The sequence below is a fragment of the Polypterus senegalus genome, chromosome 1 (genome assembly GCF_016835505.1).
Source record: "Polypterus senegalus isolate Bchr_013 chromosome 1, ASM1683550v1, whole genome shotgun sequence".
NCBI classification, from domain to species: domain Eukaryota; kingdom Metazoa; phylum Chordata; class Cladistia; order Polypteriformes; family Polypteridae; genus Polypterus; species Polypterus senegalus.
In genome coordinates, this window is record NC_053154.1 from 329,396,517 (window position 1) to 329,684,874 (window position 288,358).

The window sequence follows — 288,358 nt, forward strand, 5'->3', positions numbered from 1 at the left end:
ACTTGGTCACTTATACCAAGTGTCTATGATTCTCTCTGTAAATAAAAACTTCCTAATGTTTGTGTGAAATTTACTTTTAACAAATTTCAAACTGTCCCCCAATGTTCTCGATGAACTCATTTTAAAGTCACAGTCTCGATCCACTGGACTAATTCCCTTCATAATTTTAAACACTTCAGTCAGGTCTTCTCTTAATCTTCTTTTGCTTAAACTGTAAAGGCTCAGCTCTTGTAATCTTCCCTCCTAACTCATCCCCTGTAGCGCTGCACTTCTCTGGACCTTTTCTAGCTCTGCTGTGTCCTTTTTGTAGCCTGGAGACCAAAACTGCACCCACTACTCCAGATGAGGCCTCACCAATGTGTTATAAAGCTTGAGCAGAATCTCCTGTGACTTGTACTCCACACATCAAGGCGCTATATAACCTGACATTCTGTTAGCCTTCTTAATGGCTTCTGAACACTGTCTGGAAGTTGATAGCTTAGAGTCCACTATGACTCCCAAGTCCTTCTCATGAGGTGTAATCTCGATTTTCAGACCCCAAATTGTGTATTCAAACCTCATTCTTACTTTCTACACCAATCTGCCACACCATTAAAATCTCTGAAATCTGAAGTGAATAACTCTGATTATCTCGTTCCAATGGCAGCTGACAAGAGATGGGATATACACTTTAAGTCAGCAGTTTCCACACACATAGGGTGAATTATTTAAAACTCCACAGATTTTATGCTAACAAGTTATACATTTGGCATATTGCTTAAGACATCTATTTTGTGCAGGGCAAAAGTAATTTTTTTTCCAACAATGTTCATAATGTCGTTTTTGTTAATTAGCATGTATTTTTTTTATCTGCCTCCCTTTATGTATATAATTAATTAATAATAACTCCTTAACAGTTATACAGTGCTTTTTGTCACTTCTCAAAGTGTTTTATGTAGTGAGCGAGGAGCCACTTCAGCTACCACCAATGTGTGGCATCCACCTGGATGATGTGATGGCAGCCATTTTTGCACCAGAATGCTCACCACACATTAACTATTAGGTGGTGAAGTGGTGAGACAGATGCCAGTTAATGACTGGGGATGATTAGGGAGCCAGAATGACCAGGCCATACTGGGCAAATTAGCCAGAACATCAGGACCATCACCCTATACTTTATGAAGGGATCTTTAATGACCACAGAGAGCCAGGGCCTCAGTTTTATACTTCATCCGAAGGACAGTGCCATGTTTACAGCACTGTGTCCCTGTCACTGCAATGGGGCATTGGGATTCATTCACATCCTGACCACAGGCTAAGCGCCCTCTTCCAGCAGCAACCCAAGCTTTTCTAGGCTGGTCTCCCTCCCAAGTACTGGCCGGGCCTGAACATGTTTAGCTTCAGGTAGATGACCTCAGCTGAAGTGCAGGTGGTATGGCTGCTGGCACGAGCGTCTGTAAAAAGGCAAATGTCTCCCTGGAAACAAATAAAGTCCTCTCTATTATACAGGGTGAGACAAAATGAAGTACCACCTTTCTCAAGGTCATTGCGCGAGGTAGTGGCAGCCATGTGGGTTGGGGGTCCTTTGATAGGCGATCCATTGTAGTTTCAGTCAGCAACGTGCCTTGGTCCGGTGAGCACCATGCTTTTGCTGTCGAAGTATTCTTCAAAAACAACAAATCCATCATCACTACACAACATGCCTTCAGAACGCACTTCAGCATTCCTCCTAATGGTGATGTCCCAAATCAGAAAACATTTCTTCAGTAGGTGGCTAAATTTAGACAGATGGGTACAACTTTGAACAGAAAATCTCCAGGCCATCCTCGGACTGTATGACGCCTGAAGCCCACCAAGCTGCAACGGCATCCATTTTTTAGTCTCCTAGACGCTCAACGCGCAAACCTGTTTCTGCCTTAGGAATTCCAATACGTCTTTGAGGAGGATTTTGCATGAGGACCTTAATTTCCATCCATACAAAATGATGGCAGTGCAGGAACTCACCGACAGAGACTAGGAGAGCCGTAGAGAGCTGTGTGTGAACATTCTGAAACCGTTCATCGAGATGCCATCGTCATATGCAGCAACAAGGCACATTTCCATTTGAATGGTTGCGTAAACAAGAAAACCTTTCGCTACTGGGCTGAAACCAACCCTTGTGAACTTCATCAGAGACCCCTGCACAGTGAGCACACATGTTACAGTTTGGTACGCCATTGCAGAATTTGGCATTGTAGGCCCTTACTTTTTTGAGGAGGGGGGAGCAACGGTCACCGTCACTTCAGAACGTTACATTGAAATGCTAAGAGAACTTTCTGGAGCACCAACTAGAAGAAATTGATGTGGCGGATGCCTGGTTTCAACAGGATGGAGCAACACACTTACATTAAGGCTTAGACAGTATGACAGGTGCAATTACTCCCTGACTAAGGAGACCTAACAGATATTTGACAAAGTGCACAAATAATGCAGCAGAGCACAAGCACAAGTCTACAAAGCCAGTTGTCTGGCTGTATTCTAGGAACCTTAGCATCCTTCATACCTCAGACTCCAGCTGGCACCTGGTGTACTCTAGGGCTGAAGGGTCTATTCTTCTTAAGCAGTTAGGGGACCAAATCTCCAACAGCAACTGTGTCCGTTTCTTGAGCTCCTGTGAACAACAGAAGAAACTTGCTTCCTACTCATATCATCACCATCATTATGACAAAATACATCTTTATTGAAATTTACCTGTTTTTCTGTTGTGGAGGAGGATTGCAGAGAAGCTTGAAGGAAGAAATTCAAATCCATTATTTTATGACACTGGGCAACACGTACAACTCTACCAGCAAACCAAAAACTAACTGAGGTCTGCACTTGAGAAATCTTGTAACTTCATTACCTTCAAACGACATGAAAGTGCCCACAGTACCAACCGTTGCAAAAGACTGGACCGACGGGATAAACGTCACACCAGCCACACTTTGAGTAGTTTGAGACAGATAATTCAAAAGGCCATTATTTCTACTTTGTTTCAATGATGAACACTTCTAGTTGGTGGGCACTGTGGCATTAGGGTCATGGCTGCCCAATGCATGTACAAACAGTGTACCTCAAGTTTTACAATTCTGTTCCTGTATTATAAGCAGTTTAAAAGATCTTGAATTTTCCTCAGGAAAATGTCCTAAATAGTATTGATGGGCAAAATTTGCCAAAGCAGTTTTACTTCCACAGTGACTATGCCGTGTCCAGTGGTGACCTTCCTCCTCATATATTTTCCTGTAAATTTATTGTGCAAACATTACATCCCCCCCCGTGCCCCATGATGCTTTGTGAAGCTAGAGTGACATCACAGAGCTGTAGCAGCCAGGTGCAGAACTTTCAGGCATGCATACTCTTATTGCCAACCTGCTTCTGACATGCATGATGTCACAACTTGAGCAGCACTCCAGACTTCTGGCATACAGTGTAAAAAAAACACTTTGCAGCATTTTCATTTGAAGGGTACGTTAAAGGACCATCTATATACAGACGTGGGCAATCTTGTTGGTACCTTTTCAGTACGCTGAAGAAGTGCCATATGCCCTCTGAAAAACAATTACATGAAAAGCGATTGTCTTCTGTACACCTGCATGGCTTTGATACATCACTGAGTAAAGCAAAGTGCGTGTGATAAAAGATCAAGTATTGCTTATTCTACAAAACTATTCTGAAATGGCCTACACACATTTGTTAGTAACCCTAGAAATGATCCTCAAGAATTGGATTTGAGGGATTTTTCAGTCATGCCGTTTTCTTTCATTCGTATCACACGTCTCCAATTGTGCAATCAGTCAGTCAGTCAATTTAAATGGAGGAAAGTCATCACTCTGCTGTTTGTTTTATTTTGTTTTTTCTGCCCCCCCTGGCCATCGGACCTTACTCTTATTCTATGTTAATTAATGTTGACTTATTTCGTTTTCTTATTGTGTCTTTTATTTTTCTATTCTTCATTATGTAAAGCACTTTGAGTTACTGTTTGTATGAAAATGTGCTATATAAATAAATGTTGTTGTTATTGTGTCATGGAGTGTCCCAAACTGAATGTGTACCAGAGAATGCAAAGGAGTTGTCTTCAGGAGGTTAATTAAAGTCAAAGGCTATCAGAAAAATCACCAAGCAGCTTGATGTTCCTGTGACAACAATTGCAAACATTATTAAATATTGTTTGTTGTATAATGTTTGATGCACCAACATTGATGGACTGAAAGCCAGAAGTCTACGTGACCATCATCATCAGGTCCTTCCATGAGAACCCTAAATACAAAGAGGACTGTTTGATTTATGTTAGGTAGATTGCCCAGAGTGGACTGGGCGGTCTCGTGGTCTGGAATCCCTACAGATTTTATTTTTTTTCTCCAGCCTTTGGAGTTTTTTTTTGTTTTTTCTGTCCACCCTGGCCATCGGACCTTACTCTTATTCTATGTTAATTAATGTTGACTTATGTTTATTTTTTATTGTGTCTTCTATTTTTCTATTCTTCATTTTGTAAAGCACTTTGAGCTACATTTTTTTGTATGAATATGTGCTATATAAATAAATGTTGATTGATTGATTGAATAGTTTAAGGTCCATGGACCTTTAGCCAGTGAGTTAAAGTAATTGCTAAATTTTATTTTATTGGGTTGGTGAACATTTCTATAAACCCACTGTATAATAAAGTCACTAATGATTTTCAGATATGTTGCCAAGATTTTTCTTTACAAATTTTCCTGGATTGAATGAATCAACTTTAAATTGCTTTTATTACATTACCAAATACTGCTATTGGTGATGTCCCATAATACAGAGCTCTACGGCACTCTGCACAACCACCAACCCCTCCCGGACCTCCCTTACTGTCGGTGATTTCCACAGTCCAAGCATCCAAGTCTTTACAAACAGAGCACAAGTTACAAAAGAATACAAACTACAACCACAGACACACATCATAAAGCCTCGAGAACTTAGAGTGCTGCCTCTGCTCTTCCACACAAAACCAACGGTGTTACAACAAACAGTAACTTCTGGCTTTTGGTTTAATGTTTCATCACATCCTTCTATTACTTCACCTCTGTACTTTCCATGGTCTTTTCTTTTTTTCCTCCCATTTTAGACTTCCATAATTCACCGCCACGGACTACATTTCTTATTCCCTTTTATTTGAGGACTGTACAAACACATACATAGTAGTCTCAATGGCTCCTTTTCGTTTTCATCCCTTGAAGCCTCTACTGATCAATCCCCAAGACAAAGCGCCTACATGTTTAAAATTCACACTCAAGCTTATTATATTGGTGGACTTCACAGCAATCAAATTGTTTTGATCTGAGGACCAGAGGTCCACATGTTTCACTAGTAATGAGAACATTATTAGCACTGCCACTGGATATATAGCACAGAGCCGTGTGCACTTGCACCTCAGCGTTGCAGGTCTAATTTGTATGCAATGTTAGTACAACACTGCAGAGCTCCGTCCAAAGCAAGCATTAAAGGAGCTCTCCACCTCCCTGAGAAAGAAAATGTGTGACCATCTCAAGCAATAGTAATAAAAGATTTATTACTGCTTATATGGCGTTTCACTTCTTCAATGGGTCGGGTTGGGGGCACAAACTGCAAAGATACACGGGGAAACAAAAATGACTTCAGACAAATGAATAAGCCAGTCCCACACAACTAATGTGTGGTCGAATCTGTGAGCACAGTGACCTCATCTCTGTTTCTCCCCTTATTTATTATATATATATATGTGTGTGTATTATATTATATATATATGTGTGTATTATATATATATATATATATATATATATATATATATATATATATATATATATACACACATTGTATATATATATATATATATATATATATATATATATATATATATATATATATGTGTGTGTGTGTATTATATATATATATATATATATATATATATATATATATATATATATATATATATATATATATATATATACACACATACATACATACATACACACACACACACAGACTTCTTGCTAGTTTTTGGACATTTTTTGAATTTTTTTTTTTGGTTATCATTTCGTCTGCATCTTTTGTTGTTTGAGGCAGGGTAGGCACAGTGGTTGGCACTACTGCCCAACAGCTCAAATCACATTGACAGATACATCTCTAAAATGCACAGACAGTTTACACAATTGTCCTGTTAGAATCCAGTAAAAACAAATTCAGTTCTTCCGTCCCCATTGACTTCAAGGTATTTTGCAGATATCGCCAAAGATCCCAAACAATTCTGTGATTTTGCAGAGAAACAAACTCTGTAGGGTTGAATCATCACTAGCCATAAAGCTTTCAAACAATGCTTATCTCAACAGCACTAAATCCATTCATTCAGTTTTGAATCCACTTAATGTAGTTTAGTGTCATGAGACCAGAACCAATCCCAGTAACATTTACTACAAGGCAGGATCTGATCCAATTCAAGATGGGGTGACAGCTCAGTGAAGAGCACATTTAGGCACTTCCACATGTGCACGGGGCCAACAACTACCTGAAAACTCATTATTTTCAGAATTTTAGGTGGGTGAAGTCTATCCTGGCAAAAAAACTGTGCAGAGTCGAGCGCCACTCCTTGACGTGGGGCCGAGTCCAATACAAGCCGTGCCTACGCATACACATACTGAACAAATTTAGAATTTCAAATCAGTCTAAAGACGTTGGGATGCAGGAGTAGAAAACCCACACAGGGTGGTAAGAGGAACACAAACTCTGCACAGACCACGATCACGCCATTACTCATGTTCATGGACCCCTTGAAAAGCTGCCTTTCTCCATCCAGTGTCACAGGACACAGACATATTTTATTACGAGTTATTTACAGGAGTATCTCTCCATACATAAGAATTCTTCAGTCATCTTTAATTGTTGCAACCAAACAAGAAATAAATACAAGTCAGCACTGAAACACAAGAATTATTTTTATTTGAATACTTTAACAGAACTCAGTTTTAGCAAAACAGCAAACAGTACTGTGCAATTTTTTAAAAAAGTTTAGTATTACAAAAAGTAGTTAAAATCATCTTTTATGGCAACAAACAGGATATTTATCATATTTCAAAATGTTATGCTTGATGGCCATATATTTGTCTATAAAAGTAATGATCTGGTCGTAATCCTGTCATTTGTTTCATTATGTTTCAATAAGCATGATATGGAACTCGAGTATCGGTGACTGCCCAACTATTGCAGCAGCTATGTGCAATCAAGAAGAAAGGAAAAGGAAGGGATGCCAATCTGAAGTAAAGCCACAAACTGGAAACAAAAGTCTGACAGACAACATAAAAGTCACACAAAAATACCAGACTCAACAATACAATTTCATAGCAGAGCCCTCCTAACAAGCAACATAAACTTGAGCTTTTTCTATAATTTAGTTTAATAAAGTGCATCTTGTAAAGACTTGTCTCATGAAGAGTTATCTTCACACATTAAAAAAATCCCCCAATCCCACCCCCAAAACACCACACAGATAGTACGTGCAACGTCCGAATTAAAACCATTATTATATACTCATTTCTGAAAACTATTTACAGCTTGAGTGTTTTTATTTGCTACAAAATTAAAGATCCTGACTACAGTAGTGCTCCACATTATTCATAAATAACAAATGTGCTTTTGTTGCTTGGCATTTATGTTTCAGAGCAAGAGAGGTTAAAAATGCACACTGTAGTTAGTAGTGATCTCCGCAGTAGAAATGCTGAATACCGCTGTGGGGAGCACAGGACGCTTAGATTTTTGGAAGCTTTGGTGCACTAATTACAGGGTTGGTCTCCTGTAGATACCTTCGCCCTGCACTTTTGTAGTCATAGGTGCATTCATGCGTTTCTGCATAGCGATGGACTGCACAGAAGTTGTTGCCGCATCTGAAAGTAAAATTTGGAAAAAGAACAGTGAATCGACTGTTAAGAAAGGAAGGACAACCCAAAAAAGCACCAAAGGATAGTAGTTTTGGAAGCCTAATGAATACAAATACATGACAAGACTGGTTTAGTTACATTGGCCTTATGGTCATGAATATACTGAGAGCCAAGAAAAGACATCACAGGGGAGGCGAACTGTAGTCCTAAAAATGCAGGACTACCAAGGATTTTCAATTCATAAATTCCTTAATTAGAAGCCAAATCTCACTGTTAAAAGAATGTAATTTAATTAGATGGCACATTACTCCTCAATCTCTGCCAAGCCAAAGTAGCTTTATTATGTTAAGAAAAAAAACTGGATCAATATATTTATAATCCCTACAATCTAAATATATTCTCTTTCAAAATAGAATTTATTAATTTGCATCTATTTCCATTAACTATTGAGTTACCTTACCGGAATTTCAGTGATACATTGGTAACAGACCAGTTCCTACACAAAAAAAGTTACTACTATGAAATTCAGTAACACTTTTTTCAAGTTTGCCTGCAAGTGATCTCTACAGATTATGTTGTCAGGAGACTAACATTTATTAGATTTAATCTTAGCTTATTGGTCTTTAGATAAAAAAAGGATAGTCTGCTTGTTAAAACCAATATCTAAACCAAGAAAAAAGAATGGAAATTAATTTAAGTCCCCCCCTAGTGGTAACTTCAGTGACTACACATTGAACAATTACAAAATATGGGAAAAGTTCCAAATAAACCTTGTGACAAAAGTGAAAGGCACTCCTGGGCTTATTTAACAAACCAAGCCTAGGTTAAGAATGGGAGAAAACGCCTGAACTAAAACTGCGAAGACCACATTACCTGAATGTCACCCTTTATAGTAACCTGTTGTGCAATTTCAAATTCCATACCACATGGATATTTGAATGACAATTTCATAAAGACTCAACACACTATTCAGTAAACAAATTGGAGGACACATGTTTTTCTCTTACAAACATATTAACACTAGAATTACCAGAGCCTACGAAAAAACTCGTAATTCCGTCCCACCTTAAACTGCTTCTTAAATCCCTTCACACCTCTCCGCCAGCGCCCTTCGTCTTCTAAATGTGCTGATAAAGAGAAGCTTGGAGCAGCCGGCTATTCCATCCCCCCACCAATTTAGAACGTGCACAAACTTCTCTCAGCTCATGCCTTGATTGAGTATCTGTGAGTGAAGTGGAGTTTTAGAGTGGAAATAATAGATCGTTGTTTGGAACACACGCATTTCATGTCTGTTCCGTTTCTACAGTAATCTGTGTCAACACATTGTTAAAACAGAAACGTTTTTTATATTCTAGTAGTAGATGACAAAATGTAGGCATAAACTATATAATGTATGAAGCCTGAAGTCCAAATAGCAAAGAAACATTTTCACAAGAATAACACAATTGCGCTTTTATTCAAAAATATAACAGCAGAAACAAAAGCACTTAACATGCGACATTGACAGCAGTTTATTGTAACTGCCTCCGTAGTTCAATAGAATCTGCCCCCGCTTGGGAATCAAGAGGTCACGAGTTCGATCCTACGCCCCTCCGTTTTGAGAAGTAAACTGCTCTTAGTCTTACTGTTTTAGAATAAATGCATACATTTGATTTCAGTCTGTAACAGCCGGTGCAATTTATGATCCTTGTAAAGGTTAGCTTTTTTTTTAATTCACTTTTCATTCTCTCGGTCGCGTTCAGAATCAATCCATACAACCCCATCTGACATAGCTGTTTTCACTAAAGACGCGCTATAGCTCTGCAGTGTACCACGATGCATACTAACGCACCAAAAAAGGGTTCTGACACACAGACTATGGCGAAGCTGCCTTCTTCATATCTCACCGTCACTTGATTTTCTTTTTATTCAGTTTTATTGAGTGTTCCTGCCAGTCCAATATATGTGAAAATATAAATCGCACTAATGCAATATTATTTGAAAACGAACAGCGTCAGATCGGGTGTGAATTTATGCAGGAACTGGAAATTCTCTGATGCGGGACCTTCCCCCAGGGAAGAAAGTACAGTGTCAGGTGCTCATTCAGTGTAATAGAAACCATAGCACAGAGAAGTGTGTACACGGCAACAAGTATACGTGTCGTAAATGTAGGAAGGACGGTCCTTGGGTGTGTGGGAACTGTTAATATTTGAATGTGATTATTTTATATAGCACGGAATGAAAATCAGCACTTCTTAGCATTGCACCATGCAAGCTGTCATATTAATCGCGTACTGTAACTTGCTTTCTTTTTTCTTTGGTTATACAGGTAGTTTTGAATAAAAGTGCACTTGTTTTGTTTGCGAAATGAAGTGTCTGCCTGCACTTTTCGTGGCATTATATGTGTATTTTTTGAGCATGCCCGTTTGAGCATGCTCAAACACAGGAACATAAGTTGGTGTAAAAGTATAACAAAATAATGGGCAGATGGGGAGTGTCTGATGATTGCATATAGCGCCGAACTTACTGCTCTTTACCATTCTCTCCTCTGCATGCCCTGGAGTGCAAAAGAAACAGAATACAGACGCGCTATAGCTCTGCGTTGTACCACGATGCATACTAACGCACCAAAAAAGGGTTCTGACACACAGACTATGGCGAAGCTGCCTTCTTCGTATCTCACCGTCACTTGATTTTCTTTTTATTCAGTTTTATTGAGTGTTCCTCAGCGTTTGTGTGTCAGAACCCGGCGGGGGGGCGTTAGTATGCATCGTGGTACACTGCAGAGCTATAGCGCGTCTTTAGTGAAAACAGCCGTGTCAGATGGGGTTGTATGGATTGATTCTGAACGCGACTGTGAGAATGAAAAGTGAATTAAAAAAAAAAAAAAGCTAACCTTTACAAGGATCATAAATTGCACCGGCTGTTACAGACTGAAATCAAATGTATGCTTTTATTCTAAAACAGTAAGACTAAGAGCAGTTTACTTCTCAAAACGGAGGGGCGCAGGATCGAACTCGTGACCTCTTGATTCCCAAGCGGGGGCAGATTCTATTGAACTACGGAGGCAGTTACAATAAACTGCTGTCAATGTCGCATGTTAAGGCGGCTTTTTGTTTCTGTAGTTACATTTGTGAATAAAAGCGCAATTGTGTTATTCTTGTGAAAATGTTTCTTTGCTATTTGGACTTCAGGCTTCATACATTATATAGTTTATGCCTACATTTTGTCATCTACTACTAGAATATAAAAAACGTTTCTGTTTTAACAATGTGTTGACACAGATTACTGTAGAAACGGAACAGACATGAAATGCGTGTGTTCCACACAACGATCTATTATTTCCACTCTAAAACTCCACTTCACTCCCAGATAATCAAGGCATGAGCTAAGAGAAGTTTGTGCACGTTGTAAATTGGTGGGGGGATGGAATAGCCGGCTGCTCCAAGCTTCTCTTTATCAGCACATTTAGAAGACAAAGTGCGCTGGCGGAGAGGTGTGAAGGGATTTAAGAAGTGATTTAAGGTGGGACGGAATTACGAGTTTTTTTGTAGGCTCTGGTAATTCTAGTGTTAAGAGTCAGAAAGGAAAACCACACTTTGAAATTCCTTCAAAACCACTTCCATTCCTCACTAACAGTTTACCTGCATTCATAGCTCGTGGCCAGTCCTGTCTTTTTACCACACAAAAAACAATGCTTAGAATTCTTCTTTTTTGCTGGGATGGGTGCTTTAACTGGTGGAAGATGATATGTAGGGGTGCCTGAAAACACAAAACACAGAATTGTAATACCGGAAAACACTTCCGTCAGATGAAAAAACAATTAAGTTTTCTAAAAGACGAACAAAAAACAAAATGAAAGAACACAAACATAACCAACAGAAGCAAGTTAAGGTATCTGTAGGAACAGTAAAAAAAAAGAAAACTACTTGGCAAATAATTTACATTCCCTTATATTTTAATACATTTCACAATATTCAAGACTAAAGTGTTTTATGAAATGAGGCAAAACTTATTGAATTCAGGATAAGTTTTCATCTTTAGCTTCCTACATTGTGAAAGTAGGATGCACATGCATCAAATTGCAGAGGACACCAGTCTTTATGACTGTATTACTTAACTAGTCCTACTACCACTATCAGCTGGCAGAGTTGGTCAGTACATAGCTTGGAGCCCAGAGCTGTCGGGAACATCAGAAGCAAATGTGGATCTGTTTAATTGTAAGGAGGTTAATTTGTTTGGAGTGAAAACCAAGAAAACTGGGAACGTGGAACAGCTAGAGACAGCAGAGTTTATTTTAAAGTGGTATCATCTCAAACTGCAGTGGATTCTTTTAATTTCCTATGTCTTTTACTTATGTCTTTATAAATATGGTATAACACGAATTATACAAGTTTCCAAATGAAAAAGTTACTGGAATTGGTGGAGAACACGTGCTTTTAATTTGGTGCTGCCTTGCTTATGCACAGCTTTGAACCTACTCAAAAAAGGAAAAATGATTTTATATACCATTTATTGCAGCATTGTGGTCCTTTCTATAACATACAGTGATATGAAAAAGTTTGGGAACCTTTGGATTTTTGTTCATCATTGGCTGAGCTTTCAAAGTAGCAACTTCCTTTTAATATAGGACATGCCTTATGGAAACAGTAGTATTTCAGCAGTGACATTATGTTTATTGGATTAACAGAAAATATGCAATATGCATCATAAAATTAGACCGGTGCATAACTTTGGGCACCCCAACAATACTTATTTGAGCCTCCTTTTGCTAATCTAACAGCCTCTAGACGCCTCCTATAGCCTTTGAGGAGTGTCTGGATGGAGGTATTTTCTGACCATTCTACCATACAAAATTTCTCCAGTTTAGTTAAATTTGATGGCTGCCGAGCATGGACAACCTGCTTCAAATCATCCCATAAATTGTCGATGATATTCAAGTCAGAGGACTGTGACGGCCATTCCAGAACATTGTACTTCTCTCTCTGCATGAATACCTTTGTAGATTTCAAACTGTGTTTTGGGTCATTGTCTTGTTTGAATATCCAACCCCTGTGTAACTTTAACTTTGTGACTGATGCTTGAACAATTTGTTGATATTGGGTTGAATTCATCGGACCCTCGGCTTTAACAAGGACCACAGTCCCTGAACTAGCCACACAGCCCCACAGCTTGATAGAACCTCCACCAAATTTGACAGTAGGTAGCAGGTGTTTTTTTTTTTGGAATGCGGTGTTGTTCTTCCGCCATACAAAGCGCTTTTTGTTGTGTCCAAAAAACTCCATTTTTGTCTCATCACTCCAAAGCACTTTGTTCCAAAATGAATCTGCCTTGTCTAAATGAGCGTCTGCATACAACAAGCGACTCTGTTTGTGGTGTGAGTGGATGTGCAAAGCAGTAAAAAAAAAAAAAAAGTATTACCTCTATGATATTTAACAAGTTTGAACAATCACAGGCTATTTTAACTCTTTATGTACATTACTGATATAAGGCAGTGCAAAGTGCACATTTTGCTGCTTTCATTAAATTGCACAATTTTAAAATATTTTATTTATATTTTATATTTTAAATATTATGCACAATTAACTGGTTGTTGTAGCAGCCAGAGATGGTTCATATATGGCAGAAAGAATATTTAAAAGTAGGGTCTCAAAATATATATATATTTTTTTTTTACTATTTTTCTTCTTTAGGGAGGAGCTAGGAGAAGATGCCTATGTGGCTGAAAAATGATTTCCTAATTTGCTACAGTTTATCAGAATTCAACAGTGAGCTACTATTAAATGTGAAAAATTTAAGAGGACTAAATCCTTTTAAAGCACTGTTGTTCTAGTTCTTAATACTTCAAAGTTTCATGTGCTCGTTGTCCTACAAATTCAAGTGATACACTGGAATTCGTCATATATAGAAAACACTTTTGGGGAAAAAAATGTGAAGAATCTTTCTTACCTATCGGTAAATAGACTAATCTTTTCATTGTAATATGCATCATATGAATAAAAATAGTAGGACAAACATTTATTCATTCCCTTTTAAACCATGAATTACTTTTCTTGGTGTCCCATAACTCTTTGATTGCTTCTTCAGTCTTTCCCAGAAGTACATGCCACACAGTTCTAGAAAATGACTAATAGGTATTATACAGATTCTCTCTAGTGCTGTTATATCCTTCCTGTAACACATGGCAAAAAGGCCACCCATGTGTGTGTTTTTTTTTTCCCAGCCGAAACTGTGCTTCACATACTCGGATACAAAATCTAAGCATTCAATTTACACTTGAGTTACATTAATAAACTTTTTAAATAGTGGGTGAGATATTCAGTATAATTAAATACAATTGCTTGTAGTGTGGGTATTTAAAATTCAACCTCCCATGGTTTAATTTGGCTAATTTTGCAAAGAGTATTTAAAAATAACACACTGTGGACTGATTAACATACAACAGTGTTAAGAATCTATAAAGCAATAAATCCGACTCAGGGTGAGAATTTTCCTATGATCAAATAGCCAGCTGATTTAAATATAAATACTAGCTTACTTTCTAAATCATCAGTTACCTGGAAAAAGGAATCAAACACTTTTTGAGAGAAGCAAAGATATGTTTTTCCTTTGCTACTCACCTAAAAAGGTGCTAACATGCCAATGTCACTGGCCTCCAAAGAAAACTTACACATCAACTCTGTATTAATGCTATGAGGTGGTAAAGGTCTAAGGGATGGTGCATGCTCATTATATCCAGAACAGCTTCACCTTCAAAAACTTAAGATACTCTCCATCTGGCATTGGCCTGGAAAGGAGAAAGGGGTACATAGGAGAAAAGTTTGTCCTCCACAGTTCAGTAGCTTGGTGGCAACACCTGCTTTTTTATGTTCACAGGACTGGGAGTGCTCATCCGGCGGGCGGTGCAATCAGAGAATACGCACAAGCCTTCGGGACTCCTTGAACAATAAGTGATATTCACTGGTGCAAGGACAAATATTCAGCTGTGGACCCTAAATTGAGGGAAAACTGCGGGAGGAAAAAAAATAAAATAAAATAAAAAACACAAACTAAGAAAAAATATTCAGAAGTACACACATACATTGATTCATGTTTAAACCCTCTTAATCCAGCTCAGCATTAAACTGTATGAATCAAATTAAAAGGCAGTAAAACCGTAATACTGTACAGTGAACAACTTAATTTGGAAGAAAAACTGCTTCTCTTAAGAGGAAATTTAAAAAAAAAAACAAAACCTTTTAAAATTTTTTTTAATGTAATAATTCATTATTTTCACATATATCTGTAAACACACACATTTAAAGTTACAGTATATTCATTTGGGTACAGCACTATTCCTTGGGCTCCGACAGTAAGCTTTTAATCATCTCTACTAATCCTAATTGAGCAAACATTCCAAACTGCCAGCCCAAAAGGTTACAGCATCTGCTGATGTCTATTTCTATTCTGGCATAACTGAGCAAACAAACTAAAGTTACCAAACTCCAACACAATTTCTCAATGTAGTTCAATTTACTTAAAATAAGGAATATAGTAGTACAACATTACCTAACCAGGTAAAGTTATGTGTGGCGGACTGCAGGAACAGATTTCAAAGTACGGAGGTACTAATTTATTAGAGAAAAAGCTTCAAAAAGTGCCCACTCACCGACAAGGAAGTAAACAGGAAGAACAGTTTTGAGCAATTACTTCAATTTCAATATGGCCACTAGTCTTAATACACTGGTTTCTTGAATGAAGCTGGGTATGGCTATTGTTTGTATTGTCCACAGACATTCATAGCTGTGTGCAGCGCAAAAATATATACGGTAGACAAGAAGTGAATAACAACATTTTTTTGGTTTAAAAGAATGAAGACACATGAAGGAAAACCATTATATCCAGTATGTCTTGTGCTCCTCCAGCAGCAAGTAAGAAATAGCCATTCAAAGTAGATCTCACAGTGCAACTGACATGTATAAGGCAGCAATAGTAACAACAGCTGAGCCTTATAAAGCTGGAAGCAGTACTTTGACAATGGATGACAGGATATTCTCCTTCAGGAAATTCATGTTAAAGAAGACAACTGGAAAATATGAAGTAAAAATAAACTGGCTGGCCCCATCTCTTAAAAAATAAAAATAAAATATGGACTAAGCTAACATAATTGTTTAACTGAATAAAATTCTAAATAATGAGGATTGCTAAATTACAAATTTAAAAACTCCTTACGCAGAGGACAGTGTTTAATAAAATCCCTGTATTGGTTACACTAAAAATTTACACACTGTTTACTTGTCAATTAAGGAGCACAGCATTAGAGATAGAAGCTAAAACCTAATTTTGACAACATTTAAAACAAAACCTTATCTATTAGCTAACCAAACAAGATTGATAGGCTGAACAATCTCCCATTTGTCAAATGTCAATTGGACTAAGGAAGAGAACAGTGCCGGCTGTAATTATTAAGCTGACCACCCTGAAACAGTTGTGAAAAAACAAGGCAACTCCTGTCAGTAACGTAAGGGATTTGTCTGAAAGGGAACCTTAAATGTTTTTATGCCATTTTTCTTTATTTTGAACTCTTTTCTTTGAAAATAGAAAGCATGAATTAAAACAAATTGCACACACCTGAACCAATTTTGTTTAGCAGTTATCATAAGAAAAAGTCATTTATATCAATTCAAAAGAGGCATTCATTCATTTTCTGTAAGAGATCTCTCCTTGAGGAATTTAAAGGGAAGACAAGATGAGTGAAGAGAAAGTGGTAATGGAATAAAATCTATTTGCTCGTCATTTTGTTGTCGTGTTTTTGCTTACATTCCTAAAGGGCAACATGAAAAAAAAATACTATTATTCAACTAAAATGACAGTAAAAATAAAATATCTAAATAATTACCATAAGTTTCACCTACAAAACAGAAGACCTTGACCAAAAATATGCTAGCAGCCAGCTGCATTAAGAACATAAGTCTACTGCTACAACTACTTTCTGCACATTTAGCAGAGATTGCACCTGGATGCAAATTCTCCTTCGCTGAAGCTTATTTTAAACATTGACCGGGCTGTGCATGCTTGCTTCCTCATGGATAATATATACCATCTATAAAGATACTCATTTAACAGCAGCAAATGTTTATGCATATTTTGCCACATGATAAATAACACCTTTTTAAAGGTAACACTATGTGGCAAAACAGTTACTGCATTGCACAGTACTTGGTCCAAATAACCTTTAAAAACCATACAAACTGTAAGTGTACTTCACTCTGCAAGACAGACAGCAAATGATGCCAAATCTAAAAATGTTCACGTGAGTCCCTCAAGCTTTACCTATAATATTAAGCATAAAGGAAAATGCAGCAGAGACTGCCAATATTAGTTTAAAACAAAATTATATCCAACCTTTTCTTTAGTCACCAGGATTGTAGTTTTACCTCCAAAGCTAGGAAGATTAGAATCTCAAACAGTTAATTGCTCCTGAATTAATTGTTCAAAAGGTGGAAATTCACATCATTCTGCCAAGAGTTGAACTCAGGATGGTGGTAGGAGTTGCATTATTCTTCTATCAGGGATATGAAACCCATGCTTGTAATCAACAGAAATTTCTTTGAACAAAGAGTAGCAGTAGGTTGATGTACCATGTTAGCTATTAGGGATGCAATGAGAAGTGAAGCAAAATGACAAGTTTTTATTGGCTAACTGAAGAGATTACAATATGCAAGCTCTCGAGGCAGTTCAGGCCCATTCATTTGGCAAACTGAATAAAGTGGGTAGATGATAAAAAAAAAAGGAATATTGCAGCATTCATTGCTATGCTAAACCAGATCAAGATGAAAACAAAGCAGGACAGACTAAAAAAGAAAACAAAAAACGACTTATAGGATAGGGCTATTTATTTATAGGTTTTAGATTGCACATTATCATTGACGATTCATTTATGAATCGGAAAATATATCTATCTTCACCTTCATCCCAAATGGATGGAAATATTAGCATTATCAACTTGCAAGGTCTATTGGTTACAGTATAACATAGGCTACTGCAGGTAACATACAACTAATAAAAAAATATCCTGCCTGCTTTGGGAACTTTTTGGGAAGTATGAGTGAGGATTAACAAATCAGCCAATTCAAAACTCTGCGTCATCTGCTCTATAGCTGGATAGCACCTGAGATGCAAGATATCTCATGATGGCAACTGGAAAAAACTCAATAGCAAGCATATTTCTCTCCAGGAACAGGGCTAACCCACTGACCTTCTGTCTCTCTCTCACTTAGACCTATACTACAACCGCTTCTATTACAGGCAGACTTGGATTAATCAGACACCACAACAGTAATATTTATAGTGCATGTATTTTTTTTACCTTCAGTAAGTGAACGTGGCAACGATAATATCGATACACAATTTCATAAAGTGCACAGAGCTCATCACTCTAACTTTAGCACCCCATGGTGTGTATGGTGTGTGTATAACTAATTTTAAATTGTTATTTTTTTTTTTGCACTTTAAAGAGCTTCAGTACACAGTATAGCAAATGATACAGTCATATGAAAAAGTTTGGGAACCCCTCTCAGCCTGCATAATGATTTACTCTATTTTCAACAAAACAAGATAACAGTGGTATGTCTTTCATTTCCTAGGAACATCCAAGGTGTTTTCCCGAACAAAAGATTTTTAGTGAAGCAGTATTCAGTTGTATGAAATAAAATCAAATGTGAAAAACTGGCGGGCGGCACAAGGGTAGTGCTGCTGCCTCGCAGTAAGGAGACCTGGGTTTGCTTCCCGGGTCCTTCCTGCGTGGAATTTGCATGTTCTCCCCCCGTCAGTGTGGGTTTTCTCAGGGTGCTACGGGTTCCTCCCACAGTCCAAAGACATGCAGGTTAGGTGCATTGGTGATACTAAATGGTCCCTAGTGTGTGCTTGGTGTGTGTGTGTGTGTGTTTGCCCTGCCTGGGATTTGTTCCTGTGTTGGCTGGGATTGGCTCCAGCAGAAACCGCATGACCCTGTGTTAGGCTATAGCGGGGTGGATAATGGATGGATGGATGAAAAACTGGCTGTGCACTAATGTTGGTCCCCTTGTCATTTTGCTGATTTGAATGCCTGTCACTGTTCAATACGGATTACTTGCAACACCAAATTGGTTGGATTAGCTCGTTAAGCCTTGAACTTCATAGACAGGTGTGTCCAATCATGAGTGGTAAAAGGTATTTAAGGTGGTCAAGTTGCAAGTTGTGCTTCCCTTTGACTCTCCTCTGAAGAGTGACAGACAGCATGGGATCCTCAAAGCAACTCTCAAAAGATCTGAAAACAAAGATTGTTCAGTCTGATGGTTTAGGGGAAGGCTACAAAAAGCTAACTCAGAGGTTTAAACTGTCAGTTTCAACTGTAAGGAATGGAATCAGGAAATGGAAGGCCACAGGCACAGTTGCTGTTAAACCCAGCAGGTCTGGCAGGCCAAGAAAAATGCAGGAGCGACATATGCGCAGGATTGTGAAAATGGTTACAGACAACCCACATATCACTTCCAAAGACCTGCAAGAACATCTTGCTGCAGATGGTGTATCTGTACATCGTTCTACAATTCAGCGCAATTTGCACAAAGAACATCTGTATAGCAGGGTGATGAGAAAGAAGCCCTTTCTGCACTCACGGCACAAACAGTCGCTTGTTGTATGCAAATGCTCATTTAGACAAGCCAGATTAATTTTGGAACAAAGTGCTTTGGACTGATAAGACAAAAATGGAGTTTTTTTGGTCATAACAAAAAAGCGATTTGCATGGCGAAAGAACAACACCGCATTCCAAAAATACTACCTACTGTCAAATTTGGTGGAGGTTCTATCAAGCTGTGGGGCTGTGTGGCTAGTTCAGGGACTGGGGTCCTTGTTAATGTCGAGGGTCGGATGAATTCCAATCAAATTTCAACAAATTGCTCAGGATAATGTTCAAGCATCAGTCACAAAGTTGAAGTTATGCAGCGGTTGGATATTCCAAAAAGACAATGACCCAAAACACAGTTCAAAATCTACAAAGGCATTCATGCAGAGGGAGAAGTACAATGTTTTGGAATGGCCGTCACAGTCCCCTGACTTGAAAATCATCGACAATCTATGGGATGATTTGAAGCAGGCTGTCCATGCAAGGCAGCCATCAAATTTAACTGAACTGGAGAGATGTTGTATGGAAGAATGGTCAAAAATACCTCCATCCAGAATCCAGACACTCGTCAAAGGCTATAGGAGGCGTCTAGAGGCTGTTAGATTTAAAAAAGGAGGCTCAACTAAGTATTGATGTCATATCTCTGTTGGGTGCCCAAATTTATGCACCTGTCTAATTTTGTTATGATGCATATTGAATATTTTCTGTTAATCCAATTAACTTAATGCCATTGCTGAAATACTACTGTTTCCACAAGGCATGTCATATTAAAAGTTGCTACTTTGAAAGCACAGCCAATGAAACAAAAATCCAAAGAATTAAGAGGGGTCCCCAAACTTTTTCATATGACTGTATGTATGAAATAACAGGCTGATCACATCCCTTATTAATTCCATACAGTATTTTGTGTTCCTGGAAGGGACAATCCTGTACTATAAGTAGCAGATGGCAAGTCTACTAGTGTGTGTGGATGAAGAATATCAAGAAACAGTACAGGAAATGAAAATGATCAAGCAACAGTGACCCGCTAGTGTTATTGATAGACTTCATTTGACAATGTTTCAATTAGTGCTGGGTGGTATGATGAATCTTCTATATCACTGTATTTTTCAAAATTATACCGGTCTCACACTATTCAACGGTATTTTTTTCCCATGCATGAGTTAACCACATTTTCCACTGCAATTACTGCAGTAGACTGGCTAAGAATAACCTATTCCACTGTCGCGAGAATTGTATATTTTACAAAAAAAAAAAAAATTAATGGGCACACAAGTATTAATACAGGTTTGCATGGCCCCATAAAGTGACAGTTTTCAAGGGGGTGGCACTAATGAAGAGAAGGAAACACATTGCATGACAGTTGAAGACAAAATATATAACTTTTTTATTGAACAAATTTTGGAAACAAACTAAACTTTTGACAATATATTTTCAACCATCCAAAGAGGCATTTAGACTTGGTAAAATATCCAGAGGTGCTTGTCAAAATATTGCACTGAACATGTCTTAGAAAAGAAATAAATAGTAAATATTTTTTGTAAACCAACTACACTTTGTTGATGTTAACAACCTCTGTCCACTGACACGTTAAAGTGACTTTTTAAACAACTTTACCATCATTAAACTGCATAATATTTAAACTAATAAATAACAATAAAATAAATAATAGTGCAACTTACAATAATAATACTATTACTTCAAGCCCAGGTGCATTACACAGTATTCACCAAATAAAAATAAAATAAAACAAGTGCAACTTGATGATGACATCTTTAACAACTGACCCATCATTAAGGCAAATTGAATTAATATGGACCTTCCTTCAAGGTAAGCTATATACTGTATTCAAGTTTTGACTTTATATATTCGGGAATGACTTTATATATACAAGTTTTGACTTTATATAGTTAAATTTAGTCATCATTGCATACATTTTTCTTCACCATAGAAATTTAAAGACTAAATTCAACTTCCATTCCTACCAAAGATATTTCTGGCAACTAAATAGAACCTACTTATATCCAAATTCGAGCTATTGAGCTGTCGCCTGCCTGCCTGAATAAGCCACCCTCGCTTCGCTCTTACTTTTTTACCGTTCATTTAATCATGGCTAGTGGCGGAAAAATTATAAAATGGAAGGAGGATTACACTGACTATGGCTTTACCAAAACAATTATTGATGGCGAATAAAGTATCGATTATTCATAAAGCTTCAATTGGTGATGTTTTTCTGTTTAAACCTCATATTTTTTCATACTTCTTCTCAAACCAAGGGGGTGCGAGGGTAAAATAAATCGGGAAGTGCTGATCAATGTAATCGGTGTACCAGGAAATCATGCATTGACAGAAGATCCCCTTTGCTTGGAATGCAGTGTGGTTAAATGCGTTATTTTTTAACACGTTATGGAGCACATGCATCAAAGCTTCTCAGCTGTGCTTGTGCTAAGAAAAGGAAATATTTTAAAAATAACATAATACGATTCTCAATGTAACCTTTTGTAAGTAGTGCCTGGAGGATTCAGTGTGGAGAAACTCTAGAAACAGCATGTGTATTAACTTGTGGATTTTTCTGTGAGTATTTGGTGGCAGCGTCACAAAGTCGCTTCCGTAAGACTGCGTTAGCTGCGGAGCTCAGCTCAGAGCGAAATGAGGTGAATGGGAGGGAGATGATGACGCGACTCCCCCACCCGCCTTAACTGTCAATCCCCCACAAACACAGTCTCTCGGAATTTGCATAAGCACAGCCCTTCACCTGCAATTTTAACTTAGTTACAAAGTGATCAAAACTCTCGTTTATATCCTGTGTCCTCTCATTAAACTTGTATCCCGCATTACCCGTGGGTATGACAAATGCCAGCGGCAGCCTGTCTATGAACTTAATTTAAACTTTAGGTTTACACCGTGCTTTGTTTCCAAAGTAGCAGCACTCATGAATATGGTTGTATATGTCAGTCGCTCGCATCTTATTGTTTCGCTGCCTTCTCAATTATATAATGCATGTTTTCTTCAGTGCTTTTTGGAGCTCTTCCTTGTTTTCTACGTATTGCGTTGACAGTCAGTTCACATGATTATGTGGGAGGCGTGATGATGTCACACGAAACTCCGCCCCCCCCACGGCTTTCGAGCTCAACTGCATTACAGTATATGGAGAAAAATAGCTTCCAGTTATGACCATTACGTAGAATTTCGAAATGAAACCTGCCCAACTTTTGTAAGGAAGCTGTAAGGAAAGAGCCTGCCAAATTTCAGCCTTCCACCCACACGGGAAGTTGGAGAATTAGTGATGAGTCAGTGAGTCAGTCAGTCAATCAGGGCTTTGCCTTTTATTAGTATAGATTAAAGTAGAATGTTGTAAACTAAACTTCACCCTAAAATCAATTTTTAATTTACTAGATTTTCTCAAACCCCGTCATAAGTTAATATAGCACATTAAATGCTTTGTGTTGTGTTCCCCGACCCAGTTGTTAATTGCTACGTGCTTCTTAAACTGACTTCCTCTATACTAAGAGGAGGCACCGGCAGCGATCGCTGCACAGAATCCATTCACTTCATGATATTCCTGCTCTCTGAAAATTTAGAATGCTAAGATAAATACTTGATATTTTCAGGATGAAATGCATTAAAGCAGGTATTAAACATGCACAGTAGTGTGGCGGTAGTGCTGCTCCCTCACAGTAATGAGTCCCCAGGTGTACGGTCAGTGTAGAGAACTTTATGGAAGGTGTAATGAGGCTCCAAAAAACTGGATGTATGAATAGGTATCACACAGGTTTAACTTAAATATTGTGTAAATGTTGGGTTCATGATCTGGTGGTTGGAGACATGAACACAGCATTCAATGGATGTTCACCTGAGCGGGCTTTCTTTATTGCATTCATTGTCTCTGTCTGATGTACCAAACCCTCAGTTCCTACCCTTCCTTTTTCTTTCTCCACATAACCAATCACCATACAATAAACGTCTTTGTGAAATTAAAACTAGTCATAAACTTGGTGTTCCAAACTTTTAAAAAAAAAAAAATCTGTGTTATACATGTTTAATTATGCCATCCATTCAAGGTTTCGCCCATCCCAGCAAGCACTGTGTGTGAGGCAGGAGGAAATCGCATTTACATCGCAGGATGAAAACGAGTAATACATACACTAGCAGGGTCAATATAGCATAACACCCCCCCACATCCTACATGACTTTGAAAGGACACTGAAGCACGCTGGGTAAACGTACCAGAAAAACATGCAAATTCAAAGCAGGGAACACCCGGGACCCCATTGCTGCGAGGCAGCAGTGCAACCTCCATGCCACCATGCCCACACATGATTAATACATGCTTTAATGCATTTCATCATGAAAATTATATCAAGTATTTATCTTAGCATTTTAAATGTTCAGGGAGCAGGAATATCATGAAATTAATGTATTCTGTGTGCTGCCTCTGCCTCTTCTTCGTGCAAGAGGAAGTCAAGAAGCACGTAGCGATTAACATGGCTCCGGGAACACTTAACACAATGCATTTAATGTGCTACATAACTTATGACGGGGTTCGAGAAAATCTAGTAAATTAAATACTCATTTTATGATGAAGATTAGTTTAAGGTGTTCTAATTTAATAACAAATTACGAGAATAAAGTCAACATGTTGACTTTAATCTCGACAAACGGCAAGAATAAAGTCAACATGTTGTCACACTATTACACAGTACCCTGGTACATTACACAGTATTGAAAAAAATAAAACAAGTACAACTTGGCTTGCAGTATTATCCAGTAGTATAGAAACAGTATTCACACATTAGAACATAATGGTCCACATCTGACCTTTTAAATCCAAAGTATCTCCAGAAAACAGACGTGGCTCCTTTTTCCAGAAAAAGTTCTTCTGTGTCATCATGTTCAACTTTATCGTTTGCTACAGCTTCAGTTTTAGAATGTCCTCTGTCCATTTTCACTGCAATACCTCCACTGCTCCATTGCATGCCTGTTTAGCGGTATAGCAGTGAAAAAGAGCCCCCGCGCAACACCTCCACTAATACATGTACTCCGTTGCATGTGTTTAGCTGTGTAGCAGTGAAAAAGGTCCACCTTAAACAGTTTCCCGCTACACCAAGTTCTGAACATTGTTTAGGCAATTTAAACCGGTGTTGCGGTATGAATCGGTATGCCGCCCAGCACTAGCTTCAATACAAATATGAAAAGCATGGTCAAATTGATTGAGGATTAAATAACAGATTTATGGGTTACGTTAAAAAGTTTAATCACAGAATATTTAACATGTTAAGCAGATGCATTACCAGTGATTAATCAGCAGCTCTACTTTTTGGTAATTCAACATTAGTGAGCAAATTACAGTACTCATATTCTATTATACCATACCAGTATGGGGAAACACATAGGACAACAAAAAGTGTTATTTTGCTTCACTTCTCACTGCACAAAAACATCAAAAAGAACAGGATATCATTTCATAAATAAGCAATGTCAAATGAATTGCCATGAGATTCAAATTTAGATAACATAATTTGATAGAACCATGTGGGCCACAAAGCAAAACCAGAAAAAATTAACATTAGGCCAAAAACTAAATACAAGCTTACTTCCAGAATATGTTGATAATGACTAGGTGTGTCATGCACTAATTTTTTTAAATACCATTAAAGGTAGTCAATTGCACCCTTATGTTACTGAAACGTAGTACTGTCTGCAGATATCACTAGTTAACAGTTTTGTCCCAAGGATTATGCCAAGCTCTCCGAGTATACTTATAATGCTGAATCCAAATATCAAATAGTATTTTCTTTATTAGGCTGAGTTGTCTTCTTAAAATAGTTATATTTTCATCATTTAGTGTTTACATGGAATAAAAAGTTAAAATGAATAAAAAATTAATTCAGTTATAAGAGTCCGGGCCACAAACACAAAGTGGATGAGTGGTGCTTGTTCATTGACTTTAAGTCAGCTCAAACCTGTCCTTGTATGTAATGGAAATTAATTCCTTTCTATACCTATAGCACATGCTATATAAACAGTCCACTTGTAGACCGTGAGAAAGTCTACCTATTTCGTGATCACATCAAACTTGGACTTATGATAAACAGTGTTAAAGCAGTGGATAAAACACAAATGGGATTTGAGTACTTGAATAATAAAACTTCCCCAGATTAGTGATGCCAAGATTAAAGAAGACTTGTTTGTAAATCCTCATATCAGAGAAGTGCTAACAGATAAGATATTTGAAGAATAGCTAAATGAAGTTGAGAAATTTGTTTGGTAGAGCTTCTACACAAACTTTTTGGGAAACTAAGTCTGAACACTATGCTGATACAGTGAGTGACCTTTCCAATTCATACCAAACTGCTGTACCCTAAACGAATATTGAAATGTTTTGGTAGTGTGACGCTTATTATATACATTTCTAATTTGGCTGAGCTAAACAAGTTAGTGTTGGGAGCATGTATCTGAATTACAAGAGAAATATTTTTAAATGTAGTAAAGAAATATCACTATATCTTCAAACCACTGACATAGTGAGACACAGGATTACAAAAAGTATGACTGAAGTTTAATCACTTCTCCTTTCAAATAAAGAAATGGGTAAGTTCAAAGTAAAATCTAAAACCATTATCCAAACAGGAATTGGTTTTGATTGTCTTGTTTTTTTGAAGTAATACAATTTTCTAAAGCACAGCCCAAAAAATTCCAAATCAGAGATGAAACAATGCCTACGTATTTAATAAATTCTTACATTGTCTAATTAGAACCAATTCTGCTTCCTGTTGCCATTCCTAGCAGTAAAATTTACAAATGTATAGCACTGGACAAATTAAGCTATTATGAAAAAGAATAAATAGACACAGAGAGACTGAGTTTGACAGAAGGTAAAAGAAATGTCAAATTAGGCAAATACAGATTGTGTTACACTTACCAACTCTTCTTAATGAGCCAGATGTGCCTCCACTGGAACAACGGCCATTAGCAACCTGAAAGGGAGAGACGGTAGCCAAAAAAATCAGTCTCATTAACAAGGTTTCTTGAAAGTCAGGTAGAGATTGCTATATGAATAGCATATTTAGTACACTTGATAGTTTTCTTTCAAAAAAATGTACAACACATTTAAATGCATAGCACACTCATGTAACATGAGCAACCCGGTAGTTAAAATGAGAATTACTAAACAGATGTCAGTCTGTTCTTTACTTGGAAATTTTCATTCTTCAGCTAGCAGATAAGCTTGCCCGACTTTGCAGGATGTCTGTTTCATGCTCCAGCTGGGGCACCAGATCTTAAGAGAGGTAAAGATTTTTAGTTTATGGACAAAGTTCATAAATTGACAAAGGCATAGAGAAATTCATCTTTACTTACTCTTGTGTTTGAACTACAATCAGAGATTTTTTTCAACAAAAGACTGAATTTAGTACACTTTATTTATAACACAAGGATAAAAGAAGGAGCATATATGCAAGTAAATGCCAAAAAATGGACAATAAGTGAATACCACCAAAATACACATCTATGTTAGCTTGGTTTTATCTCCTCTTTCCTATAGAGCAAGGCATAGACATATCAATATTTATTATTATATATATATATATTTATTATCTTAATTTTGGTCAAATTAATTCCCCAAGGGAACATTAACTTAGGACTGGTGTTTAAATGTGTTCATACGAGTTCTGCAAATATATTTACTTTTACTGTAACTACAAACACAGCCTCCAAATTAAAATTCTTAGCAATACTAATTGTGCTACCCATCTAAGACAGATTGAAATCTAAAGTAATCAACACAGACCTCGGTGTGAACGTTTGCAGTGCACCATGCAAATCCCTCTTACAGTATATGCCATTGGTATGGGATTCATAAAAGCAGTGTAAATGTTTGTTATGCACCATCTATTGGAATGATACATGCAATTCATTTTATTACTAAAAATGTTTTTACTGCACTCTCTTTTGGAATGACATAGACAGCAACCTGACAGACGCTAATCATTTTATTATGGTGGATACTTATTACTTTTGGATTCCTGTAGTCTTAAGGGATAGAGATGACTATGTTCCGATTTCTTCAGGGTCCGTGGAGAGTTCTTCTCTGGCACATGTGGAAGGATGTCAAGCACAGTAGTGTTATTTTGTCCAGAGCAATTTCTCTCACTTGGCTTGAGTTGCACCTTGTGACGGCTCCCAATGCCAATTACAGTTTTTGGCATTTTACACACAGTGGTGTTCTTATTCTAGTATACAAATATGTCCACTGGAAAGTTCTTGAGCAAGCAACCAGTTTCTTTAACAAGATGGATGCTTTGCTTTTACAGACAGTTTCTTTCTTGTGCATCTTGTTGTCCTTTAGGAAGGCTGGATTTAACGGGATACTCACTCTGTTATGGATGGCCCTCCACACTTGTACATTCAGCACTAGATTATCCTCTACAGTAGCAGGGTTGTTACAGCCTCTGTTACAAACATGCCCTAATTGAAGCCAGGTACAGCATAGACAAAGAGCATGCAACTCCTGTTTTCAATTTTTTGGTGATCACAGGAATATACCTTTGTCTATTAGGGCTGATCACAGTTGGCTTTTGATCATTATTTTTCACCAACTGTGATCATAAAGGGTACAACATGAGACCTCCTTGAGTTAGTATCAGTGTCACTTAATTGTGACTAATACAGTCGTATGAGAAAGTGCATTTAAAAAAGACCCAGTGCAGCCTCTAAGAAATATAGCTGATATGATTTTTTTTTATGTTAACTGTCAGTAAATGGAGATGATGCAAGCTTTGCCTTGTAGTGTGAAAGGTCATACAGCATGCTATTATAAAAGGGGAAAAAAGGGCAATAACATTTCCACTCAAAGTGAAATCAGGAAAATCAGGACAGATCAGCAAAAAAAGTAGTTTGTAGAGATGGGGAGAAAAAAGTTGACCAATGATGACCAATGTTGTGCAGTGAAAAATGATGTGTAAAAAAAGTCCATGGCAAAAACAAAATAAACAAAATGTGTGTGTTACTCGTGTCCCATATTTCACAAGACCATTATCTAATTGTAGTGCTCACAATGTAAGAAACACATGCACAGTTTGCTAAAATAGTATTAATAGTTACTACTGGAAAAAGTAGTGCATATCAAAAACAAAGGCATTCCAATAATACTATACTTTTTGAATTGAAAATTTGCCTCTCCCCCTCAATCACTTCAAGACTTTTGAGTGGAGTATTCCTGTAACAGACTTTAATGCAATCTCACTTTTTGGTTTCTCTGTAGATCATTTGCTTTTGTTAGATTCAAAGAACATTTAACTCCTTTGTTATATTAAACAGCTTCTTTATAGATCTGAATATATTTGGCATATAAGCATCATGAAAGTCAGGTTAAGATGAATGATGGGCCTTCACTCTGGATCTACACAGATTCTGCATGACAGTTAGTTAGAAGGGATTGTCTACTGGGCCATTTACTACCAGAATGCTGCAATTCAGCTCTATACATAAATGATAAACTGTCAAAACTTGCAAAAAAATGTAAAGCGATATATTAGAAAGAGACTGCTTTCTTATCAAAAGTAACACTGTCAAAAATGTAAAGAAACTTATTTTCACCAGCAACATGACTAAAAGACTGCATTTGTATTAGAGAACCTGAATTGTGGCACCATGTGGAGCGTTTTCTTAGATTCACATGTGCCCCAAACCTGTACAAATCCCATACCAAATGTCATGCGTATAACAGAGACATAGCAACCAGAATGGCACACACAAACAGATACACACTACAGCCATTGTATTAAAAGTGATAAAGTGATTTTTATCAATCCTTTCATAGCAATTTAATGAATCAATGCAATGAAATTAGAATTTCAGGAACCTAAAGTAGAAGATGAATCACCCAGTTCCCAAAAGAAAAGTGATTTGTAAAAACTGATCTTTAAATGACTAACAGATATCCTTTTGGCAAGCGGAATGAAGGCAAAACAAAGTCCGATTCATGATCATTTTTAATCCATATTACACTGGGATCAGACAGACTTGCAATTGTTTGCATTAGAGGAAAATGTTTAAAACAAAAATTGAACTAGTCCCAGTATCAGTGTAGTTACTGACTAGAGCTGCAAGTTCAAGCTGTGAGATACATAAGCAGCTCTCAGGTGATACATGGGGGAAAGACAGAACATACACACACAGTGTTGTGAGACTTCACTCCCATCTTTTTCACTACTTAGTTGGAGCCAGAGGTAAATCCAACCTTCTCACTCCCCACCACTTTGCAAATACCCCAGACTGCCCAGAAACAATGCATTAAAACACAAGGATTTTTGTGAAAAACATCTTAAGTGAGTGTTGTCTTTCTCACCCCTTTCCACTCAACAAGAAATTTGCAAAGTCTCTCTCTTGTTCTCTCTGGTAAATCCACAAAAAGTTACAAATATTTTTAGCTTTGGTAAACATTTTTAGTGTATGATTATTTTTTTAAATATTTGTAGAGATTGTCAGACTAATGCAGAAGAATATACAAGGAACAAAGACAAATATTTATTATTAATAAATGTATCTAACATTACATTTCAGTATTTACTAATATTAATCAATAATGGAAAGCTTTTGTTTTAGATGGGATTGTCAATGTTCAGGAGCTTTCATCCTTCCTTAAAAATTAATACAGGAGCAGTAATTGCTTTTGCATTATTTTGCACTTTTTTAACCTGAAGTATGTAAATTGTGAATACTACTTTTGATCTGAATTCACAAGCATGCAGAATAATTTTGCATATTAAAAGTACAGTGGTGCCTCATATTTCAAACTTCGTTTCAGGAGATCATTTGAAGTAAATGTTCGAAGTCCGAATCAATTTTCCCCATTAGAATTAATGGAAAATGAATTAATTCCCTGAACAAAAACATTACCCATTTTGATGCAGCAAATACACAATTTAAGGTAAAACACAATTAAAGCCCTAAATAATAAATAATAAAAACCATAAATAAAACATGTAAACACTATATAATAAAATGTGCTGTGTGGCTGGTGGAGAGGAGCAGAAAGGTTACTATTTGGAAGGGAAGTCACTTTCCATAAACATGCTTTGCGGCAAGTTCCTTTATCACCTCATTTATCAACACTACAACGGTCCGCTTTGGCTCTGGTGCTTCCACACTTCTTGGATGCCAAGCCACCAAAAATAAAGTGAAAAGAGCACTGAAAAAACGTAAGCGCAAGGCAAGAGATGGTTTCACAGTGAGAGTGAAACAATTTAGGCACACAACAGTTTACATTTATGCTTGCTGCTTAAGCACAATTTGTTGCTGCATTTTTTCACTGCACTCGTAGTTCAAACGTAGAAGCATCATTCAAACTTCGGGTCAAATTTGCTGTTCAAATTATGGAACGTTCAAAATACGAGGCACCACTGTATGTAAATTTTATGCTTAATTTTATGTTTAATTTTATTTTAAACATACTGATGCCTGAACAAGTAAAATTATAATATAAGGGATGGAGGATTTAAGAAACACCACCTTTAGTTGTCTGCACCTAATCAGGGGGTTGGTTGTTTCGAAACACTCAATTCTGGAAAAGGATATGCCAAAGAAACAAAAAACACACACACCTTGAGAACCCCAAATGCATACAATCTGAGAATCCCTTACTTGGAGGTATCAAACAACATTTGATCACATACAATTATTGGCACCCCTAGTACAGAGGAGTAAAAAGTGTTTAAAACAAAAATACACTTTAGTGAATTAACTTAATTTTGCAATGAAGGAAAAAAATTGGTTCATCAAAAAAAAAACACATGGGCCACAATTATAGGCACCCCTAGAAATTCTTATGGACAAAATGTAATAAAGCATTTTCCATCAATACATTATGTTTCTAAGATGATCAGAGTGTGTTGAAACTTTCAAGCAGCAACCTAGGACTTCCTGCTTCACTGGGGTATAAATATAAGGTCACAATAAGGACAAATATTTATTCATCAATAAGAGATAAAAGAACACAATTCAAATGCGAGAAAAGTGTGTTGACCTTCATATAAAAAAATGTGACTCACCTGAAAGGCACATAATAGCTACTGTTTGGGCAATAATAAAAAAGTTGCATGTTTGGGTCACTAAGTTTCCAGACATTACCTTCATGCCAACCGATTATTTGGAAGGTATGGCTGAAAAAAAACATTGCTGTCATTTTACCACAAAAATAAGCACCTGTTTACTAAATGCTGCTGAAATTTTAATTGCAAGCATGTATCATCAAATTAAATGAAAATTGCGTTTTTGGTAACAGTGACTCAAGTTAGATCTGGCGTGAAAAGAATGATGGATATGCGAAATAGAACCTGATGGCCACTGTCAAGTATGGTGCACTTTCTGTGATGTTGTGGGGCTGCCTTTTCTCCACAGGCCCTAGGAACATTGTTAGAGTGCATGATTATCATGGAACTCGTGAAAAACTAGGAGATTAAGTTTAAATCTGGCTGCCTCCAAAACATATGTCCAAATCAACACAAAAATGGTTAAAAGGAACACAAAGTTTAATTTCTGCCATGGCTGCCAGAGTCTCCTGACCTAATCTCATTGAAAACCTTGTAGGGTGAGCTGAACAGGACAGTGCACAATACAGGACCTTGGACACTGGATGATCTGGAAAGATATTTTAATAATAATAATTCTTTGCATTTATATAGCACTTTTCTCACTACTCAAAGCGCTCAGCAATTGCAGGTTAAGGGCCTTGCTCAAGGGCCCAACAGAGCAGAGTCCATTTTCACATTTACGGGATTCGAACCAGCAACCGACTGCCAGTGCACATCCCTAGCCTCAGAGCATTTTAAAGAGGAATGGTCTCTGATTCCCTGCTCTGTATTCTCCAACCTTAAAAGATAGGAGATGACTCAATCCTCTCTTATTTTCAGAGGAAGCTGGTAAAAAAAGTTTCGAGTTGGGCAGGCAATAATCATCACACGTGTAGTTATGTTAAAAATAATTTCTTGAAGAGGAATTATTTTTCTCAAAATAAACTTACTTCAGGTAATGATTAGATTTCTTATTTTTCAGTGCAAGATTAAGGTAATTCAACCAAAGTTGAATTTTTAAGAACTTTTTTTTCCCCCAATAATCTTTACCAGGGGTGCCAATAATTGTGGAGGAGACTGTGTGTGTTGGTAGTCTACTGTAGTTAAGAATTTATTTTGATAGGTCAACTGTTATCCCATATCCAGCTGTGTGACTACTGTTAGCAGAGATCCAATTTGGTAGGCCTCGCCTTTATATATAAAAAAAAAAAACCCAAATACATACAATTTGGGAACCCCCTGGATTATACTGTTAGTATTTAGTCAAATGATACTTGCATCAATGTGTTATACTGTCAACTAAGAGAACATATTCAGAACAAAATTAACGGATTTAATTGAAGGTCTCACAGACAGGAACCATCACCACTATAGAAAAAAAGAGGAAGGAGAAAAGAACCCTACTAAAGAGTACTGCAATATTTTTTGTAAAACTATAGTACTGATACACTAAGGAAAAATTTCAGGAATTTAACACTTTCCTGCCTTACAGTATACAGATACGAGAAACTATGCTATAGCATACAGCAGTGGTAATAAAAATAAAGTACAATCTGTCATGTTATGGCCATATTACCTATCACTGATCAGATCATTTGCAATTTAGATAGGTGGTCAATCAATTGTAGCGTTGCAAGTAATAAGCAAAATACCTAGGCTGAAATCGCACATCATAATAAAGCTTCTGTGGACACTTGGCTTTCCCCTGTTCTAAGTGGCAAAAGTTAATCTAAATCTGAGCTACAAGGAAACTCAAGCAGCAAAAGAAAACTGGAAGTGAAGCATCACAAGACCTGATTCCCACCTCATTAACAAAGAAGGAACTTTAATGTTTTGAGAAAAGAATAATGTGCAACAAGAAAAATTCAAATATCAACTCGTGGTTTAAAACCCTACTACAAACCTAAGGGCTCAACTCATTCTAGCTCTGGGCAAACATCAGTTGATGTACCAATGTGTGTATAGCAAACAGTAACTGAATATTCAGTCTTATTGTGTAGATTACCAAAATATTTTAAATCCAAATGTATTATATTGAGGAGAAAAAACAGTTTAATTTCGGAGGTTTGGTACAGTGCAAAAGAATAACATTTTCGACTATAGGGATACAATTTAAACCTCAGCTTCAGTGTAATATACTTAATATACTGAAGAGAAAAAAAAAAACACACCCACACATTGTGCTATAATCTAATTATTGGATCACCACCCTGGCAATTCCCACTGTTATTGCAAAGCATCACCTGTTTCATTTTGTCATTCCAATGTAATGGCAAAATATTATAGTCATATAATAAGCTTTAAAGATGAACAAAATGAAAACTAGATATAAACAGCACATTTACAGAATAGTAAAACAAAAAAACTTTGAATCACGCAAATAGAAAGAGTACTGTTATTAAAGCGGGAAAACTACTGGAATTGAGAAGTTGAAGGTTGACACAGTCATCTCATACTATAAAACTACTGAAAGAAACAATATTTTTCAGTCATCAAAATGAGTCCCTTATACTCCTTTGTATGAAATTGTACCTGCTGGTTGGTATAGCAGCATTTACTTGAACAGTTCTTAAATAAGTACATACCACTCAACATTTCATCTGACATCTAAAAACAAAAAACCTGCTATGGCACATAAATTTAGTTCTGACTAAGTTGTTTCATAGGAGACACTTTGATTTCTATAAAGTTAGAAAATGTCATTCAAAACAATGTACATGTATATTGAAAGAATGGCAGAAATAAGTTTAGTTTAATGAGAAAAACAAACAATAGCATTAAGACTCTATTAAAGAAAAAATAAAATATTTCACTCACCATTGCAGAGCTAGAAGTGTCACCAGCTGGTGACATTTTTCTTAACAGGTCTTCCTGAAAGAGATGAAGGCTGTTGGGAAGGACTCCTGAGGTTGCACACAGACCACTCGCACCAAAATTCTTCTGTGAAGTGTTTCCACTCGAGCTTCGAGCCAGCGAAGCCAAAAGGCCTAGGTTATTTACGGAGCCCAGAGGCTCCTTAGAAGCCTTGTTGGCAATTTCGGTTATGTCTCTTGCCTCCGTTTTAGAAAGAACATTGGGCCGCTTGCCTGTAGAGTCCACTGCTACACCACGATATCTGGGAGTTCGAATAGGAGAAGCACTTGGCATGCTGGAGCGCTCCCCAGACTTCAGCATTGTGTGGGCCATATGAGGCCGAAGGCTAGCACTGTACTCAAAAGGTTTAGGAAGTCTCTGTAATTTTCCAATAGTGCTCAGCTGTGACGGATACTGGAGTCCAGCCAACACTTTAACGGCCTTTAATGATGTCTGGTCAGTACTCAAAACTCCTGTGTCCATAGAATCAGAGCTCAGTGCCTTAGGTATAAAATGTAAAACTGCATCCTCTTCTATTGATCCCAGTCCTTTACTTGTGTGTTCAAGCTCAATGCTTACAGTTGAACTTGGATCACAGTCAGCAACGCTTTCACTTACCACAGCAAAAGGATCCTCATGGGTACTGCTCACAAGATCATCTTCAATTTGTAGGGAGTATTTCTGAGAGTCTAGTGTCTCTTCTAGGATGTCACATTCCTCCCTGTCCTCTAGAGAGGTTAAAGGAGGAAGAGAATTTCTTAAAAGTTTTGAATTTCCAAGTTCCACCCGTGACACTTTGGGAGGAGATCTAATTTTGGTCAATGGTGATCCAAGCACAGGACACTTCCAGGTTTCTTCTTCATTTAGCAGATAGCAGCTGGAAGAAGGAACTGTGCTGCTGCCAGATGAAGTAAGTGTTGACAATGGTGAGTGTACAGATGAAGCAGCAACTGAGGGATTCTGGTCACCTACTGGAGGTAGACATGATGCAGGATTCAAGGACTGGCCAATGTGAGGAAGGACTCGAAAAAGGCGCTGACGAGCAGTATTCATAGGGCTACTTGAGGCACGTGGACCAATGGGGGGCCTTGGCTTCACTTTGGCAGTCTTCTTGGGCTGTAAAAGAGAAACACCATTGAAAATAAATGTATTTTCTGTTTAGATTGTTGGTGTTTCTCACCTAAAAACAAAACTAAGTTTGAACAGCAATCATGAAGGCTCTAACCATCTAGACAAATCAGATGTAATAAGAGAAGGTTTTAATTATACATTAACCAACTCCACTAATTTGGGGGATAAAAAAAAAAAGAAAAGATTCCTTTAAAATTGTGTAGTATAGTAAATACAGGAGTTAAGCCTCAACAAAAGTCTGTGAAAAGAAAAAAACAGATATAAAAATCTTCAAAACATTTATAAAAACATGATAATGTCTCAGTAATGCTACTCTCAGCTCTTCTGTTGCATTAGAGCTTCTATTTTCAATTTGTTTCCTCTGACTGCCTGGTTATTTTTTTTTACCAATGAAATTACTTAAAATTATTTAAAACAGACTGTCTAGAACCCTAGGAATCCTTTAAATGCAGTTTTTCCCTTTGCTCTAGTCAATCACAACAGACACTTCTACGTCTTGCTGAATCTTAGCATTACAGAAAAAAACATAGCACATATTTTATATATGAAGCCCTCAAAGATAAAATACTCAGTATTCGCTTATCTTTTACACCGCAAATTTTTATCTGAATTGCAAAGTGTTCTATAAATGCTGTTTTTCTAAGATTGTTTTCCACCTTTTATGCAAGGGCACTTTTATGAGACAGTGCAACCTTTTCAAATAAAACTCCATCTGACTCCTCTAAGTTATGATTCCTTTGAAATTGATGTATAGACTCCCAACCTACTGAATTGCAGTTTACTTTCAGTTTTGGAGTGAATCATGCACAGAGGAAAAGAAAATGCTATGCATACTGGAATAGATGGATTTCTTGGAATGCACAAAGATAGTGTTATGTAAATGAGATGTTTCCAGGATTTGTACCATAACCCAAAACAGTAGAATTCCTAATCCAAATAATGGGGAAGTGATAAAACACAAAACAGATTAAGTTACCTGGAAAGAAGTTACATTCAGCTTGGAATACCCTGGTGTTAGTTATATAGCATTGATCTGACTTTGATACAATTTATTAATCCCGGAGAATAAAGAAAACAAGCTGGATGGAAGGTTAAATTAGTATGCTCTTTGTCCACACGCTTTGCCATAACACCTGCTAGTGCTGGGCGGTATACCGGTTCACACTGAAAACCGTTTTTTATTTTTGTTATGATATGGATTATTCTTATACTGCAACACCGGTTTAAATTGCCTAAACAACGTTCGGAACGTGGCGCAGCAGGAAAGTATTTAAGGGGGGGACCTTTTCACTGCTACACCGCTAAACACATACAACGGAGTACATGCGTTAGTGGAGGTGTTGTGTGGGGGCTCTTTTTCACTGCTACATTGCTAAATAGGCATGCAATGGAGTACATGCGGAAGTGGAGGTATTGCGCGGTGAAAATGGACAGAGAACATTCCGAAACTGAAGCTGTAGCAGACGATAAAGTTGAACATGATGACACAGAAGAACTTTTGCCGAAGAAAAGGAGTCACGTCCATTGCCTGGTGATACTTTGGTTTTAAAAGGTCGGATGTGGACCATTATGTTCAAATCACTGAATACTGTTTCTATACTACTGGATAATACTACCACAAGCCAAGTTGTACTTGTTTTATTTTTATTCAATACAGTGTAATGTACCTGGATACTGTGTAATAGTGCGACGACATGTTGACTTTAAATTAAAGTGGAAATGTCGAGAATAAACACTTATATCACGATTAAAGTCGACATGTTGACTTTATTCTCATAATTTGTCATTAAAGTAGAACATCGTAAACTAAACTTCATCGTAAAGTGAATATTTAATTTACTAGATTTTCTCAAACCCCGTCATAATTTATATAGCACATTAAATGCTTTGTGTTAAGTGTTCCCTGAGCCATGTTAAATCAGTACGTACTTCTTAAACCGACTTCCTTTTGTACTGAGGAAGTGTCGGCAGCGATCGCCATACAGAATGCATTCACTTCATGATATTTCTGCTCCCTGAACATTTAGAACTAGCCAACCCGTAGCGTACCATACGCCGCATAATCAGGCTGGTTTTTTTTTTTAATGATTTTTAAGCGCAGGGAGAAAATTAACATTTGAAAAATCGGTAATTTAATAAATCAGCAAGAAAAGCAACATTGTAACAAATCATGGAACGAACCAACACACAATCGTCCGTGTCTGAAAACTGGCGGACCGCAATACGCGCCTTCTCTTGCTAGACGAAGGAATGGGGTGCATGGCGCGGAGTGTGGAACGGGAGGACAGGAGAAGGACGTCCATTCAGCTCCCTCCGTCATGCTAGTCTGCTGAATTCTCGTTCAGTATGTACTGCCCGCTCATGTGCCCACCTCCAACTCGTCACTTGAGTCGTTGGCTGCTTTTCTATATATAATCCACCAAGACACCCGACCACAGTAGTAGCGAGGTGGGAGGGGGGTGTGCACAAAGGATAGGGATGCAACCAGTGGGAGCGTATGAGTCGCACTTCGTGGGAATTCCATGGTTTGCAGCCCGAATGGGGTTCAACGGCTTACCCATGCCTCTCTGCGCCGAGTAGACACACGCTCAATCTCATGAAAAATTATTTATTGAATGCTAAACACTTCTGGAAAGACACAGTTGTCTAAAACGGGTTGGTGTGAGAATACAACAGTAAGTGAATGAAAAGATGGAACGCTGGAGAGAGCAACATAGAATTGTCCGTGAGTGAAGACGACGCATGTTTGTCGCGGATGCGAATTGCTGTATGTAGCGTGTAAAACAGTTTGCAATGGTGCACGAGGTCATGCATCGTAACCGAAAAATTGGTTTTTAAAGACTGCTTACTTCATTGTGTTTTAACCTCAGTTGTAAAGGATTGTTTTAAGGATCCCACGGGATACCCCTCGCAAACTGTTTTACACGCTGCATATGGCGACTCCGCGAGAAACATGCCTCTATGAACAGTCAAGGTGGCTTAGAGGTACATGAGGCCTCTACGACAGACGAATATAAATGACGCCGTTCTTTCTGTGTCGTCGCGCCCGAGTTGGTGGGCGTGGCTCTGCGAGTTGTCGTTTCCAATGGTCTTGGAGTTGGTGGCCGTGGCTCCTCCCTGCGTGCGCCATAGGTATCTTACTTGTCGGCGGCTTAGTGAATTCACGCCCCTTCCGGCCTGCTTTCCATGGGTGTCTTGCCTTAGTGAATTATATATATATATATATATATATATATAAGCCAACCCGCGGCGTACCATACGCCTCATAATCAGGCCGTTATTTTAATGATTTTTAAGCACAGGGAGAAAATTAACATTTGAAAAATTGGTAATGTAATAAATCAGCATGAAAAGCAACATTGTAACAATGCACGGAACAAACCAACACACAATCGTCCGTGCGGCGCTCAGGCACGGAGGGTGGAACGGGAAGAGAGGAGAAGGACATCCACCCCGCTCCCTCCATCATGCTAGTCTGCTGATTTCTCGTCCAGTATACACTGCCCGCTCATTGTCTTTGTACAGTCCAGATGCACCTGTGACTCACGTAGACTTTTCATTGCTCTGTGCGGTTTTGGCTGCCTTTCCATATATAATCCACAAAGACACCCGACCATGGTAGTAGCGATGTGGGAGGGGGGTGTGTACAAAGTGCAGGAGCATCTAAGAAGACGCATGTTTGTCGTGGATGCGAATTGCTCTATGTAGCGTGTAAAACAGTTTGCTATGGTCACGCTCGTGCACCGTAACCGGAAACTTGGTTTTTAAAGACTGCTTACTTCATTGTGTATACGACTGTAGGTGAATGAAAAGATACAACTCTGGAGAGGGTAACATACAATACAGCGTTGTACACGCGGCACAGAGCGATTCACATCCGCGACAAATGTGAATCTTCTTAAATGGTGCTGTCACGTCCACCCACGTTCTAGAAGCAAACACAGTGCGTGGTCATGTGCCCGCTTGCAAGAGCAACTAACACAGACTCGCCCACCAACTGTAAGACAATGGAATACCCCTCGCAAACTGCTCTACATGACGCATACAACGATTCACATCTGAGATAAAGTGTTTTACACACTGCATTCAGTGATTCACAGCTGCGACATGATTTTTCTTCGATGGGTCTAAGACAATGGGAAACCCCTCAGAAACTGTTTCACACGCTGCATACAACGATTCATATCCGCGACAAACATGCCTCTTCTTAGATAGTCCTGCCTCGTCGTGTGGTGCCTCTGTGTGAACCGGTCAGGCACAGAGAAGGTCAGCTGCTGAGAGAGCGTCTCGACTGTTGTAGGGCCTGCATTGGTGAAGCAGGTGAGACGGTAATGAAACACAGGCACAGGTAGCGAGGTGGGTGTGTACAAAGTGCAGGAGCATCTAAGAAGATGCATGTTTGTCGGATGCGAATTGCTGTATGTAGCGTGTACAACACTTTGCTATGCTGCACGCGGTCGTGTGTCGTAACCGAAAACTCGTTTTTTAAAGACTGCTCACTTCATTGTGTTTTAACATGAGTTGTAAAGGAATGTTTTAAGGATCCCATGGTATACCCCTCGCAAACAGTTTTACACGCTGCATATGGCGATTCATCTTCACGAGAAACATGCCTCTATTAACACTAGAATTACCAGAGCCTACGAAAAAACTCGTAATTCCGTCCCACCATAAACTGCTTCTTAAATCCCTTCACACCTCTCCGCCAGCGTCCTTTGTTCTCTAAATGTGCTGATAAAGACAAGCTTGGAGCAGCCGGCTATTCCATCCCCCCACCAATTTAGAACGTGCACGAACTTCTCTCAGCTCAGGCCTTGATTGAGTATCTGGGAGTGAAGTGGAGTTTTAGAGTGGAAATAATAGATCGTTGTTTGGAACACACGCATTTCATGTCTGTTCCGTTTCTACAGTAATCTGTGTCAACACATTGTTAAAACAGAAACTTTTTTATATTCTAGTAGTAGATGACAAAATGTAGGCATAAACTATATAATGTATGAAGCCTGAAGTCCAAATAGCAAAGAAACATTTTCACAAGAATAACACAATTGCACTTTTATTCAAACATATAACTGCAGAAACAAAAAGCCGCCTTAACATGCGACATTGACACCAGTTTACTGTAACTGACTCCATGGCTCAATAGACTCAGCCCCGCTTGAATCAAGGGTCGCGGTTCGATCCTGCGCCCCTCCGTTTTGAGAAGTAAACTGCTCTTGTCTTACTGTTTTAGAATAAAAGCATACATTTGATTTCAGTCTGTAACAGCCGGTGCAGTTTATGATCCTTGTAAAGGTTAGCTTTTTTTTTTAATTCACTTTTCATTCTCTCAGTCGCGTTCAGAATCAATCCATACAACCCCATCTGACACGGCTGTTTTCACTAAAGACGCGCTATAGCTCTGCACAGAGCTATTCCATTGAATTCTGTGTTCGTATCTCCGACCACCAGATCACAAACCCAACATTTGCACAATATTTAAGTTAAACCTGTGCAATACCCATTCATACAAGTTTTTTGGAGCCTCGTCACACCTGCCATAAAGTTCTCTACACTGAACGTACACTTGGGTCCCCTTACTGCGAGGGAGCAGTACTACCGCCTCACTACCGTGCATGTTTAATATGTGCTTTAATGCATTTCATCCTGAAAATTATATCAAGTATTTATCTTAGCATTCTAAACTTTCAGAGAGCAGGAATATCATCAAATGAATGTAATCTGTGCGGTGATCACTGCCACCGTCTCCTCTTAGTGCGGAGAAAGTCAGTTTAAGAAGCGCGTAGAAATTAACTGGGTCGGGGAACACAACACTAAGCATTTAATGTGCTACATTAATTTATGACAGGGTTTGAGAAAATCAAGTAAATTGAACAATGATTTTAGGATGAAGTTTAGTTTATGACATTCTACTTTAATTATAAAATAAACTGAGAATAAAGTGGAAATGTCGACTTTAATCTCGAGATAAGTGTCAAGATTAAAAGTGGAAATGTCAAGAATAAAGTCAACATGTCGGTTTTTTTTTCTTCCCCGTATCCGTATTTTTTCTTCTTCACCGTGGCCCTAATACGATTCCGTAGGGCAATACCACAAATAGCATTATAAATGCAAGTTGAAGTTTTATTATTTATGTATGTAGCTTAGCTTGAAGCAAGGTCCATATTAATGCAATTTGCCTAAATGATGGTTCAGCTGGTAAAGTTGTCATCACCAAGTTGCACTTGTTTTATTTTATTTTTATTTGGTGAATACTGTGTAATGCACCTGGGCTTTAAGTCTTGAAGTAATAGTATTATTACTGGAAGTTGCACTATTATTCATTTCATTGTTATTATTTATTAGTTTAAATATTATGCAGTTTAGTGATGGTAAAGATGGTTAAAAAGTCACTTTAACGTGTCAGTGAACAGAGATTAACATTAACAGAAAGTGTAGTTGGTTTGCAAAAAACATTTACTATTTATTCCTTTTCTAAGACATGTTCAGTGCAATACAACTTTTGACAAGCACCTCTGGATATTTTACTAAGTCTAAATGCCTCTTTGGATGGTTGAAAATATGCTGTCAAAATTTTAGTTTAAGCTGTTTGCAAAATTTGTTCAATAAAAAGGTTCTATATTTTGACTGCATCTGTCATACAATGTGATTCCTTCTCTTCATTAGTGCCACCCCCCTTGAAAACTCTCTCTTTATGGGGTCATGCAAACTTGTATTAATACTTGTGGGCACATTAAAATGTTTTTTTTTTGTACAATGTACAATTTTCATGACAGTGGAATAGGTTATTCTTAGCCAGTCTACTGTAGTAATTGCAGTGGAAAATGTGGTTCACATCCACTCATCCATGGGAAACAAATATACTGTTGAATACCGTGAAACCGGTATAAATTAGAAAAATTCAGTGATATAGAATTTTGGTCATACCGCCCAGCACTAAACACATGCTATAGAAAATGCTGTTTGTGGTACTGATTACTAAAATAAACAGATTAATGTGGGGCTGGGGAGGAAGGCATGCAGTGACAAACCCAGACTACTGTAATCTATTTGCCCTTATAAGTAAAAAGGGAGGATCATCCATTCTGTAAAGATGTCTGTTTTTGTTTTTTTCCCCTAAATGATAAAGCAAGTCCTGGACACACTATCTACAAGGAAGTTGATACTGAAAAGTGGCAAAACTTTTCACGTGATGGATCGAATGCCCCTTTATTGGCTTATGCTAGAGAAGGGGTTTTTGGTATTTTAGTATACGTCGATGCACAACATACAAACTGGAATGGCTAAATCACACATATTACTGTTTAAACATAAAAAAAAGAAGACGACAATGCCAGCTTTCCATGCACCAGCATCAGTTCGAGCTTGGATACGTTCATTTAGCTGAGGCACACAGTGTTAACAACCTTGGATTGTCATAAGGAAGAGTGTATAGGAAAATTAATTATTAATCATACAATATAAAACAGCACTCTATATTACCCCCAAGAACTTTTATCTGTTCAAAATGAGGAACAGGAAGTGCATCTGATGCAAACATTTACCAGACACAAAGAAAATGCAATATCAACAAATGCATATATCTAGCATATTACCTGGTGGTATTTTAATTTGCAAAAAAAGATTTTCAGATTTCAGGGATCAAACTATTCACTACCAATTGTACTCTTTTATAAGGGATACCGGAAGGTTTCGCCAATTCTGAGGGTCAATTCTGAGGCTTATTTGACAATGAGGTGAAACATCTAAGCTAACATTCTGACTTCATGTTCCAATGCACATATGGTCTTTTAAAGCCATGAGCTACATGGGATATATAAGTTACTGGAAAACTGACTATTTGTAAGTTACCTAAAACACACTGATGGTGTGGTTGATAGCTAATATTTACCTTTGATACAGCAAAAACATTTTGATTCTAGAAATAGTTTATTCTGTCCAGTTAAAGCAATATTGTGTACTGCATTTTTACCTGCACAGTCAACCACCACAAACTAAGAATTTTTTTCAGAAAACCAAGTATTTTGGCTAGTTTGACACGTTTAATAACTTAGCATTTCAAGAGACCACTTGCTGCATGAACACAGTCAAACAAAAATGGCTTTTCTTTATATAACATTTCTTCTTTCTACAGACTTTCTGAAAGTACTTGGTCTGGTTATTTTCTTTTTTGGAACAGTCAAATCTAACACATGAAGAGGTAATATTAAGCTGCCCAATAAAGGGAAATGATTTATAAATTCCTTCCTCCAACCTGAAACAAAAAATAGAAGTTACCAAAAAAAAGCTTCCCAAAAAGTCTTTTTATTAACAGGACAACTGACTTTGTGTAAGATTTGTAAGTTCTTTTGAATAAAAAGTACCTTTGTAAATTAACAAAAAAAAGTCCTCAATTCAAGAAACACTTAAAGTACTGCCGTAAAGGTCCCACTAAAGAAAATGAGGGAATTGGTTGAGATTTTCCAAAATATTATCTGAACAGCCACTAATACATATCACAAGGCAGAAAACAGCCTTCAAGCACCCTAGCACACCTAGTTACTTAGAAAATGTGTGCTGCATACCTTTTTGCTGAGGTTCATACTTTCCATCTTTGCCTTGAGCAATTTCATTTTGTTCATGGTGATCGAATTTTCAATAATCTGTTGCCCAGATGGTGAAGCTTCACTTTCTTCCTCCTCTTCAGTATATAAATTATAAACAGATCCACCACTAAAAACAGAGTATCCATTTTTCAATTATTATATGATAAGAAGCACATAATGTATTTTTTCTTGAAAAAACAGAAGCAGTTTTGTGATCTCTGCCTAATTTGCAATGCTATCATCAATAGAGTAACTTCAGAGTGGTGTGACCAAGACTTCACTATAACCCATCTCACTTTTTAAGGTATTGCACTTGAAAAAAATACTACATATCACAGCTGTTATATGGGCAAAACTGAATGCTGCCACCCTGGAATAAATAGGTTGTGTATGAAAAACCTGTAAACTTATTTAATCAGAGGCAGACTAAACTGAACTCACAATACTTTTATTTGTACCTCTGTAAACTCTTAAAATACTTTTAGAATACTAAAGTCATGAAGAACACACTTTCTCACCTATAAATGTGGTCCTAAATGAGAAAGGCAAAAGTCAAATGTACAATAAAAACAGCATCAGCTAAACACATGTTAATAAAGGTACTATTAATATTTAATATAATTGTTATAAACCAAATAAATCTCTAATTAAAATTAACTCAAAGGAGCTGTGTATATAAATCTCCACATGCTGCTTACTTGTATATTTTAGGAAAACTGATCTTCTGCTTTGGGAGGACAGATAAGGGAACACCAGCTCTTTGTATAGCACCTTCCTGCATATTACTCTCACTAGATTCATTACAGTTCACATTTCTTTCAGTTGCACCTTACAGATGTGAGAAGAAGAACCCCGAAAAAAAAAAAACTCTAATGGAGATAATGTGTAAATATAGTCTGACCAAGTACAGGATCACTAGGCACAGACAAAACACTATTCACAGAGCTACAGTATCTCACAAAAGTGAGCACATGCTTCACATTTTTGTAAATATTTTATTATATCTTTTCATGGGACAACACTGAAGATATGACACTTTGATACAATGTAAAGTAGTCAGTGTACAGCTTGTATAACAGTGTAAATTTGCCGTCCCCTCAAAATAACTCAACACACAGCCATTAATGTCTAAACCACTGGCAACAAAAGTGAGTACACCCCTAAGTGAAAAATGTCCAAATTGTGCCCAAAGTGTCAATATTTTGCGTGGCCACCATTATTTCCCAGCACTGCCTTAACTCTCTTGGGCATGGAGTTCACTAGAGCTTCACAGGTTGCCACTAGAATCCTCTTCTACTCCTCCATGACCACATCACTAAGCTGGTGGATGTTAGAGACCTTGCGCTCCTCCGCCTTCTGTTTGAGGATGCCCCACGGATGCTCAATAGGGTTTAGGTCTGGAGACATGCTTGGCCAGTCCAGCACCTTTACCCTCAGTTTCTTTAGCAAGGCAGTGGTCGTCTTGGAGGTGTGTTTGGGGTCGTTATGTTGGAATACTGCCCTGCGGTCCAGTTTCCGAAAGGAGGGGATCATGCTCTGCTTCAGTATGTCACAGTATATTTTGGAATTCATGGTTCTCTCAATGGACTGTACATCCCCAGTGCCAGCAGCACTCATGCAGCCCCAAACCATGACACTCCCACCACCGTGCTTGACTGTAGGCAAGACACACTTGTCTTTGTACTCCTCACCTGGTTGCCGCCACATATACTTGACACCATCTGAAGCAAATAAGTTTATCTTGTTCTCATTAGACCACAGGACATGGTTCTAGTAATCCATGTCCTTGGTCTGCTTGTCTTCAGCAAACTATTTGCAGGCTTTCTTGTGCATCATCTTTAGAAGAGGCTTCCTTCTGGGATGACAGCCATGCAGATTAATTTGATGCAGCGTGTGGCGTATGGTCTGAGCACTGACAGGCTGACACCGATCATAACAACCCCAACCCCTGCAGCACTCATAAGTTTATTTTCAAAACACAACCTCTGGACATGACGCTGAGCACGTACACTCAACTTCTTTGGTCGACAATGGCGGGGCCTATTCGGAGTTGAACCTGTCCTGTTAAACCACTGTATGGTCTTAGCCACCGTGCTGCAGCTCAGTTTCAGGGTGTTAGCAATCTTCTTATAGCCTACGCCATCTTTACGTAGAGCAACAATTCTTTTTTTTCAGATCCTCAGAGTTCTTTGCCATGAGGTGCCATGTTGAACTTCCAGTGACCAGTATATGACAGCATGAGAGCGATAACACCAAATTTAACACAACTGCTCCCCATTCACACCTGAGACCTTGTAACACTAATGAGTCACATGACACCGGGGAGAGAAAATGGCTAATTGGGCACAATTTGGACATTTTTCACTTAGGGGTGTACTCACTTTTGTTGCCAGTAGTTTAGACATTAATGGCTGTGTGTCGAGTTATTTTGAGGGGACAGCAAATTTACACTGTTATACAAGCTGTACACTGACTACTTTACATTGTATCAAAGTGTCATATCTTCAGTGTTGTCCCATGAAAAGATATAATAAAATATTTACAAAAATGTGAGGGGTGTACTCACTTTTTTATGAGATACTGTATATACCTTCCCGAGTTCATTAGACAAATGAGTGCACCACTTCATTTAATTTGGTGCAAGTTACTTCTCAACAAAGTTCATTCATGCAAGTAAAGAAATAGCAGGGCTAAGCAGACATTAGTTATCAGCATTTGTATTTATGAACCTGGAAGTATCACAAAGAAATCAATAGCACTCAAAAAGCGAAAGTATATGCTGCACTGTGAAGCTGAAAATAGTACCACCCTTATTAGGAAGTACTCAAACTTCGATATTTATTGAAGATTTACTGAAAATGTATTTTCTTTTTATGTTCTAACAATGATTCATAAGGAAAGAAACTCGCAAAGATAACTGTAGAAAAGTCAACTGAAACTTAGAAGAAACACAGAAAACTCATTTGAATAAGTAATTACTTTAAACAAAAGAAGTGGAAAATAAGTGTAAAATCACATTATTTTTAAAAAAAAAAAAGCCTGTTTAAGATAACACACCTTAGTGATTCAGACATGGGTGTTAAAGTACCATCACCACGGTCCACAACACGAAAGAAATTGAGCTGGTCACCTTCTCGGTAGACAAGGAAGGTCACCTGCTTATTTGAAGTTGTCTTTTCCCAGATATCTTCCTGATTTGGATCCATAAAATCCACCATTTCCTTAATTGGGTCATCCATTGGGACTTAAAAAGGAAAATATATATATATATTAAGCTGCATAACAATCAGAGGATATAACACAAAACCGGTAATGCAAAGTTATAGACTTAAACTCTTTAGTGTACACATAGGATTATTACATCTCTGAAGGTCCTAATTTTATACGCTGGTCATTGCAAGTTATTTTAAAAATTTTCACTTGAAAAAAATCAGTGTTGCTTTACAACTAGCATAAGCACAACAAAAACACACACATATTTATATGGAAGTAATGTGATTGAATAGCTACATAGTTTTGCAGTACTGAAGCAACCGGCTTCTATATGCATATGAACAAAAAAAAAAAATCTGTTAATATTTTTTCTTTCAGTAAATACAATGCAGCAAAAAGTATTTATAAACAGTGAAACTTTGTTCTGCAAATTACATTTTAATGCAACAACAATTGGCAAAAAAAAAAAAGTAAAATACTTTAAACCTTTGAATTACTGTTTAAAGTGCACAACAGTATAAATAATGAAAGAGCTTGCAATTATACTAGGAATACATACCTCTCCTAGTGTTGATGGGGCCACCTCTCATGGCAAGAACAAGCTTCAATGTGCATCCTTCTGAAATGCTAGGGCATATAAAGCTGATTGATTAATAAGTGAGCTAGATTTGAAAGGCTATTGTGAAAAACCTTATTAAGACTAGGTGAACCACAGAATAGTCCTACAAAGCAAGATGGTTAAATTACAAGTAGTGTAATTCACATATTCAGACTACAAAAGGTGGAGCAGCCTGAAATGGGCATAAAGACTAAGCAAGTTCTATACACCTGACAATAATGACCACATAATAAACTGTAAAACTAAAACGTCTCTCAGCTTAAAATTTGTCTGCGCAGGTAAATGTTTAAATTACTCAATTAATTGAGAACAATCAAAAAGCAATTCACATTTACTTGTATATTGTGGAAACGATTTACACTGCAGTCTCTACAAGAAAACAAGTCCCAAGAACTGCTGTCAGCTCACGCAATAGCAGGTGTTCATATAACATTCCAACAATTAATTAGCATAGAACCTGCCCAAATGAGAATACCTTGCACAAATGAAATTTCCTTAGTAATAGAGGAATAAACTATGATTTATATATTCAAGTTGATATCATTAATGTTTGAATAATGAAAAAGACTGTCTGATATAGCTGACACACTTTGGTAATGAGTATCCTCCCACAGTCCAAAGACATGCAGGTTAGGTGCACTGGCGATCCAAAATTGTCCCTACTGTGCGCTTGGTGTGCTGGCACCCTGCCCGGGGCTTTGTTCCTGCCTTGCGCCCTGTGTTGGCTGGGATTGGCTCCAGCAGACCCCTGTGACCCTGTAGTTAGGATATAGCAGGTTGGAAAATGACTGACTGAGGTAATGATCCATGCAAGTCCAGGAAAGATCAAGGTTTGTCAGCAAATGTAAAACACTTGTGTACACTTGTTTTGAAATGGCATCTTTTGTAAGATACTCTTTCAAACAGTAATTCATTGTGAGTGCCCATGTTCTTTGCCTTAGAATGAACCCAAAAAATGATCACTATGATGAATTTTTACTTACTTGTAATCATTTAAGCAGTATTCATCTTCTAACTCAGCATTATTCCAAATCAGATGTTGCTGTGCCACAGGAATACCTAGAAGATAAATTAAATATTTTGAAATCAAAAAACATTTATCATTACAAAGGAAAGAAATTCAATTATTTACTTTAGACATTTTCCTGGAGACACACCAGTCTAAATTGCATCTCTTCATTTTGTAGGAATGTATCAGTATGTTGTAAAGATTGTGGTTCACCACCTCAGTTTGCCAATCAAGAGGCACGTCTCTGACTTCAAAGCAATGCTGAACAGACATGTCACCCCAGAGAGCCCAACAACATCCAAAGCCTCCAGGAACACAGGATTTTTTTTTTTTATTGATTTTAATTAGAAACAGGTAACATTATATACAATCAAGTCAAACTTAAAGCAAAATTCAACCCCCATTCAAAAGAAAGAGCAGAGAGCTAGCAACCAAGGCTAGTCTTTAAGAGTATCCCTTTTTCCCCTAAATGCAAGCTTATTTTAAAATGTTATTGATTAGATCCTGCTAGATTTTAAAAAAGATTTGAAAAGATCCTCTACGTGCGAATTTGATTTTTCAAATTTTAAAAATAGTATAGAACATTGGTTACCCACTGGATTCCTCCAGTTGAGCAAGACATGTCTACCTGCTAGTAGTGAGGTAAAGGCAATTACATTTTCTTTGTCCTTATCCACTTTGGCCTGTCTGGCAGTACTCCAAACAGCACTGTTAATGAATCCACAGTGACTGTGACACCAAGGCTGTCTTGATAGGCAAAGATTTTTGTCCAAAATGTTGTTACTTTGATGCATGCCCAGAACATGTGGCCCAGTGAGGCTGGAGCTAAATTGTAACATTAACAGGCTGAATCTTGTCCTAGAAACATTTTGGACAATTTTAAATGAGATAAATTTGCTCCATAAAAGATTTTATGTTGAATGAACACTTTGCGAATATGGAGCTAGAGTGTATTCTGTGCATGGCTTCCTTACATTTCATTTCTGAATTAAGTGACAGATCCTTTCCTCGTTGTACCTTGGGATCATTGGAAAAAAGGGACTTTAAAATATTTTTATAAATTATAGAGTCTTCAAGACTGATCAATATTTCTTCTGGAACAAAGTTAAGTTGAAGGGGAGGAAAATCGTGCAGGTTCTGTTCAGCAAAGTTTCTAGCTTGAAAGTAGTGAAAGAATTGTGTTGATGAGAAGTTACATTTGATGCGTAACTTCATAGGATGTGAATACATTATCTATGTACAAGTATCTGATGTTTTAATGGAGCTAACTTATTTGAAGATTTTTTTTTTTAAATAAAATTCCACTAGGTAGTCATCAGGACCGGCTGCTTTCCCACTCTGAAGTGAGTTTATAGCATATAGTAGTACTGAAAGACGAGGTTTATCCAGTTCCACAGCACTAAGAGTATCTAGCTGTGGTATCTGTAATGAATCAAAACAACAACAACATTTATTTATATAGCACATTTTCATACAAAAAAAATGTAGCTCAAAGTGCTTTACAAAATGAATAGAAAAATAGAAGACACAAAAAATAAAAATAAGTCAACATTAATTAACATAGAATAAGTAAGGTCTAATGGCCATTAGATTGTATCTTGAATAGAATATAAAGGACTTCTAGTACTCTCTAAATGTGTAAGTAAAATTTTTATGGTCAATAATTTCTCTGTCTGTGTTGGTAATTGCTGTTATTGCATTGCGGACTTCCTGCTTGTGGATTTGTTGGGCTAAGATGGCTTATTGGCCTTCTCCCTGTATGCATAACAATGATGCCGCAATTTAAAGATGAGCTGTTCCACTTCTGTAGTAGTCAAGACGTTAAATTTTGGTTGCAAAACCTTTTCTTATAAAAAGTGCATCATTTGGAGACCTAGCCATGGAGGAATTTCTTTTAAAAAAACCTCAGCTCCAGTGATCAGAGTCCCATGAAAGGTCACTAAAGATCTCTTTCCACTGCACAATGCCTACCATACACCGCATTTATATATTTAAAAAAAAAAAAAATGCAACCCTCTTCTGAGTTTACTAGAACCCCTTCCACGGCCTCACCAAACTCCTCTCACACCCGAGTTTTTGCTTCCACTTGGCCTGTTGGTACCTGTCAGCTGCCTCCAATGTTCAGACCTCCATCTACCTGATGGCTCCTTTTATGGCTGCCGCTTATCTGTAAATAAATGTTATTTAATTTTTGAAATCTTTTGTGCCCTTTTTACTTTTCTCAGGCATCCAAGATAAAAAGGACCTATAGGATAAAATATGGAGCTTGAAGGCATGCCAATTTTAAATCCAAATTTACCAAGTGAGCATTTTAAAGACAACAAGCTAATAAAGTTACAAACATGGTGAAACATTTGCTTTGCAAAACCAACATCAGATATATTCAGGGTAAATATCCCCAAATACTATAGGACCTTGGATAAAAATACATATACATCAGTGAAATGTCTTCATGAAGCTCAAAAACCATTTGAACTGCGGACCAATAATTTTTTGATGGATTGGGGGAGTATTCAATTCAAATCCTCTTTTCCAACAGGGTTTAGTTTAGATACATTTTTCATTTTTTTTGGCATGTTTTGAAACAACTGGATAACAGATGCACCAGTAATATGACTTTTTTTTCTTTTTACCGTGGACTTTTCACATCATTTGTCATAAACTCCATTCTGTATGAAAACATGATTTTTTTTTTTCTTGACCACCACTACAAACTACATGGGGTGAGTAATAATTTGGGGGGCGTCGGGGGGGATCGGTTAGGGGGATGGAAATCATTCTTGGTGACAGTATTCCTTTAAGTGATCTCAGAAAACCATTCACTGTTTCTTATAGTCTACTTGCTGGTATTGCTTGCGATTTTATTTGTATCGATCTATTTTCCTCATTCAGGTGTTGCTGCTAAATTGTTTTATACTTGAACATTCTATTTTTAAAAACCGATCATTCAAAATAAAAAAGTGCTACTGAACTCTTGCAGTGTTAATTGCACTTTCTAGCCTATTTAAACGTATCAGTTTGTTTAGACACTAAAAGTTCTTCACTTTAAAATGCAGCTATATACAGTATCTCACAAAAGTGAGTACACCCCTCATATTTTTGTAAATATTTTATTATATCTTTTCATGGGATAACACTGAAGATATGACACTTTGATACAATGTAAAGTAGTCAGTGTACAGCTTGTATAACAGTGTAAATTTGCTGTCCCCTCAAAATAACTCAACACACAGCCATTAATGTCTAAACTAACGGCAACAAAAGAGAGTACAACCCTAAGCTGGTGGATGTTAGAGACCTTGCGTTCTCCATCTTTCGTTTGAGGATACCCCACAGATGTTTAATAGGGTTTAGGTCTAGAGACATGCTTGGCCAGTCCAGCACCTTTACCCTCAGTTTCTTTAGCAAGGCAGTGGTCTTCTTGGAGGTGTGTTTGGGGTCGTTTATTTGAAATACTGTCCTGAGTCCCAGTTTCCAAAGGGAAGGTATCATGCTCTTCTTCAGTATGTCACAGTACATGTTGGCATTCATGGTTCCCTCAATGAACTGTAGCTCCCCAGTGCTGGCAGCACTCATGCAGCCCCAAACCATGACACTCCCACCACCATGCTTGACTGTAGGAAAGAGACACTTGTCCTTTTACTCCTCATCTGGTTGCCACCACACGCGCTTGACACCATCTGAACCAAATAAGTTTATCTTGGTCTCATCAGACCACAAGACATGGTTCCAGTAATCCATGTCATTAGTCTGCTTGTCTTCAGCAAACTGTTTGCAGGCTTACTTGTGCATCATCTTTAGAAGAGGCTTCCTTCTGGGACGACAGTCATGCAGACCAATTTGATGCAGTGTGTGGCGTATGGTCTGAGCACTGACAGGCTGATACAAAAACCCAACACCCCCATCTGCAGCAATGCTGGCAGCACTCATACGTTCTTTTTCAAAAGACAACCTCTGGATATTACGCTGAGCATGTGCACTCAACTTCTTTGGTCGACAATGGCGAGGCCAGTTCTGAGTGGAACCTGTCCTGTTAAACCACTGTATGGTCTTGGCCACCGTGCTGCAGCTCAGTTTCAGGGTGTTGGAAATCTTCTTATAGCCGAGGCCATCTTTATGTAGAGCAACAATTAATTTTTTTAGATCCTCAGAGAGTTCTTTGCCATGAGGTGCCATGTTGAAATTCCAGTGACCAGTATGAATGAATGTGAGAGCGATAGCACCAAATTTAACACACCTACTCCCCATTGTATCAAAGTGTCATATCTTCAGTGTTGTCCCATGAAAAGATATAATAAAATATTTACAAAAATGTGAAGGGCGTACTCACTTTTGTGAGATACTGTAGCATACAGTTATAATTCAAATTTCACTCGATTTTGTTTTTTAGATTTCACAAACTTATTTTTAATCTAAAAACAGATTTACACTTTAATTAACACTGCTATTTTGTAACATTTAGTAGCCTACTTAAAAATAAGGCTATTAATTTATTTCCTAGTTTTTAGATTTTTTTATTCTTTTTTTATAGTTAAAAATGTTTTGTTCCAACCTCATGTCAAATTACACACAAAAGAATGCTCAACTGAAGAAAATAAATGAGCACTGGTATCAGATGATGCCCCGAGTTTAATTTTCAGAATCTGTATCAGGAGAGAAAAAGTGGGATCACTGCATTCATAATTCAATGTCCCTTGATGTTCCCAAAAAGCATCTTTTAAATGTGTAAAAAATAAATGTCTTAATTTCATACAAGTGTAAATCTGAAACTACTCCAATTTTCTAAATGTAAAGTTAAAGGAAAACAGGGTCAGCTAATTTAACACTTGGGTCAATTTTAACACTTTGAACGCAAGGTACATGTTAAGTCGTATGCTACCGAGCCGTTCAAGATGCAATATACGAGAGAACTCTTGTACAACCCCTGTAGACACAGGCAGCTTTGCAGGCGAACTTTGCTGCAGCATTCTCAGTTATCTACTATAGTGCTGCCATCTAGTGCACAGTCATAGAAGTTTTTTTAAAGATGCAACAAAAGTGTTATACAGGGTGGTCCAGATCTAATTATGCAGCTTTTAATACAATGCAGGAACACAATACAAGACAAAAGAATTGTTTGAAATATCTTGTAATAGACGAAAATGGACTTGCAATGAATCAATTCACCAATTTCACTGCCATCTATCGGCAACAAAAAGAATTTTTTGTGAATTCTCTACGTAATAAACTTAAGTTATAGCGTAATGAAAATTGCATAATTAGATATGGACCACCCTTTTGACAGTCCACAGTTATGTCGTGGCAAAAAAAAAACAAAAAAAAAAAAACAAAACTGCTGACATTCTGAAACTACTAGATTTGTTGCAAGATGTAATATTTTGATGATAGTGACAGTCAACTGGATGATGTAGAACATTCAGGCTCTGGCACTTGAGCAGATAGCTGTCTCAAAGGTGTTTCTTCATCACAAGGCATCCAACTTGTCATGACAGCATTACACAAACATTCTGCCACACGCTGAGTGTGAGCAATCACCGACCACCAAATGTGTTGCATGCAAAAAGTGTGGATTGTGCAAAGAAACACATTATACAGTATGAATACCGCATGTGGTTCTAAGCCTGCTCTCTGTATTGCATTTTCCTTCAAGAACTCCAACTACAGACCTTTAGTTATGTTGCTGGTCAAAATAAAGTAATTAATACACATTTTTGACCTAGAGTGACTGTTGATAACATCATGGTTTTCTGTACAGTGTGGGTAAAAACTGGTCCATGACAGAGATATCTGTCAGGAAGCTTTTAATAATGAACTGCATAGTATGCAGAAGTATTCAGCAGTGCAAACACATTGAAATTAGTGAAACAGGTGGCTCAGAGTACAAAGTGCTTTTAGCGTGTGTCCATACACCAAGTCTACGAGCAGTCAACTAACCCACATTTGTACTGCGCATGACAACCAGGATAACTGCACCTCGAGTCAAAGTCACCCTGAACATTACATTAGTACATCAACCACCCTGCACTTTTCTAAATCACTACAAATAATTAAACTGTTGCTTTCTAATACATTTCTTTACAATATTTACAAATTTTGATAGAGTTAATTATTTATTATATGTGCAAAGACCTATACTGCAGCATCCTAGTAACAAATGGTCCAGCAGTCAGTATGTTAAGGTAAAAATGGCGGATTAAAAAACTGGTTGGATCGAAAATCTGCACTCACAGGGTTTCCCCTGCTGAACTTGAGAACACCTGATTTAGGTCACATACTTCACACATTCAAGCCTCATACTCAATGTAAGAGTGCCTCCTTCAGCAAAAGCAAAAAATCCACCTCATGAAGCACATTTTTAAAATATCAAATGGATCAAGAAGTCACTGCTAACTATTTATTACCAGGACGTGGTATAAAATGTAAGATGGTGGGCTTGTCTAACAACTTGATGGAAAAATTTAATTCTAGGAACAGAAAAGTTAATCACTGACTGTAAAACTATGATTAAAACACATTAGGGCTGTTCGATATAACGATATATATCGGATGACAATATGAAAACGTCTATCGCTGCACATTACGCTATCGTTTGTTTCGTGGTGTCGCAAAATAAACTGTTTACGGCAATATTTTTTTCATTGTTTTTATGGCCACAACGTGGATGCAGACACACTAGCATGGCTGATGAAGACGAGGCAACACCAGGTAAACTATTCACTGAATACAAAGAAAATGTATTATATCGTGATATCGGGATATGAAATGAAATATCGGGATATAAGATTTTGGTCATATCGCACAGCCCTAAAACACATTATCCACACAGTGCATTACAGCTTATTAAAAATGTCAAAAATACCACAGATCACACTTAATACACTAAGCTTATAAATAGGTGGTTATGCAGGAATTTAATGTACAAAAAAAAAAATCAAATAAATGAAACAAAAAAGAAGACAGTTCTAACAACATGGAATAGGTGATCAATAATAGCAATAAACTCCCTTCAAGTCTTATGAAAATTTTCTTAACATGCTCACAACGTGTTAACTGTGTTTAGACTGAACATTAAATGTAGTCTGATACAATGATTTGGAGACACGTTCTGCTGTCAAAGTCTGCAAGACCACTGCACAAGACTTACTAGATTAATAGTTCATGTTAATGAACAGGTTTTACTTGCATGCTTGTATTTTTGAAAGAGCTATATTCAAAAATCATTTACATTTAGCATGGCACGACAAGAAAAAAAAAGTGGTATTTTAATTCTTTATTACCTGCTATTTTTTGTGCTTGTTCTGAAGTCAAGCTGCTTTATAATCTTTAGACTACACTGCTTGACATAGCATTTCAGGATCAAATATGGACATTAGGGATTTTTTTTTTTTTTAACTTGCCAAACAACAAACAAATTGATATAGAAAGAGCAAGATTAGGCAATTCCACAATAAAATTAAATTTACTTTCTCTCACAATTTAAAAAAAAAATCCTGTGCACTTTGAAAGTGAGGCATTCGCCTGCTCCTTTAGACCTAAAACTGAACTGAATATTGGTTCTTAGCAGCCACCAACACCATATACCAACATAACTGAACACTGCAGTGCACAGGGAGGATTCAGATTAATCAGTTACCTCTTATTATGTCAGGGCTTGAACTGCAGCTTTTGTGTGTATTACTCGAAAATTCTGATAGGGTTAACCTAATAAAAGTTTGAGAAATCCCATTGCACTTTCAACGCAAAAAAAAAAAAAAAAAAAAAATTGAAAGCTCTGCGACTCTGCTCATTAGCATGTAATGCAGAAATGTGCAGTGAGCAAGTAAAAGAGCATGCTTCAAAATGAATCAGCAAACATTACCTTTCTATCACTGTTGTGCTTATTATTATTAGTACACCTCCAGTGCAACTAATAATGAGACTACATATTATAGATGCAGGAGTGAATGAAATGCCTTCTCAGTTAGGAGTAATTACTGAAATTCTAGAATTACCCTTTGAATTGGAATGAATTAATGTGCAGGTATAAGCAATGACAAACGTTGATCACTTAAGTGAGGTAGCTTGAAAATGACAGTTTTATAGCAAGTATGAAATGATAATCAAATTAACAAATGCGATTTCACCAAAGGTAACCTTAAAGCTAGGACAAATCTAAATGCTAGGCAGAGATTATGAAATTGAAAGCATCACATGTTTGTGATATTTGAACTAAGGTTGTGCAGTATACTGGTACTAGGAAACTTTCTGGAACCAGTACTGGGACCCACTATTTTCCAAAATCTACACCTTCCCATTTCATCTTAAATTAGTGCTTTAAAGAACACACAAAAGGGATTTCTCATCATCTCTCACTCATTAGCAACAAAGCTCTCCAAACTGGCAAGACTCATATATTCAATTGATATAAAGATGCACTGTTGTTCACAAAAAATGTCACCACAAACTAAGGGGTTTAGTGGCTTGGATCAGATTTCATTTACAGAGTTATTCTGGAAAGAATCTTCATCTTCTTTCAGCTGCTCCCGTTAGGGGTCGCCACAGCGAATCATCTTCTTCTATCTTCCTGTCCTCTGTATCTTGGTCTGTTACATCCATCATCTGCATGTCCTCTCTCACCATATCCATAAACCTTCTCTTAGGCCTTCCTCTTTTCCTCTTTCCTGGCAGCTCTATCCTTAGCATCCTTCTCCCAATATACCCAGCATCTCTCTTCTGCACATGTCCAAACCAACACAATCTCGCCTCTCTGACTTTGTCTCCCAACTGTCCAACTTGAGCTGACCCTCTAATGCCCTCATTTCTAATCGTATCCATCCTCGTCACACCCAATGCAAGTCATAGCATCTTTAACTCTGCCACCTCCAGCTCTGTCTCCTGCTTTCTGGTCAGTGCCACCGTCTCCAGTCCATATAACACAGCTGGCCTCACTACCATCCTGTAGACCTTCCCTTTCACTCTTGCCGATACCAGTCTGTCACAGATCACTCCTGACACTCTTCTCCACCCATTCCACCCTGCCTGCACTCTCTTCTTCACCTCTCTTCCACAATCCCCATTACTCTGTACTGTTGATCCCAAGTTTTTAAACTCATCCAACTTCGCCAACTCTACTCTTTGCATCCTCACAATTCCACTGACCTTCCTCTTATTTACACACATATATTCAGTCTTGTTCCTACTGACCTTCATTCCTCTCCTCTCTAGAGCATATCTCCACCTCTCCAGGGTCTCCTCAACCTGCTCCCTACTATCGCTACAGATCACAATGTCATCAGCAAACATCATAGTCCACAGGGACTCCTGTCTAATCTCGTCTGTCAACCTGTCCATCACCATTGCAAATAAGAAAGGGCTCAGAGCCGATCCCTGATGTAATCCCACCTCCACCTTGAATGCAGCCGTCACCCCTACCGCAGACCTCACCACTATCACACTTCCCTCATACATATCCTGTACAACTCTTACATACTTCTCTGCCACTCCTGACTTCCTCATACAATACCACAACTCCTCTCGAGGCACCCTGTCATATGCTTTCTCCAAGTCCTCAACAATGTATTGCAACTCCTTCTGGCCTTCTCCATCAACACCCTCAAAGCAAACATCACATCTGTGGTGCTCTTTCTTGGCATGAAACCATACTGCTGCTCACTGATCATCACCTCACTTCTTAACCGAGTATCCACAACTCTTTCCCATAACTTCATGCTGTGGCTCATCAATTTTATTCCCCTGTAGTTACTGCAGTCCTGCACATCCCCATTATTCTTAAATATCGGCACCAGTACACTTCTTCTCCACTCTTCGGGCATCTTCTCACTTTCCAAGATTCCATTAAACACTCTGGTTAAAAACTCCACTGCCATATCTCCTAAACACCTCCATGCTTCCACAGGTATGTCATCTGGACCAACGGCTTTTCCATTCTTCATTGCTGTCCTTACTTCCTCCTTGGTAATCCATTGCATATCTTGATTCACTATCTCCATATCATCAAACCTCTTCTCTCTCTCTAGTTCTATTCATTCAGAAGCCTCTCAAAATACTCTTTCCATCTGCTCAACACATTCTCCTCGCTTGTGAGTACATTTCCATTTTTATTCTTTATTACCCTAACCTGCTGCACATCTTTCCCAGCTCGGTCCATCTGTCTAGCCAATCGGTACGGTCCTTTTCTCCCTCCTTAGTGTCCAAACTCTCATAAGCCTTTGCTTTAGCCTTCGCCCCCTCTCTTCACCTTGCGCCTTATCTCCTTGTACTCATCTACTTTCTGCATCTCTCGGACTATCCCACTTCTTTGCCATCCTCTTCCTCTGTATACTTTCCTGTACTTCCCCATTCCACCACCAGGTTTCCTTTTTTCTCCTTCCTCTTTCCAGATGTCACGCCAAGCACCCTTCTTGCGGTCACCCTTACCACACATCTGCTGTAGTTTCCCAACTGTCTGGTAACTCTTCACTACCACCCAGTGCCTGTCTCACCTCCTCCCTAAAATCATCCTTGCGGTCTTCCTTTTTCAAACTCCATCATTTGATCCTTGACTCTGACCTCACTCTCTTCCTCTTCTTGATCTCAAACGTCACCCTACGCAGCTTAACTACTCCCCCCTGTCACCACTCCTTCAGATTGACTCTTCTGCATAGGATGTAATCTACCTGTGTGCATCTTCATCCACTCTTGTACGTAACCATATGTTCCTCCCTCTTCTTAAAATACGTATTCACCACAGCCATGTCCATCCTTTTGGCAAAATCCACTATCCTCTGACCTTCTTCATTCCTTTCATTGACACCATACCTACCCATCACCTCCTCATCTCCTCTGGTCCCTTCACCAACATGTCCATTGAAATCCACTCCAATCACCACTTTCTGTCCCTTGGGTATACTGTTCATCACTTCATCCAACTCACTCTCTCATTCTGGAAAGAATACTTGATTGTTAAGGAAGAGGTCTTCAGAACAGGCTATCCAAATACCATTTTGTCTTTTAGCTGGTGGTGTTGGGTGGTTTGTAGACAAAAGAAAACACACACACACACTGATGGTTTAGGATAAAGTATTAAGGGAGATCTAAAATATGGAGCATGAAGGCATGCCAATTTTAAATCTAAATTTACCAAGTGAGCATTTAAAGAGAACAAGCTAATAAAGTTACAAATAATCTGAAATGGGGAAACATTTGCTTTGCCAAACCAACATCAGAAATATTCAGGATAAAGGGTAAAAAGACCCCCAAATACTACACATAAAAGTAGTATTTAATATGTATGCTTGTCACTGTTGTACTAAAGCTTGGCTTTGGCACTCTTCTATCTAACGTAAAGCCTTGATATGCTGGCAGCATAAATGCTTTAGTTTGTGAAATGGATCACTTCATTGAGAGACTGACAATAGCTAAACCGGCTACAGTAAAGAAGGACAATACACTTCCACCATAATGACCTACAACTACTGAAGGGGCTAATTTACCAACCATGGAAATGTGATTGGCTCTACATAAAAAGGAATTCTGAAACAAATACTTCAAATGCACTGTGGTGGGCTGGTGCCCAGTCCGGGGATTTGTTCCTGCCTTGCACCCTGTGTTGGCTGGGATTGGCTCCAGGAGACCCCCGTGACCCTGTATTAGGATATAGTGGGTTGGATGATTGACTGACTGAAAATGTATGATGAAATTTTACTCACAGTAGCACCACTGCTATTTATGATGTTGTGAAGCTTAGCAAAAACAAAGTGTCGCTTCTCAGCACCAATCAACCAAAAATAATGTGACAGCGTGAGTGATAGCAAATTTCTATGATGATGGTTTATGAATGGGTTGATTTTAGAAGCCATTAGGCTGGCTAATGTTAGATCAAATTTTGCATTAGCAAACAAGGTTGGATAGGTTAGTGATTCCCAAAGTGTGGTTTAGACTTAAACAGAAGTGGAGTAGGAAGGAATGTCGGTCTTTTGTGATTATCCCTTTTCTTTCTCTCACTTGAAGTCTTCAAACCTACATACACATAAATAAGACAGTGACAGAATCATTACCATAGAAAAAGTTACTTAATTATTAATGGCAATCCATCACACTGCCCCCCATTTGGAAAGTGTAAACAAAATGTTGGATTGATACCAATCTGTAACATTGAGCTAGAAAGATAGGAGGAAACTGTAGCTCTCTTCATCTAATTTTAGAAGTTTGCATAACACCAGACCAAAGCAAGGTAGACAAGCTTTCCAGCCAAGTCTAAAAGTGCTAGTGAGTTGCTGTGCAGTAAAACCTATTCCTTAAAAACTGTTCTAGTCATTATACTAGAGGCTCAGATAAACAAACCTTATGACCTGGTGTACACAGAATGCCCGCTGGAAAATACCAAGCCATTGTATAGAGACGTGCCTTGTCATGCAGTCTTGCAAAACGAGTACACAAGAAAGGACATAACATACTGACAATGACAAGATTTACAGTCAAAGAGGATTGAATTTCTGCGTTCTAAAATAGCTTCTAGTAATCTACGTCAGAAACGAAATTACTGAGCTTCCAAGATGCCTTTCAAAACACTAGTCTCAAGGATTCAGGTGGCATGCATGTCACGTACGGGGCAAAAATCAGAGTAGGAAAATTATAACAAGTATCACTTGCACATTTTCTACTATACTTAAAGTTGTACACCTAAAGAAAATGTTAACATTTATGTGGTAAAGCTAAGCTGATCAAACCATCAAGACAGAGTGCTTCATACTTAACAGAAGAATAATAAGCAAACCATTACAGCAAATACAGTAAAGGACTGGATCTAAAGACGAACTTTAAAATAAATAAAGCAACACTGGCATCGATTTGAAACACAAGCTCATAGACAACACAATAACACACACAAAAAAGGGACACCTGAAGTAGATTTAATTTTACAGCTTTTGAGACAAAGTGGCATAGATGGGTGGCATAGGTGAACCACAATGCATTTCAGTCCCAATAAGCTTTTATCCATTAAAAACAGGCATGCATTTTCAATATAATGCAATCTAGTATCACTGGTGAAACAAATCACATTCTCTCTCGTTTTCAGGTGCGAAGTTGACTGTATTTAAGAAAACCAGAATAAGTACTTTAAATCAGTTAATGTCAACTTCAGGCTGGACTATTATAATTACAAATGGATTCAAATTTAGAGACCAAGCACATGTATGGCAGAGTAAGGATTGGTTTATGTAAGTAACAACGTGTACTGTATGTTTTGGAACACAAAAGCTAAGCAGCTGGGCTATAAAGCATAGCACTCGAGTACTTGCCACTTTTTCCATGTGCTTTCACTAACAAATCACTATACCTAGATTGGAAATACAAAATCATTTCTGATAGAACAGCAGACAAAGCCAGGATTCTTGACCAACCAATGAGGAGCGGAGGAGGGTTTTCAATTCAAAAACGCCACACACTAAGAAGGAGTTTTGAGTTTGACAACAACTTTCATTTTCCTGAGGTTTTTAGTTATGAATATTTTAGCAAAATGCATGTATTTTACATATTGTGAGCATTTGACTCGATAACTTCATACATTATGTGGGAGATTTTTTCCATAAACAATAGCAAATGTTTGCTATTGTTTAGCGGTAGATGCCATGTGGTCCATTAACTCTTTTAGGGCAGATGTCGACAAAAGTCGACATCCAAGGGTAAAGGGCAACAATCGGCTGTTAATGGTGACAAATCTCACTGTTACGTCACAGGCATTCCCTCTCTGCTTGGAGGAATGTTAGACTCATTGACTCGGCATCTAATCCTTGCGTGTTCAGGAGTTACGAAATGTAAAAGGCAAGATGGCATCGACATCTCACGAGGGAAAAGACAATACTCTGCAGACGATGTTTTGCGCATTATTGCCAAGTCGGACTCTAATTTTTCTGAATCTGATTTTGTTGACAGTGATCAGGAGATTGAGCAAGAGAGTGAGGAACTGGCATCAGCTGATGCCGCCCCAGCTGATCAGCTGCCAGCCGACGCACCTACGACAAGGTTCGTGTGGGAGGGATACCCAGACATTGATCTGTGGGAGCTAAACTGGCGATCAGACTTCACAACACAGCATGGCTTGCTGTTGGACAGGACAGATTACCAGCCGCTGGACTACTTCAAGCTGCTTTCTCCTGATGCTGCTTTTCAGCTACTATCAGACGAGACAAACAGGTAAGCAGAGAAATTTTTTTAATCGCAGGCAGCGCTGGCACTGCATTCTCGTTTTTCAAAGTGGAAACCCACAACAAGAGACAAGATGAAGGGCATTGTGGCATTACAAATAGAGATGGGACTAAACTGGTGATATAACTTCAGGGAGTATTGGTCCAAATGTGCTTTGTCCCCTGGTGGCTTTGGACAGGTTATGCCAGTGATAGGTACATGCTGCTGCAAAGTTTTATTCACTTCTGTGATAACCAGAAGCAAAGCCCAAGGGGTTAGCCAGGCTATAACCCCATGTATAAAGTTCAGCCCCTGCTTGATATTGTGGAACCAACATATAAACAATTTTATCAGCCTGGTCGTGATTTGTCTGTGCATGAATCTATGATAAAATAAAAGGGACACCTTTTTTTCTGCCAATATATGCCAGACAAGCTCACAAAGTATGGCATAAAGGATTTTGTACTTGCAGAAGCACACACTGGTTTCTGCCTGAAAGTAATTACATATACAGGAAAGTATTTCTTTCAAATAGAGAACTGTCTCTTGGCAAGTCAGGTTGTGCTGGAGCTCCTTCAGGGCTATGAACATTTGGGTCATGTTGTGTACATGGACAGTTTTTATACATACCCAGAATTGTTCATGGAGCTACAAAGCAGGGGAATTGGAGCTTGTAGCACAGTGAGGGTGAACAGGAGACACATGCCTTTACAGTTGAAGCCAGACAGGCTGAAGATGAAAAGAGGTGACAATACGGTTTTCATGTGGGCTAAAACTTGGTGGCAGTGGCATGGCATGATGTCAAACGGGTGACTTGTCTACAGTACATACGAACAATATATATGAGAAAGTGCAGAAAGACAATTGAAAAAGAAGCACCAATGCAACATGTATTGTAAGCAGTGCAATGTGGCAATGCATGCAATTGGCTGCTTTGTGCGATATCAGACTTTGCTGAGTAACATGCATGTGATAAGTATGTGAAATCATATAGTATGCATGCTCATACAACATGCAAGACAATAACATTTGTCAAAAGTAAAAATATTCTTTATTAATTTGATACGTTAAACAATTGCTTTGTGTTCTTTTTAAAAAAAAAGTTAGTTTTTGGAAAAGTATTCAGCCCTGGGAGAAAACAAACAAAAAACAAATTAGCCCTTAAAAAAAGAGTTACAAAAAAGTTCTCAATTCTCCACGAAAAAATGAGATGAAAATTCTTGGATAATGCTGCACTCAAAAAATAATCAGGTCATATGTTTTATTTCATTATATTGATTAAGGTGAAAGGTCAGCATTGCATCACCACACAGACAATTCAGGTAACTTTGTTTTGTCCAAGTCGTAGCTCCAAGTTCACATGGAATTTCCAACTCAAATTTAGATTTATTGCGTGTCTGAGGACAAATGAAAGTAGCATAGCACTACAAAACTCTACATGGAGTAAGCTATATATATATATAAATATATAAATTTGGATGGAGAATTCCTTTAAAAAGTTTTACACATCTCTTAGTTACCCACACCTTCTTCTGTTTGCTGCATACACCTTTATAACAATGTTTTGCATACAACACTGAAAATTATCACTGAATAATGCATACTCTGATCAATTAAAAAGGCGTGAAGTCTCATGCATAAAAGTGGCTTCCGATATCTGGAATTTATTAATGTTTTGCTTGTGTAATGCACATCATCTATATAATATTGTTGACATATGCCATGAAAATGAGTAAGAAACATTACCCTACACAAAGAATATCCAAGGTTGACTGTTACCCCAGACAATTTGATCTTTTGATTTTTCTTTAATTTTCAGCTCTTCTTTTTTCTGCCTTTAACTAAAATTACCATTTAACAAAAGATTATGAAAGATTATGATCATTCACTGCATCACATCCTCTACATAACCATTTGACACATGACCCAGAAGTTAACAGACAGCCGATATCAACTGTCTCCATTCACTTATTGAAATAACAGTTTTTGATGACATCAAGACTGTAATCAAGACCAATTATGTTAGATGCCTTTCATCTTTAAGACACTATTACCAATAAAATTAAAGCTAAAATAAAAAGGTTGATTTTCAGAATGAAAAAAACAAAACATTTTAATGCCAGCATGAAGTACATTTATAAATATCTCTGTCGACACATATGGAGTTTGCAGTTTTAAGCCCTCCTTGCTGAGGAGTTCAAGGTCATTCAAATGTGACATGACAATTTGTGAATAGCCCTCTTTTGTCAAATCCATAGATTTTTATTTTTTGTATCTACAATCTTGAAGAAAGATTTTGTATAAAGGCATTGTTTGAAATGAAGGCAGCAAACTACTTGTTGCCTATATACCGATAATTGTCTTAATCCGTTATACCGTTATGATGACAGGAATCCCACAACAAAAGCACAGCCTCCTACTGACAACACAAAACTTCAAGAGTGATTATGTAGCATATGACTAATATATTAGTCATTAAAGGTCTTCACATGTCAATGTTAATTGTAGGTTACCTGTAAAGAAATGAGTTCTACAGCATTTGTGCAAGACAAACGTCACACTTGGTTGATGGACTACTAAGTATATTAAAATTCCATTCTTATCAATGCAAAGTCATTTACATATATCCACCAAACATCATTTATCTATTTGTTTATAAAAGGAGCACAATATATACAGTAATCTTATATTTTCAATTTTTCAAAACATGCTCATTTTCAGAATAAATATAAACCATAACATCTACTGCATCTCCAAGACTGCTAAGACTTACAGTGGCTGAAACAGTCAAAACATCCTTTAAAAACATATATTAGAAAGACCTGAAGGAACAGCCTATGGAGAGATGGAGGGGTGAGTGCCAAAATATACTTTTAAGGCTTAAAAAACAAATTTTCGTCTGGTAGACGATAGATTTATACTTTACTTGTCCCCCAAGGGAAAATTAAGACTATAATGGCACTTTAAGACATTTTAGTATATAGTAACAACTATTTTTCCAAACTTAAATACTTCACCCTTTCATATATTCATTTTGTAAAGCACTTTGAGCTACATTTTTTGTATGAATATGTGCTATATAAATAAATGTTGATTGATTGATTGATTGAAAGCATTCAGTTGAGTGACTATTCAATATTTTACGCCAGAGTGCTCCACCAATTAAATGTAAGTTTTTTTTTTCCCCCAAAGCTTTTGAATGCAAATTATTTTCAACAGCTAGAAAGAACTAATACTATAAAACATTAAGAAATCTGAATGTATAAAACAGTCCAGGTTTGCTTTTCAGTTTATTCACACACTGCATAATACATTATAGTTATTGGAATGCAAGCATTCAACATGATGTTTCCAATTTTTATTGCAATGGTAACAACTTGTAACTTTTAGCTGAATAAGATAGGGGTTAGTTGTGCATGAACTCTCAGCCTAACTGAAAAACAGGTAAACTAATTTGTGTTTTCAGTTCAATAAAATGAAGTTCATTATGGAACCAGAGAATGGCAAATGTTGCATGATGGCTGTATACGCAGTAAGAATTTCACTGAACTCTGTATGAGACAACACTACTACTACTATAACTTGTGTATTTACAGAAGAGGATGTAAATGATTATTTTTAAACAGCTGAAAAATTCTCTTACTTCTGTAGGTAACATAGCATTTAAAATTCTCTCTTGCTATTAGTGAGCGTTTGTTCCGAGGTATGAAAAAAAAAAAAGCAAAGAGCTTGACTAAGTAGCTTTCACAAGGTTACAGGTCAGTTTCGCCTCTAGCATACTTTACACCTAGAAAGGTTCAAGTATGTGGAGGGAAGGGTGCTACATTTGGGTGTAATCTTTACTTTCTTGTGACATTACACAGACCAGTTTTTCCCCCCTTTTATCGTACAGCAGTGTGACTTTATTGAGAGGGAGAGAAAAAAAAAAACACCAAAAATTGTTTTCCACTTCAGCCACTACTTTACATTTAGCAGAGGAACAACTTTTTTTTTTTTTTAATTCCCTTTATTGTTTATTTACTGTGCAAACGTAAGTCACTAAAACGCGAGTTGATGCTAGTTCATGTGGCCTTGCAGAGAAAAAGGCAGTTTAACAAAACAACGGCGTACATTCTCAAATGGAGTTATTAAATGTTCACTATCATATTTTTGAACAGAACCAACCTCTTGTGAAATTCAACGGCTTGAAGCAGTTGCCACAAAAGTCACCGATTATAGAAAGGGTTTCCCAGCTCTCAAAGACGATAGAGCTTTTAGTGACTGAAACTGGTAATTATTTTACAGAAATAATGGACATTTTCTCTTTTCATTACTATTCCCCCAAACACTCCACACCAGGTTAATTTAGCCACAATTCAGCCAATATCTAGTAACTAACATTCGTATCGAGAAGGAATATTCAATATTAGAGAAGTTTCAAAACATAGAAGATACATTTCACTTCTGTGGCATTAAATGAATCTATCCAGAGCAAAACATTAAAAATGACAAAAAGGTACAAACTGACACCACTTGATATTATCTACTGCATTGCAATGCTCATCACAAAAAGTGCATGAAGAACATAACAGTTCAGTACACAAAGTAAAGATCTTCCTAAAGAAACATGTTTCTCCACAGATACTCCAAAAACAAAAACAAAAAAAAAAAAAAGTTAATAAATCAGTAAATTGACTAATGTCTATACATTGCTCCTTTAACAAAAACTTGAACAGAAGACAAAAAAAAAAGCATACCCTTTTTATTATAAGTACAAAGTGAAACAGATCATCATTTTAAAATAAAAGACCAAAACAAAATGATACATTAATATCAAAAACTGTTTTTAAGCAAGACTTAAAAGTAAACTCTTAGCTAGCAAGAAAAAGTGAAGCTAGGCTTAAGTATGAAGCAATTCAGTAACAGACTTGCCATGTGCCAGCACAGATGGCATCATGATACATTAAGCTGGTGTACTGTACACAGCCAGAAACCCAGTGGATATGTCAAAGAACACCGGTCATAATAGAGCAGAAATACCTGAAGATGGCAGTAGATTTGGGTAAGAAAGTTCTTATGTACAAATCGTATAAAAGAAACTGGTTACACCACTCAAAAGGTTGCTGACCCTCTTATTGAACTTTTGGAACTCGGCTCTTTATTAGAATATATTAAAACTATTTTACTTAACATATAATAAAAGACTATCGTTGTGTAGGTCACATAAACTGAAGTGCAGTGTCACAGGAGATGGTACTCATTCCCCATAGTCACCATCATGTTTCCTGAATGAAGTTCTCTCAGATCAGTAAACTGGAGATTGCACAGCAAGTAACAGATTGGTATGGTGCTTACTCCCAAGTTACTTTCAGGTCACTTGGATTTGGTTCACACCCTCTCTTATGCTTTTCCTGGTCAAACTCATAGCATTCAATTAAGGGGTGGAAAAACTAGGTTTGCACAGGTGGCACCTGGAACACACAACAGATTTTGCATGTTTGCTCTTTCTCAAACAGTTCTATTAGTTTTTTTTTTTCAAATTAAAACACTCTGTTAATACAGTTAAATCACCTGTATAATATTTGTTACTTATCGCCCATGTGACATGTACCATGTTTCCAGGCAGCATGGTAGAAAGAGCTGCTGCCTTACAGCTTTATAGAGTCCAGGGCTTTGAATCCCTCATCAATTCATTTGGTTTTTGGAGTTGGCAATTTAAGCACAGGTTTTTCTTGGAGTACTGTGGTTTTCTTCTCTCATCTCCAAAGGTGTACATGTAAATATCTTCTCAACCTAACAGGCCCGGTATGAATAGTAATATGCTCACTTTTGGGCCTTTTGATGGACTGTTTCCCTGCGATGATGTAAAAAGATCATGGTCATATGTGATTCTGAACTAGATTACAACAATTTTGACAAGAACAGGATATTTGGCGCAACAAACCTATAAATCATATTTCATATTTTTCCAAGATATGTTGAAATTTCCATTTTCTATTCCATTTTTTGCCATGGGCTACTGGCATCACCCTAATATATACATCTGGAGAAAACCACAAGGTAATTTAGCTTAGAACTGGGTGGAAACAATTAGATGGCTCACTGAGTATCACATTTCCAAACCAATGAAACACCTCATGAAGGTAGTGCCAAAAGTAGGGACATTTATTTGGAAGTGCAAAGAGCACTGATGCTTTTGTTAACCTGGGCTGACAAAGAGAAAGCTTCTGATTATAATAAACTGTCTACAGTCGAAAGATCTATTAAAAAAAGACCCCTATCCACCTTAACATAAGAATAAATGATTGTGTGTTTGTCCAGCTGCTAAGGCTCCATTTTTCCGACAGATGACACACCACAAACCTTAACACTGCTTTTACGAAGCCTATACCAAATGCATTGCATTTATCATTCCAAAAGAGGAAACTTTACAAAAATTCATAGTAATACATCTTATTACTACAAATGTGTGCGTCCGTCTGCTTTGTTGCAGCACTTATAACATTGTACAAATTAATCATTAAGCTTCATTTACCTCATGCCTCTGAGCTCCTGGATGGATAGCAACAATTTTAGCTTTTTATTTTATCAGCCACTAGGGGGCTCTGCCCCCTGCTCGCTTCGCTCGCCCACCCCCGTGTTTGGTGGTACCGGACATACAATACAATTTATTTTTGTATTGCCTAAAATCACACAAGAAGTGCCACAATGGGCTTTAACAGGCCCTGACTCCCGACAGCCCCCCAGCCTTGACCCTCTAAGAAGACAAGGAAAAACTCCCAAAAAAAAAAAAAGAAAATGTCGAAGAAATCTTGGGAAAGGCAGTTCAAAGAGAGACCCATTTTTGAAGTAGGTTGGACGTGCATTGGGTGTTAAAAAGAATGGGGTTAATACAATACATAGAACAGAATAAATCCTCAATACAGTATAAAAATAAAAATTCTAGAAGTACGGATTAGAATTTCATATTAGATGATATCACATAATATGATTTGGATTTGTTTTAAGTCCTGGAGACCTCATTCATCAAGCTGCCTCCCCCATTTGGCCATTCCACGGCTGAAACAGCACTAATCCGATGAAAGGACACCTCTTTCCCACGATTCCTGCGATCCTCAATCAGGAAAGACTTTACCTTAAGCAGGCAACATACAATTTAAAGAGATTATTTTCTTGGGAATTGATACATATGCATTATTTTCACTTTTAGCTTAAAATTTTCTGTTAAAACAATACTTGTCCTTTATTTTCGGCCCCGTGTGTGGTTGCATCTCTTCCTCGCCAGACTATAACTCTGCTCGTGTTGTGAAGGGAGGGGCGGCTGAATGTACGCTAAGGATATATCGTTGCATCATCTGCTGTCTTCCTGTTGTTGGCGAGCTGCACACTTTGCTTGTCTCTTGTCGTTGTTTTAAGAGCTGGGAGCACATGATGCTTGTCTGACAGATGCAATCCAACAACTGCTAGGGTTAGATGTCTGTGGAGTTGTTTTAAATGATGGCTCACTGGCTGGTCTTGCGTGACGTTCTTAAAACAATACTTGCCCCTTTATTTACGGCCATGCACGTGGTTAAATTGTTTCTTGCATGACGTATAACGCTGCTTGCTCGCCGGGGATGGGGATTCATGGGGCTGTTGTCGTGTTGAACTTCCATCTTTTTAAGGCCTTTACAGCCGTTGTCCTTTTTCTTACTTTGTGTCTCTGCTACTCCCGTAGTATCATCTCGCGGGTCTTTTAAATGTCTTCAGAGAAGATCACGTATCATAGCCTTGCTTCTGCTTTCCAGGACAGGATTATTTTTTTTATAATAGAGAAATTTGTTTACTGGGGAACTAATCAAAGTCTTCACCCTGCACTGGCCTACTTAGCAAGAAAGTACCTGTCAGCAACTTGTACCAGCATAGATGGTGAAAGACTGTTTAGTTCTGCATCTCACATAACAGATGAAAAACAAAACTGACTGAGCTGCAAGAAAGCTGAGATGCTCTTATTTGTCAAGAACAATTTGCACCACACTAGGTAGTCAGTGTCCAAAGCAGTTGCTGTATAAAGCTATACGTTCTGGCAGATTTTTGTTATTAATTTTAAATAGAAAATTCACTGGAAATGTGCAACTGGGAGCAATTAAGTTATAAAATATTTAACTCGGACAGTAAATTTTGTTTATTAAGATAATTTTATTGTTGGCTTTACTAACTTATAGTGACCGATCAGTGACTTAAGAGTAGCTAAGTTATAAAACTGTAGAACCAGAAATTTTCATATTGGCTCATCACTAGTTTAAATAGTAGAATGATAAACTAAACAAATTTGCGTTTTCACTATGAAATCTTTTAAAAATTGTTATTGAGTCACTAACATTGAAATCAATACATAAAACTCTTATCCAACACATTTCAAACCAATAACCCTACTCTTAACATGCCATGCCTAATCAAGTATTTGTTTATAATATTACATCTAATGTTATGGATTTCCAAATTATTTTTTTTTTTAAAAACTGCGCTCTATGCATATCACACATGATCTTGTAATCATATCCAATTTTCATATACGTTTTGATCACTCGATCTTAAAATGAAGCATTTTGCTGACTGCTATATGCAACAATTTCCAAAATAGCTAAACAATACTAGTTTAAATAAGAGCTACCACTTATAACAATCTATAAAAGAAAATCAGAAAACACTTTAAATACAGATAAAACCTGTACAGTGAACAAATGTAGAAAGACATACCAAATACCTGTCACTGTACGCCAAAACAGTCAGCTTTATGATAGAACAGAGTTTTCCATGGGTGAGGGTTCAGTGCAGAGTGCCCACTGGGGTGGGTAATAGTACCCCCTTATACCCACTGTCAAAGTGTTGGAAAAATGTATTGTGTCCCATTCAGTTTGTGTTAAAAATTTGCTTAAGTGTCATAAGATACCTATACAGTTAAAAATCAGGTTGCTAGCGCTAACCTTATGGCATCACAGAAAAGCAACACAATAACAGGATTAGTTAAAGCCATGAAGAGTTAGATATACTTGTGCAAAGATGTCTTAGCCGCTCTATTCAATCTTATTTAACTGATACATATAAAAAGGCCACTGAGAAATATAGAAGGATGTACCATGCAGCAGGTGAATAGATATTAATACTTGGCGCTCAAACAAGGTAAAAATTGAACACATACCCTCCAATCGATGAATCTTTGCCTTCACTGAAACAACGGTCTCAAAGGGAGACACCCTCAGTTCAAAGCAAGTTCCAGTGAGCGTTTCAATAAACAACTCCATTGTCTCATAAAATGGAAGCTTGCAGTAGAAGGATCCTAGGCTGTCTTCATTGAAGAAAGGTGGCTCTTTTTTATTTGCCATAACGTTCTTTCTAACACTTGCTCAAAGTGTTAGAGCGCTAGCCTCTTCAAAGGCTGGCATGGTGAATGGCTGCTCCTAAAACAAATAATCAGAAAGTTAGCTGTCACCTAACAAATATATTTTTTGATTTTGTCTATTTTAATCAGACATCCATCCACTTTTCAAATCCACTTAATCCTGAGCAAGGTTGTGGGGGAAGAGAAAGCCTATCCCAGCAAGCATCAGCTACAAACCTGGAATAATTTAGATATGTGCATCGGCTACATAAACACAAACTAGGGCCAATATATACCTATCCTACATATCTTTGGACTGTGGGAGTAAACTGGAGCACCCAGCGGAAACCCGTGCAGACACGGAAAATATGGAAGTTTCATGCAGGGAGCAACTGGGGCACAAAACACCATTCAATTCATTATTTACCTGTAAACATATTTAGATTGCATAACATTATTTTCTCATAAGTAGACCTTAAAAGTTATGCTCAAAAAAAATTGGGACAGCCCCATAAACCATAAAGAAATAAATTTCAGTTCTCCAAACTGATTGCTTTGCTATTATTAGAAATGCTCCGATATTTGATTCAGTCAACTTTAATAACCACCTAAATTTTAAATCAGTGGGTAAAAAAGAGCAGATCCGTTAAAAGGGTCCAAATTGCAGGCTCTTGATGTTTTTATGTATGTTGAGGAAATGACAACCTTTTGCGTTATGTAACTTGGCTAAACAGTGTTTAAGTAATAACCTGCGTATTTTTAATATCTATCAAAATGTTGAAGTGGTGGGTTCTATTGTGAAGAATAATAGGAAACTTGTAACTGAATGGAAATTAAAAAGATCAGACTACAAATTAAGAACCTATCAATTTTCCAAATACTTATGACTGTACTTCATTGCATAACATAACTACATGCTCTTAGTACTTTCTCTGAAAATGGTTCATAAGCCTAATGAAATATGTTTAAACGCACTGGCAAGAAAGTAGTTAGGAGACAAAATAAATCCAGCTTGCTTATGCACGTTAGAAAATGCTGTTCCCAGTTTTTCAACTACAGTACTTCAAGTATTATTTTACACCTAAAAGCATTAGTTTCTTCCAATTAAAGAATTTTCTTAAGTAAACAATGCGTTCTAATTTATCACCTGTTTAGACGCTGTGGCTAGGAGTGGGAGTGCACTGAAAAGATGATATCCTAAGCATTCTAGAATGTTTTATTTAGAAAGGTAGAGTTAACCACAATCTAATGGGGATAGCACATGCATTTCTTCATATTTTCAACATGATTACAGTATACAGTGAGAATTTACAAAACATTTACCAGACAAACCTTTTGAAAAATGCTTGAAGCAGTTCATAGGGATATCAAAATGTTTGTCCATTAAAAACCAAATATCTATTTTTCTCATGAAAACATTGTTTCCCTCAAATAAGAAAAGGGGAGAAGGCAACAGTCTCTTCAGCAGATACCTGCAGATGTGAAAATTTCCCCACTGAAAATGTAAAATTTTAAAATGCTGCCCCCAAAAAAACCCCAACACTGACCACCCCAATTAGGTGTAGCAAATAGGGCCTTTTAGTAAAGTTGGTTGGCAGGCATTTTCATTAGTAAAGCAGTCAGCCTTCTGTTTGTTAAACACGTTTGTTTATGTTGCATTTTAAGACTGTTTGCAAACACTCGCTGCCCTGCTTACGGATCTAGTTGTACGAAGAACAGGTTTTTGTTAAACACTTCTCTGGCACCTTAAAAGAACCGTTCTGCTCTTGTACTAATTTACTCTTAAAACTGATATCCAAGAACTACTGCCACTTTACATTACTATTGTAAAGCATCCATTGCAGCAATCAATTATTTGTTCTCACATTGCCTAAAACAATGATGTGTAAACAAAAAAGAAAAAAAAAAAACTGAATATAACTCACTGTGTGAGCCATAAAGAAAATATTAAAGACAATATATTTGAACAATAGTAAGAAATTGTCAGGTTTGTTTAAGAACAGTATAGTGTAAAGTGTCCCCAGCTCTGTCTTCTCCTGGATCACATCGCTTTGTGAGCACAAAGTATTCCCTTTTTGTGAAGGGCTGTGTTGTCAGGAGTCACACAGATCAGAGTTTTCACATGCATCTTTTAAAGGACGAAGGGGGGTGTGCGAGAAACTGCAGAGGCATCACAGCACTTTAGGCATCCCCTGTAAAAGTAGATTTAGTAGAAGTGCCGTAATTTACCAAAGTATCCAACTAAAAATTGATTGATTTCTTTATTTACTAGCTGTCCATGCTCCTCTCACACATTGTATGCCCACATGCATCGACTAACTGTACGGTTTTCTCGACTAACTGTACGGTTTTCAAGGAAATTAATAATGTCATCAGCTGCACCACATTCAGCAGGAGAACATTCCTACAAATGTCAAACTTCTCCACTAGTATGGGAGTGTTTCACTCAAAAATCTTAGAACAGGATTGCTTATGGTATAAACAGATAATTTACCACAACAGTACTACCCATAATGGACAAACCAACAATGCAGTAAGTAAACCACTGTGAATCTGGTTAATTTGAGAAAATCAGGCAGTGACAAGCAGCACGATGAAGAGCCACAACATTTCTATGAACAGATCATAAATCGTTGGCTAAATGCACTTGTCACTCACCACCATTACTACTCGTGAGGGCACTGAACTAAATTAGTGTTTCAGTACAAATTTTAGCTAAACATGATAAACTAGCTATTTTATTTCAGATAGAGATGCATTTTTACCCATTCTTGGATATTTACGTCAGGGCTGACTACTTGGAACTCTTCTTACTGTCACTTCACAGAGCAGAAAGAAAATGTCAAAATTGAGCGGTAATAACATCCTGTTTAAACGTAGGTCAGCTTTTTAAAGCATTTTTGCATATTTCCCCCAATCACACTAAATCAGGCCAACTCAGGAAGATGTATTTTTTAATCTAGTGCAGTTGATCTAAACTAGAAGAGAATTCAAGTCACAGCAACACAGAGTTAGCGGTCTGCCTGCAGTGGAGTTGCTGCTGAGCAGTTGGCTTTTTTTGAAAAGAAACACTTTCTACTGCCAAATGGGCACACCATGGAGTTCAGAAAAATACCGATTTTAATATTAAAAGGGTATGTATGTGTTAAGTATGATGGTTCTGGGCACTTTTACACATTAACTTAAATTGGTGCAGTTAGCCCAATGATGGCCCATTGCCCTGGTCTCACCAGAAACTACCACCCTAGAAACGTTATACTAAATTCTGCCTAAGAAATGTTCTTTGATGTAAATTTTATTCTCCATTTTACCTCTTATGTCTGAAACGGTTACAAAGAATAACTTAACAGAACAATTTTTCCGAGTGAACTTGTTTGCGTCCTGGTCAGAACCATTTACATAAGCTTTTTGATGGATTATTAATGTGCTTATACTCAATTGGAATAACCTACTGATTAAGATATCTAGTACATTGTTTTTGAAAAAAGTGAAAAATTGCAGAAAAGCAGTACACATCTTTCACTTTAAGTTCCTATCAGCCCTGCTCATCACAGTCTTTTGAGAAGAAAAAAAAAAATTTTTAATGTGATAACAGTAACTGGAAAATTAAAAAAGCAACGCAGAATCAAAGTTGGCAGTCCAAAAAGCAGGGCTGCAACAACTAATCAACAAAATTTGATTATTAAAATTGTTGCCAACGATTTTCATTGTCGAATAGTTGGATTGGTGATGTCATATGCATTATGTTATGTTGTCACGTTTGGCAGAGGCAGAGGAACAGAAAAGTTCAAAATTGTGACCTAAAATATCTAAAGTGGGGGAACACACTGCGTTAAAGTCTTCCAAAAAGGTTGGTTATAAAATATGCAATGCAGAATTGGCATGGCACCTGAAGAGGAAACACATGAGAGCAAGTAAAGATGTGTCTTCAGCACAGAAAACTAACATCCCAGGGTTAACTAGGGTGTCTGTACATTTAGCTTAGTGGACCAGAGAATGCTCCCGGGTCTGTCATCGGTGCCACCCCCCCGCTGCATTTGTTTGCTTTCAAACAGTATGTGATTCTGACGTATTTGGGCGCGCACTCATCATGAACAGTTGTTGCCAACAATGGAATAGGAATAAGCATTAACTTGGTTTTATTATTATACTTTGCGAGTATGAATGCAACCATAAAGACAACTTTAGGGCTATTATTAAATTAGTAGTTCTGCTGAAGATATATTTGAAATCTTATTCATATAAAGATCCATTTCTAAGTCTATCATTATGTCGAATTAGTAGGCAAGTCAGAACAGATACAAGGTTCTTATTTCGCGTCAGTCAGTCAAGTGTTTGTCATAGTATATAAAATATATTTTAACCTTTCTATGCATACACACAGTGTTAAGAGCAACGTGATCCGACTTAAAAAGGCTCATTCCTCAAGCCAACATGCTTTCATGCAAGGGTACTCTACAGTGTGTATGACGTGAATTTAGTGATGGTGCCAAAATTGTGGCTGAAGCAAACATCTTAGAAGAGAAATAAGGATGGTCCTCTAAATGCTGCATTGGCCACACCTTGCAGTTGGTAATTAATTCAGAACTAAAACATTGAGGCCTTTCAAAAGCTATTGGAACAGCATGCTGCTTTGAGGAGCATGTTGAAAAGAGTGAGCCAGCCCCCACCAAACTGAAAGAAAAACAGCTATAGATGGAAAAACCTAAGCACAAACTTATACAGGATGCAAGCACAAGATGAAACAGTACGTTCTATAGGATTAGTCAACTGACTGAGCAAAGGTGTCCTGTAACTACAATACTGTCTGACCCTACTGTTGCACAAAGAGACAAGTACCACCTTGACTTAAACAATGAGCAATGGAGCCTGCTTGAAGAGCTTTACAATGCAGGCAGTGAAAAAGATAACGGATGCGGAAGCTGGAAAAACCCATGAACAGTTTTTAAAGAATGAGATTGTGACATATTTTTGAGAGAAACAAGCTGTCAAAGGAGAATATCCATTACATTGGTGGAAGACTAATGAGGCTACATATCCCACTCTGGCCAGACCTGCAAAGACCTACCTATGTATTCCTGCTACCTCACCACCACCAGAGTGACCCTTTTCAGTTGCAGGTTACATAACCTCCAAACAGAGAACCAGCCTCAGCTAAGAGCATGTGGACATGCATAAATTTTTGCACTGCAGCTCAAAACTGCTGTAGAACTATTTTATATCCATGGTAAAACTATTAATGCAATTTTAGAGTTTGTTTTTAAAGCTAATAATGTAGCACTTTCAGCTGTAGTTTTTTTTTTATTAAACTGTTGACTGTTAATTGTAGCAATTTAAGTAACATAACTAAGCTGGTTATATTTACTGAAAAAAAAGTACACTGCAATTTAAAGTATTTTATCACACTGCGTATTGTTTACCTCTTTTGTTATATCTTTTTGTTACTGTAGTTAGAAATGTTATAATTAACTCTTGTTCATGTTATGGGAGAAATGATGTAAAGGAAATTTCAATAAAAGTTTGGTGATAAAAGTAAGTTTTCTGTTAAGAAATCTGATTAAAAGATCAACTCGAAAAAATTTAAAAGATAAAATCAACAGATCAATCGATTATGAAAATAATCATTAGTTGCAGCCCTACTGTAAAATTTAACATATAATCATTTAAGGCGTTACGGCTGCAAAAAGTATAGGATATTGGATTTAACTCCGTCTTCTCTTCAAGAGAGACAAGTTGACAACTTCCTGCAATATGATTTCAGTATGTATGGTTTATACTGTACAAACATTACTAAGCTGCTTTAAGCCAAATATATGTATCAGCTATATTCTTAACAACAATGAATAGCATCTACCTCAGTTTAAGATTGATTCTGGGGTTGGGGGAACATGCAAAACAAGTATTAGAATGGATTGCAACACTAAAAAGTGTAAAAGAACGGGTGAACCTAATCATTTCATATTGTTTCAAGTTGCACTCCCAACATTTATGTTAATAAGCATTATTAATAAAAAATATTTTTAATCTTTATGCCTTTTTGACTTAAATATTTTATGGTTAACTGTGGTTTGTCTTCTTGTTGGGAGCTATTTTAAATTGTGTTTGTTTTCATATCCTGATGTTTTCAAATTTTATATATAAAATTTATAATGATTGGTACTATTCAGGTCATAAAATGATTTCTTCAAAATGTCACATAGATTGTCTCTTTCTTTCAGGTGTGTAATAGAAACCACAGCATAGAGAGAAGTATGGCCATTGCAACAGGTGCACATGTCGTAAATGTAGGAAGGACAGTCTGTGTGTGTGTGTGTGTGTGAACTGTTAACATTTGGATTTGGATAATTGAATATAGCGCTGAACTGACCTGAGCTGTACTATTCTTTCCTCTGCATGAGGGGAAAAAAAACAACATGCGGTCACTGATTACAACCGCAACATGTTATGTGCATGAATATGAATAATATGAATAGTATTTCATCCGTGCCACAATGTTTTCCGAAAAGAACTATATAGGTCATAAAATGAATAATTCCAAATATCATATATACCTATGTCTCTGTTTTGTTTTTTTTTTTTTGGACATCATAGACCATAAGGTGCCTACTAATTCAGCATGACCAGGAAAACTCAATAAAATTGAATTAAAAAAATAAAAATAAAAAATCAAATGACAGTGGGATACAAAGAAGCCAGATTCACCAACATTTGTGTGTCAGCTTTTATCCCTCCAGATCAGAGAATGTGCAGTTCCATTGCCTCAAAACACCACTCACATCTACAGTTACTCCCAGTTTCAATTAAAAACTAACAGCATCAGATCCCTAGGGCGGTAGTATGTATCGTGACTGAGACAATAAAAGTGGGGCTGTAGGAGGTAACTTTTACAGTTCCTATAAATGTACATCATCTGTTACAGACACAAACCAAATGTATTTGTGTAATGTATAATATTAACAATAAGAGCAGCTCACTACTGAAAACGACAAATATAGGAAGCAGTCAGGATCAAACTGGGGACTCTTGATTACAAGTCAGCAAATCTTCCCGCTACGCCACGGAAGCTGTCGTATTGTCCTTGAACCTTATGTGAAAGTGTTTATTTGATCTTTGGACTTCAGGCTTCACACATTATATAGTTTATGTCAACATTTTGTCATTTACTACTAAAATATGAAAAACGTTTCTGTTTTAACAATGTGTTTACACAGATCATTGAAGAAACGGAACACACATGAAATGCATGTGTTCCAAATAACGATCTATTATTTCCACTCTAAAACTCCAGCACTTCACTCCCAGATAATCAATCAAGGCATGAGCTGGGAGAACATTGTGCACGTTCTGCGGCGGTGGGGGGATGGAATACCAGGCTGCTTGCTGCTTGTCTTTATCAGCACATTTACAGGACAAAAGACGCTGATGGAGAGGTGTGAACGGATTTAAGGTGGGTCGGATCTATGAGTTTTCACGTAGGCTCTGGTAATTCTAGTGTTAAACAAATTAAATCGCTGATCAATCTGAAATAGTGATTGTAATGTTAGTGAGCTCTTCAAAAAGATGGTTAAAAGAGAAAATACAGTGGTGTGAAAAACTATTTGCCCCCTTCCTGATTTCTTATTCTTTTGCATGTTTTGTCACACAAAATGTTTCTGATCATCAAACACATTTAACCATTAGTCAAATATAACACAAATAAACACAAAATGCAGTTTTTAAATGTTGGTTTTTATTATTTAGGGAGAAAAAAAATCCAAACCTACATGGCCCTATGTGAAAAAGTAATTGCCCCTTGTGGTGTATCACACCTGAGTTCAATTTCCGTAGCCACCCCCAGGCCTGATTACTGCCACACCTGTTTCAATCAAGAAATCACTTAAATATGAGCTGCCCGACACAGAGAAGTAGACCAAAAAACCTCAAAAGACCTCAAAAGCTAGACATCATGCCAAGATCCAAAGAAATTCAGGAACAAATGAGAACAGAAGTAATTGAGATCTATCAGTCTGGTAAAGGTTATAAAGCCATTTCTAAAACTTTGGGACTCCAGCGAACCACAGAGAGAGCCATTATCCACAAATGGCAAAAACATGGAACAGTGGTGAACCTTCCCAGGAGTGGCTGGCCGACCAAAATTACCCCAAGAGCGTAGAGACGACTCATCCGAGAGGTCACAAAAGACCCCAGGACAACGTCTAAAGAACTGCAGGCCTCACTTGCCTCAATTAAGGTCAGTGTTCACGACTCCACCATAAGAAAGAGACTGGGCAAAAACGGTCTGCATGGCAGATTTCCAAGACGCAAACCACTGTTAAGCAAAAAGAACATTAGGGCTTGTCTCAAATTTGCTAAGAAACATCTCAATGATTGCCAAGACTTTTGGAAAAATACCTTGTGGACTGATGAGACAAAAGTTTAACTTTTTGGAAGGCAAATGTCCCGTTACATCTGGCGTAAAAGGAACACAGCATTTCAGAAAAAGAACATCATACCAACAGTAAAATATGGTGGTGGTAGTGTGATGGTCTGGGGTTGTTTTGCTGCTTCAGGACCTGGAAGGCTTGCTGTGATAGATGGAACCATGAATTCTACTGTCTACCAAAAAATCCTGAAGGAGAATGTCCGGCCATCTGTTCGTCAACTCAAGCTGAAGCGATCTTGGGTGCTGCAACAGGACAATGACCCAAAACACACAAGCAAATCCACCTCTGAATGGCTGAAGAAAAACAAAATGAAGACATTGGAGTGGCCTAGTCAAAGTCCTGACCCGAATCCAATTGAGATGCTATGGCAGGACATTAAAAAGGCGGTTCATGCTAGAAAACCCTCAAATAAGGCTGAATTACAACAATTCTGCAAAGATGAGTGGGCCAAAATTCCTCCAGAGCGCTGTAAAAGACTCATTGCAAGTTATTGCAAACGCTTGATTGCAGTTATTGCTGCTAAGGGTGGCCCAACCAGTTATTAGGTTCAGGGGGCAATTACTTTTTCACACAGGGCCATGTAGGTTTGGATTTTTTTTTTTCTCCCTAAATAATAAAAACCAACATTTAAAAACTGCATTTTGTGTTTACTTGTGTTATATTTGACTAATGGTTAAATGTGTTTGATGATCAGAAACATTTTGTGTGACAAAACATGCAAAAGAATAAGAAATCAGGAAGGGGGCAAATAGTTTTTCACACCACTGTATCTGCTGTATAGCCTGGTTATTTAAGATGAGTTAAAGTTTAAAACACCCTGTGAAAAGAAATGTTCTCAAACATGACAACCAAGACATTTAGAATGCAAGAATCCTAAGCCGACTCCCTAAGGAGAGAGTCAATTATACGATCAGCGAGAAACCATAACAAAAAAAACTAGAATGTTTGATCAATCACAAATGGCAACAAACGTAACAAGTTTAAAAAAAAAAAAAACCTTACATAACAGGCAAACCTCAGTCATTCAGCAGGCATTACACAACCTACAAACCATACAAAGTGAAATGTTTGCTTACCATCTTAGAAAAACTCTCTCTCCACGATGTTGTTGTGTGCAACACGGACAACATGGTGTAGGATGATAGACTGACTCTTGCAGAGGAAAACATTTGCGCTCCAGCTACAAGAATCAAGTGATATAAACAAGGGGACCAATTCAACTACTTGTATTTTTGAGATATTGCTTTGATGAATTTCAAGTCTCAAAGCTGTTAAATGAAATAACCTTTTTTTAGTTTGGAGCAGGGAGTTGTGATCTTTTATAAGATGGTGTGTGAGGAGAACAAAAAAAGCTTAGAAAACCCACTGTTTTAAGCAAAGCTAAAATCAATTAAATGCACTTCATGCTTGAGATGCATGCAACAAAAAAGCTAGCAATATAAAACAAGCAAATAAACTACAAATGTATATCACATAAAATGAACCTACTATAATCGAATACACCCTTTAAATTAGTAGTCATACATTAATTTTTGCCTAATATGACAGCTCTAATCATGATAAGTCTTTTCCCCTCAAATTCAATAGAATATTCTTTAAAAGACCTGAATGGATAGTCAGTTATTAATGGCTTGGTTTTTATTTTAGGTTATTCTTGACTGTAAGATACAGTGCTGTCCTTTTTGTATTTATGAATATTTTAGGCTTAACTGAAGCAGAAATGGAACATTATAGATATTTTTATGTTGCAAAATTAAGAAAATGAAATAAGTAAATCTGTAATGCTTTGAATAAAATGAATGCCTAAAGTTAGAAAAATAAGTTAAAAATGTAAGCACTTATGTAACAACTTCAAGTATTTCAATTACTGCTTAATGTAAACATTAAAAAAAACACATTGCACACAAAAAGCTATGCTTCAGGTTACAAAACAAATGCCACAAAGATATGCTCGTCAATAGTCTCTGTAACAAGTCACAAGGTACAAGGCAGTAACCAGGGGATTACACAAGTCCAACACAGGGCTCACATGCACACCCATGTCACACCTATTTACTATTGTTAATTAGCCTACAGTACCTGCACACATTTGAACTAGAAAGAAAAACAGTGTCCATTGAGAGAGACCACATGAAAATATCCAATATGAAATGCACCAAGGAGCCAGAAGAAATGACTAATTGCTTTTGCAATGTAAGTTCCACTTTTGGGGTATAGCAGTTTGGAACAGATCAGTGTTTCACAGCTCACACCATTGTTAAATAGATAATCAATAATGTTTTAAGCAGAAAGCAATTATTTGTATAATATTATTTAAAACAAAATCTGATTAACTTTTGAGTGGTCTTGTTAACATTTTGGTGTAGTGATTAGATAATTATGTTTATATTCTTATCTGTTTATTTTCAAACTTGCTCTTTTTATGTATTATAGTCATATCAACTGTATAGCACACAGGACACACTTTTGAGAACACCCTTAAGAAGAAATTAATTCTATTAAAAGATCTTTGAAACTGTTCCTTAAAACAAAAATCTTAGACACAACCATCTTTTTCTCACCATTTTGAAATTTCATTAAAAAAAATCTACATTTTTATTTCTACAAAAATAGAAGCTACAAAATTTTACCAGAAATATTTGGAGCTACAAAATTTTACATAAAAGCCTTCCAGTCTTAAATACAACTGCCCCTTGCCAGTTATAACAGCAATACAAATCTTATGTTATTGGTAAAAATGGACACTGCGAGGATATTAGAAATAAACATGATCCATTAGGCTTAACAGTCAAAACAGAGGTAAAGAATTTTGGGGTAATTGACTCTGACCTAATTTTTACAAATCACATATTAATCAGATTGCCAGGGCAGCACTTTTTCATTTAAGAAATATAGCTAAAGTTAAATCCTTTGCAACTTTACAAGATGCTGAAAATGTAGTTTGCGCTATTTTGTTAAGTCGACTAGATTACTGTAGCGCACTCCCCTCAGGACTATCCAAGACAGACATCAATCTGTTGCAACTAGTGCAGTATGCAGCTGCCAGAATCTTAACCAGTTTTGATGCCACTACACTGGTGACCTATGCTATTCAGAATTGACTTTAAAATACTGCTAATGGTTTAAGATGTGGTTAAGGTTTACAAAGCACTCCAAATCATAACCTTAGATCTTCAAATGAGTGTCTGTTTATAAGTCCAAGAGCTAAACATAAAAGATGTGATGAGGCAGCCTTCTGCTGTTATGCACCTAAAATCTAGAATAGTCTACTGCATATGACGGGGCGAGTCAGCTCCTTGTTCCTATTTGGATCTTGCAGCAGACACCCTTCTCATAACAGCCTGTGTTCCCCACGGTAAGCTACCGGTGAGAGCACCTTGAGAACATAATGGTTTCTCCTGCTCCCAAAGACACTCAAAAGGAGCAACACACAGCCCTCCTGAGCGATGGCCACTCACTCCTCCGTGGGGCTCTGCTCTTATCCACTTGCTTCCACTCTGTTCACCAGCTTGTTTTCTCTCTCTTTCTCCTGCCTGCTTCTACCATCCTTTAACTTCCATTCTCTTTAGCTGACTCCTTTTTCCCCTTGTACTTTGATCTTGCGCTCCCTTGTATAGGCTGGGAAGAAGTTGCAGTTGCGATCCCGATTGCCACCCCAGGCTGATAAGACAATCAGACTGCCCGTGGATGCCAGCAAGGCAACACACAGATGGCTGACCACCTCAGACCAACCCGAAGATGAGATATCTTCAGCAGACCACTCGCACATACTGCCACCCCCTGTGCATTCATCATTTATTAAAATGGCGAGTTATTCTGAGCCATGGACCCACTATATAATAGACTACCGAGAGAAAATTGTCAGGCTAAACTGGTGGAGCATTATGAAAAAAAAGAAAAAAAAAAACTGCTAAAAACCCATTGTTTTAACATGACTTTTTCATGCTACATTTTAGTGTATCCCTGTTAAGCTATATGTGCATTGAACGATCATTTTCATCAAGGCTCGCAATCTGTACTAATCCCTAATATTCTCTCTTGTCTTTTTTCTGTGATGGTGGTCTGTGCCGCCGCCGCCACCACCACCACCAGATCAAGGCACCATGTTGTCCCTACATTGATGGATTGAAGGCAGTATCCCAGATGTCCACACGACCATCATCATCAAATTCCTTCACGTGAAGCCTGAAAAACATGAGGACTGATTAAGATCATTTATGCTGGGTAGAATGCCCAGTGGGGGGCATTCTCTTGGTCTTGGATCCCCTGCAAATTTTGTTTAAAAAAGCAAATTTGAAGTTTTGTTTTTTTCTGTCATCCTGGCCATCTGACCTTACTTAGTATTGCTTAATCTTATTTTTGTTTCATATAAACCTTTCCTTCATCTTGTAAAGCACTTTGAGTTACACAATTTGTATGAACATGTACTGTATAAATAACTGTTGATTCTGTCAAACTCTAATACAATGCTATAGTTAAACCTATATTTCAATAAACTCATCAGTTGCCTTTTCTATACTGCACTACCTACTCTATTTTTGATATATTGTTAATTACATAATAAAAACACACTTTTAAAGTAAAGCAAGTCCAGGGGCCTCATGTATAAATGGTGCGTATGCACAGAAATGTTGCGCAAGAACGTTTCCACATTCAAATCGCGATGTATAAAACCTAAACTTGTCGTAAAGCCACACACATTTCTTTGGTAGCTCATACCCTGTTGTACACAAGTTCTCCACTCGGTTTTGCAGACTGGTGGCACCCAGCGTCAAAGCAGTGCTACTGTTCCTGTGTGGTTTATCTTTCTTTTTCAGATCCACATTACAGATGCGGATTTATAAATACACTGAAATTAACCGCATATTGTTTATTAGTTTAATGCATCTGATTGTAATTAACCTGTAACAATATAATGGTCCACAGAATGGTCAAACTATTCTAAATACCATAGCTGCTTTAGCTTTGTTACTCTCACTGCCCCATTCTTCTTTTAGCTGCTCCAGTTAGGGTTGCCACAACGGATTTTTTTTTTTCCATATTACTCTCAGCTGATCGGAAACAGAATCATTGGTATACAACATCAAGCACACGCTGCCTCAGCCATGCGTCCTATTTGAACTGCTTCTCACATGGCAAACGCTTCAAACCTTTTCTGTACGGACCTCACGGTTCAGAAACAGTTTCATCCCAAGTGCTCTGAACGCAATCAATCAGTCCTTCAACTGCTCCTTGTATTTATAAGTACAATCACCTCACTGTAAACTTGCACTACAGTTATAATATTGCACAAACTGGGCCACTTCATAAAGCACATATTTACATACGATGACGATATTTTTAAGATGAAATGCAGCAAAATGTTTATTACATTATAGAGATAAAACTTTAACTTCATTTAAATAACCTATACTGTTAATAATTAAAGGACACGGTGTCTCTGCGCTAGCAAGGATCTGGCGCTCCGTTTACGGATTGTTCCTGCCTCGCACTGTATGCTTCACTGGGACTGGCATGAAGGATAGAATAATTAAACATGTACTACGAAGATATTTTAATGTTCCTTAAAAGTTTTGAAGAATCTGCGTTATAAGCGTACAGATGGCTTAACGTCTATTACAGAGCTGATTGTGTGGCGATTGGGTATTTGGAGAAAGAAAAGGAAGGACAGGAATTGAGGTTTAGTACGTTTGAAAGAGACAGTACTGTTGCAATAAATTATTTCATTGAAGGTCACGCACAATCACTGCGCCACCGTGTTCCCATTTTTAATAATAATATGCCTTAACTCCTATTATCATGAAAATTATATCAACTATACATCTCAGTATTTTAATTATTCAGAAATCTATAATATTACGAATGTAATGGATTCTGTGTCCTGTCGGAGGAAGAGGAAGCACATAGTGATTCACACACATAGAAGATCAAATACAAAACAAAGCATTTAACGTGCTACTTTAGTTACGATAGGATTTGAGAAACTAGTAAATTTAAAGATTTTTAAGATGAAGTTTAAGATGATCTACTTTAATGACAAAATAATCTACTTGATTAAAGTGGAAATTTCAAGATTAAAGTTGACATTTCGTGCCTTTTTTACCCCCACTGTGTGTCTATTTTTTTTCTCTGTACCCTAATAAGCTTTCATATGAAACTCAGACGGTGGGCTACGACTCGGCTTTTCACGGCGAATTTAATACGACAACTTTTTTTATTTCGGGCACTGTGCAACTTTGTAAACTTGAGCTTTCGAATTTCTCCGACACACTGTGTCACTCAATCAACTTCCTTTTGTTGTTTGTACCACTGTTTAAACCAACAAATAGAACAATTTCAGCGAATACCAAGTGGAGGCAAAGAGAAAACGTACTATTCTCCCCCCCACCCCCATGCTTTTGTTTTCACAGAAGGCTGAGCTTAAGGGCTATTTATATTGATTTGCATATTCAAAGAGGCGTAATTCTGGGAGGAGACGGGGTGGGACAGCAGGCCCGTGCCTTAATTTCCACGCTGACCGGGATTTATGTAGCGGAAGAACGTGGAAGTTGGCGAATGCACAAATTTAGGCATCTGTATTTTTTTTGTGCATAAGTACATTTCCCCTTCTGTGCTTATATTATGTTATAGTGCAAATTCTACGCATGCCGTTATGCATAAGGCCCAAGATGATTTTAGAGATTGGGTCAAAATTTCATTATTGAGTTAAGTTCTGCTCAAAATGCCACAAAGAGTTAATTTTAGCATGGTGTGTGTATGACTGTGGAAACCTATATACAACACTAACATCAGAAAAAAAATGACCCCACATTTCTAAACAAGTTTCATTGTGTTTGTCGTTACATGCTTCAAACATATTGTTTCTGGTCCAGTACTTCTTCCCATATCCTTCAGAAACAGTTTGACCCATGTCCAAAAACAACTTTAATGTAGATGCAGAGAAGCTCGTCCATGCCTTTGTCTCCTCCAGGTTGGATTACTGTAATGCGCTCCTCATCGGGATTCCTGGCAAGAGTATTCAGAGACTCCAGTATATTCAGAATTGCGCTGCCAGGATCCTGATGAGGGTGCGAAAGCATGACCATATCACCCCAATCCTGAAAACCCTTCACTGGCTCCCTGTTCCACTCAGAATTGAGTTCAAGGTCGTTCTCCTCACCCATCAGTGCATCTATGGACATGCCCCCCCTTTACTTACAGGAACTCCTTACCCCTCATACCTCCTCACGCACTCTCCGCTCTGTACACACTAACACTCTCCAAGTGCCTAGAACCAAACGCCCTCCCGGACTACCTGAGAGCCCCACAGTCGACTAATGTTTTTAAATGGAATCTAAAAACTCATCTTTTTAGAAAGATATTTTGTTAAAGCATACATAGATTTTCTTGTTTTATTATTTTTGTTTTTACTCTGTAGCACTTCAAGATTTCTAAAATATGAAGTGCAATATAAATAAAATATATTATTATTATTAAATGGTTAATTTAACCCAGGATTTTGTCAGTCTGTTCTGTCATAGGATCAGGCCTACTGATTTGTAACATTTTCACATAAGCAGTTTTTGATATAATTTAACTATACATGTATGCATGCACAGACTTACAAACTAAAAAAAAAAAAAGTGAAAATAGTTGCTAGCTGGTTTATCCTAACAGATCACACTTGGGATGAATAAGAAAAAGAAAACACACACACACACATACTGTACCTAGATCTGCAAGGGCACTAAGCCATCCTGGTACCAAATTGGTCTATCCATGCAGCTTGTTAACTTCATTTGTACTTCGTTTCAAATTACAAAAAGTCTGCATGAGCAACAGTCAATCTAATTGGAGTGTTCATAAAAAAACATTTACTTCATGGAGATAGAATTACATAAAAAATAAACAGTTCAGTCAAATATTCAATTCAATTTAAATGTTTGAAGTCTATAAACATTCTCAAATTCAATAGAAAATGTCATTTTTCACCCTTTGACAGAGGTTCACAGAGGGCTATATCCATACTAAAGATCAAAAATAACATCATATTCATAATCACTGACCTTGAAACAGTTTAAAATAATAACTCACCTGCTTATGTTTGAAATTTGTCACTTCAACCTCCTGCTAGTGGCTCTGGTACTTGTGTGCTAAACGGACGTCAGTTTCTACCCATTCTAGTGCTGGGCATTATGGGGGAGGCTCCCCAGTTGCTTAATTTTTGGAGTTTAAATTAGACTGACCTATCCCAACCACAAATACTAAAGTTTATTTTTATTTTTTAATTTTTTCTCCAGCCGTCTGGAGTTTTTTTGTTTTTTCTCTCCCCCCTGGCCATTGAACCTTACTCTTATTCGATGTTAATTAATGTTGATTTATTTTGTTTTATAATTGTGTCTTTCATTTTTCTATTCTTTAATATGTAAAGCACTTTGAGCTACTGTTTGTATGAAAATGTGCTATATAAATAAATGTTGTTGTTGTTGTTGTAAAGTTAGTGGTGGTGGAGCACAGTTGCCTGTAGGTCCCTAATGTTAATGTCCCCTTTGGGTGCCTAAAGTTAAAAATTAAAATCTGATTTACGTCACAATAATAGAAAAGTGTACTAGCCATCCGTTTAGTACACAAGTACCGTGGCTCTTCCATCGAACATTATAAATATCATATAATCAACAACCTCAAAAATATTAAACTGCACACAACAATATTACTGATACCTTCAACTACCCCCCAAAGTTTTGTGAAAAGGAGTAACCCATATCCCATTAGGGGGTGAAACCCTGGGGTCAGTTAATGGGGTATGTACAACTTCCATGATCACTGGTTTACTCTATCATAAGGGTGTAATTTCTAGCACAAAACCTGGTCCAAAATGCCTTTTTTTTTGTTCTACAAGGTCAAAAATAGGGGAACCCCCAAAAAGCATGACATGCTGTTCACTTGATTCAACTCCCTGTTCATTTTACTCTACATTTACTTGCAGACATACCAATTCTGAATGCTGGCGACATCAAACAGCCAACTTTGGATGAAACAAACTTCTACTGGCATGTTCCTTTTTGTGGACACAATCACCTGGACCTGCTGTATTCAAATGTTAATTCCTTTAAATGCAAACCTGTAGCACATCTGACCATCTTACTCCCACCTACAAGCCTGTTACTGGCAGCAGTAGCTCTCCATTAACCCAGGCAGAAGCTCTCGTGTGTTCGGGGCGGGGTTGTTGTTTGTTTATTAGAATATCAAGTATATAATAAACGCTATGGTCCGTGAGTGTGTAAAATTCCTCCGAGTAATCTGATTGGTCAGTTTGGCTTTGGTGATAGGAGTGAAAGGGGACGTGTGAGTGGGGAGGCATACAAGGAGGAGTAAAAGGCCTAGGAGGCATGCCGAGAGTCACCATCAAATACGGGAAGTATAAAAGCAGACAGAAGGTGAGCAAGGCATCTTGAGGTGAGAGAGTCTAAGAAGCAGGCCTTACGGGAACATGATTGACAGAGGGCACATGTGTCAAGAGCGGTTCGGGAACATAAGGACAATGAGCAAAGGCAGTTAAGGTACACGAAGAATACATTTAAAATATCTCTTACTCTATTACCTAATGTGGCCAATGCGTGCATATTTTTATCATCTTCAGCTTTTGTAAAGTTTGAATTTTCTTTTGGGGACAGATAAAGGATCTATCATTCAAGCTCATGTACTTGACTGAATATTACTGCACAGTACAACCTTGTTTTATTGTTTTCTAAAATCTTCCAATGACCAATTTCCTGTCGTATCATTAAAGTGAATTTTTCACTAAAGTATCGTATGGATCACTGCATACTGTTTTTTCTTTTCACCCCAACATGCAATTCTGAGTCTCCAATTAGGTTGGACCGAGAGTGGAAAGGAACTGAACACAGACAGAAGATTCACGTTCACATTGTACACACCCCCGGGGTCAAGGCCTTTTGGGACACCACAAAACCGCCCAAAAACGAATAAAATCGAATCGTGACCATACTCACCATAAACAGCGTAATGGGTTTGTGCACAACATTCCGATTTACCTCGGTATCTTCAAACTGAAAACGGCGCCCCACACCCGAAACAGTCACCTCTCCACCCTTCCACCCGTCATCCCTCCCTTCCTCCAGACCTGAACGTCAGCACGCCTGGCTATCAAATATAATTGCAGTTACACAAAAAGACACTCCAGATTAAAGCAGGGTGGCGGCTAAACGGTCATCTTCCCAAAGGTGTCCTCATCACCGGCTTGCCAGCATTTGACCATCAGCTCCCGAGCGCTGCCAGTCGAATGCAGGCCGAGCTTTTCTTTGACACGCTCCCACGTTCCGCACGTTGCGGCTTCAGGTGTCCCCACACACACACAGCACGAATGCTCTTACCAGGCTATCCAGGTCACCGAAGTGCCAGTAAATCCCCAGGCTTTTTCTTTGAAGATTGCTTTCTCCTACACGTCTATCTTTGAGATGTCCGAATGTTCCACAATTTCCGCAGAACCCAAAAAAGTGTTCGCCTTGATGCTCAAATTGAAACACCGGCCGCGCGCTCGTCTCTGGTTGCCCGCCCTGCGGCCTGCTTGCTTGCCTCACAGTGCTACCTTCACCGCCCTTGTATGTTACCGCGTAGAAGCTGCAACCTCATCATAATTCCGGCTTTCTCCAGTCTCCGCTGTCGCTGCTAGCCATGGTTACAGGTAGCAAACTCAAGCAGGTCGCTCAGGCTCGACAAACAACACAGCCCTCCTCTTCCTCTCCCCGTTTCCTCCCACCCCCATCGAAGCAGCTTAAAGCATACAGACTGACTGACTGGCACTGCCGCGAGGAGAACGAACGAGCCCTCCTGGGCCTCAGTGTGAGCGACAACAATATTATCCAATGACAATGCTCTTGACATCACCGCACGCGTTGGATGACCAATCAAAACTTTCCTCTCAAAGAGAGGGATTAGTCTTTTTTTCGTTCTTCGTATTAGCAATAGAAATACTGTGGACAGGGAAAGGGCGTGGTGAGAACAGTTACCCGGATATTGACCCTGGTCTCCAACAACAGTCCACAGTCACGTGACTTGCGTCAACGACCCTTGGCAACAGCGAGGTCACATGTCGACCGCGGGACCTACCAGTCACACCGCAGCGAGAGGAGACTGGGAGGGCTGCGGAGTCCCAGCAGTTAATAGAATTCTCTATTCACAATTGAAAGACGATATTTGTTGTAAAATAACAACACGTACAAACAGATAAATTCGGTTTTTCTTTAAAAAAAAAAAAAAACAGGAAATGCCCTCTTTCAACCGTAATTTTACAGACAGTGACAATTTTAAACAGTGTTGATGAAGCGAGGAAATTTCAACGTGGTAGTGCATTCAGCTGGGGGGCACAAATAGAAAACTGTTCCAGTTCCATTTTCTGCCCCAACTTATACATATTATTACTGATGCACTATTTAATTCCATCTGAACTAGTGTGGTGCTGAGGTGTCACCCGTTGCATGGCTGCACTCGGGTCCTCAGTTGGTTTGTCATGTGGTGGGTGCGTCAATGAGCTGTATCAGCGCGTGCTCCTAACACCACACCACCACTATGGAAGGCAGATCGTTACTGGTAAAAGTGAATAATAAAGGACTTTGTTGTGACAAAGTCAATGATTCTGGAATATGAAGCATCAGGATGAGTACTAAAACCTTGACCAGCAGCAGAGCATCTCAAACCAGGTGACTCAATTGCTATTAAATCCTGTGAGACTGATGAATTTTGCCCAAATGGCCAATACAACCTTTTTCCTTCCATTTACATCTAAGCAACTCCACCTGCCAATAAGAATCTTTGTAGATACTACATTTGCAATGTCGACTTCTCTTACATGCATATTGACTGGCATTTAAAGAAGGACCTTTGATTGAACCTTTGCCTGTTGGAATCCAGGCCTGTCGAAGGGCAGGGGTTACACTTGGTAGTAGAGTTTTCATCTGTGGAGCAGGACCTGTGGGACTTGTGGATATGGAACAACTCCAAAAAGGTTAAGAATGGGTAGCTGATTTTACTGGCCAAGTGGAAGGACTTAGCTGAATAAGTGAATGGCTTGCTTAAGTATAATGTATGCCAGAAAGCTCTATGGTATAGAATCATACATTCAACCAGGCATTTATGCAACTTGTTCTGGAGGTGTTTTTGTCCTTGTAGGCCTTGGTCTTTTCTTCTGGGCACTGGTCAAGCGGCAGCATTTTACAGAAGCTCAATAGTTCTCTGTATCTTGGCCCAGAAAAGTCTACATTGTAAACACTGAAGTAAGAGATGTGGACATGCGTTCAATCTTTCTGTTCTGTAACACATAGCCCATGGTAACTTCCCTGATTCCTTCTAAGAAGGTGAATGTGAAGTCTTTGGTGACACATCACACATCTCTTTCCTCCAGCAAGGGCACTGAAGCCTTTTGAAACAAACAGGAATGGCCTGGGAGGGTCAAAGTTATGATCATATGTAATGCGACCGATGAAGATTCCTGGAGGATGGCACAGATTTGATTCTCTCGATACACTTGGATAACAAGCCATCACTTTGCACTTTGCCATCACTCCAGTTAACCTGCATCTGCTACTAAAACAGTGTTAAATGAACATGAATGCATCCCAAATAATGAAGTTAAACCAGAATTTTAAATCCACAATTTCCAGCGACCGACTGAGTATTCCTAGGCACGTACAGGCCTAATTCGGGCTTATGTTTGTAGTCATATGTGTCCCTCGGACATATAGCAGTAATAGAAACACAAACAAGGCAAGGAGTATATCATGTAAGCTGATTTTTCACTTCTTTTAAATAAAATGAAGTTTTGCATTTAATACATTTTTGTTTATCACGGTGCTGAAGAGTGACAATGTGTAGCATGTTGATTGGACATGCACATATTAACTTTATTGTATTTTACAGTTTGTACACTTGGAAAGACTGGTTCTACAACTGAAAAAAAGACTGAATACAAAACTATAGATATAATACAATTAATGTGTTACTTAATTATATTTATATATCTTTTTTTAATCTCCACAAACCACTTTACAAAGGTTGTGGGGTGCCAATGTGCAGCAGCCACCTGAATGATACGACAGCAGATATTCTTGCATCAGTACGCACACCACACATCAGCTCTTGAATGGGATGTCACATTACGTGACTTTTAGTCTTGGGGCTTGTCAGATTTGCCAACCAAAGCCGCTAATCTCATCAGTGCACCATTGCCAATTTCAGTTGTGGAATTTGATAGGTCACATTTACCAGCCGAGCGCTGACCTTCTAGCACACTCATGCTCGCCCCTTTTTGGTTCGAAGAGTTAACAACTGCGGAGAGTTCAGAACCAAACTCTGCTCTTTATTTATTTTTTCCATTCTGTTATGATATCTATACTAATAAAAGGCAAAGCCCTCACTGACTCACTCACTCATCACTAATTCTCCAACTTCCGGTGTAGGTAGAAGGCTGAAATTTGGCAGGCTCATTCCTTACAGCTCACTTACAAAAGTTAAGCAGGTTTCATTTCGAAATTCTACATGTAACGGTCATAATGGTCAAGAACGTTCGCCATGTTGAACTTTCTTATTTATGGCCCCATCTTCACGAAATTTGGTATGTGGCTTCCCTGCGCTAACCGAAACCGACGTACATACTTATTTCGGTGGTATGACGCCACTGTCAGCTGCCATACTGAACTTTCCAATGTCACTAATTCTCCAACTTCCCGTGTGGGTAGAAGGCTGAAATTTGGCAGGCTCATTCCTTACAGCTTACTTACAAAAGTTAAGCAAGTTTCATTTCGAAATTCTACGCGTAATGGTCATAACTGTCGACAACGTTCACCATGTTGAACTTTCTTATTTATGGCTCCATCTTCACAAAATTTGGTAGGCGGCTTCCCTGCGCTAACTGAAACCGATGTACGTACTTATTTGACGATTTCAGTAGTGGACACTTTGATGTTTATGAATGTTTAAACTCTCAAAAGCTGGATGCAAAGTTATCCATAAAACCAGTTGTATGCTTACAACGCTTGACAGATGCCGAATGTCTCTTCAACACAAGTCCTGCAAATACTAACGTAATTGAAACAAACCATGAAACTCAAACTGATTATGACAGCAGCAATCCAAGCTGTGAGATTTGAGACAAGATTACTGTTCACATGGCCAACTGTACATGCATGCTCAAGAGTAAGCTCAGCGCACAGCTTGGTCATATTACAACCGGAGGGCCGAACTCACAAAGTGGTATACAAAGAGATCCTTAACAAATAATTATTGGTATATTTTCCCTCAGTTTAAAAAGGTTTAATTTTCTTCTTAATAAAAATTTTAAGGCAGTACTTTGCCGCTGGTATTTTGCTAGTGTAATAGAAACAGAGAACAAAGCATTAAATAGAATGAAGGACAATAAAACCAAAGTAAAATACTAAATTCAATACTAAAAGAAAAACCTAACAAATAGCCTAATTTGTGATATAACTATAATAATTAACCTGAGCACCTGGACAGAGAGGTAAACTGAAAGAAAGAACAGAATGTTAAGTTAAAAGCCTTCCTAAATTGATGAGTTTTAAGTTATTTTTTAAAAGAATGAATGGAGTCAGCCAATCTCATTAATTTCGGGATGTCATTCTAAAGTCTGGGTGCTATGGAGCTGAAGGTTAGTGCAGGTTAGTGTGAGGGACAACAAAGTTACCGGAATCAGAGGACCTTAGTAGACGAACAGGCACAGAGTGATGGAGAAGGTCACTGATTTAGTCCGGTATGAGGCCATTTAAAGCTTTGTAGGTTATTAACAGAATTTTATATTCGATTCTGTAAGACACAGGAAGCCAGTGAAGGTGAAGCAGGATGGATGTGATGTACTCGCTGTTGCTGGTTCGTGTTAGGACTCTTGCAGCAGAGCTTTGAATCAACTGGAGCTGTGATAGAAGATTTGGAGGGGCACCTGCCAGTAGGGAATTACAATAATTGATGCAGGATGTGATAAAAGCAGGGACAAGATTCTCGGCGTTAGAAAAGGAGAGGAAGGAGCGAACACGGAATATGTTACGGAGGTGAAAGTAAGAAAGTTTCTTAATGTGGTTCATGTGGGCGGAATAAGAGAGGGAGGAATCAAAAATGACAAGAAGATTCCTTGCATCAGAAGAAGGTCCGATGAGATAACTGCCAAGAGTGACTGAAAAGGAGTTCATTTTGTTAAGTTGCACTTTAGTGCCAATTTGATGGAGTTCAGTTGTGTTGCAATTTAATTTTAAAGAGTTCTCCTCCATCCAGGTTTTAATTTCACTGAGGCAAGTTGTGAGCTGAGAAAACTCTGATGAAGTTGCACTTTTGACATTGAAATAGAGTTGAGTGTCATCAGCATAAAAATGATAACCCAGTCCATAGCTATGAATAATATGGCCAAGGGGACGCAATAAATACAAAAGAGAAGAGGGCTGAGGACAGAGCCCTGAGGAACGCCTTGTGTCACTGGTACTGAGCTGGATCTGCTGTTGCCAAGACTAACAAACTCTTGCCTGTCAGTCAGATAGGACTCGAACCACTGGAGGGCAGTGCCAGAGATACCCAGAGATACCCAGCATGTTCTCCATTCTGGACAGTAGAATGTCATGTCTGACCTGAGTGTCAAATGCTGCACTGAGGTCTAACAGAATTGATATGCTTGTTTGTCCAGAGTCTGCTGCCATAAACAAATCATTGGTTACCCGTAGCAGAGCAGTTTCACAGCTGTGCAGTGCCCTGAAACCAGACTGAAAGGGTTCCATCAAATTATTAGACGTTAAGTAATTGGTGAGCTGGGAAGCGACAGCACGCTCAAGAACTTTTGCCAGAAAAGGTAAGTGGGAACTAACAAGAAACCCAAACAGGTTTGATTTTTTTCTAGCCCATTGCAGACTAGTTAGATTCAGTAGCTGGGTATGTCACGTTAGACGATCGACTTCACAGGAGTGTGCCGATGACTGGCTTAAGATTATGTAAATGAAGGTTACAGCCAGTGGCGTAGCGTGGGTGTCAGCCACCCGGGGCGGAGGAAAATTTCGCCACCCCCTTATTTAGATATTTCAATTTAAAAGACTAAAATATACAGTAATTCTTTGCCGCCCCCTAAAAGTGCTGTCCGGGGCAGGCCGCCCCTGCCGCCCCCACTACGCTACGCCACTGGTTACAGCTGAACACCACTGGAACAGTCATCTAATGAGATGTAGTTTTAAGCAGTTAAAGAGTGAGAGAGATACTGTAGTTAGCCAACAAGGCACAAGGAATGATTAAGGGGTCATAATGGTCAGGCTGTCGTGGGCAGTTTAGCCAGGACTTTGAGAAACACTCTACTCTTTTCAAAAGATACCCAGGGATCTTTTATGACAACACAGACATGACCTCAGTTTCACATCTCATCCAAAGGACGATACTGCCAGGAATGCAGCATTTATACTGTACATACATGTGTGTTCTAGGTCTCCTAATAGTCATACCAGATACTATCTTCACTTGCTGCCTCCTGTACTTTTGAACTCTTCTCCTTCTCACAAGCAGCAGTGTACTTCAAATTCTTTTTTTAACACTTAACACCCACAGCCTGTGAGCCTCGGTTAGGATTAGGATGTAGATTAACAGGTAAATGGCTAATCTTCTATGCAATTTCAGCTGTGGTTATGTGAACACTGTCTAGAGTGTAAATAGTGACCAGTCTACGATAACTCCACCATTTGATCCCTAATGTCACTTGTGACAGACACCCAGGATAATGTCACTTTTCCTCTTGGTGCAGCAGTTTATTCTGCATTTGCAGAAAGCAAGCCACTCTTACCTGCAAAAGGACCATCAATGGGTGCTGATTCTCCTCTCGACCAGGTCAGCGTGCACTGAAGATCAGTCAGAGGCAGCCAAGAGGGTATCATCACCTAAAACCAGTTGAGATACAGAGTTCCTGTTACCTAGAATCAGAAATGGTTACAAAAGGAATTCTTGCCTGAGTCCGACACCCACTTTAAATGGATTTAACTTAAAACCAAATATGCAAACACGGCCCCTCCACACAAAGACATCCCAAGCAGTCACCCTGAGTCTACTCACTCTTCTACTGCCTCCCACATGATAAGGAATGTAGTCATATGCTTTGGCTTAACTTGATTTTCACTCAGTTTTGTTTTACTTTGTATCTACTCGGGTGTTAAGGTCATGAGCGGTTCACTAATTTTTTTTATTCTTATTTTTGTATTTTATTATTCTTCTCTTGCAGTGGGCTGGCACCCTGGCCGGGATTTGTTCCTGCCTTGCACCCTGGGTTGGCTGGGATTGGCTCCAGCAGACCCCCGTGACCCTGTGTTAGGATATAGCGGGTTGGATGATGGATGGATTATTCTTCTCTCTGGAGTAGTGGCATCTCCTGTCCTGCTGCCGGTTATCCCGATAAGAGAGGCACAGTGTAAGTCATTGTTACACTCACCAGTTCCACACGTACAATGCAATACAATTTATTTTTGCATCGCCCAAAATCACACAAGAAGTGCCACAATGGGCTTTAACAGGACCTGCCTCCTGAAAGCGCCCCCAGCCTTGACTCTCTAAGAAGACAATGAAAAACTCCCCAAAAAAAAACCCTGTTAGGGAAAAAAATTTGAAGAAACCTTGGGAAAAGCAGTTCAAAGAGAGATCCCTTTCCAGGTAGGTTGGGCGTGTAGTGGGTGTCAAAAAAAAGGGGGTCAATACAACACAATACAGAATACAGAACAGAACACAAGTAATCCTCATCAGGTCACCACCATGACACCAACTGCAGTTATGTACTGATCGATGCCATGTGCATGATTCATTATTCTTTAGTAAAAATATTGTGTGAGTGTTGTGTATTGTGTAGGGATGTGTGAAAAATATTGAAAATATTCTGTAGGGGTGTGTGATACTGGCAAAAAATGATACCTCGATATTTTCTGGGGACAATAACGGTAATTAGACAATATTTTGCATCCTTTAAAAATGTCTTTGTAAAAGTCTTCTTGATCTAGCTTGGTCTTGATAATGGGTTAATAATTGTAGCTTATTAATGAGATTAATGGAAACAACAGTTAAGGAAAACTGGTCTTGTTTACATACTTAAAACTTAAGTAAAATAACAGAAAAACATTGAAATCACCAGTCAAAGTATTACTGAGATCAAACAGTAGAAGAGTAAACCATTTCAAAGTGGCCTACAGGATTTACACAAAAGACCAACAAAACTATAATAATGAGAGCATTTTAAACAGAAACCCTTAATGTAAACAAGATATGAACCCAAAGGGAATAAAATACTAAACATAATTGAACTACAGGGCATGAACATTATAGTCTGGATAAACAAACTGCTCTGCTGTAAGATGAATTGTGCCGCATACAAGCAAGAACAAAAATCCAACATACTGTACTATAGTGTACAAATCAAAAGTTTTGTCATATACTAAACAGGAATACAGTGATCCCTCGCTATATCGCACTTCAACTTTTGCGGCTTCACTCCATTGCGGATTTTAAATGTAAGCATATCTAAATATATATCACGGATTTTTCTCTGGTTCGCGGATTTCTGCGGACAATGGGTCTTTCAATTTATGGTACATGCTTCCTCAGTTTGTTTGCCCAGTTGATTTCATACAAGGGACGCTATTGGCAGATGGCTGAGAAGCTACCCAATCAGAGCACGTATTACGTTTTAAATAAAACTCCTCAATGATATACGATATTCTTCCCGCGCGGTGCTTGATTGTTTGCTTTTCTCTGTCTCTCTCACTCTCTCTGCCTGATGGAGGGGGTGTGAGCACAGAGGCTGTTTGCCTAGAGGATACCAACGCTCCTCTACAAAATGCTGAAAGACTACCTTCACATTGCTCCCTTCTTTGCGGCTGCTTTATCGTGGTGCGCATACTTAAAAGCCCAACAGCACGTATTGATTTTTTGATTGTTTGCTTTTCTGTTTCTCTCTCTGACATTCTCTGCTCCTGACGGCGCTCCTTTGAAGAGAAGATATGTTTGCATTCTTTTAATTGTGAGAAAGAACTGTCATCTCTGTCTTGTCATGGAGCACTGTTTAAACTTTTGACTAAAGGGTGTTATTTCATGTCTAGAGGGCTCTAATAATGTTAACAGTGTGGGAGAGTTTATAAGGGCTTAAAATATATAAAAATAACCGTACAAACATATGGTTTCTACTTCGCGGATTTTCACCTATCGCTGGGGGTTCTGGAACACAGGAGGGATTACAGTAAAATATAGCATTTGTAAACAGCTTTTGTCATATATTGCAGAAAGATACAAAAAACCCAAACCTATAACATTTGTAAACAAATTACTAACTTCAAGTTCTGTCCAATACTGTACAAAGATATCAGAAAAATAGAACAATTGTAAAATTCTCCTGAGGAAACTTCAGGTTGTGTGACAGAAATACCAGTCTGCCCACAGCATGTGGCTTCAGAGCAGCATGGCTACCTGTTACAACATTTTCTCCGGTGCTGAAAGTCCCATCTTGAGGAAGTGATGCACAGGAACTTTTACACAAGTTTCCTCAATTTAAGGAAATGTACTTCTTGTGTTTTCCACCACTCAAGTGGATTTACTTCACTGTCCACCTCAGGTATCATCATGAAGCTCTTGATCCTTTTTTTTTCAATGGCAGTGTGTTAGACTTACTTTCTCTGAATTCCTGTGTTTGTGTTTTTATAAATATATATGTATATATATATATATATATATATATATATATATTTTAATTTTCTTTTTTGCTTCCTGTCTTTTGTCATTACCTGCTCCAATGTCTGCTGCCATAGGGGGCGAGTGAGGTAGGGATCTGTGTAAATGTTGTAAATAATGAAAGAAAAAAAATGTGCTTTGAAATCGACCAACCAAGACGGCTTGTGAAATAAAATGCGCCCGATAGGCATACGCTTCTTACGGAAATAAAAATAATCTGTTCAAATGGATTAATATTTCGTTCAAACAGATTTTTTTTTTTGCCTGACCCTACAGGGCTCCATACTAGATCAATTTCACAAACATTGCATTTTATAGATGAACAACAGTTTTCGCCATGCCAGCTCCATATGCTGTGACTCATTCCTCTTGATCTCAGTTTATTACCTGCAGCAGTTCCGACTACATTTAGTTACTTTTGTCTTACAATTACAGGAAAAATGAAGCAATATGAGGGAGGAAAGAAAGCAAATGCAATTGCATGTGGCTTTAAGTTCAGCCATTATAACCGTCCATACTGTACTGCTGTGCTCTGGCTTTGAATCCAGTTAACCTATGAAGCTTCAGTGAATAACGATGTGCCTGCCGCCTTATGTGAACCATCACTACTGGTAACGAAACCACACTGAACTCCTTTACCTGTTAATGTTTATTATTGACAGGCTGAAATGTTAAAGCAGAACACATACGAGTGCTCAAACTCTGCCGGTCCAATTCTTCCATTCGCAGCACAAAGAACACTGGGAGAGGCTCACACTGATGACGTGACGTAACATGACACAATCAGAAAGACATGTTTTTGATTTTTTTTTTGCAAAGTAAGTGACATACTCGATCAATTCAACTCGCACATCATTAAAACAATAATTAAAATATTATCATTGACGATACATATTGCACACTCCTAGTGCTGTTTAAAAATGAAGCAAAAGTAATGTGTTTTCTAGACAAAGCCTTTTACTTTCTCGTTATTACAAAATCTACATTTACTCTTTGTACTTGAGTACTTTTGAAAGCATTTAGTTTAGGTACAGCATTATGATTAATAACCGACCTACTGATGTTTTATAAGGGTTATGAAGACCAAAAGAAATCTTTGTTACATAGGGAGTAATAGATGCATTTTTGCAGTATATAAAACTAAAGTGTTACCTTTACTTTTACAGCATATTTTTTTAAACTTACTACAATGAAAGTAAAAATTTGACAAAGTACTTCAAAATTTACTGTAATATTATTTCTGGGTACTTTTTACAAGCAGACCCCCCGTGACCCTGTCTTCGGATTCAGCGGGTTAGAAAATGGATGGATGGTACTTTTTACAACAACAGAGGAGTCAAGACAACCTTTCTCTTAATATGTCAGCAAAACCAATTATCTGCCGATAGACTTGAGGAAGTGGGAGGAAGCACCAACTCCCACCTACATCGGAGAGGACACTGTGGAGGTCAGTAATTGAAATTACATGTTGGTGTCTCCATCACTGACAACTTAAAAGTGGATACAATAGATGTTGACTCGTCAAAATGCTTACCAAAGCAGACATCTGAGGAAAGACGAGACGTCGCCATCTACATCCACCAACCTCTACAGGTGCTTACTGGAGTCCATCTTCCTTTGTTCCTGGTAGAGTACTGACAGATAGTGGTGAATCAACACTGAAAATCACTGATTCGCAGCTCCCTTCTAACCAGGCAATATAAAACAAACAGTATTAGTAAAGACCCCAGACATCCTGTACACTTCACCCCTCCACTGTTCAGGACCATAACCATTCACACCACTAGATTCAGGGAGAGTTTCTGTCCTGAGATCATAAGGCTACTCAGCAGCTTCATCTCACTGAACACTTTCTTGGGCGTTTCCTTTATCAGTTATTTAATGTTTCACTCGTTCTGATGTTATATTCATTGTCTGTTGTTTTATATTGTACCAGTAACAGCGCACTGCACGATAATGTGTAGTGAATACACTTGACTTGAGCATTCATAGTTTTCGTATTCTTTCTTTGTATGTTTAACATTCATTTGCACCATGGCAGCCCGCTTCTTCTCTTCTTTCGTCGGCATCTTTTCTCGTTAACACTGATAAGTCAGTGTTTGTTTTGCAACTACTAGGTACATTTTCCTTAATTTTTCACTTAAACTGGCACTTGCGGCAGATTGAAGACTTAAGAATGATTTAAGATATTCAGAAGTAAGAGAATTGACGGCGTACACATGCGCCACATGGCCACCCTGCGAGCCGCTGCTGAGAGTTGATTCTACAATAAAAATAAAAAGAGGAATAACCTTGGAGGTCAATCCTCACCCCAAAAGCGGATAGCAGATGTCAAATAGAATATTTGCACCAAATCTCAGGTCAATAGGTCAAATGGTTTGTGTGCTACAGATGATTTGAAATCCTGGACAGACAGACAGCCATGGTAGCGTATAATATAAAAAGACTATTCTCGCTAGAATGTGGGAGACGTACAAGTAAGAATCTCCTTACTCTGTGGGCACATTAATAAATTTAAACTTACAACTTCAATTAATCTATTACTTTATACGTCAAAGACTTAATGAGTATGGAAGCATGTATGCCCTGCACCTCTGTATCAGTCAGATACAATACACGTCAGTTGTGGTCCCTAGAGGGTGCTATTGAGTCAAAGTCAAGTGTTTCCTGTGGGGCAAACAACAAAAAAAAAAAATCGGGAGTGGTGTTCCCTAGACTTTCTCATACACTCAGATATGGGGATGGATATTTGAGGAGTAGACAGCAAGACAATGATTATATTTTTTATATTCTGTACATTAAAGAACCGTCAACAACAAATCAAATCAAATTAAAGTTCCACAGAGCACAAGAAACAAAGAGTTAGCCCAAAACCACTAAAGCAATCCAATGCAAACAAAGTCCCAATAAATACAAAATGAAAAATCAGGAGTGGTCACCTTTAGACTTACTCGTATACTATATTTGAGGAGTAAATCACAAGTCAATGATTACATTTTAATATTCTATACATTAAACAACTATCAACAAAAAATCTAATAAAATAATATAGTGAACAATTATTATAAAAGTAAAGTTGAATAAATTGGAGTCTGCAGCTGAATGAATAAAAATTTGCCATGATAATTTTATTTTGGCGAACAATTCAGGTAAATTACCACTTTCAGTAAGTGGAAGTGAATCAAAAGTTGATTTTAGTAATATGTGTAATGTAATAGTTGTACTGTAAATTCCAGTTATGGAAGGGAAAAATGTTCTCAAATATGTATGTATTATCATTTGAGCGTTAAACGGAAAATTGTGATTATATCAAAAACTGGTTGTTTTTCGAAAAAAATGCAAAGCAACAAAAAATGCTTGCAATGTGGTGCTTTACCAAAATATGATGTGAAATTATCATTTTTTAATATTTTTGGGGAAACTTTTCATGTTAAATACCGCTTCTGGTTAGTAGAAATAGCTCAAAAGTTAATAGAAATCTACGTTTTATACCTAATACTTGCATGCAAAATTTGGTTGGTTAGTGAAAGCGTACTCAAGTTATCGTGTTTACACACACACACACACACACAAACACAGACACACAGACAGATTTCCAAAAATGGTATTTTCGGACTCAGGGAGGTCTAAAATGTCAAGATTCATGAAAGTCTTGAAATCGAATTTTTGGAGGATTCCAATACTTTCCCCATACTTTGTATACGAGAAAGTAAAAACAATATAAGAAACAAGAAAATGGGGCACCTCTGATCAAAAGTAATTAGCCACCTACAAAACAATAAAACAAAGCAACGATAAGAAAATGTTTTTTTAAATACAAACACTTGATGATCTCCACATCATCATCACGTGAGCCTCACTGTTCACAGTACTTAACATGTTTGGCACTCCAGTGCACAAAGTCTTGTATTTTAACACATTCTTATTTATCACACAACTAGAGGGTTGTGGCATTTTGCATGTTGGTTGCGCATACTATACAAATATCTTGATGCCCCCACAATCTCCTGGCCATGGAGTACTTGACCAACAGACAGCACTTGTGACTGTGTGTCACAAATGGTGGTGTGTAATACTGGGGAGCACCTCAGGGGACTGTCCTGTCTCCTTTCCTATTTACCCTCCACACAACGGACACAATACCAGCACTTGTCATCTAAAGAAATTTTCAAATGACTTGTCCACCATAGGCTACATTAATGATGGAGGTGAGCCAGAGTACAGGAAGGTTGTGGAGGACTTCATCTTGTGGTGCAGGGAGAACAAGCTGCAACTCGACATCAGCAAAATAAAAGAGCTGGTGATGGACTTCCAACATACCATGATGGTGGAGTCACGTGGACAAAACAGTGGCACTGGACAAGAAGGGCCAGAGCAGACTGGACTTGCTAAGGAGACTCAGGTCTTATGGTGGGTGCAGCAAGCTGTCGGAAATGTTCTAACAGTCCATAGTAGCCAGTGTGGTGTTTTACGCTGCGGTCTCTTGGGGAAGCAATGTGATTTTCGGGGTGTCTCTCGGACTAACCCAGACAGCCTGACTACAGATCCACAATGTATGGGAAAGACTCAAAAGACTGTTGGACAAATAAATATCTTATCAAAAGATCTCGACTATACCTTGTTCTCCCATCTCCCTAAATGAATTTTGGCCTGGAAAGGTCTATTAAATTTTTACATCTAAAATGTCTCACTTAAAGGTTTTCTAAATGCCGTATCTGTCCTGGTGTCCATATAAACACAGGGAATTCAGGTTTCTGTATTACACGTTGCCTGAAGAAGAGGCCTGTTCTAACAGTCCATAGTAGCCAGTGTGGTGTTTTACGCTGTGGTCTCTTGGGGAAGCAATGTGATCTCAAAAGACGCACAATGCCTGAACAAACTTATCCTGAACTCACTGTAGGGTGGTGTGGAAAAAAGGATAGTGGCAAAATTGGATGCCATAATGAAAAATCCCCTCCAGGAGGCACTCTTTTGGAGCACTTTTAGGCACAGGCTCAATCCAGAATGGTGTACTAAGAAGCACCTCTGGGGGGTCTTTTCTGCCCACTGCTATCAGGCAATTCAATGCTTCCTTCCAATATACTCTTACATTAATTTTGAAATATCTGCAAAAATTACATTTATTTATCGATTGATTGCTTAATTGACTGAAGTATTTGTCCTGTGTGTCTGTATCTTTGCTTTTTACTTTTCTGCTGCTGTATGCATCTGAATTTCCCCATGGGATTAATAAAGTTGATATAATCTAACCAAAATAAAAATTTCACTTTGCATGTAAAAATGTCTCTTACTGTCACATTTTACAGAAAGTGGCTTCTCCATTTATAGTGACTTCAAACCAGTTAGACAGACATGCATCATTGTGAATGAAAAAAAAAAAAACGTTATTTTTCAGAATATTCTAATTGGTACAAATGTTTTTAACTTGATGGTGGACTTAATTCTTCCTCAACTGTTAGGTATGGGCTTCTCGCTGATCCAACAGATTGATCTTTGGCAAGTTATTAATGGTTTCTTCTTCAAATATGAGTTACAGGGTATACTCGCGTATAGGTCGGGTCTTGAAGCCCGAAAAATCGATCATAAAAGCAGACCCCGACTTACATGCCCATTCAAAAATGCAACCCTTTCATTTTTTTTTTACATCTTCTTGCCTCCTCCAATCTCTCATCAGTTTCTCAGACACATCGAATTTCGTGGCAGCAGCACAGTTACTAATTTCTTTTGCCACTTCAACGACTTTCAATTTAAAACCAGATTCATATTTTCTTCTGATCTAATGCTCCATCGTAGATAAGGGATGCTCTTACGATAAAGGTGTATGAGGGTGTGAGATACAAAAAACACAAAACAGTGCAAACTTTGTTTCGTAATAGTTCGGGTATTACCGTGTGGTCACGTCGGCACAATACATAGTGAAAAAAGGCAGTGTGCTCCGTGGTTACTCTCTCAGGTGGGCATAGGATATTATAATCTCTTGGACCAATAGCGGGAGTTTTCCGCTTTCGACTTATACGACCGACATTATAAAATATCGGAAATTATTTGGAAAAATCAAACCCCGACTTATCCGCGGGAGAACTTAAATGCAAGTATATACAGTATGTTTTCAAGTCTATGGTTATTGAGCTTTGCTTCGCCATCTTTCACAACCCAAAGTTACTTCAAAGCAACCATCAAACTGTGCATGAAGAACATTTACTGTACAATAAGTGGGCATAAGACAAAGTAATTGGGTTAACTTTGATTTCAAAGGATTAGCCAGGGGTTTAGTCTTAATGCTTGATTAAAAGGAGGATGGCAGTTACATCATCCCTCTTTTGTAAATTTTTAGCGTGGGGTTTTTCGACTTGCTTTTTTGTGGGTTAATGGAAAAGCTGCACACACCTCAGAGGAAACACTGGTCAACTGTAGGCTACCAGCAATGGATGTATTTAAAAAACAGTAGAAGGATTTCTCTTTCATCCATTTTAGGTTAACATCAGTTAAGACAATCTTGACGAGAACAAGCAAGTCAGCCCAGCAAAGCTCACCAGTCCAATCCACTTAATTCCGCTCTAATAATATCAACTTGAGTATTGAAAGACCCTGAAGTCCTACTGTCTTCTACCACACTAGCTTATTTCATGTGTCTATGGCATTCTGTGTAAAGAAAAACATGTTCATATTTGTGAAAAATTTACCCTTAAGAAGTGTGCCCGTGTTTTTGATGAACTCATTTCAAAGTCACAGTCTCGATCCACTGGACTAATTCCCTTCTTAATCTCCTTCTGCTTAAACTGTAAAGGCTCAGCTCTTTTAATTTATCCTCATAACTCATCCCCTGTAGCCCTGGAATCAGCCTAGTCGCTCTTCTCTGGACTTTTTCCAGCACTGCTATGCTCTTTTTGTAGCCTGGAGACCAAAACTGCACCCAGTACTCCAGATGAGGCCTCACCAGTGCATTATAAAGGTTGAGCAGAACCTCCTGTGACTTGTACTCCACACATCAAGGCGCTATATAACCTGACATTCTGTTAGCCATCTTAATGGCTTCTGAACACTGTTGGGAAGTCGATAGCTTAGAGTCCACCACAACTCCTAAATTCCCCTCTCTCGATTTTCAGACCTCCCATTGCGTATTCAACCCTCACATTTTTACTTCCTCTGTGTAAAACTTTACATTTACTGACATTAAATTTCACCTTCCACAAATCTGCCCAAGCCTGTTTGCTGTCCAAGTCCCTCTGTAATGATTCAACAGAATCCAGATTATCAGCCAATCCACCGAGCCTGGTATCATCTGCAAACTTAACCAGCTTGTTACTTGTACTCTTCTCCAAATCATTTATATATTTTAAAAACAGCAACAGTCCCCGTACTGACCCCTGCTGGACACCACTGCTAATGTCAGCCAATTCCGATAGGGTACCATGCAGCATCATTCTTTGCTTCCAGAGCCAATTTTGTACCCATCTACACACCCTGAACTCTCATTTCTTGTACTTTTTGGCTATGCAGTATCAATTTCAATTTAATTTCCTGTCTATTTTAAAGTGCTTTTTTACTGCTTTTAGTTACTCTTTTCATTAATGATAATAACCTGAAACCACCCATTAGATAATTGTGATTATACCCTTTAATTAATTTGATCCAAAGGAAACTGTTCAGTAACAACATGAAGGAATACTTTAGTAAAAAATGAGATCTTTCTATATGTTACTTTTCCATGTAGTCATTTCATTTAGAATGGAGATAAAAAAAACAATTATGATGCCATATAAGTCAATGGTGACCAGCACTGTACAACAGCAAACAATATCAATATGCCCAAGAAAAAAATCTCACATTACTCGTGTCACATAATCCACATGTCAAGTCATCCAGTCTTAAGCTCACAATGCCCCAAACACATGTATTTTTACCAAAATATACTGCTCAAAAAAAATAAAGGAACACTGTTTAATCAGAGTAGAGCATCAATGAAACTTCTGGACTATTGATCTGGTCAATTAAGTGGCAGAGAGGGTTGTTAATCAGTTTCAGCTGCTTTGGTGTTAATAAAATGAACAACAGGTGCACTAGAGGGGCAACAATGAGACGACCCCCAAAACAAGAATGAATGGTTTAACAGGTGGAGGCCACTGACATTTTTCCCTCCTCATCTGTTTTGTCACTAATTTTGCATTTGGCTACGGTCAGTGTCACTACTGGTAGCATGAGATGATACCTGGACCCTACAGAGCTGGCATAGGTAGTCCAACTTCTCCAGGATGGCACATCAATTCGTGCCATTGCCAGAAGGTTTGCTGTGTCTCCCAGCACAGTCTCATGGGCATGGAGGAGATTCCAGGAAACAGTCACATACTCTAGGGGAGCTGAACAGGGCCGTAGAAGGTCCTTAACCCATTAGCAGAACTGGTATCTGCTCCTTTGGACAGGGAGGAACAGGAAGAGCGCTGCCAGAGGGTACAAAATGACCTCCAGCAGGCCACTGGTGTGAATGTCTCTGACCAAACAATCAGAAACAGACTTCAAGAGGGTGCTCACTGCCCTGCACCATGGAGCTCAATTGGCATTTGTCACAGAATACCAGAATTGGCAGGTCCACCACTGGCACCCTGTGCTTTTCACAGTTGAGAGCAGGTTCACCCTGAGCACATGTGACAGCCTCAAGTGGCGAGAGTATGCAGGCAGTTCCTGGAGGATGAAGGAATTGACACCATTGGCTGTCCCCCACACTCACTCGCCTGACCTAAATCCAATAGAACACCACTGGGACATAATGTTTCGGTCCATCCGACGCCACCAGGTTGCACCTTAGACTGTCTAGGATCTCAGTGATGCCCTGGTCCAGATCTGGGAGAAGATCACCAGGACACCATCCGTCTTTTTAGGAGTATACCCCGACGTTGTCAGGCATGCATACAAGCACATGGGGGCCATACAAACTACTGAGTACGATTTGGACTTGCTGCAATGAAATTTCAGCAAAATGGACTAGCCTGCCACATAATTTTTTCACTTTGATTTTCGGGGTGTCTTTAAATTCAGCCCTCTGCAAGTTGATCGCTTTCATTTCCATCAAACGATGTGGCATCCTTTTGTTCCTAACACATTACCCAGTCCATATTAGTAGAGATATCCAGATGGATTTTTTCCCCATTGAGAGCTGATGTGTTTTCCAAGTGTTCCTTTAATTTTTTTAGCAGTTTAATTACAAAACAGTTTAAATAGAGACAAGAGTTTTATGGCCAGATATGAGGATTGTTTACATCTCTCGGACTAACCCAGACAGCCTGACTACAGATCCGCAATGTATGGGAAAAACTCAAAAGACTGTTGGACAAATATCTTATCAAAAGATCTCGACTATACCTTGTTCTCCCATCTCCCTAAATAAATTTTAGCCTGGAAAGGTCTATTAAATTTTTACATCTAAGATGTCTCACTTAATGGTTTTCTAAAATGCCGTATCTGTCCTGGTGTCCATATAAACACAGGGAATTCAGGTTTCTGCATTACATGTTGTCTGAAGAAGAGGCCTCTGGTGCCCCAAAAGCTTGCATATTGTAATCTTTTTAGTTAGCCAATAAAAGGTGTCACTTTGCTTGACTTCTCCTTACATCCATAATGGCTAACACGGTACAACACCCTACTATTAAAATAATGTTAAATAAGTCACTTTTGGAAAAAACTCTCATAACTGGACTGTGTCCAGATGCGAATGAACATTTGAATTAAAGACCCAGCCCCATCCCTCTCATTCATTGGTCACAAGTCAAGGCCAATAACCACTTCTTCATTGGCAAGCATTGCATTCCACATGACAGATAAAGTGCGAAATTCCAGGAGAGACGTGTATGGCTAAAGATTCATGGACATTTTTATATGGCTGTCCAATGCTGGTCACCATAGACTTGCATTGTATCAGAAACTTTTTCTTCCTCCGTTCCGCATGAAAATATGAGATTAACATTTTTTCTCATGTATCACTTGGTGTAAGCAACATACAAATCATTTTTGGATCGAGTATTCCTCTAAAGGAATATGCTCTTTGAATTGAAGACAAAACTCTTGACCAATGAATAACGCAGAGAGCTGGATCTTCAACTCAAATGTTTTGGGACAATTTTGTCTTTCCTCAACATTCAATGGAGAGTTTTCAGGAAATAACCGTTAATATTTTAGCAAAAAACATACACATTTAGCATGTTTTGACCTTATGAACGAATAACAGACATGCGGATTATGTGACACAAGTTACACAAGAATATTTTTTCTTTTATCCATGGATGTTTTTCGCATTATTTATTGTTGTCCAGAACTGGTCACCACAGGGTCCTGTTGAGTATGAATCTTCAATATGCAATTTCGTCATGAAAACAAGAGATTAAATATTTTTCTCAGCCATACTACAAACTACACAGGGTAAGTACCACTTAAAAAAAAAAACATTTTTGAGTGGAGTATTCCTTTAAGCTAAGTCGTAAAGCATGAGACACTGCTTTATCAGATCCAGGACTTAAAATGCTTTGGTGAACCAGACAGGGCCCTAGTAATTACATACAATAAAAATATATTTTCTTAAAAAATATTTTATTAGGATACATACATACACTTTAAGTGCTAGAGTGCCTTAAACGAAGACTACTGCAAGATAACGTCCTTAAAAAGACACAGTCTACTGAATTTCCAGAAGCTTCCATTTATGGCACAGATTTTAGTAAGATGGAATAATAACTCCTTATAAGACATTCATATGCATTTTATATTATAATCTATTAACAGTGTTATTACAAACTACCTTATGAGATGATACATTTTTATAATGTTTAATCTGAATATTTTTAATTCTGAGGAAAGAATAATGGATTTAAGACTTTTTATTATATGCCACCCAATGCGTTCAGTGGGTCATCAAAAATACTTGCAGCTTTTTTTCCTGTGGCATCTGCTTTGTTTGCTGCCGGACTTCTTTTTGTTTTTGCTTGTGTCTTTGTGCTTGTTTTTTTATTTCCAGAAGAAAAAATATCATCTGAAAAAGACAAAAAGCCAAACATATTAGTCCTGGAGTTGAAGTTGCCATCTCAGTGAAGTCTAGCTGTATCACAACTGAAACACAAGCATGTAGATTAACAGAATATTAGAGCCAATGCTCAGCGACAGAAATCCTTTAGATAACTACAATTTGTCAATTCTATTACTTCATCTGCCGGGGCTCACACACAGGTTCTGCTTAGTCTTTGTTCAACACAATAAAGGAGAACATCACTAAATCCTACACCTAGTGAAGGGTTCAGTTATCACCTAAGGGCTACATCTATGCTGTTTGATGATGATGTTGCTCTCTTAGTCGCATCATACTGTGACCTTTGGCACACACTGGGATAGTTTACTGCCGAATGTGGAGAATCAGCAACTTGAAATCATATATATATATATATATATATATATATTTTTTTTTTACAGAGTTGATAGTTTCACTGAAGCCAGACGTAAAATATATACACATCTGGAGAACACCACAAATTAATTTTGCTTAAAACTGGTTGGGTACAATTAGACGGCTCACGGAGTGTCATATTCCTAAACTGTTCCAATGCCTCATGAAGGCTGTGCTGAAAGTAGGGGTGGTGACTGTAAACTACTGAGGGCCTGAGTGGATAACAGCAGTTTTAGCTTTTTATTTTCTTTCAGAGTCAAATCTTTTGCTCTCTCCCTGTTTCCCAAGTGGCGGTTTAAAACACACAGACTGGAAGAGTTATGTATGGTTGTTTTAGGAAGAAGCCCTGTGGGGGCAGCCTTTGCAGCACAGGATGTCACCACTATTCACTGCATTCTTTTTAACGGGTTGTCTCCAGATGTGTATTTTCATTTGAGAATCACATCTGGCTCCCCAAGGCCAGGGTCATGTCTACAGTGTATGTGAAATTCTTACTAGACCAGGCTACGGCTTCTTCACATAACTGGTGTGCAGTTACCCCAGTGATATACTGCATAAATTGCAAATGCAAAAACTAGACAATTTTCAAATGCGAGTTGTTTTGCTTGTATTTAGCAAATAAATCCATCAAAAGGGTTAGCAAAACTTACTTGACAAGATTTCTTAAAGTAAATTTTGGATAAGTCAATAATTCTTACAATAACGAAATTTCATGATTTAAAAACTTTTTACTTGGCTTAGATTTCATTTTTTGCAGTGTAGAGTTTAGATACCTTGGGACATTGGTCATGGGTGTGTAGAGGCGACTGTGAGAGTGACTGACAAATCTGTGCAGTTGCACTTTTGCAAATGTTGTATCAAACCATAGTGGCGAAGAAAGACCTAAGTCTATTGACAAAGATCTCACTCTGTCCTTCATGCCACATTCCTTTCCTCACCTGTGGTCACTGGAGGTGGGTAATGACTAAAAGTATGAAATCAAAAGTTCAGGTGGCTGAAGTGAGATTCTAAAACAGGGCTGGCAGGCTTAGCTACTGTGAAAGAGTGAGAACCTGGGAAGGACAGGAGAACATCAGCGTTTGGCTAAGGTTTCTCCAGATTAACAGGACCTGGCTGAGGTAGTCTGGATAGATAAATAAATAACAGGTACCACTTGTTATCTCCCGTGGTAGTTCTACATGGCATGGGTCACTGGAAATAGACCCAGGACATAATGGACAGACAAGATCTCTCAATACATCCTGGGAAATTCCCAGACACTTCCAGGAAATCTGAGAGATGCTGGTAAGGATAGACTGTCCAGGTTAGCCCAGCTCAGAGTGTCACTACCCCAACTATCATCAGGAAGAACCCAAAGGAAATAAGGAGGATGATGAAAACCTCAAACTGTAATGTGAACTGGAGAGGTGATCTGTATCCACTAAATGACACTCAAGACTCGGAAATTGTTGACACTGAATATTACTGTCATGCCTAGGAAAATTATCTCCAGCAGCTTTTCATTCTTGAGAATGCAGTTTCTCTGTTGCAAGTACAGTACTTGACTGAATGAACAATTTTGTTCTACCATCGTGTGTGAACAAATATTTTTTTGAAACAAAATAGTAAACATTTTTCAAATATTTTTAAGCCAATGTTATTTGCAGTTATATGAAAAAACACAATGATTTTTAACTGAGTACTTATTACAATATACTAGTGATGCTCCAATTGATCGGCCACCACTCTAGATTGACTGATTTTTACCCCAAATGACTTGACTTGTGATCGAAAAATAAGCCAAAAAACAATCTTTTCCGAATCTGCTTTTCTACACTTTTCTAATTTGGTTGTCCTTTACTGTGTGGGTGTCCTCCGGGTACTCTGGCTTCCTTTCACAGTCCAAAGACATACAGGTTAGGAGAATTGGCGATTCTAAATTATCCCTAGTGTGTGCTTGGTGTGTGTGTGTGTGTGCGCCCTGTGGTGGGCTGGCGCCATGCCCAGGGTTTGCTTCCTGCCTTGCGCCCTGTGTTGGCTGGGATTGGCTCCAGCAGACCCCTGTGATCCTGTAGTTAGGATATAGTGGGTTGGATAATGGATGGATGGATGGTTGTCCTTTATACAAAGCATTATGGTACCTGAGGAATCGCATGTCTCACTTTACTGCAGAAAAGAGATCTAACAGTCAGACTTTAGAAGTGAGTGAAGACAGGAATATTGACAGTGGAGTAATAAACTGAGAAAAGGGAATCTGAGGAGTCGTCATGTGTATGGAGAGGAATGGCAAACGGAAATGTGCAACTAAAGTTGGATTGCAAAACAAGAGAGTTGTGTCTTTGGCAGATGAGTTCAGAGATTTTCATTTTTTCCTGTAATTAAAATGGACACTCCTTGTCTGGGTGTGAATGGGAGTAAACTTGTGTTCAGAAAAAGATTAGATGAAGAATTTGCCTTCGTTGCTTAGTAAATAGGCTTGTTAGCTTAAGAGCCAAATGTTTTAATTTTACATGTAAACCTTTTAAGCATCTTACCCTGGCATTTCTTGATAAGCATGAACCATTTATTAGAATTGTGGCTTGTAAACATTACAAAAATCTAATTTCCTCTAATGGCATTGGTATTATGAATTAACTATTTTGTGCACCTCTTTCATTAGTTAAAGAAAGTATGCTTTAAGGAGACTCTATTTATTGTCATTTTCCAACCCGCTTAGTCCTAAACAGGGTCGCAGGGGGATCTGGCATATGGCGCAAGGCAGGAACAAACCCTGGACAATGCACCAGTCCATCTCATCTGTTTATTGTAGTATAGTAAATCCTTGCTATCTGTGACTCTCGTTCCCGTGGATTCGCTTATTCACTATTACAAAAGCATAATCCATTTTGCTTACCTGTGGTCTAATCTAATCCTGCCTATTGGTAGCCTTAAACACTAGCAATATATGACAATGACAGGTGTGGTGCACTTAGATGTCCAGGGCTGCACTGAATGGACCAATGTTTGTCTACTTGGTGACCAGAAGTTTGAGTTAGCCATTCAGTTTTGTTCATTATGGAGACCAGCGTTTCCAATTGTTTCCTACAAATGAAGAATTCCTAGTTAAGTGCGAATCAGGAGCTCACACTGATTAAGTCCCTAACCTTTATACACACCATGCATTGCTAGTACCGAAGGGATGGTTTAGTAAAGTCCATGAATTTGCCCACTGCGGCCACTTGCAGCCTCTTGTGGAGCATCTAGAAGACGATTGAACTTGACTAGAGATGAAGTAAAAGTAATAACAAGGATTCCCCAGATAAACCTGTGGAAGGATCATTTCCTAGTTTTGAGAGGGTGATTCCGCCCAAACTACTACGGGCTGGCAACCTGCTGGAACCTAACCCCATTTTTCTTATAGGATTAGTACTTCAGTATATGCAGATTCTATATCCATGGGGTTTTTCAGAAATGTAACCTCAGTGGATAATGAGAATCAATTTTGTTTTGTATGGTCACAGAACAATACACCAACAGAATATCATTTAGTAAATAAAAAATGAACAGATAACACATCTGTGGTGTGCAGCTTAATTGGTCAACATACCTCTTTAATACAGAACATGAGGCCTCTATACTGCTGATAATGCAAGAGCTTAATCTTAATTTTTTTTAATATACAAATAAAAATTAAAAATATAATGAAAACAAGCAAAAATCCAAAGATCCACTTTGCTTTTTTGCTTGTCATCTCATCTAACAATGATGTCATAGATTGAAACTTTATTATCTAGTTGTTGCAAATGAGTCCAATAAATTCACTCCGTGTTACAGAAGTCACCATTCCCTCTTCCTGTCTGAACCAGTAATAACACGTGAATTTTTATTTGTTACCTTGAAGAAGCATGATTAAAATTTATTACTGTATAAATTGACAGATTGTTTAATGATACCAGAATGGCAGCTATCAACAAATGACTGAAAGAATCGTGCATGGTATACATTTCTAATTCAATCCTACTATCCATCTTCTAGCCATCTAAGATGAACATCCTTTTTAAAATTTTTTAAATATAAGTAGAAATAAAACAATATACTAAATATACTAATATACCACTGTTCTTACATGCTACTGTTGCACAACTCATGGGCATGGTAGCAAGATGACCAAACTTACAACAAGACCTGTGAATCTCCACTGGTTTATTTTCTTCTAAATTACTATTAAATAGTGTTACCTTCTTCTAGTTCATTGCTAAATGGCCTTACATGCCTTTTTATCATTGAATGTGCTTTAAGAGTGTGACTGTATGTGTACTACAGAACACAAAGATTGATCCCCATGCTAGTAAGTAATTAATATTAATTATATAATCATGTGGGGTGGAGCTATAAGGAAGTCAAATATGGTCATTTTTCATAGACATTCATTTTCTGAAATATTCTTACCCATATCGTCATCAAATATGGATTTTGTTTCCACTTTCTTCTTTGCCTTTTTTTCAGGGGGCTTTGTGGTTGTCAGATCAGCAAATATATCAATACTGTCATCAAACAAGTTGGAATCCAGAGATTTTTCTTTCTGCTTTTTGAGAGGCTTTGCGGCTTCTGTTTCAAAAATGTCATCCTAAGGGCAACAGTTACAACAAAGAGATACACAAGGTTTTCAGTCAGCATTCAGGAGTATAATGCTATCAAACTTGAAAAGCTCTCTTGTGTTTTATGTTGGGTCATTGAAAAATGATTCTGAGATTTTAGTTCTTGATATTTTGATAATTTTGAGACTACATGCTTGAACTAGAATATGAACAAATTCTGAAAGGTTTTCCTAAGGAAAGCTATTGCCGCAGTGACTATTTTGCTGCATTTGTGTTATTTATCTTACTGCATTTGATAAAATAGTGTCCACTTAGCAAAAACATCCATGCATGTGCTGGCTGTGCTGCACTAGAGATTTCAAAATCTGTTGATTTTTAGACTGCCCCAATCATAACTTTAAACATCTAAAAAAAAGTTGTTATGGTTAATCTTTAAGATTTTTTTCCTCATAATTGCTGCTGAAATGTAGGGAAAAATGCAAACATATTTTAAACCTAGTACTCTGCTAGCATTAACAATTTTTAATACCCCTGTGAAAGTGTGGGTGACAAAAGATAATTACTGGTACAAAAAAAAGAAAAAAATAGTAAATAAATAATCCTGCCAAAGTGGCTAACACATCTAACCATATCTTAGATTGCATGAACCAGAAGTACATTCTGTCTGTTTAGAGAGGCACATTCTCCTCACAAACCTATTCTGTGGTGTCACAACCCAGTACTTTACATGGCAGTGTGTTTGTGTCCCATCTTCCCTTTCCATGAATGTAGCATGATAGTCTGAGCTGGAGGAGTGGAGAGGTTACCCTTGACAAATTGGGCGAAATCGAAGAAGGGGCAGGAGGGGCCCCTGCATGATCACCATAGCTTCAGAACTTTAAATAAATCAACTGCGACCATCAATGCCTTTCCTCCTTGGTGAATCGAGCACAATCATCACAGCGGGAGTTGGTAGCCAGGATGCGACTGCTGTGAATTGAGCTCGAGCATCAGACCGGCAGACAGGGATTCATACAAGGAAGGCCGCAATCCACATGTGTTGCTGCTGTTGTGAATCAAGCACAATTATTGGAATGGTGGGTACGGTGGGAGTGTGGGTTTCATCCAGGCTTGGCCATGGCCCACCCGTAATGGTGCCACAGCCCAGAGGTTGTGAAACACTACTCTATAGTAGTAAGAAAATATGCAAAAGTTTTTTTTGTGTAGCCATTAAATTGTATGATACACAAAGTAACAGATTCTGTCTTAAAACATCTCATTTGGAAGCTGGTTGAAATAATTTTTTTGAATTGATTGCCACTATAAAAGGTGCTATATGCATAACATTAGATTTTAAACACTTCACTCACACACACAGCCATTTTTAAAAGGACATAATGCGGTTGTATGTCACAGTAAAACAGTCCCATATGGAAATATACTGCACACTTGTACGATGGTAACTAATAACAAAACAATAAATACACTTCAATCAGCTTCCACAAATGACAGAGTTTATATAACTATAAATATTTTAATTTCTTCTGCTACTGAAATTTTAAATTACTATGAAAATCTATATATAACCTTTTTTTTTTAGCTTTACCATTCAAATTTCATGCTTACATCAAGTGGTGAAGGATATCTACATAGTTAATCCCTATTCATAACTGGTATTATAAACTGCTCAAAAAATTAGAGGAACACTTTGAAAACATAACAGATCTAAAAGGGAAAAAAATCCTGCTGGATATCTCTACTGATATGGACTAGGAAGTGTTTAGGAGCGAAAAGATGCCAAATCGTTTGATGGAAATGAAAATTATCAACCTACAGAGGGCTGAATTCAAAGACACCCCGGAAATCAAAGTGAAAAAAATGATGCAGCAGGCTAGTCCATTTTGCCAAAATTTCATTTCAGTAACTCCAAAGCGTACTCAGTAGTTTGAATGGCCCCTAATTGGGTGGGGTGGGGGGCATACTCCTAATGAGATGAGGGATGGTGTCCTGGGGGATTTCCTCCCAGATCTGGACAAGGGCATCACTGAGCTGCTGGACAGTCTGAGGTACAACCTGGCGGCGTTGCATGGACCGCAACATAATGTGCCAGAGGTGTTCTATTGGATTTAGGTCAGGCAAGTGAGCGTGGGGACTAGTCAATGGTACCAATTCTTTCATCCTCCAGGAACTGCCTGCATACTCTCGCCACATGAGGCTGAGCATTGTTGTGCACCAGGAGGAACCCAAGACCCACTGCACCAGCACAGGGTCTGACAATGGGTCCAAGGATTTCATCCCGATGCCTAATGGCAGTCAAGGTGTCGTTGTCTAGCCTGTAGAGGTCTGTGCGGCCCTCCATGGATGTGCCTCCCCAGACCATCAATGACCCACCACCAAAACGGTCATGAAGAAACGATGTTACAGGCAGCATAATGTTCTCCATGGCTTCTTCAGACCCTTTCACGTCTGTCACATGTTCTCAGGGTGAACCTGCTCTCATCTGTGAAAAGCACAGGCTGCTAGTGGTGGACCTGCCAATTCTGGTATTCTACGGCAAATGCCAATCGAGCTCCACAGTACTAAGCAGTAAGCACAGAGCCTCCATTAGAAGACGTCAGGCCCACAGGCCACCCTCATGAAGTCTGTTTCTGATTGTTTGGTCACAGACATTCACACTAGTGGCCTACTAGAGGTCATTTTGTGGGGTTCTAGCAGTGCTCATCCTGTTCCTCTTTGCCCAAAGAAGCAGATACCGGTCAGTCCTGCTGATGGGTTAAGGACCTTCTACAGCCCTGTCCAGCTCTCCTAGAGTATGTGCCTGTCTCCTGGAATCTCCTCCATGCCCTTGAGACTGTGCTGGGAGACACAGCAAATCTTCTAGCAATGACACGTATTGATGTGCCATCCTGGTGAAGTTGGACTACCTGTGCCACCTCTGTAGGGTCCAGGTATCACATCATGCTACCAATAGTGACACTGACTGTAGCCAAATGCAAAACTAGTGAAAAAACAGAAAAATGTGGCCTCCACCTGTTAAATCATTCCTGTTTGGGGGGTCGTCTCATTGAAACTGATTAACAACCCCCTCTGCCACTTAACTGATCAGATCAATAGCCCAGAAGTGTCATTGACTTGATGCTATACTTGGATTAAAAAGTGTTCCGTTAATTCTTTTGAGCAGTGTACTTTATCTCCATTAAATATAAGCAGTATGAAAGAATAACAAAAGACAAATACCTCGAAAATATTTGCCTGAGTTATGGGTTCCACCTGAACAGAGGGCTTGGGCTCCTTTTTGACTGCACTTGTTTTCCCAGATCCAAAAAGGTCGTCCTCATCATCCTCTAAGAAAGGTATTGCTGCTGTCTTTTTTGAAGACTTGTGTTTAGCTGCAGGCTGAAATAGGTCCTCTCCTTGATCAAAGATGGACTGTCCACTTTTTTCCTTTGAAGCTTGGACTATTGGCTTCACTGTCTCTTTTGTGCTACTTGATTTTGAATTGAGTGATTGTGGTAATATATTGCTAGAGCCAAATAAATCATCGGATTCAAAGAGGTCATCAGAAATCTTGGACAGATTTGGCTTAGCTGCCTCACTTTTAGCAGGCAAAATTGCTTGTTCAGTTAAAGGAGGAAAGGCTGCCTGTGCAACTTCAAAAAGGTCTGAATTTCCATGAACAAGTGATGGTTCTGTAGTGTAAGAAGAGTGGGCATTGACTTTAGAACTTGAATTAGCTCTTATGTCCTGGACGTGATTTTGTATAACCTGATAATCAGAATCCTTTCCTTCACTTGACAATTGGGCAGACAAATGCCGAGCAGCTCTAGTCTGCGGCCTTCGTCTTCCAGACACTTTAGGACGATTCTGAAATTATAAAAAACAAAAACAAAACACAATGAAGACTTATAAAATAGTACCATTAAAAAAATTAATTGAAAAACAAACATGTCATTATTCCAGGTATTCTGTGATTCATTTTGTAACCTATTTATACCCAAAGTTTGTTTACTACTTTGTGTGTGTTTTCTCACTGCTTTAGCAATTTATCAAGGTATGCTTCCTTTTGTGCCCTTTCATATTGGGCTGACAGCTCCTCTCTCAATTTGTTTTTAGTTCTGTATACAGCAGGTTTGTCTTTTGGGAAAGTAGCTTAATTGACATGCAAAGTGATATGAAAATATTTTCAGCAGTGATTTTCTCATATTTAAAAGTCTCACGAATCACAGCACCAGTCACATTATCTATCTCTGGCAATCAAGTGTGATCTTTTTCCAAATGGGGAATAGTATCTAGTATATATTGAGAATTATAGAACTTGCCAAATAATATGAAGAGTACACAACATGTGTTTTGCACTAACCGCAACAGTGCACCACCATTCCAGAGTCTGCTAAATCTTCACAAAGGTCTTTTGCAATCAAACATGTTTTTTTTATTTGCCTAGCAATCCAATGAGCAGTTCTTTCAGAAAGTTTTCTTGGTCTTCCAGACCTCAACCTGACCTCCACCACTCCTGTTAACTACCATTTCTTAACAACATTACAAACTGAGGAAACTGCTACCTGAAAACATTTAGCTGTTTCTTGTGGCCTTCTCTTGCTCCCTGAGCATCAATTTGAGCTCTGCTGGGCAGTTCATTAGAGGTGCAATGGCTGCTGATTGTTGGGATAAGCTGTGAGGAGTCAGAGAATGTATACAGCTTTGCAATTTGCATCATTTGAGGTTTTCATAACGAGGACTGTGAACAAGCCATAGTCCTGACAAGCTAATGAAGGTCTTAGACCACCTTGGGAAAAGTTAACTGAGACCTCAAATATCTCAGGGTGCCCAAACTTTTGCATGGATCTCCTATTCTCTTTTCACTATACAATTGTACACAACAAAAACAATACACTAATCTCGCATAAAATGCTGAAAGGAAATGTGTCATCTTTAACTTTATGCCTTTGATCAGTTGATCAGTCTCCTGCTCACTTAACTATTCACAGTAACACACATTTTAAGCAAATGTGCCCAAACTTTTGCATGCCACTGTATATGTTACGTCAGCAGCTATCCAAATTTGATTCCATACTTGTCAGGTTTGTTTGACTTTCAATGTACAAAAGGGCATCAATATTTCATTAGGAACAAATGCTCAACACATGTTATGATGCAAGCCCCAAGCGTCTGATATAGCAAAGTTGTTAGTTAGTGTACAAAGCACACAGCCAGCATCAGTTTTGTCTAAGTAAAGGAGAACATGCGAGATGGCACATTGTGGACTGTGTGATCTGAAAGTGAATCCAGCCCACTTTTAGTGTTTTCACAGCAGTTGCATAGTTGCACTCAAATCCTATCTTTTTTACTCTTAAAAGCCACGTAACTTATGGTCAAGTATCATGTTGCATTGATCCGTCCATTTTCACAAAGAAAGCCCACCATTTCGTCTTTCACTGCAGTCACTGTTGGGTCCCATTTTTATTATTAGGTTTGTAATTGTCAAATTTGACACCCACAATGCTTGTGACATCAAACTCTATTGCCTTGACAAATGTCACTGACATTAAAAAGGAGTGAGTCAGATGAAGCTAGTGCATAGACTTGTGCCAGGTTTACTAATTTTGTGTTTTTTCTTCTGTTTTATTCTGAGAATCATATTTTAATCTGAATCACATATAGTGTAGAAGGCTGCTTATACATGGCCATGTGTAAAAACCCAAGTCATAATTTAATGAGAAGGGGTTCAGTATGATAGTACAAAGCAGCTTATCAATGAAGAGCTCAAGTGTCAACATAAAAATTCAGATCTAAAGTATGAGAGCATCACAGCTGGCATATCATTACCAGCGTGTGAATTCTCATGATTCACAAGGTGACAGGCCGTCATTGATTTTAATCTGCATTTTTATCTCACGTCAGTCTAAAAATAAGCTCTACTTAATTCTAAGTGTATATATTAGATATTGGCATGAAATAAAATAAATGTGTATTACTGAATAAAACTGAAATGAAAGGCAAAGAATAGAACCTGTAGGAGAACAGCATGTTAAGAGTTAAGTAATGTGGAAACATTCAGAATTAAATACTTTAAAGTTTTCACTTTTGAACTCGACCTTACCTTATTAGCATTATCAAGTGTGTTTACTTGTACTGGAACATCAAAGCTGACTCCAACATGACCCATAGATTTATGCTCAGAAACTCTTGCAATTGCCCCAGGCGGGGTGGAGGATAACGCTGGTCCGGTCAGACGTGCGTGTGCACCAGGCAGAAGACTTGCTGGATTGATGGCTAGTTCAGCCTAGAATAATGACACAAATAATTTTAATAAGGATATAACTCAAATATACTGTATATTATACAAATATACTATTCTAAACTTATTAAAATGTAAGATTATTATTCCAACTTTAGAAAACAAGCCTTGACAACAATAGTCCTTCTATATATTACCAGTACTTCTAGTAGCTGGCCCATTACTGCCATCTTTCATGCATTTAGTATAGAAAAGACATCTGGGCATTTCATTCGCTATTTATTAATTTTCTGGTTTTAAAGCAATTTTTCTCATATATGCTAAAGAATTGCTTATCTCATAAAGCATGTTAAAAATTAAGAAAAAAACAACGGGCAAAAGAGCAAGCCATTTTAAATATCTGCCAAGAAAGCAGATCTGGAAAAATGGCAAGTAAAAAAGAAGAAGCAAATTTTCAGTTTACAGGTTTCTCCTCATTCCAGAATAAAGTAAACTTTTTGATAAGTGTGACTATTTTGCATTAATATGTGCTTATGTTTGCAAGTGAATATGGTAAAGGAACTGGGTTAAACACTAACACAAAAATATTCAAATATAAAAAAGGCAACATGTAGCTTTAGCAGTTGTATTTTTTTTGTGATTAGGGTTCAGTTTAGAGGCCTGCATGATTTCAGCTTCTGGACTACCTTATAAAGCAGGAAAAATATGCCAAAACATTACTACATTTATTTTCAGAATTCTTAGCTTTAATTCAAGATCAGCAGGATTTAGTAAACATTGGCTACAAATAAACTTAAACAATGCAAAATGCTTTTATGCCTTTTTAGTGCATTACATACTGAGGCTAACTATTTCAAATGTATGCCGTAAGTTTATTTATGCAGAAAGTCACATAACGTGATGCTAGCTGAAAATTTTCTAAAAAGCAAACTTCATTACTGCATCTAGATGTAGTAAAAGGAGAAGATGCATCCAAGAGATTTATGTTTCAGTGTGGGAAAATATTTTTTCCCATTTTGCAGCTGCATAATGCTTCTATCCCAAATTTGATGCTTACTGTAATAGAAGTTAAGACACTTTAAGACATGTAAATCTTTAATGCTATGAAAAAAGGATTTCTAAACATTGTTTGTTAACCTTTACTAATGTCAAAAGCCACTCTGAGTCAGTTCAACAGTTAAGGACGTCATAAGGCATTAACAGTGTTAATATGGAAAGAGTGAGCAACTTTTACGTTTTTCGGGTTCCACATCACTGAGGATCTTTCATGGCCTGCCAACATCACCTGCCTTGTTAAGACGTCAGTCCGTCATCCAGATCTTCACTAACTGCTACAGATCCACAGTGGACTGCGTAGTGACTACATGCATCAGTGTCCAGCATGGCAATAGCACCTGTGGCAGACTAGAGGGCTCTGAAGCGGGAGGTTAAGATGGCATCCATGACACAAATACATGAAGAAAGCAACTTCCACTGTAACAGGCTCCATGCACACCAGCAACAATCTGTTTTCCTATGCTGTCACCTTCCAAATAATATTGTGGCAAATATTGTGTGTTCAAAGCCAAATCATCTTAAACGCTTCTTAACACTAAGCCATTAAACGAGACATGAGTCGCCTGATCGGTGAGTAAGGCTCCATTATAAAAACCCTTGCTCTACCAATCAGTTTACACTGCTGAACTTAGTGTTTCTGACAATCTTTTCTTCAGTTAATTGTATTGATACTTACCCTGTCTGACACATGTTGCATGTTTATCTCTGACATTTATTTATAATTTAATAGCATATTTATTTCAATTTTTTTGATTGATATTTGTTGAAATTGCCTTGTATAATAATTTGCACCTGATATGCATTTATTCTGTATGGTCGGTGATCATTTCTGAGCTTCTGATACTATCCAACACTTTTTATTGTAAGGCATAATGGCAGAAAATTGAAAAGAATGAAATGTTAAACAAATAATCCATGAGACATTCATGCAATACTAACACAGATGATGCACCCACCCCTGTCACCACTGTAGTTAATAATATCTGGGAACATTTGTGAACTAGCTGGTGTCAAATAGTTTTTAGCTTGATTTAAAACAAAAAACCTAAGAATAAAGGTAAGAACCCAGGCATGTTTGAGTGGGGAAAAAAAGAACCACGTAACATTAAAATAAAACAAAGAGTGCATGGTGCAAAATATTTTAACAGTAATCATGGAAAATTCAGGATGCAAGATGTTAGAAAGACCTAAACTATGACACAAGCACCTTTACAGAAAAGGTAAAATGACACAAAGCTCTGAGAAAAGTTAAAAAATTATGAGAATGTAAAGTCATTTATGTAGCAAGTGAGGATTAAAATTAAAAATGGCGATAACATTACTTGAAGTTTTCCAATCCGTGATGAAGGCTCTTTACTTTTATCAGGGACTGAGCCTGAAGATTTCTGCACAATTGAACAAAAGCAAATTATATATAAGAAAAAATGATGAACACTTAAAATAAAAAATAACCCCATATAATACATTAATTGAAAAATGAATTTAAAACATAGACAATTACATATATGTAAATTTGATTGTTTGCACATTGTAGTATCTCAAACTAATAAACGTACAGTAAACTAAAAGCAGGATATGCTTGTGGCAGCTAAACTAATGCCAAATAACAACAATTAATAATTAATAAACAAATAAAAATGTGCATATTAATAGAATTTAAAAGAGTTAAAAGTTTTAAAAAGATAAATATATTACTTCTTCAGTAACATATTAGCACTGAAAAATTGACTAAGTTCATAATAATATTTTACTTCTGTTGAATACTGATCAACCTACCTTTGTGCTGCTCAATAAAAAAACATTCTCTTTATTATGACATATGTGTTTTGATAATAAAATTTGATAAAATCACTGCCAAAAATTGGATCAAAACATCACTTTGTAATGAACTGGCGTTACATGCTAAGGTCGGGCATTTTTGACTAGCTTTAAATTTGGCTATCTGTAAGTGATACACAAGTTTTAATTCAATTTAAATAACTATTTTTTTTTAGGTTATCAGCAGTTCTCAGGGAAAGGCTCTCCAGTACAGGTCAGTAGCAGACATGCAAAAAGAAGAGTTCTTTTCCATTTCCATTGTATTTCTTTGATTATGTATCATGTGTGCCTTGAAGAATGTGTGAAAAAAAATCTTAATTAAAAGTGGTTATGTTTCACTGCTGCATTAGCAGAAGAGACATATTTTAATAAAGCATAATGTCATTCTCTCAGCTAGTGGAGCCAGATTACTAGCTCTATACTATACTCGGACTACAGGCAATAGCGAGAAAAACTGAAATCTGATCAGCAAATCATTTAGCCACTTTTGCTCCATAACACCATAAAAAGGGATAACAGTCTTGAAGATGATCTGCTTGATCAAAATGCCCGGCTAACAGAGTTTGGCAAGATAGATTTCTTTCTTTAATCTGACAACATACTAGCCTTTTTACCTTTTCACCTGCTGATTCTTTTTATGAGTTTCGTGTAAGTTTTACTTAGGATACACACCATTTCTGCATTCTGGATTGTAAGAGTATTTTCATACTTATTACAAAGGTGATCAGCTGAAAATCCACATACTGTGCATTCTATTTCTATTTAGCACAAAGAGTAAATCCACATTTAAAGTAAATCAGCATTTATTTGAAAATCCCGAGACGTTCTATTGCTGTTTAGTAAAGCAACGAGTGTAAGATTTGATCACAAGCTGCCAGTCTGCCTTTCACACAGTGTCAACTTCATAAGCTCTTTACTGTGTACTTTATTTTCACCTTGAAACAGTTAATTTTTAACAAACCATTGTGGTGATTAGAGGTTCTCCTGCTCATTCCAAAGGTCCTCTGGTGCTGCAGGCTTTGGGTCCAACCAACTTCTGCTTTCAATTGGACTCACAGCCTAATTAAGTGAACTCTTACTTCCAAGTTTCTGTGTTTTGGAGTCAATGTAGAAATTGCAAAACTAAGTTTGTACATTTTATTAGAATGAACCAAGAATTTAAATTATGGTTACATTGAAATAATTTAATGGTTTTTTTTTAACATTTTTTATTGTCATCATGATTTAATTCCCCTTTTCCAGGTGTCCTGGTTATTTAATCCATTATTTACTAATAAGGTCATTACACGAGAAAGTAGGGTGAAATGACACCTTTTATTGGCTAACTAAATAGATTACTAGATATAGATTAATAGATACTGAGTCTGAGAACCCCTTGTGTGTGTTTTTTGTTTTCTTTTTGTCATGACAACCATCACTGTACTGTTCTACCTCTTTAATCTGGTTTTGGATTCCACAGCTAACAGGCACTGGCCATTGCTTAAGCATCTCTTCCTGATGGAGTTGAAACAGTGACATCGTACTTTTCAAAGCAGAAACATGACTGATATCTGAAAACCTTAGACCCTTGTGTATAAAATCAGGAGCAGATTAACTTCAATGCTGGTAGATTCCACCACACCCTCTTAAAGAATTGTATCTGGCTATTAACTTTGTGACCCACTACAGCCATTGCCAGGGCAGGCTTTGATTCTAATCTGGTATAGAAACTGGACAGACACAACACACTTCAAACATATACAAAATGCTTTAAAAAAAAAAAAAAAAAGTGGTTAATTTATCTGCTGCGACAACATTTTAACAATATACATAGCCTACCTCTTTTGCTTGTTCACTGGTTGAGCTTTGGGCACCTTTTTCCAATACTGAAGCAGTTTTATCATTTTTGGAAGAAACATCTTCCTTAATGCTTGCAGGTTTTTTCTTTACTGAGGGTTTCTGAATTTTAAAAATGCACAAAATACAATAAATGATATTGTCCTAAAGGGACTCCAAGACACTAAGTTTAATTTAAAAGGAGATAAGCTATATAAATATTATATTTTACAATGATTTTCTCAATGATAATTACAAATACTTCTTTTTTTAAATCCATTCTAATTATCACATAATTAAAAAAAAAAGAAATTAGTGGAATTCAATATTAAATATAAAATTACTTTTTACAGTAGTTTTTTGAGATAGTAAACTGAATATTGTGTGTTAAAGAAATATGACACACTTAATGCTAATCCACCTAAACAAATCTCTCTATTATAAAAAAAATCCTGGAAAGGAAAAGCAGGGCGACGATACGTGATCTTCTCGGAAGTTCTCGGAAGACACCTAAAAGACCCGCGATACGCAAACAATATCAAATAAGAGCACGGCCAGCAAAACACTCAGTCATGTCAAGGCACGTAGCACACACAGATCCTGTGGTCTCAGCACGTATAAAGCGTGTAAGGACGTAAAGCGTATAATATGTTCTAGATGAAACATCAACAAAAGAAGAAGAAAGAGCAGTGTGGAGAAAAGAGACCCAAAAGCGCTGGAGAGAAAAAAGACAGATAAGAGATTATGAAAGCAGTCAAATTCGAAAGGCTCAAACAAACAATGGTGCGATACACATGCAGAGAAAGGTAAAGAACATGAAAGCAGTAAAATGCAAAAGTATTGTAGTGTCCAAGCCAGGTGGAAGCCATTTTTGTTTTAAGTGACTGTTGGGTCCGATTGAGGGAGGGCAGAGTACAGCACGGAAGACTGAGAGCAACGTGACGGCACCTCCTTAGCATGCGTTCAGCTCCCCCTTCGCCCCCCCTTTGACAATGCAAGCAGCATTATACGTCCTGAGAAAAAGATTTAACCACGCCCGGGGCCGAAAATAAAGGACAAGTATTGTGTTTACAACGATAATTTCTCATTCACGAGAAGACAGTGAGACATCATTTAAAACAAGTCCACGGACATCTAACCTAGCAGTTGTTGGATTGCTGTTGGTGGACACGCTTCATGTGCTCCCAGCTCTTAAAACAACGACAAGAGACAAGCAAAACATGCAGCTCGCCAGCAGCAAAAAGCCTGCCGATGATCAGAATGCTTCACCTTAGTGTGCGTTCAGCCAAACGAGCCCTCGTTCCAACCCCTTCACAACGCGAGTGACAGAGATGCGAAGTGGCAAAACAACAGCTGCTATACAGGCTTTGAAATGATCGGGCAGCGAGACAAGCAGAACAGGCAACTTGCCAACAGCAGAAAGGCAGCAGATGATCCGACAGCATCTCCTTGGCGTGCGTTCAGCCGCACCCCCTTCACAATGCAAGCAGCGTTATACGTCCTGTGAGAAAGAGATATAACCACTCCCGGAGCCAGAAATATAGTATTGTTTTTACAAAAGTTTTAAAATAAAAGTGGAAATAATGCATATGTAGCAATTCACATGAAACTAACAATCTTTTTTAATTGTATATCCAGTAAACAAAACCCGGGGGTGGGTGAGCAAATCGAGCAGGGGGCAGAGCCCCCTAGTGTAATATTAAGAAAAGGGAAACTCAAACAAGTTCCGTATAATAATGCAACATCCTACGCCAGGAGTATCCAACCTTTCTTCCCCTGAGAGCTACTTTTACAAAATGAAAATGGCCGAGAGCTACTCATGTTTTCTAACGTTTATTCTCATATCTTATTTCAAGCCAAACAAACTGGATACGCTTGTTATACCTGAACATTTACAAATGTCGGTGTCCACAACTCACCTGCATGTGCATTTTGTATGTCTGTATGCATTTTCCTGTATCTCACACTATCGAATTGAAACATGAATGCTGTCAAAATAGAACAATGCAATTCCAAATACACAGATATGACTTATTCATTTGTCATTTTGTCATTTGTCACTGTTTCACTTTATTCACATGTCCAGTTGCATGTGTGATGTGTTTTTCAGTTAGTCAGATGACTGGCACTGCATGGAGTCAATAAGAGAGGTGTATTGTGGAGTGTAGCCACTTAGGTTCACTCTTATGGAGTCATTTAAATGTTCGTCTGTCAGTCGTGTTCTGAACTTTGATTTTGTGACATTCACGTCAGACTCACAGAGGTATGGAGACCCAAACAAAGCAGACATTTTCAGAGCTGCTTGGTGAAGATTCTTATAGTTATCTGGCTCTACTAAGCTCCAGAAATGCTGAGAATGCTGTTGAGACTTTAACTGCACATTATTTTGAAGGTTTACTAATATATAATATATAAAATAAAATGTCTCTCTGTCTGATGTCTGTCCGCTTTTCGCAAGATAACTACTTATCAGAATTAGATCAGGTTTTTCTATAATTTGCTTGAACATTCCTGTTGATTTCGTTACTTCTCTCATTTCTCTATGTATCAAGAGTTCACTTTGGGTACCGAGAAACACGCAGCAGGCCGAGGGCAGGGGCCTTCCTCACTCACTTGCCAGCTTTGGGGAGTGTTCCGTAACTCCGCTTAGCTAGCGAACGAGAGAACAATTGAATTCAACTTTGTTTGATATTTTAAATAAAGTGTTACTTATGTCCTCATGAGTTTGAGTCCGGATATTCTCTTAAGTGTATGCAACACTGAAAAGATAGATTGCAATTCAGATTGTGGATCGTGATTTTGTGTTAAAAGGATCGTGATATGATTTTTTGGAAAGATCGCCAGCCCCTAATTTGACTAATCAAGTTTTCAAATTCATGTAGGATTCATTAACCCTTTGGCGAGCTCCTTGGAAAGGGGTTACGAGCTACTCGCAAGCGACGTGTTGGAGGCCCCTGTCTTTGGCTATACAACAAAGCTCCAGAATACACATAAACCTGTAAAACAGGTAAATAAAAAAGCTCTTGATCACAACATCTACTAACAGAAAAAGCCCTGATTTAACACAGAATCAAGAATCACAAGCATACTTGCACCTGATCATTTCAAAATACACACAAAAAAATTAAAATCAAGACTTCTAAACAAGTTTCCAATATAAATCGTTGATTAATGCACAATAATAAATATTTAATTTCAAATGCAAAAATATTAATATTGGCAAGTGGAGACAAAGAGATGCTAAATGTTAGAATATACTGTCCTATAAACCTGTTTATTTTGCATATTTTACTAATTCACAGTTTAAAATGTATTGACTTTGAGTCTGTGTCACTGATGTTTACTTCCTGCTGTACAATATTGTATCAGTGAAAGACCAACTGAAGAAATCAAAAGACATTTGAAATAAAGCCAAAAAATATACAGTATATACTGCCTTACTACAGCACTCACATGTCAGTTTCAATGTTCATCAACGAAGAAATCAGTTTTTGTGGGAAGCCAGGCTTAAGGAAAGGATCAAACCTGCTAAACAGGGGCCTGCCTCAAGAACTTTGTTTCAATAAACATCTTTATCACAATTTCAGAGAAGGTGTCATAAAGAGCATCACCATGTCTCTAAATTTACCTTTGAGAACTCCCAAGACATGGCCATATTAGTGAGCACTGTAGCCCCTTCTTCTCATCATGGTTAAATGACTGAACAATACACCACAAAGCTTGCTATTTATAACTGACTCATTGTGGGGTCCTGCCTACACCAAATTTGTGGAAATATGGAAACAATAATAGTGTATTTGGTTGGTTGTTCACCATATAAAATCTAAAGGATTAATTTTCACCAGTCACTCACAGTGACTCTGTGATAATATTGTAGAAACATAATTATTGTATCTAAATTGAAAATTCCTTGTGATAAGATTGGCATATGAATTAAAGAACATATAATTTCAATGTACTTAATCAACACTATTCTTCAAAAGCTGGTATATTTGTCTTACATTGATTTTCATGGGACCACGAGTGGGGGGTGGGGGGGGCTATTATGATGTCTAAAGATTAAACTAAACTCCAAATGTTGAGTGTTTAAAAAAACACATGAAAAATGAATGTACCTTTCTGTCTTCAGTGTGTATACAACATCCATAGAAGGGATCAATGATTTGCAGTTTCAAGTATGTTTTATATAATAAAATACTACTGTCTATATGTGTGTGTGTAATTGGTCAGTTTGGCTTTGGCAATGTGATCAACATAGGAAGTGCCAGGCAACACGGGTTGAGGCACACTAGGAGTCAAGGCGTAGGAGTCAGACTAGGAGTCAAGGCGTAGGAGGCATACTGAGAGTCGCCTTCAAAGACAGGAAGGAAGTATTTGCAAAGACAGGAATTATCCAAGTCATTAACCAAATGTTTAGACTGACAACAAACAAGTGAATAATGAGGACCCATCTATCATTGGTGGTAGTCAAAAATCAGACAAGAGATGAGCTGGACCCCTCAAAATGATAAGAAACGTCTGAGAGACGGGCTTTTACGGGAATGCACCTGAGACAAGGCGTGCCAGGCAAGAGATGATCAGACACACAGGGATACCAAATGCATATGAAGGGCAAGACTTCAAGTATCAAATATTTTAAAATTTATTCTATCACGACATGTAATGAGACAAGTACTCCATGATAGCGCTTCATTCAGAATGAAATCCAGATGTATGAATGCTAAACTAGGGTTATCTCTTCTAAAACACAGTAATAGTATTTGAAGGTGAAAGAATATATTAAACAGAAACTTACAGATTACAAATTAAGTTGACTTCACCAACAATGCACTAGTTTAGCAACAGTTTGAAAACAACTGTAAATTAATAAGTAAGTATAAATAAGTATAAAGAAATTACCAATGGCTGTTTTGGTCTTACAACACTGAACAGATCTTCCTCCTCTTCTTCACCAAATAGTCCAACTGACTTTCCTGGCTTGTTAGTGACAGGTTTAGAAGTCTGGTAAAGAAAAGCATAAAATATTTCCATTTAATTCAAGGTCGACAGTGAGTGGTTCTCTCTACTTTGATATACTTAAGTACTTCATTGATATGAAGCTTACATTGTAAAATGCTAATATTGTAGTTTGCAAGATATTTAAGATGCATTATTAAACACTGCCCTTATAACGTGCACACATTATATTATAGTTTGGAGCAAATGTCGTAACTCACTCTATACACGTTTTACTCTGCCATAAATTTCATTAGCCAACAAGTTTTATGTTTGTTGTTTTCTACAGCAGATTTTTTTCTAAGTACCATTTTGTTAACATGCTATGGGTGCAGTATAGGGTAGTCTAGATCTAATTATGCAATTTTCATTACGCTATAACTTAAGTTTATGACATTGAAAATCACCCGAAAAATCCCAGACAATCAAGAAGTGTGTGAACTGACAACATGAAGAATCGCCTTCGCGCCGAACTGGAATCGTCCCTGCATAAATCAAAGTCATCCAGACAATCTGGATCTGCATAATTAGATCTGGACCACCCTGTAATGGCATGATTATGTACAACACACAACATCTACATTTACAGAAGATAAACTGAATGAGTAAAACAATTCTTTCTTTAATCTATTATAAGAACAAATTTAATTCACCTCTATGTAACTTTTAGTTTTTTGTGCTTTGGATAAACTGGCAGCGAGTCCTAACAAAATACTGTTTCACTTCATCCGTCCTAGAGGTTTATTATTACACCTGAATGCAAAAGCAGGCATTATGTAAATATGAAGGGATGCTTATGTGTTGTTGTTTTTTTTAATTTGCTAAAAGTTTTTTTTGTTAGCAGATTAAACAAATTAGCTCTAACCGAGGCCACCTTAAACAAGAGTCCCATAGTTAAATTCTCAGAATGACTCCTGTGGTGCTGTCACTTCATGTTTGCTCTTCTTATCTCTATATTTGCTTTTAAGAAATCTGAGTATGCATTTAAAAGACTTCCCAGTAAAGACGTTTTATTTAAAATGTAGTATAGATGTAGCCCAAGTAAAACAAAATGGTTACACATCAATTGCAACATGCTGGCAGATTTCTAAATGAAAATTCTCAAAATTAAATACCGTTTGTGGCATACTCATCCACACATGAGAGTAAACCACTAAAAGATTTAAGCATTTAAGCTGATCTACAAAATCACACATACACACAAGGTGGTACATCTAATTTGGCTGATGTTTTGATAACAGCCTTCTGCAAAATGCCACAAGGACATAAAAAGACATCTAAGAGTCAAAAAAATCAGTTTCACCAGAGGATCAGTAGAAGCTGGCACCTAATGTTGTTTTTTTTTTTCAGTTTCACATCTGTAAAAATCTCTCTGGGATGTACAACAATGAAATCATATCAGAAAAGTGCACACATCTCCACTTTAAAAGTCCTCAAGGTGATGCCAGATGAGTAAGCAAACACTTTTTAATTATCACCAATGCAATGCAGAAAGTGCCCAGACTGGTGGCATTACTTTGTTGCAGAGTAATACAACATTACAGGATAAAAGGGTCATACCCAGGGCTGTGACGTCAAGCAATATACTAATATCATGATATCTAGAACAACCTCTGGAAGAAAAAGGCTTGTGCTGTAATGCAGGTTTGTAGCTGTCTTAAATACAAACTGTTATCACTTATGAGATGTGTCTTTTAACACGACTAGATCAGACCATATTGAAGGTCAACAGATTTCAACCACAAATCAGTGCCATCAAGACTTAAAAATATATACTGACTGGCCTATGTATGAGCACTGTGACTATGGAGTGCTGTATTTCTGTGATGCAAACTTCACAATTTTGAATGCTGTTCTCATTCTGGTATGTTGTGTGTTGAAATGTATACAATATGATCTGTATGTTAAGGAAACTTATTCTCGTTTTTATTTATTTATTTATTTATTTTTTTATATTGATTTGCTGCTAAAAGAGAATGCATATAAGTAGAAATTCCTGTGCACCTGTAACAAAATACAAATATAACTTTAAAGTTTTTTTTTTAATTGAGGTAATGCTAAAATTAAAAAAAAAGTAATCTACATAAAACCTTTGCTGCTTTACTGAAAAGATCATCCTCTTCCTCTTCTTCCACTAAAGAGGCAGGAATGGGAGGCTTTGCAACAGCTGGCTGGGTTGTTTCAGCAGCTGGCTGGGTTGTTTCAGCAGCCTTTGCCATGGTTTTTTCAGGTGCCTAAAATAAAACATAGCTGCATGTCAAGCAGAGCACAGTTGGCAGATTGGCACTTGTCATAATGAACACTTGATACTTTACTTTCAAATCTCCTTTCAAGGCTCTTAAGATTATTCCATCTTGAAAATGCACTTCTTTCCATTACAAGGTAGTGGTGGCAAGCCAAAGCCTTTAATAATTCTCAGGTTACATTTCTTCCAAAATCTAAATGGGAAATGCAATCCCTTTTGATATATATGCTATTCATAACACTTACCAGGGGCCTTTGATGAGACCCCAAACAATTTCTACATCTGTTATATGGATTTTCAAATATCTCTATTCTTCCCCCAGACTCCTCCTTTTCAAGTAGCTCTAAACTCTAAATTTTGCCAACTGTTCCATTAACAATGTAGGTTGGAATTGCATTTTCAAGAAAAAAATCGATATTGTTTAACAAAAATAATAGAAAAACAACAACACAAAAAGCATTCAAATTTTCAATTCAATAAAGCAAAATTCTTTCTATGTGCAATTTGCACAATCCACCCATGTACAAGCGAATTTTCCATATACTGTATTGACAATTTAAATTGACCCACTGTGTAGGTGTGATTGAGAGTCTTCTCAGAAACGGACTGTAAAGAAACAAAAAAGCAAGTCTCAGTCTCTACTCTCACAAAGCCTCCTCTTCACAGTAGAAACTGCCACTTGCTTTTTTGACCTTTACTGTTAAGCTGTGCTTGAAGCTGTTGTGCTGTGAGTACCTACACCAGTATGTGTATACAGATAGTCCCCAAGTTACGGACATCCTACCTACAACTTATGAACGGGGCCGCAGCTGAACGCATGCACCTGAATAATTGCCATCATCTGTCATCTTCGGCCTGGGGACGCTGCAAGTGGTGGCTGGACGGAAGCTGGGGGCGAGGGGGTTATTTCGTTGCTCGCGCAGTGTAGTGTCCCTCGGGTGGCTCCTGGTGGTAAGCGGTGACCCGTGGTCCATAGTCACCGGGGCCACAGCAATCGCTCGTGTGCAGGACGGAGGCTTGATGGGCTGGTTCACTGCCTGCACACTACGCCGCCAAAGCTACTGCTCCTGACTGGATGGAGTGGAGGGGGGCATTTCACTGCCCGCCCACCACACATGGCTGCCCCATTCGTTCTCGGTGGGTGGGTGGCTAGTGATACTGCAGGCGGAGGTCATGGAAATGGAGGCCATTGAGGGTGAACAGGGCAGCATTGTAGTGTGCCTCAGGTGGCTGCCTGTTGAATGGGGGAGGTGGAGGGTGATCACTACCCGCCTTTGGACGCACCGTGTTCATTCTCGGTGGGCGGAGGCTGCAGGCAGCATATTGTAGTGGAGGGGACTGTGAGGTGGGCTGCTGATGAACCGCCCCTCACCACCCCCATTCATTCTCAATAGCAAGCCTCCTTGTACTGTTACGCACATAGCAGGAAGTTGTCTCTCGTCAGTACATCAGACATGTTGACGACTGGTGCCTTCCTGCTGTGATAGCGTGTACAGTGCTGTGCAGAAGAGCTCATCTTAATCTTTTGTCTTCATACTTCAACAATGTCTCTGAAACACAAATCTGATGCAAGTGCTGGTGATACAGTAAAGAAGAGAAAAACCATCGCCATTGAAAATAAAGTAGAAATAATAAAAAGGTCAGAGAGAGGTGAAACTCCATCATTCATCAGCAGAGCACTTGGTTACAGTCGGTCAACAATAGCATTTATTAAATTTAAGTACCTGCTCCGACTTACATACAAATTCAATTTAAGTACAAACCTACAGTCCCTATCTCGTACATAACCTGGGGACTGCCTGTATATGTACAGTACATGCTGGACTACTGCAAACTGTGAATTCTGTACTAAGACAGCATTTTTTCACTTAAGAAATATAGCAACAGTTAGACCTCTTATAACATTGCAAAATGCTGAGAAATGAGTTCACACTTTTGCTTTCAGTCAACTAGATTACAGTAACGCACTCCTCTCAGGACCACCCAAAATAAGACATTAATCAATTGCAATGGGTTCAGAATGCAGCTGCTAGAATCTTAACTAGGAAAAGAAAATCCGAGAACATTTCTCCAGTTTTGATGTCACTACATTGGTTACCTGTGTCATTTAGAATTGACTTTAAAATACTGCTTATAGTTTACAAAGCCTTAAACAATCTTAAACTGTATTTCGGAATGTCTTTCACCTTACACTCCAAATCATAACCATAGATCTTCAAATGAGTGTCTGCTTATTATTCCAAGAACTAAACCTAAAAGAAGTGGTGAGGCGGCCTTCTGCTGTTATGCACCTAAAATCTGGAATAGCTTGTCAATAGGAATTCGCCAGGCTAATATGGTGGAGCACTTTAAAAAAACTGCTAAAAACACATTACTTTAACATGGCTTTGTCATAGCTTCATTGTTGTTTAATCCTGATACTCTGCATATGTATTTAATTATTATTTTCATTCCTGGTGACTCTGTAATCCATACTGTCCCCTACTTTCTCTTCTTTTCTTTTTCTGGTTTTCTGTGGTGGCCATCTGCACCACCACCACCTGATCAAAGCAACTTGATGTCCCTCAATTGACGGATTAAAGGCCAGAAGTCCACATGACCGTCATCATCAAGTTCTTCCATGTGAGCCCTGAATACAATGAGGACTGACTGAGATCATTTATGTTGGGTAGAATGCCTAGAGGGGCTGGGTGGTCTCGTGGCCTCAGAACCCCTGCAGATTTTTTTTTTCTGTCTACTCCCTGGCCATCTGACCTTACTATTCTATGTTAATTAGTATTGCCTAATTTTACTTTTTATATTTTGCCTTTTTTCTCTTTCTTCATTCTGTAAGGCACTTTGAACTACATCATTTGTATGAAAATGTGCTAAATAAATAAATGTTGTTGTTGTTGTACTACATATAACAGAAAATTAGAGACATACATGTTCTTAATTACAATATTTCACAGAAACTTTTTCAGGGCAAAATTGGTGCTGGAATGCTGAAGAACATACAGCCGTATCAAACTGAAAATTATTACTAAGATACTAATAGCTTCACATAAGTGAGTTTGCTTTGAGCATGTCCAAAAGAAAATTAAAGAGACCTCCACAGATGCAAAGTTGTTCTGGAAATATTTTATTTTACTCTAAATTGGCTGAGCGAGGTGTATCCAGGATGTATTGTTTTTCTTTAAATGTGTGCAGGAGAGCAAATGATTTTGCTACAACTACTAAGAAATATTAATAAAGTTAATCATACAACCCCAAATCAGAAAAAGTTGGGACAGTGTGGAAAATGTGAATAAAAAAATAAAGCAGTAATTTACAAATTTCCCTTAACTTTTATTTCATTGCAGATAGTATGAACACAAGATAATTCATGTTTTTTTTGGTCAACATCATTTGATTTGTAAATAAACATCCATTCTTGCCATTCAGGCTTGCAACACATTCCAAAAAAAGTTGGGATGGGGGGCAATTCAGGGGTAGTAGTGAGGTATAATAACTAAATAATGATGTGATTTAAAACTGGTGATGTTAACAGGTGATTGCAATCATGATTCGGTACAAAAGCAGCATCGAGGAAAGGCCTACTCCTTTAGGAGCAAAGATGGGCAGAGGATCGCCAGTTTGCCACCAAGTGCGGGCAAAAATCTTTGAAATGATGAAGAAAAACGTTTCTCAAAGACAGATAGGAAGAGATTTGGGCATTTCTCCCTCTACAGTGCATAACATAGTGAAAAGAATCAGGGAATCTGGAGAAATTACCGTGCGCAAAGACCAAGGGCGCAAGCCAAAACTGAATGGCCGTGATCTCCGAGCTCTCAGACGGCACTGCATTAAAAACCGTCATTTATCAATAAATGATATAACTGCATGGGACTACTTCAGGAAGTCACTCTCAAGCACTACAGTACATAGTAACATTAGGAAATGCCAGCTAAAACTGTACTGTGCCAAAAGGAAGCCCTACATAAATAGTGTCCAGAAGTGACGTCGACTTCTCTGGGCTCGGAGGCATCTGGGATGGTCCATTGTGCAGTGGAAACGTGTATTGTGGTCATATGAATCGGTTTTTCACATCTTTTTTGGAAGAAATGGACGCCGTGTGCTGCGGACCAAAGAGGAAAAGGACCATCCAGACTGTTACCAGATACAAGTCCAAACGCCAGGGTCTGTCATGGTATGGGGTTGTGTCAGTGCCTTCGGCAAAGGTAACTTGCACTTCTGCGATGGCACCATCAATGCTGAGAAGTATATCTCAGTTTTGGAGGAACAAATGCTGCCTTCAAGACGACGTCTTTTCCAGGGATGCCCATGCTTATTTCAGCAAGACAATGCCAAACAACATACTGCGCTCATAACAAAGGCATGGCTGCGTAAGAAGAGGGTGCGGATGCTTGACTGGCCTGCCTGCAGCCCTGATTTGTCTCCTATAGAGAATGTTTGGCGCATTTTGAAACGAAAAATGCGTCAACGAAGACCCGTACTGTTGCGCACCTAAAACGTTGTTTGCAGGAAGAATGGGACAAACTAACACCTGCAACACTTAGTCACTTGATTTCTTCAATGCCTAAACGTCTTTTAAGTGTTGTTAAAAGAAAAAGGAACTGTACAAAGTGGTAAATGCTGTACTGTCCCAACTTATTTTGAAATGTGTTGCAAGCCTGAATGGCAAGAATGGATATTTAGTTACAAATCAAATGATGTTGACAAAAAAAAAAACACTGTCTGCAATGAAATAAAATTTGAGGAGAGTTTATAACTTTTTTTTTTTATTCACATTTTCCACACTGTCCCAACTTTTTCTGATTTGGGGTTGTATTTGGGTGGAGGGAGTATTAGGAAAGTATTTTACTTCGTACCATCTGACTTGTTTGTTCTGTCCTTCATTTTCTTCAATTTTTGTGAAGATGTATGTGTCTTTAATAAATGCTCCACCATCACTTAACCTGTGCTACCTGCCTGTCTGCTTCATTCTGAGTGCTTCACATTGTGAGCCGCTGTCACCACCGCTGATTTCCCTTCTTTCTCACCTTGTATTATGCTTTTGTCTACAGCAGGGGTTACCAACCTGGAATGTAAGATGACATTTCAGGGAGGAAGGGGGGACAAAGAGGAAAGCTGTGTCACAATTCGCCAAACTTCAGTGAGGCGCATTGTCCAACTTTGTGGTGCAATCTTGTAGTGTGCCATCACTTATAGGTCATTAATTAGTTAGTGATCCTTTTGTATGATATTACAACAATCAAGTATTGTGTGGTTATTGTCACCTGTAAATGAGCTGCAGAAATGCAAATTTTTGGGGGTTCTTTGGAGTGTTCATAAAGGCATATGCTTTTTTTTTTTAAGAGAATGAAATTTGGATCTTGCAATGATCCGTAGAGAACAGTGAGGTCTATTATTGATTTCTGTGCAAGTCATGATCGTGAAAAGTCACTGAAGTTTGACTGACACTTTTGCAACACCTGCTGTTAACACTCAGCCCATCTTTCCTGCTGGTGGTCCTGGCAGTTGACCAGTAATTTTATCTGTGAGGTGCATCTGTTTTTGAAATTCAGCACAGTAATTATTGGGGGACAATGCTTGTCGTGTGTGTTTCATTGGTAGGTGGCATGCCAGCACCCATTGCTTCATGGGAGTCTCCAATCACCCAAATCCATCAATCGTTGATTGTGTGTCATTTTCTTGCGGCACTTGATGCTTCATGGGATACCCCAGCCCTCTGGAAGGTCAACCAAGTGTCTAAGCTTCACGTGGGACACATTTACAATATTATTGAGATTTATAAAAGTGAATTGCTCATTTTACATTTAAGTTAAAACTTTAATTTTTTGAGTTCAATTTGTTCACCCTCAGTACTGTATGTGGTTTAATTTGTGGACTTCAATTTTCAAATGTGATATTGTTTTTGTATGGGGTGCAAACATAATCTAGACATTGTCTAGGGGCGCAGGGCATAAAAACAGGTTAGGGACCACTGCTCTACAGTAAATCCATATTAGCTGGCAGAAGAAAACGTTTTTGGCTGTCAACTTTGCAGCAGTCATCTTTATTCTCATTCATTTTCAAATAGAGACTAATTTTCATTTTTTTGCATGTTATAGAAAATAAAGTTGAAATTTAAAACTGATATTTAATGACAATGTATTATCTTAACAATAAGAAGAAATGTGGCTGTATGCAATAAATTCATACTTTCTTAGTAACGTCCCCAGTCAGAGAGTATAAACTGATCATTTTTATATTAGGATAAAACTTGATTTTCAAACATGTATTATAATGTTATTTTTCAACCAACATTGCGAATATTAACATAAAAGAGAGTAATAAAACTTTCAACTGACATTCAATTATCCTACTGCTAAACGTCTGAAATATGGAAAGCAACTTATGGCTTGTTACTCAGGTCAATAAACCACCTTTGCATCCTATGAAGAGTTTACTTGTAATTTGTTCCTTTTTCTGATTTATGTCTTAGTTCTAAAGACATAGCGTTACTGTAATTTAGCTAGTGCCTAAAAATTGTCTAAGTGTGAGAGAAGGTATAAATATATTTGCCGTGCACAACACAAGTGCCCTAGCGTCATTTAAACAACAGATCCCTAGCCTACACCTATTACTGCTTGGCCTCTGCTAGCTTGATTGTAAACAAATTCAATCTTCTTCGACTTCTTCTTCCTCTTCATCTTTTCCAACTTCTTTGCAGGGCAAATGTGCTTGAAAGGGTGGAGTGGTGGCTCTGTGGCTCAAGGATCTGTTCTGGTAACTTAAAGGTTGTCGGTTTGAATCCTGGCAGCAACAGAAGGAATGCTACTCCATTGGGCCCTTGAGCAAGGCCCTTAACCTGCAATTGCTCCAGGGGTGATGTACAAATAGCTGACCCTGCGCTTTGACTTCAAAAAAAATACTCTCTGGAAATTAAGTTGGGTTATGCAAAAGCTGACAACTTCCTAATACAAGAAACTGTATATGGCAATTAAAGGATTACCCTTCTCCATACAGCTCAAGTCCTGCACCTCCTCACTAGTCAGGCCCCTTTTCCTTCACATCTGCTTTTAGTACCATCCATCTACCTCCACTTTGGTCTCTCTCTCTTACTCTTCCCCTGTACTTCCTTTGTCATCACTTTTTTGCCCACATATTCATTGTCTCTCCTCGTCACGTGCCCATACCACTTCAGCCTACTTTCCTGTACTTTCTCTCCCACTTTTGTTATACTTCTGATAGTCTCATTTCTTGTCCTTTTTGAAACTTCATACATCTATCTCAACATTCTGCCACATCTAACTTCTTCTCCTGCACTCCCTTTATTGTCCATGTCTCATCTCCACACGTCATTTCTGGTCTTAACTCTGTCTTAAAAACCTTAACCTTTAACCTTTTCCTTAATACTTCGATCACACAATACTCCTGATACCTTCATCCAACTGTTCCATCCGCACTGCACTCAATGGGTTATCTCTGCATCTAAGTTTCCATCTCAGGCTACCTAGATATTTATATTAATTCACTCTTTTCTACAGCTCTCCCTTTAGGCTAAATTCTGAATATTGATCATGATTAAATCTCAAATATTCTGTCTACTTCCTATATACTTTCAACCCGTCTCGATTCTTCCAACTTCCTCTCCACATCCTCTATCTGGTGCTTCATAACACAATGTCATCCACAATAAACATGCCCCCATGACTCAGCACATCCATAACCTGATCAGAGAGGTAAAGGACTTAGAGAAGATCCCTGGTACTGTCCTCCTCTAAATGGGATCTTATCTGTTATCCCAACACTGCTTTAAACATGAGTCTTCACTCCCTCATGCATATCCTGGACAATATTCCCATACTTCTCTGGTCTTCCTTTCTCTCTCATGCACCTCTAAACATCTTGATGTGGTTCTCTATCATAAGCCTTCTCCAAATCAATAAACATCACATGCAAACCATTCTGTTTTTCTCAATGTAAAGACTGCATCAGTTGTTCCTCTCCCTCTCTTCCCTAAGCCTTCTCTCAAAAGCCCTTTCCCAAATTCCCAAGGATTCTGTAAATAAATGAATACAACTGGTAATCAGTCTTATCTTTATGTAAATGTGTTCTCTATTTAAGAAGTTTAACAGTCAACAGAAAATATAGAAAATGCATTCATTTATAATTGTACAATTTTATAATTATAATTTTTTTTTAAAGATGATAGTATTAGAAGATTTCACACTAACCAAAGACTTTGCGGAAGAGGCAAACAGATCAATATCAGGATCATTGTCCATTTGTTGTTTCTGAGAGAACAGCAGCTCTTCATCTTGAAATACACCTGTGCTCTTTGTGCGAGGTCCAGGATCTGACGACTATAAAAAAATCAAAGCAAATCAAGCAAAGTCATATTATTAATTGTGCAAGCCGCAGCTGGGGTAAAGTAAGCATAAAAGTGATTTGTAAACCCTTAGTTTAAATCATTGTCTTATAACATAAAGTCTGTGTATACTTCATTTGCCCCTCCAGTGCTGCACTTCTAACTTTTACTAAGAAGTTTAAAAATTATGTTAGATGCTCATATTACTAAAGTAGAAGTCTCAAGCCAAATTTCCCCCAGGGGACAGCTAAAGCTAAACAAATGAGGACTACACAATATTTCATGATTTTGAAAACTGAGCAAGAGATGCAGATAAAGCAACTGAAAAAGTCTGTGATCATGAAGATTGATTTTAACAAGCAAAAACTTCATTTTTTAAATTTCATGCTTAAACCTTTAGGGTTGTATGCTCTATCTGGAATATTTGGACACCTCACATGGTAAAAATTGGGCACATTATATACTTTATTAAAATTAAAACTGAAGCAACCTAAAGTAAAGCAAACACATTTACTTTAAGATTGCGTTAGCCCGGTATATTTTTTTATACTTGTTTGGAATGGGGGCAGAGGAGAGGCTATGCTGTTTTTAGTCCAATTTACACATACAGATGCCAGATTAAATCATGATGGGGATCATTTTAGGTTCAGCTTAATGTGCAGTTAAAACATTTAGCACTAAACTTGTTAAAAAAAATTTCTATGATTTAGTTTTCAGTACAGTTTTCAGCAGTCACTAACTAGTATTATAAGTCCAGGATTATGTGTTAACCTTTACTTCGACAGTGGCAGAAAATCAGATGCTAGTCCTGAACAGGATGTAAAGAGACTCTGCGCTCTGATCATTTACCCTTAAAGATGTCCATTATTAAAAAATATGCTTACAGTCTCTTTAATCAAAGCAGTACAAAGAAATATAGCACAGGCTCCGTTTGGTTATAAAAGGGATTCCACACTCACAGCGGGGACATGTTGTTGTGAGCAATAAGAAATGCCTAGACCACGTATGAGCCAGAAGAGAGTTTGCTACTGTATTTACTTTTAATTTTAAGCTACAATGTAAATAAATACTACAATGGACTGATGCCCTTGTCCAGGGTGTGTGCCTGCCCAGCTCCTTATGCCAGCTAGCATAAGCTCCAGCACCCCTGGCGACTGTTCAGGACTAAGCAAGTTAGAAAATAACTGATGACTGACTGTAAATAAATCTGGCTTACGAAGTGGAGGCATCTGAATGAAGTCAAAGAATATCTGCAGACTGTACTTTGGAGCAGCATGTAAAGTCTTTCTCGTACACTCAATGAAAAACGTTGATGTTAGTCTTCACAGGATGAGGCTAATCTTTTTATCACTATTTTAAAGATCAGCAAAAACTTCAAAAGTCAAGTGAAACCTAAACTTGATGTACATGCATGTTGATTTCCCTAAAACCATTTTTGCCTTAGATCAGATAAACTTTATTAATCCCATGAGGAAATCCAGATGCATACAAAAGCAGATACATAAAAACAAGGATACAGATTCATGGGACAATTAATACAGCCAATCAATCAATCAATTGATAAATAAACAAATAAAAATGAATGTATATTGTGCAGATTTTTCAAAATTAACAGGTACATTGGGAGGAAGCATTGAATTGCCCAAAAGCAGTGGACAGGAAAGAACCCAAGAGGTGCTACTTTTCACACTGTGTTGGAATGAACCTGTTGCTAAAAGTGCTCCAAGACAGCACCTCCTGGAGGAGATGGAGGGGATTTCTCATAATGGCATCTAATTTTGCCACCATCCTCTTTTCCATAACAGTTTCTAGTGTGTCCAGGGTTCACCCTGTAATAGAGCAGGCTTTCCCAATAGTTTGCTCAGACATTATGCTTCTTTAGAACTCAAGTTGCTTCCGCAGGAGGTTGCAGAATTGAACAACACACAGTCTACTGTACAATACTATATATAAAATGATATATTTTTGTTGTATATATGTCTTCTGAGGAATGATAATGTAAAGTACAAACCTGCTCGGTTTTACTACTGTAACCTAATGGGGAATCTAGCAATAGGCTATCAAGGAAATACCAGCTCTGCTCAGCAGATTCACTTTTAAAATCCATAAAAAAAACAAATATCACCAAGTTTGTCTTTAAATATCATATTAAGAGTAACAGTCATTATTATTTTTATGAAGATTATATATTTTATGTATCGTCTGCCTTAGATGTGTGCCCTGAACTTTCCACTGAAAAGTACATAAATAACTGACAGTTATTTTACACATTAATTTATCATGGCATATTGTTAAAATGCTTTTTCTAAATCAGTTTAAAAACTGCGAGAGGGTTTCGTTTTACATTGGAACACCAAACTAAGTTGAACTAGGTTTCTAAACATAAAGCCAAGATTTAAAGGTTGTTTGAAGAGGCCATGAAGCTAGGACACACAATCAACAACCAGGGTTTGGGGTCGACATGAAGTACTAAGCACCATGAAGCACCATTACTTGATTGGCTATCGGGGAAGAGGGGTTCCACCATGAAGCTGGAATGCTGCATGACAGTTTAAATGTCACATGAGGGTTTCGGGAGTGAAATTATAACATCTGCACTATGTGCTAATGGAATGTCACTGCTTACGGTTAACAAAAGCAGCTTCTTTGTTATGGAGGGATATTCTGTACTAAATAAAAAAAAAAAATTAGATAAAAATGCAAATAATCACCAATTAAAAAACAGTACTCGATAGAGCCCACCCTCTCAGCTTTGATAAGTGAAAGTGGCAGTTTTAAATTCAAGCCATATTTCAGGTCGCATTTGGAGGAATATTAAAGACAAAATTAAAAAAAAAAAAAACATATTTTGTGACATATTTATCTATGCTCATATTTCATGCTTTTTTCCTTTATTTATCGTCACATTTAACGTATTTATTTTTTAATTAAATTTTAAACAAAATATTCTGTCATACATTATCATTAGCTGTTGTTATTGTAATTTGAGTCAAGTGAAGTGCTCCGATTATGTTAGATTATCGGACACTGCTGCAAATTGCCTTTAATATGTACACCTTCCCCACACAAAAACAGAATGTAGTGTTTCGTCTGTTGGTTAAGAGCAAAAATAAAGGCAAAGGTGAGGTCTGCAGATTTCTGTTCCAACAATCTACATATTGTACAACAATATATTTACAGTGATTAGAGTTTTTGGGAAAGTAAACCTATTAAGATTAAATAAAAAAAAATAAGTAATTCATGCTCGACCGACCTTAATATTTGTTATTACTGGAGCATTAGATGTTTTCACTGTAATTTGATCATCTGTGTCCTCTTCATCATCATCATCATCATCAAAGAGGCTCAATGTATTCTTTTTCTTACTTTTAACTTCCTCTTCTAGTGGAGGAGGAGCATCTTTGTACAAATAGTCTTCATTGTCACCATCATCAGGAAGAGACTGAACAGTTTTAACCTATTTAACGACATTGATGAAAAAATTCTTTATGTATACTGCACATAAAGCTTTAAAAAATAAAATGACAGAAATAACCAAGGCAAAACATAAGGGTGCACAAAAAGTAAAGGTATCAAAAAAATTTTAAAAAATGAATTAGCTGGTGTGTCAGAAGCATACTTTACTGGAAACTAAAAGGGCAATACGGGACCTCAATTTGCACAAGCACATCGACCTCTGGACCCAAAAGCAGCATTAGCTTGTCATCAGTCAATTATTATAATAGTGGTATATCAGAACAGCTTGCATAAAAAAAGCAAATACTTTATCTCTTATCTGAGCAGAAAATTGATGCCACTACTGCCACTACAAAACTAAACAACAATCTTTCTCTTTGTGGTCATGCTAGCTAAATAAAATGAATGCTGCTACCATGAAATACCCAACATAAAGCTGACTCTAAGGATTCATTGACATTTAACCTCGTGAGCGCTATAGAAAAATGTCAAATTATACATGATTTAAACAAATGTGATTAAGTAATTTAAGTATTAAACGATTCCATAGTATATAAAACCCTTTCTTTGCATATTCAAAGTATATTTTGAAAAACAAATAAGGTTCTGCTGACAGACTTAAATGTGAACTGCCATAAAGAGGCATGGTTTTATACAGAATGCTGTATCATCATATGTTCCACTTATTTTAAGTCATCACTAGTGCAGGGTTGGAAATGTGAAAAGTTATTACCACTAAAATGCAAACAGCAATAAATATGACTCTCTAGGAAAGCCCCAAACACAAGTTAAAAAAAAAAAAATTAGAGACATCTATGCTATTAAGAAACATGAACAGTAAAAAAACAAAACTGGTTAAGTGTCATCAGTTATTTAACTCTATTAGAAGGAAAGTCAAACGCTTCAACTATGAATTAAAAAGAAAAAAGTAAGTACATTGTTGTTCTTTGAAGTCCAATATGCTGTAGCTTCCATACAGGAGAAACACTTTAATGTTAAAGGAAAACATAGACTGAAGAGAGTATGGATTAGACAGGCGTTTCGTTTCAAGTGTGTCTGTAAAACTAGAGAAATAAGAATATTGATTCACAAAGCAAACCCCAAGAAATATAAAACCTTTTTGGAATTGTCTTCCTTCAGGCAAATGCTTCTATTAAACAGCAATGTTAGGATTCCAGCCAAAGTCCTTGCAAACAGAACAGAGGAGGTGCCTCCTTCCACCATCTCACAAGCTCATATAAAACTTGTTAAAGGCAGACAAGCACTTTCCAGTTTTTAACATACTTTACATACAGTATATATAATACATGTATATACCTCAGCAGCAACTGAGCTCCCTAAGGTCTTGCTATCTCTGTCTGCAGCAGAAACAGTTATAGTGTTAAGTGAATTACGTATTCACTTGAATATATATATTTATTTTTTATTTCATGTAAGTAATATATTGCTTTACAAGGAAGGAGAAAAATATTGTTGCCAGTTTTAACATTTCTATCAAACCTTTCAGCCATCTACTTGTATAAACAGCCAGAGAATCAAAGAATTGTGAGCAACGCACTAGAATGAAAAATGCCTCCTCTTGAAGATGACATGGAGCTAACCCATCAACCTAAATTATAACTAAACATTTTGGAAAATTTCTGTAAACTCTTGGGTTTTATGATTAATTTACATAATAAATAAATAAGTACTGTATTTTACTGCATATACCAGTGCTGAACAGCTTAAACTTGATATTTTTTCTTTTACTATTTCAAAACAGTTCACGTTTTTAGGAATCAATATTGCATAATTAGTAAAGAACAATTCAAATGTAACTTTAGTGATATGACAGATATTCTTCACAGAAAGAGTCTTTATCAACTGGCAACATCTTCAGGGTTTATTATCTGGATGAACAAATATTGTTAAAATGAATTTCCTCCCAAAATTACATTTATGGTGTACTACAATACAAATACATAAATTGGAAATAATTGCAAATTAATTTATAAGGAACACAAATAAGCTGAAGCTGAACAATATATTAATGATAACTCTTCAGAGATATAATGTACAGAGGGCAATGACACTACCTAATTAAAATTTAAATATGTGTATTATGAGGTTATGGAAGGTATCAAATAAGAAATACATTTGTATTAGCTTGCTAAGCCATGGAGAAGAATTTCTCACCTTAATTCTTCTCTGTATGCTTTGCTCTGTGAATCTGTTACAATTAATTACCAACAACTAAGTACACATGTAGTGTCTGAACACTCGCCTAGCATATATGACACCAATGCAAATGACACTTTAAGGCTGAGATGTTACTGTCAACTGTAACCTTACATGTCAACCATATGTCTCCTACATCCATAAAGTACACACTAGTTTATAAAATGAAACCTGCGTTATATTAGGCTCATAGAGTGATCAGTAAGTTAACAATATATTTGCATCCTTTGTACATATAACTGTGTCTCATATTCTGTCTTTCATCAACACATTCTTTTTACTGTGAGTAATACTGAGACTTTTTATTAAAGGACATCTGGTAGGCTTTCCTTTTGAATTGAAGAAAGGACTTGAATTGAAGAGTAAGGTCTTCGATTCAAAAGCACAAACCCAGGTTGCGAGCTACTTTCATTTTACTGGAATAATTAATGTAACAATACATTACAAAAAAATGCCTGTATTTTGCACATTTTGACTATACAGTTGGATGACTTGTCGTGGATTTTGCATCACTAATAATGCAACATTGTTTTCATGGATGATTTGATACTGTTTGCTGTTGTTTAGCATTGATCTTGACCTGCTTCCATTAAAGCATAAACTGTTAGCTCTGTTCTACAAGAAAACATGGGATTAAAAATTTGTCTAGCCTAAACCTAACCCATCACAACTAAGCACATGGAGTAAGCTACATTAAAAAATATACATGTGTACATATACCATTTTTGGGTGGATGATTCCTTTAATACCTACCAGATGTGATCAAAAACTTTGTTCCTGAACCTGAAAGGGCCATTCAGTGGTGCCAATTCTGTAAGTGGTCAGAGATTAGCTTTAATATGTAAATGATGTTAAGTACTGTACAGGTTTTTAGCATTCGTGGTTTACAGGATATGCTTTCTGTTACAGAATTGTGTTAACATGAATAAAATCAAGTACTGTTCTATCAATATAATTATAATATAATATAATTTCCAACAGCAGAGAACAACATGCCTTCCAATATTCATTCTCGTACCAGGACTAGCCCCCTTCATATTCCACCGTCATGAGAAAGGGAGCAGAATTCTGACATAGCAGGACATGTCGAAGAAGAGAACACAAGGTCTGGGTGGCCTACAACATCAATGAATGAAGAAAATGTTGCGACTGTGGAGCAAATAATAATTGAGAATGGAAGTGTAACAATGAGTGAGATATCAGGCATTATTCAGATTAGTTATGGGAAAGTGAATTTGATTCTTCACAAACAAATGGGCAACATCTATACACTTTTTTTTTTTTTTTAAACAGAAGGTTAATAAATGAAACAAAGCACAAACACATCAAAATTTCCAAGGAGAAGCTTTAGTGTTACCTAGCTAGGGATGGAACTTGAACACTTAACTATAACTCACAACATTTGAAACAATCTAAGCATGAAGATTCTCCAGCCCCCCATAAATCCAAGGTCAAGAATTTGCCAGCAAGATCATTTATGATAATGTTGAAGGCGTAGTCCATACTAATTATATGCCTAGAAAGGCCCAAATTAACTATTCAATATAATGTTGAGATGTTTAAGCATTTGCAGCAATCAGTCATAAAAATGATTAGGAAAGCCATTGACCCTGCTACAGGTCACATACATTTCTACACAATCCAAAATATACACGGGTCAAGACTGTGGTTATCAGGCACTTGCTTCTCAAAATGGTAATAGAGGAGTCCCTAAAAATAAAATGTTGTATTATTTTTTTTTAAATGAGGGCCATAAATATTACGAAACAAAAAAGTGGCAATATTTATTTAAAAAATAATTATCTGTAAAAATCATTCTTCTGTACAACAAATGCTGGAACACTGGTAATTATTTTTATATTTTATGCAAGATTGGCAAGAGTTTTGATTTTAAGCATGCTGTACATTTCAAACTATGCTTGTTATCACCAGTATTTGCTTTTGTGTTCTGTTCATTGATCTGAGTCATGTAATAATACAAAAACTACCGCACAAAAATAGATTTGCCATTCAAAACATTCCTGTACCTGTGGTTTCTCCGGACTTTTTATACTGCTTGTAGGCTTACTTCCAAATAAGGAGCCACTATTCTCATCCTCATGATCATTTTCATCTTCAAACAGGAGAGAAACCCTCTGAGGCTTTGGTTTACTAAAAACAACACAGATAAAAAGATTGAACAATGAACTTCAGTCTTCAGTTTGCTCTCTGATCAAGATTTAATAACAAATATTTAATAAACAAAAATGAAAAGAGAACAAGGATAAAATGTAAACACCACCCATTTATCAGAGAATAATTGTTGCAGCAATGGATAAACACAGACATTCGGCATTTTTAGCATGCAATGTTAGTCAAGGAGGTGTACAAACTATAATGCATCAAATAAATTTTGTTCAACATAGCCAAGTATACAAATCCCAATTAAACATGTATCTTGTATCTACTATATGATAAAGCACTAGTGTGTGTGTGTCTAGTTCCTCAGAGCAATTCAATTGGTCACTTTGGCTTTGGTGACACGATCAAAACAGGACTACAAGTATGTGATACACAAGGAGGAGAAAAGACATAAGAGGCACACAGGGAGTCTCCTTCAAGGACAGGAAATATAAAATGCACAGGAGGAAAGAAATGGCACCTTAAAAATACAGTAATCCCTCCTCGATCATGGGTGTTGCGTTCCAGAACCCACCGCGATAGATGAAAATCCGCGAAGTAGAAACCACATGTTTGTATGGTTATTTTTTATATATTTTAAGCCCTTATAAACTCACCCACACTGTTAACATTATTAGAGCCCTCTAGACATGAAATAACACCCTTTAGTCAAAAGTTTAAACTGTGCTCCATGACAAGACAGAGATGACAGTTCTTTCTCACAATTAAAAGAATGCAAACATATCTTCTCTTCAAACGAGCGCCGTCAGGAGCAGAGAATGTCAGAGAGAGAGAGCGAGAGTGACAGAAAAACAAACAATCAAAAAATCAATACGTGCTGTTGGGCTTTTAAGTATGAGCACCGCGATAAAGCAGCCGCAAAGAAGGGAGCAATGTGAAGGTAAGTCTTTCAGCATTTTTTAGAGTAGCCTCCATATCTTCTAAACAAACAGCCTCTGTGCAAACGGCCCCTCTGCTCACACACCCTCCGTCAGGCGCAGAGAATGTCAGAGAAAGACCGAGAAAAGCAAACAATCCGCTCAGGGAAGCACATTGTATATCATTGAGGAGTTTAAGTTAATATGTAATACATGCTCTGATTTGGTAGCTTCTCAGCCATCTGCCAATAGCGTCCCTTGTATGAAATCAACTGGGCAAACAAACTGAGGAAGCATGTACTTTAAATTAAAAGACCCATTGTCCGCAGAAATCCGCGAACCAGCGAAAAATTCGTGATATATATTTAGATATGCTTACGATAGAGTGAAGCCGCGATATAGCGAGGGATTACTGTAATGACAGAATGTGAGAAGCAGACTTTAAGGGAATGCAACTTAGAGAAGGAATAAAGATTTAGACACACAGAGATACTTAGGAAAGACACTGAAGGTACATGTAGGGTAAGAAAAAGAATCATTTAAAAATATTTGCCATTACCAGTCTTCCACTGGTAGCATGGCTAGTTACTCAAAAGTGCAGGGCATGATTCAACATGATGCTCATGATTTTTGAAAAATTCACAAGCGTTAGCATAACTGCATTCTTCTTATTCTTCTTCTGTTTTATGAAAAATTAATTAAAGAAGTTACAACTAATTATTCTATTTAACCAAAAGCAAAATTGTTTCAAACTGGATATTTTCCCACTTCCACTGGATATAAATGTAACTTAAGTGAAGGTAAAACACTGTTATGGTTTAAAAATATTGAAAACAACATTAATAGACCATTTTAGAGGGATGTGGCTTCCAGGATGTATTTTTATAAATGCTGCATTTCTCGCTGCAGTAGATTTCTTGTAAAACACGTAGTAATACAAAGAAAAGCTAGGTTTAGATTTAAACAGAAGGAATATGAAAATGACAAGATATTGAACACAAGCTGAAAAATATTATTTAAAAGGAAAGTAATGGAAATAACAACCAACATGACAATCAATTCAATGAAAAAAAAAATTGAGTAGTACCTCTTGCTGCCTGCAGATTCAAACAAATCCTCTCCATCAAAGACATTAGTCATTTTCTGTGCATTATCAGAAGGGTGACCTGAGTTTCTAAAATCTACTGCTTTTACATTTTCTTTGTTGTTGTCTTGGGGAATAGCGTTCTTTGTTGAGCTTGCCTCCCATTGATCCTAGAGATGATCACACAGATCGAGACAGAGAATTCTAAGTAATTTTGAAATAAGCACAACACACCTTAAGATTAAAACTTAAATACAAAGAACTAATATAAACTCACTATTGGAATCTTATTCCTAGTTTGCAATGACTTACTACATGAATTACAAAATACTCTGTTCATGTTAATGGTTTGACTGGCACTTTTATTAACAGTAAACTAAAACATTTTTTCTACGCTCAATAGCACCTCAGTCACAAAAGAAGAAGGTAGAATAATCAAAACAGATGTTATCTTATTATCAGGGCAAGGTTATAATGGATTCTTGTAATGGTAGCAGTGTGTGCTGCAATTTTACCAGCACATACCCATCTCCTTTCTCTTCTGTCCCCTTAGTTTCACTATTTTAGGCTCATCTTCATCCCCCAGAAAACCAGCTCTGCCTACTGGATTATTTCTGGGTAGAAAGTCAACTCCAGAAAGGTGGTTGCCCAGTAGTGCTACTCCTCTGGCACATCCACCTTCTTTAAAGAACTGGAACCAGTTTTGCATTAATTAATATGACTTCTTTATTGAAGAAAGCATCAAGGAGCCATGGCGGATTGACAAGAACTTCCTGATCAGTTCATAGAACACTTTCAAAAGTTGATGCAACTTACACAAGAAAATAAAAAAATACTTAAAATCTGTAAAATCTCTAGCAGCAGAGACAGTAATCATTTCTCTGAAATTTCCAGCAGATTAAGAGAACTTAGTTATATACAGCGCAACCTTGCCATGACCTAATGTCCTGTTTTCTTTAGTAACAATCCCTTAAAGCATTGCACACTTAATGTAACTGTCTTGATATGACTTTAGTCAGTTTTTAACCAAAGGCAGTGAGGGCCACAAGCTTTGCACTATAAAAATATTATTAGACATCCATAAATTCTCTTCTGTGATCTACCACAGTAGATTATAGTACCATAGTTCACAATATTTTTGCATGATTTATAAAAGATGTACATAACTGGTACTACAGCAACACTCACACCCTTTGGCTACATACATCTCTAAATGCCCCTGTTCAAGTTGACTATGTTCCTAAAAGTCTGGGTAAATCTAAAGCTTCTCAAAAACATCAAGCTTTATTGATTACATGCACACACACCTCTGGGACTTCAGGTACACCCAAACGATGTACTGCAATCATATGAACTCCCAATCTTTGGGTAAAACTGGGCTGATTGTTCTGAAATTTGCTCAGTTGTTTATTCCCCTATTACATCATTTCAGTCTTCACATTTCTGTTGGTTGTGGGGCCATATTTTGCTCCATCTGATGTGTTACACAACCCGTTGTATTTCTTACTTAACCACAGCAAACAAATATGAGATGTACACACTTCAAAATTTAGAAGTGTAGATGAACAGGTTTCAACACAAAAACCAAAAGACACAGAGTACTGCTGTACACTATTAACAAGTATTTTTATTACCTCTTCATCACTAAAAAGTGAAGCAGCAACAGACTTAGTTGTTTGCTGTGCTGGAGTCTTGGTTGCCTGTGATTTTTGTGTAGTGGTCTTGGATTTATTTGTTGCTGTAGTAGCAAAGAGGTCCTGAAAAAGTGGGAAAACATGTTTTTAATGAACAGATAAAAATTACATTTCGAAACCTGCAAACATATTAAAACATACACAAACTTCAAGCAAACATTCTTTTGTTATATGTATTGTCAAGGAGCTTAATTATATATTCATGCCTAGTGGGACTAAGCCAATTGAAACCAAGGAGAAGATTACTGAAGACATCAGAGAAATTATATGTCTGTTTGCTCATTCTACAGTCCCACTGTTGCTCCACCAGAAGAGGAACTGTACCTTTCCAATTGGCACTGCCAACCTCTCTGCCTACTGCCAATCACAACCTCTGCCCCCTTTGAAATAATCTCTTCAGCAGTCAGGTCTTTATCCTAATGACCAGAAGAAGCAAACTATTTCACATCTCCTAGTGGTGACCTTGCACACCTTCTATCTCCCAGATACCATCTCAACAAAAAAGGTGGTATTTCCTATTCGGGACCCCAACCCTTCTTCATTTGTCCTTGTGCCTATTCAGTCATGCACCAATTTATGGGTCCATTTGGGACTGGCCTTTTGGTTGTATGTCAAATTGGCCACATTTTACTAAGCGTACAGGTCATTGCAATTGAGGTTCTGTGGGCCTGGTGTGGGTCACTGTTACGCATATTTCAGCTTCTGGTACAAACTGATATTCAAGTCTTGGTGGTCTTTTCTCAGGCTACTGAGTGGCACTTTAAATGTCGCTCAGCTGTTATCATGCTGCTCACTCCCTGTCCCACACAGCATTTTGGATGTGCCACCCAGCCGTGTTCCTGAAACTCCACACTCATCATTTATGTGTCAGTGCTTGGTGATTGCTTAATACTTCATGGGGACCTCCACCCTCCAAGTCATTGTTCATGTGTTAGTGGTTTCACAAGGGAAAGCTCATGAAGTATAGTAGGATTGAAGAAATCAGCAGTAAAAGTGACAGCTCATCAGCATTAAAAAAAAATTAGAACATTGGCTCTAAGTACGAATGGCTTCAGTTGGCCGTGAATCAGCACATTTATAATTTTATTTTTGTTATAAAATACTTGCACCTGGGTACAATAATAGACAGCATTAAAGATATTGATGAAACCGTAAATCTTACCTCTTCATCATCATCATCATCTTCATCATCATCAAAAATAGAAAGTTGAGTCTTTTTTGTTTTGTTCTGAGTTGAAGATGTGGGTTTGGTTTTCTTTTTATCATCAGTGAGATTTGAAGAGAAAACATCCTGGTAACAGAACAATACCATTGTAAAGTGGACAACTGTACATTCTGTCTGAACCCTAATTTGGTCTTTAATTTCAAATAAACTTTTTACAGTTTATTTTTCTGCAGCTTTAAACTGTTATAAAAAGCCAGCATTTTCCAATTTTGCTTTTCAATGTTGTTTCTATTTTAACCCTTCATGCTTTAACTGAACTCCTTTTTAGTTAGGTGGGTTATTTTTGGTCCCAATGTGTGAAATAAGCAATGTAAGGCAGTGACAAGTTGTACTTTTCTCAAAAAATGTAAATAAATGAGAATTCTTCAGCTCTTTTAACTAAGTTTCACTAAATTCTGAACATTCCTTTCCGGTTTAACACTTTAATGCATTCTGCCTAGCTTACTTGGAACTGAAATTTTGGTTTCATCAAATCACAGAAATGTTTCTTATCCCTATTATAAATGGTCTCCTCTTATCTATTGATGTGTTTGGTAACAAATCTTTCCTCCTTCTTGAAAATTAATGTCTAGTTAACCTTTTTTTAACTGTACATTTCCATTGTGATACTTGACTCATTAGCATGACTTCATGTTCTCCTTGTATTTTAAAAATGGGGCCACAACTAAAGGCTGTCAGTCCCAAGGTAGTTCCCCCAACATCTATATAACATTTTCGAGAGGCACAATATCCAGTGCTTTCAGCGGCTCTGGTCAAATATCTTCCTCCGTCACTAAAGCATTATAAACCTTTCCTCTGCTTCTTGCTCTGCCTTCTCTGAAGAGGTCACAGTGAACAGATTGAGAAGTTCCTCGAAATGCCCCCAAATAAGCATTTCCTTACTCTGGCTGAGAACAGCCTAGGTGATGTCCTGCCTATCCCTTCTGAATCATCAAGTAGTCTGCCTGAATTTCCTCAAGGTCACTGTTGTAGCCACTGGCATTTTTGGCATGAAAGCACCTCTTAGTCAGATCTGAAGGCTCTAGCCTTAACATTTCACAGATGGTCTCTTTCTTCAATTTGACATCTTTTTCACTATTGTTGGTCAAAGGGTTCCACGGTTGCCATCACAAGACACACAAATAACCTTCTGACCTTGACTCGTCACAGTTGCCTACACCACTGAGGTGCTGAGCACAGTCCATTTAAACATTTTGACCTGAATCTTTCCTGAGATACAGGAGAAGCTCTTTCAGAGATGAGAGTTGAATTGCTCCCAAAAGGTAAAATCTGTTAGCCACTACTTGAAAATCCATTAGTGATACTAATGATAGTCTCAGATAAATCACATAGCCTCAAAACAGGAAATACTGGTACCCATTCCTAGAGACCAGCCTGGAAGTAGAGCTACAGTGTAGTTGCTGAGCTCCTGGTGGCCAGGCAACCACATATCCTGATCATACTCAGTCTAAAAATGTCACATGAAGATACGAGGGTGCAATGCCAGGCAAGGTTGGGCCAAATAACTGTGCTATGCTTTTCCTAACTCTGAGTATCACATTCTTCCTTCAATATATGTATATACTGTAATTTATGAAAAACAGCATTAGCTAATTCTTAAGATGATTCATAATAAACTATGATGCATGCTATAATTCCATTGCTTGTCTTAATTGCAATTTGCTGGAGGAAAAAAATTATTCTAAACTAATGTATGATAAACTAAATGATTTACAGTATTTTGCCAAAAAATGAATGACTGCCATTATCATTCTGAACCTATTATATAAAAACACCTGTGAATGTGACTGAAAACCACTTTTATTGAGATCATTCTTTATTAATATGATAATGACCTTTCATCTGTTTGGGACAATAGTGTAATATACTGTAAATATATTTTCTTCCATAATTTTAACATTGTGATAAAAATAGGGCACACTCGTTGCAATTCTTCTACCCACTATGACCCCAAGGATGCCAAAATACACAAGACATGGCTTTTATATGAAAAACGTAACAAAAGGAGAATACCAAAACAGCAAATAAACACAGGAGAAGAAAAATCCTGCAGCTGCTCTGGGCTCACCTTAACACATATAGATCAATGCCTACCATGAAGTGTGTCTCACCCACTTTTATACCACAAAAACTTCACTTTTCTTTCTATGTTCCTCAATTTAAGTATTTTTCTTCTACCAGGGAGTCCTTGCTTCAACTCTAGACTAAATGGGCCTTCAGTCTGGAGAGAAGTTTAAAATTTGACCTGGGATCACTTACAGCCAAACTCTTCAAATCATTGCTGAGGTCAGGCTCTACTTGCTATGGGGCACCAAGCTGCAGCTTCCACTTAACACTAATAGAGTCACTGCCATCTAAGAACCACCTCTTCAGGACAGCCCTCAGGCTGCTAGTCTACTTACAGGAACTACCTAGTTCCATTTCTTCCAGGGACTGTGGCCTTTCTCAGTGAAGAGGTCTTTTATGTGGTCTCAGTCTCTCTCTTTCTCTTTTAACAGGCATCTGTAGCAACTGCTGGACCACCTGCAATTTGTGTTGTAAGCCAAAACATGCTACTTCTCCTAGGGCCTTACCCTCTATCCTTTACTGCCTGAAAGCCCACTATCCCTAATGCTGTCATTCATAATGCAGTACATCCCTCTGCCATGCTTGATTATTTTTATTTGTGTAAGTCATTTGTACAATAGAATGGAATAACAATGCTGTTCCCATATTGTGTATTAAGTACCTGTGAATCTTCCTCATCAGAAAAGAGACCTTTGTTCACAGTTTTGTCAGCTGGTTTACTTGAAGGCTTGGCAGCTTCCAGAGTGGGAACATTCTATGTGGAAAATATGGAAAAGAAATACAAAAACTTAAGTTTTGTCAAGAATGGTCTGTTCAGCCTAATACAGTTCATTAACTACTATTCCTCCTGTGTGTCCAAAATAACTGAATTTAGACCCGGGTCTTGCTAAGCTATGATAGGAAGTCAAATGAAAACCTTAATTTTTTTTCATAATTTACTGCTGCAAAGGTGTCATACAACTGTATCATCTTTCTGTGTAATTTCCATGTTGTTCAATACAAGTTCTCCAGCATTTACAAACTGCATAAACAAAAAATCTTTCAGTCATGTATGCAGCTACACATGCACCACTTTCTGCAACGTTCAAGAAAGTCTTACCAACCAACACCTCTTTGAGTGGTTCAAAGATGTGGTAATCACCGAGGGTGAAGTCTGGCAAGTATCGCAGATGTGGAAGACATCTGCAGTGGAGATCATCAAAGTTTGCAACTGTTGTGCAGGCAGCTTGAGGCCGAGCATTGTTATATTGTAATAAGTCTCTGAAGTCCACATCGTTTGTATTTGATTGTGCGTCAAAGATAGTTTCTGAGAAGGTCTGTGGCACCATCCTTGTAAACACATTCTGAAAGTGGAGTACATCATGGATGTGGTGTACTGATCTGTGATTGACATCTAGAAGTGCAGTTTTTGACTTAATGCATTTTCTTGTAATGCCTTCAACTTCTGCAGTCGACTCTGGTCCCTCTACTCTGTGTATCTGACCTGGTTGAGGACAGTCTGTCACAGAACTCATGTCTCTTAACTTGTAGCTCCATTTGTACACTTGCTGGAGTGACAGACATGTTTCACCACTCTGAACCTTCATTCACCGATTAAATTCACTTGCATTTTTTGACTGTAAATTGAGGGATTTCAACCCTCCATAGCTCAAAAAATGAATGACAGGAATTGTATCCGGCATTATTGTGTCTAAGAGGTTTGGGGCTCAGTGGTGCCCCTAATGGGTTACAATATATAAATGCAGTATATAAAACAAAAAAAATAATATACAGTGCCCTCCATAACGTTTGTGACAAAGACACGATTTAAATCCAACTGAGTATGCCTTCCATATGCTGAATAGAAAACTTAAGGGAAAAAGCCCCTGAAACAGCAGGAGCTGAAGATGGCTGGATTAGAGGCTTGGCAGGGTTCACCAGAGAAGATCCTCAGCAGCTGATTATGTCCATGAATCTCACTTAAAGCAGTCATTGCATGAAAGGGATATGAAGCAAAATACTAAATATGACTGCTTTAATAGACCTGCCATTGCTGTGGCCCAATATATAACGTAAATATATATATTTATATACTAGCAGAATACCTGCGCTTCACAGTGGAGAAGTAGTGTGTTAAAGAAGTTATGAAAAAGAAAAGGAAAAATTTTAAAAATAACATAACATGATTGTTAATGTAAATGTTTTGTCATTGATATGAGTGTTGCTGTCATACGAGGTGTGGCAGAAAAGTAATGAGACTGATTTTTTTATTTACCAAAGTTTTTATTTTTTTCAAACATCAATGTTATCCCCTTCAAAGTAGTTCCCTTGGGCAGCTACACACCGATGGAGACGTTCCCACTGTTAGTGGCAGCTGGAAGTCTTCAACCGGTATGGTCTTCAGCATGTCCGTTACACTCTTTTGGATGTTTTCTAAAGTCCCGAAATTACGTCCTTTGAGGACATTTTTCAGTTTAGGAAAAAAGAAAAAGTCAAACGGACTGAGGTCAGGTGAATAAGGGGGCTGGGGAACCACAGGAATGCCTTTTGAGGTCAAAAATTCTGTTATGGAGAGGGCAGTTTTTCGGCACCATTTTGGCACAGACCTTTCACATGTGCAAATGTTCAGTCAAAATTTGATGAACGGTAAATCTGTTTAAATTTAATTGTTCACTCAACATTCTTAAAGTTAAACGACGGTCTGATCTCACACGTTCGATGTTTTCATTGGTTTTCGAAGTTGAAGTCCTCCCTGAATGGTGTTCATCTTCAACATGTTTTCTGCCTTCCAAAAATGATTTGTGCCAGCGTAAAACTTGAGCTCAGGATAAAGAATGTTCCCCATAGGCCTGTTTTAACTTTTCAAACGTCACACTTGCCGCTTAATGGCACAACGTTGCTCCAAATTCCGCTGTTCCATTTTGTGTGGCGCACAACCAAAAACACAACTTCGCTAATAGCAGTCACAAAAATCACGTAGTTAATGGAAGGAGTTGAAACTCGCACTGAGCAATGGGAGGGTACTGATACACGTGCTCTATCAAGGACAACAGCGCAGCATTGCCAGATCGCTTGCAGTGTTGCCAGTCTCATTACTTTTCTGCCACACCTATATATATAGATATATATATATATATATATCTATATATATCTATATATATATATCTATATATATCTATATATATATATATATATATATATATAGCAAAATACCCGCGCTTGGCAGCGAAGTAAAAAGAAAAGGAAACATTTTAATAATAACTTAACATGATTGACAATCATGTCATTGTCATGAGTGTTGCTGGCATATATATATATACACACACATACATGTGTACATATATACACACACAATTATACTATGGGTTGCCAAACAGGCAAATACATTGACTTTCTGAATATAAAGTCGGCGTCAGAATATATAAAGTCAAAATTTGAATATATAAAGTCAGCGCTGGAATATATAAAGTCAAAACTTGAATATATAAAGTCAGCGTCGGTATATATAAAGTCAAACTTGTTTCTGAATGTATAAAGTCAAAAGTTGAATATATAAAGTCATCGCTGGAATATATAAAGTCAAAACTTGAATATAATCAAGTTTTGACTTTATATATTCGGGAATGACTTTATATATACAAGTTGTGACTTTATATAGTTAAATGTAGTCATCATTGCATAACTTTTTCTTTACCATAGAAATTTAAAGACTAAATTCAACTTCCATTCCTAACAAAGATATTTCTGGCGACTAAATAGAACCTACTTATATCCAAATTCGAGCTATTGAGCTGTCGGCTACCTGCCTGAATAAGTCACCCTCGCTTCACTCTTACTTTTTTACCGTTCATTTAATCATGGCTAGTGGCGGAAAAATTATAAAATGGAAGGAGTATGGCTTTACCAAAACAATTATTGATGGCGAATCGATTATTCATAAAGCTTCAATTGGGGATCTGTTTTTCTGTGTTAACCTCATATTTTTTAATACTTCTTCTCAAACCAATGGGGTGCGAGGGTAAAATGAATCGGGTAGCGCTGATCAATGTAATCGGTGTACCAGGAAATCATGCATCGACAGAAGTTCCCCTTTGCTTGGAATGCAAAGTGTGATTAAATGCATTATTTTTTTAACGCGTTATGGAGCACATGCATCGAAGCTTCTCAGCTGTGCTTGTGCTAAGAAAAGGAAACATTTTAAAAATAACGTAAAATGATTGTCAATGTAACCTTTTGTAAGTAGTGCCTGGAGGATTCAGTGTGGAGAAACTCTATAGAGACAGCGTGTATATTAACTTGTGGATTTTTCTGTGAGTATTTGGTGGCAGCGTCACAAAGTCGCTTCCATAAGACTGCGTTATCTGCGGGGCTCAGCTCAGTGCGAAATGAGGTGAATGGGAGGGTAGATGATGACGTCACTCCTCCACCCGCCTTAACTGTCAATCCCCCACAAACACAGTCTCTCGGAATTTGCATAAGCACAGCCCTTCACCTGCAATTTGAACTTAGTTACAAAGTGATCAAAACTCGTTTATATCCTGCGTCCTCTCATTAAACTTGTATCCCACATTACCCGTGGGCATGACAAACGCCAGCGGCAGCCTGTCTATGAACTTAATTTAAACTTTGGGTTTACACCGTGCTTTGTTTCCGAAGTAGCAGCACTCATGAATATGGTTGTATATGTCACTCGCTCGCTTCTTATTGTTTTGCTGCCTTCTCAATTATATAATGCATGTTTTCTTCAGCGCTTTTTGGAGCTCTTTCTGGTTTTCTACGTACTGCGTTGACAGTCAGTTCAAGTGATTAGGTGGGAGACGTGATGATGTCACACGAAACTCCGCCCCCCCCACGGCTTTCGAGCTCAACTCCATTACAGTATATGGAGAAAAATAGCTTCCAGTTATGACCATTACGCGTAGAATTTCGAAATGACACCTGCCCAACTTTTGTAAGGAAGCTGTAAGGAATGAGCCTGCCAAATTTCAGCCTTCCAGCCTTATCAAGGCTTCGCTCGGGTAGTCGAAATGATCAGTCGTTGGAACGCGCTTTATTCCGACTCTAACATTTTTGTAGCTGTGATGTGTGCATCAGTGTAATGGATGTACCAGGAAATCATGCATTGACAAAAGTTCCTGTTTGCTTGGAATTGAAAGTGTGATTAAATGCGTTATTTTTAACGCGTTATGGAGTACATGCATCGAAGCTTCTCAGCTGTGCTTGTGCTAAGAAAGGAAAATTTTAAAAATAGCGTAACATGATTCTGCGTTAACCTAATATTTTTCATCGTCCCAAACCAAGGAGATCGAAGGTAAAATGAATCGGGTAGCGCATACATAGTCAGTACACCCTCTCGAATCGAACCTCGAATGTCGGCGTTAGAGGCGAAGACTCTACAATTGCGCCACAGCGTGTGGCTTGTCTATGCTAAAGTATGTATTGTAGATCGGGGTATATATATACATTTATATATATACCCGTGTACCGCAGTGGAGACGTAGAAGTTATGAAAAAGAAAAGGGAACATTTTAAAAATAACGTAACATGATTGTCAATATACAGTAATTGTTTTGTGAGTGTTATTGAATGTTGCTGTCATCAAGGATTTGATTATCATTATTTCTTTCAATCAGGCTCGTATTTGTAGGATGTGTTCAAGTTACATTCCGTGTTTGTCAATCGTTGTAAAGATAAGAGGTTTCATTCATCGATTAGTTCCTTACTGCATCAATAAACAGCTCGTCTTCCTTTTTATCTGTGATGTGACAAACTGCATGCACGGGTTTTTTTTACACTGTCTTCCTTTAGCAGGACATTCACTTTTTCCACCATGTGCTTTGTTTCGCAGTAGCTGCACTTATGAATATGATTGTATGTATAAGGCGCTTCATATTTTTTGCTGCCTTCTCAATTGTGTAATTCGGTTTTGTTCAGCACTCTTTGGAACTGTTGCTTTTGTCTGCGCATTGCGTCAGTTCACGTGAGCCGCTTGGTGTTCTTGCATCGAAGGTTCCCAGCTGTACTGGTGCCATCTCGTGTAATGTCAGCTAAGACCCGGCACTTAAAAGTTTCTCTCGCAGTTTCAATGAGTTTGTGCCAAACACCACCCTGACCATCTCATCTTCCTCTGCATAAGCACAGTCCTTTACCCGTGAACATTTACCGGCAGTGTTTGTATTGGATTGCCGCTGATGGACGGCCTTATATGGGCAGGCACTAAATTACAAACGCTAGTGGCAGCCTGTCTATGAACTTAATTTAATATAAACTTACGGTTCACGCCGTGCTTTGTTTCCGCAGTAGCTGTACTTATGAATATGCTTGTATGCATCATTTGCTTCATAATGTTTTCTGCCTTCTCAATTGTGAAATGGCGTTTTGTGCTGATCGCTGTTTGGAGTTCTTCCTTGTTATCTACGTACTTACGTAGGAGGCGTGATGATGTCACACGAAACTCCGCCCCCCATGGCCATCTCCAACTCAAGACTCCATTACATTATATGGGGAAAAATAGCTTCCAGTTATGACCCTTATGCGTAGAATTTCGAAATGAAACCTGCCCAACTTTTGTAAGTAAGCTGTAAGGAATAAGCCTGCCAAATTTCAGCCTTCTACCTACACGGGAAGTTGGAGAATTAGTGATGAGTCAGTGAGTGAGTGAGTGAGTGAGTGAGTGAGTGAGGGCTTTGCCTTTTATTAGTATAGATATATATATGGAAAACATGTGGAGATTGGACACATGTGAATCATAAAACTATTTCCCCCATCTACACACCCTCTCAAACCGCCGACTGGCTAGGTATATCCTGTGAAAAGCCCAGTCAGTATTTGCACAACTATCGCTACACGAGTTGCCACGATAATGTCGGGTGAAACAAAATCGAACAGCAAATCAACATCAAATTTATTGCAAATCTTCTCTTTTTCCCTAAAGCAGTTTTTGACTGACAAAAACATTCCTGTCCTGGATCATCCTCCCTATTCGCCCGATTTAGCTCCCTGTGATTTTTACTCGTTCCCAAAGATCAAAAGTGACCTGAAGGGAACACATTTTTCTTCATTGGAGGAAGTGAAGACAAAAACGGCAAGCCTGTTTAAGAGCCTCAAGCAAGAACACTTCCAGCGCTGTTTCAATCAATGGAAGATACGTATGGAGCGCCGTAAAGATCGGGAGGGGGAGTCTATAGAAGACGACAATGTTTAGAATGCTGTACTTCATCAATAAATACTTTTTTTTTTACCAATCTGGTTATTTTTGTGTATATATACACACATACACACACATATAGATAATTTTCCTCAAGCACTGAACTTTACTTGAAGAATGCACCATACTAAAATAACAAAAACAGTATAGAGATGACTTACCTCTTCTGATTTCTCTGATTCATCACTTACAGATGGAGGTCTTTTAGGTAAACCGGACAGCAGACTTTTGGTTCCAGGTCCAAACATGGAGACTGCACCAGCAGGTGGCTATACAAAACAATAGTAAATAGTATAAACAACAATAATTTTGAATCATTTTGATCTTGGATGTTCAGTCTTGATCTCTGAAGGACCTGCTGTTAACATGTTTTCATTGCAGCTATCATTTACTTCTTGCTTGCTAGCCTAAATATTTAATCATTTGTTCATTTAACAGAATAAGGTAACATCAAATATAAGTTAACGATTACATTGTCTTGCTGTTGGCTTGTTTTCTTTTCACTTATATGAACTCATATCTTCAGTGAAGGCTCTGAACAAAGATAGACCTGTTTTCTCTAAAAAATTAAGTGCTTACTAGGAAATGGGCTGTTAATTAAGACTTCAAAACAGTAAAGTTTTACCTTTTTGTAGATGTAAATGGAAACTTATTCAGAGTCCATATGTTGCCAGATTTCAGTTAAAATATCAAATGATGAGTCATTCCATTTTAGAGGACATTAAGTAATTTTTTTACTTTCTCATATATTAAGTATAGGGAAAGTGTTGTAATCATCCAAAGATTTGAAGTTGAGATTTTGATGAATCTTAATGTTTTAGACTTCCTTGACTTTCTTGTATATGAAGTATAGGGAAAGTATTGGAATCCTCCAAAAATTACATTTCAAGATTTTGATGAATCTTGACGTTTTAAACCTCCCTGAGTCCAAAAATACCATTTTTGGAATTATGTCTGTGTTTCTGCCTGTGTGTGTGTGTGTATGTAAACACGATATCTTTAGTACGCTTTCACTTAGGTCAATCAAATTTTGCTTACAAGTACTAGGTAGAAAACGTAGATTTCTATCAACTTTTGAGCTATTTCCGTTAACTGGAAGTGGTTCTTTACCTTTAATTTTTGCAGTGATTTATTCAACTTTAGTTTTAGAATAATTGTTCAATATATTAATGAATTTGAATTGATTTGCTTTTTATGGTTCCTTAATGTACATAATATAAAAATATAATCATTGTCTTGTGGTCTACTCCTCAAATATCAATCCCCATATCTGAGAATACGAGAAAGTCGAGGGGAGACCACTCTCGATTTTTTTTTTAACTATGGCATGCAACCATTTATATTCTCTGTAATCTCTTTTGTACATTACTTTTTTCCCTGTGATCGCCTCTTCCTGATTTTTTTCATTTTTCTTCTGACCAGGAGCAGATGCTGCTGTAGATTTCACACTTCCCTTGAAAATGTCACTGTCTTCATCATCACCATCATCATCCTCTGCACCAAACAAATCTACTTCCTTTTTCTGCTTCACTTTAGAACCTTTAAAAAGATTTGCAATAAAGTTTTACTTTTTACATAAGTGTTATTTTAAACAGTATATACAAACCTACCTACACACACACACACAGAGTTGGCTTTTATAATTAATTAGCCAAATACCCGCGCTTTGCAGCGGAGAAGTAGTGTGTTAAAGAAGTTATGAAAAAGAAAAGGAAACATTTTAAAAATAACGTAAGATGATTGTTAATGTAATTGTTTTGTCACTGATATTAGTGTTGCTGTCATATATATATATAGACACAGACACAGACGCACACACAAACACACACACATATATATATATATATATACATATACATATATATATATACACATATATACATATATATATATATATATATATATATATATATATATATATATATATATATACACTGCTCACAAAAATTAAAGGAACACTTTAAAGAAACACATTAGATACATCAGATCTCAATATGAAGTTGGATATCTATACAAATAACGACAGGGCAATGTCTTAGGAACAAAAGGATGCCAAGTCTTTTAATGGAAATAAAATTTTCTGCCTACAGAGGGCTCAATTGTGTAGACACCCTAAAATCAGAGTGAAATGAAGATGTGGCAGGCTAGTCCATTTTTCAAAAACTTAATTTCTGCTACTCAAAATGCTTTTCAGTATCTTGTGTGGCCCCACGAGCTTGTATGCATGCTTGACAACGTCGGGGCATGCTCCTAATGAGACGACGGATGGTGTCTTGTGGCATTTCCTCCCAGATCTGTATGAGGGCATCCCTGAGCTGTTGTACAGTCTGAGGAGCAACCTGGCGGCGCTAATGGACCGAAACATAATGTCCCACAGATGTTCTATTGGGTTTAAGTCAGGGGATCGTGAAGGCCATTCAATTGTTTCAATTCCTTCATCCTCCAGGTACTGCCTGCATACTCTTGCCACATGAGGCGGGCATTGTCGTGCATTAGGAGGAAACCAGGACCTACTGCACCAGCGTAGGGTCTGACAATGGGTTCAAGGATTTCATCTCGATACCTTATGGCAGTCAGAGCACCATTTCCTACGCAGTAGATGTCTGTGCGTCCCTCCATGGATATGCCTCCCCAGACCATCACTGACCCACCACCAAACCTGTCATGTTGAGCGATGTTGCAGGCAGCATATTGTTCTCCTTGTCTTCTCCAGACTCTTTCACGTCTATCACAGCTGCTCAGGGTGAACCTGCTCTCGTCTGTAAAAGTACAGGGTGCCATTGGCGGACTTGCCAATTCTGGTGTTCTTGAGCAAATGCCAGTCGAGCTCCACGGTGCTGGGCAGTGAGCACAGGGCCCACTACAGGACGTCGGGTCCTCAGGCCATCTTCATGAAGTCTGTTCCTGATTGTTTTGGTAGAGACATTCACACCAGTGGCCCTCTGTCATTCTGTAGGGCACGAGCAGTGCTCAGTCTGTTCCGCCTTGCACAAAGGAGCAGGTATCGGTCCTGCTGATGGGTTGAGGACCTTCTACGGCCCTGTCCAGCTCTCCGAGAATAACAGCCAGTCTCCTGAAATCTCCTCCATGTTCTGGAGATTGTGCTGGGAGACACATTAAACCTTCTTGCTGCAGCACGTGTGGATGTGCCATCCTGGAGAAGTTGGACAACCTGTGCAACTTCTGTAGGGTTAAGGAATGCCTCATACTGCCAGTAGAGATAATTACTCAAGCCAAAACTAGCACAAGTGGAAAACCAGCCAAAAAGATCAAGAGGGAGAAACTTGAAATGACCTCCACATGTAAAACCAGTCCTGTTTTGAGGGTTTTCTAATTGTTGCCACTTTAGTGCACCTGTCGTTAAGTCCATGAACACCAATACAGCTGAAAGTGATTAACAATGACCTCAGCTGCTTAACCAACCAGAAAATTATCAGACAGGTTTAATTGATTTCATGCCAGGCCCAATAAAAAGTGTTCCTTTAATTTTTGTGAGCAGTGTGTATATATATATATATATATATATATATATATATATATATATATATATATATATATATATATACATACACATATATACATATATATATATATATACATATATAGCAAAATACCTAGCTTTGCAGCGAGAAGTAGTGTGTTAAAGAAGTAATGAAAAGAAAAGGAAACATTTTAATAATAACATAACATGATTGACAATGTAATTTTTTGTCATGAGTGTTGCTGGCATATATATATATATATATATATATATATACATATATATATATATATATATATATATATATACAGACACACATTTACATACACTTACATCTATATCTATCTAAATATCTATCTATATATGTATATCTATATCTATCTATATGTAGATCATATCTATATATCTATATATCTATATATCGGGCGGCACGGTGGCGCAGTGGTAGCGCTGCTGCCTCGCAGTTAGGAGACCCAGGTTCACTTCCCGGGTCCTCCCTGCGTGGAGTTTGCATGTTCTCCCCGTGTCTGCGTGGGTTTCCTCCGGGCGCTCCGGTTTCCTCCCACAATCCAAAGACATGCAGGTTAGGTGGATTGGCGATTCTAAATTGGCCCTAGTGTGTGCTTGGTGTGTTGGTGTGTTTGTGTGTGTCCTGCGGTGGGTTGGCACCCTGCCCAGGATTGGTTCCTGCCTTGTGCCCTGTGTTGGCTGGGATTGGCTCCAGCAGACCCCCGTGGATGGATATCTATATATATATATATATATATATATATATATATATATATATCTATATCTATATCTATATCTATATATATATATATATCCTTTGGGGTGTGAGCAGCTGTTGCTGGGGGTGCCACAATCCATTGAGGAAGAAAAATTAAAAACATTTGTACAAAATCTTAATTTATCTATCCATTCCTAAATAATTAAATGGGCAGGCTATTTCGTATCAGTGCAATACGCTGCTTGTTAAAACGAATGACTCCTAATCTTATGTGCACTTAGTGCTGCGTGGGTATTATGAACTTTCGTATTTGTTCAAGTTATATTTAAATTTTAAATATAAGTAATTTTTATTTGGTCGACAGAAATATGTTTAGTAGGAATGAAAGTTAAATATAATCAACATTACATAAATTTTTCTTCACCATAGAAATTTAAAGACTAAATCCAACTGCCTGATGGGCTCATCAGGCAGTACACACTCACTGCACCCACTCTCGCGAATCGAACCTTGGATGTCAGCGCTAAAGGCGAAGCCTCTCATGTTGCGCTAGGGTGTGTGGTTCATTTATTTGACAGTATGTAGATCAGGGTGTGTATATATTTATATATATATATTACTTTTGAAGAAGGCAACGTATAGTTTTGTCCAGGAGGAAAGCAATATTGCCACAAATCAATGGCAACCATTTGTAGGGTGTGTCCCTGAGACGTATTAATTGTCATCGCGAAGCAGAGCCTTACTGGAAATTTGAGGCATTTCAATTGAAATGGGAGATCAGGGGGTATAACGGTGATGCCAGGAATACATTCAGAGTGTGGCGCTCTGCTGTTTTTTTTGTGTAGTTGCCTTCACACAGCCTCTTCACTGCTTTATAAACGAACGGCATATAAAGCTATCACCTTGTCAATTGTGTAATGCGTTTTTTGAACAGGTTTGATGCATGGACGTGATCACTCTACTGTGTTCAGTAAGTTCACATGAGCTGCTCTCTTGTGTGATGTTGCGATGTCCACGGCTTAATTTAATGTTAAGTAAGACCCGGCACTTAAAAGTTTCTGGCTGCACTCCGGTTGTAATATAACGAAGCTGCGCGATGTTTTCTTTAGCGCTTTTTGGAGCTCTTCCTGGTTTTCTACATACTGCGTTGATAGTCAGTTCACGTGATTACGTGGGAGGCGTGATGATGTCACACGAAACTTCGCCCCCCACGGCTATCCAGCTCAACTCCATTACAGTAAACGCAGAAAAACAGCTTCCAGTTTATGACCATCACGACTAGAATTTCGAAATGAAACCTGCCCAAATTTGTAAGTAAGCTGTAAGGAAAGAGCCTGCCAAATTTCAGCCTTCTACCCACACGGGAACTTGGAGAATTAGTGATGAGTCAGTCAGTCAGTGAGTCAGTCAGTCAGTCAGTCAGTGAGGGCTTTGCCTTTTATTAGTATAGATCAAGAAAAGTATTAAGAGGGTTTGAAAACATATCGATGGAAAACCATTTCAGTTTTACTGGGCAGACATATTTCCAATTTTTCTAGCAGTTTTCAGCTTCATTCTTGTTAATTCAGACCTGCTGAACAATACTGCTCCTCTAGCAGGTCTTAAATACTCCAAAGCCCGTGGGACGAGTAAAAATGCAGAGCCCATCTCAACTAGATATTACTCAAAGTTTCTCTAGGAGTACAGAGGGCCTCAAACTATAACATAGAGGAAGCCCTTTTTATTTTAGTCACTTGTAGCAATTCTCTCAGCTACTCTTTAAAGCTGACAAGCATAAGAACGGTTATATAGATGGATGAGTTAATAGAGAGTTGAGCGAGAGTGTTCTTCTGCTTTTACATCACTGGACATATCTGCCTCTCTGAAAGCCTGTACGGGTGAACAGAAGTAATCTAAAATGATGAAATGACAGCAAAGAGAGAATGTTCATGGACTTCGCCGAACTCTGCAGAACGCACTAAAATCAATGTGGAAAGGAGAAACTGAACTAATTTTGAGTTGATTATAATGGTGCATTGGTCTTTTAAGTGTCCTTGGGGTAGGTATATGTCTAACAATATTGCTGGACTGATTATAGTGCCCAAAAATGTGACCTGAGCTGTGAGCCAGCAGTGCTTATGACTGTGTCATCATGCCTTAAACAACAAAAGACGCAGATGCAAGAAATACCACAAAATGCAAAAAATGGACCAAAAGCTGCCATAAGAAAAAAAAACAACAACATATTTCCTCGTGTACCACACGACCGTGTAAGACGCGCACCCTCATTTTTACAAAGAAAATCGTGAAAATCGTTTTGCCCCTGAGAGACAGAGAGAGAGCGTGAGTGAGAGCGCAAGTGTGCGAGCAAGAGAAAGAGAGAGCGAGAGAGAGAGAGTGTGAGTGCCCGAGCGAGAGAGAGCGTGAGTGAGAGAGAGAAAGCGTGAGTGCGCGAGCGAGAGAGAGCGCAAGTGTGCGAGCAAGCAAGAGAGAGAGAGAGAGCGACCAAGCGAGCGAGCCCAAGCAGAAGAAGTAAACATTACATTATTACATTTCCTCGTGTATGACGCACACCTGATTTTCTAATGCTAATTTTCGGGGAAAAAATGTGCACGTGGTACACGCGTAAATACAGTATAGATCATTATGGTCAGGGTTCTACTCTTGGGATACACATTAGAAGTGCAAAAAAGCAGCGGCGTGAGACTGACTCATTCAATTGTTTGACATGGATCCTGGCAAAGCTAGAACCTCTTTCTGTTTTGATAGTGTATATCTATGCAGATATTTTAATATTTTCAATACAAATGAAATGCCTTGTCAACAGTAATAATTGTTTTATTTTTATTATTTTAGAGTGTATCTTATGTTTGCCGATAATTTCCTTTAAGGCGTGTTTTGAAATTGTAGCAGGGCACATGGCTAATCTGCATGTATAATAGGCCCTGCCCACAGAGATCAGTGTTATACTGTATATCTGCTGATAGTACTCCTAATTATGGTCAGCTAAAAAATACATGCAAAATTGAAATCCAGCAGTGTTTCTCAACCTGTGTGGCTTCAGGCCCCATTTTTGCCTTTTAAAGTTCACTGACGACTCACATGCAGCGACTGAAGAGCGAGGGTTTAGAGTTGGAAGAGTGGAGCTTCCACTTGGCTTAGATAAGTGTGGTTAGATACAGGAAAAATATCACGCACCACCGTCAAGCTCCAAATGTTCACCAAAGCCAGCTGCACAGCAAATTTCCACAAAAACATTTAGTGAACAAGGTCACCAGCTAACACATCACATTTGCTGCAAAAAACACTTCGGCAGATTTCACAAATCAACGCTATTCATCTTATATAATTGCTGTTAGCCAGTCCATTATTTGCTGTGAAGTGACACTCTTAAAGATAAAAGACTTTCTTTTTTTTTGTCTGGTTTGTATGAACCATGAAGAAATGTGTTAATTTTACAGCAGTGAACCTTTGTGGACTCCATTATAGTGTGAGCCAAAGAGTCTTATCTACCAAAAGGCTAATTTTTTTAAAGCTGCTTGCTATTTGAAAAGGAAGCTGTTCTTGTGATTTTCATTCATTTTGAACAAGTTGAAACATAAATGTAAGAGAAGATACAGTTTTAAAAATGCTCTACACGGTTGTACAGTTTATAAAATAAGAAAAACCTCTACCAGAAGCAGAAGCCATCTGAGTGTTTCTGCCAAAGAAGTCATCGTCGTCTTCATCATCATCAAATAGACTAGATAATGCTGGCTGCTTAGATGTGTTCTGGGCTTTCTGTTCTACATTTTTCTCTTTATTTTTCTGCTTTGCATCAACTGAAGCTGAAAAACAATTATAAACACCAAGATAATCAATAATGCAAAAAAAGGGGGTTGTAACAATACAGCAGAGACATAGAAAATTGTATTGTAAACTTTCCAATAATGACTATTTATTCAATTTTAAAATGAGTTTATCATAATATGCTGAATCCTATCATATCAACCTTTAAAAATATTTCTGACTGTTGGCACAATAGCACTTTTACTATGGAGTTGTATGCTTTAATTGTAGGGTATTCAAAACTTGTATACACACATATATACTGATAAATATCTTTGACGTAGCACAAAGACGTAAGGTAAAACTAAAAACAATAGCTTCAGTATGAAAACAATAAAAATTGTATTTCAGACACTTTCACATTTCTAGGACAGAAAACTTTAGTCCTTTTAAGCATTTCAAAGTTTCTATTGATAGAGCCAAACTCAATGTGTAAGAGAAAACAGAAAGACAATCAACTGCATCAAAACAAGGCGATGATGCAAACCACAAATTTATTTTCAACAGCACATTTAAAAGGAGAAAAATAAATTAAAATATCAATACTCTTTCTCTGGCATATACTCTTCTACCATACAACTCTCTATTTACATTCTTATTTTAATCCATGACTGTTCCTTTTAACCAGGTATAGTTTGATTTTAAACATTTTTTATTATCTACTAGCAAAATACCAGCCACTTGTGAAATGCCTTAAAAGTTTTACTAAGAAGAAAATTAAACCTTTTTAAACTGAGGGAAAATATACCAATAATTATTTGTTAAGGATCTCTTTGTATACCACATTGTGAGTTCGGCCCTCCGGTTGCAATATGACCAAGCTGTGCACTGAGCTTACTCTTGAGCATGCAACGTACAGTTGGCCATGTGAACAGTGATCTTGTTTCAAATCTCACAGCTTGGATTGCTGCTGTCATAATCGGTTTGAGTTTCATGGTTTGTTTCAATTACGACAGTATTTGTAGGACTTGTGTTGAAGAGACATTCGGCATCTGTCAAGCGTTGTAAGCATACAACCGGTTTCATCGATAACTTCGCATCCAGCTTTTGAGAGTTTAAACATTCATAAACATCAAAGTGTCCACTACTGAAATCGTCACCTGTCAATCTAAGATGTTTAAGAGGCATTGGCGGTTGTCGAAAAGTGTAAAATATTTGGCCATTACGGTACACTTGAAAGCGACAATCGAACAATTCAGCGGCAGCCATCAACTCACATGCAGAACCAGCAGTAGGTGAAGGGCTTAAGCATTTCACTCTTCTAGTGCTCCTGTGTAGTATAATTATCTCCTGTACCGTTATCAGTCCACACCTTGAACCTGTCCCAGTCATTCAATACATAAGACACAATGTTCCTCCGGATATCAAGAGTGAGCCTGATATGGCCGTGCAATATGTAACAAAGAGAATGGAAAAGGCAGGTGCCATCTCTGGGCATGGAAACCACTCGGTAAGTGACAGTTCATTGATCAATGGTGATCACCTCGATAGACATGTTAATGGGGGTACGGTTGGAATGATAAAGGAAATGGGTACCTGAACAATGTAAAGTAAGTCTAAAATACCCACACAATAACTATAATCGTAATAAATGAACAATAAAACACCGGAGAAGCTGTGGGTTAAATAAACAGGCTGTAGTTATCAGCAGGGAGACGTGAATCCCGTGGCGAAGCAAGGAAGGGAATGTAGAGACTGGAGTGACGGACGGCCATATATAGGCAGGCAGCCAACAACGTTGGAGGTGTTGGAATGGGGGACCCAATGCCGCCTCACACGGTGGCCTAGCTGCAGGCTATGGACGTATATATGTTCGTAAGTAGGATTCATTTAGCATTGGGAACCCGTGTACCAAATTTCTTGAAGATGGGCCCATAAGTAACAAAGACTGTTGAAAAGTTCAATATGGCGGCCAACAGTGGCATCATACCACCGAAATAAGTACGTACATCGGTTTTGGTTAGCGCAGGGAAGCCGCCTACCAAATTTCATGAAGATGGGGCCATAAATAAGAAAGTTCAACATGGTGGATGTTGTCGGCCGTTATGACCGTTACGTGTAGAAGTTCGAAATGAAACCTGCTTAACTTTTGTAAGTAAGCTGTAAGGAATAAGCCTGCCAAATTTTGGCCTTCTACCTACATGGGAAGTTGGAGAATTAGTGATGAATGAGTGAGTGAGTGAGTGAGTGAGGGCTTTGCCTTTTATTAGTATAGATATATATAATTCACTAAGGCAAGACACCCATGGAAAGCATGCTGGAAGGGGCGTGGATTCACTAAGCCACCGACAAGTAAGACATCTATGGCGCCCGCAGGAAGGAGCCACGCCCACCAACTCCAAGACCATTGGATACGATGACAACTCGCAGAGCCACAGCCACCAACTTGGACGCGACGACACAGAAAAAAACGGCGTCATTTATATTCGTCTGTCGTAGAGGCCACATGCACCTCAGAGCCACGTTGACTGTTCATAGAGGCATGTTTCTCGCAGAGGTGAATCGCCATATGCAGCGTGTAAAGCGGTTTGCAAGGGGTATCCCATGGGATTCTTAAAACAATCTTTTACAACTGAGGTTAAAACACAACGAAATAAGCAGTCTTTAAAAACCGAGTTTTCGGTTCCGACGCCGCGACCGCGTGCATCATAGCAAACTGTTTTACACGCTACATACAGCAATTCGCATCCACGCCAAACATGCGTCTTCTTAGATGCTCCTGCAGGAACACAGAAGACATGAGTCACAGGTGCATCTGGACTGTGCAAAGACGACAAAGACTCAAGTGACGAGTTGGAGGTGGGCACATGAGCAGGCAGTGCATACTGAACGAGAAATCAGCAGACTAGCATGACGGAGGGAGCGGAATGGACGTCCTTCTCCTCTCCTCCCGTTCCACCCTCCATGCCCGAGCTCTGTCCACCCCCATCCCTCCGTCTGGGAGGAGAAGGCACGATGGTGGTCCACCACTTTTCATTCACGGACGATTGTGTGTTGGTTCATTCCGTGCATTGTTATAATGTTGCTTTTCTTGCTGATTTATTACATTACCAATTTTTCAAATGGTAATTTTCTCCCTGTGCTTAAAAATCATTAAAAAACCGGCCTGATTATGCGGCGTATGGTACACCGCGGGTTGGCTAGTTATTTATAAATCACCTTTCACAAAGAGAGTCACAAAGCACTGAACACCATAGAAAACAACTAAAACATGCAGTTAAAACAGTAAAAAATAAAATGAAACTAACACTTTAACAAAAGAACTATAAACAGAAGAGCCAAAACAACCACCCATATGCTAACCTAAAAAAGGGGCTTCTTCACCTGTTTTTTTAAATATATCAAGTGTATCGGCAGCCCATAAAGCACAAGGAAGGCTATTTCACCATTTTAGTGCAACACACTGAAAAGCCAGATCCCCACGAGTCTTTAGCTGAGTACGTGGAACAATAAAAAGACCCTGGTTAGATGACCTAAGTGGGCAACTGGTAGTGTACTATTGTAAAAAATTTGAAGCACAGTATACTGTGGTGTTTGACCAAGCAGAGTTCTGCAGGTAATTACTAAAATTTTTAAATGGATTCTAAATTCCACCAGGAGCCAATAAAGAGAAGATGAAATCGGAGTAATGAAAGACCACTTACTGGAGTTGGTTAACAGTCCAGCAGGAGCATTTTGAAAAGACTTAAGACGCAGAAGCGATGTTTTGCTTAAACATGTAAAAAATAAAAGCATGCTCTGAAGTCTCCATTTTGGCCTTCAACATTATTGTTCTTAGCTTTGATATAGTCCTAAACACAAGAGCGAGATAAGGACCTAACATCAAGATTTAGTGACTGGTCAAAATTAACACCAAGGTTCTGGACACAAGATTTAAAGTTGACTGAAACAGCTGGTAGCTTGAGACTGATCTCTGCATGTAAATTTAACGGGTCAGTAATTAAAACCTCAGTTTTTCTAGAACTGTGCCATAAAAAATTCGCAGCTAGCCGTTTATTAATTTCACTCAGGAATTCAGCCAGGGCAGATAACTTATGAAGGTGTTGTGGTTTAAAAGAGCATGAAACCTGAATATCGTCAGCAAAAATGTGATATGAAATATCTCTAAAAGAATGTAAAATTCAAGGTAAAGGAATAATGTATAAGGAAAATAACATTGGCCCAAGAACAGATCACTGCGGCTTTCCACATGACAAAGATGCTGGGGCTGACGTGAACTCACCAACGGTAACTAAGAAAGTCTAAGGCAGTCCCAGAGATATCCACGCAATGATTTAACTTATTAATTAGAAGCATATGGTCTACAGTATCAAATGCTGCACTAAGGTCCAAGAGTACAGGGACTGATCACTCCCCCACATCAGCGGCCATCAAAAGGCCATTAGCAACCTTAAGATGTTATTTCCTAAAGCCAGACTAAAATGCAACTAAAATTTGGTATTCACTAAAAAAAAAAAGTCAGCTGTGATTCAACTACCTTTTCTAAAATTTTAGCTAGGAATGGGAATTTAGAGATGGGCCTCTGATTATTAAAATCAAAGGGATTAAGATTAGTTTTTTTAAATAAAACTTGCACAGTAGCACACTTGGAACAAACCTCACGAGGGGAGAAGAATTTATAATGGACACCAAATTTGAACCAATCAAGTGAAGAACTTGTAGAAAAAGACAAGTCAGAAAATTATCCAACACATATGATGAAGGATTAAAGTAAAAAATTTGTCAACAGATACTGGGAAAAAGGAATTCAGACTGAAAGAGCAATGCTGATACATGTCCTTAAATGTAACAATTTTAAGTACATTTGTTTTTTTTAATTGAAAAACAAATTTGGTTACATATATTTTTTGTTTTTTATTTGATATGCATTAGGTGTGGAGTAGGCTATGATAAAATTCTACTGGAATTGGGAACTGTCTTCTCGGAAGACAATTTGACGTCCCACGAGACAAGGTAGTGAGACAGAAGGACAGCTGTTGTACAGGGTTTTAAATGACTGACGTGCAGCGCAACAAGCAGAACACACACTTTGGCAGAAGCAGCACAAAGCCAGTAGCTGATCTGTCCACATCTAATTAACGTTCGATCAGCTCTCCCCCTTCACAACGTGAGTGGGAGAGACACGAAGTGGCAGGAGCGTAGCGCACCTCCAGGATGGTTGAGCAAAGCGATCGAGACCTGATCATCTCGGAGAGACACTTGGACAACACGCGAGACTAGACATTACAACCTTAGGAAGCAAAATCCGTGAGACGGTGACTTTTGCACGTCACGCCCTACTTATAAACAATTTAAAACAAGTTCATGGACATCTAACCTAGCAGTTGTTACAATGCTTTTGGCAGACATGCTTGAAGTGCTCCCAGCTATTAAAACAATAAGAAGCAGAACACACAGCATGCCAGCAGCAGCTGCAGCAAGCCAGCAGCTGAACTGACCGCATCTCTGCGTTCAGACCCCCCCCTTCACAACGCGAGCAGTAATCACTTCAAATTGTTTATCCAGTAAACCAAACCCAGGAGTGGGCGAGTGAAAAGAGCATGGGGCAGAGCCCCCTAGTGTGTGTATATACAGTCATATGAAAAAGTCTGGGAACCTCTCTCAGCCTGCATAATAATTTACTGTACTTTCAACCAAAAAAGATAACAGTGGTATGTCTTTCATTTCCTAGGAACATCTGAGTACTGGGGTGTTTTCCAAACAAAGGTTTTTAGTGATACAGTATTTAGTTGTATGAAATTAAATCAAATGTGAAAAACTGGCTGTGCAAAAATTTGGTTACCTTTGTAATTTTGCTGATTTGAATGCATGTAACTGCTCAATACTGATTACTTGCAACACCAAATTGGTTGGATTAGCTCGTTAAGCCTTGAACTTCATAGACAGGTGTGTCCAATCATGAGAAAAGGTATTTAAGGTGGTCAATTGCAAGTTGTGCTTCCCTTTGACTCTCCTCTGAAGAGTGACAGACAGCATGGGATCCTCAAAGCAACTCTCAAAAGATCTGAAAACAAAGATTGTTCAGTCTCATGGTTTAAGGGTAAGGCTACAAAAAGCTATCTCAGAGGTTTAAACTGTCAGTTTCAACTGTAAGGAATGGAATCAGGAAATGGAAGGCCACAGGCACAGTTGCTGTTAAACCAGGTCTGGCAGGCCAAGAAAAATACAGGAGCGGCATATCGCAGGATTGTGAGAATGGTTACAGACAACCCATAGATCACCACCAAAGACCCGCAAGAACATCTTGCTGCAGATGGTGTATCTGTACATCGTTCTACAATACAGCGCAATTTGCACAAAGAACATCTGTATGGCAAGGTGAAAGAAGCCCTTTCTGCACTCATGCCACAAACACAGTCACTTGTTGTATGCAAATGCTCATTTAGACAAGCCAGATTCATTTTGGAACAAAGTGCTTTGGACTGATGAGACAAAAATTGAGTTATTTGGTCATAACAAAAAAGTGCCTTGCATAGCGGAAGAACACCGCATTCCAAGAAAAACACCTGCTACCTACTGTCAGATTTGGCGGAGGTTCCATCATGCTGTGGGGCTAGTTCTGGGACTGGGACCCTTGTTAAAGTCGAGGGTTGGATGAATTCAACCCAATAGCAACACACTCCTCAGGATAATGTTCAAGCATCAGTTACAAAGTTGAAGTTACACAGGGGTTGGATATTCCAACGAGACAATGACCCAAAACACAGTTCGAAACCTACAAAGGCATTCATGCAGAAGGAGAAGTACAATATTCTGGAATGGCCGTCACAGTCCCCTGACTTGAATATCATCGAAAATCTATGGGATGATTTGAAGCAGGCTGTTCATGCTTGGCAGCCATCAAATTTAACTGAACTGGAGAGATTTTGTATGGAAGAATGGTCAAAAATACCTCCATCCAGAATCCAGACACTCATCAAAGGCTATAGGAGGCGTCTAGAGGCTGTTATATTTGCAAAAGGAGGCTCAACTAAGTATTGATGTCATATCTCTGTTGGGGTGCCCAAATTTATGCACCTGTCTAATTTTGTTATGATGTATATTGCATATTTTCTGTTGATCCAATAAACTTAATGTTACTGCTGAACTACTACTGTTTCCATAAGGCATGCCATATATTAAAAGAAAGTTGCTACTTTGAAAGCTCAGCCAATGATAAACAAAAATCCAAAGAATTAAGAGGGGTTCCCAAACTTTTTCATATGACTATATACATACACACACACACACATATATATTATATATATATATATATATATATATATATATATATAACTTGTATCAAAAGTACAATTAAATGCAGGACCTCACTCTGTTTTATATACAGTAGTACAGTCTAAAAAGTTCTTACAAACCTAAAATGATTTAGACTACCCCCATTCTGCATGCCAGTCATAATAAAATCACTAAAGCATGAGCCAGTTAAGCACTGACATTCAGCATGAACAGACATAAGATAAGATTGTATCTTAATTCAATGTGGTGAGCCCTAATAGGACAGCTCCATAGGCTGCTCCCATTTTAAAAAGGAGCTAAACCATTCATGAAAAACCCTTCATAAAGTGAGCCTTCATAAACTACAATCAATTTAAATAGAAAAAAGCTTTTAAGCATTCCCTAACTCAAAAATTGGCACAGTTTTTGCTCAAGTAACACTGAGCTACATTGAAAATTAGCATAATTAGTTTAACAACAACAACAGTCATCAAAACAAACTAAGAAGACATTACCCTTGATCAAATCATTTAAATACAGCACTTTTCATTGATCAATCACTTCTAGTTTCATAATCGAGTAAATGGCCTTACAATTTTCTTGGGTTTCTCCAATTGTTTCAAAAATGTGTCTTAGACTTGTGATACCCAGGATTATGTGAAAAGACATGTGAGCAACACCCATGACAGAGTGGGTTACCCACAGCATTTGAATGCACAAATGACAGTCTGTGGATCAGTCCTGTGCCATTTGGAGGATGCCGTAATGCTGAACGCAGCAGCATCAACCATGAAAATAACTGAGACTGGGGATTGCGCTTCATTAACATTTAGCCCCACCCCATTACACAAGCTGCAGTGAGATGTATTTGGGATGACTGCATGGATGATTAGGTGTTGGCACCAGCAAATCGCATTTGACTCTTCATTTATACAAAACTTTTGTGAAGCAGCTGTTTCGAAACAGAGGGGAATCCTATATTTTAGAAAACTGACCAAGCCAAATATTGTACATATTTTTGTAGCCTATTTGTTTTCTGGCTTAATATTACAATAACAAACGTGTCCAACAAAAAAATATTCAAGTAAAAGTAGCTATTTGCCTTTGAAAATATAGTGAAGTAAAAGTGAATGAATGCAGAAATTTTTATAGCCAAGTAAAGATTCTCTCATCAGATTGGACAACACAGACTTGATTACAGAATGCCCAGGAGATGGCGTTGATCTCCAGCACTGTTGACTGTGTCGGATTTTGTTTTTGATTTTCTCTTTTACAATTTTAATTTCCTCCGTTATCAACTGGCCATAGTTCTTCAGTTACATAATGGACGGATATTGTTGGTTTCCAGTTATGTTTAATTAGTTTCTACCTTATTTTTTGTGTGTTTTAACTAATACACATTTTTATGTGTACTAGTTCTATATTTAGTAATTAGTATAAACTATACTTGTATTTTAACAGAATTGTTCACAGCGTTCTGCACCTGCACATAATGAAGAGACAGAAAAAATAGTTGTAATTGCAAAGCAGAAATATCCTCTAAAATGCTATAGTGCACAACACTGGAAACATCACAGAAATTAACAGATTTTATTCAGCTATGGTCATAACTGAAAGTAAAATTGGTCATTTGCAATGGTAGTAATAGGTCCTCACAATAAAACAATATAAAGATTTGGAGTACAAAAATACCCATTCATCTTCTTAACCTGCTTATCTAAGGCAGGGTCACAGGGCAGCTGGAGCCTATACAATAATAGCTATCACTGGGCACAAGTCATGAACAACACCTGGACAGGGTGCAGGTCCACTGCAGCACAAAAACATTGCTTGCTTAATAAGAAAAAAAATGTTCAGCACCTTTTGCTTCTTAGTTAAAAATGTGAACAGAAAGATTATTTTTAAAGTGTTATAAACTACATTTACACTTACTTGCTTAGTAGTCACTTTTATCCATAGCGACTTACAAAGGAGATCAACACAATCAAGTAACATCAGTCTGGGGACCGTTCGAGGACAAGTGTACAAAATGAATCATCTTAAGCAAACAGCACAGAACAGAACCCTTTGTTATACACCAGTTACTAATCTAAATGAACCAAGCAAATAAACACTTACCGTTTTCAAAGCACCTAAATATTCTTTGTAAATTCATTACTCATGACAACATGTGAATACACCGATCATTAAAGCCACCGGCCTAATATTGTGCAAGTCTACCTTATGCCACCAAAACAACTCTGACCCATCAAGTTGTGGATGACACAAGACCTCTGAGGTGGGCCCTCCATGGATCAGACTTGTTTTTCTAACACATCCCACAGATTCAGATCTGGGGATTTTGGAGGCCAAGTCAATACCTTGAACTCTTAACTACATTCTTCAAACCATTCCTGAACATTTTTTCATTGTAGTAAGGCACATTATCCTGCTGAAAGAGGGCCCTGTCAACAGCAAATACTGTATGTGGTCTGCAACAATCTCTTCAAGTGAGATAAAGGAAGTGTTGGCAATGTGGGAAAAAGCTTCTGACTTTATTGAAAAGAAACACCCTGAAAAAGTTGCAACTGGTCGGGCAGTGCTGCTGTTTAATGACACTTGCCTAACTCATTTCAGAAACATTCTAAAGGGGAAGAAGAAACAAAGCTCCTTGGACAGGTTTCTATTGAAACGCCCTGCGAATGAAAGGGACGAAAGTGTGGCAAAAAAGAAAAAACCAGTGAAGAAGAAAATTAAGTTAAGCAAAAGTGAAGTGAAAGAATTTCAGAGAAAGTGAAGTGCGTCAACCGCAGTGATACGGGCTCTACATCGGTCTGTCGTGATGAAAAAGGAGCTGTGCAGAAAGGCAAAGCTCTCAATTTACTGGTCAATCTATGTTCCTACCATCACCTATGGTCATGAGCTATGGGTAGTGACCGAAAGAACGAGATAGCGAATACAAGCGGCTGAAATGAGTTTCCTCCACAGGGTGTCTGGGTTTTCCCTTAAAGATGGGGTGAGAAGCTCGGTCATCCGGGAGGAACTCAGAGTAGAGCCACTGCACCTCCGCATCGAGAGGAGTCAGATGAGGTGCCTCGGGCATTTGATCAGGATGCCTCTTGGATGCCTCTCTGTTGAGGTGTTCAGAGCACGTCTAACCGGGAGGAGGCCCCGGGGAAGACCCAGGAAACACTGGAGGGACTATGTCTCCCGGCTGGCCTGGGAACACCTCGGGATTCCCCTGGAAGAGCTAGTAGAAGTGGCCGGGGAGAGGGAAGTCTGGGCATCTCTGCTCAAGCTGCTGCCCCCGCGACCCGATCTCGGATAAGCGGAAGAGAATGGATGGATGAAGTGAAAGACAAAATTAATACAATATGCTAATTGGCTCCGCCAACATCTGTTTATTTCTTTAGATTCTCTTTTATGTATTAGGTTTTATTTTGTTTGTATACAATATTTGTTCATTGTAAATACATTTTTCTTATGTTGAAAGAATTTAACAAAAAATTGTGGTGGTTTTTTGGGAGCTGGCACCAAATTAATTGATTTCAATGGGGAAAACTGATTTGAGACACGAGCATTTTGATTTACGAGCTCGGTCACGGAATGAATTAAACTAGTATCTCAAGGTACCACTGTACTCTGACCCTGTCATCTAGTCATCACAATTTAGCTTTTGTCAAAACTGCTCAAATCCTTATGGCTTCCAATACACTTTCACAAGAACGGACTGATCACTTGCTGCCCAATACATCTTGCCCCTTAAAAGGTGCCATTCTAATGAGATAATCAGTGTTATTCAGGTCACCAGTCAGTGGGTTCAATGTTGCAGTTGATCATTGAATAAAATATAAGTGAGTATACTAGTTTTGAATCACATCCCTTTCACATTAGGTCTATATAACATTAGTGGGTGTTCATTTTGACATTTTACCAATACAGTATTTGTGTTTGCATCACCTGTGCACGTCACACCACACAACAAAGTGATTTGGCTCCAGTTCATGCAGACACACTTGAAACCTGGGTATGTGATCTGATTAGGATACAATGCAAGTTGAAAATTAGCTATAAGTCAGATTGGAGTGGTACTGTAAAGGTAGCTGAACTTTGTTCTTGATTGTCTTAGTAAATAATTTCAAATGTACACAATGTTTGCAAAAGAGATCAACAAAGGCCTATTTAAACAACTGACAGCAGAGGTGAGGACTGCAGCTCCTGTAACTGCTTACAAAGTAACAAAAAATGTTCTGTGTTTAAGAGCATAGGTTCTTAAACCTGTCTGAATTTGGGTTGAATGGAGTTGTGATTCACAGACGTAATTTATGAGAAAGTGTTATGTATGGTTTGCAAGGTTTTTCACAAATGGTCACAGTGGGCAGTTTAAGCAAACACCATTGCACCAGTACAACATGTTATATCAGCGATTCTCCAAATGGGACCGCCCCTGTCCCCATCCAATGGAAGTGTCCCAGACAGTGATTCTGCAAGGGGGAACAGGATGAATACCAGTGGCGATTCTCCAAGGGGTATCTGGGATAGATAGTGGCAGAGATTCTGGGTCACAAAGACCAAAAAAAATGGCAAAATTGAGAAGTGAGAAAAGAAAGATTAAGAATCACTGTTTTAGAGTATAGAATTTCAGGATTGCATGCACTACATATCATGTACTTTATGAAAACATCCAATACAACACATAGAAATAAATGTTATCTGCAAATAATTAATAAAACACATAAGGCAAAAGCTTTGAAAGTTCCTTCATATTCGCAGCTTCCTGGAGAACACTAGTGGTGTTCGGGCAAGTGTTAAATTACACAATTCTTGCTAACAAATACCAGACTTTGGATTAGTAAATCCATTAAAAAAGTTGAATAAAAGAAAAAATGCAGTTATGAACATACATAACCTACCTGGGAAAACTGATACAGCACCAGAGGGTATCTTATTAAATGCAGAAAAACTGGGATCTAAAAAGAAAAAGAAACAAGAGCCTAGTGTACACTTTCAACATTAAAAGACCACACTGTGAATGTCTGCAACTTATTTTAAATGATTTAAGATTAAGATCCCTTTAAAGAATTCACCAATAATTGTGCAAAGTCTAGGTTGGCTGGTCTCTTTTTTACCATAAATCACACATAGTTCAATACTTGCATGTGACACAGCATTCAAAAAGTAAAATTCAAAATATTCATTTGTTATTAGAAATAAATCTTTCCTGAATTCAGGCACAGGCTATGTACACTATGTATAAATGTAAAATAGGAACAGAAGAATATAAAACCTTACAATACTAACATACAGTAGAAAAGAAAGGTAAGAGGTGATTTTTTTTTTAATGTCCAGCAATAAGACCTTTTAAAACATAGAACATGAAGAATGAATACATTATATACAGTAGTGTCAAGAAAAGGTAGTTAATCTTTTTTAAATATCATTTTGACAGTAAATTTCTATTTGTACATCATGCACTCTTTTAGTAAAGTTCAGCCAAAAAAGGAAGAAAGAAAACTAAAAAAAACATTAAAAAAATTAATCCCTCTTCAGTACTTGATAGAATCAGATCTAAGCAATTACAGTAGGGGGGCTTTCTGCGCAAGTATCTATTAATTTTGCACAAAGGGATGGAGCACAAATTGCCTAATCCCTCTTTCAAAATTGCTCAAGCTCTGCCAAGTTAGCTGGGCAGCAGCAGTGGACAGCCTTTAAGTCTCACCACAGACATTCAATGTGGTCAGGACTGAGCAACTCAAGAACATCAATTTTCTTCATTTTAAGCCACTTAATTGTTGCTCTGACAGTGTGCTTTGGGATATTGTCCTGTTAAAACACAAACCACTTCCCCAGTTGAAGCTTTCTTGCAGTGGGGAAAATGATTTTTCTCAAGGATCAATTATTTAGTGTTTTAGATTTGTAATTAACTTAGGCCACTTTGCAGAGGTCTGTTTTCACTTTGACATTAAAGTCTTTTTCTGTTGATTGATATCAAAAGCACTGCATTAAATCCACTGTGATTCAATATTGTATGATAATAAAATGTGAAAACTTCCAAGGGGCGAATACTTTTTAATAGGCATAGTATATGCATATAAAATAATGGAGCCATTTCAAAACATCAAATCTCAGCGAAACTCGGATACAAAACAGTAATCAATACAAGGAAATGGAGTTGAAGGCAGAAAAATATTTCCCAGGTGCCACCATTAGCTGTGTGTGTACCAGCCAGCAAACCAAGACCATGAACATTTACCATGTAGGGTTAGGTGAAAAAAGATTCTATGGCGGGGAATGGAAAATGTAATCCTTCCTCTACATTTTAAAGTAAGAATAAGTCATTCTTTCATTCTACAATGAACTGCAACATTTTAGAGAGTTTCATGTTTTAATGAGCACACAATGAGCTATCGTGTACCAACTGACACAAATAAAATATTTTGTCTGAAGATTTAACAAAAACTAACCTGCATTATTCATTTGCTTAGTCCAGCCTTCATCTCTTTCTTGTTTTGTTGTGTCCACAAAAAGATCACCCTGCAAAAAAGAAAAAAAAAATTGTATTCTAATACAAACAAATGCACATTCAAACCACTGCTACACAGCACATTACAAAGAAATCCTCCCCAAATAAATCCCAAAGATGTGCATGTTAGATTAATTGGAGCATCAAATCTATGAACAGTATGTAGTCAAGTTACAAACATTTAATAGATTAATTTGGTATTTAAAAAAGTGACATGTCAACAATTTAATATCAATCCATTCATTTGCTTTAATTATCGGAGGGTGGAAAGAAAGTGATAACCCCGGACAAGCTGTTTGTAGTTGAGTATATTAGCATACTCATTCAAATTCTTCTTCATCCAGGAAATAATTACATTTTGTTTAGGTTAGGTTTCAAATGTCTGAACACAATTAAATATTACTGGCACCCAGGCTTCTGATCCCCGGACCCTGAATTGGTTTTAGCAGGTCAAAAAAGGATGGGAAACAAAAACTAATTTTTTAATAGAATAAACAGCTCATCTATGTGAAGATTATTTTATAGTAATCTACCAAATAAGCACACATATGGCCCTGTCTCATTACATGACTTTATTAGCAATTTTAAGTTGCAGAATTCATTTACACAATTTTAGACAGTTGGAGGCAGTTGCAGCATGCACCAGTTGTGTAGTCTAACATCCTTGGTGGATCGGTCCAACTGGTCTGCGATTTACCCTGATGAGATCAAACGGATATGATTTTGTCTTAAAGTGCAGGGACAGGTTGTGTGTGTGTGTCTGAGAGTTGAGAACCAATGAGCGCTCATCTGGAAGTATAATGCACCTAATGCAGCTATGAGAAATAAGGAATGCAAGGTGAAGGTGATTTGGGTATTTTAAGTTGTAAGGCCGAAATACATTCATGGATATGGATTATTAATCTTTTTAATTAGACCCTCCAATGTACACTCATTTTGGCATACTTTGCATCATACCAGCCAGTTAATAACAGGACTTTACATTTATTGCTGCATCAGCGCAGTTGACCTCTATGTGGAATTTGTAAGTTCTCTAGTTTTACTCAAACAGCCTCAAAACATACATGTTTGATTAACTGAAGAATCTCAGCTACCACGCATGACAGACTGAAAGTGTGTGTGTGTCCTGCAAACCAGACTGGAGCCTTGACCCTGTCTAGGTCAAATCTTGTTTCAAAATGCTGTCAGGAGAGACAGTAGCCTCTGATTCAGCTGTACTTGGGATACACATATTTAAGAAAAAGATATTTAATGAAAATTAATTTGAGTTTTGATGGCATGAGAAAATTAAAAACCCTTCTTTGAGACAGTATTAAATGTAACAAAGCTTTACCAAAAAACAACAGATATTGTAAGACCAGACTCTTGTATGACTTTAAATAAAAAAAAAAACTTCAAAGTTCTAACATGTAAGTGAATCTTCAAAGTCAAGCTGCTAATCTTAGTTTAAAAAAAGATACTTATCCAGAAAGTAATAAGCTATTCACCTCTTCATCATCAAATAGTCCCATTCCTCCACTAAACAAACCATCTCTTCCACCGAACGGAGATAAATCCTCATCTTCCACATTTACAGCTTTAAACATTTCTTTATTATCGTCAATATCTAATGAAAGAAAACAGTAAAAAGTTTTCTAAATATCAAATATGACTTTAAACATTTCAAAGGCAGCAAACTGGAATTTGGACAAGAACAAAATAACTAAGTACAAGGCCTAATACCTTGAACAGCAAATTAAGCAGCTTTGCTTTTAGTATTTTCAGGGTGACTTTAAGTGGATATAAAAATCTATCTGCAGTCTACTCAGATCCTTTGACTTTCAAATTAAAATTTAAATAAATGACAAAACAAGAATTTTTATTTTTCCTTTCTAAAAATAAAACTTACCAGCTATCTCTTAAACATACTAATCTAAAGTATTGTTAAAAAAACAAACAAAAAAACAAAACAACACTATATATCAGTGGTTGAATAGTTAATGTTAAATACAACTATGTAATCTTTATTCAACTGCATTGCTCCCAACTTTACCAAAGTGGTCAGAGTTACTTTTATTACTATTATTTTATTAAACTTCTGTGAAGGATGAACCGGCAATCCCAGCCAGTATAGACACCTCTCCCTTACCTGGCCAGGAGGGCTTGATAAAGGAAGGCTAGGGAAGGACGTGGAAGGATGTTACAGAGGCTACGTCTGGAGTAGCATCCTAAGAACCATTGATTTGTACCCAGGATGGACTTGGGAACCTGTATGTTTAGCACAGTAGTCAACTGCTTGCTATGTGAAGAGCATCCCCCATACACTGGGTGGTAGCATCCCATCTGGCAAGTGCCAGTATGGACACCCTTAGGCCAGCATGGAAGATGTGTGCCCTGTCAGGTTCTGTGGGGGCAGCCAATGGGGAACTCTTGGACTGTGATGATACAGGGACCATGGTGGTCCTGCCTGATCTGGAAGTGCTTTCCAGGGGCAACAGATTAAGCACTGGATGTACTCTCAGGTCCGGAGGCAAAAGTGAGCTCTTGTTGATCTCCATGTTTCCATTAGGTCAGATTATCTTAAGGTATAACGTGAGCTACCACACCTATGCTGATGACACACAACTGTATTTATCAATAGCGCATGATGACCCCGACACTCTTGGTTCACTGACCCAATGTCTTTGTTGTGCTTCTGAACAGATGAGTAGTAATTTTCTCAAACTGAATAAGAAATTTTAATGATTGGCAAAAATGGATATAAATGAGGGTGTAAGAAATAAACTTGATCCTTTAGGCTTAAAAGTCAAGACAGAGGTAAAACTTTAAATCTCATATTAATCAGATTACTAGGTCAGCATTTTTTCACTTAAGAAATATAGCAAAAGTAAGACTTCTTATAACTTTGCAAGATGCTGTGAAACTAGTTCACACTTCTGATTTCAGTCGGCTAGATTACTGCAATGCACTCCTCTCAGGACCACCCAAAAAATACATCAATCGATTGTAATGAGTGCAGAATGCAGCTGCTAGAACCTTAACTAGGAAAAGAAAATCCAAGCACATCTTTCCAGTTCTGCTGTCACTACACTGGTCACCTGTATCATTTAGAATTGACTTTAAAATACTGCTTATGGTTTATTATTTAAAGCCTTAAATAATCTCACTCCATCCTATATTTCAGAATGTCTTTCACCTTACACTCCAAATCGTAACCTTAGATCTTCAAATGAGTGCCTGCTTATAACTCCAAGACTTAAACTAAAAAGAAGTGTTGAGGCGGCATTCTGCGGTTATGCACGTAAAATCTGGAATAGCTTACCAAAAGAAATTCACCAGGCTAATACGGTGGAGCACTTTTAAAAAAACTGCTAAAAACTCATTATTTTAACATGGCTTTCTTACAGGGTATAGCTTCATTTTAGTATAACTCTGATATTCTGTATATGCATTTAATAATCATTTTTTCGTGGCTCCGAAATCACTAACCCCTACTTTTTCTGCTTTTCTTTTTCCAGTTTTCTGTGGTGGCCACCACCACCACACCACCATCAAAGCACCATGCTGTCCCTACATTGATGGATTAAATGCCAGAGGTCCACATGACCATCATCCTCAAATTCTTCTATGTGAAGCCTGAAAACCATGATCATTTATGTTAGGTAAAATGCCTAGAGGGGGCTGGGCGGTGTCATGGCTTGGAGTTTTTTTTTGTTTTCTGCCCTCCCTGGCCATCGGACCTTACTCTTATTCTATGTTAATTAGTATTGCCTAATTTTATTTTTATATTTTTGTCTTTTGTTTCTTCTCCTTCTTCATCACGTAAAACACTTTTTCATACAAATGATGTAGCTCAATGGTCTATATAAATAAATATTGTTGTTGTCCATTCAACTCAGGAAGAGTTTGAGTTGGGTGTGGAGGAAAGAGTGGAGGTAGAGAAAAGCAAAAGAACAAAAGAAGGCCATACTGAGGTATTGTTCAAATTAAAAGCACTTTAGTTGAACTGAGATTGTTGTGGTGTGATTGTGTCTGGAGGGTTTTGGGCTCAGTGGCACCCTCTACAGGCTACACTTGCAACATTTCTTTCTAAAGTTTTAGAGCAAAAGGTATGTCATCATAAAAAGTAAAACTTCCATGAAAATTTTAAATGTTTTTTTCCTCATGTCTCATCCAAAGCCGCCTTTAACTTGTATTAAAACGCTATTGTGATATTGTATGAAGCAGGATATGCTAAAAGTATTATGCTTACAGTTTTTGCAATGAAAGATCATGGCAGCACTATTATTTACTTCATTATTACCAGATCATTTTCAGTAAGTGTGCAAGTATAATGGAGCAGTATATTATTCTCATCTTTGTTTTAATGAAGTGTTCAGTAGGCCACAGTGATGGAATCAGCTTCATTATCCTTCATTAGCCAGCAGCCATATCACCCTGTAGCCCTAGACTGGTTGCCCACGGAAGCTAAGCAGGGTTGAGCCTGGTCAGTACCTGAATGGGAGACCTTCTGGGAAAAACTAGGTTGCTGCTGGAAGAGGTGTTAGTGAGGCCAGCAGGGGGTGCTCACCCGGTGGTCTGTGTGGGTCCTAATGCCCTAGTATAGTGATGGGGACGCTATACTGTAAAAAAGCACCGTCTTTCGGATGAGACGTTAAACCGAGGTCCTGACTCTCTGTGGTCATTAAAAATCCCAGGATGTCTTTCGGAAAGAGTAGGGGTGTTACCCCGGCATCCTGGCCAGATTTGCCCATTGGCTTCTGACCATCATGGCCTCCTAATCATCCCCATACACTGATTGGCTTCATCACTCTGTCTCCTCTCCACCAGTAAGCTGGTGTGTGGTGGGCGTTCTGGCGCACTATGGCTGCCGTCGCATCCTCCAGGTGGATGCTGCACACTGGTGGTGGTTGAGGAGATCCCCCCCTTGTATGTAAAGCGCTTTGAGTGCCTTGAAAAGCGCTATATAAATGTAATAAATTATTATTATTATTATTATCCTCCTTATTAGCAGCCATTAGTAAATGCAATTTGTTAACATAATGTTAACTTCCTCTCGCATGCTGATAATACTCAGCTGTATTTGTTCAAAAAAAAAAAAAAAACGAACATGCTTCTCAGATTACATTATTAATAGACTGCTTTAGCAAGGTGAAACTGTGCTTTTCTTCAGTAAGTGCCTTAAATGGCTGTTAATCCTGCAAATGGTAAGGCAATTCTGACAATTGAAAGGCCTTATGAAGGCCTTACATTTTAAGCAGATTGAACCTTGAGTTTTCTCCTCTTAAACGCTATTGAAGACCTGTTTCAAGCTTAGAAACACTGTACTCAACATTTAATTCAAAAACATTCTAGCAAGGATAATAACTAAGATGAGACTATATGATCATATAACTCAAGATCTTAAATTGCCATCCTGGTCCTTATGCTTGCGCTAAAGTTTGCACAAATGATGTAGATCTTCTTAAAATTACTAAGACAAATAAAACCACAGCAGGATGTACTGTATAATCTTAAAGCTCAGAAATGTTCTACCCATCAAGATTAAACAACCTGCCTAATGATGACTTAAAAAGAATACTAATTTCCTAAAACCTTTCCTTTAAAAGTCTTTTTTTTTTTTTTTTTGAAAATAACATTGGTGCGACTGTGACTTATCTATTTGTAGTTCTTTTCATACTGGTTCGACTAACTTAAATGCCAAAAGTTGTGTTTTTTTTCTCCTTTATGCTAATAATTACAGCTTTCATAACACATTCAGCCATGTATATTACCACTTTGGCAGTTACAGCTGAGGAAGGTTATCTCATGAAGGGGCATAAGGAGGAGGAACGATCAATTACTAGATTAACTGTAAAGCTTTCACAACAAACTGCAAATAGGAAACTATGAATTCCTACCAAATAAGCTAGAGTTCCATATTTAAAAAAAATTAAAAAAACACCAAAGGAGCAAACATTTAAGAAACACTAAACGCAAGGTTGAACCAAAACCAAATACAATTATGTTTACATCCACTTTTCTTATTAAAACCAGGAAAATAAAAACAGATAAAACAACACCATTTATAACACTTATAATCTTCATTTCAATAATGACAGGAAGAAGTATTTGTCACTCAGATTGATCAGAGCCCTACATTTACTTGACTAAGCAATTTCGTATTTTCTTTACCATGCCCAAAAAATTTCAGCCCAGCAGAAACTGGTTAATTAACCAAAAAAAAAATGCAGAGAGAGTGAAGATTAGTGTTCATCAATAGGGACGCTATAATATACATGGAGTATGACAAATAAATGTTAAACAAAACCTTTTACAACTTATTAATGACATGTTGAATGCTAACTCTGCCTAAATTGAATGTACTGCCAGGAGAAAAGAGAAAAAAAAAGAAGACAGCCCAGTCCTACCCTGAAGTTGCTCTTTTTTGGTTGCCTTTTTCCCTTTACCCTTCTTCTTAATAGCAGCTGGCACAGATGAAATTGTTTCTAGAGTAGTGAAAAATATGAGACTTCAATATTTAGGAAGATAAACCATAAATATGAGCAAGGTAAATATATACAGAAGACATACTCATTATATTAGTTACAGTATTGGTAGTGTTTATCACCTAAAACCTTTTTTCAGCTCTAATTTTGGCAGACATGGTGGTGCAGTTAGTGTTGCTTCTGTACTCTGGGTGAACATAAAGACACATACATTTAAGGTGAACTGGTGATTCTAAATTGGCTAACGCGGTTGTGTGAGAGTTTCAAGCAATGGACTGGAATTGAAACCAGGGATGGTCCTGCAGGAAAGACGATTTTGCTGTTGGGATAAGCTCCGGGCCCCTGCATTGGCATAAGTAAGCTTAGAAAAACAAACAAATGAATAATTCTATTCTTTTATTTTTTTTTTAGCTTGTCAGATCTTTGAAATGGGTGAAGGGTATCAAAAAAGTTGTAAAAGTATAACATAAACATAATTTGTGATATTTCATTACATACGTTTGGGTAATGTTATTATTAAATCTTTTGTAACAGTAACAAACTTATAGCTCTTTAATTTTGGGGACAATTATGAGCAAATTCAAGCCAAAAAAACAGATTTAACATAGAAATTTTTATACACATATGAATATTGCTTACTTGCACAGGCTAAATGCAAACTGTTACAGGATAAGTTCACTATTTTTTCAGTTATTTCTTCATGATCATGGTATACAGGTCAAATTCCATTACAACAAAGTGCATCCCGAAGCTCAATTGCCACATCTGTGGAAGGTGGTTTGTTCATTGCCAGGGCAGGGCAACTGTAGGCTCAAAGCGCTGCAGCAGAGCAGCACGGACACAAATCCAAAAAGATCGCGGTCACAGTTTAAGTCCCTGCCTTGCACCCCAAAACATGAGGCTGAGTCTAAGTACTTTAGCAAAACCAGCTTTATTCAGCTTAAAACAGGAACAGCATGGTTATTTATTGTAGTGGGATCTACCACTCTCTTGTACACTGACACAGTAATCAGGCAGGGTTGTGACCAGGTTAGTGGCCAAGTAATACCGTTACCTGCATTTATAATGTTCCTTGCATCATCCATCGAGATCTTTTCAGAGTTGCATCGGCAGCGAGCCGCTGCAGCACTGTGAGTCTGCTGTTACCCCGGCGCCGGATAAACAATCTTCCACAGACGCGGTGATCGCACTTAGGGATGCTCTTCGGAGTTCTTGCTTTTTCTTGAATGAGTGGAACCACATAAAAACTGCTTTTTTGACATTTTCAAATGCAGCAGTTTGCATATGTTTGTGAGGAGGCCCCGTCGATGGCAAAATTCCAAATTCACTGGCAACATCTTTTTTCTTTTTGCTGGAATAGAGAGCCGCAAAAATTTCAAATTCACTGTTCTCATTTTTCCGTGTCTGCCATTTCTATAGGCGGGCGACAATGAGTTAAATTCCAATGGATGTTTTTCAAATGTTGGCAAACGATAAGCAAAAGGTATCACTGAAAACACAGCAAAAAACAGTATGAGGAAAGTTCAAAGAAAGAAAAAATTTTACAGTGTTTCTGTTCAGGGATCGTTGTGCACAACTGAGCTGTGATCACAGAACTTCAGGCATTTCAAGGTCTTTTGGGCACTTTGTTGTAATGAAAGTATCTGCTGAATGTATTTCGTAGTAACGAGATTTCTATAGACTCTGTCATATGGGGAAACTGTCGGGACTGTAAAAATACTTCATTGTAATGAAAATTTCACCGTAATGATATTCATTGTAACGGAATTTGACGTGTATATTAATTTGCCACATGAAATTATGTTCCTAAAATGGAGCATTTTTTATACATTTTAAAAAATATCTAGCCTGCTATTGCTTTTTAAAATGAGAGGGTACCAGTATCCAAATATGAAAACAAATGCCTTAAACTTACCAAATGTGATAATTTCTTAAACCAAGGGTGTTATCGACTATTGATTCACATCTTACAACTGCACACATGTTGCAAAATATCATATATATTTTATTATATGAAAGGAAAAAAGCAAAAATGTTTTGTAAGATTCAGCCATTTTAAAATGAAACCAACTATGCACTTCACCTTTCTACTCATCTTCCTCTACACAAACCTTTCATCAGCAAGTGGTGTGGTTTCCTTCAGGATATACTTTTCACCTCTAAAGATCATCTCCAAGAGTTGTTACAGACATTACTGCACATTGATACCCAGGATGTGAATTGCTGTCTCTGTTCTGCAGATGACTAAACACACAACCACTAACAATCTTCCACACAAAAGATGGATGGATGCAGTTTTTTAGTAACTGAAAAACAATACGGACACATTTCCAGGATTCCGTGTTAAAATAGATATCTTCTACAGTTAAACACACTGAATGACATGAATCAATACATAAATATCTTTTTTTTTTAGTGTTGGGAATATACCTCTGTATGATTCATATGCATGCCAGCATTTGGTGTGTGCACCTGCCCTTCACCTCCATTTTACAGAACATGAGCAGGTTAGGTATTTTGATTTTGAAAAGAGAAAAAAAAATTATTAAAAAAAAAATGAGAACATAATTTCATGTGGCAAATGACTATATATCATGGCTGTGCAGAAATAACTTCAACTTAGTTGAAAAATAACAAACTTATCCTTTAATTCCAAAAAGTACTAAAAGCCATAAAACAATAGCTGAACAATCAGCTACATCAAATGTTTGAACATAATCATTAAAACTGAAAGTGCTGCTATACTTCATTATTGAATATAATTAATTCTACTTTCATTTAGGAATATGATAGTGGTAAAGTGGAGAGATTATGTACAGTGCTGTGAACACACAACAAAGGGCCTCAGAACTTTAGAAAAAGAGCAGTATTATAAAAAGAGAACCCGAGTGAACACACAGTACAGTTTTTAAGTCATACTTTCATTATTCAAGGGACAAGGTTGCACAATATCCTTCTCACTATGTGAAAAAGCAATTGCTCCCACAGTTTCAATAATGGGCACAACCTGCCCCAGCATATCAATGGGGTTTAATTCAGAACTCTGACTAGGCCACTTCAAAACTTTCATTTTGTTTTTTCCAAGTCATTCAGTTTTGTTTTGAGTCACTATTCAGCTGCATAAACACAATTATAATTCAGCTTCATGTTAAGGACAGATGACTGTACATCCTCTTTAAGAATATTCTGGTAAAATGCAAAATTATTTTTTCCAACAAAAATGTTTTAGAAGTATGGCAAGTTCACTGGCCATTAGTGTACCACTGAATGCATTGGGACCACATTATTGGCCGTCAGAAAAAAGGGTGAGGTGATATTTTGAAAATAACAGTTGTTATGAAGTCCTCTAATTTGCAATTCCCTGGGATTTCTAATCATGTAATCTGATACTCAAATTACAAGATCAGCAACAACAGTCATCAAACATTCAAACCCTTCTCATTACAAGTCATGAAGTGTGACAACTTTAATAGAACAAAATTTAGCAGTATCCTTTACCTGCTTGATCTTTATCCTCCTTGTTTTGTACATCATCTTTAATTCGAGCAGCAAGTTCATCCACAAATGAGGAAGAGCCAGTCATCTTCTAGATTAGCAAACAGTATTGATTAATATAAAATACAAAACATATAGAAAGGAAAAATCATTGCTTTTATTACCTTTACTTCTTCTTCATCTTCTTCGTCTTTGTCTGAATCGCCAAAAATGTCAGAGTCCTCTTCCTCATCATCACTGATCATTGATGACTTCTATAACACAGAGAGAGATATTAAACATTTCACATACATTTTAAAAATCATTTCACAGTATGGGTAAATACCAATAGTACTCTGCTATAACTAATGAAGAAACCAAACCAACCACATAGAATTGATGGATGTACAAAACCATTAACTTTCATTTTATGTAGGAAATGAGATTCTAATCTTGTGTCAAACAGGTAGATGCACCTACAAGATATGGGGTGACACAATGGCACAGTGGTTAGCACTACTGTTGTCATGAGGGCAAAACAGTTCACACAACACAAGTAAGTGGACAACATTATCAGTAGCAGGCCATGGAGTGGGAAATACATGTAAGTTGGTCACTGTCAGGTAGCCCAAGGACTGGCCAATAGCTTCCTGGGGTACTGGCATTGAGAAATGGGTGCAAAGACTGCTTGGAAGGCCAGGTCAGATCAAGAGCACTGTGCAGGCTTAACATGTTGCGCAGTTATGTAAAGATATTGTGGAAAGAGTAACAAAGCAACATTGTCATGTTTACAGAGTACACCTCACCTTGGATCAAAAAGCTACATGTATAAAAGGCAGGAATACTTCCAAATGTGCACACACACACACACACACGCACTTATATTTACAGTATCTTACATATACAATGTATATGTAAGATACTGTACAGTATATACAGTGAGATGTCAAGCAAAATGACACCTTTTATTGGCTAACTAAAAATATTACAATATGCAAGCTTTTGAGGCAACTCAGGCCCCTTCTTCAGGCATTACATCTTGCTTGACTTCTATCTATCTACTGTACAGTGTGTGTGTGTGTGTATATATATATATATATTAATATATATATTAATTCATAGATTCCCAGGGATATGTCCCCACCGGGACACCGGAAGAAGCCGGGGACTGGAAATGGGACAATATTTTCCCTGGAGCACAGGTGGGCGGCCTTTCTGGAATGCATGGGGGTCACGGAGCTATGAAGCTCAACCCTCTGCAAAGACGCACTTGGACATGTTTAGAGCCTTGGATGGCAGCACTTCTGACACACCAGGAAGTGCTGCCGGAAGAAATTCCAAGGTCACCCGGAGGCGACGTTAGACGGAGTACCTGGAGCCTGTCCGGGTCGTTATAAAAGGGCCCGCCTCCCTCAATAACCTGAGTCGGAGTTGGGAGGAAGGAGACGAAACATTTTGAGGAGGGGAGAGGAGGGGAGGTCATTGTGTAGAGAAGGGAAAGAGAAAGGACTGAGACTGTTGGCATTGTGCTGCTGTGTATTAATAAAAGTGTGCATTTTGGACTTTCTGGTGTCTGTCTGTCTGTGTCAGGGGGCATGCTTTTCATAATATATACACATACACACACATACATATACATTGTACAGTAGATACAGTATCTCACAAAAGTGAGTACACCCCTCACATTTTTGTACATATTTTATTATATCTTTTCATGGGACAACACTGAAGATATGACACTTTGATATAAATTGTATAACAGTGTAAATTTGCTGTCCCCTCAAAATAACTCAACACACAGCCATTAATGTCTAAACAGCTGGCAACAAAAGTGAGTACACCTCTAAGTGAAAAATGTCCAAATTGTGCCCAATTAGCCATTTTCCCTCCCCGGTGTCATGTGACTCGGTGGCCAAGACCATACAGTGGTTTAATAGGACAGGTTCCACTCAGAACAGGCCTCGCAATGGAGAAGTTGAGTGCACATGCTCAGCGTCATATCCAGAGGTTGTCTTTTGAAAATAGACGTATGAGTGATGCCAGCATTGCTGCAGAGGTTGAAGGGGTGAGGGGGTCAGCCTCTCAGTGCTCAGACCATACACTGCACACGGCATCAAATTGGTCTGCATGGCTGTCATCCCAGAAGGAAGCCTCTTCTAAAGATGATGCACATGAAAGACCGCAAACAGTTTGCTGAAGACAAGCAGACTAAGGAAATGGATTACTGGAACCATGTCCTGTGGTCTGATGAGACATAAGATAAGATATACTTATTTGGTTCAGATGATGTCAAGAGTGAGTGGCGGCAACCAGGTGAGGAGTACAAAGACAAGTGTGTCTTGCCTACAGTCAAGCATGGTGGTGCGAGTGTCATGGTTTGGGGATGCATGAGTGCTGATGGCACTGGGGAGCTACAGTTCATTGAGGGAACCATGAATGCCAACATGTACTGTGACATACTAAAGCAGAGCATGATCCCCTCCCTTCAGAAACTGGGCTGCAGGGTGGTATTCCAACATGATAACGACCCCAAACACACCTCCAAGACGACCACTGCCTTGCTAAAGAAACTTAGGGTAAAGGTGCTGGACTGGCCAAGCATGTCTCCAGACCTAAACCCTATTAAGCATCTGTGAGGCATCCTCAAATGGAAGGTGGAGGAGCGCAAGGTCTCTAACATCCACAAGCTCCGTGATGTCATCATGGAGGAGTGAAAGAGGATTCCAGTGGCAACCTATGAAGCTCAAGTGAACTCCATGCCCAAGAGAGTGAAAGCAGTGCTGGGAAATAATGGTAGCCACACAAAATATTGATACTTTCGGCACAATTTGGTCATTTTTCACTTAGGGGTGTACTCACTTTTGCTGCCAGCGGTTTAGACATTAATGGCTGTGTGTTGAGTTATTTTGAGGGGACAGCAAATTTACACTGTTATACAAGCTGTACACAAACTATTTTACATTGTATCAAAGTGTCATATCTTCAGTGTTGTCCCATGAAAAGATATAATAAAATATTTACAAAAATGTGAGGAGTGTACTCACTTTTGTGAGATACTGTAGATAGCTAGCTAGCTGGAAATATTAATACACACAATTACATACTTGTATAGAAATGCTTTTAGCTTCATCCTCCTGTTCATTCAGGTCTTCATCCGAGTGCTGTTTTACAAAAAACAGAACAATCATTAGTGAGAGAACCAAAGAACCTAAAAATTAAATACAAGTAAAAGTGTAATTTTAAAATAACACAAGAAATGTCATTGTTTTCATTAATAAAACTTTATTAAGATTTAAAGTTAGTTAATGTAAACTTGAAAGTATTAAGTGCTGCCAAAAGATCTAAAACTAAAGAATAAATAATTTGTAAAAATGTAAGGCAGCATTATATAAGGACTTACTGAAAGTTACTACAAAATATTACCAATTTTATACAGGGAATGACAGCTTGGATATTGATATTATGTACATACTGAACATATAGTCTGAATTATATATTTTATGTATCACCAGTGATATCAGCAGTGTCACTCAGCTTTGCCAAAGAAATTTCATTACAGTGTCATCAGTTAATTGGGTGTACCAGAAATACTACAGGTATATACTTAGGCACTTTTCTGTATGCAATATTCGTAGGTTTTTCTTTTTAACTAATGGCTAATATAATTGGATTGTAGTGCGTTGTAGTGGTTAAGCTTTTGGACCTGGATTTCAAACCCTAAGGTTGTGGGTTCAAATACTGCTACTAAAACTGTGTGACCATGAGCAAGACACTTCACCTGCCTGTGTTCCTACTGGAAAAACAAAACAATTGTATCTCAAATAGTGTAAGTCACCTTGGATAAAGGCATGAGTGAAATAATACGTAATAATAAAGTTCTTATCATTAGGTCACTGGAGTTGCTTTGTCTTGAATTTCCCATACTCAATTGTCCATGAATAGAACATTCCTATGTTAGATCAATTCCTGCTGTTTTTTTTTTCTTTTCCCAGTGACTTGGCTTTTGTTAATGGTCACTGCAAAACACAATTTTACTACAAATTGTATTTTTTTGAAGGTATATATTATATATAATGTGTCACAGTCCAAATGGTCAAGATACAATTTACAGAGATGGTCAATATAGAGTGGTCAGCCTTCCATTGAGTATGTGTGGTTTATGTGTAGTCTAGCTTTATTTAATTTAGATATTCATTTACAAAACGTAACATAAAAAAAACATATCTGTCATTTTACTAATATATAAACCATAGGATATTTTATACATTTCTTCATTTATTTAACGATCTGTGTTTAATGATACTTTCAAATTAAAATCTAGACATACAAAAATCATTTAAATTACATTGTGTTTCCCCAATCTCTTACCTCTTCTTCACTATCAATGACACTATCTCGATCACTACCTATGGATGCTTCTGTTAAGTAAAATAAAGACAATAGTGCAGTGTTAAAACAATGTTTAAAGGATTTGCCATGAAATATAGTCATTAAACATTTATTACGATAGCACACTGAAGCAGTGTACATTTTAATGCCAAACTAAAGAAGAAAAATGCACACATTATTAAAAACATCTTAATTATTTTATGCTGAGTAATATGTGTATTAGAAAACTCAGGTCTGCCTTCTTATTTGAAATAAATCATTTAAAGTAATATAATAAACTTTATCTTTCATTTGGAAAAAAGATGAGTAAAGAAACAGGCAAACAAGTGGCAATACCTTCACTGGAAAGGTCACCTAATCCCACATCATCTTGCTCCATAAACTGCTGGGAGCCAATTAGGTAGGGCAATGGTCTATCAACATATAAATCCTACAAAAATGAAAATAATAGTCAATCATTGTTCTCAGGGGTAAAACGGGTTGAGTTAAGAAGATCTTGAAATCCTGTTTATGTATTTTAGTAGCTTAATCTGACCTAAACCGATTAAGTAAAGCCCTTAAGCCAAGAGAAACAGCAATAGACGCTGTGTTAAAGTAATCTCTGAGGCTACTGAATTGCTCAACACAGCTTTCTTTTATGAGGTACTGCAGCTTTTTACACCATTAAGCCACTCTCCAGGCACTTCAATTTTCCAATTTAGAAGGAGTTTTTCAAAGTATTTATAAGGTATCTTGATTAATTTGAAATAGACAAATCTCTTCTAATCTGACGTAGACATACAACAAATATGTATCTCATTTACATAATAAATATACAACAGTGAATAGCATACTCAAAACAAACACAATTTGCCATTTTTGAAGGCAAATAAATCGTCTAGTGATTTTTATGCTAAGATTTTTTTTTTTAAGGTCACATATCTTGCCAGCATTAATAATAAACGTTTCGTGATTTGAAGAAATGAGAATATTTTAATATTGTACTTGAAATATTTTGCAGACAGGTCATGAAATTAAATGTTCTTCCAATGCATTTGATGTTTTATATTTGGATGAAACTAACAACAACAACAACAACATTTATTTATATAGCACATTTTCATACAAAAAGTAGCTCAAAGTGCTACTTCACATCTCCAACACCCTTTTCAGATGTTACAAGAAGTCTTTACAAGTATATAACTATTTTAAATGAAAAGCAGGTGATCATTTTTATGAACAAATGATGCCCTGTAAGACACAATAACCTTTATGCAATTAAGGCTTACCTTTGGTTCCAGAATAGGCTCCACTTTGTCATTGCACTCCTCATCCTCTGAATCAGAGTTTCCTGCTTTAATGTCCAGCTGCTCAAATGCCACATCTAGCACTTTTAACCCATAATTCACAGCTTCCTGAATTTTTGGAATTAATTCTGCTTCCTTCTGTTCTCTAGTTTTCTCCTTTCAGAACAAAATAATAGAACAAACCATGGCATGGTCTTATTAATAATAAACAGAACTTATTGATTTAAAAATAGAGTCTTAAATTTGACTATTATTAAAATTGTGCATACAACTTAATAATGGTAAAAATATAAGAAAAAAAAGCACACAACAACAAAACATCAACAACTTGACTAAAGTGAAGGCACTGAAAACACTGGGATCACAGGACATTGCAATGAGTTCTATATTATGTTAATTTAATCTTATACATTATGCTGATTTTCTGCTAGCCAAAGCTTTTAATAATAATAATTTTTTTTTATAGTCACCTCTCAATGCACACAAGGACACCTTACAGAGCACATTAATAGCAACAGTCACAACATAAAATTAATAAAATATTACAGAACAATAAAATCAGAATAAATACAATAAAATTAAATTTAAATTTATCACCTAAAATTATCAGAGACAGAATAAGTACACTAAAACTACGCTGTAAAGAAGATCACCATCCATCTTCTTTACATTCCTGAGTTTTGTTTTCATAAGATGTCAAACCAATTACATATCTTGTAAAGGGTTACATATTGATTTAGCTCTGGGATTTGAATTTACAATCTTGCTATTGACTGTTCAGTGACACAGAATCTGCATTACTAGGTTTGGCTCTTTGTTGTGTCTATCACTTCATGATTCATCGGCTCATATGAATAATGACGATTATTCTGGGTCAGGCCACTACAAAGAGATCCATCTGAATGTAACTAATTGATTTTCTCGGTGGCCCATGGTATAATTAACTTATATGAGAAATTAACCTACAGTAATCATTAAATCAAAATATATTTTACTGTGTACTAGCACGAGTCTAAGCACTTCCTGTCAAACTCCTCATTGTCACCTAACCATACACCCTCCATAAGATATTTTAAAGTGTCATTAGCATAACTCAGAAACAAAGAACAAAAAACAAAAAAGATTTAAGAAAAAGTACCAAAGCACATAGTTTCTGAGTTAACTAAATGTTTATGCCTCTAGGTTTCACAGTGTTAAAGCTAAGGTACATATACATTTACACAGATTTATATATTAAGGGATAAACATGTCTTATGATACCCTTCAACATTACTATTCATAAATACACAATATAGTCATCCAGGTTAGTGCATTTTGTGCATGGTAGGTGTTTGAAATTGATTCCTAGTACAGTATAAAGGTATAGGTATTACAGGTATAAATTGCACCCCAATATGTAATCAATATACTCAACAACTATTACTGTTCTTGTTGAGCACTGAATTGCAAAGGCCATTTGAGAAAAAAAAATGGCCTAATTACAGATATCACAAACAGGTCTCTAGAAAGTGTATTTTTATCAAATAACTAGTTCAAAGGTGTCCAACTCTGCAGTGGGCTCTGGTTTTCCTTCCTGCCACTGTCTTAGTCAGTGACAAATTTCTGCTTGTTTTGTAAGACTCCATCCTCTGAATTGCGTCTTTTTCCTTAAATGGCAGCCAAACAAAAATTACATGTAAATGGAGCCAAAAGATAACTAACCTCAAACTTGAACCAATTTCACTCCATCCCATTTCGTAAGACATTTCCAAGGTAGTTGGTTTTCTTTTTTGTAAGAGCATCGTCAAAATATTTTGTGGAACTAAGCAGATCCACTTTACTAAAATCTTAATCTTTCTTTATTTTCAGATATTATATGATGGACACAAGTTAGTTGGCCATGTGTTGACTAACTTTGTATATCTTTATGGTTATCTGATAATTAATGAAAAAAGAAACAATATAGGGGTATCAGTCTTAAACAGTGCCACAATTAAAAATACGACAAAGGAAGTCAATTAGCAGCAAAACCTGGCCATTGATTAAGAACCTGGTTAGAATGAAAACCTGTAGCCACCGCAGCCCTCCAGGATCAGAGTTGGACACCCCTGATCTACTTAAATGGCCAGAAAGAACCGCAGAGAATATTTTGCACACTTCAAACAAAAGCTGGGCAACTAAATTACATTAGCAGAGCATCTATCAACTACCAACTAATTAATCATAGTAAATTCTGGTGTGTTAGTAGGTAAGCTTTAGCCAAATATAATAGACTTTCAGAAATTTCTTTATTCTACAGGCAACAAATTATTATGAAGAAAGGGTTGCTAAAAAATCATACCTGATCAGAGTTCTTTTCACCAACTTCATGTTTGGAAATGGGCTCTTCAACTTCTTCATCATAAACTCTCTATATATATATATATATATATATATATATATATATATATATATATATATATATATATACTCCTCCTTGAACCGTCACCTTATCGTGGTGGAGGGTTTGCGTGTCCCAATGATCCTAGGAGCTATGTTGTCCGGGGCTTTATGCCTGGTAGAACCACCAAGGCAAACTGGTCCTAGGTGAGGATGAGACAAAGCGGTTCAACAAACCTCCAATGAAGAATAAAACTTTGGACAGCGTTTTCCCTTGCCGGGCCTGGGTCACGGGCCCCCTCTGGAGCCAGGCCTGGAGGTGGGGCTCGATGGCGGCGCCTGGTGGCGGGCCTGCACCCATGGGGCTCGGCGGGCACAGCCGAAGAGGTAGCGTGGGTCCTCCTCCCCATGGGCTCACCACCTATGGGAGGGGCCAAGGAGGTTGGGTGCAGTGTGAGTTGGGTGGTGGCGAGGCGGGGACCTTGGCGGTCTGATCCTCGGCTACAGAAACTGGCTCTTGGGGCGTGGAATGTCACCTCTCTGAAGGGAAGGAGCCTGAGCTAGTGCGCGAGGTGAGAGGTTCGGCTAGATATAGTGGACTCACCTCGGCACAGCTTGGACTCTGGAACCAATCTCCTTGAGAGGGCTGGACTCTCTACCACTCTGGAGTTGCCCGGTGAGGCGCCGAGCAGGTGTGGGCATACTTATGCCCCGACTTGGAGCCTGTGCATTGGGGTTTACCCGGTGGGCGAGAGGGTGGCCTCCCTCCGCCGGGTGGGGAAGGGTCCTGACTGTTGTTTGTGCGTATCGCGAACAGCAGTTTGGAGTATCCACCCTTTTGGAGTCTCTGGAGGGTTGCTAGAGGGCATACCTTCTGGGGATTCCCTCGTTTTGCTGGGAGACTTCAATGCTCCGTGGGCAATGACAGTGAGACCTGGAAGGCGTGATTGGGAGGAATGGCCCCGATCTGAACCCGGCGGTGTTTTGTTATTGGACTTCTGTGCTCGTCATGGATTGTCCATACGAACACCATGTTCAAGCATAAGGGTGTTCATATGTGCACTTGGCACCAGGACACCCTAGGCCTCAGGTCGATGATCGACTTTGTGGTGTGTCGTGGACTTGCGGCCATATGTCTTGGACACTTTCGGGTGAAGAGAGGCGGAGCTGTCAACTGATCACCACCTGGTGGTGAGTTGGCCGATGGTGGGGAAGATGCGGTCAGACCTGGTAGGCCCAAGCGTGTTGTGAGGGTCTGCTGGGAGCGGCTGGCAGAGTCCCCTGTCAGAAGTAGCTTCAACTCCCACCTCCGGCAGAACTTCAACCCGTCCGAGGGAGGTGGGGACATTGAGTCGAATGGGCCATGTTCCGTGCCTCTATTGTTGAGCGGCTGACGGGCTGTGGCGCAAGGTGGTGGTGCCTGTCGTGGCGGCAATCCCGAACCCGTTGGTGGACACGGCGGTGAGGATGCCGTCAAGCTGAAGAAGAGTCCTATAGGACTTTTTGTCCTGTGGGTCTCTGGAGGCAGCTGATAGGTACCGGCAGGCCAAGCGGAGCGGCCGGTTGTTGCTGAGGCAAAACTTCGGGCATGGGAGGAGTTTGGAGGCCATGGAGAGCGACTTTGGACGGCCGAGGAGATTCTGGTCCACCGTCCGGCGTCTCAGGAGGGAAGCAGTGCAGTGTCAACACCGTATATGGTGGGGATGGTGCGCTGCTGACCTCGACTTCGGGGCGTTGTGGGTGGTGGGAGGAGTACTTGAAGACCTCCTCAATCCCACTAACATGCCTTCCAATGAGGAAGCAGAGCCTGGGGACTCTGAGGTGGGCTCTCCCATCTCTGGGACTGAAGTCACCGAGGTGGTCAAAAACTCCTTGGTGGCAGGGCCCGGGGTGGATGAGATCGCCGGAGTTCCTTAAGGCTCTGGATGTTGTAGGACTGTCTTGGTTGACCAGTCTCTGCAACATCGCATGGACATCGAGGACAGTGCCTCTGGATTGGCAGACCGGGGTGGTGGTCCCCTCTTTAAAAGGGGACGGAGGGTGTGTTCCAACTATAGAGGGATCACACTCCTCAGCCTCCCTGGAAAAGTCTATTGGGGTTCTGGAGAGGAGGGTCCGTCGGATAGTGAACCTCGGATTCAGGAGGAACAGTGTGGTTTTAGTCCTGGTGGCGGAACAGTGGACCAGCTCTTCACCCTTAGCAGAGTCCTGGAGGGTGCATGGGAGTTTGCCCGACCGGTCTACATGTGTTTTGTGGACTTGGAAAGGCATTGACCGTGTCCCTCGGGGAATCCTGTGGGGGTGCTCGGGAGTATGGGGTACGGACCCCTGATAAGAGCTGTTGGTCTCTGTACAACGGTGTCAGAGCTTGGTCCGCATTGCGGCAGTAAGTCGAGCCCGTTTCCAGTGAGAGTTGGACTCCGCCAGGGCTGCCCTTTGTCACCGATTCTGTTCATAACTTTTATGGACAGAATTTCTAAGCGCAACCAGGGTGTTGAAGGGGTCGGTTTGGTGGACTCAGGATTGGGTCACTGCTTTTGCAGATGATGTTGTCCTGTTTGCTTCATCAGGCCGTGATCTTCAGCTCTCTCTGGATCGGTTAGCAGCTGAGTGTGAAGCGGCTGGGATGAGAATCAGCACCTCAAATCCGAGAGCATGGTCCTCAGCGGAAAGGGTGGAGTGCCCTCTCAGGGTTGGGGAGAGATCCTGCCCCAAGTGGAGGAGTTCAAGTATCTCGGGGTCTTGTTCACGAGTGAGGGAAGAATGGGCGTGAGATCGACAGGCGGATCGGTGCGGCATCCGCAGTGATCGCGGGCTCTGCATCGGTCTGTCGTGGTGAAAAGGAGCTGAGCCGTAAGGCAAAGCTCTCAATTTACCAGTCGATCTACGCTCCTACCCTCACCTATGGTCATGAGCTATGGGTAGTGACGAAAGAGCGAGATCGCGAATACAAGCGGCTGAAATGAGTTTCCTCCGCGGGTGTCTGGGCTTTCCCTTAAAGATAGGGTGAGAAGCTCAGTCATCCGGGAGGGCTCAGAGTAGAGCCGCTGCTCCTCCGCATCGAGAGGAGTCAGATGAGGTGGCTCGGGCATCTGATCAGGATGCCTCCTGGGCCCTCCCTGGTGAGGTGTTCGGGCACGTCCAACGGGAGGAGGCCCGGGGAAGACCCAGGACACGCTGGAGGGACTATGTCTCCCGGCTGGCCTGGGAGCATGGGATTCTCCGGAAGAGCTGGAAGAAGTGGCGGGGAGAGGAAGTCTGGGCCTCTCTGCTTAAGCTGCTGCCCCGACCCGACCTCGGATAAGCGGAAGAGGATGGATGGATGGATGGATATATATATATATATATAATATATATATATATATATATATATATGTATATATATATATATATATATATATATATATATATATATCCTCTTTAATAAAACCCCTGTGTGCGTCCAGGTGTCCGTGTATGTGAGTCTTCTGGTGAAGTGCGCATGCGCAGGGCCGCGCCGCACATCGCACCGTGCCCCGCGCATGCGCAAGGCACTGTGGACGTACACACACTGGAAGCTAGGCACAGAGTGAATGGCCTAGCCACGGCCGCGCGTGATAACCAATAAAAGACATCATTGCTGGGGAGAGTGCTGATTGGGTAGTCGCGGCCGCGCACATAAAATCCGTTGCTGGAGAGACAAGACATACAGTAATCAGCTGCATACGAGCAGAGATTCAAATACAGTGGAACCTCGGTTCACGAACGTCTCAGAACATGTACAAATCCGTTTACGAACAAAAAGTTCGCCAAACTTTTGCATCTGTTCACAACCACACACTCGGTATACGAACAAGCCAGTTTCCCTTTCGGTTTGTGCGCACCGATGATTTCCGCACGTGTTCAGTCTCTCCCTGTGCAGAGAGAGAGAGAGAGAGACAGACACACACACACAGGCGCGCAGAGAGACACGCACACACAGGCGCGCAAGAGAGACACACACACACACACAGGCACGCAAGAGAGACACACACACAGGAGCGAGAGAGACACACACACACACACACACAGGCGCGAGAGACACACATAGACACAGGCGCGCGAGAGAGACACAAACACACACACAGGCGCGCGAGAGAGACACAAACACACACACAGACGCGAGAGAGAGACACACACACACACAGGCGAGAGAGAGACACATACACACAGGCGCGCGCGTACATTGTTGCAATGTTACTTTTCTTGATGGTTTATTAAATTACGGAGTTTTCAAATGTTCATTTCTTTCCCTGTGCTTAAAACTCATAAAAAAAAAAAGTGTTTTTAGCGAGCGGTTCATAGCACAATAGTGTGAACTCTTGCAGTGTTAGTTTTCTCTGTTGTTCAAGGTTTTCTCAGTATTATTCAATGTTTAGTTTACTATTATGCTGTGCATTCCATGGTATAATTAACTATATTTGTACTTAAAAACTGCACGCCACACATTGACAAAAAAAAATTAAGACAAGAAACAGAATGAGGTCAAGGTACCTTGCCATTTAATATAGACTGTTCCTACTAATGTTTATGCACTACTGTTCTAGCGCCCGTTTTTTGTAAAGGGCTTAATGTCTAGTACATATATATATATATATATATATATATATATATACACACATTTTGAAAATAACGTAACATGATTGTCAATGTAATTGTTTTGTCACTGTTGTGAGTGATGAGTGTTGCTGTCATATATATATATGACCATTACGCGTAGAATTTCGAAATGAAACCTGCCCAACTTTTGTAAGGAAGCTGTAAGGAATGAGCCTGCCAAATTATGTATTGAATAACTGTGACAGGTTCAAGGTATGGACTGATGATGGTACAGGAGATAATTATACTACACAGGTGCACTAGAAGAGTGAAATGTTTAAGCCCTTCACCTATGCTTCTGCATGTGAGTTGATGGCTACCAATGAATTGTTCGGTTATCGCTTTCAAGTCTACCGAAATGGCCAAATATTTTACACCTTTGGAGAACTGCCAATGTGTCTTAAACATCTTAAGATTCACAGGTGACAATTTGAGTAGTGGACACTTTGATGTTTTTTGAATGTTTCAACTCTCAAAAGCTGGATGCGAAGTTATCGATGAAGCCGGTTGTATGCTTACAACGCTTCACAGATGCCGAATGTCACTTCAACACAAGTCCTGCAAATACTAACGCAATTGAAACAAACCATGAAACTCAAATCGATTATGACAGTAGCAATCCAAGCTGTGAGAAAACAGTAAAAAGGAGGCGTGTCAGACGCCGTGGTACATTTTCTGATGCAGCAAGACAGAAACAACTTCGTGACGCTGCCGCCAAATACTCGGAGAAAAATCCACAAGTTCATAGAGACACTGTCGCTAAATACTTGCAGGCAAATCCACAAGTTCATAGAGACACTGCCGCTAAATATTCATAGGCAAATCCACAAGTTAATTCCGGGAATGCCTGTTAAACATCTTAGATTCACGAGTAGCGATCCGGGTAGTGAATACTTCGATGAATGAAACCTGTTATCTTTACAACGGTTGACAAATACGGAATGTAACTTGAACACAACACATCTTCCAAATACGAACCTGATTGAAAGAAATAATGATAATCAAATCCTTGATGACAGCAACACTCATAACAGTCACAAAACAATTACATTGACAATCATGTTACGTTATTTTTAAAATGTTTCGTTTTCTTTTTCATAACTTCTTTAACACACTACTGCTCCGCTGTGAAGCGCAGACATTTTGCTAGCATATATATACCTGTATATATATATATATATATATATATATATACTGTATATGATAATAGCAAAAGTAAACATTTTTAGAAATATATCTACACTAAACACTTTCCTTTATAAGACAAATAAAATGAAATGCTTTGTCTAGATTAACAGATCTTTGTTACTATCATGCAAAATGCATGAAAATGATTTCTTCTTGTTATTTAAACACCAGAAGCCAGTGAATGCAGTTATGAACCCAACAACAAGTAACTTACAAAGAGGCCAAATAGAGGCAACTAGTTCTGCTCTGTAAGACCTTTATATAAAACCTCATTGACTTTACAACCCACCTATTATTTCAAATCTCTGCAGAGCTGGCGCTTACAAACCAATTACATAAAATCAATCAGAGTATTGGAAGCACCCGACACAATGACAGGTAGATGTCTACAGCTATGACCTAATCGGGGAGCCTCACGTGGAAGCGCATGGGTCTGCTTAATGGGCTAACATGTTTAGAATAAGGACAAGGGGCTGGTAGTGATTGCTACATAATCAATGGTGTGTAAAGTAAATATTGTTTGTCAATATATAGGTATGATGACCAGAATCATATGATAGGTGACACTGCATTTCACATTACACGTCTTTCATCTACATTATCACTTCTCACAAATACCTCAGTTTCGCAGTACTAGAACTATATACCCTACAAAAAAACAAAACAAAGCTGTCATCCAGTGAAGCTAAGCCAGACTTCTTCCTTTTTGTTTGCTCAGTTTTAGGATTGTAGCAGCTCCCCTACAACAGGACGCTAAAAGGAAACCCAAGCTAAAAAATGGAAGCAGACATAAATTTAGTATGAGACAGACAACTAAAGGCAATCAACAAAATTTCCTTACAACTGTTAACATACAGCATTCATACTGGACAGAAAAGTTGTAAAAACCAGTGAATAATAAAAATTACAATCAAGACATACATAGTCTTTAATTGAAGTAGTATGCAAAGGTGAACGGAAGAAGAATTATTCCCAGGCCCTTCTTGGCACAGAGTCTTTCCTATCAAGCATCATCAAAAAGCTCTGTGGAAAATTCAACAGTAAATCAAATAAAGTCAGGTCCATAAGTATTTGGACAGTGACACAATTTTCATACGTTTGGCTCTGTACACCACCACAGTCAATTTTGAAACAAAGCAATCTAGATGTGACTGAAGTGTAAACTATCAGCTTTAATTCAAGGGGTTTAACAAAAACATTGTATGAGTGGTTTAGAAAAGAGAGAAACAGTATATCAGTATTTCATATACTACTTTTTTACTCTCACCACTGTCACAAAATGCAAAAGCTAAGGAAAAATATAAATCCTTATATGGTCTTCTCAAAAGGAAAATATAGTTTAAGTAAAAAAAAAAGCATATTGTCTTTTTTAATTAGCAGTGTTTCAATGTCCATTACAAATCATTCTGCCTTTCACTGTTATTGCTTCTGAACAGAAACAAATTTAGTGACTATGGACACACACATATATTGTGTTTCCCAATTACAAATACCCACATCTCAGTTCTCATGGACTTTATACTCTTTTTACTGTGTATTTCACATTTGACTGAGATCATACTTGTATACCGTATGTTGTAAGGTTTAGCAGTTTACTACTAATACAGGCAGTCCCTGGGTTACGTACGAGATAGGGACTGTAGGTTTGTACTTAAGTTGAATTTGTATTTAAGTCAGAACAGGTACATAAATTTAATAAATGCTATTGTTGGCCAACTGTAACCAAGTGCTCTGCCAATGAATGACAGAGCTTCACCTCTCTCAACCTTTTTATTATTTCTACTTTATTTTCAATTGTGATGTTTTTTCTCTTCTTTACTGTATCACCAGTGCTTGAATCAGATTTGTGTTTCAGAGACATTGTTGAAGGGTAAAGACAAAAAGCTAAGATGAGCTCTTCTGCACAGCACTGTACACGCTATCACAGCAGGAAGGCACCAGTCATCAATACGTCTGATGTACTGACAAGAGACAACTTCCTGCTATGTACGTAACAGTACAAGCAGGCTTGCTATTGAGAATGAATGGAGGCATCGACAGGCAGTTCATCACCAGCCCAACTCAGTCACCTCCAATACAGAATGTTGCCTGCAGCGTCCGCCCATTGAGAACAAACACGGTGCGGCCAAAGGCTGTTAGTGAATTGCACCCATTCGATAGGCAGCCATCCAATGCACACTACAATGCTACCCTCTGCTGCCCCCGTTCACCCACAACCGGGTCACCGCTTGCAGCATTACCAGCCACCGAGAACGAACGGGGCAGCCATGTGTGTTGGGCGGGCAGTGAAACCGCTTGCCACCAGAAGCCGCCATCCTGCCCCCCTCCAGCCTCCATCCTGCCACCGCTTGCAGCATCCCCAAGCCAAAGATGATGGAGCAGCAGTTCCTGAGGTGCATGCGTCGCAGCTGCAGCCCGTTTGTAAGTCGTAGGTCGGATGTCCGTAACTTGGGGACTACCTGTATACTATAGCTACAAATCTGCTCACTCAAAAATGATTTTTTTTTTATTTATTACTTACTCCATGTAGTTTGTAGTGATGGCAGAGAACATTTTTTAATGTCATGTTTTCAAGAAGAATGGAGATAAAGTTTTAGATAGGACATAAGTGTATGATGGACAACAGCAAACAATATCAAAAACGTCTATGAGAAAATCATGTTTCTCATGTTGCATAATCCACATGTCAAGTTATCCTGTCCTATGCTCTAAACTTCCAAAACACATATATTTTTTACTAAAATGTTGTTAAATTAATCGCCCCCAATAAACGCAATCATCAGCAAAAATGTAACACGTTCAGACGCAAACAAGATTCTGAAATGAAGACTCATTGCTATAATTATAAATGTAACGACAGTACATAAGGCACATTTGTTGATTTGTTGTTGATGTCGTTTGATTATTTGTTGATATCATATGAAGCATAATGTTAGCGAATGAATAAGCAGCTACAGGATTGGACTGGACTCCTATAAATAAGATGGGGAGGCAAGCTGGATGTGTCTGAATGTGTTCTGTTTTCTGGAAATGGTTTATTTAACAATATTCTACCAAAAAAGCCTGGGTAAGGAAGGTTGTGACCATATGACTGGATGACTTGACATACTGTAGGAATAATATGACATGAGTAACAAGAGATTTTTTCTAACAGAAAGTTTTGATATTGTTACAGGTGGACAATGACCAATAAGCATAACCATATGACACTAGAATTATTGATCCTCTCTTTATTTAATTAAATTAACAATTAAAAACAATTGTGGTGGCTCTGTGGCTAAGGATCTGTGCTGGTATTTGGAAAGTTGCCGGTTCAAATCCTGTTACTGCCAGAAGGGATCTTACTCTGTTGGGCCCTTGAGCAAGATCTTTAACCTGAAAACTGCTCCAGGGACACTGTATAAAGGATGACCCTATGCTTTGACTCCCAAAGGTCATGCAAAAAGAATTTTCTCTAGTACACATACATCAAAAATAAACAAATAAAATGATTAAAAAAACGCCCTCCTATTGTTAATAGTAAAAATCAAGTCTATTTTCAAGTACCCAGCGACAGAAAAAACAAGCATCAGGCAATTCAGTTTTCAGTCTTTGCATAAATATAGCAAACACTGAAGTACTGTGACAGGAACAGAACAGAAAGTAACCCCTGCCCTCCAAGAGCCTTATGACTTACATTTTCAATGAACTGAGTGTTGGAAAGCATGAGAAAATCATTGAAGACAGAATGGAGACAGCAGTCAGTTGCTTTTGTGTCACAAATCAATCCATCTAACTGTTTTTCAATTTCATGGGTCTTTGACAGCATTTTTTGAGAAAAGTCTTGCAGAAAAAGCAACAGCTGTAAGGAATAAAAAAACAATCAATTATATTTAACTAAAAATACTTAAAACTATGCAACCGTATATGGCTGTATAGGATTTATCTATACATTTTCCAAACCCTGCTAAATCCTGAGCAGGCTGTATTTGATAGAAAACAATTTATTGTACACACACATATGTACATATAATAAAACATAAAACTCCCATTGTCCTTAATGTTTGAATGTAAACTGTTGAAGGCAAGTATAAGTGATAGCCTGCACTCAAGCCGTCTTTATTTCTTACTATGTCAGCACTCACTTGAATATCCACTCATCATTCAATAAGTACTTTTTGTGGAGCATGCCAAAAACTGACAAATTTAATTTCCCTGTTAACGGTATATGTGGTCATTCACCCAATGAATCAATACTGACACAGGTGTTTACTGTAACTCGGTTTCAAGGCCTAAATGAATTAATCCATCCATCCATCCATTTTCTAACCCGCTGAGTCCGAATACAGGGTCACGGGGGTCTGCTGGAGCCAATCCCAGCCAACACAGGGCACAAGGCAAGAACCAATCCTGGGCAGGGTGCCAACCCACCGCATGAATTAATCTTCTCAAATTAAACTAACAGAAACGGTTCAAACAAAACATGACAAAATGCAGCATACATAATAATCCATCCATCCATTTACTAACCCGCTGAATCCGAATAGGGTCACGGGGGTCCGCTGGAGCCAATCCCAGCCAACACAGGGCACAAGGCAAGAACCAATCCTGGGCAGGGTGCCAACCCACCGCATGAATTAATCTTCTCAAATTAAACTAACAGAAACGGTTCAAACAAAACATGACAAAATGCAGCATACATAATAATACATACAGTAAATAATCTGTCAAATAATGTCGTGCCTTTGATGTGGCTTTCCTGGAAAACTGTCAGGAGGTCAGCTGGATGTGAATCATAGAACTGTATCCCCTCCTACACAACCTCTCAAACCGCCGACCGGCTAGGTGTATGGTGTGAATAGCCCAGTCAGTATTTGCACAACAATCGCTTCACGAGTTGCCGCTATAAAAAAAATCTAACAGCGAATCAACATCAAATTTCTTGCGAAATTGAACAAAACGGCCACAGAAACTTATGAAATGATAAAAACAGTGTACGGTGTTAACAGTTTGTCTTGCACACAAGTTTTTAAGTGGCACAAATGTTTCAAGGAAGGACAAGAAAATGTGGAAGAAGTTCAACACCCAGGTCGCCCACGCTCGTCTCGGACGGACTGAAACATCAAAATGGTGGATCAGATTGATCAAAATGATCATACTGCTTTTTCCGTAAAGCAGTTTTTGACTGACAAAAACTTTCCTGTCCTTGAGCATTCTCCTTATTCACCCGATTTATCTCCCTGTGATTTTTACTTGTTTCCGAAAATCAAAAGTGACCTGATGAGAACACGTTTTTCTTCAGTGGATGAAGTGAAGACAGAAACAGCAAGCCTGCTGAACAGCCTTTAAGCAAGAAGACTTCCAGCACTGTTTCAATCAATGGAAGATACGTATGGATCGGGAGGGGGAGTATATAGGTGACAATGTTGACTTTAAAATACTGCTTATGGTTTATAAAGCCTTAAATAATCTCGCTCCATCTTATATATCGGAATGCCTGACACGTTATATTCCAAATCGTAACCTTAGATCTTCAAATGAGTGTCTCCTTATAATTTCAAAAGCTAAACTTAAAAGAAGTGGTGAGGTGGCCTTCTGCTGTTATGCACCTAAAATCTGGAATAGCCTGCCAATAGGAATTCGCCAGGCAAATACAGTAGAGCACTTTAAAACACTGCTGAAAACACATTACTTTAACATGGCATTTTTATAACTTCACTTTAACTTAATACTGATACTCTGTATGTTCAATTCTTCATAATAACTATTCACAGTGGCTCCAAAATCCGTGACCCTACTCTCTCTTCTGTTTCTTTTTCCGGTTTCTTTGTGGTGGCGGCCTGCGCCACCACCACCTACTCAAAGCATCATGATGCTCCAACATTGATGGACTGAAAGCCAGAAGTCTACGTGACCATCATCATCAGGTCCTTCCATGAAAACCCTAAATACAAAGAGGACTGTTTGACTTATGTTAGGTAGATTGCCCAGAGGGGACTGGGCGGTCTCTTGGTCTGGAACCCCTACAGATTTTATTTTTTTTTCCAGCCTTTGGAGTTTTTTTTTCTGTCCACCCTGGCCATCGGACCTTACTCTTATTCTATGTTAATTAATGTTGACTTATGTTCATTTTTTATTGTGTCTTCTATTTTTCTATTCATTTTGTAAAGCACTTTGAGCTACATTTTTTTGTATGAATATGTGCTATATAAATAAATGTTGATTGATTGATTGATTGAATGTTTATAATGCTATAATTCATCAATAAATATATATATTTTTTTACCAATCCGGATATTTTTGTGTCTCACCTCGTATGTATATGATATATAAAAAGGTGGGGTTAGGAGGATGTTCGTCGTAAAGTTTTATTTATTATGAGGATGTTGTTCTTCTTAAGTTTGCATATGCTGGGTTCATGTCCAAATGTCTGTTGATGCCGTTTTCGTTTGATAGCCTAGATTCAGCCAGCTCCCTGGCACTTTTAGTACTGGCCTTAAATCTTACTTGTATATTGTCCCAGTTAAATGCATGTCCAGTTGAATTTGTGTATATACAAATCAGTGATCATGAGTCCTTCCTTCTGACGGCGTTTTGAAGCTCCTGTATACGTGTTGCAATTGTTTTTATAATAATAAATAAAACTTTACGACCAACACCCTCCTAACCCCACCTCTTTACCCCCAACCCCCCTACCTAATTTTGCTATATAATGCTTTTGATTCTTGTATGTCTAATCATTATCCTCTGATGACGGCTCCTGCCAGAAGCTGAAAGCTCAGGAATAAAAACTACTTTATGATACGTGATTCATTCTCTCCCTTTGTGGATCTCCAACTACATATATTTGTAAAGCTTTCATATACACACTGTATATGAAAGCTTTACATAAATATTTAAAGAAAAATTTGTGCATACACAATATAGTGAAAGGAAAATGTTTCTCCACATCATAATTATAATAATGTTTTGAGATTTGAAAATGCTGGTAGCAGCAAACAAATGCTTTAAACAAGTAACACATCTTATTTATACCCTGCAAGGTACATGACAAGTCATGAACTTACACCAGAGTCAGCCGCCAGAGACCAGTTGCTATTGGACTTGCGCATCTCTTCCAAGGACCACGCTCTTTCCCAGACATGCTCCCCCTCTGGACCATTTTGCTCAGCTGATCCATTAAGCAGAGGCACAGCAGGCCCATTCATCTGAAACAAAAAGGGTAAGTTATATTTATTTTTGTTTTTCATTAACATTATAAAGTTAAATGGGACACACTCAAAAATGCACTCAAATTAAATCGGATCCCTGTAATTAGATCCAGCAAGGCTAATGAAAATTTACTCCTAGGGCTGTCAGATAGAATGTTTCTATTTGAACTTAATTTGAATGTATTTAAAGTATATATTAAAAAAATTTCAATGTAAAATCCAACTGCATGGAAAAGAACAATTGTTAATTTTATCTCACAATAATTGCTGTGATATCTCACACATCTCTTTTTCCAAATGACTTCCAGACTCTTTACTTCCTATGCCTATTCCTGCTTCGAAATGATTAGCTTGCTTCATCCTTTTTTAAAAAACAGACTTCTGCTCCATAAAGTATTTTCACACCTAGCTTGTTTGGTGCATTTTTCAAACTCTTGTGAGATTTCCCCATAGGTCCGGTTTGTTTAGGTAGAGGTTAACATGCCAATTGTATTTGGATGCAGACAAAAAATAACTGCATCAAGACTCATGCATGAAGCATGAATGTGATCTGACACGAGACAGGTGGAACTACAGAAAATACTGTGCGCTATGGCTGAAATTGTGCATGCTGTGGTAGTTATGCTAATTGTCTACTGTTGGTAATTAGGGAATCTCATTCACACCATAATCAGAGTGGAGGGTTAATATTGAGCATTTAAAAAAACTAAAAAGTTAAAAATAAATACACACATAGGCATAAATATGAAATAATTTTTGCATAAACCAATTCACACGACTACCAGTCAATCAGAGCAAGCCTAGCACATGATTGTACAGTAGATGAAAAAGAAGAAAAACAAGCTGTAAATTCACTTGTGATTGGCTCGATCAAAAAACATACCGAGGCCGAGAAATGAATAGCAGTGCCCTGTAAGCCTGACGATCAAACCCCTAATCTTACACCATGAAAGTGATGTGCAACCGTAGGGCAACCTCTTAATGTGATTCTTTCTTGGGAGTGGTGCAGATAAGGAGGCACAATAACTTTAAGATATATAATAAATGTTAATCAAACATTCTAAAATGAACATTATTAACAAACCAGTAACGGCGCACTGCACAATAACATGCACTGAATACACTTGACTTGAGCATTCCTAGTTTTCACCCTCTTTCTCTGCACATTTAGCATACATTTGCTCAGAGGTTGATGCACTCTTCTTTTCTCCACCCTAGCGGCCCGCTGCTTCTCTTCATTTGTCGGCATCTTTTCGCATTAAAACTGATTAATTTAGTTTTTGTGTTGCAATTAGTTAGTATGTTTTCTTTAATTTTTCACTTAAGCTAGCACCTACTGCTTCAATCTGCCTCAAGAATGATTTAAGAAATGAAGAGGTAGGGGAAGTGATGGCGAAAGTGGTAGGGATGAGAACGGCATTCGTACACATGCGCCGCACGGCCAGCCTGCTGCCCACTGCCAAGAGTTGATTCTACAATAAAATAAAATAAAATAACGAATAACCTTGGAGGACAATCATCACCCTGAAAGCGGATAGTAGACATCACATAGTATATGTGTATCAAATTTCAGGTCAGTAGGTCAAACGGTTTGCAAGCTACAGGTGATTTAAAATCCTGGACAGACAAACAAACAGCCACGGTAGCGTATTATATAGAAAGATAGCTGCAGGAGTTAAGACAGTTGACATGTGATTTAAGATAATCTAAACTGAGGTTCCATTAATATGGTGGGAACTTGCAGGTAAATAACAGTCAGTAGCCACACCACATGCACTTCTGAAGAGATCATCCACTTGAAAGCTAAGCCTGGTCGGGCCTGGCCAGTACTTGGATGGGAAATCATCTAGGAAAAGCTTGGATTGCTGGTGGAAGAGGTGTTGGTGAGGCCAGCTGGGGACGCCCAGACCATGTGGTCTGAAAGTGGATCCCAGTGCAGTGAAGGGAACATTTTCCTGTGAAAATGGCGCCATTCATCAAATCAGATGTAAAACCGAGGTCCTGGCTCTCTGTGGTCATAAAAGATCCCTGGGCACCATTTGTAAAGAGCAGTGTGTATCCCAATGTCCTGGCTAAATTGCTTCCCATGGCCTAGTCACTCTGGCCCCGTAATCATACCATGTCTCTTAATGGCTGTCTCTCTCACCCCTTCACCACCTAACAGCTAATGGGTAGTGAGTGCACTGGTGCAAAAATGGCTGCCGTCACATCATCCAGGTGGATGTTGCACATTAGTGGTGGTTGAAGTGGTGTCCCACTCACTCTGTAAAGCACTTTGAGTAGTAAGAAAACATCTATATAAATGTAAAGTTAATTATTAACATTATAAAGTTAAATGAAACTCACCTGTTATGTCTACCCTCATAATACTAAAGTACATCAATGTATATCCTAGACAGGGCTTGCCTTCTTTAGTAAACTAACTTATTTGTAACATGTCCTTTTCATACCATGCTCAGTAGCCCATAATTTTCAGGTAGTCTTCCAGTTGCTTAATAATTGAGGTTTTGCTCATAGAGCTATGTTTGGTTATAAAAAAAAAAAAACAACAAAGCAAATGGACTATGAGTGTAGAAATGCCTTTAAATACACCCTTCACAATGCAATCTGGGAATTACACTCCACCCTTGGATTTAAAGTTGAGCAAAAAACTGATCCCATTCCAGTTTACTCTTAATCCTTAGATACCTGACTTAACTACTGCTTAATGTTAAAAGGGTTAAGTAACTTTCACAGCAAGCAAAAACTGGATTACTTTATAAAGACAATTATAAAGATAATTAAAGACAATAGGAAATAACTCCTGTAAGTCCCAAGGTGGATGGACTGGTGTCCTGACTGGGACGATGGATTGAATCCTTGCCTGGCCAGGAGGCTGTAACAAAAGGACAACGTGAGAGGAGGTGCAACCCAGCCAGGGAGTTTATTGATTCCTATTCCAGTTGGGATAAAAGAATAATGGAGGGACTGGGGGAGACTGGGGAGTCTGAACAGTTCAGTTTCCCAGTTTCAGATGGAACAGTGCTCCTCTGTTTTGGCCACAGTCTGCATACTTGTTATGGTCCTTGGGTACTGTCCAGGGGGGTATTGTTGAGAATACACATCCCTGGTTTGGGAGGCTTCCGTATGTCCTGGGAGTGTTACATTGTGTGAGGCGGTCGCTCCAGAAGCACTATAGGGTCCATAAAAAAAGGAAGCTGTCTCGCTTCAAGGGTTGAGTCAGAGTGTAAAGCTCAACTGGAAGAGTAGTGGGATATGTACATTGGACTTATTGGTGATTGTGGTGTAGACTTTGAATATTGGAAAAAAGAATTTACTGTGTATAAAAAGCATGTATTTGCACCTGGGACTATCTTGGTGTAATTGTATCTGGGGGTTTCAGGGCTCGGTGGCATCCCCTGGAGGCCACACTGCCATATTTTATTATTCTCCTTCTACTTTTTTGTTATTAAATAAGGAGTATAAAAATTTTAAAATCCCATTTTTAATGTCAGGAGTCCTAATTTTTGCTACCTTAGCCAACAAGCAGTTAACACACAGTCTATATCTCAGGTGGCTGCTGACCTGACATATAATACCTAAATTAATTCTGTAATTACTACCTCACACATCCTTTATGATGCAAAATGCTGAATGGGACTGTCCTAACCTTCCCGATTACCGGACTGCTTCTTCCTACACATTGTGCTCTTAAAAAAAATACATGGCCTCTGCAATCCCTTCTATATATAAACACTACAGAAGGTCAACGGCAAGAAACTGATTACTTAAAGGCCATGCTGAACTCTTTTCTAGTACATCAGATGTAAAAAAAAATCAGCTCCCATTTATTTTATTTATAAAATGTACTGTTAGATTTTTGTATTGAGTGTGTAGGAAAAGTGCCCTTAACCTGTTACAGAATTTATTAAATCTTTTTATTTAAAATGTTTTTATACAACAAGTTAAAGAAACAACAGGGTATAACTTTATATATTCTCCCTTTTTTTGAGCAAGACCATTAACCTTAAAATTGCCCCAGGGTGAAGCTGTACAATGGCTGACCCTGTGCTATGACATGTGAGAAGTCCTAAATCAAAATCGATGCATTCCTAATGAATAACTGTTTCTTCAAACTTGAAAAAAATGCGCTTAAATTTTTTCCAAGTCTGGTACCTCTTCCTCTCCATAACAGCTCTCATTCTTATGCTAATGTGCAAAAAGAAAAAATAATGAAGATAAGCAGAAAACAAACTAAATATACACTCTAACACTCTCTCTTATTCTTTCCTAGGGCATGAAGTGGAAGCGGAAGCAAACAATGACCAACGGGGAGATGAACCGCGTCGTCAAAGAACTCCAGGCTCTCGACATTTAGATCCAGAAACTCCTGTCCAGACGGAGTCACCTGAGGGATTTGAAGGCTCATCTGCTGGAAAAATCCACCCCAACATCAGAAATTGTCACAGCAAAACACAGTTCAGTAACATCGACTCCACGATGCGCCGCTCACTTTCAAGGCCAAGTGAGCTTCACCTCCGCACCTCGTCGTAGAAGCAACAATGCCAACGATGAAGAATTTGGCCTGTTTCAGCTATGCAGGCGGGGGTTTAAGACTAGAACACCTCCACCAGCACAGGCAAGCATCTCCACCCAGAACCGGTTTGACCCTCTCCGCGCCCCCAGTTTGCCTTCAACCCCGGGCGATGTATTTGTGATTGGTGATTCAATCATACGAAACATAAACATTGCATGCCCTAATGCCTTTTGTCTCTTGTTTTCCCGGTGCTCGTGTCCGAGATATTATGAGACGTTCGCCGACAGTCTTCGAGAGGCACAAGAACAGGGCAGTGGGATCCATCGTGATACACGCCGGGGTTAACGACGTGAGACACCGACAGTCGGAGATTCTCAAGGCGGACTTCGCAGCACTAATTAAAGCCATTAAGGAGAGGACCCCAGCTGCAAGAATTTTCATCTCAGGTCCCTTACCTCTCGTTAGAAGATTGAACAAGTATTACAGTTGTCTGCTGGCGTTAAACATCTGGCTGAAAGGCTTCTGAGAGAGTCGAAACATCGGGTTTGTAGACAATTGGGACCTCTTTTGGGAGAGGCCGCATTTCTTCAAGCGGGATGGTCTGCATCCAAATAGATTCGGCACACAGTTCCTCTCCGAAAACATCGCTAAGGTAATTCGTCTCTCTTGACTCTCTATTTTTACTTCTAACCCCTTCCATAATGCTTGTGATAATTCGGTAAGAAAATCTTCTTCAAAAGTGCACTGCATTAACACTCTAATAACTAACCTCAGTGCATGTAAAAAATCTAGGCAGTGCGGCATAAATACAAATAATTTAATTAAAATTACACCTCTAGATGAACAAAAGCATTAAAACTATAAAAAACAGATTATAGATTAAATAAAAAATACGCACAGAGCGGCACTAATAAAAATAACTTAATTTCTATCTCAAATAACCATAATGTACATACAATTCAGTTCTGCTCTTCTGAAACATTAAATATGGCTCTATTAAATGTTAGAGCATTAACCAACAAGATGTTTTCCATCAACGATCTTATTAGTGATAGAAAAATTGATGTTATTGCACTAGTGAAGTGAAATGTTGTTTAGCTCAGATGGTGCGGCTGTTTTAATTGAATCTGCGCCTCCGAATTACAGCTTTGCTCATGCGGATCGCCAAGGTAAAAAAGGCGGCGGTTTAGCAAACATTTGCTCGAGCTGGTTAAAGTGTGAAGATGTCGGCTTTGGCAAATTCAAGTCCTTTGAGTATCTTGCCATTGTTATTCATGGAGTTTCTCAGTTTCTAGTATTATCCGTATATAGACCTCCTAAATACAATGCGTCTTTCTTTGAGGAATTCTCAGACTTGGTGTCAATTGTAATTACGAACTATGACACACTCCTAACAGTCGGTGACTTTAACTTTCATATCAATAATCAGTGTGACCCAAAAGCAAAAGAATTCATGAACCTCCTGGACTCTTTTGATTTGAGCCAGCATATTAGTCAACCTACACATAAACCAGGTCATATGTTAGACTTAGTAATTACTAAAGGACTAAAAGTTGATGTGAAGCAGATCATTGATATTGCTCTATCAGACCATTTTCTGTTACTATTTAATATATAAATAATGATAGAAAATATTCACGAGAAGAATATTGTTAAAAAACGCTTCTTTGATTCATCAGCCGCTTCAAAATTTACAAACATTCTAAGCAACCAGTCCCTTTGTAGTGCTTACTACAATAGTAAGAATAATGTAAATAGTAAGGTGGAAAATTTTAATATTAAGTTGAGAGCTACTGCTGACATAGTCGCACCTGAAAAAAAAAAAAATCTTCTAGTACTGTTATACCGTGGAATAACCCTGAAAAAATAAACAGAATGCTTTAGGAAGAAGCAAAAATATACTAAGAAGTTAATGATTTTAAAATTAAACATAAAGTACAGACATACAATGCACATGGCTTCATATTCATGAGAATTTATATTAAAAAACCAATTTAATGATGCAATATTTCAAAAAACAACAAAATATCAAGTATGTAAATGTGTCAGAGCTAGAAAGAAACTCTGAACAGATTCAGGCAAAGTAAAATTCACTTCCTTTGACTTGACAGACATCAGAGCTGCATTACTTATAGCAAAATAACCAAGCACTTCAAGAATTTCAGGTTTGTTTATAGAGAAAAGCAAGCAAAATGACACCTTTTATTGGCTAACTAAAAAGATTACAATATGCAAGCTTTCGAGGCAACTCAGGCCTCTTCTTCAGGCAAGATGTTATACAGAAATTGAAGTTCCCTGTGTTTAAATACACACACTAGGACAAACAACATTGGTAAATCTTTAAATGAAAAATCTTAAATGTAAAAAATTAATAGATTGATTCAGGCTAAGATTAATTTAACAAGAGAGAGAAGAACAATGTATGGTCAAGATCTTTGGATAAGATAACTGTCCAACAAAGCCCTTTGAAGTTTGTGATGAGTTTTTCAAAACAATGTGGCTCTGTAGACAGGTTATCTGTGTCAGTCTGAGAAATGCAAACAGTCCTCATATCTGCCCATAAAACTCTTGTCTCTATTCAAGCCATGTTGTAATGTATTAAATTTTAGCATGAGTTTTACTTCACATTCAGTTCTCTCTTGTTGTGTTTTAAAGCTGCCCATAAGCACTGTGACTTTAAAGTTCCTCTCACAGTCTCCATGGCTGTTGAAGTGGGCCGCTACAGGAACATCTGTGTTGCCATGTTTAATGTGGAATCTGTAAATTCATTCTCTGGCGGAGTGCTTGTCCAGTTTCTCCCACATAGAGTGCAGTGTCAGGACATTTCATGCAGAGAAATAGGTAGACAACACTAGATGATCTGCAGGAAAATGATCCCTTTATGTGATGTTCAAGTCGGCAGTGTGGTATAACTATACGGTCTGTATTGTGGATGTGGGCACACATTTTACATCTTTTCTGTAGGCAGCCAGATGTGCCATTTTCTTTCAGTTCATTTAGGAAGCTTCAGACAATTAGTTGCTGAAGGTTTGGTGGTTGTCTGTATGCCAAGGAGGGGAGGTTCAAGGAATATATTTTTCATTGTTTGGTCGTTGTTTAGTATTGGCTGAAGTTGTTTTATAATTTTTCAAACTGTTTCAAGATGTGGGTTGTAGGGGACAATAAGGGGGATGCGGTTCTTGTTGTCTTTATCTTTATATTCCAGAAGGTTGTCTCTGGGTATGGCAGTACATCTTCTTATTTGAATGTCTGTTGTTTTGGGGGTATAACCTTGTCTATCATAACTAATAATAATAACTAATAACTAATAAATACAACCAAGTATTATCCACATATAAATGAAGGCAATTTTCTAAATCACATTTCATAATGGCAAATACAGCATAAAATGGACGCTTATACTGGGAACTTAAAAACAATTCTGAAGAAATATAGGAAAGATTAACGATTTGTGTAGGTGAAGCAGAAACACAGACAGCTTTTAAAAAGAATCTAAACCATCTAGACAGACAGACAAGGTACCATATGATTGATTGATTGATTGATAGACAGATAGATAGATAGATAGATAGATAGATAGATAGATAGATAGATAGATAGATAGATAGATAGGACAACATAACAGGATGGACTGAACTGTCTCTTCTTGTTTAAAGAGCTTATTAAGGTTTTACAGTATAGCGAAGTGAAATATCCCTGCTTGATATGATCCAGTGGTTAACTGTTAATAAATGCCTAAAATATCAAAATGGAATATCACTATAATTTAAACAGGATAAAGGTACCAAAGCTTAAAATTGAAGATTTGTGTTTTTCTAAATATCAAAGCTGAGTTGATTTACTGAAGCACGTAAAATTGTGTCCACTTCAGGTTTTGTACAAAATCCACTTTCTGATAGCCCAACTATGTTTTTAGCATACTGTTTCAACATTTTCTGTATATTTAAACTGATGAATTTTATGTTATACTTTACATGCACTGGAAATTTTTATCAATACTTGCACAACTGCTTATCCATGCAATTATCTAGTCAGGTAATCACATGGTAGCATAAAATCCTGCAGATACAGATCAAGACTTTTAAATAATGTTCACATCAAAGACATGAATGGGGAAAAAATGTGACCTCAATGACTTTGAGTGAGGCATGATTGCTGCTGTCAGATGGGCTACTTTTACTATTTCTGTAACTACAGATCTCCTTAGGTTTTCATTTACAACATTGAGAGATCACAGGAGAATGGCCAGACTCGTTTGAGCTGACAGAAAGACAATGCTACCTCAAATAACAATACTAGCAACAGCAATGAGCACAAAAGCATCTCAGAATGGGCTACAAGAGCAAAAGACAACACTGGGTTCTGCTTGTGTTGGCCAAGAACAGAAATCTGAGGCTGCACTGGGAACAGGCTCACCAATCTTGGATACTGATGACTGGAAAAGCGTGGCCTAGCCTGATGAATTTCAATTTCTGTTAAGGTTCACGGGTGGTAGGGTATTTGATGCAACCATGTCAATATGGTGCCAATATTTCAAAGGAATCCAACATCTTGTGGAAACCATGCCATGAAGAAATTAGGCGGTTTTAAAAGAAAAAGGAGGCCCTACCCAGTATTAGCATAGCAATCCTAAGAATTTGCTCAGTGAGTGTATATTGTATTTTAAACAATGTATAGTGTGTTGCTTTAAAAATGACAAGGAATCAAGGAAAAGGTCTTTTAAGCTTATCTTGGAAAGTTTAATGTAAGTCAAATCTCATAAGAAATCAAACAAAGGAATGAGAGACTCCAGTTCTACAACACATTTAGAACACTTTAAAGCTTAGCTTGGCTCTTTTTCATTCTAAATAAAAGATGGTACATTTAAGAGTAATCTCTAACTGTGCTTCATTAAGTCATGTGAACATGTAACCAGTAACTAATGCAAGAGAAAAAATAAAAATCAATATATTAATAAATCCAGTGTTCATGGAAAAAGTCAAAAGACTTTCTGTATGATTCTTAAGGAAATTTATTATCCTTACTTTGATTGCAGCAGTAAGTCGTAAAACTCACCAAATGACCCCACATCCCAAGGAGAGAGTATTTCCTTGTCAAAGGTGAACTCACATGTCATACGACCATTGATGGAATTAGGATAAGATACTGACACCAACTCTAATTTACTATATAATGAATTTAGAAACTGGCATAATCAATGAGAAAGCAAAGAGACAAGAAACCTCAGCTGAACTTGTTTATTATAAGAAAGTTCCTGCTGAGGTTGTGTGTGCTTCTGTTGTGTGACTGACTGAAGTTCACCTTCAACAACAGAAAAAACAGCACTGTGAGCAAGGACTCACACTGTCAGATTACCTACAGTACAGGTGCTGGTCATAAAATTAGAATATCATGACAAAGTTGATTTATTTCAGTAATTCCATTCAAAAAGTGAAACTTGTATATTAGATTCATTCATTACACACAGACTGATGTATTTCAAATATTTATTTATTTTAATTTTGATGATTATAACTGACAACTAATGAAAGTCCCAAATTCAGTATCTCGGAAAATTAGAATATTGTGAAAAGGTTCAATATTGAAGACACCTGGTACCACACTCTAATCAGCTAATTAACTCAAAACACTTGCAAAAGCCTTTAAATGGTCTCTCAGTCTAGTTCTGTAGGCTACACAATCATGGGGAAGACAGCTGACTTGACAGTTGTCCAAAAGACGACCATTGACACCTTGCACAAGGAGGGCAAGACACAAAAGGTCATTGCTAAAGAGGCTGGCTGTTCACAGAGCTCTGTGTCCAAGCACATTAATAGAGAGGCCGAAGGGAAGGACAAGATGTGGTAGAAAAAAGTGTACAAGCAATAGGGATAACCGCACCCTGGAGAGGATTGTGAAACAAAACCCATTCAAAACTGTGGGGGAGATTCACAAAGAGTGGACTGCAGCTGGAATCAGGGCTTCAAGAACCACCACGCACAGATGTATGCAAGACATGGGTTTCAGCTGTTGCATTCCTTGTGTTAAGCCAATAGAAACAAAAGATATCGTCAGAAGCGTCTCGACTGGACTGCTGCTGTGTGGTCCAAAGTTATGTTCTCTGATGAAAGTAAATTTTGCATTTCCTTTGGAAATCAAGGTCCCAGAGTCTGGAGGAAGAGAGGTAAAGTTTCCACAGTCAGTGATGGTTTGGGGTGCCATGTCATCTGCTGGTGTTGGTCCATTGTGTTTTCTGAGGTCCAAGGTCAACGCAGCCGTCTACCAGGAAGTTTTAGAGCACTTCATGCTTCCTGCTGCTGACAAACTTTACGGAGATGCAGATTTCAGGACCTGGCACCTGCACACAGTGCCAAAGCTACCAGTACCTGGTTTAAGGACCATGGTATCCCTGTTCTTGATTGGCCAGCAAACTCGCCTGACCTTAACCCCATAGAAAATCTATGGGGTATTGTGAAGACGAAGATGCAATACACCAGACCCAACAATTCAGAAGAGCTGAAGGCCTCTATCAGAGCAACATGGGCTCTCATAACACCTGAGCAGTGCCACAGACTGATCGACTGCATGCCATGCCGCACTGCTGCAGTAATCCAGGCCAAAGAAGCCACAACTAAATATTGAGTGCTGTACATGCTCATACTTTTCATGTTCATACCTTTCAGTTGGCCAACATTTCTAAAAATCCTTTTTTTGCATTGGTCTTAATTGATATTCTACTGTAATTTTCCAAGATACTGAATTTGGGACTTTCATTAGTTGTCAGTTATAATCATCAAAATTCAAAGAAATAAACATTTGAAATACATCAGTCTGTGTGTAATGAATGAATCTAATATACAAGTTTCACTTCTTGAATGGAATTACTGAAATAAATCAACTTTGTCATGATATTCTAATTTTATGACCAGCACCTGTATGTGTGATGCAACGAAAAAATGTCCATCTTACTCTGGAGAATGCTGAGATATTTACTATAAATGAAAATGAGTGGGTTTGAGTCAAAGGTTTCTCTGAGTAGGTGCGATAGTCTGACATTTTAGGCTAAGGATTTCATTTCAACTTTACCTTCAGTCAACTAATAAACAAAAATGAAAAAAAATCAAATTGCAACACTTAATATATAGGTTCTTACAGTCAGTATTGTCACATGTAGAGTATAGTGAAATTCTTACTTGCAAAAAATATTATATAAAAAAAATCCTGGGACGAGACAAGACTTTTTTTTCCCAAGAGATTTTTTTCGAGCACACACACAGCCCTCTCACCTCTCATTCATGGGAATGCTTTTGACAGACACGGTTCATGCTCTCTCAGCTCTTATAAATTTTAATGTTTTCCTCATTTTAAGTTCCCAATTAAAGAAGACGTATTATGTCCAAATCTTATTGAAGGGTCATCAACAGACGAAATGAGTACATAGGCAATCCTATCACCGAGAAACGATGAGGTCATACGAATTAATGCCAAAAATGTCGATCAGTTACACGGCAAATTGGTTAAATGCGTATCAATAGACTATGCTTAAACAATTGCTGATGATCATGCGGAACATGAAAACATCAACTTACAATATCCTGAAGAATATCTACAACCATCAACACTATCTGGTCTTCCACCACACAAATTACTGTAAAAAGAAGGATGTATCCAAGAAAGGTAATATAGTACGACTTCAGCGGATAACATTAGACAACAAAGGAGATCTTGATATGCCATTCGTATTAAAATGTTAACAGTTTCCTGTTAGAATAGCTTTTGCAAAGACAATTAACAAATCTCAGAGCCAAACATTCAAAAAAGTCGTTTTACTTAATAGAGAGAAAAAAATGAAATTCAATCATGGGCAGTTATATGCTGCTTTGTCACAATGAAAGTCCAAATACAGAATCCAAATTCAGTGCAATATTGGCGAAAATTTTATTCAAAAAATTGTTTATACTGAAGTTTTACAGTAAAAGTGTAAGTTTAAAAAGTATTTGTGTGTTAATTTTAAAGCCAAACAGAATTAAATCATATTATGCAACGAATACCTCTAACACAACATGAAACACAATTTACTTTCATATTATTATTTTTTACTATTTTTTTAATATGGTTAATTACTCACTGTAATGTAAAACAGTTAGTTATATTATGCATATGTAACAATTCCCATGAAAATAACAATCTGTTTAAATTGTACATCCACTTACCCATACGTGAGTGGCAGAACCGCAAACAAGCTAGCGTGTAGCGCAGGCCCAGAGGTTGACGAGCGAAGTGAGCAAGGGGCAAAGACCCTTAGTTGCAAAATATTTTAAAAATTGCAATATTGTGAAGCAAGTCTTTATATATGATACGCTACCGTGGCTGTTCGTTTGTCTGTCCAGGATTTTAAATCACCTGTAGCTCGCAAACCGTTTGACCTATTGACCTGAAATTCGGTACACATATACTATGTGACGTCTACTACCCGCTTTCGGGCTGATGATTGACCTCCAAGGTTATTCCTCTTTTTATTTTTATTTTATTGTAGAATTAACTCTTGGCAGTGGGCAGCAGGCTGACCATGCTGCGCATGCGTACGGGCACTATTCTCATCCCTACCACCTTCGCTGTCACTTCCCCTACCTCTTCATATCATAAATCATTCTTGAGGCAGATTAAAGATTTAAGTGCCAGCTTAAATGAAAAATTAAAGAAAACGTACCAAGTAATTGCAACACAAACACCGAATTAATCAGTTTTAACGAGAAAAGATGCCGACAAATGAAGAGAAGAAGCTGGCCACTAGGGTGGAGAAAAGAAGAGCTGCTCAGGCAGTCTTCCTAACAATCTGCATTTACATGGGCAAGTCATTTTCTGGAATTCTCCTTTGGTGCATAACTGCACAAAAAAAAAAAAAGAGTTAAACATCATCATCGGCCACCGTGAATTCGAAAATAAGCATGACTTTCTTGTGTTGTATAAATGCGCTTAGTCAAACTGGCACTTTATTTCTAGGTTCTGTTACTGGATTGAACACACTAAACTCTTTTCTGTTCAGCTGAGTGATTGAGCCCTGCAATGGACCGACCTGGTATGTGTGCTTCTTGCTTTACAGCCAGTGCTGCTGCACTAATAACAACACAGGTATTTTTACTTCAATAAGATATGAGGTAGATTACTCGTTAATTTAAAATGTAATTGGACTTCTTAATGCATGTTACTTTTAAAGTGTTAACCCTACTGCTTTTGAGTATGTGTTGCTACGTTCAGCACCACACGTTCAGCTTATTAAAATAAATTTAGCATAATGTGAAATATTGACAGATTATTTCAGCCAGGAGAAGGAAAAATGAAATCACACAAACCTTTGGCTCTGGAAATTTATCTTGTGAAAGCTTCTACCTGTGGCTGCTGAAAGTGTGTGGAAAGCAAATATATGCGCAGGCTGACAAAGTGCAATGGATATGCGCAGACTACAAATTAATTAGTGATAACTCGATTAAGGGATTACATGGCAATACAATTGGACTACTCGCTTTAAACCAGGTTTCTCAGTGTGGAATGACCCGAACTTCTTTAATCGAAATAATGGTTTACATGGCATTTTAGAAATCAGGTTTCTGCGAGTAATTGGATTATTGCAGTGTATGTACAGTTAGGTCCATAAATATTTGGACAGAGACAACTCTTTTTTAATTTTGGTTCTGTACGTTACCACAATGAATTTTAAATGAAACAACTCAGATGCAGTTGAAGTGCAGACGTTCAGCTTTAATTCACTGGGTTGAACAAAAAGATTGCATAAAAATGTGAGGCAACTAAAGCATTTTTTAACACAATCCCTTCATTTCAGGGGCTCAAAAGTAATTGGACAATTGACTCAAAGGCTATTTGATGGGCAGGTGTGTTCAAGTCCGTTGTCGTGTCATTATCAATTAAGCAGATAAAAGGCCTGGAGTTGATTTCAGGTGTGGTGCTTGCATGTGGAAGATTTTGCTGTGAACAGACAACATACGGTCAAAGGAGCTCACCATGCAGGTGCAAGAAGCTATCCTTAAGCTGTGAAAACAGAAAAAAACCATCCGAGAAATTGCTACAATATTACGAGTGGCAAAATCTACAGTTTGGTACATCCTGAGAAAGAAAGCAAGCACTGGTGAACTCAGCAACGCAAAAAGACCTGGACGTCCACAGAAGACAACAGTGGTGGAGGATCACAGAATCATTTCCATGGTGAAGAGAAACCCCTTCACAACAGCCAACCAAGTGAACAACACTCTCCAGGTGGTCGGTGTATCGATATCCATGTCCACCATAAAGAGAAGACTGCATGAAAATAAATACAGAGGGTGCACTGCAAGGTGCCAGCCACTCATAAGCCTCAAGAATAGAAAGGCTAGATTGGACTTTGCTAAAGAACATCTAAAAAAGCCAGTACAGTTCTGGAAAAACATTCTTTGGACAGATGAAACCAAGATGAACCTCTACCAGAATGATGGCAAGAAAAAAGTATGGAGAAGGCGTGGAACAGCTCATTATCAAAAGCATACCACATCATCTGTAAAACACGGTGGAGTCAGGCAGTGTGATGGCTTGGGCGTGCATGGCTGCTAGTGGCACTGGGACACTAGTGTTTATTGATGATGTGACACAGGACAGAAGCAGCCGATTGAATTCTGAGGTTTTCAGAGACATACTGTCCGCTCAAATCAGGCTAAATGCAGTCAAATTGATTGGGCGTTTCATGATACAGATGGACAATGACCCAAAACATACAGCCAAAGCAACCCAGGAGTTTATTAAAGCAAAGAAGTGGAAAATTCTTGAAAGGCCAAGTCAGTCACCTGATCTTAACCCAGCTGAGCATGCATTTCACCTGTTGAAGACTAAACTTTGGACAGAAAGGCCGACAAACAAACAGCAACTGAAAGCCACTGCAGTAAAGGCCTGGCAGAGCATTAAAAAGGAGGAAAGCCAGCATCTGGTGATGTCCATGAGTTCAAGACTTCAGGCTGGCATTGCCAGCAAAGGGTTTTCAACAAAGTATTAAAAATGAACATTTTATTTCCAGTTATTTAATTTGTCCAATTACTTTTGAGCCCCTGAAATGAAGGGATTGTGTTAAAAATGCTTTAGTTGCCTCACATTTTTATGCAATCTTTTTGTTCAACCCACTGAATTTAAGCTGAAAGTCTGCACTTCAACGCATCTGAGTTGTTTCATTTAAAATTCATTGTGGTAATGTACAGAGCCAAAATTAGAAAAAAAAGTTGTCTCTGTCCAAATATTTATGAACCTAGCTGTAAATGTGCCAACCGATGGAAATTAAGGAGATGTGCACGTGAGCCAAAAGCAGTTTTTCACTTGCAGGGATGTAGGAATCTAGAACAAACTGCCAAGTAGTTTATTTGAACTGGAAACCTTTTGAAGGTATCTGGATACGATTCTGGGGGCAACGTAGCTGTCAGTTAACACAACAAACCTGGTGAAGTGAATGGTCTCTCGTGTCTCTTATAACTGTGTCAAGACTATCTCCAATGACATTACATTCTGTTACACTACACTACATGGCCTAAACTAAGGCATTGAGAGAGAGGAGGTTGGGGGCATGCACTGATACAGCATGTTGTTGCACCCACCACAGGACAGACCACCTCAGGATCTCAAATTATGACACAAGTGCAGCCTGGGATAGAACAGCGTGTGTGTTTTTATTTATTTATTTTATATAAACACAGTGGCTGGTGTGCCAATCCTGCCACCAACCCCCAAATTTTCCCTTACACCTTGGGGGCCCTGGGGCTGGATGCCAATTAACGTCATAGCCAGGACGGAGCAATGGTAGGTTAAGGGCCAAAAGGAGTGAAATCACTTCTGGCATTTATGAAATTCAAACCAGCAACCTTTCAATTAATCACTTCATGACACAGTGAGAAAATTAAATGTCATCCCATCACTCATGGTGGACGTCATTACTTTAAGTGCACAGGAAGGTGTCGCTAAATAAGACTTGGAACACGTGGATAATACACATAAGTTGTACAATACTAGCCGTTTAAAGGTCGCCGTCAACTAAGAACTGTAAATATCATCTCCTGTACCTTCTGCAGAGTGTGAAAAAGTGGGGTGTTCGTGCAACGAGAGTCATTATATTATAACCGGAATGTTACAAATTGTGTCAGTTACTTCTAGAAACATTCCGTGTCATTTACGTAGATCGTTCATTAGTTCGGCATTCAAGGCACACGGGTTGATAACACGATCGGCATGACTGGAGCTTATTTCTGTGGCTAACTCCGTTTCGGACTTTGCTATCAATAAAGCATCGCACGACTGGGTCATTCATTATAAATCGTCTGTAGTCAATTTCTGCTTTCTGTGCAGGATCCCATGAGCCGACACTACACGGGACAACAGTCCACCACATGACAAGCAGCCTTAGATTTAAAGGTCTGTAGTCACTTCTTGGGCACCTGTGTCACCACCTCTCCATCCTGCTTCTCTTCTACGGTAAACACATTTGGGACGAGAAAGATACTAAATACGAAAAACAAATCCCAAAGGCTGGTAGAAAAAAAATCATATTTATCACTACACAACTTCTGTCGCTGTAACTAAAACGGGAACTTGCGACCCGCTCTGCAGAAAGTCCGCTAGGCAAACTGCACCAACCCTCATTTGTCGACCACAGCTGAAGAACGCGCCATCCTTATTATTACTTCTTTACAAGACCTTTTCGTTTCACATGTATCTCTCCTTACCGTGACTCCCGCGACGTTTTCGATGTTACGTTCTGATTTTTCCGGCTACTATAAACAAGTATTCAATATCTTCACGAAATCACTGACACATCCGCCATGTTCAATATTGGGCAGTCAGGTGATGCCAGTCACGTGATCTTGGCAGGGTTTCAGTGCACGACGATGACGTCATTAGAACGCGAAGTCTTAGCAGAGAAGAGTCCAGCTGCAGACATCCAGAGCTGCGTTCCGGAGGGGAGCTCGATGCTCTGGAAAAATAAACCACCTAAAAAGCGATTGCTACAATACAACCAATTTAGACTGAACGTTTCAGACTTCAAATACTGTCTTTAAAATTGATTGGATTAAAAAAAGTAATAAAAAAATAATATCGTTGTTGTTCCAAATAATACACGTCAATGGAATAAACTTATATATACTGCTCAAAAGAATTAAAGGAACACTTTTTAATCAGAGTATAGCATAAAGTCAATGAAACTTATGGGATATTAATCTGGTCAGTTAAGTAGCAGAGGGGGTTGTTAATCAGTTTCAGCTGCTGTGGTGTTAATGAAATTAACAACAGATGCACTAGAGGGGCAACAATGAGATGACCCCCAAAACAGGAATGGTTTAACAGGTGGAGGCCACTGACATTTTTCCCTCCTCATCTTTTCTGACTGTTTCTTCACTAGTTTTGCATTTGGCTACAGTCAGTGTCACTACTGGTAGCATGAGGCGATACCTGGACCCTACAGAGGTTGCACAGGTAGTCCAACTTCTCCAGGATGGCACATCAATACGTGTCATTGCCAGAAGGTTTGCTGTGTCTCCCTGCACAGTCTCAAGGGCATGGAGGAGATTCTAGGAGACAAGCAGTTACTCTAGGAGAGCTGGAGAGGGCCATAGAAGGTCCATAACCCATCAGCAGGACCAGTATCTGCTCCTTTGGGCAAGGAGGAACAGGATGAGCACTGCCAGAGCCCTACAAAATGACCTCCAGCAGGCCACTGGTGTGAATGTCTCTGACCAAACAACCAGAAAGACTTCATGAGGATGACCCAAGGGCCCCATGTCCTCTAATGGGCCCTAAGCTCACTGCCCTGCAGCATGCAGCTCGATTGGCATTCGCCATAGAATACCAGAATTGGCAGATGCACCACTGGTGCCCTGTGCTTTTTACAGATGAGAGCAGGTTCACCCTGAGCACGTGACAGAAGTGAAAGGGTCTGGAGAAGCCATGGAGAACATTATGCTGCCTGTAACATCATTCAGCATGAGCAGTTTGGTGGTGGGTTAATGATTGACTGGGAAAACATATCCATGGAGGGTCACACAGACCGCTACAGGCTTGACAAAGGCACTTTGGCTGCCATTAGGTATCAGGATGAAATCCTTGGACCCATTGTCAGACCCTATGCTGGTACAGTGGCTCCTGGTGCATGACAATTCCTGGCCTCATGTCGTGAGAGTATGCAGGCAGTTCCTGGAGGATGAAGGAATTGATACCATTGACTGGCCACCACACTTTCCTGACCTAAATCCAATAGAACACCTTTGGGACATCATGTTTTGGTCCATCCAATGCCACCAGGTGGCACCTCAGACTGTCCAGGAGCTCAGTGATGCCCTGGTCCAGATCTGGGAGGAGATCCCCCACAACACCATCTGTCATCTCATTAGAAGCATGCACTGATGTTGTCAGGCATTTATACAAGAACACAGGGGCCATACAAAGTGCTGCGTACAATTTTGAGTTGCTGCAATTACATTTTGGCAAAATGGACTAGCCTGCCACATAAGTTTTTCACTCTGATTTTTGGGGCGTCTTTGAATTCAGGTCTCTGTAGGTTGATCATTTTCATTTCCATCAAACGATGTGGCATCCTTTCGTTCCTAACAAATTACCCAGTCTATATCAGTATAGATATCCAGGAGGATTTCTTTTTCCCATTGAGATCTGATGTGTTTTCAAAGTGTTCCTTTAATTTTTTTGAGCAGTTTATATAGACCAATATCAAAAATGTAAGTGTCGGTTTATAGAAATTTGAACAATTCACACTTATTTTGTTAAAATCAAAGTAAACACTCAAGTCCACTCACCTTCATAAAAACAAATTTAGGGATGATATTCCATATGTTATAAATATAAATCGATCTCTTTTCAAAGATGGTTTGAAAAATAATATTATGATGAGACAATTACTAAATGAGAATGATAATTTGTTGTCTTATCCAGAATTTTTGGGTGTCATAGTGGGGTGTAATAATTACATAGGGCCCACTGTGTGGGGGTCCACCCTGCCCTCAGAGCCTGGAATGAAAAGAACATGTGACAGAGATAAACTGCTTATGTATAGGACCCAAATATCTGTGCTACATCCCTGCCCATTACACCTAAAGAATATGTGGGAATGTTTGATGGCATATTTAGGGGTGATGACTGCTTTGGACCATTCATGAAGCAGGTGAGTGTTCGACCAGACGTTGAATTTTTTATTGGTTGGTGTTAATATGTGGGATAGAAAGTTAAATAATAATTATATTAAATAGATAGATAGATAGATAGATAGATAGATAGATAGATAGATACTGCGGTGGGCTGGCGCCCTGCCCGGGATTTGTTCCTGCCTTGCGCCCTGTGTTAGCTGGGATTAGTTCCAGCAGACCCCCGTGACCCCGTGTTAGGATATAGTGGGTTGCATAATGACTGACTGACTGACTGACTAGATAGATAGATAGATAGATAGATAGATAGATAGATAGATAGATAGATAGATAGATAGATAGATAGATAGACACCAGGATGACTAAAAAGAAGGAAAACATCTGACTTGGCAGTCACAGTCACAGTGCTATGCAGACTTATTGCTGTTGGTATAAAGGACCCCCAGTGGTTTTTCTTGACACACTTCTGCTGAATAATTTGTTGGCTGAAAGTCCTCAGTGTTGGTGTGTCAGAGAGAGGATGTTCAGATTTGTTCATAATGACACTCAATTTTGTTTTAATTTGCTCCTTCACTGTGACCTCATGGAGGTCCAGAGTGCATCTTAAAACTGAGCTTGCCCTTTTAGTTAGCCTGTTGATTCAGTGGGTCTCTGTTGAAGTATTGTTGCCAGTCCAGCACACCACAGCGTAGAAAATCACATTGACCATCACAAGAAACATGTTTAACAAAGCATATTCCACTACCAGTTTGTAAAGACAAACAGTATTGGGACTTCAAATCTTAGAATATCCAATGGAAAAAAGTTTGGAAAATGATGTATTGTAAAGCATGTACTGTATTGTCTTACTAATGAAAGTGCCATACAACATTTACCGTGTGAAGGAAATATTGTCCTGATTCATATTCAACTGCAATGAAAAACTGACATTGTAGCGCCAGCAGCAAGTGCCCCAATGGACGGATTCTCTGCTCTTTACATGGCTCTTTGAGGTGGCTAGCTAGCCTTAAAAGGACTGCTCACCTTTGCTGCACCAGTTGGAAAAGCATGCGACTTTCCAGGCTTGCCATTTATATGCAGTAGGCACTTCTACCACTGGTGATGTAATGCCAGCTCATACATAGGTGACTTGCCCCTGGCTCATGTAATTTATGAGCGCTGTTACAATATTTTCTAATTTTTCTACTACAGTATATTGCATTTGTTTCATCAATGTGTTCAATTTAAATATTTTGGAAGGAATGGAGTATTTTTAAAAATGTCCAATCTGTCATGTATCTTTCAGTGATTTTAATATTGTGTGATATTTTACACGTCTAGATGTGGACTAGAGGTTTTTATTTATAATAAATCTATTACTGCTATGAGCATATGCTGCATCCATAAAATGGAATGGACTAATTATGCACCGAATGTTAGTCTGTTTAAAACAGAAATAAAATTTTTATATTAAAATCATACAAAATGTTAAAAATAAGAAAACTTAAAGAACCATTGACGTAGTGTATGTTAAAATGTTTAAGGAATTTAGTTAAATACCCCCGACTTTGTCTTCTGTGTCTTATATTTGATTAGCTGTTGTGGCCTGCAGAGGGCGCTCCTGCTGCCCAACCCTGACACAGACAGACACAGGACACCAGTTCAGCACACACGTTTTATTTTTTTTTCCCATGTGAAATGCTTTCCTTAGTTTCTCACCTCCAGAGCACAGTTAAAGCACAAACATAGCGCAGAACACACTTCTCTTCTTTCATTTTCTTTCTCTTCTCTCTCTTTCTCTCTGTTCGCTTCCATTCATCCTCCAGCAGCTTTGTCCACCTCCTCCCAACTCTGGCTCCGGGTGTAACGGCAGCTGACTCCTTTTATAAGGCACCCAGAATTGCTCCAGGTGTCCAATGATCTTCTTCCAGCAGCACTTCCAGGTGTCGTGGAAGTGCTGCACCAAAGGGCTCAGCCGTTACAGCAGCATCTCCCTCGCAGCGAGCGCCCATGGAACAGAATAGGGCTGCACCAAACTCCAACTGTAGGAGTCTGAGGCACTGATACAACCTAGGGGGTCTGCCATCTATCGCTCCGTGGGAGGTAATGCCCCGAATATGCTCTCCCCCGATCCTTCCACTATATATCCCTGCAAAATAAGGGCCCTGGCTGTCCACCACACTGTATTATTTAATCTGTATTGTTAATTAATTATATTACTTTATTGTTTTTTGGTTATAAATGAACCATTGCTATACTGCAAAAAAAAAAAAAAAGATTAGTTGTTGTGTGAGGTTTTATCCGACTCAAATAATGGTGACTGGGAACCAACTGCCTTAAACATGCAATCCTGCTGGCTGCTGAACTACAAACCTCTGGAGTTTCCCCTTGGGATTAATAAAGTATCTATCTATCTATCTATCTATCTATCTATCTATCTATCTATCTATCTATCTATCTATCTATCTATCTATCTATCTATCTATCTATCTATCTATCTATCTATCTATCTATCTATCTATCTATCTAGTTTGTGGTCCAACAGCCGGATTTTGACCGAGTCACAAGGAAAAGTTGAGACTGACAAAGATGGCATCCTATGATAGTGCCATGTTTAAAGTCACCAAGCTCTTCAGTATGACCCTTGAATTTATGCATATGTTAACAAAGATACACCTGAATAACTCAGTGATTTGGAGGGGTGTTCACATACTTCTGGACATATAGTGTAGTTCTAGGTCTATCACTGGGTGAACCCTGGACACAGTGGAAGCTGTTGTGCAAAAGTGCATGGTGGCAAAATTACATGGCACCCTGAAAAGTCCCCTCCAGGAGACTCTCTTTTGTAGCACTTTACAGGCTCATTCCATCACAGTGTGCTTTGAAACACCTCTGCGGGTCTTTTCTGCCCACTGCTATGAGGCAATTCAATGCTTCGTCCAGATGTGCTCCTTAAGTTCATTTTGGAATATCTACACAATATAAATGTATTTATTTATTTACTGATTGATTGAATGATTGATTGGCTGTATTATTTGTCCTGTTGAGTCTGTATTCTTTTTTATATTTCTGCTGCAGCATGCATCTGAATTTCCCCTTAAGATTAATAAAGTTTATCTAATTTAATCTAATTTCCAGTGGGAGTTTATTCCCATGTTTACCTAGTAAAATTCTCTTTTGTCTGTCTCCCTTACTAATTACAGTAATAGAAACACAACAAAGTAAGGTTTACATTACATATGCTGATTTGTGTATCATCCCTCTATATATAAAATCCAACGTCTGTCTGTCTGTCTGTATTCCTGTCCGCTTTTCACGAGAGAACTACTTAACGGATTTAGATTGAGTTTTTTTCTATAATTTTCTAGAACATTCTGGTTGATTTTGTGACTTCTCTCATCGGGCTAAGTATCATAGTTTGCTTGTGTAACCGATGTATTTGGCCCCTCCTCACTCATGCACCAGCCTCGGGCGTATCTTACCTCTGCTTAACTAGGGAATGAGAGAACTACCTAACAGATTCAGATTGAGTTTTTTTCTATAATTTTCTAGAACTGTTCCAGTTGATTTTGTGAGCTTCTCTCATCGTACTAAGAATCATAGTTTGCTTGCAGGAGCGATATATTCGAGCTAATCCAAGAGAGAGGCTGCGGGTCGTGGGGAGGGGAAAGCGTGATGTCAGGAGTGGGGAGCCGGGTAGAGCCCTCCTCTCTGTCCTGTTTCCTGTTACTACACGGGCGGAGCTGCAGGGGACGGCTAGTCTTAAATAAAATGAAGTTCTGTATTCGTTTTTATCATTGTTCCAGAGAGCGACAATGTATTGTGTGTTGGTTGGACAGGCAAGTAAGAATTTTACTGTACTCTGTACACATCATACTATTACTACTACTACCAATAATAATAATAACATTTAAGCAAGTTACCTTTTAAATGTGGAATTTCAAGTTCTTCCCATGTTTGCATGAGGTTTTCACTTAATCACTCCGTTGTGGGTGGTTATGCCCTGACATCGACTGCCAGGTCTGCCAGGTAGTGTCGTCATAACCCCCATCAGCAAGCCAGCAGAAAAACAGAATCTTTACAGAACCATACCACTGTCTTAGCCCGCCTAATCCTGAGCAGGGTCTATCCCAGCAAACAGAGGGCACAAGGCAGGATCAGCTCCTGGAGAAGGGCACCAGTCCATCATAGGGTGAACACATACTTGGGCCAATTTAGCATTGCCAATCCACTTCAACTGCATGTCTTGGAACTTTGGGGGGAAACCAAAGCACCTGAAGGAAACCCACACAAACACAGGGAGAACATGCAAACTCCATACAGGAAGGACCCAGGATGCCAACTCTGGTCTCCTTTCTGCGAGTCAGCAGTACTACCACTGCATCACCCATTTCTTGAGTATTAGAAAAAGAACACTGTTCCATTGCAAAGAAAGGTCTTGTCACTTGTAAAAGTAAATTATGTTGCCCTTACTAAAATATTTAAAATTATTCAAATGTAAATTCCTTGTCAACTTTCACTGTGTGTTACTCTATGCTATCTGCAAACGAATAGCATACTTTTGCATTACATGTAAGACATTCACATATGATTTCTGTTGTCCAAAATAAATTACAAAATCTGACTTGATAAACAATCATCCTAATCTGAAAACACAGTGAATGTATTCTGAAATGATTTTAAAATTTAACTCACTTACTTCATATAAATTTCTCATAGCATACAGTGCTCTAATCTTGTCAATGCAGTATTCTTGTTATATCTCAGCCTGGGTTCTTCCCTTTACTGTAATACAAAGTCCTGTTTTATGTGTTTTCTTTCAATTTTTGCCCATTGAGGTATGTGAATGTTACTTTTGTTAATTAGAGCTTTGGTTTTTATTCCTGTGCTTTGTTCCGTGTGTTTTGGGGGTGAGCCCTTTGGAGGCGGGGCCACCTGGCAGTCACTGCAAGGATCCAGAGGGCCTTCCACAGTTCCTGCTGGATCATTTGAAATGCACTTAAGAGTTCTACATTCTTGAGCTCTTTAGTTAATTTAATATGCTCAGCGTTTTGCTGAATTTTTGACATTTCGTTCTGTGTTTTCTGTGTGAACTGCAAAACATGCATGTTCAAAAAACTAGACAAAAAATTTTAAGTGGGAGTTATTTTGCTTTTATTTAGTAAAAAAGACTGCCAATGGGGTAAGCAAAATTTACTTGACAGGATTTCTTAAAGTAAGCTAAATACTTGTAAATACAAATTTTTAATAAGTCAATAATTGTTACAGTAAGGAAAACAGAATTTAATATCATGATATAATTACTTTTCTCTTGCTTAGATTTCATTTTTTGCAGTGTGGGATTTCGTATTCTGACCTTTGTCAGTCATTCTCCAACCCGCTATATCCTAAAACGGTCACGGGGGTCTGCTGGAGCCAATCCCAGCCAGCACAGGGTGCAAGGCAGGAACCAATCCGGGGCAGGGCGCCAACCCACTGCAGGGCACACACACACACCCACCCACAGCACACACACTAGGGACAATTGAGAATCGGCAATGCACCTAAACTGCATGTCTTTTAACCGTGGGAGGAGACCGGAGCACCCGGTGGAAACCTACGCAGACACAGGGAAAACATGCAAACTCCATGCAGGCAGGACTCAGGAAGCGAACCACCCACTGGAAATTAGTGGCAGCAGCACTACCACTGCACCATCGTGCCACCATTATTCTGACCTTTGTTTACATTGAATTGCCTTCCTGGTCACTCCTTGTTGTCTTTTTGTGCTCTGATGGAGCATCACTGTTTAACAGAGCTTCTGAAAATAAATGTTTATTTTTTTATAAAAATTTTATATGGCCTTTTTTGTATTTATCAGGGTTTTTTTTTTTTGATGGGATGCCCCCCTCTAGTGGGCATTTTTGGAAGTGCTTTTAGGAGTTTCATAACAGTTCTGTGCTCTGATGTAATGTTTATATTCAAAATGTAATAACTTTAGTAACTTTAGTAAAGATATTTAAACAAAATAAGAGGATACATGATTGAAGTGTTTAATATTATGAAAGGAATGAATCCAGTGGATCGAGATTGTGACCTTAAAATGAGTTCATCAAAATCATGGGGACGCTGTTGGAAACTTGTTAAGGGTAAATTTCACACAAACATTAGGAAGTTTTCTTTACACAAAGAACCACAGACACATGGAATAAGTGACCAAGAAGTGTGGTAGATAGTAACACATTAGGGACTTTCAAAATTCAACTTTGTCTTATTTTAGAAGAATTAAGTGGATAGGACTGGTGTGCTTTGTTGGGCTGAATGGCCTGTTCTCATTTAGATTGTTCTAATGTTCTAACTTATGATAGCCATGTCATGTCATTTTTCTAACCTGCTTAATCCAGACCATGGGAGGTTGGTGCCTATCCCAGTTACAATAGGGCACAAGGCAGGAAGAAACCCTGGACAAAGAGCTAGTCCATCACAGGGCGAACACACACACAGACACACACACATTAGGATCACGCATTAGCACCACCTATTCACCCTTGAGTATCTTTTCAGCTCCGATGAGCTCACAGTGTGAAGTATCAAACACCACAAAGCACTTTTTGACCTAAACGAAAGGTGAGTAGATCCCCTTAAAGCGTCCAGCACCATAAAACACTCTGACATGAATGACGAAGGGGAGGGAGGGATTAATCGAGTTAATTGAATCATCAACACATACACAACATGCCTTGGAGTTTTTATGGGTAGTGAGCGCTACAAAGCACCAACACAGCTCTTTCAAACTGCTGTGCAGGAAGGAAAGTGAGTGGTGCGATGCCAGCTGCCTGGAATTTATAAAAAGATGTGCATAGATTCAGCTTAGAGAGAACATAGCTGATTGCCCTTTTCATTTCAAAAGAATGCACTTTCCTGTAACATTGCGTTTTGCAGTGGCCATCAACAAGAGCCAAATTGCAAGGAAAAGCAGAAATTGATCTAATGCAGGAATGTTTTACTCATGGACAATTGTGTACAATATCTTGATGAATAAGCAGCTCCAGTTTCCTAGTAATGGTATTACTTGGCTGAAACCTTTATCCAAGGAGACTCACAACATTTGAGGTACAATTGATTCCATTTATTTTGCTTTTTGAATTGGAGCTTAGGGTCATATCATGTCAGTAGTGGGATCCGAAACCACAACTGCAGGGTTCGAAGTCCTAACTCCAAAGCCTTTGCAAGAAAATAAGACACAATATTTTAATTTAACAAAGTGAAGTCTTTAAAAGCATTAATGTTGATCTACAAATTTATGTATGGAGATGTTCTCCTCGTGGGGGCCAAGGCCCCAGAACAAAATGGGGATTCCTCATGCCAGCAGGTGAGGAACTTGCAGACGTGGAAGATGGATCCTGAGCGATCTACCCAAGAGCAGGCTGATGCTCCTTGGGAAACGATGGCAGGATGGTTAAGGCCCACCGAGTGCTCCACTTTCCAGATAGTAAAGAAGGTAGCCTGCTTCCTATTAATGAGCAACCTTCCCACCCATTTCACCCAGCCGGTATGGGGAGAATTTACTTCTATGAACAAGCTCATCAAACTAGTGGAAACATCTAGGATGGCCTCGCAATTTGGAAGGGCAGAACAGTCCTTTAGTGGATGCTATGGAGATTACGTCCCTCCTAATCTTCCCCCTCGGCATAAACCAGAGTTTGCACCAGAGCCCCTGATTACGTGGGGGCCCTTACCTGGGAGCGAGGAGGAATGCAAGTAGGGGGGATTGTGTACACTTTCAAACCCCCCTGTCAATGGCTCATACAGGAGTGCTCGTTGTTAATGGATTTAACATGGAAGCCCTCTTCAATCCTGGCAGCAACATTTCCATTGTTGATCGCCTGTATGTAATGCCACAACAGTGGTTGAAAATAAAGACCAGTATAACCTGTGTACACAGAGATGTCTGATTCTATAAATCAGCCCGATGTTTCATCAGCCAGGGAGGATCAGTTAAAAAACTCACTGTAGCGGCCCTCCCAAATTCACCTTTCGCTGTGATTCTTGGGCGGGACTGGTCTGATGGTAAAAGCGGTGAAGTACTGGCCACCCCCAAACCTAATTTAGGCCTAGTAACAGATGGGAATAATCCATTTCAGGTTGTCTCCACACTGTGCACTCAGCTGGCGGGGAGAGATACGGGAGGCCAAGAGGAGATTGGGGAAGTTCTTGGTCTGTTGCAGACAGTTGTGCCATCAGTCTGCGTCTCGGCAGAGTGGGATGACTCCCCGCCCCTTGAGGTCAGAATGGACCCTCTCTCAGAACTAAGTTTTCAGTTTAGAAAATTGCAGGCCTCGTTTAAAAGGGAACAATGAAATGATGATTCCCTTAAATTTGCAAAGAATGCAGTCATACTAGTCAACGGTCAAGACACCCATTAGCCCATGTCACAGGGCCTCCACTTTGTTATTGAGAATGATTTATTATATCGGGTCAGTGAACACGAGCGGGAGGTGCGGAAGTTGCTGTTGATTCCACGAACCTTCTGGCAGCAGGTTTGTGAGTTAGCACACGCCCACCTCCTAGGAGGCCACCTGGGCACCGAGAAAACATTACAGCGTATCAAACTTCGATTTTACTGGCCGCGAATTAACGGGGAGGTTTGCCCGCCGCTTCTGTATCTCTTGTCCAGAGTGTCAGCTATGGCAAATTCCTAGGAGGGACTGTGCTATTCTCGTACGCCTTCCCTTAATTGATATCCCATTCGAAAGAATAGGTGTTGATATACTGTAACCCCTAGAGCACTCGGCTCTTGGACATAAGTATATATTAGTTCTTGTGGATTATGCGACCCGGCATCCAGAAGCTGTTCCATTGCGCTCAGCTACTTCCAAAGCCATTGCACAAGAACTGGTAGGGGTCTTTGCGTGAGTGGCATCCGTAAATGAGTCCTTATGGACCAGGGAACACCGTGTACCTAGGAGACATTCAGGGAAATGGCCAAGTTACTCAAGATAAAGCACTTAAGAACCACGGTATATCATCCTTAAACTGATGGTCTAGTGGAGAGGTTTAATCAGACTCTCAAACAGATGCTTCGCAAGAAATTGGGAGTAACTTCTCCCCCTCATACTCTTTGCCTACAGTGGAAGTCCCTCAAGCCTCAACAGGGTTCTCACCATTTGAATTATCATATGGACAACAACCCCGGGGTATACTGGACATTTTGAAAGAAGGTTGGGAAGGAGAAGCTCTTCCCTTGACTAATGCTTTGGAGTATATCGCGCAGTTACATGATAGATTTGAGAAAATTCGACCTATACTAAAAAGTCACATAGAGGACGTGCAAGCAGCACAGGCCCACTATTATGACCGTGGCACTACGCTTCATGAGTTCCAACCAGGGGATTGAGTCATGGTGTTGGTTCCCACTTCCCATTCTAAACTACTTGCCCATTGGCAGAGACCATACGAAGTTAAGTAGAGGAAAGAGCTCGTCGACTATTTGGTGAAACAGCCCAATCGTCAGCCGAGCGAGCGAATTTATAACATGAATCTGCTGAAACCGTGGAAGGAAAGGGACCACACTCCTTCCTTCGGACAGCCCCGCTCATTCTTTGCTCAGACCAACACACTAAACTTCGGCTCTAACTTGAATCCCTGACAGAGGCGAGAGCTTGAAGCAGTTACCTCGTCTGTCCCGGAGGTGGTAGATGAAAAACCCAGAAGGACCTCTCTGATCGCCCGCGACATTGTGACCAGACCCAGGGTTATTGTCCGAGAGCACCCCTATCGTCTTCCTGAGGCAAAGAAGGCTGAAGTGGAACTTGAAATCAAGCACATGCTGGACTTAGGAGTCATAGTGGAGAGTTATAGTCGCTGCTCCAGTCCAATAGTCTTGGTTACTAAGCCGATGGAAGATGGAGGTTTTGCAATGACTTTTGTTGACTTAATCAGGTATCCCAATTTGATGTTTATCCTATGCCTTGAGTGGATGACCTCCTTGAGAGGCTTGGACAGGCGGAATATTTGACCATACTTGACATGACCAATGTGTACTGGCAGGTTCCTTAAACAGACTCCGCAAAGGTTAAGACTGTGTTTAGCACCCCTAGTGGACACTGGCAGTATCGTGTCCTTCCATTTGGGTTACATGGGGCTCCTGCGACTTTCCAGCGTCTGGTGCTGTGCTCCGACCCCATAACATGTATAGTGCTGCCTTCCTGGATGACGTCGTCATCTATTACAGCACCTGGAAGGAACACCTACAGCATGTCCCAGCAGTATTACAGACGTTGGTGAGGCCAGTCTTCGGATCAATCCAAAAAAATGTTTTTTTGGGTTGAAAGAAGCCAAATATTTGGGCTACCTGGTGGGCTGTGGTACTGTGAAGCCACAGTGATCTAAAGTAGATGCCATTTTGAAATGGCCCCATCTGCAAACCAAGAGGCATGTCCAAGCATTTCTCGGTTTAGCCGGGTACTACCATTGGTTTATACCACGGTTTTCGGAGAGAGCTGCACCCTTGAGTGATTTAACAAAGAAGAGGGCTCCCAACATTGTGGTATGGACCAATATGAAAGAAGCAGCATTCAGTAACTTAAAAAGGGACCTGACGTCAGCAACTGTTTTGAAAGCACCTGACTTCCTTTTATCCTCCAGGGAGACGCTTCGGACACAGGCCTAAGAGCAGTGCTGAGCCAGAGTGTCGATGATGCTGAACACCCCGTCATGTTCCTGAGCCGGAAACTGCTGGCAGGTATGCAGTGGTGGAGAGAGAGGCTCTTATGATCAAGAGGGTGATTACACAGTTGAGGCACTACCTCCTGGGTTGGGAGTTTACACTTGTCACGGACCATGCACCTTTACAGTGGATGGCCCTACACAAGGAGTCCAACCCACGAGTCACTAGGTGGTTCCTTGTTCTTCAACCTTATACGTTCTCGCTCGTTCATTGGAAGGGCTCTCTCCATACCAACGCTGATGTTCTCCCTCATGTTGCCGACCTCTCGGTTCAGGCCCCCCAACCCGATGGGTCTGGGCTGAGGAGGGGGGGCTCTGTCACACACTCATGTTTAGGAGACAACTAAAGGGCTTAAATAGATGTAAATCCACACCGGGCCAGGGGGTGGCAAAATGTACTAATTCACTCTCTCAATCCCTTTCAGACCATTCTCAGGAAATCCTGCCTGTTTCTGGTGCAGCCAACGACGTCACTTCCAGTTCCGGACCTGATGATATCACTTCCTTTACTGGCCTTTAAAGCCGCCATCTTGCTTCCAGTATATCAGTTCTGTTTTGGACTCAGTTGTGAGAACATGTCCGCTCGTACTAATCATTTTTGCATCCAGGAAATATTATACGGGTGGCTGCCCCAAACCTTCGCAATGTCTTTTTGTCATTCTTGTGACAATTGTTTTAATGTGTAAATGTATATATATTTTGTCTTACAGGGCACGCCGGTTATGAGATCCTGTAAATCTGTTGGTATTACAGGTATCTGTTATGTTTAATGTTTTAGAATTTTCTAAAAAAAATAAAATAGTTCTGTAAGGTTGGTTGTGAGAGCATGAAGCTGATGAGACCCTGTAAACATTTGTATTTCAGTGATATAAATCATTTCTGATGTGTTGGTCTGTTTGTGGCCTCTGTGTGCACATAAACCACAATGCAGAATACAATCTGAGAAGGAGGTTACACTTGCACCAGATGCCATCTGCATCTCTTTAGCTTATTATTCTGTAAAACTGTATTAAGTGTTACAGGCAAATCAGACATTTTATGATATAAAAACAGGCTGCACTCTTAAAAATAAATATGCCAGACTGGTTCTTCAAAGCAATGCCATAGGAGAACCATTTTTGTTTCCCAAAAATTCCAACCACATGAAGGTTCCAGAAAGGGCCTTTATTTATTTAGATCTGTAACAGGCTCCATACAGTTAAAAAGCACAAATGGATGGTAGCAGATTAGTGAAATAACAATGGGTTCCTGATTTTAAAATGACTCTTGCTGCATACAACGAACACAAGCAGATTTTCCTAATCTATTAGTGTCCTGCTGGGAAGCTTACAGCAGGGGTCGCCAACTCCGGTCCTGGAGGACCACTGTGGCTGCAGGTTTTCATTCTAACCCTTTTCTTAATTAGTGACCTGTTTTTGCTGCTAATTAACTTGTTTTGCACTAATTTTAATTGACTTGTTATTGAAGACTCAGATCCCTGAATTGTTTCTTTTTCCTTAATTAGCAGCCAAACAATAATGAGGTACAAAATGAGCCAAAGCAACTGGTGTCCATCATACAATATCTGAAAATAAAGAAAGGTGAAGTTCTCAGGAATGTCGATCTGCTCAGGTCCACAAAACATTTTATCAGTGCTAGAAAAGAGAAAATCAACAATTTCGTAAATGTCTGCAAATGCACCATGAGAGCAGCAACAACCACAGAATTAAAGAACAGGTTTAATTAACAACAAGAACTGGCACCTCATTAAGCAGCTGGTTGGAGTGAAATTGGTTGGAGTTTGAGGCCCTGACTTAGTTGGTCTTCTGTTGGCTCACTGACTTTGTACAAAAGTCTGAGCACGCTGTCTGTTGCGTCTTCACACTCGCAGGTTATGCGTGAGCGTGCGCACGTGTTATTTCTGTATCTGATATGCAGAAAACGCTGTACTTTCAGGAGTCTGCACGTACCCGCATTTATTCAATTGTTTGCTGACTTTGTGTGCATTTGTTTGATGTAAGTTACGCTTTGCAGTTTATTTTATTAGAAAAAATTTTCTGCAAGTAATGATAAAGCTCGTAGCATTGTGTTACTAACAAGTTCAGACAACCCTTTATGTCAAAGTGTGTTCAGTTTAACGTTCAAAACTATATAAGTACATTCAGAAATGTTGCTTCTTTATTAATATATAAGAGCTTCAAGAAAATAGACTTGGTAATAGTTGCTTAAGTAGTTATTTGTCTGAGTCTGTACAGTGCTAACGTATTTGTTACGTTTTATTTAATGCCTTTTGTCAACGACAGCACGTCATAGTGCTCTGTTAATTTCTGCTGCCATCTACTGACCTTTTTGGGCATTACCTGTTTTAGCGTTCTCTGAGCCTTTATTTTGTGAGTTATTTTATGTTATTGTATTTGTTCTGTTTCAGAAACCACACATCCATATTTGTCTGCAAATAAACATTTAGCTTTACAAAGCCATTGCACCGATTCCTTCCTTTGCAACATTCAGCAGTTAATTGAGATCTTTCTACTTTAATTCTGGTCTGCCTCATCCTTTTTATCGGGATTTGGTACCACAGACACACACCAGTTTGCCGCACGCACTGTTTAACACACACATTTAATTTCTCTTTGGATGCCATTTAAGGGAAGGAATGAAGCAATTCAGAAGAACAATGAAGAAATTCATGGGAATACACCTTAAAAGAGAAGTCAATTAAAATGAATTCACAAGAAGTTAATTAGCAGCACAAACAGGGTACTTATTCAAAAAAAGGGTTAGAATGAAAACCTGCAACCATGGTGGTCCTCCAGGACTGGAGCTGGCGAACCCTGGCCTACAGTACATTTAAAGATTTTATTTATTTTCTACATATTAGGAAGTTTTTCCAAGCACAAGGAACCAACATCCTGCGCAAAGAACCTTTTCCACAGAATGTCAAGAAGTCAAGAAAAGGTTCAACATGGAACTACAAAACCCAGTAAAGAAACATAAAGTGCCATTAAAGAGCCAGTCTTTTTAAGAGTGTGCTTTGATTTTGTCTAACTAGTTTCTGTTTTTTCTTTCTCACACTGCTTTAGAATATTAAGCTCCTGTGACCAGGATATGAAACCAACAGAGCATTAGAGCAGATAAGGAGTGTGAGAATCTCTAAAACCAAAGCAGAGTGTTTACATTTCTTATTTTGTTATTGAAAGCCACATCCAAGTAGCAGATTTACGAAAGATGCTTAACTTATGATACAATAAATACATTTAAAAGTGTGTTTGCTTTGAGTTTATTAAAGCCTACGGTAGAAGGCCCATGTCCACAGATAACTATTGTATATGCAGGCGTGGGAAAACCGTGTAATAATGTCAGGTGACGACTGACCAGGACACGACTCCTGAAACTCAATGGTATAAAATGGCACATCGGTCAAAGCAGGGCAAAAGACAAGTCGACCAGAAGAGAAACAACAACAATTATTCCAGAAAATGGTGAGAAATATAATCATCTTTCTATAATAATGCATTTTTATGCAGGGCCTTGCAACTGATTAGCGCTGCTGTAGTATAGCCTCAGCACACCTCGATTAAATGGTGCTGACCGTGGGCTCTTTTTTAATCATATACTAATAGCAGTCAAGGCTTCCATTCTGGATGACACAGATAGTACATAAAGAAATCAAGAAATATATAAAATACCAATGACTTATGAACCAGAGCGATAATTGTAGACTTAAGGGACATGAGTGATGTAATCATTTAAATCAGAGTGCTGAAGACGACAGTGGAAAATTCATAGGAAATCAAATAATGTTATAATGCTGCACATCATACTGCATATGAAATGGTTTGAAGTAAAGACTGAAGGGTGTGATGATCTTAAAAGTTTTAGAAAAATGTAAGGCAAGTTTTCTAAGAGATCATTTTATTTTAATAAACCATTTCATTTTTGATTAACTGTATTACTTACTCTTATATTTCTATAAGATAAAGAGCAAAAAAAGGAAGCAGGCAGGACATGAGCTATGATGCCAGTGACATGCACTACAGTTATCTGTGCTATTCTGCAACCGCCCTTTCTAACTGTTAAATGTGAAATGTCACTGCACCTTTTTCAATTTTCTTTGCACAATTCATTTAACTTTATGATGTGTTTGCAGTTTTCTGGGCCTCAGTTCCATGAGGTTGATCCATTAGTGAAAACTGTTTGCAAAAGTACCCAAGAATTTCTTGTCAGGCATGCAGTCAGTCATTAAATCAATTAGTGACATGTACCGTTCTGTGACTTTATGTGTAATTTTTTAAAATTGCTTTAGAAATCAAAGAGAGAAAATATCTAAAAGGAGGTGATGTCAACTAAAAAGCACAGTCAGTCATTTTCTAACACACTTAGGCCGGGGTTATACTTCTCGCAATGCGACGCATGCTGCAGCAGACACTCCTGCTACGCAAGCGTTGTAGTGTTTATACTTGCATGCGTACTTTACATAAATCTGGAGGAACCCACCAGGTAGTAGTACAAGATATTATCATGGTGAGAACAGGTTCGGCTTCGCTGTGTTGTGAATTGCCTGGAACAGCCATTAAATTCCGATGACACCTTACCGCGATATCTCTGAAAAGGACGTTTAATGATAAAATCCATCACTCCAGGGATGTGTCCATTCCAGCAAGCATTGGGCATGAGACTGAAACAATCCCTGGATGGGCATCAGCTAATCGCAAGGTGAATACAAGCACACACATACATTAGAGTCATTTTAGTGTAACCAAATCTGCATATCTTTGGAATTAAACCGGAGCACACTGTGGAAATCCAGAAGGAAAACATGCAAACTCCAGGCAGAGAATACCAGCGACGTGACTCCCTGCAAGAGAGCAGCGCTAATGCTCCGCCACCGTGTCACCCCCATGTGCGTAATCATTAACAGTATTCATTATTTAAACACAATTACAGAGTTATCTGTAAAATGTAACATACATACTTTAATGCATTTCATCATGAAAGTGATATCAAGTATAAATCTAAGGATTCTAAATGCACAGAGAGTTGGAATATTATACATTTAATGTGCTCAGTGTGGCGATCTATTGCTGGCGATCCTCTGCTGTCAGGACCGGAGGAAGCCCTAGAAAAAAAGATGGCACAGAAGACTATATATCAGACTTTTAAAATTAAATCATGTCATTACGATTGGGAATATGCGACGCTTGAATATAAAAGCACCACGGATACATCTGTATGTCGGCATTTTGCTTCACCATATCAAACCATTCATCAAACATCGAAGCGCACACACTGATCTCGTAGGATCCACAAAGCGACCTTCTATCACATGTAGACAGTAAACAGAGACTCTGATGTCACATTCTAATTTTTATCACACTGCGCCCCCCGACTTTTTGCTGGTACTGCAACTCGCACACGCGTCACATTAATTTCTGAGGACGTGCTTAGATGACGCATCAAATGAACGCTGGGAACACATGGTAGCCATGTGCGTACACATTCTGAGTGTGAAGTATAAACGAGCCCTTAGTCCTGAACAGGGTTGGCAGGAGCCTATGCCAGTTAGCATAGGATGCATTGGAAGAACCGTTACAGGGTTGTCTGTTGATCACAGGCCGATCGCACACAGACAATTCTGTTCTGACAAAAGCAATCTAAAAGCTGCAGAACTTTGGTAATATCGGATAAACACAGCTACATTTTTCATCACAACAGACAGAACAGAACACACACGAGGGCCAATTTAGTATCACACCTAACCTGCATGTCTTTGGACTGTGGGAGGAAACCCCCTTACTGCGAGGCAGCTGTGCCACCATGCTGCCTGTAAAGAATACAGTGATGCAGAAATGAGATTTGCAAGGGAAGCCAACCATAGTTTTCAGGTTTGCCAGTTTTAGTCTGACAGTCATAGAATCAGGCAGAACGATGAAGGCTCAGGGCTGCCTAGGTTTGATCTGTTATGCTTGCCATTTAATTTGACTCATAAAATACAAATGGTTGTACGATAGCTGTATACTTGTAAAGCACTTTAGAAAGCTGGTAAAAAATATATATATTGTTGCCAGAAAAGTCACCTGATTAACTGATGGCACTGTAACTGAGGCTCATTGTGTCAGGAATTATCCCGGATGACTGAGTAGTGCAGCTAGTATAATATAATGGTGGAGCTGTAGATTTGGATGTGTGGCTGGAGCATTGCCATCTTATGCATCTTATGTCCAGGTTTGAGTTTGTGGGGTTTGTATGGGTTTTCTGACACAGGCGAACTGAAGTGTTGTACCCCAAGTATAGGTTCGTGTGTAACTGAATCCTTAGCCGGCCAGGATGCCCAGAGTGTGGAAGAACCAGGAAAGAGTATTTGTGGGACAGTTTCTCCCCCAGGCAGATAGAGGGCAGCCCCCTTGGTTTCCAGTGGGGCCAGGGGGCGGATGGATCTTTTCAGGGCCTTATTTAACCACACTTCTGCCACACCAGGGGGTGTGACTGGAAGAAGCTAGTTAGGCACCTGGAGTCCTTCCGAGTGCCCAATAAAAAGGAGCCAGTCCCGCCATTCAGGAGCCCGAGTTGGGAGGAAGGAGGGGACAAAGCCTGAATGGAGGGAATCGACTGTGTATTACAATGTTGGTGATTGGTGCACAGACTGTAAATAAACCCAGGTGCTGAGTTGAACCTGTGTCCTGCCTGTCTGTGTCGGGGGGTTAGTATGCCCCCTAGTGGCTTACACAGTGTTATAAGATGTGCAGCGCCCTGGCTATGGCTGCACCTGACACTTTGGGATAGGCTTGAGCTTTTTACGGCTGTCTATTGGAGAAAACTGATTTAGAAATTGGCCTTGTGTGGATGAGGGTATCCCACAATAGCTCGTCGTCCCATCCAGGATTAGTACCTCCATTGTCTCTGGGATATAACATGGGTTCCTAAACTTCAGAACTAGAAAAAATAACTTCTAAAAATGTAGTAAATCCTTTGTAGTATTTGCATTGTTGTTATATTATTACTTCTATTCCAGCTCACTAGATCATTGAGCATTCATGTTATTATTCCTTATTCTTTCTGTTCTTTGTTTCTTATTATTTCTGGTTAATAGCTAATAAAAGTCAAAGATCTGGCCAAAGACCACACTGTTTTGCAAGCTTATACTATTTGTTTTTTTTTTCTAGAAGTTTTTCCTGTATGCCATCCTTGGATTTGTGGCTGCAAACCTCTGCAGCTCCCAATGCATTGTTTATTCACCAGTTCTTGAGTTTTCCAATCAAACACACCTTGGTGAGTGCATACTTTTTTAATATATTAAGTAGGGAAGCTCATTTATTATTTAATTTTCTTTATTACAGGAGATGTGGAAAATCTGTTTCTAAATGGGTAATGAAAATCAAGTTTTTTTGGGGGGAGGGGGAATTTTGATAATCCGCAAAAAACACAGTAGTGGAAAAAAAAATCTTATTACATTTCGTAGTTGCACTAGATGCAAAGTAGTACTCAACAATAGCAACAAATACTATTCATTGTAAAGTAAAGCATAATGGCAATAAAAAAATCAAATGAAACCTTAACCAAGGAAACAATTCATTTCACATTTAATATACCTTTACTAATGGTGTCTTGGCATTACCGGCAAGACTAGCAACCTTGCTCTGGATGAATGGATGGGACACTGCACCGCCATCTCCCAGCAGTAGGTACTGTTGTGCAAAAACTCAATAAGTAGTAAAGCCTACACATTAGTCTATAACCATCTTAATAAAAGGATAAGTGTCTGTGTGTCTGTCTGTGTCCATCTAGTTGCTATGTCCCAACAAATGGCAAATCACAAATGTTTTTAGTAATAAAATGCATTGCATTTGTCGTTCCAACAGACAGCACATCACAAACATTACATTAGCACCACTTTTACAAATCCCATACCAAATGGCACATAACAGACACATATACATTGCGTGGTGCACTGCAGACTTTTTGTAGTGAATAAATTACTGTTGAACTGGGCAGTACAACTTGAACTTGGCTTCCCAGAGAGATGTCTGGACTTCACCTCTTGAGGGAGAAGAGGGTTTTAGAAAGACAGCAGCAGGACCAGGAGCACCAGTTGTTGGAGTGTGTCCTCAGTTGGTAGATAACAGAAGAGATAAATGCACATACTTTAAAGAGAGGAAGCACATAAAGAATTGCAGTGATTTTCTCTGCCGCTTCTGTCCCTCTGGCAAATTAAGGCTATGCCCACACTACTACATCCATCCATCCATTATCCAACCCACTATATCATAATTACAGGGTCACGGGGGTCTGCTGGAGCCAATCCCAGCCAACACAGGGTGCAAGGCAGGAAGCAAACCCCAGGCAGGGCACCAATCCACCGCAAGGCGCACACACCCACACACTAAGGACAATTTAGAATTGCCAATGCACCTAACCTGCATGTGTTTGGACTGTGGGAGGAAACCCACGCAGACATGGGGAGAACATGCAAACTCCATGCAAGGAGGACCTGGGAAGAGAACCCGGGTCTCCTAACTGCGAGGCAGCAGCACTACCCACTGCGCCACCGTGCCACCCTAAATAAAAACATTTTACTTACATTTTTTTAATATATTTTATTGATTTTTAAAACATCTGCAAACCTTTCTGAAAATATGTTTTCATTTTTTGCTATGGGTTATTGAGTGCAGATTGATGAGCAAAAGTGGAAAAGGTATCCATTAAAATTTAAATTCACAATACAAAGTGTGCAGAAAGTGAGAGGTTTTGAATACTGACTAAGTTTACTGTAAATGAATAAAGTGTTCACTGCCAAAGGAGGGTAAGCAGAGGTGGGAAAAACAGCTGGCACAACAGTTAAGCACTTGGTGGTAGCGTTAACTGGAATTACAAAACAGGTCAATTAGCTGAAACTGGTTTAGGAAGCTCCTTCTGGTGGTGCTTCACCGTCATGACCATGCCTTCTAGAAGTCCACTATTTATTCAGCTGCAATGAGACACGTCATCTCCAACTGCCGGTGACATTTATCCTTCTAAACTTTAAAAATGCTCTCTTATTATAATAACCAGACAGGATTTGTGAGTGCAGGTATCACCCCATAGCTAGTGGGGTTTGGCAGAGCAGATGGCCATAGTAAAATGGTGGTCCATAAAGTACAGAGAATGGTCATTCTGGTTGGCCTGCCATTCATTTGCTCTTCTACTGTATATTTTATTTTGTAGGCTGCGTAGACAAGAACGGCGTGTTACATGACATAGGTACAAAATGGCAGGAAGAAGACTGCTATTTGTGCTCCTGTGATGAAGACAGCATTAGCTGCTGCTACATGTAAGTATGGCGAGAGCGTGACAGAGACTGAGGGGTGGATTACTTTGAAAACGGGCCTAAATATTAGAAAAGAACAAAATAGTCAAATAGATTGATGAGGATAATAGAACTATTGTAAGACTATTATAAATGGATACAATTAACACTATAGTGACTGTGAGGACTGATGCAGTTTTTGTCAAAATTGAAATACAGTATAGGCCAAACAGGACATCTAGGCTAGAGATGACTGCTGTTCTCATTCAAAACTAGATCACAAAGTTGAATATGTCAAATAAGCATTAATATTTTAATCTAATATAGGATCATGGGGCATGGAGCATATCTTGGCAGCACTGGATGTAAGGCAGGAAACAGTCCTGGGCAAGGTTTCGGACCATCACAGGGCCCACTCATGTACTTACACTGGGGCCAATTGCGAATCAGTAATTAGCAAACCGAAAAGGGTTGAATTCGACCCATCTGAGTCCGTACACCTCTGAAGGTTGATATAGGCAGGACCTGGCATTATAAATCCCAATTCCATAATATCTTCACCACGCCTAGCCAGAATAGGATGGGATCAAGCCTGCTTTCTGTGTGGACTTTCTACTTCACACAGGAGACCACTGCACTTATAGCACAGCCCCTTTCCTTTCTGTGTCTCTCTTCCTTTCATTTCATTTCTCCATCCAGCTAGCCTTAGTTCCGGATCACTTCTTGATTGTGACCAACTTCTCTTGTTCTTCTGATCTCTACTGCCATTTTAAGAACCTCAGGCTCCTTTCAAATTATTGTGGGTGCCTTAATTACTCCCCATTGAGTATCAATGGGGAAACTGGCTGAACCAAACACATCAGCAAGTGAATCAGCCAATTCCGCTATTAAACTCCTGGGAATGAATGGCTGCCACACACACCCACACCCACCGAGCCTGAGCACAGGTCAGGTTAGGTTAGGCAGCATGCACTGGTACAGCATGTTGCTGTATCCGCCATACAAAGAAACAGCTCAGGATCTTGGCCTGAGCACACCATTTTTTTATTTTAAACACGCACCCTGCTATGGACCATATGTGCCTCATCACATAGAAAATTTTATTTTTCTTTCTACCTTTTCCAATTTGAGGAATGCATTCCTAAAACAATTAGAAATTATGTATTGTAAATTTATTATTATTATTAGGGGGTTTGCCCCCTGCTCGCTTTGCTTGTCAAACCTTCTAGCCTGCGCTACGTGCCAGCCACTTTACGTCTCTGCTGCTCGCGTTGTGAAGAGGGGGGCTGAACACACCCCAAGGAGACCAGGTGGCTCCTCTGAAACCCCCTCTTATATGATGATACAATGGGAAACAAATACAGGTTTTCTTTTACCTCCTCTTTGCCCAGTCAGCTGCAGCTGCCATGCTGCATGATCTGCATCTTGCGCGGCGCTTTGAACAATTAAAAGCCTGTACAGCAGCTGTCCTACTCTTTGTCTTTTAATTCCGGCCCCGGGCCTGGTTCAATCTCTTGGCAAAAAGTCTCATCTCACGGGACGTGAGTTCTTCATATTTTTTAGTTTATAATTTAAAAATGGAATAAGAATCTGAAAATCTAACAACATCACATTAAAGTTCGATAAATTCTGAAAAGAATGACACCAAATATATATATGAAGGTTTTAAAATAAGCCAGATTTAAAGAGTGACAAAAAAGTTTCATTAAAAAGTCATATAAAATTGTTGCACTTTTAGGCTTAGGATTTTATATATAGAGAGTAGATTATTATTATTATGAGGATAAATTCAAATCTGGGACCAGGCATCATCTGAATGGAGTTTGCAAGTTCTCCACTGGTCCTCCAGTTTCCTTCCCACATTCCAGAGCCATGCCAGTTAGACTGACTTCCCTGTCTGTGTGAGTGTGCCCTGTAATGGACTGGTTCAGGGTTCTATTCTGCCATCAGGATCGGCTCCAGCTCCACACAGAATGGCTTACCTAGTTATAAGAAGAGCCTTATGTACTTAATAAGGTCAAACCAAGCTGTAATTGAAAACTTACACAAGACAACATGTCAGCTCAGCTCACCTGACTTCTCCTCTTCTAGGTTTCCAAAGCTCCAAGGGATCCCAAAGCAGTGCAAGGCAGTTGTGGACAAGGAGACCTGCACACGAAAAATTGTGCTCAAGGAAGACCCTTCAAAGAAGTGCTTCAACAATTCAGGCTGAACTGCTTGCTGCAATTAATGTATATTATGGAAAAAACAGAACCCCCCCCCCAAATTCATGCTTCATATATTACTTATTGTTAAACAGGAACACAAACAGCATGTTGAAATAAATATGTGTCTATAAAAAATACTTGTGTTTTGTACATTTTTTTATGCATGAAATTATCTTCCAGTTTGGGAAACCCTCTGTTCACTCTCATTTTGCATGATTGGTGTTTTATCATGTTACCAAATTGCAAAAGGTACAAACTAACATTTTTATTTCTTGTCTAGATGGAGGATAGGAAGAAATGTCAAAACCAGCTAGGTAACTGTTACCTGTAGCCTCTTATCCATCTCACCATCCATGCTGTACCCCGCGTATTTCACCCATCAAGACCTCTGTGGCAAGCTGCTTACTTCCTGGTGCTGTTTTAACTTAACCCACTTTACCACCAGTAGAAGACTCTACAAAGGCAGTCCCTTGAGCATTTATAAGACCACTGGTATACAATGAATGGACAATCTAACCCCCCAATGTCATCATTCAGACAGCATTTCTCCCTTGTCTGGGGTTTCAAGTTATGTTTCTAATAAAAGTAATAATAATAAGCTGCAGTTATTGAGCACCTTTCACAAACTCAGAGTCACTTTACATACTGAAGGGGAGGAAAAAAAAGATCACACAGGAAACAAAAGTTTGTCGAAGAGGAAAGTTTTGAGTTGAGATTTAAAGGTGGAGAAAGAGGAACAATTTCGGAGAGACTGAGGAAGAGAGTTCCAGAGTTGAGGGGCTGTAGCACTGAAGAGCTTTTAGTTACAGGGTCCCTAAACTGTGCAATGGTCTTCCTGCTTCTATAAGAGATGCCCCTTTGGTCTCAGTCTTCAAATCCTGGCTGAAGACTCACTACTTCAGTTTAGCATATCCTGACTAGAGCTGCTGATTAACTGTACAGACTGCATCTCTGTTGTTAGTCATTAGCACTAAAACATAAGTAATATGATAGTTATAATTGAATTCTAACCCTCACCTATTCTGTTTCTGTTCTTGGTACTCAAATGTGGCAATTGGTGCCACGGCCCACCTGCCAAATTGTTCTGCCTGCCTATGGTAAAGTCATCCCTGATGGAGGATCGCAGGAATCATGGGAAAGAGGGGTCCTTTCATCGGATTGGCTGGCCGAGCAACATTTCAGCCCTGGAATGGCCAAATGGGAGAGGCAGCTTGATGGATGAGGTCTCCAGGACTCTAAAAATATCCAAATCATATTATGTGATATCATCTACTGTTAAAGTCTGCTCCGTACTTCTAAAATTTTTATTTTTATGCTGTATTGAGGATTTGTTCTGTTCTGTATATTGTATTGTATTGACCCCCTTCTTTTGACACCCACTGCACGCCTAACCTACCTGGAAAGGGGTCTCTCTTTGAACTGCCTTTCCCGAGGTTTCTTCCATTTTTCCCTACAAGGTGTTTTTAGGAGTTTTTCCTTGTCTTCTCAGAGAGTCGAGGCTGGGGGGCTGTCAAGAGGCAGGCCCCGTTAAAGCCCATTGCGGCACTTCCTGTGTGATTTTGGGCGATACAAAAATAAACTGTATTGTATTGTATTGTAAGGGCCTGCTTGCCAGGGTGGAGAGTCTGGTGCGTGGCAGACTACTGCTCGAGAGAGTGACAAGGAGTGTAAGGAGGTCGGAGCTGACTGAGGTAGAGGGAGGCAAGGTTATGTAGGGCTTTGAAGGTGAGAAGCAGAATCTTGAATTTAATTCTTGATGGAACCGGTAACTAGTGAAGTTGGGAGAGAACAGGGGAGATGTGAGCAGAACGCTTTGTGTGGGTGAGGACTCTGGTCTGTTTTGTCTAATTTTGTATCGTTTATTTGTATTTGTTTCTTTTATTTATCATGTATATATTTCTTTGTGTTTATTGTTTTGTGAGAAAGGCCTAGGTTATGTCCCATGTGCTTTGTGGGTGGTTCCCCAAGGGGCAGGGCCACCTGCCAATCACTGCCAGAAACAGCTCTTCACCCCATTTATGGGAGGACCTTCCTTCCATAGTTCCTGGTGGTGCATTTCAGACGCGCTAAGGAGAGGAGTTTTCTTGCATTACTGTGCTTATACTAATACTTTTCATGATTTCTGGGTTTTTTCTAACCTCTTCTCTGTTTTTGACTGCAAATTATAGATTCTGTATTGGGACTTCATTCACTGTGGATTTTACAAAGCCTTTTTTTGTGACTAGTTGGGGCTTTGATGGTGTTCCCATCCCAAGAGCTACCTGTGAAAGTGCTTTAGGGACATGCACAACACCCGGCACCCAAGTAGCTGTCAGACACAGGCTGTCTCTTTTACTCAAGAGTTTTTGATTTACATCAACACCGATAAGAGGAATTGTTATTTTTCAGTCAAGGTCCCGTAATGACTGGGGTACAAATACTGTTTTTATGTTAATTTTGTCTATAGTCTTTGGTACCATTGTTGATTATTTAGTTTCTTCATGTCAATGTATATTGTGTAATGTTCTTTGAGTTTTGTGGGCGGTTCCCAAAAGAGGCGGGGTCACCTGTCCATCACCACAAGGTACTGCCCTCAGCCCTATGAAAGTGCAGGGTACCCCACAGTACCTTGCAGTTCATTCGAATTCACTAAGGAGTGGTGAGTGTTTCTTGAGATTTTGCTGTGCCTTGCTCTTTTTCTGGATTTTTGACCATTTTGCTTGGTGTTTGACTTTGTCTTTATTATTGCAGGCAATTCCTTTTGTGCTCCAAAGAGCTTTCTTTTGTGCATCAGAAAATTTTCATGAAAATAAACCTTTTATTTTATGAATATCCTGCCCTGTAAAAAACTAAATCTAAGCCCACTGGATTTTTTTTTGCTAAATAAAGCAAAATGACTATTTTATTTATCAAAAACAATCTGTTAATGAAGTAAACAAATTTTACTTGACAAAATTTCTTAAAACAAGCAAAATAATCTTGAATACAATTTTTAAATAAGTCAATAAATCTTACAACAAGGAAAGATAGATTTCATTTTTTGCAGTGTTTTTGTAATGTATGTCCGTAAATCTAGCCAGAATTTAACTATAAATTTTTCCATAATGGGCATTTTGGAGACATGTGGGTCTCTTTTTGTGCTTTGGAACTCCACGTTTATAACAAGAAACTACAAAGTCATACACAGAATCATGCAATTTGGAAGGATTAAATCTTAATGCAGTCCTATTAGCAACAGCAAGACACTGGTAAACATTCCCAGGTGGCTCTTTTTCTTTGTTGCAAATGATGTCTTCTCCATCCAAAACAAAGAGAAAGATTTCTCTCCAAGAGACAAGATTCTCTGAAAGTGCCAGTTTTTTCAAAGACAGCACCTCCCCTGCCTTCTTGCCCAGTGAGCAACGAAAACAGGACACCTTGGCTTACTTAGCAGCAGGTTCTCATTTGTGCCAGTGGGGTTATTATCAAAACACATTGAAAGTATGTGCAAAAACAAAATGAAGGAAAATGTTACAGACATCATTATCACTCAAGCTCAAAAGTAGAGAACTCATTCCACACCCAGCTCAAGGTTACAGTAGTTCCCAGGGACTCGAAGTTCATACATCTTTACTATGCCAAACAATCTGAAATGCCACTTCACGTTACAACTCTCCTAGCATACACTGTTAAATAAAAACATAGTTGTAATTTTGGAGAGAGAAGAATCCTAATATGTAGATTGGATAGAAAGCTGAACACGGCCAATTTCCTAGCAGTATTTTTTAGGAAAGCTGCTAGAAATCAAAATTTAGAAGAAAGGGGTCAGAAAAAAATTAGTTACCTGTTGGAGGGTTGTCCTGAATATAAATTTTGCATTAATAATGAGTTTTGTGTAACAGGATTAAAGACAGCAACTAATGGAGGAAAGGACTCCTGAATTCAATAATCTTTATATGAGGGTCGTTCAAAAAGTTTCCGCACTTTTATATTTTCGTTGGAAACGGTGAAGTAGTAATTGGTCATGTCTGAGAGTGTCATGTGACTAGTTCTGTCTGGAAAGTCCTTGCAGTTTAGTATAAGAGTTGTCAACCTGTGGTGAAGATGGCTTTGTACCAAAGAGGAACAGCGTTCTGCCCTACGCTTTTTGTGGGCAGAAGGTGTGCTGGGAGCACAAATTCATCTCTGCATGTGTGCTCAGTATGGGAATAAAGTTCTTTCTCGTGGAGTCGTCTATGAGTGGATTAAAATGTTCAAAAATGGCAATACTAGTGTGATGAATGCAGAGCGCTCCGGACGTCCAGCTACAGCCACGACCAACGAGGAATGAAGAAAGAACTCTGATGTGAAGCAGCGGTGTGTCAGTGGCTACGTGCTCAACCAAAAACGTTTTTTGCTGATGGCATTAAAAAGTTGGTATGATGCTGGGAAAATTGCATCGCAAAGAAAGGTGACTATGTCGAAAAGTGATGCCATTTGTTTTTTGAAATTCTTAATAAATAAAGTTAAAGTGCAGAAACGGTTTGAACGTCCCTCATAATCGTCACAACAGGGTCCCAAAAATACCCAGAGTTAAAAAAAAAAACCCTTTTAACATAAAACTTAGAGCAATTTCCCTTTAATCACCTTCAAAATGCACTTCTTAAGATGCAATGTGCTTGTCCCAGTGCTTCTTCCATTCCTGTTAACATTTCCTGCATTCATCTCTTATTACTGTGGCTGGAGCCTCTGGTGCTTTTTCCTGGATTTCTTCCACTTTAGTAAATCTTCTTCCGTTCAGTCATAATTTTAATCTGAAGATCAAAAAGAAGTCACAGGGAGTGAGATCTGGCGATTTCGGGGGGCTATGAAGCAACAACCACTCTATTTTTACGTCAAAAACCCTGACCACACAGTTTTTGCAGGTGTGCTGTCATTGTGCAAAAATCCAGCTTTGGGAGGGTCTCTTCTCTAGCCATTTAGCGCTAGCTGTTTTTTCTGATGCTTTCCTGTAGACACCTCAGCATTTCAGTGCATTGCCTCATTGATCAGCAGTCTGTGCATGAGGAACAAATCCTGCAGTGTTGAAATATACAGTTACAAGTAACGGCGTTATCATGCAGTCAATTCACGTGACTTGTAGTTTTCATCCTCCTTCTCTCTATGTTTAGCATTCATTTGCTCAGAGGTTGATGTGCTTGCTGCTTCCTGAGCAGCTCTTCTTTTCTCCACCCTAGCGACCCGCTTCTTCTTTTCTGTCGTTGGCATCTTTTCGCATTAAAACTGATTAAGTCAGTGTTTGTGTTGCAGTTACTTAGTATGTTTTCTTTAATTTTTCACTTAAGTCTTCAATCTACTTCAAGAATGATTTAAGATATGAAGAGGTAGGGGAAGTGATGGCGAAGGTATTAGGGATGAGAACGGCATAGCCGTACGCATGCGCCACACGGCCCCCCTGCTGCCCTCTGCTGAGAGTTGATTCTACAATAAAATAAGAATAAAATGACGAATGACCTTGGAGGTCAATCATCATCATCATCATCATACTGTCATGTAGTATATGTATACCAAATTGCAGGTTAATAGTTCAAACAGTTTGCGAGCTACAGGTGATTTAAAATCCTGGACAGACAAACAGACAGCCACGTCCTATATTATATTAGAACATTACTGCCTCTTGAAAATCTGCCGTGTTTGCTTGAATGTGTACAATAACACCAGAAATACGCAGTTGACCACCTCTGACGGTAGTACACGTTACTTAGTGGCATATTTGTTAACTACAACCTACTTCTGCACTATTGACCAATTCTGGCAATTCCTTCATTCAAACTTGCATTTTAGAAACATACACTGCCCTCCATAATGTTTGGGACAAAGACACATTTTTTCTTGATTTAGCCCTCTGCTCCCCAGTTTAAAATTACAAATCAAACAATTCAGATGCGAGTAAAGTGCACATTGCCAACTTTCATTTAAGGGGTAAGTGATCAGGTAATCAAATTAACTTTAGAGATGTTTAATAAAATTTGAATCAAAGGGCAGTAACTAAAATCATTGATAGAATCCCAGCGTTGGAACCTGGGAAGGGTCTGGCGTTGCCTCATTTGTGTAGGCCCATTGAACTTAACCTCTAACACAAATGTTGTAAATTTATGGAAAGCATGATTATTAAAAGAGTGGCATTTCTTGGGAGAAAAAGCCTCAGTTTATGACTTTTCATTGTGTATATTCAATAAACAGACATGCTACTGATCATCAGAAAGGAATATGATATTATAAAATGAATTAAAGCAGAAGGCCTGTGTGCAGCAGGTGGCAGTAAAATATCATGAGACGAGATGTCACCTCGCCAGGCAAGGAACAGCAGCAGAGTGTTCTCCAGTGGGGCTTTAGGCCTGGGGTGTGTCATGTACTAGGAGTTACAAAGCATGAAGTCACAAAACCACTTCCAAAATGGAGGGGGGGGGGTCTCAGGATTTCCTGTCAAACCCTGCCAGATATAAGGATAAACACAAGATCTTAATAAAATAAAAAGTTTATTCTCTCAAAATGCTCTGTTACACTGTGAAGCTCTGCACAAAAAGCATAAGGACGTTGCCAACAATACAAGGCAATCCAAGAGACCAAAGTTCCAATACAGAATCCAAGACATTATCAAAAAGCAGCAAGGGTCCCAAAATATCCAAAAGCGTGGAAAAAAAAATCGTAGTAATTCACCAAACACTCCTAAGTGCTTTTCAGATGAACCATCAGGAACTGAGAAAGACCCTCCGGATTTACAGAGAGGAGGGCAGTTCCTGGCGGTGATTGGCAAACAGCCCCTCCTCTTAGGAAGACCACCCACAAAACAGAATGAACATAACAAAAGAAACTTACATACAGTACATTGGCAACATCAAAAATAAAGAATGATACATGCAATCAACATAAATAAAAGAGTCAAGAATAAACAATAGAGACATAAACCATGAGTTTGAAACTAGCTGAGATACGAGAGGGGGTAAGATGGCATATGGTAGCATTGTGTACTGTATATTGTAATTGACTGGACCTCACAACGATTTGGGACCCTTGCTGTTTTTTTTTTTTTTGGTTTTGGTATTAGGTATCATATCAACGATTAGTAAGAATATTTCTCATTCTCTCCTGCTTAACCATTTTGTCTTTAGTTTTTTTCCTTTTTTGGGGTGCATGTAAGGTCTAATTTATTAAGGGTTCTTCTTGAATGATCTTTGGCTCTTGTTGCTTTCTTTTCTGGATTCTTTTTTATTAATTTTGTTAATGAATTATTGTTTGCTTTCTCTTTCTTTGCTTCTATTTTCTGTCCTAAATTGCTAAACTATTGTTTAATTCTAGTCTTACATTTTACATTGTACATTTACATTTACCTATTTGGCTGACTCCTTCATCCAAGGTGATTTACATTTGTGATACAGTTGGTTTCATTTCTTTTGTTTTTTCCAATTAGAGCACAGGAAGTGAACTGCTAATGGTCACACAGTGTCAGTAGTGGGATCTGAACCCACAGCCTTGGGGTTTCAAGTCCAAAGTCTAATCTAGTCTAGTCTTAAAATAATAATAATAATAATAATAATAATAATAATAATAATAATAATAATAATAATAATAATACTCAAAGCACGTCATTGAGTGAGGAGCCACTTCAGCCACCACTAATATGCAGCATGCACCAGAATGATACAATGGCAGCCATTTTTGTGCCAGGACACTCACCACACATGAGCTGTTAGGTGGTGAAGTGGTGAGAGAGACAGCCAGTAAGGGACAGGGAATGATTAGAGGGCCAGAATGGGTAGGCCATGGTGGACAATTTAGCCTGGACAGTGGGATATACCCTATTCTTTATGAAGGATGCCAAGGGATCTTTTATATCTACAGAGAGTCAGGATCTCAGTTTTATGTCTCATCTGAGGGATGGTGCCATTTATACAGCATAGTGTTCCCATCACTGCACTGGGGCATTGGGATCGACATTCAGACCACAGGGTGACCGCCTCATGCTGGTTTCACCAACACCTCTTCCACTAGCAACCCAAGCTTTTCCTAGATGGCTTGACCCAAACACACTTAGCTTCAAGCAGAAGATCTTTTACTAGCTTAGTTAAATTGAATTAACTAAGATATTAGTATGCAGTTAATTTTGTTTTACCTGTTTGAAAATGTAACATTGCCCGGGTATGTTTGCATAATGTGTGTGGTCTATGGCTGGCTTGTCATCACGGCCAATACCAGCAGGCCGCCAGATGGAGCTCTCCCTGCAGCATGGAGGTGCCCTGGATGCCAGCAGGGAATCATGGACTATGGAGTTTTCCCTTACAAACCTGCTGGATACCCCAGGGGCCAACAGAGGACGCTGCAGGGAAGCATAGAGAATCATTTGTGCCCTATAACCCGGAAGTGCGTCATAGGCAGAGCGGCAGCAGAACTGACATACTTCCGGGGGTGAAGACAAGGACTTGTACCTGACCCGGAAGTGATAAAGAATCACATGGACTGGGGATTGGGAACACTTCCAGGTCAGGGAAGATAAAAGGACTGTGGCAGCTCCCAGACGGCGAGCTGAGCTGGGTGGTAGGAGGGCAACGCGTCTGGGAGTGGTGGAGAGTATTATTGTTATTATTATTGGTTTGTTTATGAGTATTGTGGAGGAGAGGGTGCTTTGTGCACTGTGCAGAATTAATAAAGTCAACATTTGGACTTTTATTTGGTGTCTGACGTTTGATCGGAGGGTTCAAGGGAGCGATAGCGCCCCCTATCTGTCACATGTGTTAAAGTAAGAAAGTAAATATTCCTAACTTTTCAAACGTTGAACCTTTTGGCATTGCTGACTGTCCCTTCCATCATCTACACTAGTGCTCTGTTAATTTCTCTTCTCTCGTAAGTCGAAAATTTGCTCTTTTTTTGGTATGCTGAGATTCCATGGATGCAACTTCTTTGTACTTCTTTGTATTTCCTGGCTTCACAAACACATCAGAAATCTGGATAGCTTGTTGACTTTTTGAATCCTTGATAACTCATGTAAGTTTTCCAAAACTGCTGGTTTTTGTTGTGTAGAACTAGAAAAGAGGACGTAGAGAGGAAAGAGAAGGGCTTTGAAAGATGGAATTTTAAAGATAAATAGGAAAGAGATGGAATATATGAGGTTTAATGGTGACCAGGATTCATAGGTTAGCCTGCAGGGAGAGCTAATGGAAACAATGGATACATTTAAATATCTAGGATCAGTGGTGGCAGGAGATGCAGAAATAACCCATAGAGTGCAGTGTGGATGGTACCACTGGAAGAAGGTATCAGGAGTATTGAGTGATTGAAGAATTAAGGCAAAAGTTAAAGGTGAAGGTTTTTTAAGACAGTCGTAAGACCAGCTATGATTTATTGGAGCTGAAACATCGGCAGTAAAGGGAGCACAGCAGAAGAAGATGTGGCAGAAATGGGAATGTTGTGATTGATGTGTGGAGTTATGAAAAAGATAAGAACAAGAAATGAGACAATCAGAGTTACAACAAAAGTTGGAGAGATACTGCATCTGTGAAAGTATAGGAAAGTAGGGTGAAGTGGTATGGACATGTGAGAAGGAGAAACAAGGAATATGTGGTCAAAAGAGTGAAGGGAATGGAAGTACGGGGAAGAGAAAGAGAGGGAGGCTAAAGCGGAGGTGGATGGATAAAGTCAAAGAAGATCTGAAGGAAGAGTTCTTGACTGGTGAGGAGGTGCAGGACCAAACTGTATGGAGAAGGTTGATCAAGAAGATCGACCCCACATATAAGTGGGAAATGATGAGGAGGAAGAATAAGAAGACCAGTTTTTGTGTTGTTCCCTCTACTAAACCGCCATTAATGATAAACTTTTTGAAACTCAATAGTGTTCTGTTAGGGGTGAAGCACTAGCAGTTTTAAGAGTAGGACCACAGGAGCAGATGTATTATAAACAGAAAGGTAAATCTGAAGCCAGCTGCAAAATACAGTTCAGAATGTGAAACCAGGATCAAAGCTTCAGAGCTAAAAGATCATTAACCAGAAAAATTTGAAGAATAAACTGAATAGCAAACGGTTGTGCTGATCTGCAAACTTGGAAGGCCTCAGCTGTGACCTCTTGGGCCACACACTCTCTGACAACTGGGGGTCATATCCTAACAACAGGAATCACAAATTAGCACTCCTTCGTTAAGGAGAGAGGGCCACTAAAGAGCAGATATTAAAACATAATAACCATAAAATGAAGCTCTGGAAATAGGAGAGGGCTGGTGACAGAACATTTCATGAGACCCCCAAGTTGGGTAATATCAGGAGGGACAGTGTAGAGTGGAGCAAGCATTTATAAAAGTTGCCATTAGAAACCTTAGGCAGCTCAGAACACCATGGGTTCATCTCAGGTAAGAAGACAGTGTGCAACACTGGCATCAATGAAAACTTTAGGATAGACTCATCACTCCGGCCTAAAGAAGCTGTGCCCATCCAGTGTGACCACTTGGCCTATCCATTAATAATTTTTAATGAATGAATGAATTATGCATATGTACTTGTAGGTTCACAGAGAACTGAAAATTGAATATTTTGATTGATAGGCACCCTTCTAGTGAACATGATCACAAATCATACCCAAGCTGGTCAATCAGTGCGGACAGTAACTCCGTATTACCTTGAGCAGGAGACTGTGGGTACATCCAAAATCACAAATGTGGACCATTAATAATCACAAAGCATAGCGCATCAAGATTACATTGCAGAAATTAGATAATACGGACATTGCTCCAGCTTCTTAATTACATAACCTTGTGATATTTCACCAGAAGATCCTCATGTTGGAAACAGGATTCAGCTATCAACCTTTAGGAGCAGGGTTTGTGTGACAGAGTTGGACTGAATGACTGGTGCCACATTTCGTCACTGTGGATGACCTGGGCATGGACAATTCTAACCAAGTTGTACAGAGAAAGCTCCATAAGCGGTGTTGTGCAGAAATGTTGTATATAAGTTGATAAATATTTTGTATGTCTTTATTTGTAACAAACCAAATATTACAAATATTAGTGTTATATCATTGATAAGAACAGAAATGGTTTGATGTTTAAGAATCGCCCCCTAGTCTTTAGGACTGAGTGAGGAATTTTCTGTACGTTCGAGGGAATTGCCTACAACCCGTTTGGCAAGTGATGCTCTGCAGGACTCTTTGTATCAACCCCCTCAGGAAGGCCAGTCTACCGAGCTGGCAAGAATCAGCTCATCAAATGGTTTTGGGGGTGGTGTGAAAGGTACAGTGTGCCCCCATTGGTTTGAAGTATGGCTGTTTGGAATTGGTTTGAATCAGAGGCCTTTCTGTAGAATGACACTGTATTAGTGTAAGGATTTGGACAAAGAAATTTGGTTGCTTTACTCCTCCCTCTCTCTCTCTCTCACCATCATGATGAAGGAGCATCTCACACACCATGAACTGAAAAGAAAACCACACTGACAAGCACAACTCAGCTGCCTGTCCTGAAGAAAGCTATTTAATGAGGACGTAATTAGAGACATTTAAAGTTACTAACAAGTCTGTGTGCCACCTGAAACTCCATATCAGCATTTATCAGGTTGTATGGTTGCTAATATTCAAATGTACTTTACTTATTGTTCTAATTTTATGAATATTATCAATAATACATTATTTAAGTTGGAACTCAACTCCTGCTTGTCTTTTACTCTGTGTCTCTGCCTGAGGTTATCAATGTAGTAGGGAAGGTGGGGAGACGTTATAAAGTACAATACCTTATAGACAGTGGTAAGTCAATGGGATTTGAGGTCTTCTTACAAAGTCTACACATTAAAGAATACAAAAGGGGAAAATAGAATAAAGGAAAACTCCACCAGGAGAAAACAGGAGGCAAGGTTTTATTTTAATCTGTTTCTGCGTTTTGCTGCATGTGGACTTGTGTCCCATGGCCTCCACATTGTCCCTTTTGCTTTAAACATACATGCTGTCTGGCTTGGTGATGCACTATTCTGACATTGAAGTGTGTTGTTAATATAATGCGCCACCACCACCTAATCAAAGCACCGTGATGTCCCTGCATTGATGGATTAAAGGCCAGAAGTCCATTTGACCGTCATCATCAAGTCCTTCCATGAGAACCCTGAATACAATGAGGACTGATCATTGATGTTAGGTAGAATGCCTAGAGGGGACTGGGTGGTCTCGTGGCCTGGAACCCCTGCAGATTTCATTTTTACCCAAGTCATCTGGAGTTTTTTTTTTGTTTTTCTGTCCTCCCTGCCAATCGGACCTTAATTTTATTCTATGTTAATTAGTGTTCTCTTCCTGTAATTCTTACTTTGTCTTTTTTCTCTTTCTTCATCATGTAAGGCACTTTGAGCTACATTATTTGTATGAAATGTGCTATATAAATAAATGTTGTTGTTGTTGTTATTTAGCATTTGATTAATGTTCAAGAGCCTGCAATGTGTTTATTGGATTGTTTTTTTTGTAATATTTCGGTGGCCTTGGCTTAATGCTATTCATCAGTTAACACTCTTGTGTGCCATCTGAGCAAGAGATCTGCCCTGTGGATGTGAGGTTGTGTCAATACAAATCATCTCTTTAAATTAGTGCTTAAATGATTATTGTCTTCAGCATCTCTGCCGTTCATTTGTTTTGAAATCAATTGTACAAAAGGATTAACTTAATTTAAAATTGAAAGTTCATATTAACTATTGCTCATCCACAGAAATGCAAAGGCCCGCTTTAAGATTTGGTCTGGCTAACGGGTCTGGACAGTGTGAAGGATGTAGCTAGGGGATAGAAGACAGGGGGCATCATGGAGTCAAAGGAGTCCTTTTAGAAAAGTGTAAAATGAGGCTCTGAGTAAGGAAGTATGATGGTTAAGGACGTTGTCTGGTGTCACACATTTGTATGTGGAGTTAACAGATACTGTAGGGGCACCATTGGGCTGAATGATAAGTCTGTGAATACTGCAGGCCAAAGATGATGGATCTCCTCACAAGTTTATGTGGTGTGGCCCACCAGGCTGGCACCGCCAGCTCAACCTGACACTGACAAGCGCAGGACACAAGTTCAAAGAACACACTGATGTTTATTTACTTTTTCCCTTGTGGGACATGCCTTCTCCATTCCCCACAAGCATAACACAGTTAAAAGCACATCACACAAACAATACTCTTTCTCTTTGTTTTCTCTTTGCTTCTTTCTCCTCCACTTCTCAGGTCAAGCTTTGTAGCTCCACCTCCCGACTCTGACTCCCCGAGTAGTGGCTGCTGGCTCCTTTTATAAGCAGCACTTCCGGGTGTGGTGGAAGAACTACCCATAAGGGCTCAGCAGCTCCTGCTGCAGCACCCCCTGGTGGCACCTCTGGATCCCAACAGGGCTGCACCAAACTCCAACTCCCATGAAGCCCTGCGGGGTTTGCCATCTAGCATCCTAGCTAATAACCTTAGATCTTCAAATTAGTGTCTCCTTATAATTCCAAAAGCTAAACTTAAAAGAAGTGGTGAGGCGGCCTTCTGCTGTTATACACCTAAAATCTGGAATAGCCTGCCAATAGGAATTCGCCAGGCAAATACAGTAGAGCACTTTAAAACACTGCTGAAAACACATTACTTTAACATGGCCTTTTTATAACTTCACTTTATCTTAATTCTGATACTCTGTATGTTCAATTCTTCATAATAACTATTCACAGTGGCTCCAAAATCCGTACTGACCCCTACTCTCTCTTCTGTTTCTTTTTCCGGTTTCTTTGTGGTGGCGGCCTGCGCCACCACCACCTACTCAAAGCATCATGATGCTCCAGCATTGATGGACTGAAAGCCAGAAGTCTACGTGACCATCATCATCAGGTCCTTCCATGAGAACCCTAAATACAAAGAGGACTGTTTGACTTATGTTAGGTAGATTGCCCAGAGGGGACTGGGCGGTCTCTTGGTCTGGAACCCCTACAGATTTTATTTTTTCTCCAGCCTTTGGAGTTTTTTTTGTTTTTCTGTCCACCCTGGCCATCGGACCTTACTTATTCTATGTTAATTAATGTTGACTTATGTTTTTTTTTATTGTGTCTTCTATTTTTCTATTCATTTTGTAAAGCACTTTGAGCTACACTTTTTTGTATGAATATGTGCTATATAAATAAATGTTGATTGATTGATTGATTGTTGATCCTGGGGGACGTAATGCTCTGGTCACACTTGCTCCCCCCGGTCCTCCCAGCATGGAGGTGTACTGGCCGGGCAAGGGCCCCGTCTGCACGCTACAGTGGTAATAACGGAAAATGGGCCCACTTACAGAGTGCTCTGAAATGAGACTGTGGGTTCGAGAAAATAACAATGCTCAATTTCTGTTGTCTCACAGGTGTAAGCTGAAGGTTTCCCATATGAATATTTTTCTGCATTAAGGTTGATCTTTGATGGCTCACGAGACTTAAAATAGATTCTCATTTATATTTCATTTAAGAATTAACTTTGTCACAGATGTTGCTCCTAAAATTCCTTTAGATATAAAGGCGACACAAGAATTTTATTTGAAAAGCATGGTCTATTTTTTGAGAGCTCTTTCTAATCTCATTTCAATTTCTTTCAAGACTTTATATTTTTTGGTACACTGTTGCCCTTATCTGAGGTGTCTTACAACATTTGAGATACAATTGGTTACATTTATTTTTGTTTTTCCACGTGGAGCACAGGCAGATGAAGAGACTTGCTCACAGTCACACGCTGGTGTCAGTAGTGGGATTTGAATTCAACAATCACAGGATTTGAAGCCCAAAATTGTAACTACTATGCCACGGTGCATGCTGTTTCTTCCAGAACGAGTTTGATCTAATTGGTGAATGGCAATAAAAATTAGAGCAACTAATAGTGCCATTCAGAAGCAAGGACTGCAGCTTTGTAATCACAGTAAAGTGTTTCATTACTACTGTCCATACATTTCACCATATATTACTGAGCATACAGTGCAAATACTTTGAGATTGCAAAAAAAAAAAAAAAACCAAACCAAAATGTCAAGAAACTACTTAGAAGATCTGAGCCCACTGTATGACTTTGCTGAGATCAGAATCATCAGAATCAGAATCTCTTTTATTCGACAGTACTTAATGTACGGGAATTTGACTTGGTAAACTTGGAGCTGCTTACAAATAACATAAATAGCATACATTTGCAGAATAGTACAATTATAAAGGAGATGTGCAAATGATGATGTGCAAGTGAAAGTGTGAGTGTGTAGTGTGTATGAACGTCCACACACATCCATGTGCATACACTGTACACACACACAGACAACTTCATACAGTATGTGACAGAACGCATGAGTATACACAGAAGACAGCCTACGTCACTGGTCTGAGAAGGCAATGACTCTGGGAAAGAAACTGTTAAGATGTCTGTTAGTTTGAGTTTTAATTGACCTGAAGCGTTTACCAGAAGGGAGTTTATGGAATAAGTGATGAGCGGGCTGTGATGAGTCTGTTGTGATCCTTATGACGTGGTTAGTGACATGAGATGTATACGAGGTGAGACACAAAAATAACCAGATTGGTAAAAAATCTATATTTATTTCTGAATTACAGCATTCTAAACATCGTCACCTTCTATAGACTCCCCCTCCCGATCTCTACACCACTCCATACGTACCTTCCATTGATTGAAACAGTGCTGGAAGTCTTCTTGCTTGAGGCTCTGCAACAGGCTTGCTGTTTCTGTCTTCACTTCATCCATTGAAGAAAAATGTGTTCCCTTCAGGTCACTTTTGATTTTTGGGAACAAGTAAAAATCACATAGATGTTTTAGTCGGTCAAAAACTGCTTTAAGGAAAAAGCAGTAAGATCATTTCAAAGAATCTGATTCACCGTTTTGATGTTTTCATCCATCCGAGACGAGAGTGGGCGACCTGGGCGTTGAATGTCTTCCACATTTTCTTGGCCTTCCTTGAAACGTTTGTGTCACTCAAAAGCTTGTGTGCGAGACAAACTGTTATCACCGTGCACTGTTTTTATCATTTCATAAGTTTCTGTGGCCGTTTTGTTCAATTTTGCAAGAAATTTGTTGCTGATTTGCTGTTTGGTTTTTTTCACCCGACATTGTCACGACAACTTGTGTAGCGATTATTGTGCAAATACTGGCTGGGCTCTTCACAGGATACACCTAGCTGGTCGGTGATTTGAGACGGTGTGTAGGAGGAGATATACCGTACTTCTATAATTCACGTCCAGCCGACCTCCAGATATTTTTCCAGGAAAGCCCCAAGCCCAGACCGGTTATTTTGGTGTCTCCCCTCGTACAGGTCTGCAACAGATGGAAGAGTACAGCCAATTATTAGATCAGCAGACATCACAATAGGCCGTAATTTATTTTTGGAAGGTACCATTGCTGAACCAAACCAGACAACAATGGAAAATGCGATTACACTTTCAATTATGACTTTGTAAAATTGAACTAGGATTGGCTGGGAAATATTTAATTACTTCAGCTGATATACAACCGCTGTTGAGTCTTTTTAGCAATGGAAGTGGTGTCAATGTCCCAGATGAGATCTTTGCTTCCCTGCTGAAACTCAAGAGGAGACACTTGTGAGACTACCGGGGTAAAGTATTCCGGAAAAACAATTGTGAAGCAGTAGGCATAAGAAAATGGCTCCTTTTGATTTCCGTCTGATGTCATTGTTATCAAGGAGAAAACAAATTGGCGATGTGTGATTTTTTTTTGATTGTTCATTCCTATGGGTTCTGTGGTGGAGTCCTTGCGCTTGGCTGCTTCTGGAACTCTGCATGCTTGTTCGAGGATGTGCTCCATTGTTCCCGGTCTGTTTTCTCACTTCTTGCTATTTGCTGAGTTTTTAATTACTGCATTTACTCTGCACCTTCAGCCCTACCCAACTTGTAAACTTTAGAAAAACAGTCACATTTCCAGAGAAATTAAAAAAAAAGGTTCAAATATTGACTTCTCAAAGATCACTTAGCTAGATGATGTTTGTGTTTGATGCTGCCATTGCTCTGTTTGGGAGGTCTGTTGATTCTTTCGCTCAGTTTGCTCCTTGGGTAAACAGGCTGAGCCAGTGTTGTGATAACAGTAAAAAAAAAAAAAACTGTGAGCAAGTGATGAATTATGAGAATAGGAGAAGACCACTCATGTCATGCGATAGCCACCCATCAAACAAGTAGAGAGACCACACTGTATTTGAAAGAGGATATCATGATAGGCCACCAACTTAGGGAGATGTATTATATAGTGGACAATAGGGAAAAAGTGCACAAGATCTACAGAGCGCACAACAGAACTGTGAGGAAGACACACAGCACAAACAGGACAGAAAATGGTCAGTGCACACACAGTAGGCCAAAAGATTCATCCCATAAGTAGAGACAGCATACAAAGTGTACGACGAAAGTGTCACCTCACTAAAGCCGATGTCATATTACGTCACATTAGTTGCTGATCTCATCACCAGACCATGCCAATTTAAGCGACTGGGAAGTGCAGCACCTGTCACATTTTCCTACTCGGTGCTGACCTTCTAGCACAGTTGTGCCAACCACTTTTTGTGACAGCCAATAACGTGCTGCCTGATAGAGCCAGTGCTGTACGAAGGGTTAACAGGTATAGTGTGTTCAGCCACATTCTCCATCTTTTTCTTACTCTTTTTCAATTTTGTGATAGTATGCAAAAAACAAGGCATTAGATAGACAAGCTTCTCTTCTGTTTGTGAGGTCCAAAACACTTAACGTTCCTTATTCCTCGTCTCGTGTAGTCAGTGACTACAACTAAATAGAAAATCAAACAATTTCATCACAGAAATTTGTGAACAAATTGGACTGAGTCTCTAGGTATATCACATTAGACTGCTGACTGCCTCAGACATGTGAAGGTTATGTGAATTAAGTCAACTGAAAACCACAGGAAAAGATGTGTAATCTGACATCGCCTTAAGAAAGAGAATAACTAAATAATGGGCCATAGTGGGTCATCAGACAAGAGGCCCATTGCCACTGCAGAAACATTATTAAGGAACCAGGGACTTTTTAGAAACTCAGGAGCTTTTGTAGCATTCACTCCACAGTTACTAGGGTGTTGTACCACGTTAGCCATTCTGGATGTAATGAGAAGTCAAGTAAAATGACACCTTTTATTGGCTAACTAGAAAGATTATAACAGGTGCACTAGAGGGGCAATAATGAGATGACCCCCAAAACAGGAATGGTTTACCAGGTGGAGGCCACTGACATTTTTCCCTCCTCATCTGTTTTTTCACTAGTTTTGCATTTGGCTATGGTCAGTGTCACTACTGGCAGCATGAGGCCATACCTGGCACACAGTCCAACTTCTCCAGGATGGCACATCAATACAGTATGTGCCATTGCCAGAAGGTTTGCTGTGTCTCCCAGCACAGTCTTAAGGGCATGGAGGAGATTCCAGGAGACAGGCAGTTACACTAGGAGAGCTTGACATGGCTGTAGAAGGTCCTTAACCCATCAGCAGGACTGATTGGTATCTGCTCCTTTGGGCAAGGAGGAACAGGATGAACACTGCCAGAGCCCTACAAAATGACCTCCAGTAGACCACTGATGTGAATGTCTCTGACCAAACAATCAGAAACAGACTTTATGAGGGTGGCCTAAGGGCCTGACATCCTCTGGTGGGCCCTGTGCTCGCTGCCCAGCACCGTGGAGCTTGATTGGCATTTGCCATAGAATACCAGAATGGGTAGGTCCACCACTACAGGCGAGACAACGGCACCTTGACTAACATCAGGTATTGGGATGAAATCCTTGGAGCCCTTGTCAGACACTATGCTGCTGCAGTTTTCCTGGGTTCCTCCTGGTGCATGACAATGCTCAGCCTCATGTGGTGAGAGTATGTAGGCAGCTCCTGGAGGATGAAGGAACTGATACCATCGACTGGCTTCCATGTTCACTCGCCTGACCTCAATCAAATAGAACACCTCTGGGTGTGACATTATAGGGGCTTTTCCACTGCATAGTACAGCACAGCACGGTTCAGTACAGCTCACCTTGGTTCGGCTCAGTTCAGCTCGGTTTGCGTTTCGACTGCAGTTTAGTACCGCTTTAGAGTGGGTGGGATTATTCACGTGTCGTTATAGTTGCGCCGCCTCTACTGCCGTGACACCGTGGAACTTTTACAACAACACGCAGACAACGACAACACTTTAGCTCGACGCGCAAGGTTAAGCATCTAAAAAAAGCACATCACTAGCTAACTTTTATCACTGTTGCAAAGCATAAAATGAACTTAACTGCCAGTGTAACATTAAAATGCTGATTCTGTATATTACAGATCTTCCACATTTTGCAAAAAAGTCGCTGCAACAGACCATCTGTTTGGACATTTAACCGTGCTTCAGAGTGGTGGGATGTGATTGTTCCCGGTTTTACAAACACTCAGTGGCTGGAGAACTTTCGAAACTTCCGCGTGTCTGTACCTTTAAAGAAAAGAATAGCCAGTGACGCAGTAATGACAATTTTCTCCGGCCAATCAGTGACCAGCAGAGTTTACACGTCACGTTTTGGTAACGGTTCGGCGCGCTTGGAACCTCGGCTGAGGTGGTACTAAAAAAAGGACCAGGTACCAGGTACTGTTCCCAGTGGAAAACCCCCCAAAAGTGAGCTGAACTGAACCGTGTCGTGCCGTACTATGCAGTGGAAAAGCGCCATAAGTTTCAGTCCATCTGACGACGCCAGGTTGCACCTCAGACTATCCAAGAGCTCAGTGATGCCCCGGTCCAGATCTGGGAGGAGATCCCCCAAGACACCATCTGTCGCTTCATTAGAGGCATACCCCAACATTGTCAAGCATTTTAGGACATGGGGGCCATACAAACTACTGAGTACGATTTGGAGTTACTGCAATGAAATTTCGGCAGAATAGACTCTTTTTTTTTTCGGGTTGTCTTTGAATTCAGCCCCCTGTAGGTTGATCATTTTCATTTCCATCAAACGTTGAGGCATTCTTTCATTCCTAACACATTACCCAGGCCATATCAGTAGAGAGGATTTTTTCCCCATTGAGATCTGATGTGTTTTCAAAGTGTTCCTTTAAGCTTTGCATATAATGTGGGTCTGTAGTCAGGCTGTCTGGGTCAGTCCGAGAGATGTAAGCAATTCTCATATCTTGTTATAAAATTCTTGCTTCTATTTAAATCATATGGTAATGTGTTAGATTTTAGCATGAGTGTTCTCCTGTCTTGTTAAATGAATCAGCCTGGAGAGGTCTGTTAATTTTTTACAACATGGTTTAAATAGAAACAAGAGTTTTATGGCCAGATATGTGGATTGCTTGCATCTCTCGGACTGACCCAGACAGCCAGACTGTATGGAAAAACTCATTAAAAACTTCAAAATACTCTGTTGGACAGTTATCTTATCAAAAGATCTTGACTATACCTTGTTCTCCTCTCTTGCTAAATGAATCTTAGCCTGGAGAGGTCTATTAATTTTTTACATCTAAGATGACTAACTTAAAGGTTTTCCAATGCCGTATCTGTCCTGGTGTCTCTATAAACACAGGAAACTCCAGTCTCCGTATTACATCTTGCCAGAAGAAGGGGCCTGAGTTGTCATGTAACCTTGCATATTGTAATCTTTCCAGTTATCCAATAAGAGGTGTCATTTTGCTTGACTTCTCTCTATTCATAATGGCTAACACTTTACAACACCCTAGTACTGCAGGACTTCTTATAACTCCTAATGTCCTATCCTGTTTAATATGTAACACAGATCTCTATATCCTCTCCAAGGACACCCGGTTGTTAGCTAGTGGCAAGAAGGATCTCTCTCATTTTTCCACCTGTTCCCACAAGACAACCTTTCAGTCCTTGGCCCTCAAATGTACTATTGATCTCCTAGCTGTTTTACTCTTGTTCATTCTCTAGAGTGAGTATATAAATAACTCAGACCACTACCATTATGTTTGTAACTCTCTGTTTACTGAACAGCATATGTTTTCGTCCTTAACAGTGCCACATACTAAAAAGTCTGTGCTACAACATGAGTCAAATAATCACATTGTTACATCCTTCCTTTTTTTTTTTTTTTAACTAGTGCAACTTCACGCCATATCTCCACACATGAACGCATTTACTGTCTGAACATACTAAAACATTAACAGTCCATATGTAACTTAAGTAACATAGTCTTCCAAATACTGTGGTCTGGCACTAATCTGACCTGATCTGGTAGTAACAGTATGTTTTGTGTCACCAATTGGCTGAGTACTGTGATCCTTTGATCTGCTGTTCTCAGCACACTGTTCTTGTTTTACGACCAGGTCTTGATGGCCAGTGTGCTTTAGGTACCTTCTGTTCCTCCTCAGAACACCACCACTGTCCAGTTCAATCTTATATGACCGTTTGTTGACCGGTTCTATAACTGTTGCTTTCTGCCAGACCTTTTGTGACTGTTTTGGCTGTACTCTTACTTGATCACCTGGTGTCAGTGCGGTCATGTCTTTCGCGTGTCTGTTGTAGTACATTTCTTGTCGCCTTTGATTAAGTCTCAGTCCGTGTGTTGTGTCTATTAATTTTTGCTTCAACAGATTGTTGTGTGTTGGGAGTAGTGTTCGTGTCCTCCTGCTTAGTAGTCTCTGAGCGGGGCTTGCATTTAGACCCTGTGACGGAGTGTTACGGTGATCTAATATCGCAAAGTATGGATCTTGTCCTGCCATCTTGGCTCTCTGCATCAGACGTTTTGCTGTTTTGACAGCGGACTCCGCCTTCCCATTACTTTGCGGGTGAGTGGGTGACGGTGTTTTATGCTGGAACTCCCAACGTCTACTGAACTGTTGGAATTCGGTTGACGTATATTGTGGCCCATTGTCTGAAAACACAATGTCAGGTATACCTTGCCTGGCAAAATGGGCTTTCAACTTGTTAATCACAGTGGAAGACTTTGTGTCTTGCAGGTAAATCCACCTCCCAGAAATTTGAAAAATAGTCCACAGTGATCAGATAGTCACGAACATATCTGTGCCCACTTTAGACCATGGTCTTTCAGGCAATTCATGTGGACAGAGTGATTCTTTCTGTTGTTTTACTCCCAGTGTTCTACACAGATCACACTTCTCAATGTATCCCTTTATCTGCGCATTCATTCCGGGCCAATAGAGGCATTCCCTTGCTCTCCTCAAACATCCTTCAATACCAAGGTGTGCTGAGTGAACTCGTATCTTATGTCACTCCTGAGAGCGTCTGGTATCACAACTCTTTCCCCTTTGAACACAATACCATCCTGTATTGACAGTTCATCCCGGATTGAGTAGTAGTGATCTATTTTACTTGGTATGTCTCTTTTGTTTATTGGCCATCCTTCTTTTAATGTCTTTATTAGTGTCTGAAGTGTGTCGTCTTTTGCTGTTTCACTTCTGATTACATTTATTCTTTCTTCAGATATTGGGAGGTACTGAATCATGTTCACACTTTCGATCTCTTTTTCCACCGATCCTTCCTGTGCGGTGTCCTCCAGATACGCTCGGCTAAGTGCATCCGCCAACAGCATCTCCTTTCCAGGAACATATGTAATGATGAAATCATATTTCTGTAATCTCATTAACATCCTTTGAAGTCTCTTGGGTGCATGCAGCAGTGGCTTCTTGACAATACTCTCAAGAGGTTTATGATCAGACTGTATGATCACTTTTCGTCCATATGTGTACTGATGAAATTTCTCCATGCCATACACTATGGCTAGGCACTCTTTTTCTATTTGGGCGTAACCGCGTTCAGTCAGTGACAGTGCACGGCTTCCAAAAGCAACAGGTTCTCCACTCTGCAATAATGCTGCACCAAGGCCTGTTTCCGAGGCATCACATTGTAGAACTAGCTGCTCCTTGAGGCTGTAGTAGCACAGTACCGGTGCCTTGGTTATGAGGTCTTTTATGTTCTTGAAGGCTTGTTCATAAACCTCAGACCAGTCCCACAAACTGTCCTTGTGTGTCAGCTGTCTGAGCACTTCACAGTGATCAGAAAGGTGTCTGCAAAACTTGGACAGATAATTTACCATGCCCAGAATTCTCTGTACACCTTTCACATCAGTTACTTTCTCTGGATCTACTTTTAGGCCTTCCGATGTGAGCAAATGTCCAATGTATGTCACTTCACTTTGTCTGAGTCTGAATTTGTCGACATTCAGCTTAATGTTTCTCTCTCGGCATCTGTCTAAGAACAATCTCAGTTTTTCATTATGGTCCTTGCTCGACATCTCCAGTGTTTCACCTTCCCCTGTTATCAACACATCATCTGCGATTATGTGTACACCTTGAAGTCCTTCTAATGCCTGGTTCAGCATTCTCTGGAAGACCTCAGGTGCTGGGCTTATTCCCATAGGCATTCTCAACCACCTGTATCTCCCATAGGGTGTTGCAAACGTGGTGAGATAACTCGATGGATCGTCCAATTGTACATGCCAGAAACCGTTCTTTACATCGCAGACCGTAAATACTTTTGCTTTTGAAAGCTCAGGTAAAATGTCCTTAATTGTGGGCAGAGGGAAATGGCTCATTTTTAAAGCCTTGTTCAACGGTCTAGGATTTATGCAGATTCTTAACTTGCCGCTGGGTTTCTTCACAACAATCAGACTGCTTATCCAGTCAGTGCTCTGTTCTACTGGTGTGATTATACCTCGTTCATGGAGATTGTTCAGCTCCTCCTTTAGTGGTCCCATCATTGCAACTGGTACTCTCCGCTCTGGCAGTTTCACTGGCTCCACCCCCTGATCTATCTCTATCTTATAGTGACCTGGCAGACAGCCATCTCCTGTGAAAACGTCTATAAACTCTCCTGTTATTTGTTTCATTGTCTATTGTCCGACTGTGTCCTCTCTGTCCGACCTTTTCATAACATTATCCACCACCAGGATATTCTCAGATTGTACTTCAACCAGCTTCATGCCCTGGACTGCTCTGTTGCCTAGTAACGGTACTGCCGAGTGTGCATCAATGACCATAAATTCCAGTCTGTACAGCTTTTTGTTACATGGATTTCTCAATTTCAGATGGCATTTGCCTACTGGTTTTAGTGTACTTTTATTGTACATCACAAGTACTTGGTCTGTCTTCTGTATTTGAACATCTGGATTTACTAAGTTTATGGGGATAATGTTACACGTTGCACCACAATCCAACTGGAATTTGACTAAGCTGTTTTCGAGCAAGCATAGCGGCGAACAGTTGACACGGCTGCCAATCTTGGCTCTTTGTGATGTTGTTCACAGTTTCAGTTGTGATGCTCCATATATCCTCATATTGCTCACTCTCAGTTTCCATTAAATTGTGTACAACCTTTCTTTGTTCTCGTTTTGATTTGCACAATGTTGCGAAATGATTGTCTTTTCCACATTTCCTACATGTTTTCCCATAGGCTGGACATTTCCGTTTGTCTCTTTCGTGCGTCTTTCCACAAAATTTTCAACTAATGACAGCTTTCCGTTGGTCATCCTTTCCTGGTCTGTGTGCCTGTACCTGCTTTAAAGCATGAATTTCCTCCACCACTTTTCCCTCAATGGTTTTGCTGTTCTCCCTGGACAACTCAGTAGCCCTGCAAACCTGTACACATTTTTGCAGAGTTAAATTTTCCTCTCTCAACAATCTCTCTCTCAGATTTGGACTATTCGTGCCGCACACAATCCTGTCACGTATTAGAGAATCTTTTACGTCACCAAAATTACATGTGCTAGCAAGCATTTTCAGTTCAGTCACATACTTGTCGAATCCTTCATCAGTTCCTTGATTTCTCATAAAGAAACGATATCTCTCAACAGTTTCATTTAATTTTGGGTTGCAGTGTTGATCAAAAGCTTCTATTAATAACTCCGTTGATGAGCCCAGTAAGGTTTCACATAACTCTCTACCAGTTTCTCCTACCAGGTAGTAGAAAAGTTTTACTTTCGTACCTTCCGACGCCTCTGCCAAGGTCAGATCCAGATACAGCTGAAATTCCTCTTTCCACGCCTTCCATGTCTTTGCCAGATTGCTTGAATCCAGCGTCAATGTCGGCGGTGGTTTTAGTCCAAGTGTGCCATCCATCTTGTCCGACGAGGCTCGTATCAGCACATCAGGATTCGTATCTTCACTAGCACGTTATTTATTTATTTATTTATTATTATTTTTTTTTTCGCCGAACTTCACGCTGCCCGACTAAGCACTAAAACAAGACACATACGCAGTCAGGGAGAAAAGAAAAAAAATCTCGCTGCTGCCACCATGTTTCACTCTTGTTCATTCTCTAGATTGAGTATATAAATAACTCAGCCCACTACCATTATGTTTGTAACTCTCTGTTTACTGAACAGCATATGCTTTCTTCCTTAACAGTGCCACATACTAAAAAGTCCGTGCTACAACATGAGTCAAATAATCACATTGATACACTAGCCAATGTGACCTTCTCTCTGTACTAACACACTGTCTTATTTATTCGCAAATGCATGGTTGCCTCCATGTCCAGATGGACACTTTTTCTGCCTAGCACAATGTCCCTTTTTTGCAGTATCCCTATGCAAACCTTCCCAGCATAAACAATAAATTAAGAGCGGGCTTGTCTTCATGAGGGAAGTCAACAGTTGGTCCAACACAGAGCAGCACTGGTTGGCCATACTGTCCAGGTGTGATAGTGGAATAGTGCTGGTGGGTAGTGCTGGTAGGTATCAGATTTCAGCCACAGATTGCCCCTAGATGAGGTTCAAAATTCATGTATTAGGTCTTTTTTTTTTGTTCTCGGTGGAAACATTAATATTATGTTAATGTTACTTTTGTTGATTATCTGCTTTATTACTTTTTTGCTATGTTATATTCCATGTGTTTGGGGGTGGTCGCCCAAGAGATGGGGCCGCCTGCAGTTTCCCACACTTCCTGGTGGTTCATTTGAAAGAACAAGGGAGTTGTGAGTCACTGCAATCATTTTTTTGGATTTTAACGTCATACTTCCTGTTTTTAACTTTGTTTTTTGCCATTCTGTATTGGGATTTTGGTTGCATTGGATTGCCTTATTGTTCTAGGCATTGCTGTTGCCTTTGTGCGCCCCAGAGCTTCATTATTGAAGAGAATTCTTGTGAACAATGAATCTTTTACTTTAGAAATATTCTATGTGGCCCTTTCTATATCTAGCCAGGGTTTTTGATTGATTTCCCCCTTTAATGAGCACATATGGAGATGCTTTGGGGCTCCCAGCCATAACAGCAGGAAGCTTACTACCAGCTATCAAGCAGGATCTCTACAGGAGGTTCATGGGACATCTGGCTGAGTAAGAGATCTGTGGCGCTGTGTTGATTTTAAATAAATTTTGCACTTGTTTCTTAATCCAGTGGTTCTCGACCTGTGGGGCAGACCCCCCTAGGGGGGTGCAAAATAACAAAAAGGGGGGGCGTGAAGATGTGAAAAAAAGAAAACAAGAATCAAAAATATGAAAAAAAACATCTGTTGAAACCAAAAGAAAATTAACTTAAACTACATTCTGATACTAGAACAATAAATATAGAGTTAGGTAAATGTTGATAAAAGTTAAGTAGGTATAATAAAATATGCATCTACATTTCAAAAAAATGTTAGGGGGGGCGCGATTGAAACTATTATGAAAACTCGGGTCGCAAATCTTTAAAGGTTGAGAAACGCTGTCTTAATCACATAACATGGCACTGAGAGAAGTGGAGGAGAAGCTTTAAGCTTGGAAAAAAGTCAAAGAGAATCCAATGAATCTGATTTACTCACAGAAGGAGATTCACCTTCTTGGCTCGTTAAGTGTACATGGCTCCAGACTTGTGGATTTACTGAGGGGCATTGAACCCATCAACACACATTTTTGGTACCATCTCTCAGAACCACTTGGGTCATCCAGGCCACGGTAGTGAAGACCTTACCAATCACGGATCTCAGTGCACTGTGCCCACCTCAAAGTCAATGGATGGGGCTTCAGTACTCTGAGTCAACAGTTCAATCTTCTTTTGTTAATAATTAATTAATTAATTAATTAATTACATTTATATAGTATATATCTCATCACTCACAGCGCTTTACATAAACAGAGGGGAACCACTTCCACCACCACTAGTGTGAAGCACCCACTTGGATGATGCAACGACTCACCATACCTTAGCTGTTAGGAGATGATGAGGTGAGAGACTGAGAGCCAATTAGAAACAGGAGGTGATTAGAATGGACAAGGTCATAAAGGACAAATTAGCCAGGACATTGGGATACACCCTAATCTTTTCGAAAGATACCCAGGGATCTTAAATGACCACAGAGAGTCATGACCTCAGTTTTATGTCTCATCGGAAGGACAGCACCATATAGATAGATAGATAGATACTTTATTAATATTAATCCCAAGGGGAAATTCACATAATCCAGCAGCAGTATACTGATACAAAGAAACAATATTAAATTAAATAATAATAAAAATGAAAAGAATTAAAATAAAATTAATGTTCGCATTTACTCCCCCGGGTGGAATTGAAGAGTCGCATAGTGTGGGGGAGGAACAATCTCTTTAGTCTGTCAGTGGAACAGGACAGTGACAAAAGTCTGTCACTGAAGCTACTCCTCTGCCTGGAGATGATCCTGTTAAGTGGATGCAGTGGATTCTTCATGATTGACAGGAGTTTGCTTAGTGCCCATCGCTCTGCCACAGATGTTAAACTGTCCAACTTTAATCCTACAATGGAGCCTGCCTTCTTAACAAGTTTGTCCAGGCGTGAGGCGTCTTTCATCTTTATGCTGCCACCCCAGCACACCACTGCGTAGAAGAGGGCACTCGCCACAACCGTCTGGTAGAACATCTGCAGCATCTTACTGCAGATGTTGAAGGATGCCAACCTTCTCAGAAAGTATAGTCTGCTTTGACCTTTCTTACATAGAGCATCAGTATTGGCAGTCCAGTCCAATTTGTCATCCAGCTGCACTCCCAGATATTTAAAGGTTCTGCACCCTCTGCACACATTTACCTCTGATGATCACAGGGTCCATGAGGGGCCTAGGCCTCCTAAAATCCACCACCAGCTCCTTGGTCTTGCTGGTGTTAAGGTGTAAGTGGTTTGAGTCACACCATTTAACAAAGTCTTTGATTAGCTTCCTATACTCCTCCTCCTGCCTACTCCTGATGCAGCCCACAATAGCAGTGTCATCAGCGAACTTTTGCACATGGCAGGACTCAGAGTCATATTGGAAGTCTGATGTATATTGGCTGAACAGGACTGGAGAAAGTACAGTCCCCTGCGGCGCCCCTGTATTGCTGCACACAATGTCAGACCTGCAGTTCCCAAGACGCACATATTGAGGTCTGTCTGTAAGATAGTCCACAATCCATGCCACAAGGTGTGAATCTACTCCCATCTCAGTCAGCTTATCCCTAAGGAGCAGAGGTTGGATGGTGTTGAAGGCGCTAGAGAAGTCCAAAACATAATTCTTACAGCACCACTGCCTCTGTCCAGGTGGGAGAGGGATCGATGAAGCATATAGATGATGGCATCCTCCGCTCCCACCTTCTCCTGGTATGCGAACTGCAGAGGGTCTAGGGCGTGACGGACCTGTGGCCTCAGGTGGTGAAGCAGCAGCCGCTCCATGGTCTTCATCAGATGTGACGTCAGAGCAACAGGCCGGAAGTCATTCAGCTCACTAGGACGTGATACCTTTGGGACAGGAGTGATACAAGATGTTTTCCAAAGCCTCGGGACTCTCCCCTGTTCCAGGCTCAGGTTGAAGATGCACTGTAGAGGACTCCCTAGTTCCAACGCACAGGCCTTCAGCAATCGTGGCGATACACCATCTGGACCCGCTGCTTTGCTGGCACAGAGTCTTTTCAGCTCTCTGCTCAC

The 288,358-nt window shown here is 38.8% G+C and overlaps 3 protein-coding genes and 1 pseudogene across 4 annotated transcripts; 2 read left to right on the plus strand and 2 right to left on the minus strand.

Annotated features, from left to right (window-relative positions):
- Positions 1-7,468: 7,468 nt before the first annotated feature.
- On the minus strand, positions 7,469-91,737 carry zfand4 (zinc finger, AN1-type domain 4). Its single transcript, XM_039737951.1, has 10 exons — positions 91,281-91,737; positions 72,305-72,563; positions 48,953-49,028; positions 47,910-47,977; positions 47,195-47,381; positions 44,117-44,264; positions 34,386-35,537; positions 26,420-26,474; positions 11,498-11,615; positions 7,469-7,880 (listed from the first exon to the last, which is right to left on the minus strand). Exons 2-10 carry the CDS (start codon positions 72,486-72,488, stop codon positions 7,745-7,747), a joined length of 2,124 nt encoding a protein of 707 aa, XP_039593885.1. The 5' UTR covers positions 72,489-72,563; positions 91,281-91,737; the 3' UTR covers positions 7,469-7,744.
- On the plus strand, positions 90,276-93,329 carry LOC120517417 (annotated as a pseudogene).
- A 17,869-nt stretch (positions 93,330-111,198) lies between these two features.
- Positions 111,199-235,130, minus strand: washc2c (WASH complex subunit 2C). Of its 2 annotated transcripts, XM_039737963.1 has the most exons (32): positions 235,016-235,130; positions 217,628-217,768; positions 214,258-214,422; positions 204,739-204,807; positions 202,401-202,574; positions 201,469-201,562; positions 201,112-201,161; positions 199,848-199,904; positions 196,929-197,018; positions 196,768-196,855; positions 193,192-193,269; positions 188,290-188,408; positions 186,744-186,813; positions 185,193-185,249; positions 172,932-173,084; positions 166,440-166,609; positions 165,232-165,339; positions 158,546-158,638; positions 155,755-155,883; positions 154,533-154,655; positions 152,902-153,068; positions 150,804-150,927; positions 146,357-146,560; positions 142,970-143,098; positions 134,614-134,757; positions 132,428-132,529; positions 127,532-127,651; positions 125,218-125,280; positions 122,702-122,884; positions 119,839-120,465; positions 116,474-116,651; positions 111,199-111,658 (listed from the first exon to the last, which is right to left on the minus strand). In XM_039737963.1, exons 2-32 carry the CDS (start codon positions 217,766-217,768, stop codon positions 111,510-111,512), a joined length of 4,218 nt encoding a protein of 1,405 aa, XP_039593897.1. In that variant the 5' UTR covers positions 235,016-235,130; the 3' UTR covers positions 111,199-111,509. The 2 variants fall into 2 exon arrangements, with proteins under 2 accessions (XP_039593897.1, XP_039593907.1); XM_039737973.1 differs by lacking the exon at positions 125,218-125,280.
- A 16,300-nt stretch (positions 235,131-251,430) lies between these two features.
- LOC120519628 (beta-microseminoprotein-like) lies at positions 251,431-259,674 on the plus strand. The gene is made up of 4 exons (XM_039742558.1): positions 251,431-251,589; positions 255,271-255,376; positions 257,309-257,414; positions 259,482-259,674. Exons 1-4 carry the CDS (start codon positions 251,587-251,589, stop codon positions 259,600-259,602), a joined length of 336 nt encoding a protein of 111 aa, XP_039598492.1. The 5' UTR covers positions 251,431-251,586; the 3' UTR covers positions 259,603-259,674.
- Positions 259,675-288,358: the final 28,684 nt, after the last annotated feature.

Excerpts from the sequence above, each read along its gene's own strand:
- LOC120519628 (XM_039742558.1), top strand. Across the intron at positions 255,377-257,308 it reads TTCCAATCAAACACACCTTG|GCTGCGTAGACAAGAACGGC; the intron begins GTGAGTGCATAC and ends TTTATTTTGTAG. Across the intron at positions 257,415-259,481 it reads AGCATTAGCTGCTGCTACAT|GTTTCCAAAGCTCCAAGGGA; the intron begins GTAAGTATGGCG and ends CTCCTCTTCTAG.
- zfand4 (XM_039737951.1), bottom strand. The coding sequence starts at position 72,488 with ATGGCAAATAAAAAAGAGCCACCTTTCTTCAATGAAGACAGCCTAGGA. Across the intron at positions 47,382-47,909 it reads CCCCATCAACACTAGGAGAG|TCCCAATGGATGACCCAATT; the intron begins GTATGTATTCCT and ends TTCCTTTTTAAG. Across the intron at positions 11,616-26,419 it reads TGGCTCATTAAGAAGAGTTG|GCACCCCTACATATCATCTT; the intron begins GTAAGTGTAACA and ends TTGTGTTTTCAG.
- washc2c (XM_039737963.1), bottom strand. The coding sequence starts at position 217,768 with ATGAATGGGCCTGCTGTGCCTCTGCTTAATGGATCAGCTGAGCAAAAT. Across the intron at positions 201,563-202,400 it reads AGCCTATTCTGGAACCAAAG|GATTTATATGTTGATAGACC; the intron begins GTAAGCCTTAAT and ends TCATTTTTGTAG. Across the intron at positions 165,340-166,439 it reads AGGCGATCACAGGGAAAAAA|CCACCTGCTGGTGCAGTCTC; the intron begins GTAATGTACAAA and ends TGTTTTGTATAG.